The following is a 258,196-nucleotide window of genomic DNA, read 5'->3' as shown; positions in this document are numbered from 1 at the left end:
CAGGGTTTGCTTTTACAATTTAAAATTTTGTAATGCTGAAAAGAAACTTTCGAGGAAAGACGATGTTGCATATAGGGAGTACTATGTTCATTGAGACCAATTCTGGTTCCTCCACTTACCTCCTCAAGGTGGTAGGGAGGGTCTGTTTGTCCTCTTTAACAACAAAAGAGGAGAGCCTCAAGAAAAACTATTTCGGAGGGCCAACCACTGACACTCTTTCTGCCCCACCACCACTACCACCACTGACACACTGTACCAGGTTCTGGTGATAACCTCTCCTCTTCTGGTTGGCAAACCATGAAAACCACAGACCACAGACAGCCCAATGGAGGGTAGAGGGTCAGGGGATCTTGGGAGCTGGCAGAGCTGAGAAGGGTTTTCGGGGAAGAGGCCTGCACTCTATTTAGCCTGACAGCAATCTGTGAGTTTTCCATGGGTCAGGTGGACGCCGTGAAATGTGGCTGAACTGGATGGAAACATTACTCAGGAAGCTCGGTTTTCCTGGCACAATAGAGGGGACACCCTAATCTCACTGTGTGTCATAAAATTAATTCAGAGAGTGATGAGGAGGAGACAGCGCTGGCTGTCTTTAGAGAACAAGAAAGAGGGTGGGTTTGTAAGGTAAATCATGCCGGTCTATAAAGATTCTGGATGCCTAGGGAACTCCCGGTTTTGGCTTAGGAGATAATGGAGATTTAGAGTAAAGCTTCACCCTTGTTGAGATTCTCATCCTCAGGGCTAAGGTGTGGCTTTAAGGGCTTATGTATGTAAGTCCAGGGTCAGAGAATAGGTCATAACGGACACAGTGAATATTCCTGCATTCAGGATTATCCCTAAAGCCTTAGAAAAGTTGGTCAGCCTCACCTCTCAGATCTCTTGCTTTTTGAACTAGGCAGTGGGAACATGTAGCTGCATTTTGCCTACCCAGTACCTTTTTGTCTGGGAGTGTCCCTTCCCACATGTTACTGGGTTCTGGTGGAGCTGGCCATCAGGGCACGTGGGCACATGGCGCCAGCATGGCTGATCAGGGTGGTCTGAGGATGCACGATATTTAGCATGTAATCGCTGTTTGGTGCAAGGTGGAGAGTTTGAAGGACTCATCTTCACAGACTGAGGGAATGGGTAGCTCAGGCTGTTCTTCTCACCATTTACAAACATGTGGGTGCTGAGCCTAGACTTATACTCCTTGTCAGGGTGCCCTTTCCTGAACTTTACACAGTAGCAGGTGCCAGCATACCTGGGTGACACGCCACTGATGTGGATGAAATAGTTTGTTTTGTTGGATTTTTTTTTTTTTAATTTGAATTACTCGGAGGAAGAAGCCTCTATTGAAATGGTAAATAGTCTTCCTGGCCCAGTCTCCTTGAACCACAAGACGGGCCCTGTGGGGGCACAGCAGAAATGCTTCAGTCTAGGGTTACAGCGTCTCCAGCTTCGACTGACACCCACCTTTGAGGATAGTACTCCTGGGACTCTTCACCTGAAGTTCCTGGAGAGAAACCTGGAGTTGTCTCTCATGTTCCTTGTCTTGGCCCAAGGTGTTCTGAGGTTCTGGGGGCCTGGTACTAAGTCAAGAAGTCAAGATGGGGTTTCATTCTTTACTCTTCTTTAAGCAACGTGTATTGGCACCTATTGTCTGAAAATTATAGCGCTGGTTGCTTCCAACAATCAATGCTTTGCAGTGAAGGGTGAAACACAAGACCTTTCCTTTTGATCTGAAGATTCCCCAGATGTTGCCTCAGGCCATGGTAGGAGATCACACCCACTCAAACATCCAGTGTGGGGACTATGGTCCCAGACTGGGTTGTGGTGGCCACTCAGGTACCTGCTACCTAACAGGAGTTAGGAGAATTGTGAGGGCCTGCAGAGATTCCAGGTGCTTGGGGCTCCAGAGGTCAGAACGGTCTGTTCTTGGTTCAAGATAGAACAGGTGCTTAGGGACAAACTTGACCAGTGTTAAGCATCTATTCTGGTTCAGCCAGAGCTAAGACTTGGCTGCAAGAGTCAGCAAGTGGAAGCTGGAGGTCAGGCATGATAGACACAATAGACACCCTTGTCCTTCTCATTCCTAAGGACAGAGAAGCTGCACGGAGGGGCTGACTAGGGCTGGGACACACATGGTGATTCATTTCCTCAGATCAGATGTGGGGTATGGGAGGAAAGAGAGGTCTTAGGTGGAATTCAGCTATGCAGCTGATTTTCTTTAATTCTTTCTTGGGATAAAAACTATTGGAATGAATGTGCCAACCGTGTGCTAATTTTAAGATATTCTCTATTACATACATATAATTACGTATGTATGATATTTAAATTTATTTGCCACTCTTCCATTAGGTTTATCCTTTTTTCTTTAATTAGCACAAAAAAATTTAAGTTTAAATTTGTGTTAAAGAGCATTTCTTAATTTGGCAATCTATAAAAAATTTACATCATTTAAATTTGATATTTTATCTAAAGGAAAGGAAGAAACTAATACTCCTAAATGCACAGACTTTATCCGTTTTCTATTGAAAGACTGAAAAACATTACAGGTTATAAGGACCAGAGGGAGCCCAAGAATAGATCCTGAAAAAAATTATAATTTACTTATTGGTATATCTTTTTTTTTTTTTAATTGTAATTTAAGCAAAAGTTTATAGAGCAAATTAATTTCTCATTAAACAGTTAAGACACAATTTTCTTTTGGGGATATTGGTTGCCAACCCTGCAATGTGTCAATATTCTCCCTGTCTCTACCCCAGGTTCCCTGTTTCCATTCGTCCAGTTTTCCTGTCCCTTCCTGCTTTCTGGTATGCCTTTCAGTCTTGTATGCATGATTGAACTATGAAGCATGTCCCTCACCTGTGTTTTTGTTGGCCTTATAGAACTGTTTCATCTTTGGCTGAAAGGTAAACCTCAGGAGTGACTTCAGTACTGAGTTAAAAGTGTGTCCAGGGGCCATGCTCTCGGGGCATCTCCAGTCTCGGTCAGATGAGCAAGCCTGTTTTTTTTTGTGTGTGTGTGAATTTGAATTTTGTTCTACATTTTTCTCCTGCTCTGTCCAGAAGCATCTATCATGATCCCTGCCAGAGCACTCAGTTGTAATAACCGGGCACCATCTAGTTGTTCTGGGCTCAGCCTGGTGGAGGCTGTGGTCCATTAGTCCCTTGGACTAATCTTTCCCTTGTGTCTTTGATCTTCATTCTCCTTTGCTCCAGCTGGGATGGGACCAGTAGATGTACCTTAGATGACTGCTCACAGGCTTTTAAGATCCTAGTCACTATTCACCACAGTCGGATTTGTTGGTATATCTTTATTCTTAAAAAAAGAATAAAGGCTTCTAGGAGATGCAGGAAGGGATAGCCATATTACCCAAACGGTAAAATTTCACGCAGCAAGCTAGGCACAGTAACTTTAACTTTGATTTCATAATGAAGATGCCTTTTCTCTTCTCTCTGGTGTACCTTTCAGGATATTATGTAGCTCAGATACAGAAAATTCAGAATTCCTCAATTGATGTTTTACACACTTTTCCACTTTAAGCAAGTTATGGAGAAATGTAAGCCAGGTATCAATTATATTAAATCAGTTAAAATTAAATCACTTCTTTTGATTATTGTTGTTGTTAGGTACCATCGTATCAGTTCCGACTCATAGCAACCCTGCATGCAACAGAACAAAACACTGCCCCGTCCTACACCATTCTCTTAATCCTTGCTACGTTTGAGCCCATTGCTGCAGCTGCTGTGTCAATCCGTCTGGTTGTGGGTCTTCCTCTTTTTCACTGACCCTCTACCTTACCAGGCATGATCTCCTTCTTCAGGGACTGTTCCCTCCTGATAACACGTCCAAAGTACATAAGAGGAAGTCTCGCCATCTCGCTTTCTATGGAGCATTCTGATTGTGCTTCTTCTAAGACAGATTTGTTCGTTCTTCTGGCAGTTCAATCTTCTTTGTTAACACCATAATTCAAAGGCATCAATTCTTCTTTGGTCTTTCTTATTCATTGTTCAGCTTCTGCATGCATACAAGGTGATTGAAAATACACGTTTTGGGTCAGGCACACCATAGTCCTCAAAGTGACATCTTTGCTTTTTATCACTTTAAAGAGGTCTTTTGCCTCAGTTTGCCCAATGCAATAAATAAGTTGCTGGATTTTCTGACTGCTGCTTCCATGTGTATTTTTTTGCTTCCATGGGTGTTGATTGTGAACACAAGTAAAATGAAGTCCTTGACAACTTCAATATTTTCTCAATATATCATGATGTTGTTTATTGGTCCAGTCAAGAGGATTTTTTTTTTAATGTTGAAGTGCAATCCATACCGGAGCCTGTATTCTTTGATCTGTATCAGTGAGTGCTTCAAGTCCTCTTTACTTTCAGCAAGCAAGATCGTTATCATCTGCATATCTCAGATTGTTAATGAGTCTTCCACCAATCCTGATGCCTTCTTCTTTTCGCAACAGGGCATTGAAAGGAAAATACCAGAAATTCAAGTCGGATTCAGAAGAGGACATGGAACAAGGGATATCATTGCTGATGTCAGATGGATCTTGACTGAAAAGAGAGAACACCAGAAAGATATTTACCTGTGTTTTATTTACTACACAAAGGCATTTGACTGTGTGGATCATAACAAATCATCTCAGATTATTAGCTCAGTATAGAAAATTGAATAAATATGGTGAAAGGATACAACCATGACCCACACCTTTCCTGATTTTAAATCATGCTATTTCCCCTTGCTCTGTTTGGATGACTGCCTCTTGGTCTACGTACAGATTCTGCAAGAGCACAATTAAGTGTTCTGGAATTCTCATTCTTTGAAATGTTATCCATGATTTGTTATGATCCACACAGTCGAATGCCTTTGTGTAGTAAATAAAACACAGGTAAATAGATTTCTGGCTTTCTCTGTTTTCAGTCAAGATCCATCTGACATCAGCAATGATATCCCTTTTTCCATGTCCTCTTCTGAATCTGACTTGAATTTCTGGTATTTTCCTTTCAATGCCCTGTTGCAACATTTTTGAATTATCTTCAGCAAAATTTTACTTGCTTTTGACATTAATGATATTGTTTGATAATTTCCACATTCTGTTGAATCACCTTTTTTGGGAACATGCACAAACATGAATCTCTTCCAGTTGGTTGCCCAGGTAGCTGTCTTCCAAATTTCTTAGGATAGACAAGTGAACACTTTGAGTGTTGCACCTGTTTGTTGAAACATCTCAGTTGGTTTTCCATCAATTCCTGGAGCCTTGTTTTCTGCCAATGCAGTCAGTGCAACTTGGACACCTTCCTTCAGTACCATTGGTTCTTGATCATATGGTACCTCATGAAATGTTTGAATGTCGACCAATTCCTTTTGGTACAGTGACTCTGTGTATTCCTTCCATCTTCTTTTGATGCTTCCTGCATCATTCAATATTTTGCCTATAGAATCCTTTGAAATTGCGATTCATGATTTGAATTTTTCTTCAGTTCTTTCAGCTTCAAAAATGTTCTTTCCTTTTGGTTTTTAAACTCCAGTCTTCATAAATTTCATTGTAATACTTTGTCTTCTCTAGATGCCCTTTGAAATCTGTTCAGCTCTTTTGCTCCATCATTTTTTTCATCCTCTTTACCTACTCTACATTCAAGAGCAATTTCAGAGTCCCTTCTGACATTAATTTTGGTCCTTTCCTTGTTTGCTGCCTTTTTAATGACCTTTTGCTTTCTTCACATATGACGTCCTTGATGTTATTCCATAACTTATCTGGTCTTTGGTCATTAGTGTTCAATGCCTCAAATGTATTTTTGAGATGGTCTCTAAATTCATGTGAAATATACTTAAAGTCATAATTTGGCTCTCATGGGTTTAATTTACTTCAGCTTCAACTTACATATGAGCAATTGAGGGTCCGTTCCACAGTTGGCCCCTTGCCTTGTTCTAATTGATGATATCGAGCTTCTACATTGTTTCTTTCTACAGTAGTTGATTTGATTCCTGTGCATTGCATCTCGTAAGGTCCATGTGTATAGTCACTATTTATTTTGTTGGAAAAAGGTATTTCCAATGAATAGGTAGTTGATATTACAAAATTCTATTATGTGATCTCTGGCGTTGTTTTTATCACCAAAACTATATTTTCCAAATACTGATTCTTTTTTTCCAACTATCGCATTCCAATCATCAGTAATGATCAATGCATCTTGATTGCATATATGATCAATTTCAGGCTCAGAAGTTGGTAAAAATGTTCAATTTCTTCATCTTTGGCATTAGTGGTTGGGGTGTCTATTTGAATAACATTTGTATTAACTGGTTTTCCTTGTAGGTGTGTGAATATTATCCTATCACTGACAGCATTGAACTTCAGGATAGATCTTGAAATGTTCTTTTTGACAATGAATGTGATGCTATTCCTCTTCAATTTGTCATTCCTGACATAGTAGACCATATGATTGTCTGATTCAAAATGACCAATATCGGACCATTTCAGCTAACTTATGCCTAGGATATTGGTCTTTAAGCATTCCATTTCGTTTTTGACAACTTGCAATTTTCCTAGATTCATACTTTGTACATTCCACATTCCAATTACTAAGGGATGTTTGCAGCTGTTTCTTTCCATTTTGAATCATGCCACATCAGCAAGTGAAGGTCCCAAAAGCTTTACTCTATCCACATCATTAAGATTGAGTCTTCTGTGAGGAGGCAGCTCCTCATGAGTTGTATTTTGAGTGCCTTTCAACCTAAGGGGCTCATCTTCCAGCACTATATCAGACATTGTTCTACTGATATTAATAAATTTTATATTTATTCTGCTTCCTTTCCTGTCCATGTTGAGTTACTTCAAGGATGCTTTGAGATGCACCAAGGAAGAATCCTTCAGAGTTGTTCATGATGTACCACATCAACCTTGGAGTGCTGTTTTCTTAACTTCATTATTATGCACTAATCATTTCTGGTAGCCATTAATAACTAAAACATTTGTTCTCAGTATAAGTTCCAAGGTAGACTGATATTTTTCCAGGGGCACACACAATTTTCTATGATTTTGTTGCACATCTCTGATTTTTCTGTTTTCTTGATGCATCCCCAAAACTATTGTAGTAGTCGCATGTTTATTTCTTAAAGAAACTGTTAACCTGTTTTCCAGATTGGCTTTACCATTTTACATTCTCATCAGCAATGCCTGATTGATGCAGTTTCTCAAAATGCTTGTATTTGGTGTTACGATGTTTATTTTAGCCACTCTGATGTGTGTATAGATGTTGCACTGTTGTTAATTTGCATTTCCCTAAGGGCTAGTAATGTTGAGCACCTTTTCATGTGCTTATTTCCCACCTATACTTCTTCTTCTGTGATATGTCTGTTCATGTCTTTTGTCCATTTTGTAATTGGATTTCTTTTCTTTTCTTTTTTACTGCTGAGTTTTAAGAATTTTTTTTTTTTTAATAGATATCCTAGATACAAATCCTTTGTTGGATACGGGGTGTGCAAACCTTTTCTTTAGCCTATAGCTTGTTTTTCTATCTTTTTAACAAGGACTTTTGCAGAGCAAATTTTTTTTACTTTTGATGAAGGCTCATTTATCAACTTTTCTCTTTACAGATCATGCTTTGGTGTCAAGTCTAAGAACTCTCTGATCAATCCTAAGTCCCTAAATTTTTCTTCTAAAATTTTAGTTTTACATTTATGTTCAAGTCCATGATCTATTTTTTCTCTTTCTCTCTCTCTCTTTTTTTTTTTTCATATAAAGTGTGCAGTTTAAGTCGACACTCATTTTTTGCAAGCTGAGAGTCATCCTGGTCTGAGTCCCTTCATTCTGCCTTTTCTGGAATGGGCCTAGAGTTAAGTCTAGAGCAACAGGTGAGGAGAACATACTAAATAGGTAGAGGGCTTCCACCACATACACAGCCTGAGGCTCCCTTTTACCTGTAAGTCCCAGCAACAGAGGCAGCAGTAGGGAAGACAGAGGTGGGTGCAGAGGGGAGTCAAGGATGGGTAACATGGTGGTCTGAGGAGTCTCCTCTGTCTGAATGCCCTGGAAAGGCCCCAAGCTCTGTGCCCTGAGAGAGTATAATTCCTACCTCTATGATGACAGAAGAAGGGGATTGTGATAAGAGAAAAGGCTGTGGGGTGGTGACATTTTTTCTTTAGCAATTATAAAATTAGACAGACAAGGTTGCCACAGTAGCAGCTGAGAATTTGCTGACGAAAATATTCTGGAGGCCAGAGCAGAGGTCTTGACACCTGCAGACTTCTGCTCCCCCAGAGCCTCTTTCCATCTCAGGAGTTCTCTCCAATTCCACAGCCCTTGCTTGTGCAGAGGTTCCAGAGACATGGACTGCGTAGGAACTGGGTTTGGTTGGGTAACGGTTAGACTTTTGGAGATGGTGATGATTCATGCTGTAGAAGATAGAGCAGTGGGGGTGGGGGAGGTGGGGCTATGGGGAACACTCTCCAGGAGGGAAAGCAACACACCTAGAGACACACCTGGGAGAGTAGGGGTGCCTTTCCTGTTTCTGCCTGGATCTGGTGCTAGTTTGGGGAGAAGGGAGTGGAGAGGCCAGAGAAACATTCCCAGAAAGAGGGAGGAACCAGCATGTTGGCCTCCTTCGCTCTCACCTTTGGAATGGCTCTACCCAAGCACAAAGGTGGTATCCAGGAACTCTCTGACCATACTTAGTTGTTGTCCCTTTAATGTCCAAGCGTCTATAGCCAGGCACTAGTTGCTGTGACTGTTTCCCTGCTACCTCCTCCTCAAGGACAGACTGGATGTCAAATCCAAGAAAGGTGTTAAAACAAGAGGAAAAGGCAGAGCAAGGCATGAATACCTTTGATGAGATGACAAGACACCTCCTCCTCTTGTGATGTCAGCATCTTATTTCGTTGTTCTAGAATGGCAAACTCTACAATGGGAGGCCCATCCATGGCTCCTGCAAAGAACTGGACAGAAACTTTCCTCCAGCTGCCATCATTCTACCCTTCCTCCTTCCCCAAGGAGTCTTCTCACTTTCCGTTGGACTCTGAGCTCTTTGGAGGGTGGGATTACTAGTGGCATAACGGTCAAGAGCACGGGCTTTGGAGCCAGATGCAATCCAGGTTCAAATCTTGAATCTACCTCTGAGTAGCTGATTAATCTTGAGCCCATAATGTAGACCCATATAAGCTACAGCCTTCTTGATACCTTCATTTCTGTGCCTTAGAGATCCAAAACCGAGTTGACGATGTACACTCTTTTCCCACGAGGTAAAGTGTTATTCTCATCACATCATATTTAGAGTACCTACTATAACCATGGTTTAGAACTGCTGATGTGGAATTTGATCAGTTGGCTGAGGTAGTGTTTGTCAGGTTTCTCCATTGTAGAGTTATACGTCCCCTTGCCTTCTGTACTCTTTGGAAGGCAAACACAGCCATACTTAAGGAGTGGAGTTTGGTTCCTTTTCCTTTAAAGTGGAGCATCTACATAAATATTTGTAGATATATGGATGGGATATTTATCTCTTCTCACCAGTTTATTAATTTATTCAATCATTTATTTGTATCAGTATGGAATCATGGATGTTTATTATATACTTTGGGATATAATCCAATACTATATTTATTTTGTTGCTCAAATTGACCCAGCTTTGGCTATTGGGAACTCTTTCAGTTGGTAATTGTGTCCCCTTTGAAATACCTCCATCAATGAGGGGTTTTTTGTTTTTATTGTTGTTGTTGTTTTTTGAGCACTTCCTTACTTTCTGAAGGATGTTGAATTTTTATGGAATTTTTAAAACACAAATAAGAGAGAGCACTCTTTACAAAAAGGACTTTAGAATGCAAGAGTCAAGTGATTGAATGGCAAAAAGTTTTATTTTGAAATCCAACATCTAATATAAGCCATTGTCTTGAAAGGAGTATTATTCATTTATTTGTTAAAAACATTATTTAAGAGCCTATTATATGGCAGTCACTGTTTTTGCCACTGAGGACACAGATAGTTCCTTCCCTGTTAGGGCTTACATTCTATTTGAGGAAGACAGACAACAAACAAATAAATAAAGAAAGTTTTTTCTATACATGGTGGCGGTGTACATGAAGTTTGAGAAGAGTTTAGTTAAATAACAGCAGTCTTCCAACAACATGGTTTCAAATTTCAGCTTCAATTCACTACATGAAAAAAATCACTGTGAGTAATTGCATAAAGTATTAACTTCACTACTGGCTCTTCAGTTCGCAAATCACTACATAAATAACAGATGCTCATCGCGATCAGTGACCAATCATATCACTTCTTTCAAAGTCTGTCAGTTATCGATTTGTGAATCTTCTTCAGTTTATGCACAGACAGCAAAGCATGGAGGTCTCATGCCTCCATATCTCCCAGTGATGAAGCCACGTGATATTTCACAAAAATGAGTTATCAAAAGAGGGAATTTGGCCAACAAAGATTAGGGCGTAAGAAGAAAGGAAAAGCCATAGTGCCGGAAGTGAAATTCAAATCAAACATACAAGGAATTATAGGAGAAATAGTTGACCATGGAAATGTTGACGTGGATGCTGTTTGATAGACTCTAGATATGTAGCCATAGGGACTTAAGTGAGGGCAAACTTATCAACATAAGTTAAGAAAGTGGTAGCAACAAAAAAGGATGAAGATGTCCCACTGGAAGTGACACCAGCAAAAAACTTTACATTAAAAGAACTCTCAGATTTTACAACATTGTAAGTAGAAAAGATAAAACGTTGGAATTGGATCCAAACTTTGAAAGGAGTATAGTAACTCACCAAGGCCGGAGCAAGATGCTTGCTCGGTATTGTAAGTTATGCAATGAGAAGAAGGCAAGCAATGTTCAAACAACTCTTGGTAAATTTTTTATGAAGAAACAAAACATTTATTTATTTTGCTTTAGTTGAAGGTTTACAGAGCAAATCAGTTTCTTATTAAACAATTGATACACATACTGCTTTGTGACATTGGATGCCAACCCCTCAATGTGTCAACACAGTCCCGTTCTCAAATTTGGGTTCCCAGTTTTCGTTCATCTAGCTTTCCTGTTCCTTCTTGCCTTCTCATCCTTGCTCCTGGTCCGGTGTGCCCATTTAGTCTTGTATACATGGTTGAGCTACATGCATTATTGTTTGTTTTATAGGACTGTCCTATCTTTGACTGAAAGGTGAACCCCAGGAATGACTGCAGTACTGAATTAAAATGGTGTCTGGGGGCCATACTCTCAGGGTTCCTCCAGTCTCTGTCAGACCAGTAAGTCTGATCTTTTTCTGTGAGTTTGAATTCTGTTCTACATTTTTCTTCCACTCTGTTCAGCAACCTCTATTGTGATCCTTGTCAGAGCAGTTGGTGGCGGTAGCTGGGCACCATCTAGTTGTGCTGCATTCAGCCTGGAGGAGGCTGTGGTAGTTGTGATCTATTAGTCCTTTGGACTGATCTTTCCCTTGTGTCTATGGTTTTCTTCATTTTCCCTTGCTTCAGATGGGGTGAAACCTGTGGAGTACGTTAGATGGCTGCCCTCAAGCTTTTAAGTCCCCAGATGCTACTCATTAAAACAGGATGTAGAATATTTTCTTTATAAATTATGTTATGCTAATTGAGCTAGATGTTCCCCAAGACCATGGTCCCCAGTCCTCAACCCAGTTATTCCATCCTTAGGAAGTTTGGATGTGTCTATGAAGCTTCTATGACTTTGCCTTGGTAAAGTTGCACTGATTTCTCCAGTATTATGTAGTCTTACCCTTCACCAAAGTTACCACTCATCTATTGTCTAGTTAGTGTTTTTCCCTCCCTCCCTTTACTTCCCTCGTAACTATCAAAGATTGTTTCTTTCTGTGGATAAACCTTTCATGAGGTTTTATAATAGTCATCTCACTATTTTTTGTGATTGACTTATTTCACTCAGCATGATGCCCTCAAGATTCATCCATGCTGTAAGATGTTTCTCAGGTTTATCATTGTTTTTTATAGTTGTGTAGCATTCCGTTTTGGGCATGTACCATAGTTTGTTTATCCATTCATCTGTTGATGGTCACTGTGATGGATTGAATTGTGTCCCCCCAAAATATCTGTCAACTTGGCTAGGCCCTGATTTCCAGTATTGTGAGATTGTCAACCATTTTTTCATCTGACGTGGTTTTCCTATGTGTTGTAAATCCTATCTCTATGATGTTGAGGAGATGATGTTGAGGAGATGGGATTAGCAGCAGTTATATTAATGAGGCAGGACTCAATCTACAAGATTGGGTTGTGTCTTGAGCCAATCTCTTTTGAGATATAAAAGAGAGAAGGGAGCAGACAGACATGGGAACCTCATACCACCAAGAAAGCAGCACTGGGAGCAGAGCACATCCTTTGGATCCGGGATCCCTGCACCCGAGAAGCTTCTACTCCAGTGGAAGATTGATGACCAGGATCTTCCTCTAGATCTGACAGAGAAAGCCTTCCTCTGGAGCCGACACCCTGAATTTGGACTTCTAGCCTACTAGACTGTGAGAAAATAAACTTGTTTGTTGAAGCCATCCACTTGTGATATTTCTGTTACAGTAGCACTAGATAACTAAAACAGGAACTCATGTTGTTTCCATCTTTTTGCTATTGTGAAAAATGCCGCAGTGAACATAGGTGTGCATATGTCTATTTGTGTGGTGGCTCTTATTTCTCCAGGATGTATTCCTAGGAGCGGGATTGCTGGATCATATGGTATTTCTATTTCTAGCTTTCTAAGGAAGCGCCATACAATTTTCCAAAATGGTTGTACCATTTTGCATTCCCACCAGCAGCGCAGAAGAATTCCAGTCTCCTCGCAGCCTCTCCAATATTTGTTTTTTTTATTTGTGCCAGTTATATCAGGATGAGTTAGTATTTCTTTGTAGGTTTGACTTCCATTTCTCTAGTGTCTAGTTATGGCTAGCACTTTCTCACGTGTCTGTTAGCCACCTGAATGTCTGTCTTCTTTGGTGAAGTGTATGTTTGTATCCTTTCTCCATTTTTAATTGGATTATTTGTCTTTTTGTTGTAGAGGTGCTAGATTTTCCTATACATTTTAGAGTTTATACCTTTGCCAGATATGTCACAGCCAAAATTTTTTTCCCAGTCTGTAGATTCTCTTTCTACTCTTTTGCTGAAATCTTTTGATAAGAATAAATGTTTAATTTTTAGAAGATCTCAGTTATCTAGCTTATCTTCTGGTATTTGTGTATTGTTAGTTATGATTTGTATCCTACTTATGCCATGTACTAGGGCCCCTAGAATTTACCCTATTTCTTCTTTAAAAAAATTTTTTATTTTTATTTATGACCTTTATAGTTTTTGGTTTTATATTTAGGTCTTTGATCCATTTTGACTTAGTTTTTGTTTATGGTGTGAGGTATGGAACCTGCTTCATTTTTTTACAGATGGACATCCAATTTTGCCAGCAATGTTTGTTAAAAAGGCTGTCTTTTCTCCATTTAATGGATTTTGGGGCTTTGTTGAACGTCAGGTGACCACAGGTGGATGGATTTACATCTGGGTTCTTGATTCTGTTGCATTGGTCAATGCGTCTGTCATTGCACCAGTGCCAGGCTGTTTGACTATGGTAGGTGTATAGTTGGTTCTGAGGTCATGTAGTGCCAGAGCTCTTACTTCATTCTTCTTCCTCAATAGTGCTTTACTTATCCAGGGCCTCTTTCCTTTCCATGTAAAGTTAATGATTAGTTTTTCCATCTCATTAAAGAAGGCTATTGGTATGTGGACTGGGATTGCATTGTATTTGTAGACTGCTTTGGGTAGAATTGACATTTTCACAATGTTAAGTCTACTTATCCATGAACATGGTATGTTTTTTCATTTCTGTAGGTCTCTTTTGGTTTCTTGCAAAAGTGTTTTGTAGTTTTCTTTCTATAGGTCTTCTACATCCCTGGTTAGATTTATTCCTAAGTATTTTATTTTTTTAGGGGGCTATTATAAATGGTATTACTTTCCTGCTTTGCTTTTTGTAGTTCTCTTTATTGGTGTGTAGGAACCCAATTGATTTTTGAATGTTTATCTTGTACCTTGCTACTCTGCTGAATCTTTCTATTAGTTCCAGTAGTTTTCTTGTGGAGTCTTTGGGGTTCTCTATATATACTGTCATGTAATCTGCAAATAGGGATAGTTTTACTTCTTCGTTAACAATTTAGATGCCCTTCATTTCTTTTTCTTGCCTTATTGCTCTAGCTAGGACTTCCAGCACATGTTAAATAGGAGTAGTGATAAAGGGCATAATTGTCTTGTTCCTGTACTCAGGGAGAATGTTTTCAGCCTCTCTCCATTGAGAATGTTTGCTGTTTTGTATAGATGCCCTTTATTATGCTGAGAAATTTCCCTTCCATTCCTATTTTATTGAGAATTTTTTATCAGGAATGGGTGTTGGACTTTATCAAATGCCTTTTCTGAGTTGATTGAGATGATCATGTGATTCATTTGTTTTATTTATGTGGTGGATTACATTGATTGATTTCCTAATGCTGAACCATCCTTGCATACCTGGTATGAATCCCACTTGATCGGAATTTTTTTTTTATAATGCTGAATTCTATTGGCTAGAATTTTGTTGAGAATTTTTGCATCTATATTCATGAGAGATATTGGGCTGTAATTTTCTTTTTTTGTGATATCTTTGCCTGGTTTTGGTATCAGGGTTATGCTGGTTTCATAGAACATACTTGGAAGTATCCCATCCATTTCTGTGTTCTGAAATAGTTTGAGTAGTACTCGTGTAAGCTTTTCTCTGAATGTTTGGTAGAATTCTCCAGTGAAGCCATCTTGGCCATGATTTTTTTTTGTTGGGGGCTTTTTTTCATTATGTTTTCAATCTCTTCTGTTGTTATGGGTCTGTTCAGATTTTCTACCTCAGTTTGTGTTAGTTTAGGTAAGTACTGTGTTTCTAGAAATCGGTCGGAGTATGGTTTTTTATTTCAGTTGTGTCTGTCGTAATGTCTCCCGTTTCATTTATTTGAGTGATTTGTTTCCTCTCTTGCTTTTCTTTCATCAATTTGACCAATGATTTGTCAATTTTGTTGATCTTTTCAAAGAACCAGCTTTTGGTTTTGTTCACTGTATTGTTTTTCTATACTCTATTTCTGCTCTGATCTTTGTTGTTTCTTTTCTTCTGGTGGCTATGGGTTTGTTTTGCTGTTCTCTTTCTATTCGCTCGAGTTGTATAGCTAATGTTTTCATTTTGTCCCTTCTTTTTTGATTTGTGCATCTATAGCTATAAATTGACCTCTGGGCACTGCCTTTGTTGTGTCCCAAATGTTTTGGTATGGTGTGCTTTCATTCTGTTTTGATTCTAGGAATTTTTTTGATCCATCTTTGATTTTGTCTATTATCCATTGGGTTTTAAGCAAGGAGTTATTCAGTTTCCATGTGTTTGATTTTTTTCTTTTGCTCTTTCTGTTATTAATTTCTACTTTGACGGTGTTGTGATCAGAGAAGATGCTTCATATTATCCCAGTGTTTTGGATTTTGTTGAGGGTTGCTTTGTGGCCTAAGATGTGGTCTATTCTGGAAAACATCCCATGTGCATTGGAAAAGAATGTGTACTTTCCAGCTTTTAGGTGGAGTGTTCAAGGTATGTCTATGAGGTCAAGTTGGTTGATTGTGGCCTTTAGATCTTCTGTATCTTTTTTGAGTTTCTTTCTAGATATTCTGTACTTTACTGCCAATTTCTCTTTTCAGTGCTGTTAGAGTTTGTTTTATGTATTTTGGAACCCTGTCATGGGGTGTATAGATATTTATTATGGTTATGTGTTTATGGTGGATTGTCCATTTAATCATTATTCCATGCCCTTCTTTGTCTTTTATGGTGAATTTTGTTTTAAAGTCTAATTTATCTGAGATTACTATTGCCACTCCTGCTCTTTTTTGGTTGCTGTTTGCTTGATATATTTTCTTCCATCCTTTGATTTTTAATATGTTTATGTCCTTGTTTCTAAGGTATGTCTCTTATAGACAGCATATTGATGGCCTCTCCTTTTTTAATCTATTCTGTCACTCCCTCTCTTTATGGGTGCATTTAAGCCATTTACATTTGGTGTGATTATTGCTAGGTGTGAGTTTATTGCTGTCATTTTGTAGTGCTTTTTTTTTGTGGTGCTGACATTTTCTTTGTTCCCCTTATGCTGAATTTCTTTTGTTTGTGGATTTTTTTCATACTTCTTTTGTTTTTGTAGATTTTGTGTTTACTGAGAATTTTTCTTTTCATGAGTAGTTTTGTTAACTTTCTTTGTAGTTTCCTTGAAATTTACCACTATCTTCCTAAGTTTAAACTGATCTTTTGTTACTTGATATCATCTTGACTTCCTCTCCATTTGAAAATTCTGTACCTACACTGTTTATTCCCTCTTTTATTTTTTTGACGTTGTTATCATTTACAGATTAACCTCTCTGGGTCTCTGTTGTACATCTTTCACTATCATTTTATCGGTCAGAGTTCATTACCTAGGTCAGTATCTGGCTGACACTGTCCTGTGTCCTAGATTCAGGTTGTTGTCTTTGTTGTTTTTTCTCTAACTGAAGGACTCTCTTTAATAATTCTTGTAAGTTTGGTTTGGTTTTACATATTCCCTTAATTTCTGTTTATCTGGAAACATCCTAATTTCACCATCATATCTGAGTGAGAATTTTGCAGAATATATTATTCTTGGTTAACATTTTTTTTCTTTCAAGGTTATATATATATCATCCCATTGCTTTCTGGCCTGCATGGTTTCTGCTGAGTAATCAGAGCTGTCTTATTGTTTCCCCTTTGTATGTGACTTTTCATTTTTCTCGAGATGCTCTCAGGTTTCTTTTTTGTCTTTTGTTTTGGTAGGTGTGATTATGATATGTCTTGGTGACTTTCTTTTGGGGTCTATCCTATATGGGGTTTGTTGAGCTTCTTGGTTGGTCAGCTTTTCATCTTTCATGATATTAGGGAAGTTTCTTTTGTCAGCAAATCTTCAATGATCCTCTCTCTGTTTTCCTTTTTCTCCCCCTGTTCTGGAACTCTGATCACACGCAAATTTTTGTTCTTGATTGTATCTCGCATCATTCTCAGATTTTCTTCATTCTTTGTTCTGATTTTTTCCTGCAAGTTGTAGCCAAGGATTTGTCTTCAGTTTCACTGATCCTATCTTCCATTGTCTCAAATTTGCTCCTAAAACCTTCTATTTCACTCTCCTTTTCTGAAATCTTTTTGTTTATCTTTTGGATTTCTAATTGCTGGTTTTGTATGATTTCTAGTTGTTTATTTATTTTGACATTTTGTTCCTATGTTATTTTCCTGAATTCTTCCGTTGTTTTGTCAGTGCTTTCCCTGATTTTATCTGTATTTTCCATGATTTTGCCTATTTTTTCCTTGTTTTTGTCTGTGCTTTCCTTCACCTCTTTTCTAATCTCTTGGAAAGCCCTGAATATTAGTCTTTAGAATTCCCTATCAGGTAGTTCCAGTGCCTTTTCTTCTACTGGAAGGTCATCTGGTGTTGTATTTTGGTCACTTACTGGAGCCATCCTGTCAGTTTTTTTTTTTTAAATATAAGTTTTGATATTGTCTGCTGTCCATGGGGCATTCAGGAATTATTTTCTTCATTTATTGATTATAGATTTATTTGTTTCATCCTGCTTTTTTGTTTTATTTGGTTATGTCTGGGCAGGCAGTCTGAATGTGTTTTGTTGCTTGCTTGTCTGTAGGTATACTTCTCACCACCTTATTCAGGTGGGTGGGGCCAGTTGTTCAGCTATGGTGCAGCAAGGCAGGTCCAGTGGGGATGAGGGAAGGGACAGGGATGAGTTCTTTGTGGGACAAACTGGGGCTGGTAAGGCGGGGCTGGGGAGCAGTGTGGGGCAGGGTCCAGGGGCTCAGGGGTCTGCACTGGTGCCGCTTGGGTGTAGAGCTTTTTGGGTTTACCCTGCCTGGGGGTCTATGAGCTTTTTCAACTTGTAGATTCATGTCCTTCATCATATTGGGGAAATTTTTTGGCATTATTTCTTCAAATATTCTTTCTGTCCTTTTTCCTCTCTCATCTCCTTCTGGAATTCCCATGATGCATATATTCAGTCTGTATTGTTGTCCTACAATACCATTAAAGTCTGCTCAGCCTTCTTGAGGCTCCATTTTTATTGCTTTTCAGTTTCTGTAATTTTGACAAGCTTATCTTCTAATTCGCTGATGATTTCTTCCACCTGATTAAATCTGTTGTTAAATCCTTCCATTGTGTTTCTCATTTCAGTTGATATTCTTTTCAGTTGCTGTATTTCTGGTTGTTTTCTTTTTATGTCTTTTTTTTAGGTCCTTAATTTGTTCTTGCATTGTTTTTCTTTTTTCTTTTAGATCTTTGTCTATGTTTTTGCTTAACTCTTCAATTATGTTTAACATTGTTGTTTTCCTCCATTGTTTTCAATATTTGGTATTCCATAAAGGTACTTTCACTCCTTCATCATATTCATTTGGATGAGCCTTTGCTTCTCTTTTGTTTATGTGTCTCAAGATTTGTTGTTGGGGCATTGTAATTTTATAAGATGTTGACTTTCTCAGTGCCTCCACTATTTGGTGGTTTTGCCCACACTAATTTCTGCAAAAAAAACCTCTTAGGCAGACAGAGTTTTTGAGCTTCGCTTACTATTTCCTCTCCCTCTCTACATAATTCCTTCTCTCTCTCTAGTTTAATTAGGATTTGGAAGTTCCAGATCTTGGTTTTCAACTTTTAATGTCTCCCAAACACACCAGAGAACATGCTGTGGTTAATCTCTCCACTAGCAGGCACCACCATTCAGGGAAGATATTACATACTAATCAATCTTTCCACCAGGGGTGCAGTTCTCCCTCTCTGGTTTTTACTCCCTTCCCTTCTCTGTTTCTGCAACTACGTTTTCAGTTGGAAAGCCCACAGGCAGGAAGCCCCCTTCTGGGCTGGGTGTTGCCCTCTGATTTTGCCTGAGGCTTTCTTTCTCGCTTTCTTGGAACTGCTTATATCTGAGCTGGCATTCAAGGGAAGAACAGGCATGCTTTTTTCTGTTTAAGGAGGGGGAGGCACTGACCCTCCCCAGAAGGACTTCAGAGAGATCTCTCTAGTTAGTTTCTGAGCCCCAGTGGCCCTGTGGTGGTTACAGGAGCAGTCCCCACTTAGGTGACCTACCTTCTGGCTCCACTTTATAAATTCTTCTGTAGGAGGACCCCCAGGTAGGTCTGCCCTGTTGCCATCAGAGCCTGCTTCATAGTATGTTGCCTGTGGGTGTAGCCTCCACTCAAGAAGCCTGCTTCCTAGCACATAGCAGCCTCCATCTGCAGTCCTCAGCACTGATTGCAAAGGGGAGCAGACAGACCCAAACTGACCCCCAAGGAGTTCTGCCCCATTGGTTTCAGAAGCCTGCACTACGGGGTGCACAGAGTGGGAGGTAGAGTGCTTATTATAGGAGCAGACTCATACTGTAGAAGTTTGCAATAACCTGGCAACAAATAGTTACTGGGTGGGAGAGGTCATGCTTCAATCAGATTCCCACAAAGGTTTGGTTTGTTGCCATCAGCACCCCCTCCCCAGTAGATTGTTGGTTGTGAGTGCAGCCTCCATTCAAGGCACCTGCTTCCTAGCATGCAGCAGCCTCAGTCAGAAGTCCTCAGCACTGAAAGAAGTGGTGGCAGACTAACCTGAATTAACACCTGGGGAGATCTGTCTTGCTGATTTCAGAGGCCTAAACTATGGGATGTGCTGGGAGGCAGGTAGAGTGCTGACTATGGGAGCAGACTCCACTGCACAGTGCTTTCTGTAGCAATTCACAGCAGCTTTGGTGGGGGAGGGACTGTCACACTCTGAACGGACCCCCAAGGATGTCTTCCTTGTTCCAGTTGGACCCCCCCATAGTATGATCTCTATGGGTGTAGCCTGTACTCAAGATGCCTGCTTCCTAGCACTCAGCAGCCACAGTCGGCAGTCCTCAGCACCAACCAGAAGGGGAGCAAACAGATCTGAACTCACCCCCAGGGATGTTTGTCATGTTGGTTATAGTAGCCTGAGTTATGGGTTACATAGGGAAGCAAGTAGAGTGTTGATTATGGGATCTGAATCCATTGCAGGGCTGCTTTTGTAGCAATTTGCAGCAGCCTTGCTGCTGTCAGTGTGCAGGTGGTGGAGGTGCTGGCATGTTCCAAACAGACACCTGCAGACGTCTGCCCCATTGCTTTTAGAGCAGAAGCTTAGGGTACTGTCTCTTCGTAGAGGCAAAGGGCTTGGTGATTAGGGAAGTAGACTCTTGCTGGGGCCACTTCTTAGCACACAGCAGCCACCAGACTGTGTGGCTGGGCGGAGGGGCAGAGGTGGTGGGAGAAGCACTTTTCCTACCGTAGGAGACTTCTTTTGATTAATTGATTCTTGCCTGTCTGCAGTTCCCTGCTGCTTTTCTCTGCTCCCCAATTCAGAGTACCTCAAAGACAAGCACCATTTCCTTGTTGTTTTTTTTTTTTGTGTGTGTGTGTATGTGTGTGTTTGTGGGGGTGGGTCGAAACAATGGTTTGTTCATGCTGCCATCTTCCCAAAATCCCACCGGGTTTTTAATGGATGAATTTTTGGAAGTAGATTGCCAGAGTTTTCTTCCAAGGCACATCTGGTTGTACACAAATCTCCACCCCTTTGGTTAGCATTGGAGTACATCAACTGTTTGCACAACCCAGGAACTGCCTTAATCTGTTAAAAACTGAAAAAAAACAAACCTGTTGCCTTTGAGTCGATTCCGAGTCATAGGGACCCTATAGGACAGAGTAGAACTACCCCACGGAGTTTCCAAGGAGTGGCTGGCAGATTCAAACTGCTGATCTTCTGGTTAGCAGCCGAGCCCTTATCCACTGAGCCACCAGGTGAGAAGTAATTCTGCTGCTACCCCTGCAAGAGTCCTTTGGGATTTGAGTAAGATTATGTGTCTATAACCCAAACACCTTCAAGCCCTGAGGATTGAGGAGGGGTATCTATGTTACCCTGACCACTCTGCACCTCAGTCTCTGTGCTCACAGCTCAATGCTCAGGCCTGTAGCACCTCTTGGCCCCACTTTACCATTGCATGGACCAGCTTCTTTCATCCTGTTCCTCTCTACACTTGCTGCAAAGCTCATTAGTGTGTGTTACTGCTTTACTGAGGTATGGTCACATGGTGGTAGGGAGGTCACACTCACCTGTTGGCTGCTCCACTTCTGGCCTCTGCTGTGTTCTTTTGGTTCCATTCGACTTTATGAAGGGAATGGCTTCTACTCCTACACGCCACAGAGCAGCACCAAGCCCATGCTGTGGTGTATAATCAGTCACTGTACACAGTTTGCAAATAACGTAGTGGGGTTGTAGCAGAGTCCAGGGTAGGAAATCCGAAACAATGTACAACTAACAGCTTACCCTGTCTGTTTTGAATTCTACCTGTTGCTAGATCTCACTTTTCCTAGCCGATACCACTCATAAACTAGAATGTCTGGGTATTGAAGTACACAATTTGGGGTGGAGAGAAAGATCTTTATTGGGTGGGAGGTTCACATCTTCAGCCTCTCCAAAGAGTCAAATTTGAATCTTCTAAAGGAGTGAGAATTTTTTTTTTTTTAAAGGAGTGAGGGAGAGGATTTAGGGTTTAATTAATCTTATTTTTTTATAAATAACAGCTTTATTGTGGCTTACTCCGCACATAACAAAAGTTACCCTATTATGTATAATTCAGTGATTTTTAGTATATTTACAGAGTCGTGCACATTGCTGTTGTTGTTAGTTGTTGTAGAGTCAGCCTCCAACTCAAGGTGACCATAGGCACATGATTGTGATCCATAGTGTTTTCCTTGCTGATTTTTGAAAGTAGATTGCCAGATCTTTCTTCCTAGTCTGTTTTAGTCTAGAAGCTCGACTGAAACCTGTTCAGCATCATAGCAACATGCAATCCTTCACTGACAGATGGGTGGTGGCAGATGGGTTGTTCGAGGAGCATTGACTAGGAATTGACTCTGGGTTTCCCACATGGCAGGTGAGAATTCTATCACCGAAATACCACTGCCCTCTGTGCCATTGTTGTTATTATTTGCCTTTGAGTTGATTCCACCTCATGGTGATTCCATGTGCAACCATTACCACTATCTAATTCCGGAACATTTTCTTCATTCAAAAAGAAACCTTATAAATATAAGTAGTCTCTTTCCATTCCCTACTCCCTCCCCCCTAGACTTTGTCAACCACTAATCTGCTTTCATTCTCTATGGATTTATCTATTCTGGGCATTCCATATAAATGGAGTCATATAATACACAGCCTTTGGTATATAGCTTCTTTCATTTAGTATAAGGTTTTCAATGTTCATCCATGTTGTAGCATGAATTAGTACTTCATTCTTTTTTTAATGGATGAATAATATTACATTATTTGGGTACTCCACATTTTGTTTATCCATTCATCAGTTGATGGACATTTGGGTTATTTCTACTTTTCAGCTATCATGAATAGTGCCACTGTGAATATTTTGTACAAGGGTTTGTGAGAACATATGTGTATGTTTCCCAGGGCTGCCATAATAGAGTACCACAAACTGTGTGGCTTAAAACAACAGACATTTATTCTCTCACAGTTTTGGAGTCTAGAAGTCTGAAATAAAGATGTTGGCAGGGTCATGCTGCTCTGAAGGCTCTAGGGGAGAATCCTTCCTTGACTCTTGCAGCTTCTGGTGGACCCAGGAGTTCCTTGGGTTGTGCCAGCATAACTCCAAACTCTGCTTCTGTCTTCACAGAGCCTTCTTTTCTGTTCCTGTTTACATCTTCTCCCCTTCTTATATCAGTCAGTGGATTTAGGTACCACCCTAAATTCAGGACAACTTGTTCTTGAGATCCTTAGCTAATTATTCTACAATGATCCTAATTCTAAATAAGATGACATTATGAGGTTCTGGGTGGACATGAATTTCGAGGTGACACTATTCTACTCACTATAATATGTTTTCAATTCTCTTGGGCAAAGATCTAGGAGTAGAATTGCTGGGTTACATGGTAACTCTATACCTAATGAGTTGAGGAACCACCAAAATGTTTTCCATAGTAGCTACACCATTTTGTATTCCACTAGCATTGTATAAGGGTTCCATACACTTGTTATTGTTTATCTTTTTGAATAAAAGACATTCTAGTGGGTGTGAAGTGGTATCTAATTGTAATTTTGAGTATCTTCATATGCTTATTGGTCAGTTTTTTTTTTTTTGGAGAAATGTCAATTCAAATTCTTTGCCCATTTTTAATTGGGGTATTTGCTTTTTAATATTTACATTGTAAGATTCCTTTATATATTCTAGATACTAGTCCCTTATCAGATATATGATTTTCAAATATTTTCTCACACGCTGTGGATTATCTTTTCACTTTCTGTATAGTGTCCTTTGAAGCACAAAAGTTTTTAATGAAGTCTAATTTATCTATTTTTTCTTTTGTTGCTTATGCTTTGGTGTCATACATAAGAATCCATTGCCTAATTAAGGTCACAAAGATTTAACCCTATATTTTCTTCTAAGAGCTTTACCCTTTTAGCTTTTACATTTAGGTCTGTGATTCATTTTGAATTGATATTTGTATACGATGTGAGGTAAGGGGTTCGATTTCATTTGTTCGAACCACAACCACAATCAGGATACAGAACAGTTCCATCAGCTCAAAAATCTTTCTTTCGCAATCCCTTTGTAGTAATACCTTGCCACTCTCCCTGGCAACCACAGATCTGTTTTCCATCACTGTAGTTTCTCTCTCTGAGAATGTTATATAAATGGAATAATACAGTATGTAGTCTCCTGAGGCTATGGAGGAAAAGGTATCTTTCCCTCTGGCAACAGGGAAAATTCAATTTAATTTTTATTTATCCTTACAATTTAAATGCCCTTTCTGTGAGCTAGATGAAAGTGCACTTGCTTTGCAGAGCCCCAATTAGTGTGTTGCAGAAGGGACCAGTGCAGCCTAATTCTCAATCAGGGTCCTAGAAAAAAGAAGTCACAGAGCCAGGATCCAACCTGTGAGTGTGGCTTCCTTTCTCCACGAGCAGGGTAACAATTTGCTATGACAAAGGGAACTTTCCAAAACAGGCTTTTGGCCTAACCTGGACTCATATCATAGGAACAAGAGTGACTCCATCTTGACCCATATATGTTCAAATTTTGCTTCTTCTAGAATGGAAATTTTTTAAAGAGACATGCTTGCCCTCATTTCTAAAAGTGTGGACTTATTTACCCTTGTTTTCAACAGATGTTACAAAAGGTACAAATTGTGATTAAGCTTAAGTGTGTATAGAAATATGCTTATAGTTAGAATAAAAAAAGTAAAAAAATAAGGTGTTGTTAAATAGAGACTTACTTAATCCAAACCCTTTCCTAAGGTTGTGTATTGCCCATTTTTTAATTAGGGTATTTGCTTTCAAGTACTGAATTGTAAGATTCCTTTATATATTCTAGATACAAGTCCCTTATCAGACACATGATTTTACACGATTTACAGTCATTTTCACTTTAATCATCCTATTTCTTCAACAAACTCTTTAGTTTTGCATTTCAACAGAGCCCACCACAATGCTGAAATCACCCAGTTAAATGCAGGTGCAGTCGTCGGGATGATCTAACCTTGCAAGAAACATGTGACTTTAGCGATCGTCCAATTCTCAGAAGACTTTCCCCTTTGACCTCCCCTCAACCATACTTGTACTTTTCCACACCTCTGTTTGGAAGTGTTTTAGCTATACTCCAGCTATATGCAGCAACGCAAGCCAACAAAGATAGCTTTAGCTGAACCACAGCTGATTGCGGTTTTTTGCCTTTTCAAACCCCAGGGAGCCGTCTATTTTACCCTATACAGTTCACTGTCTCCTAACTTGTCTGTACCCTTAATAAAACTCTTGACTTGAAACTTCAAACAGTGTCCGAGTTTTTGTGCTTGTTCACATCTAACTTTGAGGACTTCGACAATAGGATAATGACTACACAGGCAAGCGCTGGAGTTGAGGGTAAGGGCTCAACTGAGACGTTGGGAGCCTGCTTTGCTTTCCCAGTCTATTGCCCTGTTTAAGTAAAATGAGGCTGACTACAGCGGTGCGCGGGGAGCACGATACCAGGCCTACACGCCGCTCACGGATAGTTAGTTGGGTCTCTGTTACCGAGGCTAAGTCCACAGAACTCAGCTACGCTTTGGGAGAAACACTTAGGGAAAAAACTTGCTCCGGAGCCAGCTTGCTGCGCGGCTCGTACACCCCGGCCGGAAGCGCCTTCTTACGTAATCTCGCGCACCGAGGGACGCCGTCCGGAAGTCGTCTGCGAACGCTGCGGCTTAGGCTTCTCTGGTGTGTAGTGTTTGAGGCTGACGGGCCTAACGGAAACTTCGCTCGGGAACCACTACCAGTTTTATGAATAGGCATTTGAAGGAGAGAGACTGAAGCCTGTCGCCAGTGACTACCTTGCAGGTAAATTAACCGCGCAGCTCAGAAGTAGCTCTTGTGATGGCCAGTGGAAGCCGCAGGCGGAGAGGATTCTGGGAACTGTAGTGGACCGAGCGAGGTCCTCACGGGCTCTTTAGCGTCTTTTTCCACGCGATAAGGAGGGTCAGGAAAGGTTGAGCCTAGCGTAAGGGCCCGCGGTGGAGCTTGGCTGGCAGAGGAGTGGATCCGGTGGTGGGGCGGGCGCTGCGCCCTGGCGGTTCAGCGCGTAAAGGTTCTGGATGTTCCTTTTTTGGAGAAGGGGGCGCGGCTGAAGACGCGCGTTTGGGGCTAGGAAGTTGGGTAAGACACAGCCTTGAATCCTAGAGTTGCAGGGCGCTACGCAAACCTTCCGTCCCCGGGTTCTGGATGGGACGAGAGTGACCTGGAACTTCGGATTTCTTTTCTGAAGGGGGTGGGATTAGTCTGGGACAAGCAATTCCGTAATAGAGAGGGCTGCTCCAGTGGTGCATTCCCCGGGATATTTGGGCTGTGGGATAGGGTCAGCCAGGGGCACATAGACTAACATCCCCTGTTGGTGTGGGCGCAGCTACGGTTATAAAACTCCGGGGTTTTTAGATAGGGGGTGCTTACTTGGCCCTGCATTTCTGGGCCATGGTGGGAATCCAGGACTTAACGTGCATGCCAAGGTTAGTTGGTTTTTGGTAGGAGCTGGAGACATCCCAGGTGGTCATTGAGCGTGGGGTGGGGCTAGGGGAGTGGTGTTGTCTAAGGACCTGCTGTGCTTTGGTTTTTTGCTGCCCATACTCTTGTGACAAAGCTAAGGCTTTTTTTTTTTTTTTTTTTTTGGAAAGAAAGAGGAAGTCTCCTCGTTTGAAACTTGGGAATTTGCAACCTCATGTCTGGGGATAGAGAGAGACAGTCATTAACCTCTCACATTGCCTGTTTTATTCCCAGGTACACCTCACATCGCTGCCAGTTCAGAGAGGACTGTAGAGAAGGGGACTCCTGGCTCCTGACAGACCCTTTCTCTGCGGCTAACACTTACCTTTAGCATTCTGACAGTGTCTCATCTGCTGCAGATAGTGGTTGAATTTCCTTTGCTTCTCCTTGACTTTTTGTGCCCTGCGATATCCTGTTTGAGGTTCGGAGGCTTGGCCTGTTTTAAGAAGAAGGGCCTGTACAGGGAATATTACTCAGATCAGTGCTCTCATTCAGGTTACCACCATTCTTGCCCCAGCAGCATTTCTTTCTGGCAGCTGGATTTCCAGGACTGTGCCAGCTGCTGAAAACAAAAATAATAGTTGCTGTCATTTATTGGGCAGTTGTCCTTTGCCAGAGACTGTACTTTTTTATAATCACTGCGATGCTTGATTCCTTCAGCCAATTTGAAAGTTAGTAATCAAAATTCTTATTTTACAGAAGAAGTAGTAGCGCATTATAGGAGTTAATATGACTGTAACATGGCTGGCATCAGGGTTTGGAGCTTCTTCAGTTATCCACGTTCTGCTATTCTTGTTTCACGCAATGCCCCCAATCTCCATTTTTTGTTTTCCCTGCTAGAGTGTTTGGAAGAAAATCCCAGACATCACACCATTTCATAGTATGCATTTCCAACAGATAAGGACTGTTTTTTGAAAATATAACTACAATATTATTGCAGTCAACAAAATTAACATTAATTCCTTAATACCCAGTTTGTTTAGAATGTTTTCCGTTTGTCCTAAAAACATCATTTTACAGATCAATCCCTATACTTTTTCAACAGTGAAAAGCATGAGAGGTAGGAGTATCTAGAATTCAGCAAGGTGAATTCTTCTTTTCCCTTCCTTTTCTCTTGTTGCTGATCTCTGTTAATGGCTGCAACTTCCACACCTTGTCACAAACTGGAACACTGAGCCCTACTTGCATTCTTCTTCTTTCAGGTTTCCCATCCATCTGATTAGCTTTTGAGTCCTCTCAATTCTGCCTTGACGGCTGTACCCCTTTGTTCTTCCTCTCTCTTCATCTCTACTCCAATGCTAACCATATTTTTATCTCTTCTCTGCTTTTCAGTTTATCCTTCATCCTGCCTTTCAGTTGTTCCTCTGAGGTAAAAATAATTATGCCAGTCACCTACTAAACAGGGTCATTTCTTATTGTCTACCTTTCGCTGTGTCCAAACTCAGTAATTAATCGTGTTAATTACTTCCTTTTGGGTATTTCTGGGTGTTTTTTAGTTCCTTGGCTTGTAGACAATCCTTACATGGCAGCTTCTTTGCATCGTGTGTGCATCTGTGTCTCTTCTGCTTTTTTTTTTTTTTTGAATAATTTAGAAGTGATTAGGTTTAGGACTCACTCTGCTATGGGATGACCTCAACTGACTGGTTGATTCCATTACATTAGAATACCTTGGGAGGTGATTGCATTACATTATAGGTGACGTAATTACATTAGATTACATCCATAGGTATAGGGGTTAGGACCCCAACACGTTTTTGGTGGGCGGGGTCATAATTCAATCCATAACAATTACTCATTAGATTTAGAAGGAGATTTAGATCAGATGGCTTTTCTAACTTTACCAAGTCCTCCCTGCTGCTGTTTGTATGTATTTATTCTCCTGACTCCCTCTGTGATGGGTCATCCCAGTTAGTTGTGTAACTCTGCTGAAGGCCAAATTTTCTGTCAAGCAACCTCTCTATATAGTTCTGTCTCCTGACTGTCAACTGCTCCCAGTGCCTTTAGACTTTATGTTGGTAAAGACTGTGCTCTTGTAAGCACTCGTGGAACATCAGCATCCTTTCTAGTTTCCCTAATCCTGCCCACACCTTTGTAAATAGTCCCTTTACTAAACTCTGCTTAATTACCCAATTGAGTTGCAATCTTTTACCTGACTGATTCAGGGACAGTGCACTTTAAAACATCTATGTTAATGATGTTTTAAATAAATGATGTAATAGGCAGAGACCAAATAAATGATGTAATAGGCAGAGACTTCTTGAGAGAAAATGCTGACCAAGAATTTAGAGAATGTTTATGTGTTGTATCAGAATTTTTCTGTAATTCCATAGCAGTTTACAGAAGATTATGCACTTGAAATATTTGTATTTTTATAAGGAAATAGATTTGTCACAGTGGACTTGGCAAACAAAAGGGGAAAGTGACATTTATCTGGATGCACCATATAAATGATATCATTTGCCATTTCTGAGACTGTTATAATTAAATGGAATGGATAGAAGATCATGTCCATGACATGTTGTTGAGATATACATTTTTATGATGCAAGTTGTGCTTACAATGTGTGTTTTCTGCAGATCTCATATTATGCTTTATAGCCACAAAAGCTTTTCATTCCCGAAGTCTTTTATAATGTAGTGAGAGATATATTTATGTTTTGTCGTAGTGAAGCAATAATGTGATGCTTTATTAGTGAAAGAAAGAGTTTTATTGAAAGATGGAGAGATTCATAAATTGGGAGACAGAATAGCATCCAGGCAGGGTACTATGGTGTTCCAAATTACAGAACAACAGAGAGGTTTTTATTTTATTTTTTTATTATTGTACTTTAGTTGAAGGTTTACAGAACGAACTAGCTTCTTATTGAACAATTAGTACACATTGTTTTGTGACATTGGTTACCAACCCCACGACATGTCAACACTCTCCCCTCTCGACCTTGAGTTCCGTATTACTAGCTTTCCTGTCCCCTACTGCCTTCTGGTCCTTGTCCCTGGGCTGGTGTGCCCCTTTAGTCTTATTATGTTTTATGGGCCTATCTAATCTTTGGCTGAAGGGTGAACCTCAGGAGTGACTTTATTACTGAGCTAAAAGGGTGTCGAGGGGGCTGTACTCTCAGGGCTTCTCCAGTCTCTGTCAGGCCAGTAAGTCTGGTCTTTTTTTTGTGAGTTAGAATTTTGTTCTACATTTTTCTCCAGTTCTGTCTGGGACCCCCTATTTTGATCCCTGTCAGAGCAGTCAGTTGTGGTTAGCCAGGCACCATCTAGTTGTGCTAGACTCAGTCTGGTGGTAGTTGTGGTCCATCAGTAGGACAGAGAGGTTTTTATCAGGTAGAGTAAACAAAGGGCTGCATGCTCACAGGCACAAGGGGGATACATGACAAAAAGTTATTTACAAGGGGGTTGTTAAACTACCAAAACAAAAAAAAAACAAACCCAGTGCCCTTGAGTCAATTCCAACTCATAGTGACCCTATAGGGCAGAGCAGAACTGCCCCATAGAGTTTCCAAGGAGTACCTGGTGGATCTGAACTGCTGACCCTTTGGCTAGCAGCCATAGCACTTAGCCACTACAACACCAGGGTTTCCTGTTAAACTACAGTTCTTCTTAAATTATCATTTCTATTTTCTAACCTCCTGGAACATGTTGACCAAGGCATTCTTCTTGGATTAAGCCGTGCAGACACTCTCAAAAAACATCTTTTAGCATACAGTTCCTCACACAAGCTAAAATTTTGACCCTTGCTCCTTTTGAGTTAAAAGCAGTTAAGCTTTTACAAAAAGCCAAATTGTGTTTTAAGAGCAGGATAAACAGATTTTATGCCAAGCTGCAGTTTGATTCAAAATGAAGTTTAATTTTGATCTGGGGCAGCCATTTTAGCCATGCCAAGAGCCTTGGTTTTGGAGTTTGCTTACCCATCTCCCCCTTTTGGTCATGGCACTGCAGGGGGATGCAGATCACCCACAGAGGAGTTACCCATCTTCTGCAAGGATATTTTATTTTAGGATGGCTGCTGTATTTGACTGCTCTGTTATTAGAGGTAGTTGGGCACCATCTGATGTTACCTTGCAATTGCTTTAGGCCTCATGTTCAGGGTGAGTTGGTTTTCATTGGGGAGGGTGTTGCAAACAGAGCCACATTAGAGGAACAATTTAGCATTCCAAAAAGGCCTGATGCCAGAAATACATTCTCCTTAGCAAAATTAGTTTCTTCTAAATACATGATTTGTTGCATTGCTAGTTGTCTTGAGGATTGGCTGTGGCAGTGAGAAACAGTGTATAATGCATTTAACAAGTCCCATAATAACAATCATAGTGCTTAAAAGGAGTAGTCAGGCTACTAGAAAGGAGAGTGTCCCAGATCTGATGTTTTGGGGTAAGTAGTTAAAAGTATCGAAGAAGGAAGGCGTGGTCATGGGGGAATGGTATGTAAATAGGAGGACTTTTGACATAATTTAGAGACATCTTGTTCTACTTCTCCAGAGGTATTTATCCATGAACATGAAGAGGTATTAGCAATAGCATAAACTCCCCTTTGCTGAGTTAGGAGAAAATCAAGAGCTATTCTTTGATCTAAGGTAACTTTAGCAAGAGATTCTAAGCATTTTTGTTGAGTTGTCATTCCATCAGCAACATTATCAGTGGTTTGAGCTATAGTGGCAGATAGATTGTGAATAGATTGTTCTAATTGTAGCATACCAAAGGAGGGAACAAGCACTTGAAGAAATGACCAGTCCCACTGAGGCCACTGGCAACGGAATTATTTGAGAGGATAAGTTCTTTCTACTGTGTGAATATTGATGTCAAGTCATTGTTCTGTACTAAGTTGTCATTGTATACGTGGATAGCTGTGGGAACTCCAAGGGTACCTAAAGTACATTGGCCTAACATATCCCAATCATCTAAACATGACATGGCCCAAGTATAGGGGAATTTTTCAACTTTTTACTCAAATGAGCTGATCCTACACATAAAAGGGTGTATACACATGGGGCACATAACACATCTGCCCTGGTGTAAATATTAGAAGATGGAATGGACTGCCAAACCCTCTCAAGCCAGTCTGCAGTTAATGAATCATCATAAATGGATAATTCTCCAAATTCTAGGGCATCCTGGAGAAAGGCACAAACTTGGAGATTTTGACCATTTTTGATCTACTGTTGTGGAATAATATCGAACATCATTAATAAAAATTTACAAGGTGCAGAAAGAATAAAATATTCTAACCATGCATGAGTAAGATTGAAATAGGGAGCAGATGGATAGATGGACAGTTCTGGGGATAGCTGTAATTTGATGCGAATGGCCTGTTTAAGTGATTTTTCAAAATCAATAATGAAATTTAGGTGTGAATTTATAATCTGAGACTGGTACAGTAAGTGGATCATTATGGTCCTATGTAGACTGAGGGGGAGAGTGACATACCCAACATTCGGTCAGATGCTGGCACTGGCTACTGACAGTTAATTTGATGAGAGCATTTTCATTCTAAGCATCAGTGATGGTTATAATAAACAAAGAGAATGTTTATTAAAAATTCCATAATGGAGAATAGGTTAATTAGAAATTATAAGATATTATATTAGGAGATGGGAGCCCTGGTGGTACAGTGATTCTAAGCACTCAGCTGCTAATCAAAAAGTCAGCAGTTTGAATCCACCAGCTGCTGCCTGGAAACCCTATGGAGCAGTTCTGTTCTGTCCTGTAGGATTGCTATGAGTTGGAATGGACTTGACAGCACTGCGGTTTTTTTTTTTTTTTGGTTTTATACCAGGGGATGAGTCTAAATTAGCAAAATAAAACTTGTTTCAAAGGCTGTAATTGCTAAACAATGCAAAAATTTCAATACAGAGCCAGTTTACTATGTTAGGATTAAAGGTACTTGATTATTACCAAAGTCATTAAGAAATAATTCCACAAGTGTGCAAAAGCAGTCAAAACTATTAAAATACTAGCAGTTAGGAAACAGAGTTCAAACATATCAGCAGCTTGCATGTAATCTTGTTCCTCGATCTTGAAATCTGAAGACGCTGGCTTCTGGTCCCTGTGGTGTTTTCAGCCTGAGTCTCAAATCTCCGGTTGGCTGACAGGTCCAGCTGGGTGCTTTAGCTTTCTTTAACTTTCATGAATGAATACAAGGGTTAATTCCTTCTAGTTTTACTGTACAAGGGTTAGTTAAAAGAACTAGATAAGGCCCCTTCCAGTGGGATTCTAAAGTATCTTTTAGTTGATGTCTTTTCCAATAAACATAGTCTCCTGGGGTAGTATTAATTAGAAGAGAGTCAGGTTTTTGCTCCTCAAACACCTCCTTAATTTTTAAAAAGTGCTTCTTAGATTTTGCTTAGAGTTCAACAACGTTTCAGTAATTCCGGTAGTACTAAGTTAGAATCGGAGAGAATAGTCATTGGCCTTCCAGTAACTATTTCATAAGGAGTGAGTTTATGAGATCCAAAAGGAGTGCTCCTTAAGTTTAAAAGTACCAAAAGGCGAACCTTAGTGCAGGACAAACCTAAGGAATTGGAAGGCTTAGCAAGCTGAGTTTGTATTATACCTTTAGTTCTTTCTACAAGTCCAGAGGACTGGGGGGATGTTAAGGGCAATGCAGCCTCTGGTATGTGGGGAAGATTGGGTATTCTTGAATTACTCATCTAGTAAAATGGGTTCCCTGATCACTGCAAAGAATTTTTGGTGCTCCTCAAGTAGGTATTGTTTTGGAGGAGCCTCTTTCCTCCAAAAGAAGCAGTGGCACATTGGCAGGGAAAAGTCTCTACTCAATGTGAAAACCTACAGATCATTACTAAGACATATTTATAACTGTTAAAAGGTAGAAGCTGGATAAAATCTAATAGCTTTTCAAGCAGAGGTCTAGAGGGCAAAGGGTATTTTGCCCAGGTAAAGTTTTAAGATGTTTTCCAGGGTTATAGCAAGGACAAACAGAACAGTAAGAGGCCACATGCTCGGCTGCCTGAGAAAATTTTCCTCACCAGTATTCCTTTAAAATTTCAATCATCTTGTCTCTTCCTAGGTAAGTGTTCTCATGTACAGTCCTCAACATAGGGCCATGTAAAAGTTTAGGGAGAATAATTTTAAGGTCAGCCCCTAACCAGAGTTTAGTGTCAGGGCCTTGGTAACAGCCTGACTTTTTCCATGTCCCAATTTCATCTGACTGAGCTTTTTGCTGATGTCTTAAAAGCTTTTCTTCAATGGCTTAAAAAATATGTATTTCATGGGAATAGTTCTCCATAGGTTCTTCCAGAGACTGCTCTGTAAATTCCTTTGTTATAACAGGGGCAACAGTATTTGGGAAGGAACCTGTTTAGCAGCTTAATCAGCAAGGTTATTTCCTCTAATTTCTTCAGTTTGGGGCACTCACTTCAGTTGGTGTGCCTGTATTTTAATTAGAGCAGTTTCAGAAGGGAGCAACAAGGCATGTAGAAGGTCTGGTACTAAAGCCCCATTTTTAGTAGTGTTACCGGAAGAGGTTAAAAACCCTTTCTGTTTCCACACTATTCCAGAATCATGAGTAACTCTGAATGTGTATTTTGAATGTATAAAAATATTTACAGACTTCCCTTTATCAAGTTTGCACGCTCTAGTAGGAGCAGTAAGTTCAGCTTGTTGGTCTAAAGTAGCTTTGGGCAGTGGCTGGCTTTCAAAGACTTAAGTAGAAGTTGTAACAGCATAACCAGCCTGATAATAAGAGTCAGGAGTTGGTTTTAAATAAGAGCCATCTTTTACAGATAACACCTTATCAGGGTTTGTTAAAGGAGTTTACGTTAAGTCACTGTGGGGAGTCAAAAGCTGCTCAGTTAGATCTAAACACTAGTGGGAGGGACAATCACCTTTATCAGTTACAGGGAGAGAAGTGGCTAGGTTTAAAGTAGCTGCAGTATGTAGCCTAATAGTTGAAGCTGCCAGAGGAAGAACCTCATAGGAGGCAAGTCTGCTGGCAGATAAATATTGGGTTAAAGCCCAATTAAATAAAACAGACATAGCATGGTGTGTGTGTGTGTATGTGTATCTGTAAAGTTCCCTGCAATTATATCTGCAGTAGTTTCTATCAGTTTTGCAGTGGTAGCTATGGCTCTGGGGCAACAGGAGTATTGAACCACAGGGTCCAGCTGCAGACTGTAATAACCTAAAGGCCTATTTTGCCTTCCGTGTTTCTGTATAAGAACACCTAATGCATCACCAGAAACTTCAGGTACAAATAAGAAGTCCAAATGATAGTTTGGAAACCCTAGTGTAGGCATCTCAGTCAAAGCTTCTTTTAATGTAGTTATTGCCCCTGAATCTTCTGGGGTAAGATAGAATGGATCAGGCTCAGAGGTTTTCAAATATTTGTATAAAGGCTGAGCCATGAGAGAGAAGTTAGGAATCCAGGTGTGACAGTAACCACATAGTCCTAAAAATTCCCTTAATTTTTTATTTGTTTTTTTTTTTTTTTGTATGTGTGTGTGTAAAGGGAAGGCTGCAATACCTTGTTTTCTCTCGTGGTCAATATAAATGCCTTCTGCAGAGATTAAATGACCTAAGTATTTGACAGAAGGCTGAGCTAATTTTAACTTCTCTCTAGAAACTTTATGTCCACCAGCAGCTAAATGTTTTAACAAAGTGATGCTGTCTTCTAGGCACACTTGTTGAGAGGTAGAGCACATGAGCAAGTCATCAGCATATTGTAACAAGGTAGATTCGTTTAAAAATGGGAAACGTTGAAATATACATGTAAAATCTGAGAAAACTATGTTGAGGAGTTGGTAAAACTCTGGGGTGTGACAGCCCAGGTGAATTTGTTGGTTGTCCCAAGTAAAGGCAAATAAATGCCAGCTTTCAGTTTCCACAGGGATACTGAAAAATGCACTACAAAAGTCTATAACAGTACAGGATGCCATGCAGGGAGAGCATTGGAAAGGAACAAATGTGGATTAGGGACAACGGGGAATCTAGGAATGACAGTGTGGTTAATTGCATATAAGTCCTGAATAAATCTCCATTCTCTATCATGTGCATTTTTAACTGGAAGGACAGGAGTGTTGCAAGGAGTAGTGCGGGGAACGATAACCCTTTAGAAAGAGAATCCAGAATTATAGATGTTCGTGTTCCCTTTGCTTCTCATTTAAGTGGGTATTGGGGAATTTGGGGCAGGAGTTTAAATGTGTCCACTTGAATTTTAAAAAGTTCAGTGGACAAAACTTGGCCAACATCTGTGGATATTGTGGCCCATAAAATTTTGGGGATCTGAGAAATGACTTGAGAGGGGAGGGAGCTTGAACAAGCAGAGCTTTGAAAGGAGACAGTAAGGGCTTGCATATGGCAAAGAGCCTCTTCTTTTTGAATGTTATCTATCCCTAAGTTCTGGTTTTCCAGCAAAATTAGTATTTCCTGCTTTTCATCAAGTTGTAAAAGGCAGTTCCATTTAGATAAAATAATCCTGTCCTATTAAATTAACAGGGGTTATAGGGCTAAGTAAGAAAGGGTGCAAGTCTTCAATAGGGCCAAGAGATACTGGCACAGGTTGGAAGTGTACTAATGTTTGTTCTTTATTAGTAACCAGCATTATTTTTGAGGTCTTTTTACTCAGGGGCGGGGGCTTTTGTAAACATGTAGGGTTAATTGCTGATAGGGTGGATTCCGTATCAGTTAAAAATTGGCTGCATCCTCCGTTAGTGTATATAGTTGTATTTCCTTGAGGGTGTAGAGCCAGCATCGGAAAAGTCCCTTTATTGACCCAGGAGCTGCTTCATTCTGAATCAGGGGGTAGAAAGTTGGTTGGGGTAGAAAACATTCATTTTCCAATGGCCAGGTTCTTTACAATAGTGGCAGAGACCAGTTTAAGTCCTTTGGAGGGTTCGAAATTTCTGGATAGGCCCTTGTAGCTGCTGTAATTGAAGGGCCATTAGTTTGTTAGCCTTAGCAGTCTGCTTTGTTTCTGAAGTCTGGGTTAAAAGCTCATGAGCCAAGCTAGTCAGTTCAGCAGTGGGAGCAACCTTCCGATCTAAATGCTGTCTTTTAACTAAAGTTTAAATTTCAAGCTCGATACCAGATATAAATGTTTCATTAAAGGTCCCTGCAGTTCTTTTGTCTTAAGCATCTATGCCAGAATGTTCCAGAAACTTCTGGAATAATTGGGTATGATAATCATATACACTTTCATCCTTATTTCACATGTAAGAATGGATTTTTGTTCAATCAGTTATTGGGGGAAAGGCCTTAGTGATTGCTTTATGTAATTTTTGGCTCCTATCTCAGGCTTCTGCAAGGAGGGTTTCACCTCTTTTGCTTGTATCCAAGGCTAAACTAGTTTGGGAATCTTGCCATTTAGCACACTCTAACCATAATTTTGGCTTCCCCAGGGCCAACTAACACATGGACTAATTGATACAAATCAGGCAACCTGGGCTGATAAGCTTCAATGAGGACTTTAAAGTCTGTAGCAAACTTGTCAAGATCCTCATGTAATTTTGGAAAATCTTTAACAGTGCCACATAGTTCTGTATGAGTCCAAGGAGTAAACGAAATGATAGGACTCTTGGGATTTTCTCTGGTACCCAGTCCAGCGGGGTGAATCTCAAAAGGCATTTCAGGAATGCGCTTTGGACACTCTGGCTTTGGACTCTTTGGCCTTGAATCTCTAGTAGATTCTTCAAGGAAGAAGGTAAGTTCAGGCAGAGTGTTTCCAGAAGGATAAGAAGGTAGCAGAGAAGCAGCTGCCAGCAGAGGAGCAAAAGTACCAGCGGGGGCGGGGGTGGTGGAGGGGACGGGGGGGTGGTGGAGGGGGCGGGGGTGGCGTAAGCAGAGCAGAGCTCTGACTTTGTAGTTCCGGATTTTGTTTAGTTAGTTCGGAAACTATATTCTGCAATTCTTTTTCCTGTTCAGTCACTTTAGAAGCAGTATGTTGCAGAGAGGTTATTTTGCTATTTTGACGCATTTTAGAGGCCTCAAAAAACAAACTAGAATAAATATCCCATTGTAACTCCTTAATCCAGGATCCCTTTTGTTCTGATGTACTGCACAGAAAAATTAATTTAGAAAGATCACAGGTTCCCCAAGTAGCCACTGACTGGAGCTGCCTTTGGCTAGGTTGTGCCAAGGAGAAAGAAACAAACATGTAGAAGAACCATAATGCTGGCTCATGTAATGAGTGGAAGTCTCTGAAGGAGGCTCAGTATCGCTGTTAGATTTGGCGTTCCAATCTTCCCAAAGGCAGCATAAAGCTAACTTGGGAAACTCTTCAAACAGGAGGTCAGAGATTCCAGCTTCTCAGAACCGGATAATATCTCTAAGGTTCTGAGTTCCTTAGGCAACAACTGTATGAAACCTAAAAACCAAAAAAAGTTAGGTTCCATTTAATAAAAAAAAAAAAAAAAAAAGAAAGAGACAAATCCTATAATAAAACTCAGGAAGCTTCTGCACAAAGAGAATGGAGGCTCGAGTCCAAGAGGTATTTCCCTTTCTGCAACTTTCGATTCTACCGTGGAAGTGGAGGGTCCAAAAATGACCCAGCTGGTTACTTCTGGCCCAAATTCCTGCATCCTGGAAGTTGCAGAGGCAAATTCACCTTTGGGTCCCTTCCTGGTCACCAAGAAATGTCATAGTGAAGTACTAGTCGGATACTCTGTTGGAAGTGAAAGCAAAGAGTTATATTGAAAGATAAGAGATTTGTGAATTGGGAGACAGAATAGCATCCAGGATACTATAGGGGTCCAAATTGCGTCAGTGAGGTTTTTATCAGGTGGAGTAAACAAAGGGCTATGTGCTCACGGGCACAAGGGGGTACATGACAAAAAGTTACAAGAGGGTTGTTTATCTACAGTTCTTCTTAACATCATCCTTTCTATTTTCTAACCTCCTGGAACATGTTGACTGAGGTGTTCTTCTTGGATTAAGCCGTGCAGACACTCTCGACAAACACCTTTTAGTAAACAATGCCTCACGTGAGCTAAAATCTTGATCCTTGCTCCTTTTGGGTTACAAGCAGTTAAACTCTTACAAGAAACTGAATTGTCTTTTCAGAGCAGTAGAAACAGATTTTAGGCCAGGCTGGAGTTTGATTGAAAATGGAGTTAATTTTGATCTGGGGCAGCTATTTTAGTCATGCCAAGTGCCTTGGTTTTGGGCTTGCTTCCTCAGTTTGAATGAAAATAAGATACTTGATTTATCTGAGAAATAGCAATAAATAGATAAAAGTTTTTCCCTTAGGCTTACCTATTTTATGAATATTTAACTCTTTGAATCCTATTTTCTTTCAACGTTTTCTATGACACTTTCATGCAAACAGAAAATTGAAGAGTATATTACACTGAATGTCCGTATATCCACCTATATGGTTGGTTAGATATGTGGTGAAGTAAATAGGGTGACGTGTTAATAATTGGTCATAGTTGAACAAGAAGATTTTCTTAAATAAAAGTTTTGTGAAATATGAGTTTATTAGAAAAAGAATCCCCCATGCATCTGTCACCTTTTTTTCAACAGCATAGACAGTGACTATACATGTGGACCTCACCAGATGAAATAACACAGGAATCAAATCTACTACATCTGTGAAAAGAGACGATGGAAAAGCTCAATATCATCAGTCAGAACAAGGCGAGGGGGAGACTGCATCCTCCTCCTCCTCCTCCTCCTCCATCTCCATCTCTTCCCTTCCCTTCTCTCTGCCTCTTTGCATTTGACCAGAACCCCCCTTTGCCTGAAATGTTTCATCTTGCCTCCATAGATGGACAGATTTCATCTTATGCTCTAAATATTAGCTTCTTTTCACTTCTTTGCTGTTGTTGTTAGGTGACTTCGCGTCAGTTCTGACTCCTAGTGACCCCGTGCACAAAGAAGCAAAATACTGCCTGGTCCTGCGCCATCCTCACGATCATTGTTATGCTTCAGCCCGTTATTGTGGCTGGCGTTTCAATCCATCTCATTGAGGGTCTTCCTTTTTTTTTCTGACCCTGTACTTTACCAAGCATTATGTCCTTCTCCAGGGACTGATGCCTCTGAATAACATGTCCAAAGTATGTGCAATGAAGTCTCGCCATCCTTGCTTCTAAGGAGCATTCTGGCTGTACGTCTTCCAAGACAGATTTGTTTGTTCTGGCAGTCCATGGTATATTCGATATTCTTTGCCAACACCATAATTCAAAGGCATCAATTCTTCAATCTTCCTTATTCATTTCCCAGCTTTTACATGCATATGAGGCGATTGAAAACACCGTGGCTTGAGTCAGGCGCACGTGACATCCTTGCTTTTTAACACTTAAAAGAGGTCTTTTGCGTCAGATTTGCCAAGTGCAATGCGTTATTTGATTTCTTGACCACTGCTTCTATGGGTGTTGATTGTGGATCCAAGTAAAATGAAATCCTTGACAACTTCAATCTTTTCTCCATTTATCGTGATGTGGCTTATTGGTCCAGTTGTGAGGGTATTGTTTTCTTTATGTTGAGGACTGATGCATACTGAAGGATGTGGTCTTTGATCTTCATTGAATCATTCCTAATAGTGTCTATTCTGTATGTGCTGAGTTAGGTTTTTCTTGATAAGTGTTCCTGATGGTATGGCAAGTGTAGGAACTGTGTTCTTTATGTTTTGTGTCCTGGACATGGTCACAGATGCTAGGACATTGAAGTGTCAGGTAATATTGTGGACTGTGGCTGGATAAGAATGGGTTCGTGGGTTTGGGACCTTATTACAGCATGTTTTAATGTTCATCAAATATCTTGGCATCCCTCTTGTGTGGCCTCTCCCTATAAGGATACTTTCCTACCCTGTTGAACTCAAGACCATGTAACTTGTTTTGCCAATGAGCTATGGGCAAAAGTGTCACTGGGTAAAATATTTAAGAGTCTGTGTGTGGTGCAATGAGTTCCTTTATGTGGCCTTTTGCTTTGGTTCTCCAGAAAAATAACTTGAAAGATTTTCCCCCTAAACCCTGAAGAGTTGTTACCTTTGCCCTAGTTCTTTGGAGAAGCAACTTGGTGGGGGGGACTCCCCACTAATTTTCTACCCCAGGGCCTTTGTTACTTTTGCCTAGAGGATTCCCTGGATTGATTGACATTTCCTGGGTAAGCTGTAAAACGCTTGATGGTTTAATACTTTCGTCTGGCCTGGGCTGGTAATTAACAAGACCTGAGTTGATTGACATCTCAAGGGTAATTGAGGATTAGTTGAACTCTGATCTGCTGATGGTGGCACTGCCTTGTAACTGATGAGGATCTAGATGTATAAGTGGCTGAAAAGCAGAGGTTTCTGAGGCCTCCTGGTAGAGAGAGAGATGCTGGCAGAGAAGCAGAGTCATGTAGGAGCTGAGTGGTCCTGAAGCTACAATACTGGCTATGACCTGGGCCAGTTAGAGACAGAGAAGCCAGAGGGTGGAGTCATGCAATGCTTAGAAATCTCACTGTCACTTTTGTTCACATGCATTGCTCGAGGCAAGTCACAAGGTCAAGTCCAATGTCAGGGGCAGTATAATCCTTTTATGGAGAAGCAGATAGTAGGGGAAAATAATAAAATCTGCCACAAAGGCCTATTTTATCCTAATCGCTAGGATTAGCAAAATGAGACGCATTTCTTCTTACAAGAAGTTCGCATTCTAGTAAAAACAGTAATTTATTATAGAAAAATTACAGTGTGGTTTGAATAAGGTGACATGTATAGGTTGGACAGATGAGGGAATAAGCAGCTTTGCCTACAGTGTTGGGGGATGAGTCACGAGAGCATCTTTGGGTACCCCAGCTAGCCTTAAATGGGCACTAGGCAGCAGTAAGGAGTCCCTGGGTCGTGCAAACAGTTAAACTCTTGACTACTAGCTAAAAGGTTGGCAGTTCAAACCCACCTAGAGTTGCCTCAGAAGAAAGGCCTGGCAATCTGCTTCCAAAAGGTCACAGCCTTTAAAACCTTATGGAGCAGTTCTACTCTGCACACATAAGGTCACCATGAGTTGGAATCAGCTCAGTGGCAGATAACAGCAGCAAGGCAACAGTAGGACTGTAGTCATGTGGTCTAAGAGCCTGGCCAGGGTGTCAGAGGAACTTCTAAAGCTGGCATTGTTCCCAACACCACCTGCCTCCTCTGGACCACATGAGTGGAGGACTTTGGCTGATAGGGTCATGTGGCATACACACACAGAAATAGAAGGTAGGGTGTTATCTTTGTAGAAGTCACTGTGAGATCTGGAGGGACTTGGTTCAGTCCCCCAAACTCCTCAGAGTTATAGGGACGTAGGGAATTGAGCAGAGCTGGAACCTTGGGCTAGGGGAGTCAGAAGCTGACTGCTTCATGCCCTAATTGGTCTGGAGGGAGATGCTAGAGGCTCTTTCTCCACAGGCATTAGGCTGTATTCTGTCTTCCCTTGACTCATGTAGCAGAAACTGATCTGGGACATGGAGCTTGAATCTGAGATGTGGGGACAAGAGGGGCACAGTACATTTTGACAGGTAAGGGAGTGTATCAGGGAACAGACTTGAGGGCTTATAGGCAGAAATGAATAAAGGTAGGAAAATCCAGAGAACCTGAGTAGACTGAGACTCTGTGATTGGTGAATGAGGAGGGTGTGAGAGGACAGGATCCCTGCTGAAGAGGCATGGGTTTAGAGCACACAGGAAAGGACCCAGCAGCATCGAGTTGCTTCTCCATCCCACAGGTCCTGGATACATGGAGACAAGAGGGGCTTTCGTAATTGAGGTTTGAAGAAGCCACCCCAGGCAGCAGAAATCCATCTTAAGATGAAATGACTTCTAAGCTGGCCCTGTGGCAGAATGTCAAGGCAGTCAGTGGACTGACTCTGGGGCTATTACGTTGCCTGATCCTTCTGCCTGGGGAGAGCAGGACTGGGAGAAGATTTTGGCTTCAGAGAACGTGGGAGATATGGAGACCATGAAGAAATTGACTCAAGGACATACGGCAAAAGGTGAGCATTGTTGAGGGTCTGGAGAGGTAAAGAGGGGTACCAAGGCTCCAGGTTCAGGTGAGAATGCTTCAGGGGCCACAGCTGGTAAAGTAGCTACTTCCTTCCATCCCATGGCTCGGAAGAGTTACTCTGGGAGCATTATGGGAGATTTGCTCTCTCACAGCTTTTCTTTCTTCCCTTAGGTTTGTCTTCTAAGGATACTGATTGGCCCCAAGAGAAGAAGAAGCCCAAAATACTAGTAAGTTGCAATTACATAATTTTTCTGAAATGCTGGCTCATTCCCCAGAGATTAGACATATGTTCTGTCTTGAAAAGGGAGAAGGGTAATCAGCATTTAGGGGTTTCATACCTTCCTGTCAGGTACCATGTTAGGTATTTTAGAATGGTTTCTGGTTTTTATTTTTCTTGTTGGAAAATATACTATAGATTAATATTAAGAGTCCAGGAAACTCTAAGACATAAGGAATATTTTTGAAAAACTAGATTATTAAAATTTTTTAGTGTACTGTGAAATTTCACTACACATCCACGTACATACTATCTAATGATACCATCTTGGGTACTGGACAACTTTTTACTTTACAATTATTGAACTTTTTAAACATACGGAAATAGAGAGCATAGTAAAAATAGATTCCCAGGTACCATCATGTAGCTTTAACAATCATCTGTAACGGCCCTTCTTATTTAGAGGAATATGACATTGTGTCAAAAAATCTCAAATGTAAAATATCAAAATACCCACTTTTCACCTTCTCTGTTCAGTTCTGACACCAGCTGCCCACACAGCACTTCTTTCTCTGACCCTAGCCACCTGGAGCGAGGTCACTTCTCACAAGTGAGAAGCATACTGTTCTTCAGACTGCCGAATAGGCAGATTCTAGCTGCAAGTTTGATGGTCCACGCCACACCCTCACTTCTGATCTCCTGCTACAAATTTAGGGTGTCCTTTATGTCTCTGGGATGCCAGTCACAAGCTTGGGAGTCTCCTCTGGGCTGCTTTACTCCTGACCTATTGCGTCCCACTACTCCTTAGGGAAGCAGAGATGTCTCTTTGAGGACTAAGGTGCACCTGACCCAAGCCATGATATTTTTAATTGCCTCATGTGCGTGTGAGAGTGGGACAATGTATAAAGAAGGCTGAAGGAGAATTGACGCCCTTGAATTATGGTGTTGGCAAAGAGTATTGACTATACCATGGACTGCCAGAAGAATGAACAGGTCTGTCTAGGCAAAAGTAGAGCCAGAGTGCTGCTTAGAAGCGAGGGTGGTGAGACTTAATATTTCATGTACTATGGACATGTTATTGGCAGGGACCAGACCATGGAGAAGGACATCATACCTGGTAAGGCAGAGGGTCAGCGAAAAAAAGGAAGACCCTCAATGAGATGGATTGACACAGTGATTGCAACAATGGGCTGAAACATAGCAGTGATTATGAGGATGGTGCAGGACCAGACAGTTGTTTTGTTCGGTTGTATGCAGGGTCGTTATGGCTCAGAAACGACTCAGCAGCACCTAGAGTGACTCACAAAACACAGAAGAAGTGCTATATTTACCATTGCAGCTTTATTATAGCAAAAAAGGATATAAAGAAATTGGTAGCGCTAGGTCTGGGAGGGTTCCCTGTGCCGAGCTTCCACGTCCCAAGAAGCAATGTGCTGCCGTCCTACGTGCGTTGTTCTCTTGCATGGAGTTTCTGTCTAGAGCTTTTGCTGACTTCATTACGTAGTCATGACTGATTGGATCAACTCCCCCTCTCCCCTTAGGCCGCCTGGGCTTTGAAAGAAGTGATGTGATTCGTCACCAATCTTGATGTGCGTCTTTATTTATGTAATGATCTGTGAACTGAAGAGCTAGCAGAAAAGCCCGTACTTTATGCAGTTACTTACAGTTAAAGTACCACGGCAACGGAAATCGAACCATTTTGTTTGAGGTCTGGGGTTATTTAACTAAAGCATGGAACTGAAATGTGTGCGTATTGGAACTGTGCAAAGAGAAGAGTTCCTGTATTTAAAGTGGGTGAATTATAAAGCAAATTAATTTTAAATTTTATCTGGATTAAAGTGTTTGTAGGAGACCTGGTGGCGCAGCAACCAAGCGCTTGGCTGCTAACCAGAAGTTCAGTGGTTTGAGGCACCAGCCATTCTGTGGGAGAAAGCTGTGGCGATCTGCTTCTGGAAAGATTACAGCTTTAGAAATCCTATGGGACAGTTCTGCTGTGTCCTCTGGGATCATTATCAGTCAAAATCATCTAAATGGAAATGGGTTAAAGTGTTTGTTTTTGTTTCTAAAGGTTAAGTTATCTGTAAATCACCTTTTTCTGGAATATTACTGCCATTCTCTTGCCAGCTGTTTTGCATAGATGAAGTATGCTACTGTATATGATGAATGAAGTGTTGGGGACTTTATTAGAAAAGGTCATTAAAATACATAAACAAAGATAGTGAATTTACAGATGCCATTTAGTCACCTGAACTCTTCAGAAATGCTCGTTCCAGACCCCATCTGTTTGCAAACCACTTTTCTCTGTAGTTGAAGTTTCCATCCATCTTCTCCTTTAAATCTTCACCATCCCTTAATGCCCAGCAGAAGCCCCACCTCCATGATGACTTTTATTCTTTTCTAGCCCATTGTTTTATGCTCTCATCTTTGAATTCCTCCGTTATGAACTCCCAAAGTCACTCTCTTGAACACTGCTTAATGCTTTGAAATTGATTCACAGATCATTTCTCCAGTGAAGTCATACGTGTGTAAGGGCCAGTGTAAAAATGGCATGGGGGAGGTGTCTCACCTCCTCTTTCTTCACAAGGGGGATGGAGAATCAAGATCAACAGCCCAAGGCTGATTTCTCTGAGATGGAGATCAGACATGCCTCCCGTCTCTGCCGTCTTTACCAATTCTGACACCAACCATCCCTTCCATGGCACTCTCTACCTCCCTGCTGGGTTTGATAAGCCATGGCAGTGGCGACTCAGAACCCACAGACGGTACTCACGATTATGGGACTTATTAGGGAGGTAACAGGTTACAGTTCAGGCTCATGAACACTCAAAATACGGTTCTTCTAGCAGGACAGCCTGTTCCCAGCTGTGCTCGAAGGCACGCCTCTCCCTGGTCCTTGGCCTCCGCCTAAAGGTTTTGTGGGCCAGGAAGCTCAACAGTGTCTCCTGCTACTGGGTCTCACTGTCTTCCGTGTTATACCTCTCTCCCTCTCTCGATCTCCTGGTTCCAGGAGCTTCTCAGCACAGGAATCCAGGGTCCAAAGGATGTGCTCTCCGTTTCTGGCTGTTCTTACTTGGTAGTGGTTGGAAAATCTCTTTCCTGCCTCTCAGGTGGCTCATTTCAACCTCAGCAAGATGGCAAAACTGACCAATCCCTTTGGTGGGCTACAGTTGCCCTATCACATGGTCCCTCCCAATCACTTGGGTGGGAGTTACAAGACCATGGCTAGAAAGGCCACACTAAAGTGATCTTATACCGCAGCAGGGATATGTTTTACGCATCATTTGTGGTCCCCACAGATTATATCACAAAGCTAGGTATACTGTCATGTCCAGAAGAATTTGATATGGAGAACTGCATTCTGTGAAAAGAATTAGGTGAACTTCTTCAGGTCCAGACTCTTTAGGGCCACCAGTTAAACTCCTGTCATTGAGAAAACTGATGGTGATTTGTTGTGCATTTATTAATTGCTTATTCTAGGAACCCGTTACATTTGAAGATGTCACTGTGGTCTTCACGGAGGCAGAATGGAAGAGACTGAGCTCTCAGCAGAAGAACCTGTACAAAGAAGTGATGCTGGAGATTTACAGGAACCTGCTCTCATTGGGTGAAGATGTGTTCTTTTCTTTTCCTTCATTAATTCAGTAAATATTTATTGGCCACCTACTATATACCAAAGGAGCCCTGGTGGCGCAGTGGTTAAGCACTTGGTTGCTAACTGAAAGGTCAGTGGTTTGAACCCACCAGCTACTCTGCAGAAGAAAGATGTGGCAGTCTGCTTCTGTGAAGATTTACAGCCTCGGAAGCCCTACGGGGAAGTTCTGCTCTGTCCTGTAGAGTTGCTGTGAGTTGGAATCAAATCGATGGCAATGGGTTTTTTGGTTTTCTACGTGCCCTGGTGGCATAGTGGTTAAGTGCTACGGATGGTAACCAAAAAAGGTCGGCAGTTCACGTCCACCAGGCGCTCCTTGGAAATTCTATGGGGCAGTTTTACTCTGTCCTACAGGGTCGCTATGAGTCAGAATCGTCTCAACGGCAGTGGGCTGTGCATGTGCCAAGGGTTCCTGGGTGGTGCAAACAGTTTGCGCTCAACTTTTAACCTAAAGGTTGCTTGTTGGATCCCATTCAACAGCATCACAGAAGAAAGGCCCGGTGATCTGTTTCCATAAACATTATAGCCAATAAAACCCTATGGACCAAATAAAATTAAATTAAAAAAAAAGAAAAACCCTATGGAGAAGTTCTACTCTTTAAACATGGGGTGGCCATGAGTTGGAATCGACTTGATGGCAACAGGTTTGATTTCTTTTTGTTTTGTTTTGATTTTATGATGTGCCAGTTGAAACACAGAACACTTTAGTAAATGTAATAGTTGGAAATCCCTGCCCTCAGTGGGGTTACCTTCAAGTGTAAGGAGACAGACAACGAACAGTAAACTTGATGTAAAGAGATATTATAATAAATATGTTAAAAGATGACAAGTTTTATAAAGTGGAAAACCAGTACTAAAATAGAGTGAGAAAAAAGGGGTACTACTGAGTGTGACAGGGTAGCTGGCTGAATTTTGAAATTGAGTATTTGAAATCAGTGAGGAGGTGACATTTGACCAAAGATGTAGGTGGTGAGGGAGCTAGAACTCCAGGTACCTAGGGTTAAGAGCATTTCACATGGAGGGAGTTGTCGTTGGTGCTGAGAGCCTGAAGGAAGGGATGTGCTTGTCAAGCGTGAGGAGCTGTAAGGAGGCCAGTGAAGTTGGGCAGAGTTTGCAAAGGGGAGAGTTGTGAGAGATGCCTTCTGCAACAGAAGTTAAATTAAGTGCCAATTTTTTTGTGTGGGTTTTGGATTTCATAAACCATGCCTTTTCTTTTCTCATTTATTTACAATGATTCTTAAATCTGTGTTGATAAATATTATCAATTGCAACATTATTCTAGATCAGGGGTTGAACAACTTTTTCCGTAAAGGGCTAGATGGTAACTATTTAGGTTTTACAGCTGTATGATCTCTGTTACAACTCTCAGTTCTGCTGTTATAGTGCAAAAGCAGTCATCCAGTAACACGTAAACAAATGGGTGTGGCTGTGTCCCAGTGAAACTGTTTATGGTCATTGAAGTTTGAATTTCATGTAATTTTCACATATTATGAAATGCTGTTCTCTTGACTTTTTTCATAAATGTTTGAAAATGTAAAAAATATTTTCGATTGCGTGTTATGCAAAAACAGGCAGAGGGCTGGATTTGGCCTCTGCGTTTTCCCATCTCTTGTTCTAGATCAGCACTGCCCAGTCGAAATACAATATGAGCCACACAGGTAATTTAAAATTTTCCGGTAGCCACGTTAAAAAATTAAAACTAAACAGATGAAATTAATTTTAATAATATATTTCATTTAACCCAATCTGTCGTAATATTACCATTTCAACATGTAATCAGTATAAAAAATATTCATTAGCTATTTAATTTTATTATTTTTTGCATGAAGTCTTCAAAATTTGGTGTGTATTTTATACTTCAAACACATCTTGGTTCAGACTAGCCACATTTCAAGTGCTCAGTAAGCATATGTGGTGAGTGGCTGCCATATGGGTTACTGCATTTCTGGGTATTGTTGTATTTCTAGAGAAACCATGTAGAGAAGAGTTACATTTTTGGAGAAACAAAACAGTTCCAGGTAGGAGCTTCCTTCAAACAGTGTGGCTGTTTCCCTGATGCAGGTTCATTTTGTTCCATTTTCATCTTCTTTGACATATTTTTATATGATTTTGTCTGGTTTGACCTAGCCCCATCATGAACTGGTTCCATCAAACTCGATGCAGGTGGTCACTGACTTACGATGTGTTAGAGTTATGACAAATTGCACTTAACAACCATCCATGATTTTTTTTGGTACATCTTATTGTTTATAATACGTAATACATACAGTGTTGCAGCATGTAATTTGATGATGTTACCATTCTTGTTTCAACCCCCAAAGACAAAGATTGGATTTATGGAGATTTTGATAACAAAAGGCAATAATAATGAAAACTAAAAAAAAAAAAAATGTTATTCAACTTAGATCAGAAGTGCCTTATGACATAGTTGTCAGAATGGCACTCTTTGTAAGTCGGGGACTACCTGTACAGATTTATCCATTTCATTCTACTTTTGTATGTTTTGATTTGGCCATAGCTAGTCAGTCTAATTAAATTTGTTTTTTATTTTTCTCTGGTCATAGTATTCTTTTTCTCTGTTAATACATTTAACTGGCTCAAATTAGTCTTGTTATTGAAAACCTGGATCCTTGGATCCAGTTGCATTTCTTGAAATGTTTTTCTTTCTCTTGCTCAGCACCACAGTATTCTCAGTTCTCTAGTCTCTAATGTTTCTCTTTTGGGCTTTTCTCCTATTTCTTTCTCTTTTTTTCAGATTGTCATGGTTGATAGGACTTTGTGTCATACACTCTTTTTCTGTGTCTATATTCACATCCACAGACAACTTGTGAACTTTAATAATTTTGATCATCACATATTATGATGAACCCATGTTCTCTCTGTCACTGTCTACCCTGTCTTTCTACTTACCTACAAAACATCAAAAGTTTATTCTCAGACTGACCAGAATTTGAGGTCATGCTAATTTTCTTCCTAAATCAATCTCTTTTTATTTCTTCATATATTCATGTTATGATGTCTTTTCTTCAAGTGCACTGTTAAAAATAAATGGACTCATTCTCCTTGAAATAATTTAATGGCTTTTAACAGCAAATGAATATTTCTCACTTATATTGCCTTATGGCTGCAGTTCAGATGTGACCCAGTTCATTGGTTTTGGGGTCTAGGCAAAAGGCACATCTTCTGTCAGGGTTGTGGGGTTCTCAAGGAAGGGTGCAAAAAGAGCAATGATGAAACCACACTGTGGCTCTTAAAACTTACTTGAAAGTGGCACTAAATTCCACTAACCTTCATTGGCCAAAGCAAGTCACATAGCAACATCTGATGTTATTGTGGTGGGAAAGATAATTCTCCTGCAGGAATGGGCTTGGTGAGAAAGGGCAGCAAATATTTTGACCACAATACAATTTACCACCAAAGGGGAAGCTTGAGGTGAATTTTAAAAAAGGAGTAGGATTCAAGTCCCTGAGTGGTGCAGACGGTTTATATGCTTGCTGCTAACCATAAGATTGGAGGTTCAAATTCACCCAGAGGTGACTTGGAAAAAAGGCCTGATGATCAACTTTCAAAAAATCAACCATAGAAAACCCAGTGGAGCACAGTTACACTCTGACACGCATGGGGTTTCCACAGGTCGGAATTAACTTGATGACAACTGGTTTGGTTTTTTTTGGTTCAATGAGCGTCAGGGTAGACATAGGATCCCTGGTGGCACAGTGGTTGAGCACTCAGTTGCTAACCAAAAGGTCAGCAGCTTGAACCCACCAGCTGTTCTACAGGAGAAAGATGTGGCAGTCTGTTTCTGTAAAGATTTACAGCCTTCGAAACCCTGTGGGGCAGTTCTGCCCTGTCTTGTAAGGTCCCTGTGAGTTGGAATTGACTTAGTGGCAGTGGGTTTTAAGGTAGACTTAATAGTATAAGCATATAACCCATTTGCTTCATCCTTCTCTTTTTCTCTTTTCTGCTGAATTATTTCAAAGCTAATCCCTAATGTGTTTTGTCCCTAAATATATTGTATTTCTCTAAAAATTAAAGAGATTTTTACATAACCACAATACCACTATCCCATCCAACGCAGTTAGTGATGATAGCTTAGTAGCATCTGATACCAAACCTGTGTAAAATTTCTTTGATTTTTCTCAAAAAATATTTTCATAGATTAGAATCAGGTTGTCAGTTATTCCTGTTAATTTATAAATTTAACGCAATTCCAGTTAAAAAAAAAAATAATAGTAACAGGATCTTTTATGAAGTTCGCATGGAAAAGAATATCCAGGAAAAAACTGAAAAGAAAAAGCTAAAACAGAGTACTAGCCTTACCAGACATTAAAACATGCTATGAAACCTTTAGAATTAAAACACTGTAGTACTGGTATGAATAGACAAATATACCAGTGGAATAAAAAAGGAAGTCGAGAAATCAACACATATACATATCTAGTTGTAGTATATGATAAAGGTGGTATCTCAAACCACCGGGTAAATATGGACATTTTAATAAATGATGTTGGGCAACTAGATACTCATTTAGAAAAATATATTATTGGACCATACCTCATACCATACACAAGAAAAATTCCAAATGATCAAAGATCTAAATGTATAAAGGTAAAAGCCATAGGTGAACTAGAATATAGGTAAATTCCTCTATAACCTGGGGTGGGAGGGGTTTCTAAATTTGGCTGAAATTCCAGATGCATAAAAGAAAAGGTTGATAAATTTGACACTAGAAGCAAAGACAGATGAAATACTTAGGAAATATTTGCCACATGTATCCGGTGGGTTATCATATATGAAGTTATTTTCCCTAATGTAGAAAGAGTTTTAAAATTAGTGGGGGTGGGGTGGGGGAGTCGGGGTGGGGGTAGAAAGAACATGAAATACTGAATATGAAAAAAATGAGGCAAACTACGTCAATGTATAATTCATAAAGTAAGATATAACATTGGCCCTTAAGTATACGAAAAGGTGTTTAATTTCACTTCTAATGAGATAAACGCAGATTACAATTACACTTAGAGATATACCCTTCTCACCTATTGGCAAGATTTCAAAAGGTTGACAAAATACTGTTGGCAAGGTTGAGGGAAATAGGTACTATTATACATTGCAGGTGGCAATGCAAAATGGTACCACCATTATGGAGGGAAGCTTGGCAATATCTAACAAATTGAAATATGCTTATACTTGGACTTGGCAAACCTACTGCTTCTAGGCATTTACCCTGAAGATTGACCTTCAACAATATGAAAATACATACATACAAAGTTATTAAGTGCCACATTATTTGTACATAAAATGTTAGAAGTAACTTAATGCCCAAATATGTAAATTGATTGAGGAAATTATGGTACGTCCCCTCAATGAATTTCAACAAAGCTATAAAAAAGAATAAGGAAGACCTTGCTGAACTGATGTGGTGTGAATTCCAAAATATAGTGTGATAAAAGCCAAATGCAAAAACTAAAAACCAAACCATTTGCCATCAAGTTGATTCCGACTCATAGCAACCCTGTAGGACAGAGTAGAACTGCCCCATAGAGTTTCCAAAGAGCTCCTGGTGGATTTGAACTGCTGACCTTTTGGTTAGCAGCCATAGCACTTAACCAGTATGCCAAAAGAGTTTCCAAATGCAAAGAATGTTTAAAAAAAAAAAAAAAAAGAGAGAAATAAGAAAATTACATACCTAGCTAATAGAGAAATTTAGCAGAATTGCAGGGTACAGGTCAACAAACATTGGGTTACTATACCCCAACAATGAGAAATCTGAAGGGGAAATTACAGAAACAGTGCCATTTACAGTTATATTTAAGAGAATAAAACACCCAGGAATAAATTTAACCAGGGATGTAAAGACTTGTACAATAGAAATTATAAAATATTGTTGAAAGAGATTAAAGAAGGGTTAAATAAATGGAAGGATGTTCCATGTTTGCAGATTGGAAGACTGAATATTGTTAAGATGTCAGTACTACCCAAAGTGATTTATAGATTCAGTGCAGTTGCGATGAAAATTCCAACAGCCTTGTTTACAGAAATAGAAAAACCAATGCTCAACTTATATGGAAAGGCAGGAGGCTCCGAATAGCTAAAGCAATATTGAAAGAGAAGAGCAGAGTAGGAGGACTCAGACTTTGTGATTTTAAAACATAGTATATAGCTACAGTAATCAAAACAGCCTGGTACTGGTAGGTGTAACAGTAGTAGACATGTAGACCCAGTGGAATAGAATTGAGAGTCCAGAAATAAACCCATACAGCTGTGGCCAACTGATTTTTGACAAGGGTGCTAAATCCGTTTGATAGGGAGTCTCTTCAGTAAATGGTGTTGGGGAAATTAGATTTCCTCATGCAGAAAAATGAAATAGGACCCACGCCTCACACCGTATTCAAAAACAAATTCAAAATGGATGGAGGATCTGAACGTGCAAATTAAAACCATAAAATTTTTAGAAGAAAATGCAAGGGCATCACTGTTGGGCCTAGCTTTTAACAGTGGATTAACTAATATGCTGTATTTTTATGCAAATAATATGCATTATACTTTTTTTGCCAACCATACCCTTCCCCCCGAGGTATTTTTATAAGTATGCTATGCCAATTGATTAGACATTTCATCAAAGAGGACATTAAAATGACCACCAAAGAAATGAAAAGATGCCCAATGTCCTTAGCTATCAGAAAAATGCAAATCCAAACTACAGTGAGATACCATTTCACTCCCATTAGATGGCTAAGATAAAACAACAACAAAAACAAAAATAAGAAAAGTTGGTGAGAATGTGGGGAAATTGGAAGAAACTCACTCATTGCTGGTGGGAATGCAAAATGTTACAGCCGTTGTGGAAAATAGTGTGGTGGTTCTTCAAAAAACTAAAACTAAGAACACCATATGACTCAGCAGTTCCACTTCTGGGTATATACCCAAAAGACTTGAAAGCAGAGACTAGCGGCTTGTACGTTAATGTTCACTGTAGCAGTATTTGTACATAAAATTTTGGAAGTAATGTAAATGCCCATCAGCGGATGAATGGATAAATAAAATGTACATATTCAGCCAGTAGGAGAAATGAAATCTTGATACATGCTACAGTATGGATGGCACTTGAGGACATTATGCTGAGTGAAATAAGGCATTCACAAAAAGGACAAATACTGTATGACCTCGGTTATATAAAAAGATAAGAAAAGGCAAATGTAAAGAGGCCAAAGTTCATTAGTGGTTACCAGGGGTGAGAGGGAGTGGGAGAAGAGGGGAGTAAATGGTGATGATGGAAAAATCCCGTTGGTTAAGGGTAGGGTTGCACAGCTGATTATTGTAATTGCTGTCAGTAAGTCGTATCCCTGTAAAAAGTTGAATTGGCAAATCTGAAAGATATGTTTACAAAAATGGAAAAAAAAAAAAAAGAGTAGCTGCTGAGGCTGCATATGTACAACAAAAAACCTCATGGAATTTGGTTCCTTGGATTGTAGTTTAGGGTTATGGTTTCATGGAACATTCCAGTGAATTGGCTTAATAATGTGTTTAGTGCTTCATTTCTACGTCCTAGTTCATTGCGTAGTGCCTAAGGTCTTAAAATCTCGCACATGTTCATCCAAGGCATGATAGTTGGTCTGTGGTCTGTGTTCACCTGGAGCAACAGAGGAAGAAGGAGAGACAGTAATAGGAGGAGGATTTGGGATGTGTGGCTAATTGTCTTCATAAACAATTACTTCTTTTGTCAGGAGACCAGAAGAACTGGATGGTGCCCAGCTACCATTACTGGACATTTTAATCAAAGATTCTGTAGAAGAGTCCTTATCAAAGGGGGGAAAATGCACAAAAAAATTTCAAATTCTCATGTATTCAAGACTTTTGGAGCAATGAAGGCTGGGTGAACTCCTAAAACTATTGCCCTGAGAGAATCTTAAGACCTTAAACCAAAAATATCACCTGAAGTCTTCTTAAAACCAAACAGTAGTTTGGCTTAACTAGTAAAAAAATGTCTGCCTTGAGCACTACTTTCTTTTAAGAACTATCTCTATGGGATCAAATTGACAACAGCAACTCGAAAGATTAGATAGGAACTTTTAGGGGCAGTGAGTTTATGTTAATAGGGAAAGAACAACTCAGAAATAGGGCAAAAATGGCTGCATAACTCAGAGAATGAATGTCATTGAACTGTAGATGTAGAAACTGTTGAATTGGCCTGTGTTCTGCTGTATATATTCTAACAACAACAAGAAAACAAAAGTTAAAAAAAAAAGAAAATTACACATCTTCCTGTTTCCTTTTGCAGAAAGTAACATAGGATGGATATAGCAGAAAGTAACGAGATTGATTACCTATGGGGTTACGTGTGGGATCTTGCTAGAAGGATATGGGAAGGAGAGGCATGTCTCTGAGGTTACCTTTTTGAATAGTTTTTCGCTTTTGGAACCGTACTAGTATTTGGCATGTTCAAAGAAGTAAAGTTAAATCAACAAAGATAGGCGGGAAACCCTAAAATAGAGTTAAAAAAAAGAAACTAATGGTATCTCAAATGAATAATGTGACCATAGCAAACAGTGGAAGATAAGCCAATTAACTGTTGAATAGAGAGCTGTGACCATATATTCAGCCTAAAGCAGGGGTTAGCAAACCACAGCCTAAAGGCCACATCTGGCCGCCTGCCCCCTATATTTGTAAATAAAGTGTTTTTAGAACACAGCCACCTGTTTATGTATTGTTTATGGCTACTTTCATTCTCTTACGGCAGAGTTGAGTAGTTGGAACAGACCGGGTAGCCAAGCGCTTACCAGTTTGTGGTAAGTCCCGTGCAGGCACTCTAGCAATAAGATACTGTCTGTCATGAGAGAAGGCAGAACAACCCAGGGAGCCCCACTTGTGGCTACTCTAATGGAAAACTTTTTTTCTTCAGCAGAACTGAAGCCAGAAATCTGTCCCTGCTCCTCCTGCCTTCTGGCAGTCTCCTGTCAGCAGTTCCTCAGCCAACATGTGCTTCAGATCTTCCCAGGTTTATGTGCAGAAAATCACTTCCATCCAGAGGCTTCCAGCCCAGGGCATCAGAAGCAGCCAGAGCAGCAGGACCCTGATCAAAGGTGTTGGAGTGAAAACACAGAAGGTCAAGAGAGAGAAGTCTCCAAACCCTTGTGTGTGAGGACAGGGGAGAGAGAGACTTCAAGGGCATCCTCCAGCCCACCCCAAGGACAGTCAGCAAGCCCTAGAGAAGGCAACACAGTGGTAGGAACAGAGCCCAACTCAGCCCACAGGGTAAACTCTGTGGAAACAGACAACGGGTTGAAGAAATTAGAAACCTCAAGATTTGGAGCATTCACCTATAGAGAGGATGAACCAGACTGTGGCCTGAAACTAAACTTCATCACCAACCAGAGGGCCCTCTTATGGGAGAAGCCCCATGTTTTTAGTGAGTGTGGGCGAGGGTTCAGCCACAAGTTAGATCTCATCAGACACCAGAGGATACACTCAGATGAGAAGCCTTATGTTTGTAGTGAGTGTGGCCGAGGCTTTAACCGCAAGTCAAATCTTATCACACACCAGAGGACACACTCAGGTGAGAAGCCTTACAAGTGCTTGGAGTGTGGGCGAGGCTTTAGCCAGAAATCAGGCCTCCTTCTCCACCAGAGGACACACTCTGGGGAGAAGCCACATGTGTGCAAGGAGTGCGGGCGAGGCTTTAGCCACAAGTCAAATCTCATCAGACACCAGAGGACACACACAGGCAAGAAACCTTATATGTGCCTGGAGTGTGGGCGAGACTTTAGCCAGAAGTCAGGCCTCCTTTTCCACCAGATGACACACTCAGGGGAGAAGTCATATGTTTGCAGTTTGTGTGGCCGAGGCTTTAAGTGGAAATCACTTCTCCTTATGCACCAGAGGAGACATTCAGGTGAGAAACCTTATGTTTGTAGTGAGTGTGGCCGAGAATTTAGCTACAAGTCTGATTTCATCAGACATCAGAGGACACACTCAGGTGAGAAACCCTACATGTGCCTGGAGTGTGGACGAGGCTTTAGCCTCAAGTCAAATCTCATCACACACCAGAGGACACACTCAGATGAGAAGCCTTATGTTTGCAGTGAGTGTGGCCGAGGCTTTAATCAGAAATCACATCTCCTTATACACCAGAGGACACACTCAGGGGAGAAGCCTTATGTTTGCAGTGAGTGTGGGCGAGGCTTTAACCGCAAGTCAAATCTTATCACACACCAGAGGACACACTCAGGTGAGAAGCCTTATGTGTGCCTGGAGTGTGGGCGAGACTTTAATGAGGAGTCAAGCCTCCTTGTGCACCAGAAGACACACTCAGGGGAGAAGCCTTATGTTTGCAGTGAGTGCGGGCGAGGCTTTATACAGAAATCAGCCCTCCTGCACCACCAGAGGACACACTCAGGGGAGAAGCCTTATGTTTGCAGTGAGTGTGGGAGAGGCTTTAAACAGAAGTCAGGCCTCCTTTACCACCAGAGGACACACTCAGGGGAGAAGCCACATGTGTGCAAGGAGTGTGGACGAAACTTTAGCCAGAAGTCAGTGCTCATCAGACATCAGAGGAGACACTCGGGTGAGAAACCTCACGTGTGCCTGGAGTGTGGGCGAGGCTTTAGCCAGAAGTCAGACCTCCTTCTCCACCAGGGAACACACTTAGGGGAGAAGCCATATGTGTGCAGTGAATGTGGCCGAGGGTATAACTGCAAATCGATCCTCCTTATACACCAGAGGACACACTCAGGGGAGAAGCCATATGTTTGCAAGGATTGTGGGCGAGGCTTTACCCAGAAGTCACATCTCATCACACATCAGAGGACGCACTCAGGTGAGAAACCTTATGTGTGCCTGGAATGTGGGCGAGGCTTTAGCCAGAAGTCAGGCCTTCTTCTCCACCAGGGGACACACTCAGGGGAGAAGCCACATGTGTGCAAGGAGTGTGGGCGAGGCTTTAACAGGAAGTCACACCTCCTCATGCACCAGAGGACACACTCAGGGGAGAAGCCTTATGTTTGCAGTGAGTGTGGCCGAGGCTTTAACCGGAAGTCACACCTTCTTATGCACCAGAGGACACACTCAGGAGAGAAGCCCCATGTGTGCAAGGAGTGTGGCCGAGACTTTAACCATAAGTCAAATCTCATTCCACATCAGAGGACACACTCAGGTGAGAAACCTTACGTGTGTCTGGAGTGTGGGCGAGGTTTTAGCCAGAAGTCACATCTCTTCACACACCAGAGGACACACTCAGGTGAGAAACCTTACACGTGCCTGGTGTGTGGGCGAAGCTTTAACTGGAAGTCAGTCCTCCTCATGCACCAGAGGACACACTCAGGGGAGAAGCCTTACCTTTGCAGTGAATGTGGGCGAGGCTTTAGCCAGAAGTCAGGCCTCCTTTTCCACCAGAGGACACACACGAGGGAAGCCGCATGTGTGCAGGGGGTGTGGGAGAGGCTTTATCCAGAAGTCACGTCTCATCACACGCCAGAGGACACACTCAAGTGAGAAACCTTACATGTGCCTCGAGTGTTGGCAAGCCTTTAGCGAGAAGGCAGGCCTCCTCCACCAGGGGACATACTCATTCGAGAAGCCCCATGTGTACAGGGAGTGTGGGTGAGGTGGTAGCTGTAAGCAGAGCCTCATTAGACATCAGCTGGCTTACTTGGGAGAAACCTTATGCTTGCAATGAGTGTGGCTGAGGATTTAGCTAGAAGTCAGACCTCCTCAGACATCAGAAGATACACTCAGATGAGAAGTCTTATGTTTGCAGTTAGTGTGGCCAATGCTTTAACTGTAAATCACTCCTCACACACCAGAGGACACAGAATAGAAGCTCTTCGTGTGCAAGGAGAATGGGCAAGATTTTGGGAAAAAGGCACACTTCACTATAGATCAGAGAACAGCTTTTTGGGGGGATGGGGGGAGAAGCATTATGTGGGCAGGGAGAACGTGAGGTGCTTTAGTGATGGGTTATGCCACCTCTTGCTCCCGAAAACACACTCAGGGAGAGGAGCTGTGTGGGCAAGGTCTGTGGGCAGAACTTTATTCCAGTGTCCCTCCTCAACTGACCTAAGAGGACAAAATTTTGCCTATAAATCACTACTTCACCCACCTCTGAGAGGGTTTCAGGAGAAGGCTCCTGATCGCCTATGCTCTGTATGAGGGTGAAGATGTCAGTAGTAACTAGACAGATGTTTCCACATCCTGTAACCAGGCTTTACTTAAGTAATCTAAGAATGATTGACTTGTTTTCATATACCAGTTCTTTCCCATGAATTGTCCTTTTATTGTAATGAAGTTTTTTTTTAATAAACCATAACTCAGGCTGTGTTACTCATCTGACCTGAAAAGTACATAGAATTAAAATTCACAATCCAAGTTTCTTGAATGAATTCAACACTTAAGAAAAAATAAGTCCTAGATGTATTTGTTGGAGAATCTGATCCCATGCATGGGGAGAGGAGTGATCTAGGTTTTAGAGAAAGATGCCAGGTGAAGAGAGGGAATGTCCACATCTCCAGGGGCTGAATTACTGCTTGTCCTAGCTGATCACTTTTTTTTTTAACTACCTTCTTCCATTGGCTTCTTTGAAAGCCCTCTTCCCTGGTTTTCCTTTGTACTTTCTTGCTGTTGCCTAATGCTCAGTTCCCAGTCTTAGCTCCAGGGTCCTGTTCACTGCCCACACTCCCTTGCCTCGAAGTTGGCTTTCTGGGGCCTTCCAGTTTCCAGGGCCAGATCCTTTAACCACGCCCAAAGTGTTCTCCAGCCTTGTTGCTTGGGGCCTCTCGTCTACTCCCTATATCAGATCAACAGTGATAGGTCTGAAGACCCCTAAACACATTTCTAATACCAGGTGTAAGGGCCTTTAGCCATGTCCCCTCAGCCCTCTGATCCTAGGACCCAGTCCTGCTGGTGACATTCCCACATCATTCTAATAACTGCTCTGAGACAACGTAGCCATACTACTGCTATTGGTTTTCACTCCAAGGACCAGGCCCTTTAGCCACACCCCTCTCTAGTGCTCCTTCTTTGAGCCCAAATTGCCCAGTTTTTTCACAGTCTGAACATCCTGGCTCTTACCCTGTGTCTTGGGGCAATAGCTACTCGCTAGAGAGGGTTGCCTTGGCTGCAGCAAATTTGTTTGCCCAGTTGGAGTTTGCCAGGTCCACAGAATGGATATCAGATTTTGAGAATCAGAAAAAGCAGAGTGTTCTTGACATCCCATCAAAGCAGGGCATGGGAGAATGTCAGAGGAGTCCCTGGCCCCACAGCCTGTACCTGCTTTCGCTCACCTTGAAGTCAGGTTTCCAGAGGTTCCTAAGTCTGCTCAGGTGGGGGAAAAGGGTGGGAGCACCTGGGAATGTGGGTCCCCATCCTTTGCCACATTTGCCCTACTGTCCCTTTGCCAGCGCTCCCCCCTCAATACCAACACTGTTTCCAGTCAGCTGGAAGCCACAGGGAAAGTGCCTATGGATATGTAATGACCAGGTGGTTGAGGAGGGAGAATTCCAGATAACCCAAGTTCCCTTCCCTGCCACTGGGAAAGAAATGCAATCAAGAAAACCAGCACCTTCCTTGGGAAATTAGGATGGAAATAAAGAGAAAATGGTGCAGACTTTTCTTACTGAAACCCCCCATAACCTGTAGCAACCTCAGCCATGCCCAGGGAATGGAATGGCAGTTCTAGCCTAGCAGAGGTGGGGGGCAAAGGGGTCATCTTTCCAGACCTGGCAAGGGGCTTTCCCAGAATACTGCTGGATTACTCTGTCTCTCAGAAGGTCTGCTGGAATCAGATCCCCACCACTCTATCCCCGAGGGAAGCAGAAGTGAGGTGTGCTGAGGTCTCCTACAGAGGAAGGAGGGAGGAAGGGGGAGAGCAATAGAAAGGGAAGTACAAATGCCCTGCTACCCCAGACTTGGGCTTTGGTGCCCAGGGAGGATGAGCATAGTTTTTATGTTAGGAGCTGATGAGTTATTTTTGACATTAGGTCAGTGGTCTCAAACTCAAATGACTGCACAGAGTCCAGGCAAGGCCTATTAATGAGAGAACCAAACCCAGATTGGGGGTGGGGGCGTTCTGTGGAGAATAAGGAAGTTCACACACAAGTCACTTCATGGCATCCTTGCTGGCCTCACCATTTGACCCCACTTCAAAAAGCCTTGAGCCCCACCCCTTTGTGCCATTTTCATTTAGTTGTCCAAACGCCTGTCCTTTTTTTGAGCCATGACCTTGAGTTCAGAACCATCCGTTATCCCTCACCTTCAGTTTCAGAATTGTCTTTTTCATGTTGATTTTTGCTGAGTTTTCTGAAAGGTGGTAGTGGATTATGAAAAATGAATGTCAATTTTAGCATGGAAATATTTGACCCAGTAGTTGTGATGATATGGAAACCAGCTGGTCATCAGTTTCCACCTTTTCCCTACTCTCCGCTTCCTTTGGGAACTAGAAGACTATTTTTTGACTAGGAGAAAGCGAGCTTGCTTTTATGAATTTTAATGATACTTAGGATAGTTTTTGTCTTAGCTGCCCCTCTTTTGTGTCTGTTCTAATAAACCTAGGGTGAAGGTAGCAGGGCCTATACCTTCTAAGTCTAGTGAACGCTGCCACTAAAGGCTTACTTGTCTTTTGACAGAGAAGCCCAACCTGTAACAATTTTAGTAAATTAATGTTGAGAGACTGGAGGTTTATCTGCCTAAATTTTGTAGCATGAGATTTTCTGTTGAATATATTGGTACAGGAATTATATGGGGATTGAAGACATGGTTTGGGGAATGTGAGAGGAAACCTAAGACAATGAAAGATGAGACTTGAACAGTAGGGAGAGACTAGTATAGATTTGGGAAGTCAGAAGTGTTACAGTTACCCAGGCAAAATTTTTACCTGAACCTTAGTGTTAGCAGTGTGGACTGAAAGAGAAGAGTTTGTAGGGTTTGTTTTAAAACCAGTTGGTGATTGACTAGATGTAGGAGATAGGGGGAGAATTTAAGAGGACTTTTTACCTGATTGGGGTCTGTGCCCTGGAGCAGTGGAGCCAATGAAAGTACTTGAAGTCAGAAACAGAGAGAAAGCTTATTAGGAGGTGACACCAGTGGAAAGCCCAGCAACAACGCAGGCTGTCTTTATGGAGTCCTGAAAAGCAATTTCTACATCAAAGTTCATATATCATTTTGGCAAGAATTACCTAATGTTTTTAAGTGCGTAGCCCACAGATGATCACATATATCACAGAACAACGACAAGAAGCTTTTTATTAAACTAAAGATACGCATGCTGGATATCTGAACTCTAATCTTTATCTTCATAACAGGCAAAAAAAAAAACCAAAAATCTTATATAAAATCTCTGCTAGTGGAACTGGCCTGCCAAGTCCACACTGACTAAGATAAGGAGCAAGAAAGAAAGCTTGAGACCAAAAGCGCCAGACAGCCTTCCTAGCTGCTGTTTTGCAGGATGAAGGCCATCTTCTGAGAGAACAAAGAAAAGGAGGGAGACCAAGGCCACAAAAGCCAAGAAGGCCCCGCACTCCTTTCGAAAGAGACCAGTGCAGCTGGTGCAACGCAAAAAAACAATTGTACGTTACTTAGAGCATCATATGATGTTAGTTATGTCAAGTTCTCCATCGCCCATTTTGAAAAGTAGAAAACATGTCACAAGGTATTACGGTCACATATTCCCACCCACTTTTTTTTTTTTTTTTAATAGTGCTTAAAGTTAACGTTGGCAATTCAAGTCAGTCTGTCTTATAAAAACTTATGTTGTTGTGGTTAGGTGCCATCCAGTCGGTTCTGACTCATAGAGATCCTATGCACAACAGAACGAAATGCTGCCCGGTCCTGCGCCATCCTTAAAATTGTTATGTTTGACCCCAATGGTGCAGCTGCTGTGTCAATCCACCTCGTTGAGGGTCTTCCTGTTTTCTGCTGACCCTGTACTTTGCCAAGCATGATGTCCTTCTCCAGAGATTGATCCCTCCTGACAACATGTCTAAAGTATGTAAGACGCAGTCTTGCCATCCTTGCTTCTAAGGAGCTTTCTGGTTGTACTTTTTCCAAGACAGATTTATTCGTCCTCCTGGCAGTCCATGGCATGTTCAATATTCTTCGCCAACACCACAATTCAAAGGCATCAACTCTTCTTCGGTCTTCCTTATTGTCCGGCTTTCACATGCATATGATGCGATTGAAAATACCATGGCTTGGGTCAGGCGCACCTTAGTCTCCAAGGTGACATCTTTGCTCTTCAATACTTTGAAGAGGTCCTTTGCAGCAGATGTACGCAATGGAACGCGTCTTTTGATTTCTTGACTGCTGCTTCCATGGCTGTTGATTATGGTTCCAAGTAAAATGAAATCCTTGACAACTTCAATCTTTCCTCCGTTTATCATGATGTTGCTCATTGGTCCAGTTGTGAGGATTTTTGTTTTCTTTATGTTGAGGTGTAATCCATACAGAAGGCAGTGGTCTTTGATCTTCATCAGTAAGTGCCTCAAGTCCTCTTCACTTTCAGCAAGCAAGGCTCTGTCATCTGCATGATGCAGGTTGTTAATGAGTCTTCCTCCAATCCTGATGCCCTATTCTTCTTCATATAATCCAGCTTCTTGGATTATTTGTTCAGCGTACACATTGAATCGGTATGGTGAACGTATACAACCCTGGCGCACACCTTTCTTGACTTTAAACCAATCAGTATCCTCTTGTTCTGTCTGAACAACTTGTTTGGTCTTCATGAGCACAATTAAGCGTTCTGGAATTCCCATTCTTCGCAGTGTTATCCATAATTTGTTATGATCCATTTAGTCAAATGCCTTTGCATAGTCAATAAAATACAGGTAAACATCCTTCTGGTATTCTCTGCTTTCAGCCAGGATCCATCTGACATCAGCAGTGATATCCCCGGTTCCACATCCTCTTCTGAAGCTGGCCTGAATTTCTGGCAGCTCCCTGTCGATATACTGCTGCAGCCGTTTTTGAATGACCTTCAGCAAAATTTCACTTGCGTGTGATATTGATGATATTGTTCTATAATTTCCACATTTGGTTGGATCACCTTTCTTGGCAATAGGCATAAATATGGATCTCTTCCAGTCAGTTGGCCAGGAAGCTGTCTTCCATATTCCTTGACATAGATGAGTGAGCACCTCCAGCGCTGCATCCATTTGTTGAAACATCTCAATTGATATTCCATCAATTCCTGGAGCCTTGTTTTTCGCCAGTGCCTTCAGAGCAGCTTGGACTTCTTCCTTCAGTACCATCGGTTCCTGATCATATGCCACCTCTTGAAATGGTTGAATATCGACTAATTCTTTTTGGTATAATGACTCTGTATATTCCTTCCATCTTCTTTTGATGCTTCCTGCATCTTTTAATATTTTCCCCATGGAATCCTTCACTATTGCAACTCAAGGCTTGATTTTTTTCTTCAGTTCTTTCGGCTTGAGAAACACCGAGCGCGTTCTTCCCTTTTGGTTTTCCATCTCCAGTTCTTTGTACATGTCATTATAATACTTCGCTTTGTCTTGTCGAGAGGATCTTTGAAATCTTCTGTTCGGTTCTTTTACTTCATCAATTCTTCCTTTTGCTTTAGCTGCTTGACGCTCAAGAGCAAGTTTAAGAGTCTCCTCTGACATCCATCTTGGTCTTTTCTTTCTTTCCTGTCTTTTCAATGACCTCTTGCTTTCTTCATGTATGATGCCCTTGATGTCACTCCACAACTCGTCCGGTCTTCAGTCACCAGTGTTCAATGCATCAAATCTATTCTTCAGACTAAATTCAGGTGGGATATACTCAAGGTCATATTTTGGCTCTTGTGGACTTGCTCTGATTTTCTTCAGTTTCAGCTTGAACTTGCCTATGAGCAATTGATGGTCTATTCCACAGTCAGCCCCTGGTCTTGTTCTGACTGATGATATTGAGCTTTTCCATCGTCTCTTTCCATGGATGTAGTCAATTTGATTTCTGTGTGTTCCATCTGGCGAGGTCCATGTGTGTACTCGCTGTTTACGTTGGTGAAAGAAGTTATTTGCAATGAAGAAGTAGTTGGTCTTGCAAAATTCTGTCATTCGATCTCCAGCATTGTTTCTATCACCAATAGCATATTTTCCAACTACTGATCCTTCTTCTTTGTTTCCAACTTTTGCGTTAAAATCACCAGTAATTATCAACGTATCTTGATTGCATGTTCGATCAATTTCAGACTGCAGCGGCTGTTAAAAAAAACTTCTATTTCTTCACCCTTGGCCCTAGTGGTTGGTGGGTATATTTGAATAATAGTCGTATTAAGTGGTCTTTCTTGTAGCCATATGGATATTATCCTATCATTGACAGCGTTGTACTCCAGGATAGATCTCGAAACGTTCTTTTTGACGATGAATGCAACACCATTCCTCTTCGGGTTGTCATTCCCAGCATAGTAGACTACATAATTGTCCGATTCAAAATTGCTGATACCAGTCCATTTCAGCTCACTAACCCCTAGGATATCGATGTTTATGTGTTCTATTTTATTTTTGATGGTTTCCAATTTTCCTAGATTCATACTTCCTACATTCCAGGTTCCAATTATTAATGGATGTTTGCAGCTGTTTCTTCTCATTTTGAGTCATGCCACATCAGCAGATGAAGGTCCCGAAAGCTTTACTCCATCCACATCATTAAGGTCAGCTGTACTTCGAGGAGGCAGCTCTCCTCCAGTCTTTTGAGTGCCTTCCAACCTGGGGGGCTCATCTTCCAGCACTATATCAGACAATGTTCCGCTGCTGTTCATAAGGTTTTCACTGGCTAATACTTTTCAGAAGCAGACTGCTGGGTCCTTCTTCCTAGTCTGTCTTAGTCTGGAAGCTCAGCTGAAACCTGTCCTCCATGGGTGACCCTGCTGGTATCTGAATACCAGTGTGTAAATATTTATTACGGTTATGTCTTCCTGGTATATTGACCGCTTAATCATTATATAGTGTCCTTCCTTACCTTTATGGTGGATTTTACTTTACAGTTTATTTTGTCAGAAATTAATATTGCCACTCCTGCTCTTTTTTTTTTTTTAAGTAATTTTTATTGTGCTTTAAGCGAAGTTTACAAATCAAGTCAGCCTCTCACACAAAAACCCATATACACCTTGGTACACACTCCCAAGCGTGCTCTCTCCCTCCACTCTCTCTTTTCGTGTCCTTTTCGCCAACTTCTAACCCCCTCCACCCTCTCATCTCCCCTCCAGGCAGGAGATGCCAACCTAGTCTCAAGTGTCCACCTGATCCAAAAAGCTCACTCCTCACCAGTATCCCTCTCCAACTCATTGTCTAATCCAATCCATGTCTGAAGAGTTGGCTTTGGGAATGGTTCCTGTCCTGGGCCAACAGAAGGTCTGGGGCCATGACCACTGGGGTTCTTCCAGTCTCAGACCGTTAAGTCTGGTCTTATGAGAATTTGGGGTCTGCATCCCACTGGTCTTCTGCTCCCTCAGGGGTTCTCTGTTGTGTTCCCCGTCAGGGCAGTCATCGGTTGTAGCCGGGCACCATCTAGTTCTTCTGGTCTCAGGATGATGTAGTTGCTGGTTCAAGTGGCCCTTTCTGTCTCTTGGGCTCATAATCACCTTGTGTCCTTGGTGTTCTTCATTCTCCTTTGATCCAGGTGGGTTGAGACCAATTGATGCATCTGAGATGGCTGCTTGCTAGTGTTTAAGACCCCGGATGCCACTCTTCAAAGTGGGGTGCAGGATGTTTTCTTAATAGATTTTATTATGTCAATTGACCTAGATGTCCCCTGAAACCATGGTTCCCAGACCCCTGCCCCTGCTACGCTGTCCTTCGAAGCCTTCAGTTTATTCAGGAAACTGCTTTGCTTTTGGTTTAGTCCAACTGTGCCGACCTCCCCTGTATTGTGTGCTGTCTTTCCCTTCACCTAAAGTAGATCTTATCTACTATCTAATTAGTGAATGCCCCTCTCCCACCCTCCCTCCCTCCCTCCTCTCGTAGCCACAAAAGAATGTTTTCTTCTCAGTTTAAACTATTTCTCAAGTTCTTATAATAGTGGTCTTATACAATATTTGTCCTTTTGCAACTGACTAATTTCACTCAGCATAATGCCTTCCAGGTACCTCCACGTTATGAAATGTTTCACAGATTCCTCACTGTTCTTTATTGATGCGTAGTATTCCATCGTGTGAATATACCATAATTTATTTATCCATTCATCCGTTGATGGGCATCTTGGTTGCTTCCACGTTTTTGCTATTGTAAACAGTGCTGCAATAAACATGGGTGTGCATATATCTGTTCGTGTAAAGGCTCTTATTTCTCTAGGATATATTCCGAGGAGTGGGATTGCTGGATCGTATGGTAGTTCTATTTCTAACTTTTTAAGGAAGGGCCAAATCGATTTCCAAAGTGGTTGTACCATTTTACATTCCCACCAGCAATGTTCCAATCTTTCCACAGCCTCTCCAACATTTATTATTCTGTGTTTTTTGGATTAATGCCAGCCTTGTTGGAGTGAGATGAAATCTCATTGTAGTGTTGATCTGCATTTCTCTAATGGCTAATGATCGTGAATATTTCCTCATATATCTGTTAGCTACCTGAATGTCTTCTTTAGTGAAGTGTCTATTCATATCTTTTGCCCATTTTTTAATTGGGTTATTTGTCTTTTTGCAGTATCATGTAGATTTTAGAGATCAGGTGCTGATCAGAAATGTCATAGCTAAAAACTTTTTCCCAGTCTGTAGGTAGTCTTTTTACTCTTTTGGTGAAGTCTTCGGATGAGCATAAGTGTTTGATTTTTAGGAGCTCCCAGTTATCTAGTTTTTCTTCTATCTTCTTTACAATGTTTTCTATACTGTTTATGCCATGTATTAGGGCTCCTAATGTTGTCCCTATATTTTCTTCCATGATCTTTATCGTTTTAGATTTTATATTTAGGTCTTCGATCCATTTTGAGTTAGTTTTTGTGCATGGTGCGAGGTATGCGTCTTGTTTCATTTTTTTGCAGATGTATATCCAGTTATGCCAGCACCATTTGTTAAAAAGACTGTCTTTTCCCCATTTAACTGTTTTGGGGCCTTTGTCAAATATCAACTGTTCGTATGTGGATGGATTTATGTCTGGATTCTCAGTTCTGTTCCATTGGTCTACATATCTGTTGTTGTACCAGTACCAGGCTGTTTTGACTACTATGGAGGTATAATAGGTTCTAAAATCGGGTAAAGTAAGACCTCCCACTTTGTTCTTCTTTTTCAATGATGCCTTATTTACCCTGGGCCTCTTCCCCTTCCATATGAAGTTGGTGATTTGTTTCTCCATCTCATTAAAGAATGTTGTTGGGATTTGGATCGGAATTGCATTAAATGTATAGATCGCTTTTGGTAGAATAGACATTTTTATAATGTTAAGTCTTCCTGTCCATGAGCAAGGTATGTTCTTCCACTTATGTAAGTCTCTTTTGGTTTCTTGCAGAAGTGTACTGTAGTTTTCTTTGTATAAGTCTTTTACATCTCTGGTAAGATTTATTCCTAAGTATTTTATCTTTTGTGGGGCTACTGTAAATGGCATTGATTTGGTGATTTCCTCTTCAATGTTCTTTTTGTTGGTGTAGAGGATTCCAACTGATTTTTATATGTTTGTCTTGTATCCCGATACTCTGCTGAACTCTTAGTTTCAGTAGTTTTCTGGAGGATTCCTTAGGGTTTTCTGTGTATAAGATCATGTCATCTGCAAATAGAGATACTTTTACTTCTTTCTTGCCAATCTGAATGCCCGTTATTTCTTTATCTAGCCTAATTGCTCTGGCTAGGACTTCTAGTCCTGCTCTTTTTCGATTGTTGTTTGCTTGATGTATTTTTTTCCATCCTTTGAGTTTTAGTTTGTTTGCGTCTTTAAGTCTAAGGTGTGTTTCTTGTAGGCAGCATATAGACATATTATGTTTTTAAATCCATTCTGCCACACTCTGTCTCTTTATTGGTGCATTTAGACCATTTACATTCAGTGTAATTATTGATAGGTATGAGTTTAGTGCTGTCAGTTTGATTTTTTTTTTTTGTGCTGTTGACAGTTTCTTTGTTCCACTTCATTTTCTGTGCTTAGTCTTTTTTCTTTATAAATTGTCTTTTCCTCTTTTTCATTGTTTTTGGTTTTGTTTTTGCTAAGTCTTTATGTTTTTCTTGTTTTTTATTTTTATGTGTAGGATTGTTAGTTTCCTTTGTGGTTACTTTAATATTTACCCCTATTTTTCTAAGTTGAAAACAATCTTTTATTTCTTTGTACCGCCTTAACTTCCTCTCCATATGAAGGATTTATGAGTACATTTTTCAGTTCCTCTTTTTTTTTTTGTTTTAATGTTGTCATCTTTTACATAATGATGCCTCTATTTCCCTTTTTTTTTTTTTAATATCTTGATTTATTTTTGTGATTTCCTTACCTGGGTTGATATCTCTTTGCTCTGTCCTGTGTTCTAGTTGTGGGTTCTTTTCTAATGTTGTTGACTTTCTAACCAGAGGACTCCCTTTCGTATTTCTTTTAATTTTGGTTTGGTTTTTGCAAATTCCCTAAACTTCTCTTTGTCTGGAAATGTCCCAATTTCACCATCATATTTGAGAGACAGTTTTACTGGGTGTATAATTCTTGGCTGGCAATTTTTTTTCCTTCAAGGCTTTATGTATGTCATCCCATTGCCTTCTTGCCTGCATGGTTTCTGCCAAGTAGTCTGAGCTTGTTCTTATTGACTTTCTTTTGTAGGCGACTTTTTGTTTATCCCTAGCCATTCTTAAAATTCTCTCTTTATTTTTGGTTTTGAAAAGTTTGACTATAATATGTCTTGGTGACTTTCTTATGGGGTCTACCTTGTGTGGGGTTTGATGAGCATCTTAGATATATATCATCTCGTCTTTCATGATATCAGGGAAGTGTTCTGCCAGCAAATATTCAACAACTCTCTTTGTATTTTCTGTTATCCTCCCATGTTCTGGCACTCCAATAACTGGTAGGTTATTCCTCTTGGTAGAGTCCCACATAATTCTTAGAGTTTCTTCATTTTTAAAAAAATTCTTTCATCTGATCTTTCCTCAAATATGTTGAGGCCAAGTGCTTTATCTTCAGTGTCGCTGATTTTGACATCTGTTGCCTCAATTCTGCTTTTATGACTTTCTATGGAATTATCTAATTCTGAAATTTTGTTGTTGATCTTCTGAATTTCTGCTTGTTGTCTCTCTGTGGATTCTTGCAGGCTATTAAATTTGTCATTGTACTCTTTTCTAATCTGCTTAGGTTCTTCTAATGCTTTATCTGTGTGCTGCTTGGCTTGTTCTGCTTTTTGCCTGATCTCCTTCCTAATCTCTTGAAGTGTTCTGTATATTAATCTTTTGTATTCCACCTTTTGTTATCCCAGGAAGTTCTCTTCATCTGAAAGATTTCTTGATCCTTTGTTTTGGGAGCTTGCTGAAGCTATCATGGTCTGCCTGTTTATGTGATTTGATATTGACTGTTGTGTCCGAGCCATCAATAAGTTACTATATTTATTTATTTTATGTTTGCTTATTGTATCCTAATAAGCAAACATAAAATAAATAAATATAGTATTTATTGATGGCTAGATGGCACTGGGTGGAATTGTATCCTAGCTTCTTGTTTTGTTTTGATATGCCCAAATAGGCTGCTCGTGAGATAGTTTGATTATTGGTGCCTCTGAAGCTCTAACATCCTGTTGCCAGGTGGTTAGAGCTGTTACTAGGTATGTGAGTGCACGAGTCCATTCACTTTTCTTGTATGGATTCAGCTTTTGTGTCCAGGTAGTCAGTCACCACGTGTGCGGTAGAGGCTCTCACCTACAGTCCTAGATGAGCAGGGGTGATTGGTGTAGGCACAGGTATCTGGGCGCAGTAGAGGACCACACTCTGAGTAAGGCTGGGGGCTGACAACTGCCCTGAGTGTCTGTGAGGAAAGTGTGTCCTTGTTCCCTAGAACACATAGGTGGGTATGTTTTGCAGCCCGGCTGTAGGCACCCAGTGCTGCTGGCTGTAAGGACTAGGAGTCACCACTTATTCTTTGACCCCTGTCATGGGTGGCTAGGTGTCATGAGTGGAGCCACCAGTCCTTAGGCCCCTGTTGTGCATAGGTGAGAACCCTGCCTAATAGGCAGGTGGTGTCAAACATCACAAATCTGCCTCTTCACTATGTAGCTGAAATTTTCAAAGTCAGACTTCAGATATATAGCCTGTTGTACTGTGCTAATGAGGTCCTACACTGTTGAAATGGGCCCACACAGGTCCATGCAGGAGTGAAAGGCATTCAAAGTCTGTGGGCCCCTTATACCTGTGCTTAGGCAAAGGAGCTGTTTCTGCCCTGAGTTCCTGGCTTAGGGGAGCTGATGGATTATTTTTTCCCTATTTGTTAATTTGTTCCCTCTCCAAGACTGGAAGGATGGACCAGGGCAAGTGCAGGGTCCTTCTTCTGGCCCAAGGGATGCAGCCGGCTGGGACCCGGTGCAGAGCGGGAAGAGAGTAGGTAAATGGGAGAGAGGTTTTTTCCAATGGTGTATTTTTGGATCCGCAAGGTAGGTTAAATGCAGGTACTTATCTATTTGCCAATTGAGGACCGCTTTTTTTTTTTTCTTGTCCTGGAGGGTTGCGCTCTCTGCCACTCATTTTCTCCCGATGCGGAAAAACATCCTGAACACCACTGGTTGCCTCACAGCAGTCGTGCCAGCAGAATCGGCCTCCAGGGTGCTGGTTACTGCCAGGTCAGGTCTGGCAACTCCTTGCTGCTTCTGAATTATTTCTCCCTCCCCCTGCCACTCAGTCCGATTTCACAACTTTGCCTATGATGTTCAGGGCTCCTAGCGTGTCAAATATAATCACTTCACCTGTTTTTTTCAGTTCTTTGTTGTAAGAGGGACCACAGGAAGTGTTTGACTACTCTGCCATCTTGGCCCCGCCTCTATATTCCCCCCTTATGAAGCATGGGTGGCCATATATATCTATCCCAAGTTTCAGCCTAGTCCCTCAGATCAAAATGCCTCAAGCAGAAGGATTGGGCCTCCCATGTGTGATGGGTTTGAGCCATCCACTGGACGGTCTGATTTGGGACAGGGAATGCCATCCCACATATAGGCATAAATTGGAGACAGCAACAGATTAATAGGCCTGTAACAACCAATCTGATTCTACTGATGAGTAAGGTTTTTAGCCAGTTAAGATCGGGCAGCCAAGATGTCATCCAAGAAAAACAAATCCTTCTTGAATCTTACTTTTTGTAGCTCGTCTTTTACATAATTTACTTTTTGTTCAGTGAGTTCAGAATTATCAGTAATGTTGAAACAGCACATTCCTTTGAACTCTTGACACCCGTGGTTGTGTCGTAGAAACAAGTAGCCTAAGGTAGCTCTATTTTCTAAAACAGTTTCCCCGACCATTCCTGGCTAATAGCATCTATGGCTTGTGATGTGGTATTCGATAAGCTCTAATGGTTAAACCTGGGATACCAACCAAGATTTTTGCAAGGGAGATATATTCAGCTTTTACTTAACAAGTGTAGATTATCATCACAGATTGCATCTAGGACAAGTTCTCTAGTGACCCTATTTCAGAGGAATCTCTTTTGAGGCAAGTTCATAGTCAAATGTTCCATTGAACAGGGCCCATTGGTAGCATTAGCAGGGATATAAGAATAAGCAGTTGTTTCACAGAGCAGGAACCAGCCTGAAGGAAGCTTAACATGAGCAGTTGGGTATGTCACTCTGTCAATGAAACCACGATTCATATGGTTGTTTCTTCCTAAATCAACACAGCTTGTTTGACATTTTGAGAATATCACACAGTGAGAGGCATTAGTCACCAAGGAAACCTGAAGTGTATACATCTCTCTGTCTTTGAATCTTGTAATGGGCCCCCAACTATCAGAATATTGTAACTCTTTCTTCATGTGCTTAAAAATGGTAAAATTTCTCAAAGCCTCTAGAGGAGTACAAACCCCAATGAGACAGGACTTGAGGGCAGAGTTGGCACACAACCCCCCGTCCAGACAGAAGTCAGTAATGTTTAACGCTTCTCTAGCAATATAGATCAAAAAATTTTCACTTCTTAACAAGGGATCAGGGGTGGGGAGGTACTTCGGGTGTAGAGATTCTCTGGACGGAACTCTCTCTGGTACCTAATAGTAATCTCATCCAAGCTAGTATTACAAACATTTTTACTTTTTAACCCTAAAAAAACCAAAATCAAACCCAGTGCCGTCGAGTCGATTCCAACTCATTTTTAACCCTAGAAAGTCTTAAGTTCAGGCTGTTGATGGGTTGGGCTTTTCACTCCTTCTTGCCACTGTAGGCCGGGCAGGGCTTGATGTGGGAACGATGGATCCATGGTTTAACTCCTGCAAGTTTCATGGCTGTATGAGTGCTGAGTAGTACGGTGAAGGGTCCAGTCCACTTGGGCTCTAAGGGGAGATCCTTCTACATCCAAGAAGCACCTGATTGCTGGGCTGGAAAGAGTGTACAGCTGTCCTGAAAGGGAACTTCTGCCAGACCCACACTGCCCGATGCAACTGGGAAAGAATTTTGGTTAGAGAAAGTAAATATTTAGACATCCTTACATTAGGGGGCTGGGTGGAGGATTGTGGGGAGACTTGGTTGAGACAATATGGTCTCTGATAAAGTATTTCAAAAGGACTGATTTTAAGTTTTCCCTGGGGTACAATGTGACTCAGAGGAGGGTCAGTGGCAGAACATCCATTCAGGGCATACCAGTCTCTTGGCACAGTTTACTAAGATGACATTTTATGGCCTGATTCATTCTTTCAACCTTTCCACTAGACTGGGGGTCTCCATGCTGTGTGAAGTTTCCATTTTATTCCTAAGGCAGCTGAAACCTGTTGTACCGCTGCAGATACAAAATGGGTGCCATTGTCACTACTGAGACCTCTCAGAAGCCCGAAGCAGGGGATGAGTTCTTTCAGAAGGGCCTTAGTTACCTCTCTAGCCATCTCAGTCTGGCAGGGAAAAGCCTCTACCCATCCTGAAAAAAGAAACTATACATACCAGTAAATACTCTATTTGATGTTTAGTTTTGAACACTTCACAAAAGTCAACTTACCATATTTCACCTGGAAAGAGTCTTGTTCCTTGAGGGCTGGAAATCCTGGGCCCACGAGTCTTTGGATTGCTAACACTGTAAAGTAAGCAAGTGTCAACCACATGGTGAATAGCTGTAATGAGCTTTTTTCCAGAGACATGTTTTGTTACCCAATCAAACATGGTTTCTTTCTCCAAATGTGAAGCCTAATGTAAATGAAAAATCAAATAAAAAACTTGATTGGCAGGGATGAAAATCTTACCATCAGGGCTGTGTTTCTAGCCCTGATTCTCTTGGGTGGCACCCCAGTCTTGGGCTCTAAGTTCTGGTCTGTATTTAATAGTCTTTCTCCCTGTGCTCAATAGGCCCTGCTGGGATAGCTTGGTTTCTCTTATCTCACAGCCCATTAACTGTAAGAAGCATTGGGTCACCCCCTTTTCAGTCACCCTGACAATTTGAGTACTGCTGGCCGAGGCAGTCCCTTTAGGCTTCTGGGTGAGTACCGAGAAGGCTGTTCTAGTGTCAATCAAAAAGTCTACTGGCTGTCCTCCTACCATAACTTTTACCGGGGGGTCGGTAGGAGGGAAGTTAAAAGTTGTCTCCCCTGATCTCCATTTTTCAGAGTCCTCCTCCTGCTCTTTCATAACTGCTTGAAAAATCTTCTCTCTCCTTTTCAATCTTGCCTGGCCCCTTTTTTTTCCTCTTCTTTGGACACTCATTTTTCCAATGTCCCCCCTCTTTACAAAACACATTGGTTTTTCTTTAGTTGGGGACCATCCTTACCTTGGTCTCGTTGTTTTCCTCTAGAGGATTCCAGAGCAGTGGCGAGTGGATTGGCCTGTTTCTTCATGTCCTTGGCTTTTGCTTTTGCTAAGACCATCCATCTTTCTTTGGCTGTGAGGAGTGCATCTAATAAAGTCTGTCAATCAGCCCATTTAGGATGGTGGGTAGCAAAAATGTGGGAAAAATGTGCAGTCATGGCATGTGGGTCTGACTGATACACAAAGAGGTTTCATTTCCAATTGTGCAAATCAGAAGCTGGGACTGGATTACGGACCCCCATCATCTGAGGTGGCCCTTCAGCTGCAGGCACTGGCACCTCATGGAGTGGGTAAAGCTGTCCCAGGGGAGCTAGGTCGAACTGAGCCCCACTTCTAGTGTGAGGCGGGGAGACCAAATTTTTCCCACCTTCTCTAACCCGCTTTACTGCCTTCCCATCCTCATCCTCTTATACCACCAGGGAGGATCACGAATAGGTGCTGAGAGGTGGGGGAATGAGAAGAACATTAACTGGTTCTTCATCTCTTTCTTCATCTTCATCTTTGGCCTGCACTGGAGGGGCTAAAACAGAAGCTTTATCCTTTTTGTCATGCGATAATGTCATAAAACATTCTTCATACAGCCTTTCATCTTGTTAGTTCGAGTACAAAACAGATCAAGCTGCAGAATAGTGTCAGAATCCTGAGAACCATTCATAGGTCATCTGACCCCATCGAGGAGTTGGTACTGAGGCCACACCTGATTACACAAAAATTTTAAGATATCTCTTAGGGAATCCACTCCAAAATAAATCCAGTTAGAAAGAATAAGACCTAGCGGACTCTCGGCTGGAACCTTACTTCCCTGGGTACCCATTTGCATCGGGGAACCTCACTGGTCTCTCGTCCAACCTCACCATTCTTGGAGGGAGTCTATGAGAACCGACGCCTCTGTGACTTTTACAGAGGATTGACCACCCGATGCTCAGTTACCTACTGTGGCCAACAGAAACTTTGTCTATGAGCTTGCTGCTGTGGAGTCCTCCCCTGTCGCTGGACCTCTGGGCCACCACAGGTTGAGAGACCTCCACAAGCTAAGGAGGGGTGCACCTTCTCTCTTCCTGGGTCCTTCCTGGGGCCCAGTCCTTAGGGAGATGGAGCCAGGGCTGGAGTAATTTGAGCCCCATTCATGTTGGGCGCCAAAACTTGTTATCCAGTTGGGGTCTGTGCCCTGGAGCAGTTAAACCGATGAAACATACTCCAAGCCAGAAAGAGAGACAAAGTTTATTAGGAGGTGACACCAACGGGCAGTCTGGCAGCAACGCAGGCTGTCTTTATGGAGTCCTGAAAAGCAATTTTTACATCAGAGCTTATGTATCATTTTGGCAAGGATTACCTAATGTTTTCAAACATGTAGCCCACAGATGGGCATATGCATCACAAAACAGCTAAAAGAAACTTTATTAAACTAAAGATATGCATGCCAGACATCTGGACTCTAGTCTTTATGTTTGTAACAGGCAAAAAAAAAAAAAAACTTATATAAAAGTTGCTCAGCTAGTGGAATTGGACTACCAAGTCCACTCTGACTGAGATAAGGAGCAAGAAAGAAAGTTGCAGACCAAAAGCACGAGACAGCCTTCCTAGCTGCTGTTTTGCAGGCTGAAGGCCATCTCCCAAAAGAACAGAGAAGAGGAGAGAGACCAATGCTGCAAGAGCTGAGAAGGCCCTGTACCACTTTGGAAAGAGATCAGTGCAGCTGGTGCAATTAAAAAAACAAACAAACAAAAAAAACACTTGTAGGTTACTTAGAGTATCATTATGGTGTTAGTTATGTCAGGCTCTCAATTGCCCATTTTGAAAAGGAGAAAACATGTTGTGAGGTATTAAGGTCACAGACTCCCACAAACACAGCTCTCCAGTAGTAGAATGTGAGTTAAAAAATGCTGCATCCCTTCTGAACCTAGGCCTCATGAGATCCTGCAGCTCCTGTTCTTGCTGTCCTGAGACTACTGTAGTGTGAAGAAGCCTGGGCTGGCCATCTGGAGAGTAGGTTCAGCCGATAGCCAGAACCTCCAGACATGTGGATTATCCAATGCTAATCTATCTGCCAAATAAGCACATAAGTGATCAGGTGAGAACAACAGAAGACTCTCGCAGTCAACCTACAAAACAATACATGTTGCTGTTTTAAGCCAATAAATTTAGGGGGTGGGAAGGATCGCTATTCAGCAAAAGATAACAATTTTGTAGTAGTGGTTAATCTTATTGAATGCTTACTCCATGCCAGTCCTAGCACTCAGCTTCTCAATTGCATTCTCATTTCATCCTCTCAACAACCCTATCACGGTTGTACTGTTGTTTTATAGATGAGGAATCTGAAGTACTGAAATGTTAACGAATACACCTAAGGTTACCCAGTAAGTAGAGAAGCCAGTAGTAAAGCACGCGCTTTAACCACTCTGCTGTTATTTTTTTTCTATAAACCTCATTCCTGTGTCCTAGACTATATTGCAATCCATCATTTTAACTTTCTATCTCCTAAATAGTCACCATTTGACTAATTCTCATTAATTTAGAAGAATTTGCTGCTGCCTGCTATAGGCCAGAAACTGTACTGGGAACTAGGAGTGTAAAAGTGAATCACAATGGAATCCTTTTACCTGCAATTTAAGCCAAACACACACACACCCTACCAGAAATAAATGTCAGAAGCATTCAGTGCCAATATAGGGATCTCTGAATTATTATCAAGAGCTGTTTTACTGAATACTTAACTACTGTCAGGCATTATTCTAAACACTTGGCATCCATTCTCATATCCTCACACCACCTCAAACAGGCATGTTTGTTGTCCTGTTTCTGTCAGCCTGTAGATGAAGAGACTGAGGCTCAGAGAGATGAATAATCTTGCCCAAGGTTACACAGCCAATAAGTGGCAGAGCCAAAACTGACTCCTCAACTCTCTCCTGAAAACTCATTGCCGTCCAGTCAATTCCGACTCACAGTGACCCTAAGGACAGAGTAGAACTGCCCATGTGTAATCTTTGCAGAAGCAGACTGCCACATCTTTCTCCCACAGAAGGCTGATGGGTTCAAACTGCTGACCTTTTGGTTAGCAGCTGAGCACTTAACCATTGTGCCACCAAGGCTCATCGTTTCCAATTGGAACTTACATTCTAATGAGAAAGACAGACAAGAAACCAAATGAATAAATAAACAATGTAAGAGAGAGATAAGTAATATGGAAAAAAAAACTAAAACAAGGTAGGGGAACTGAGAGTGATGGGTACACTTTTGGCTAGATGGTCAGGGAAAGCCTCTCTGAGGAGTTGTAAGTAAGCAGAGACCTGAAGGTAGTGAAGGCTTCAGCCATATGAATATGTGGGTGGTGGTGGTGGGGGGGGAAGGGGACGGGGAGTTAGAGGTGGGGTTAAAGACCTGGGGTGGGAGCTGTCTTTGCTGGGTTTGAGGAACAGCAGGGAGACCACCGTAGCTGGAGCATGATGAATGAGGGGAAAAGTAGAAAGAGATGAAGTTGGAGAAGGAGGCAGCAGCCCGACCATGCAGGGCTGGATTTTATTCCACGTGCCCTGGGAATTCATTGGGAAGTGGGGAGCAGGGCAGTGACTGCAGCTGACATAATCCCAGTACATTATAGAAGATTCCCTTTGGCTGCTATGAGAGCAGAAGTGGAAGCAGAGACCAGTTGAGGGCTTGCTCAGTGATCCAAGAGGTAGACAGTGGTGGCTAGGACCAGGGTGATAGCAGTGGAGTGGGTTAGAACAGTCAGATTCCAGACCTTTAGAAAGTAGGTCCCAGAGGAACTGCTGACGGATTGACTGTGAGATGGGAAAGAAAGAGGGGAATCAAGGATGTTGCCAATTTGGCATTTTGTTTTTTAACCTGAGTAACTCCTGAATGCTGGTATTGACCTCTTCCAAGACTGCAAACACTGGTGGAGAAGTTGTTGGGAAGAAGAGTGAATAGAATCAAGAATTCAGTTTTCCACATGTTAAATTCAATATAACTATTAGACATCCATGGAGCCCTGGTGGCTCAGTTGTTAAGAGTTCGGCCACTAATCAAAAGGGTGGAAGTTTGAATCCGCCAGGTGCTCCTTGGAAACCCTTTGGGGCAGTTCTACTGTGTCCTATAGTGTGGTTATGAGTCAGGATTGACTTGAAGTCAACGGGTTTGGTTTGGCTGGCTTATTAGACATCCATAAGGAGCCCTGATGGTGCAATGGTTAAGCACCCGGCTGCTAACTGAAAGGCTGGCAGTTCAAAACCATCCAGTGGCTCCGTAGAAGAAAGATCTGGCAATGTGCTGCTGTAAAAATTACAGCCTAGGAAACCCTGTGGGGGTAGTCCTACTGTGTCACATGGGGTTGCCATGAGTTGAAATCAACTCAATGACACAGAATGACAATGTTGGACATCCATGTCAAACAGGCCAATGGGTATAAAAGGTTAAAAGCTAAATGGACGAAACAGGATGAGGGAAATAAAAGTTCTCAGCATATAAGTGGCATTTTAAAGTCATGAGACTGAATAAGATTCATTTGTTCATTCAACAAATATTTATTGAGTTCTTACTTTGTGCTAAGCATTGTTCTAGGCACTGTAGCTGTGGGCAATACACAAGATCCTTACTCTCATGGAGTTTACATTCTAATGAGGGAGGAGAGTAATAACAAAAATATGTAGTGTTTCCCCTTGTGTGGAGTCAGTCGTGACTCATAGTGACCATATCAGACAGAGGAGAACTGCCCCATAGAGTTTTTAAGGGTGTAGTCTTTATGGAAGCAGACAGCCATATCTCTCTCCTGTGGAGTGCCACCAGGGCTCCTTATTTATTTATTTACTTTTTTTTAGATGACAATAAATGCTAAGGAGAAAAATAAAGCAGGAGTAGGAGTTAGGGTGGTTGGGAAGGTTGCAGTTTTAACAGGGTGTCCTCACTGAGAAGATGTTATTTGAGCTTAAGTCTTGTAGGGGGTGAGGGCATGAGCCATGCACAGGGATGAATCAATAAGCAAAGTAAGCATGTGCTTGGGGCATCAACAAAACAGGGCACCAGTTGTCCAAAGCAAAGACCCATAGATGCCAAGCAGACAGGCACAAGGAAAAGTGAGTGCCATAGTGGAAGGGAACTGGCAAGGCACTAAATGAAATTGATACCATTTTGTAAATTTTGTATATGATAACAATTATATTTTCCTTTTCAAATCGACTGATCGGGTATAACCTTACATTCAGTTCTCTTTCGTTGACCACATAAGAACATGCTAGCGCCACTATAATCACATGACTTGTGACATATCTCATCCTGCACAAAGTGAACTAAAATACATCTTGAGATTGAGCATAATAACCTTGTATTTGTATCATGTTCTTTGCGATTGCTCTCACTACTGTTGGGTATCAGCAATAGTCCAATGCATTGCAAAGACACAGCATGAAAGGACAGAAGGCAAGCGTGTAAGTTTTTAAGTATTATTTTAAGACTAAAAACATTTGTGAAGATCTGCAAAGGGCCCGCCAACAAACATCCTGTGATAAGTGAATGAAATTATTTCAGACTGCTTTGTAAGTATTATTTCTTTTGACTATCTCAGACCTGAAGAACAGAAACTACATGTTCCAAATCAAATTTTTTTACTTACTAATTTTCGAATATAAATTTTTGTGTTAACACCCAAATTCAAATGTAAATTTTATTTTGTAAGTTTTACTTTTTAAATAAATTTTATTTATTTTCAGTTTTTCAAATTTATTATGGTAGAATCAGATTTAAAAAGTGACATAAATAAAAATATTTTATTGTGTTTTTGGTGAAAATTTACACAGGAAATTAAGTTTGCATTTAATAATTTCTATACTTTTTTTTTTTATACGTATTGTTCAGTGACGTTGGTTACATTTTTCATAATATATCAGTATTCTTATTATTTCTATTCTGGTTGTTCTGTTTCTACTAATCTAGCTTCCCTGTCTCCCCTTGTCTTCTCATCTTTGATCTAGGATAAATGTTTACTATCTAGTTTCATTTAGATGATTATTTTGAGGAGCACAGTACACATGGATGATATTTATTTTAAGGGCCAATCTGTCATTTGACTGTAAGGTGACCTCTGGGAGTTGTTTGAGTTCCAAGATTAAAAAGTATCTTAAGGTGATAGTCTCAAGGGTTCATCTAGGTTTTATTGGTCCAGTAAGTTTGGCTTTTTTTTTTTTTTTTTTTAGAAATTTGAGATTTGTTCTACATTTTTCTCCCATTCTATCCAGGGCCATCTATTGAGTCCCTGGTCGGAACGGTCGGTAGTGGTAGCTGCGTCCCATCTGGCTCTTCCGGTCTTAAAGTAGTTGATGTTGTTTGTGTAGACTATTGGTTCTGTAGACTAGTTTCTTCTTTGAGTCTTTGGTTTTCTTCTTTTTTGCTCCAGATGAGCAAAGACCAATAGTTGTATCTTAGATGGCCACTCACTGAACTAGGATGTAGAATATTGAAGTGACATAATCTTATATCCAGGTAAAATTAAATGGCAACAACTAAGTGGGGCACAAAAATGAAAGCTTGCAGAAGATAAAAAGAAAAGGATTTGTGAATTCCTAAAGACAATTCCCAAATTAACTTCCTTCTGAAAACAATCAGAAGAGATGTCTTCCATTGAATGCTTGTGTTTAATGGGTGCAAATCATAGTATTAGTACCACTAGTGCTGAACTTACTAATAGCAATATGAATATAACAGAATTTGTTCCAAATTATGCATCCATTCCTTGCTGTAGTAAAAAAATTAATAATGGTGTAGAAAGCAAAATATTTTAGAATCTGAAATTGTCACATCTGCAGACCCCGTAAATTACAGAAATACAGATCCTGCTTTGTGGAGTAATTTTTCTTCAAATGATGTGAATTATCAGATCAAAAGAGGGCCACATGGTTGTCAACATCACAGTGGGCCATTTGAAAATTTGTGTCAAAAATTTCTGGATGGTAAACACACAGGATTCTGTAGCCAGGATGTATTTCTAGGGTGCAAAGCTAATGGTGAAAATTATAAGGGGGAGTGACTACTGCCTTCTCCATCAGGTGGGTCTGTATATTGTTTTGTTTGCAAACTGTTCAGTCCTAAATCATTTAATTCTAGATTTGCTACGGATGGATTTTGTGATTACTGCAACTCGAATGTGCTTGCTAAACATGAAAATACTTCAGTTCAGAGATTGTATGTTGTCACATTTGAACCGAAGACATGGTTTTGGCTTAACTCATGAACTGGAAATATAAATTAATGAAGAAATCAGTATTGGAAAGCAGTGTTTCAACCCATTGTTGCTGTCATTACAACCATTGCTGAATGTGGACTATATAATCGAAGAAGAAATGAAGTGTTTGAGTCCCTACTAAATGGAAATTTTGGGGGTTTACTTGAACTTGTTGCTCAGTTTGATGCATTTATAGCAGGTCACATATAAAAATATGGTAACACAGTAAAGGACAACCCATTGTATATGTCTAAAACAACATGTGAAGAATTAATAAACTAAGTGAGGAAGTTCAATCAGCTATTTTCAATGAAATAAGTATAGCTCAATATTTCGCTTTGTCTGTTAGATCCCACTCCTGATATTTCTAATACAGATCAGCTAAGTATTGTTTTATGATATGTATCTCCAACGGAAACCCTGGTGGCGTAGTGGTTAAGTCCTACCACTGCTAACCGAAGGGTCAGCAGTTCGAAACCTCCAGGCGCTCCTTGGAGGCTCTATGGGGCAGTTCTACTCTGTCCTATAGGGTCGCTATGAGACGGAATCAGCTCCACGGCACTGTTTTTTTTTTTTTTTTTTATCTCCAACAGATGGAAAACTTGTCAAGAAATATATCACATTTACTAGCTTAAAAAGTCATACTAGTGAAGAAATTGCAAATTAAGCACTTCGCTGTTTATGTAAAGTCAAAAAATTTATTTTTCTAAGTGCAGAGGCAAGTCCTATGACAAGGCGGCCAATATGTCAGGGTGATATAAAGACATGCAACGGAAAATATTAGAATGTAAGGGATATACCATTTTCATACCTTGTGCTGGGCAGTCACTTAATCTTGTAGGATGCAGTATAGTAGATTGTTGTCCAGAAGCAGTTGATTTTTTTTTCTACTGTTCAGTTACTCTACACATTTTTTGCTGCCTCTGCTCACCAATGGGCAGTTCTTAAAACATATTTAGGAAATGATTGAGTATTAAAATTCTTCCTAATACACACTGTGAAGTGCATGCAATAGCAACAAGTGCAATCCTGGAATCCTACACGCAAATTCTAAGTGCCTTAGAAAATATCGTTGAAGACCAGACACGAAAAGGAAATAGCAAAAGTGAAGCTGAAAACATCACCAACAAAATGCAAGCACTAGATTATTTATGTTGGTTATGTGGAATAATATATTACAGCATTTTCATTGGACAAGTCAAGCTGTCCAAGATTTAGAAGTAAATTTAAAGACATGAAGGATCTCTACCAGTCATTAATAGAGTATTTACATAATTTAAGAGAAAACTTTGAAGAGTCTGAAAGCACAACAAAAGAAATACTGCCAAATACTCTATCAAACAGCTCACTGTCACAGAAGCATTAGAAAGAAACAAGTGATGGAAGTGCTCTGGAAGTATCAGTTAGTGTCAGAGATCAATTTTTCATAAGCACATAGCGCTCCATCATTGACACACTTGAATCTTACATGAAAAAAGAAGCTCTTTCGAATAGATTTTCCTTCTTAAACAATGTCGGTATACCTACTGAAGAATGCATGAAGGCATCCAAGAAATTAGTGCAGGTTTATCTTGATAACTTAAATAGAAGCCTTTATGGAGAAATGTGACAATTTCATTCTTACATGAGAATTAAGTTTACAGATTCAGAAAAGACAAATTTTACTCATGTAGGCATGCATGATTCCATAATAGAAGATAAACTACAATGCGTATTTCCTAATGTGGAAACTGCTTTATGCATACTCCTAACTTTAATGATCACAAACTGCACAGGTGTTCTGCCCATTTTCATCCCTAAAGAGACTAAAAAACACTCAGCCTGTAACAGTGATTCAAGAAAGACTTGATTCATTATCCTGTTATGTATGGAAGTAGATATTGTTCGGAAGCTTAATTGTGATGAAATCATTGAAGAATTTATAAGAGCAAAGAATAGAAAGAAATGTTTTTAATTATAACATGTAAAAATCTATGTGAAAATAAAATACAGTAATTTTTTGTAATATTTGTATTCTGATCATTAAATTTTCTTTTGTGGCATCTTTTAATATGTTCATTTAAAATTATAGCATTTATTATGAAACAAGCATCAAAATTGAAGTATGAGCCATTTAAAGCAAAATTAGTGAAAGTCAATTTTTTGTTGTGGGAGATCAACAGAATTTTATATTGTCGAAATTTTACAGTGATTCATTTTCATTATTGTAGAATATGTGGAATATTCTTTTGTAGCAAATGTAGTATGTAGTAAAAATCTTAGTACCTCAAATCCACTAAAAATTTTATACAGGCATACCTTGGAGACATTGCAGGTTCAGTTCCAGACCACCACAATAAAGTGAATATCACAATAAAGTGAGTCACATGAATTTTAGGGTTTCCCAGTGCATATAAAAGTTATGTGTACACTATACAGTAGTCTATTGAGTGTGCAATAGCATTATGTCTAAAAAGAAAATGTACATACCTTAATTAAAAAATACTTTATTGCTAAAAAATGCTAACCATCATTTGAGCCTTCAGCAAGTCGTAATCTTTTTTCTGGTGGAGGGTCTTGCCTCAGTGTTGATGGTTGCTGACTGATCAGGGTGGTGGTTGCTGAAGGTTGGAGTGGCTGTGGCAATTTCTTAAAATAAGACGACAGTGAATTTTGCCACATCAATTGATTCTTCCTTTCATGAAAGACTTTTCTGTCGCAGGTGATGGCTGTTTGATAGCATTTTACCCACAGTACTTCTTTCAAAATTGGAGTCAATCCTCTCAAGCCCTGCTGCTGATTTATATAATATTCTAAATGTTTTCTTGTCATTTCAACAGTTATCACAGTATCTTCACCAGGAGTAGGTTCCATCTCAAGAGACAACTTTCTTTGTTCATCCATAAGAAGCAGTTCCTTATCCATTAATGTTTTATCATGAGGAGATTGCTGCAATTCAGTCACATCTTCAGGCTCCATTTCTAATTCTAGCTCACTTGTTTTTTCCACCACATCTGCAGTTACTTCCTCCACTGAAGTCTTGATCCCTCTAAAACCATCCATGAGGGTTGGGGAAATGCTGGTAGCATAGTGGTTAAGAGCTACGGCTGCTAACTAACAGGTTGGCAGTTCAAATCCACCAGGCAGTGCTTGGAAACTCTATGGGGCAGTTATACTCTGTCTTATAGGGTCGCTATGAGTCAGAATTGACTTGAAGGCAACGGGTTTGGTTTTGGTTTTATGAGGGTTGAAATCAACTTCCAAAATCCTGTTAATGTTGATATTTTGATCTCCTCCCATGAGTCACGAATGTTCTTAATGACATCTAGAATGGTGAATCCTTTCCAGAAGGTTTTCAGTTTACTTTGTTCAGATCCATCAGAGGAATCATTATCCATGGTGGCTATAGCCTAGTGAAATTATTATTATTGTGAAATGTATTTCTTAAATAATAAGACTTAAAAGTCAAAATTACTCCTTGATCCATGGGCTGCAGAATGGATGTTGTGTTGGCAGGCATGAAAGCAGCCTTAATCTCCTTGGACACCTCCATCAGAGCTCTTGGATGACCAGGTGCATTGTCAATGAACAGTAATATTTTGAAAGAAATCTTTTTTTTCTGAGCAGTAAGTCTCAACAGTGGTCTTAAAATATTCAGTAAACCATGGTGTAAACAGATGTGCTGTCATCTGGGCTTTGTTGTTCCATTTATAGAGCACAGATAGAGTAGATTTTGCATAATTCTTAAGGGCCTTAGGGTTTTCAGAATGGTAATGAGTATTGTCTTCATCTTAAAGTCACCAACGGCGTTAGCCCGTAACAAGAGAGTCAGCCTGTCCTTTGGAGCCAGGCATTGACTTCTCCTCTCTAGCTATGAAAGTCCTAGATAGCATCTTCTTTCAATATGAGACTGTTTTAACTACATTGAGGAGCCCTAGTGGCATGGTGGTTAAAGAGCTTGGCTGCTAACCAAAAAGTTGCCAGTTTGAATCCCTTGGAAACCCTAAGGGGCAGTTTTGCTCTGTCCTATAAGTTTGCTATGAGTCAGAATCGTCTCGACAGCAGCAGTTTGTTTTTGATTTGTCTATATGGAGAACCTGTTGTTTAGTGTAGGCACGTTCATCAACGATCTCAGCTGGATGTTCTGGATAACTTGCTGCAGCTGCTGTATCAGCACTTGCTGTCTCACTGTGCACTTTTATGTTACGGAGATGGCTTCTTTCCTTAAACCTCATGAACCACCTCTTCTAGCTTCACACTTTTCTCCTGCAGCTTCCTTACCTCTCTCAGCCTTCACAGAATTGAAGAGAGTTAGGGCCTTGGTCTGTATTAGGCTTTGGCTTAAGGGAATGTTGTGGCTGGTTTGACCTTCTATCCCGCCCACTAAAACTTTCTCCATATCAGCAGTAAGGCTGTTTCCCTTTCTTATCATTCATGTGTTTACTGGAGTAACACTTTTAATTTCCTTCAGGAACTTTTCCTTTGGATTCACAGCTTGGCTAACTGGTACAAGAGGACTAACTTTCAGCCTGTCTCAGCTTTTGACATACCTTCCTTACTAAGCTTAATCATTTTTAGCTTTTGATTTAAAGTGAGAGACATGCAAGTCTTTCTTTCACATGAACACTTAGAGGCCATTGTAAGGTTATTAACTGGTCTAATTTTAGGATTGTCATGTCTCAAGACATAGGAAGGCCTGAGGAGAAGGAGAGAGACAGGGGAATGGCCAGTTGGTGGAGCATCAGAACACACATTTGTTGATAAAGTTTACCATCTTATATGGGCGCGGTTCCTGGCACCCCAAAACAATAAAAATAGTAACATCAAATATCATGGATCTCAGATCACCATAACAAATATAATAATGAATGAAAACATTTGAAATATTGTGAGAATTACCAAAATGTGAGACACAGACACAAAGTGAGCACATGCTGTTGGAAAAATGGCTCCAATAGACTTGCTGAATGCAGGTTTCACAAACCTTCAATTTGTGAAAAATGCAATGTCTGTGAAGCACAATAAAGCTAACACAGTAAAATAAGGTATGCTTATTTTTTTTTATATAATCTGGTTCATCTCACTCTGCTAAAATGGCTTATGCCATTTTTGCATTCAATTGCTAATATAGTCACATTTTTTAAAAAGTTACATAATAGATAGCTAACACACACAGACATATGCTTGTATATATATAACTCGCATATCCAATTCAAATGCATGAGCGAGCAGAGGATTATTAGTGCTTAGGGTCCTCACTTGCCTTAATCTGGCCCTGCTGAAAATGATCAACTCTGTGCCCTCAAGGCCTGGTGGTCATTTAATTTAACCTTTGCTACAATCCTTTTTACAATCCTAGGAGGTTGGTATAATTAACACCATTTTATTGGTGCGAAAACTGAGCCTCTGAGACAGTGATTGACTCAGTTGCCTAAGTTTATTGTTAGCAGTTGCTGCCAAGTCAGCTCTGACTCATGGCTACCCTATGCACAACAGAATGAAATGCTGCCTAGTCCTGCATCATCTTCACAATCGTTGGATTGAACAATGTTCTGTTTTGACATAAGGCTTTCATTGGCTGATTTTCGTAAGTAGACCATCAAGCCTTTCTTAGTCTGTCTTGGCCTGGGAGCTCCACTGAAACCTATAAACTATGGATGACCTTGATTGTACTTGAAATACCAGTGGCATAGCTTTCAGCATCTTAGTAACACACAAGCCACTACAGTATGATGAACTGACAGATGGGTGGTGGTGAGATAAGTGTACACTTGGCTACTAACTGAAAGGCCAGAGGTTCAAACTTACCAGCCACTCTGTGGGAGAAAGATGTAGTTGGCTTGCATAAAGATTACAGCCTTGGGAACTATGGGGCAGTTTTACTCTGTCCTATGGGGTCACTATGAGTTAGAATTGACTTGAGGGCAATGGGTTTTATATGCATAGTTTATATATGTTAAATCACTTAATCATCATAAGAACTCTGTGAGTTAGGAACCTTCATTAGATCCTATCTACAGATGAGCAAACTAAAGCACAGAGGTTTCCAGTGGAAGAGCCTTCTCTCTCTCTTTTTTTAATCTTGTTTGTGATTGGGTGCTAACCTAAAGGTTGGCTGTTCAAACCCATCCAGTGACTCCATGGAAGAAAGGCCTGGTGAACTGCTTCTGTAAAGATTACAGCCAAGAAAACCCTATGGAGCAGTTCTACTCTGTAGCACATGGGGTCACCATGAGTCAGAATCAACTCAATGCAATGGGGTTGGTTTTGGGTTTTCTATGCATATGTAACTGACAGTAACAAAGCTTTTAATGTTTCAACAAAAAGTTTAAAGGTCATTCAGCAATCGTTATTTTTCCCATTGATTATTAAGATTACTTTTCATGGTTTCAATTTGCATGGTCATTTTTACAGTCCCACACCTACCATGCAAAGTGAAGACTGTTCATATTTAGTATGCCAGATGGTAATAGTGCTATGACAAAAAATTAATCAGGTTAAGAGGAATTGAAACTCCAGGTGAGAGGGGAAGTTGACATTTTATATAGGGTGATTTACAGAAGGTGCCTTTAAATGATCATACAAAGTGACGTTTAAGCAGAGACTTGACAAGAGGGAATGAGTGAGCCAGGCAGATAAGTTGGAGAAGAAGCAGAGAAATGACATGATCTGACTCAGGTTACCTAAGAATCATTCTGGCTGCTTCAGGAACAAAGGCTGAAACAGGGAAGCCAATTGGAGGGTAGCAAAGATCCAGGAAGAGATGAAGGTGGTTGGGACCAGGAAGTAGTGGTGGAGCTGAGGTGCACAGATGATGGATATAAATCAGTGGTGTGCTGGAGTGGCTTTTACTAGCTCATGAAAGCCGATTGTTAAATTTTCAATCTGACTGCTAAACTCTTAGTTGCTTGATGTTGGCCATGGTGGGAATACTTACACCACAGAAATTGGCAAATGCTACAGATCTAGCTTTTTCTTTCTTTTCCTTTTGGACAGTCATTGTTAAATATTTTTAAGTCTACCACTGTATACAATCAGCCCTCCGTATTCGTGGATTGGAAATATTCGAGGTGGTGGCGGGCTGGGGGGGGGCGAGACAAAAAGGGAAGTTCCCAAAGCAAAACCTGAATTTGCCACACACTGAGCAGTACACTGAATCCATTTGAATTAAATGATATGTAGGTGTACTCAACTGTCCCTTCTGCCATTTCATAGATCCTCAGTTTCCCTCCAGCACTCCTTTGAGCATTGTTCACCTCACATCTCATTTGTTCGCTGCTTGTGTTGTGTGCACCCTTTGTTTCTGTGAAAAAAATGGCTCCTAAAAAGCAATTAAGTGGTCAGAGCAATCCCTTAAAGTCTAAGTATGAGGCGGTTGAGGAGAGCAAGAGAAAGGACCTTCAGGCTAGTCGGGAATGGCTGACTAGCTCTGTAAAGCAGTACAGCCTCAAGACTTCAAGATCACAGGAAAATTGGCATCTGCTGGTACTCAGGCAGTATCAGCATTCTCAGAAGAGCTCAAGAAACTCATACAAGAGAAAGGCTACCTTCCAGAGCAAGTCTTCAATTGTGATGAAATAGCTGTTTATATAGCATTTACATTATATTAGGTATTATAAGTAATCTAAAGATTACTGTAAGTTTGTCATACTGTGGTGGCTTTTGTGTTGCTGTGATGCTGGAAGCTACGCCACCAGTATTTTAAATACCAGGAGGGACACCTATGGTGGACAGGTTTCAGCAGAGCTTCCAGACTAAGACAGACTAGAAAGATGAACCTGGTAGTCTACTTCTGAAAAAACTGGCCAGGGAAAACCTAATGAGTAGCAGCAGAATATTGTCTGGTATAGTGCTGAAAGATGAGCCCCTTAGGGTGGAAGGCACTCAAATATGACTGGGGAAGAGCTGCCTCCTCAAAGTAGAGTTGACGTTAATGACATGAATGGAATCTAGCTTTTGGGATCTTCATTTGGTGAGGTGACAACTCAAAATGACAAGAAACAGCTGCAAACATCCACTAATAATCAGAACATGAATGTACGAAGTACGAATCTTGGAAAATTGGAAGTTGTTAAAAATGAAATGGGAGGAGGCAGGGCCAAGATGGCAGAGTAGTCAGATGCATCCGGTAGTCCCTCTTACAACAAAGACCCAAAAAAACAAGTGAATTGATTATATATATGACAAACTAGGAGACCTGAACATCAAAGGAAAAGTTAAGAAATCAGACTGAGTGGCAGGGGGAGGGAGAGATGGTTCAGAAGCAGCAAGGAGTTGCCCGACCTGACTCGGTGGGAACCGGTGCCCTGCAGGCTTGATCCCTGGCATGACTGTGGAAAGGTTGGCAGTAGCATCTGGGATGCAGTTTCCTCGGTGGGACAGAGCGAACAGCATAGAGTCTACTCACACTTCCCAGGATCACTGAAGAACAGTGCTCTTGACAAAAGATAAGTACTTGCATCTAATTTACCTCATGGAACAAAAAGCACCCCTTTTGAAAGAACTCTTTCCCATTTATCTGCTCCCTCCTCCCTCTGCTCCATTCCCTGAACCAGCTTCAGTAGCGGTTGCTTTCACTGGGCCTAAGATAGGTCCTGCTGTGCATCCTGAGCCATTCTCCGGTCATTGGAGATGGAGAAAATTAACAAATGGGGAAAAATAATCAGGTGGTTCCCCTAAGCTAGGAACTCAGGGCAGAAGTGGCACCATTGCCTGGGGACAGACATAAGCAGTCCACACACTTTGAATGCCTTTCACCCCTGCATGGACCTGTGTGCGCTCATTTTAGGAGCTTAGGCCCTTGTTTGCACAGTGCAATGGTGTATGTGCCTGAAGTCTGACTTCAGTTGTTTCAGTTGTGTGATGGGGAGGCGGGTTTTTGACATTTGACAGCACTGTGCCTATTAAGCAGGGCCCTCACCTACCCACATCAGGGGCCTGAAGCCTGGTAGCTCCACCCACACCACCTAGCTACCCGCGATAGGATCCAAGGATAAGTGGTACCTCCCAGTCCTTACAACCAAACGCATTGGGTGCCGTGGTTCAGCTGCAGAGCGCACCCATCTATGTGCTCCAGGGAACAGGGACATGCTTTCCTCAAGACACATTGGGTACAGTTGTCAGCCCCCTGCCTTGCTCAGAGTGTGACCCCCTGCTGCACCCAGATGCCTGTGCTTACACCAATCACCCCTACTCCTCTAAGACTGTAGGTGACAGTCTGCACCATACACTTGGTGACTGAATATCTGGACACCTGAGCTGAATTCATACAAGAAAAGTGAATGGACTCCAGGGATCATGTACCTGGTAACAGCTCTAGCCATCTGGTGACTGGACGTTAGAGTTCCAAAGGTACCAATAATCAAACTAGCTCACTAGAGCAGCCTATTTGGGCATATCAAAACAAAACAAAGCAAGAAGCTAGGACACAGAAAGGAAACATAAAATAAATTAATACAATAACTTATAGATGGCTCGGAGACAACAGTCAACATCAAATCACATAAAGCAGCAGACCATGATCACGTCAACAAGCTCCCCCCCAAAAGAATCAAGGAATCTTCTGGATGAAGAGATATTCCTGGAATTACCAGGGGTAGAATACAAAAGATTAATATACTGAACTCTTCAAGAGATCAGGAAGGAGATCAGGCAAAACACTGAACAAGTCAAGTAGCACACAGATAAATGAGTGGAGGAAATTAAGAAGGTTATTCAAGAGCATAATGACAAATTTAATAGGCTCAAAGAAAACATAGAGAGAAAACATAAATTCAGAAGATTAACAATAAAATTTCAGAATCAGACAACTCAATAGAAAATCAGAGGAGCAGAATTGAGGAAATGGAAGTCAGAATTAATGAGATTGAAGATAAAACATGAGGTACCAATACAGTTGAAGAAAAATCAGATAAAAGAATTTTAAAAAATGAAGACACCATAAGAATCATGTGAGACTCAATCAAGAGAAATAAACTACAGGTGATCAGAGTACCAGAATGGGGAAGGAGAACAGAAAATACAGGAGGAATCGTTCAAGATTTGTTGGCAGAAAACTTCCCTGATATTGTGAAAGACAAGAAGATACCTATCCAGGATGCTCATCAAACCCCATACAAGGTAGATCCCAAAAGAAAGTCACCAAGAGATATAATAATCAAACTTGCCAAAACCAAAGATAAAGAGAGAATTTTAAGAGCGGCTAGGGATAAATGAAAAGTCACCTACAAAGGAGAGTCAATTAGAGTAAGCTCGGACTACTCAGCAGAAACCATGTAGGCAAGAAGGCGATGGGATGACATACATAAAACCTTGAAGGAAAACAATTGCCAGCCAAGAATCATATAGCCAGCAAAACTGTCTCTCAAATATGAAGGCGAAATTAGGACATTTCGAGATAAACAGAAGTTTAGGGAATTTGCAAAAACCAAAACAAAACTATAAGAAATACTAAAGGGAGTCCTCTGGTTAGAAAACCAATAACATCAGATAACAACCCAAGGCTAGAACACAGGACAGAGCAACCAGATATCAAACAAGACAGGGAAATCAGAAAAATAAATCAAGATAAGAAATGCTCAAAACAGGGAAACAGTGATGTTATTATGTAAAAGATGACAACATTAAATCAATAAAGAGGGCCTTTAAAAAATGTAGTCATAGATCTTTCATATGGAGAGGAAGTCAAGGTGATATAAAGAGACAAAAGTTTGGCTTAAACTTAGAAAAATAGGGGTAAATATTAAAGTAACCACAAAGGATACTAACAATCCTACACATCAAAATAAAATACAAGAAAAACATAGAGACTCAGCAAATACAATATCAACAACAATGAAAGAGGAAAAGACAATTTATAAAGAAAAACTGCTCAGCACAGAAAATTAAGTGGAAAAAAGAAACTGTCAACAACACACAAAAAAGACATCAAACTGACAGCACTAAACTCATAAAAAAAAAATACCTATCCCTAATAATGCTGAATGTAAATGGACTAAATGCACCAAAAGAGACAGAGAGTAGTGGAATAGATTAAAAAACATGGTCCGTCTGTATGCTGCCTACAAGAGACACACCTTAGACTTAAAGACACAAACAAACTAAAACTCAAAGGATGGAAAAAATGTATCAAGCAAACAACAATCAAAAAAGAGCAGGAGCGGTAATACTAATTTCTGACAAAATAGACTTTAAAGTAAAATCCACGACAAAGGATAAAGAAGGACATGAAATAATGATTAAAAAGTCCATACACCGGGAGGATATAACCATAATAAATATTTATGCACCCAACGACAGGGCTTTAAGATACATAAAACAAACTCTAACAGCATTGAAAAGAGAGATAGACAGCTCCACAATAATAGTAGGAGAGTTCAACGCACCACTTTTGGTGAAAGATGGAACAGCCAGAAAGAAGCTCAGTAAGGACACGGAAGATCTAAATGCCACAATCAACCAACTTGAGCTCATAGACATACAGAACATTCCACCCAGCAGCAGCCAAGCATACTTTCTTTTCCAGGGCACATGGAACATTCTCCAGAATAGACCACATAGTCATAAAGCAAGCCTTAACAGAATCCAAAACATCAAAATATTACAATGCATTTTTTTCTGGCCATAAAGCCATAAAAGTAGAAATCAATAACAAACAGCAGGGAAAAGAAATCAAACACATGGAAACTGAACAAAAACTACTGGGTTATAGAAGAAATTAAGGATGGAATAAAGACATTCATAGAATCCAATGAGAATGAAAACACTTCCTATCAGAACTGGGACACAGCTAAAGGAGTGCTCAGAAGTCAATTTATGGCATTAAATGCACACATCCCAAAAGAAGAAAGGGCCCAAATCAAAGAATTATCCCTACACCTGGAGCAAATAGAGAGCAACAAAAGAAGCCCTTGGGCACCAGAAGAAAGCAAATAAAAATTAGAGCAGAATTAAATGAAATAGAGAACAGAAAAACAATTGAAAGAGTTAACAAGACCAAAAACTGGTCATTTGAAAAGATCAACCAAATTGATAAACCATTGGCAAAACTGACAAAAGCAGGAGACGAAGCAAATAACCCAAATAAGAAATGAGACGGGCAATATCACAACAGACACAACTGAAATTAAAAGAATCATATAAGATTATTATGAAAAATTATACTCTAACAAATTTGAAAACTTAGAGGAAATGGACAAATTTCTAGAAACACACTACCTACCTAAACTAACACAGAGGTAGAACAACTAAATAAACCTATAACAAAAGAAGAGATGGAAAGGTAATTTAAAAAACTTCCAAGAAAAGCCCTGACCCTGGTGGCTTCACTGGAGAATTCTACCAAACTTTCAGAGAAGAGTTAACACCGCTACTATGAAAAGTATTTCAGAGCATAGAAAAGGACAGAACACTCCCAAACTCGTTCTATGAAGCCAGCATATCCCCCAAATCAGGTAAAGAGACCACAAAAAAACAAACAACAACAACAACAAAAAGCAAGATTACAGACCTATATCCCTCATGAACTTAGATGCAGAAATCCTCTACAAAACTCTAGCCAATAGAATTCAACAATATATCAAAAAAATAATTCACTGTGACCAAGTGGGATTCATTCCAGATATGCAGGGATGATTTAGCATTAGAAAAACAATCAATGTAACCCATCATATAAATAAAGCAAAAGATAAGAACCACATGATCTTATCAATTGATGGAGAAAAGGCATTTGATGAAGTCCAACACCAATTCATGATAAAAACTCTCAGCAAAATAGGAATAGAAGGGAAATTCCTCAACGTAATAATGGGCATTTACACAAAGCTAACAGCCAACATCATCCTAAAGGGAGAGAGTCTGAAATCATTCCCCTTGGGAATGGGAACCAGACAAAGATGCCCTTTATCACCACTCTTATTCAACATTGCGCTGGAGGTCCTAGCCAGAGCAATTAGGCTAGAAAAAGAAAGGGCATCCAAATTGGTAAGAAAGAAGTAAAAGTATCTCTATTCGCAGATGACATGATCTTATACATGGAGAACCCTAAAGAATCCTCAAGAAAACTACCAAGACTAATAGAAGAGTTCAGCAGAGTATCAGGATACAAGATTAACATACAAAAATCAGTTGGATTCCTCTACATCAACAAAAAGAACATTGAGGAGGAAATCACCAAATCAATACCATTTACAGTAGCCTCCAAGAAGATAAAATACTTAGGAGTAAACCTAACCAGAGACATAAAAGACCTATACAAAGAAAACTTATAAGACATTACTGCAAGAAACCAAAAAAGACCTACAGAAGTGGAAAAACATACCTTGCTCATGGATAGGAAGAGTCAACATCGTAAAAATGTCTATTCTACCCAAAGTGATCTATAGGTGCAATCCCGATCCAAATTCCTATGACATTTTTTTTAATGAAATGAAGAAAGAAATCACCAACTTCATATGGAAGGGAAAGAGGCCCCAGATAAGTAAAGCATTACTGAAAAAGAACAAAGTGGGAGGCCTCACACTACCTGATTTTAGAACCTATTATACCGCCACGGTAGTGAAAACAGCCTGGTACTGGTACCACCACAGGTGCATTGACCAGTGGAACAGAATTGAGAATCCAGATGTAAATTCATCCACATATGAGCAGCTGATATTTGATGAAGACCCAAAGTCTGTTGAATGGGCAAAAGACAGTGTCTTTAACAAACAATGCTGGCATAACCAGCTATCCATCTGCAAAAAAATGAAACAAGACCCATACCTCACACCATGCACAAAAACTATCTAAAAATGGATCAAAGACCTAAAAATAAAATCTAAAATGATAAAGATCATGGAAGAAAAAATAGGGACAATGCTAAGAGCCCTAATACATTGCCTAAAAAGTATATAAAAAATTACTAACAATACACAAACACCAGAAGAGAAACTAGATAACTGGGAGCTCCTAAAAATCAAACACTTATGCTCATCCAAAGACTTCACCAAAAGAGTAAAAAGATTACCTACAGACTGGGAAAAAGTTTTTGGCTACAATGAATCCAATCAGTGTTGATCTCTAAAATCTACATGATACTGCAACAACTCAACAACAAAAAGACAACCCAATTAGAAAATGGGCAAAGAATATGAACAGGCCCTTCACTAAGAAGACATTCAGTAGCTAACAGATACACGAGGAAATGCTCGCGATCATTATCCGTTAGAGAACTGCAAATCAAAATTACAATGAGATACCATTTCACCCCAACAAGTCTGGCATTAATCCAAAAAAACATAAAATAATAAATGTTGGGGAGGTTGTGGAGAGACTGGAACGCTTACTGCTGGTGGGGGTGTAAAATGGTACAATGACTTTGGTAATTGATTTGGTGCTTCCTTAAAAAGCTAGAAATAGAACTACCGTAGGATACAGCAATCCCACTCCTTGGAATATATCCTAGAGAAATAAGTGCCCTCACACGAACAGGTATATGCTCGCCCATGTTCAGTGCAGCACTGTTTACAATAGCAAAAAGATGGAAGCCACCAAGATGCCCATCAATGGATGAATGGATAAACAAATTATGGTATATTTGCATAATGGAATACTATGCAATGAAGAACAACGATGAATCTGTGAAACATTTCATAACATGGAAGAATCTGGAAGGCATTATGCTGAGTGAAGCTAGTCAGTTGCAAAAGGACAAATATTGTATGAGATCAATATTATAAGAACTCAAGAAAAAGTTTAAACACAGAAGAAAATACTCTTTGATGGCTATAAGGATGGGGAGGGAGGGAGACGGGTATTCACTAATTAGACAGTAGTTAAGATCTATTTTAGGTGAAGGAAAAGACAACACAATACAGGTGGAGGTCAGCACACCTGGACTATGACAAAAGCAAAGAAGTTTTCTGAATACAACCAGATGCTTCAAAGGCCAGAGTAGCAGGGACCGGAACCTGGGGACCATTGTTTCAGAGGACATCTAGGTCAACTGGCATAACAAAATGTATTAAGAAAACTTTGTGCATCTCCCTTTGGTGTGTGGCATCTGGGGTCTTAAATGCTAGCAAGCAGCCACCTAAGATGCATTAGTTGGTCTCAACCCACCTGGAACAATGGAGAATGAAGAACACCAAAGACATGAAGAAAATATTAGCCCAAGAGACAGAAAGGGCCACATAAACCAGAGGCTTCATCAGCCTGAGACTAGAAGAACTAGATGGAGCCTAGCTACCACTGATCACTGCCTTGACAGGGAACACAACAGAGAGTGATGGAGTGGGAGAACAGTGGGATGCAAGCCTCATGGTCATGGCCCCCGGATCCTCTGTTACACCAAGACTGGAACTATTCCTGATGCCAACTCTTCAGTCAGGGATTGGACTGGACTATAAGACAGAAAATGATACTGGTCAGGAGTGAGCTTCTTAGTTCAAGTAGACACATGAGACTATGTGGGCATCTCCTGTCTGGAGGTGAGATGAGAAGGCAGAGAGGGACAGGAACTGGTTGAACGGACACAGGGATTACAGGGTAGAGAGGAGTATGCTGTCACATTAGGAGGAGAGCAGCTCGGGTTACATAGCAAGGTGTGTATAAGTTCTTGTGTGAGAGACTGACTTGATTTGTAAACTTTCACTTAAAGCACAATTTTTTTAAAAATGAAATGAAACTCATAAAGATCGATATCCTAGGCGTTAGTGAGCTGAAATGGGCTGGTATTGGCCATTTTGAATCAGAAATCCTGGGTGTCTTGGTTATCTAGTGCTGCTATAACAGAAATACCACAAGTGGATGGCTTTAACAAAAGGTTTATTCTTTCATAGTCCAGTAGGCTAGACGTCAGAATTCAGGGCACCGGCTCCAGGGGAAGGCTTTCTCTCTCTGTCAGTTCTGGAGGAAGGTCTTTGCCATCCCTTGGTCTGGGAGCATCTCAGCACAGGAACCTCAGGTCCAAAGGATGTGCTCTGCTCCCGGGGATGCTTTCTTTGTGGTATGAGGTCCCCATATTTTTCTGCTTGCTTCTCTCTTTTATATCTCAAAAGAGATTGGCTTAAGACACTGTCTAATCTTGTAGATCTCATCAATATAACTGCCACTACTCCATCTCATTACATCATAATGATAGGATTTACAACAAATAGGGAAATCACATCAGATGATCTAATGGTAGACAATCATACAATACTGGGAATCATGACCTAACCAAGTTGACAGATATTTTTTGGGGGCACAATTCAATCCATGACAATGACTATTATTCAGATTTATGCATCAACTACTAATGGGAAAGATGAAGAAGATTGAAGATTTTTACCACTTTTGCAGTCTGAAATTCATCAAACATGGAATCAAGATCCATTGATAATTACTGGTGATTGGAGTGTGAAAGTTGGAAACAAAGAAGGGGGAATGGTAGTCAGAAAATATGGCCTTGGTTATAGAAATGGTGCTGGAGATTGTGTGAAGGAATTTTGGAAGACTTTTTTTTTAAGGACTTATTCATTGCAAATATCTTTTTCAGCAACATTAAGAGCAACTATACACATGGACCTCACCTTATGGAATACACTGGAATCAGATTGACTACATCTGTGGAAAGAGATGATGGAGAAGCTCAATATCATCGGTCAGAACAAGGCCAGGGTCTGACTGCAGAACAGACCATCAATTGCTCATGTGCAAGTTCAAGCTGAAGCTGAAGAACATTAGAGCATGTCCACGAGAGCCAAAATATGACCTTGAATATATTCCACTTGAATTTAGAGACCATCTCAAGAATAGATTCGGTGCACTGAACACTAATGACTGAAGACCAGAAGAGTTGTGGGAGGATATAGAAGGATAGATTATTGCACCTGGGCCCTCTCACAACTAGAAAGAAGACACAATGCCTAGTGGGCCTCTTTGGATTTTGGAGGCAACATATTCCTCATTTGGGTGTGCTACTCTGGCCTATTTATCAAGTGACTTGAAAAGATGCTAGTTATGAATGGGACCCAGAACAAATGAAGGCTCTGCAGCAGGTTCAGGCTCCTGTGTAAGCCACTCTGCCACTTGAGTCATATGATCCAGCTGATCCAATGGTGCTTGAAGTGTTAAATGCTAGCAAGCAGCCACCTAAGATGCATTAGTTGGTCTCAACCCATCTGGAACAATGGAGAACGAAGAACACCAAAGACGCGAAGAAAATATTAGCCCAAGAGACAGAAAGGGTCTCATACAATATTTGTCCTTTTGCAACTGACTAGCTTCACTCAGCATAATGCCTTCCAGATTCTTCCATGTTATGAAATGTTTCACAGATTGATCATTGTTCTTCATTGCATAGTATTCCATTATGTAAATATACCATAATTTGTTTATCCATTCATATGTTTACAGATGGCTCTGTGCAGTATGCAGGCACCACTCAAAAGGGGACAGCAGCAGCACTGTGGTCCCTTTTTGGGACCTCCCTGAAGGACAGTGGTGAAGGGAAACCCTCCCAGTGGGCAGAACTTTGAGCAGTGCACCTGGTTGTTCACTTTGCTTGGAAGAAGATAAGGCCAGATGTACAATTGTATACTGATTCATGGGCCATGACCAATGCAATCCCAAACTTGGAAGGAACATGATTGGAAAATTAGAGACATGGAGGTATGGGGAAGAGATATATGGATAGACCTCTCTGAATGGGTCAAAGAAGTGAAGATATTTGTGTCCCATGTGAATGCTCACCAAAGGATGACCTCGAGAGAGGAGAATTTTAACAATCAAGTGGATAAGATGATGTGTTCTGTGGAAAGCAGTCATCCTCTTTCCCCAGCCACTCCTGTCATTGCTCAATAGGCTCATGAACAAAGTGGCCATGGTCACAGGGATAGAGGTTATGCATGGGCTCAACAGCATGGACTTCCATTCACCAAGGCTTACTTGGCCACAGCCACTGCTGAGTGCCCCATCTGCCAGCAGCAGAGACCAACTCTGAGTCCCCTATATGGCACCATCTCTCAAGGTGATCAGCCAGCAACCTGGTGGCAAGTTGATTATATTGGACCATTTCCATCATGAAAAGGGCAGAGTTGTTCTTACTGGAATAGACACTCTGGATATGGATTTGCCTTCCCTGCACACAATACTTTTGCCCAAACTACCATCTGTGAACTTACAGAATGCCTTATCCACTGTCATGGTATCCCACACAGCATTGCCTTGGAACTAGGGACTCACTTCACAGCAAATAAAATGCGGTGGTGGGCCCATGCTTGTGAAATTCACTGGTCTTACCATGTTCCCCATCATCCTGAAGCAACTGGCTTGATAGAATGATGGAATGGACTTCTAAAGACACAATTATGGCACAGGTAGGTGGCAATACCTTGCAGGGTTGGGGCAATGTTCTTGAGGAGGCTGTATATTCTCTAAACCAGTGTCCAATATATGGTGCTGTTTCTCCCATAGCTGGGATTCATGGGTCCAGGAATTAAGGGGTGGAAATGGGAGTGGCACTACCACTATTACCCCTAGTGATCCACTTACAAAATTTTTGCTTCCTGTGCTGGTGACCCTATGCTCTGTGGGTCTAGAGGTCTTAGTTCCAAAGGGAGGAACGCTCCCATCTGGAGACACACCTGTGATTCTATTGAATTGGAAGTTAAGAACGCCACCTGGCCACTTTGGATCCTTATGCCTGGTTCAACAGGCGTAGAAGGAATTACCATATTGGCTGATGTGATTGATCCTGATTACCAGTAGGAAATCAGATTGATATTACATAAAGGAGGTAAAGAAGAGTATGTCTGGAATGCAGATGCTATAGGATGTCTCTTAGTACTACCATGCCCTGTGATTAAAGTCAATGGAAAACTACAGCAACCCAATTCTGACATTACTACTAATGGCCCTGACCCTTCAGGAATGAAAGTTTGGGTCATCCCACCAGGCAAAGAACCACAATCAGCTGAGGTGCTTGCTGAGGGCAAAGAGAATATGGAATGGGTGGTTGGAGATGGTAGTTCTAAATATGAGTTACAACCACATGACCAGTTGCAGAAATGAGGACTGTAATTGCTATGAGTATTTCTGCCTTGTGTGTGTGTATCAAATATTTTTGTTTTCTTCACTTATAAAATATAAAATGTAAACAGGGTTAGTGTGTTTCAGCTGTATGTGTGTTTTATCATGTTAGGCTCAAGTATGACTTTATAATTGTCTTTATTCAGAGATTATGTATGGTTTAAGGAGATGTGTACAGGTATCAAGTTGTCAAGGGGTGCACTGAAATTGTTAACATTGTGTGTCAACTTGGCTGGGCCATGATTCTCAGTGGTTTGGCAGTTATGATGTAGTTTGGCAGTCTTTTGATGATGAGATGATCACTTCCATGATGAGATCTGATATAATGTGGTCACCTCCTTGATGGGATCTTCTGTGAGTAGCCAATCAGTTGAAAGGAAGTTTCTTTGGGGATGTGTCCTGCATCAAATATAAGTAGACTCTCTGGCAAGGTTCACAGGCTTTCGCTTGCTCTGAATCCTGCAGCTGGCTCCTGTTCATCTGACCTCCGGATCTTGAGACTTGAGCTAGCAGCTTACCTGCGGTCTTGCTTGCCCATTTTGGGATTCATTGGTCTTCACAGTTTGTGAGCAAGAGCCCTGCTGTCTGACCTACCAATCTTGGGTTCCCCAGCCCCTTGGGCTACATGAATCAAGAGAAGCCTCCAGCTTGACCTACGGATTTGGGACGTTCCAGCTTCTACAACTGTGTGAGCCATTTCCCTGATACAAATCTCTTTATGTAGATATTTATATGCTTCACTGATTTTGCTTCTCTAGAGAACCCAGCCTAAGACAACTTGCATATATGATTTATAAAGAACTGCTTTGAGAGTCTATACTAAACTAACTGCAGTTTTTAAAACTTATTTTGTGATATTGTAGATACAAATGCAGTTGTAAGAAATAATAGATCTTGTGAACTTGTACTCAAGTTTCTTCAAAAGTAACATCTTGCCAAACTACAGTACAATATCACAATCAGAATATAATTCACTGGTCCTCTTCAGATTTACTCAGTTTTATTTGCACTCATTTGTGATTGTATGTGGGTGTGTGTATTTCATTCTGTGCAATTTCATCACAAGTGTACTACGATCAAAATATAGAACAGTCTATAGACACAAGAACCTTCAGGTTGCCCTTTTATAACCACACCCACTTCCCCCCTCCTCTGTCCTTTTGTCGTTGTTAGCTTTGACTCATGGTGACCCCACATATGCAGAGGAGAACTGCTCCATAGGGTTTTCAAGGCTGTGAAATTTTGGAAGCAGATCACTGGACGTGTCTTCTGAGGTGCCTCTGGGAGGGTTCAAACTACAAACCTTTAGGCTAGTAGTCGAGTACTTAGCCATTCGTGCCACCAAGGAACCTGTCCTCCATTTCTGTAATTTTGTCATTTCAAGAATGTTATAGAAAGGAAATATTAAGTATGTAACCTTTAGTGATTGGATTTCTTCACTCTTAATAATTCCACAAAGATCCATCCAAGTTGTTCCATGTCTTAATAGTTTGTTGTTTTTTATTGCTGAGTAGTATTACGTAATATAGAAAAAAAAAAAAAACCCGTTGCCTTCATAATATGGAGGTACCATAGATTATCTAGTCATCTGTTGAAAGACGTCTGGGTTGTTTCCAGCTTCTGGCTGTTATGAGTAAAGACACTATAAATGTTTGTGTACAGGTTTTTATGTGAACATAAGTTTTCATTTCTCTGGGATAAATGCCCAGGAGTATAATAGCTGTGTCATATAGTAGCTGCGTGTGTTTAATTTTTAAGGAGCTGCTAACTTGTTTTCCAGAGTGGCTTTATCATTTTACATTCTCATCAGCAATGTCTGCGTGATGCAGTTTCTCAAAAGTCTTGTATTTGGTGTTACCATGTTTATTTTAGCCATTCCAGTGGGTGTGTAGTGATATCTCACCGTGGTTAATTTGCATTTCCCTAAGGGCTAGTGATGTTGAATATCTGTTCATGTATTTAAATCCTATCTGTATTTCTTATACGATGAAATACCTTTTTCATGCTTTTTGTCCATTTTCTAATTGGATTTCTTTTCTTTCTTTTTTTTTACTCTTAAGTTTTGAGAGCTCTTTATATTTTTGAGATACAAATCATTTGTTGGATAATTGGTCTGCAATTTTTTTCTCCAGTCCATAACTTGTATTTTTATCTGATTAACAAGGTCTTTTGCAGAACTAAAGTTGTTAATTTTGATGAAGACCAGTTTATCAGCTTTTTTCTTTATGGACTGTTATATACATAAACTGCAATTTAGACTGAAGCTCATTTTTTTGCATATGGTTGTCCAATCATGCCAGAATCATTTGTTGAAATCTCTAATCTTCTTCCATTGAATTGGTTTTGCACATTTGTAATGAAGCAGTTGGCATATTTGTGTGACTCTACTTGTGGGTTCTCTATTCTGTACCATTGATCTATGTTTCTATCCCACTGTGAACACCACATTGTCTTATTGCTTGTATTTTGATAGGAACTGCATAAAACATATAGATCAATTTGGGGAAAATGAACATCTTTAGTATGTTAAAAACACACTATATCTTTCCATTTATTTAAATCTTCTTTTGTTTCATCAGCATTTTGTAATTTTCACCACTCAAATCCTATACATTTTTTAGGATTAAGTTAGTTCCTAACTATTTCATTTTCTTTGGAGCAGTTGTAAATAGTATTGTTTTTCACATGTTTGTTTTTAATATATAGAAATGCATTTGATATTTGTATGTTCATCTTGTACTGTGCCACCTTGCTTATCTCACTTATTGGCTCTAGAGACTTTTTAATAGATTCCTTGAAATTTTCAGTGTAGACAATTATGTTATCTGCAAATAGAGACAGTTTTATTTCTTCCTTTCTAATCTATATGGGAGAAATGATGCAGCGGTTAACAGTTCGACCGCTAACCAAAAGGTCAGCAGTTATAATCTACCAGTTGCTCCTTGGAAATGCTATGGGGCAGTTCTACTCTGTCCTATAGGTTTGCCATAGAGTCACTATGAGTTGGAATTGACTCAAAGGCAACAGGTTTGGTTTTTAAATCTATATCAGTTTTATTTCTTTTTTCTTGCGTCATTGCAGTGGCTGGGACTTCCAGCACTATATTGAATAAGAGTCCTGAGAATGGACTTCTTTGTCTTGTTCCCAGTCTTAGGGGGAAAGCATTGAGTCTTTCACCATTAAGTATGATGTTAGCTGTAGGATTTTCGTAGATGCTCTTTTTCAAATTGAGGAAGTTCTCCTCTATTCCTAGTTTGTTGAGAGTTTTTTTAATCATGAATGGGTGATGAATTTTGTAAAATTCTTTATCTGCTTTAATTGATGTGATCATATATATATATTAATTTAGCCTGTTGATTTGGAAGATTACAATGACTGATTTTCACATGTTGAAATACCCTTGCATGCCTGGGTTAAATTCCGCTTGGTCATGGTATAGAATTCTTTTTATACTGCTTGATTTGATTTGCCAATATTTTATTAAGGATTTTTGCATCTAAGTTCATGAGATATATTGGTCTGTAGTTTTCTGTTCTCTTTTGGATTCTTTGTCTGATTTTTGTCTCAAGATAATACTGACCTCATGAGTTTAGAAGTGTTTTCTCCTTTTCTATTTTCTGGAAGAGACTGGGTCAAATTGATATTCTTTAATTTTTTTGTAAAATTCTCCAGTCGCACTGGATGTCTAATATTTTTTACTCTTCCTCAAACATCCTCCTTCCTCATACTTAGATAATGTTCTTGCTTCCTATTTCATCTGGTCTGAATCCCTGAAGTTGTGCACTGTGGCAACTGGAACTCAACACCTCTGCCAAACGCAGACCAATGGACTTGGGGAAGAGAAAACACAGGCTTATTCAGCTTTTGTAGTAAGCAGAGGCAGAACTGGGAAGACGCAGTAAGTAGCCTATAGGGGAGCCTATGGGGCTTAGCCCTGTCATTGACCTGGACAGACTTCTATACTGACCCCCTCTGGCAAAGTGATCTGTGAGCACTCAAGCCTCTGCAACATTTTAACATAGAATATTTATGGGTGAAGGCGTTGTGGATTATTTCCTTGGTGTGTAATTTCACATTTTCAAACATTTTTCTACATTGTACAAGTAGCATTTGGGTGGTACATACAGTTAAGCACTCAACTACTAGCCAAAAGTTCATGGTTCAAACCCACTCAGAGGTGCCTGGTGATATGCATCTGAATGGTCGCTGCCTTGAAAACCCTATGGAGGAGCTCTACTCTGCACACATGGAGTCATTTGCCATGAGTCAGAATCAACTAGAAAGGAACTAACAACAACAAAGACAATTAATTTAAAAGACGTATCTTCTGTTCCCAGGAAGCTCTGATATAATGTGATAGCTGGGGTCAGGGACTGGGGGACAGGAGCTGTAATATACGCTGTGTGCTGTGCTCAACGCTGTAACCAAGGGGATGTGTCCATAATTGAATAAGGGAACATGGAACAGACATAGCCATGAAAGATTTTGCAATGTGGGAGACATCCCAGTCTGAGTCCCTTAATTCTGCCTTTCTGGAAAGGGGTTAGATTTCCAGTAATAAGCCTAGGACAACAGGTGAGAAGAACACACTAAAGGGGCAGGGGGCTCCCCACACACACAGCCTGAGGCCCGCACTTACCTATGAGTCCCAGCAACAGAGGCAGCAGAGGTGGATGGGGCGGGGAGTTAGGGATGGACATCATGGTGGCCTCAGGAGTCTGCTCTGTCTGCCCTGGAAAGGCCCGGGACTCTGTGCTCTGAGGAGACAGTACAGTTTCTGCCTTTATGATGTCAGAGGAAGGGGATTGTGATGAGTGGTGAGCCCATGGGACTGTGTCGCATTTTCATTCATGATTATAAAATTAGACAGACAAGGTTCCTACAAACTGAGAAGTTGCTGAGGAAAGTGTCTTGGGGGCTGGAACAGAGGTCTCAACACCTACAGACTTGTGTTCCTCCCAGAGGCTCTTCCCATTTCATGGCTTCTTTCCAATCCCACAACCCTTGCTTATCCAGAAGCTCCAGAGACATGGGCTGGGCCAAGGGCTTCTAGAATCTTCTGATAGACAAATGCTGGTCCAGCTTTTACATGAGCCCAACATCTGGGCCTCAGTGACCTACACATCTGGAGGGAGGATGATGGACCTCTGGACCTCACCTTCCTGGGGATAGAGCTAGACTCTATAAGGACTCTTTCCTCTACCCTTTATGTGCTACCATTCTACCCTTCCTCCTACCCCAAGGAGTCTTCATATGTTCCACTGGACTCTAAGAGGTGTCTGAGGTAAAAAGTGAGCCCAAAACAATGTTTGCAGTAGGCACGCAGCTTTGCCCTGAATCCCTGCATACAAGATAGGGATCCATCTCCATTCTTCGTCATGCATAGGAACTGGGTTTGGTTGGGAAAGAGTTACATTTTTGGATATAGTGATGATTCCCGCTGTAGAAGATGGAGGAGGCCAATGGGAAAAGTGGGACTGTAGGGAACACTCTCCAGGAAGGAAAGCAACACACCTAGAGACACACCTAGGAAAGTATGGGGTGACTTCCCTGTCTCTGCCTGGGTCTGGGGCTAGTTTGGGAGAAGGGAGTGGAGGAGCCAGAGAAACATTCCAAGAAAGAGGGAGGAATCAGGATGTTGGCTTCCTTCTCTCTCACCTTTGGAATGGGCTCTACTCAAGCACAAAGGTGGTGTCCAGGGACTCTCAGACTACACTCAGTTGTTGACCTTTTAATGTCCAAGCATCCATAGCCAGGTGCTGGTTGCTGTGATTGGTTCCCCACTGCCTCCTCCTGAGGGACAAACTGGACAGCAAAGCCAGGAGAGGTGTTAGTACAAGAGGAAAAGGCAGAGCAGGACATAAACACTCTCGATGAGCTGACAAGGCTCTCTCTCCCTTGTGATGTCAGTACTTCATTCCGTTGTTCTGAAATGGTGAACTTCACACTAGGAGACTCATCCATGGCTCCTGCCAAGAACTGGACAGAAACTTACTTCCAGGTTCCATCATTCTACCCTTCTTCCCGCCCCAAGGAGTCTTTTCACTTTCCATTGGACTTTAAGCTCTTTGGAGGGTGGGTAGTTAGTGGTATAATGGTCAAGAGCACTGACTTTGAAACCACATACAATCCAGGTTCAAATCCTGAATCTACCTCTTAGTAGAATGAACAAATCTGTTTTGGAAGAAGTACAACCAGAATGCTCTTTAGAAGCAAGGATGGCAAGACTGCATCTTACATACTTTGGACACGTTGTCAGGAGGGATCTGTCCCTGGAAAAGGACATCATGCTTGGTAAAGTACAGGGTCAGCAGAAAAGAGGCCTTCAACGAGATGGATTGACACAGTGGCTGCAACAATGGGCTCAAGCATAACGACGATTGTGACCATGGCACAGAATCGGGCAGTGTTTCGTTCTGTGGTACATAGGGTGGCTATGAGTCGGAACTGACTCGATGGCACCTAACAACAACAACAACACCTCTTAGTAGCTGAGTAATCTTGAGCCCATAATGTAGACCCATGTATCAAACAACTTTCTTGATATTTTCATTTCCATCCCTCAGATATCCAAAACTGAGTTCATGATCTACACTCCCATTCTTTTCTCCCAAGAGGCAGTGTTATTTTCATTATATTGTATTTAGAGTACATACTGTAACCATGACTTAGAACCATTGATGTGGACTTTGATCATCTGGATGGGGTAGTGTTTGTCAGGTTCCTCTATTGCAAAATTACACCCCCCCACCCCAATCCGTTCTGTACTCTTTAGAAGGCAAGCATGGCCAACACTTAAGGAGTGGTAGTTACGTGCCTTCTCCTTTAGAGTGGAGCATCTACATAAATGTTTGTATATATTTGGATATGATATTTGTCTTTTGTCACCAATTTATTAGTTTATTCAGTCATTTATTTATATCAGTATGGACTCATGGGTATTTATTATATACTTTGGGATATATGCCTATCCTAATTTATTTATTTTGTTGCATATATGTTTCCAGTGTTAGCTATTGGGAACTCTTTTAGTTGGTTCTTGTGTCCGCTTTGAAATACCTCAATCACTGTGGGTTTTTTCTTTTTGTTGCTGTTGTTTTTTTTTTTTAATTTTTTTGAGCACTTCCTTACTTCCTGAAGGATGTTGGATTTTTGATGAAATTTCTTAAACACAAAGAAGAGAGCTGTCTTTAAAGAAATGGATTTAGAATACAAGAGCCAGGTGACTGAATGGAAAAAAGTTCTATTTTGAAATACAGCACTAATGTAAACTTACGCCTTGAATAAAATATATTATTCATTTATGTATTAAAAAATTTTTGAGGTCCTATTATATGGCAGTCACTGTTTTGGCCACTGAGAATACAGATCGTCCCTTCCCTGTTTGAACTTACATTCTATTTGAGGAAGACAGACAATAAACAAATACAGGAATTTCTTCCTTGACATGCATGAAGTTTGAGGAGAAGAGTTTAGTTAAATAACTCCAGGCTACCAACAACAGGGTTTCAATTCAAGTACATGATAAATTCACTGTAATTGCATAAAGTATATAAACTTCGTGACTGGCTCTTCAGTCCACAGATCACTACATAAATAATAGTAGCTCATCATGATAATGCATGTGAAAGCCGGACAATGAATAAGGAAGACCGAAGAAGAGTTGATGCCTTTGAATTGTGGTGTTGGCGAAGAATATTGAATATACCATGGACTGCCAAAAGAACCAACAAATCTGTCTTGGAGGAAGTGCTGCCAGAATGCACCTTAGAGGCAAGGATGGCAAAACTGCGTCTTACATACTTTGGACATGCTGTCAGGAGGGATCAGTCCCTGGAGAAGGACATTATGCTTGGTGGAGTACAGGGTCAACGGAAAAGAGGAAGACCCTCAACGGGGTGGATTGACACAGTGGCTGCAACAATGAGCTCAAGCATAACAACGATTGTAAGGATGGCGCAGGACCAGGCAGTGTTTCGTTCTGTTGTGGGTAGGGTCGCTATGAGTCGGAACCGACTCGATGGCACTTAACAACAACAACAACATCATCACAAGTGACCAATCACGTCATTTCTTCCAAAGTCTGTTGGTGATTGATTTGTGCGTCTTCAGTTTATGCACAGACAGCAAAGCATGGAGATCTGTTGCCTCCTTATCTCCCAGTGATGTACCTACATGATATTTTACAAAAATGAATTATTGAAAGAGGAATTTGGCCAACAAAGATTAGGGTGTAAGAAGAAAGGAAATGTGATAGTGCTGGAAGTGAAATTAAAATCTAACATACAAGGAATTATAGGAGAAACAGTTGACCATGGAAATGTTGACATGACTGCTGTTGGATAGACTGTAGATATGCAGCTATAGGGACTTAGTGAGGGCAAGTGTATCAACATAAATGAGGAAAGTGGTAGTGACAAAAAAGATGAAGATGTCCCAGAGGAAGTGACATCAGCAAAGGCTCCACATTAAAGGAACTGTTGGAGAGATTTTACAACATTGGAAGTGCAAAGGATAAAATGTTGAAAGTGGATCCAAACTTAGAAAGGAGTATGATAACTCAGCAAGGCAGGAGCAAGATGCTTGCTCTGAATTTTAAGTTATACAAGCATTCTTCAAACTATTCTTGGTAAAAAAAAAAATTTTTTTTTTAGCCAAAACTGAAACACTTCAACTGCCAGTGTTTCTGATGTTTTAAATTAAAAATAAATAAATAAAAATTTTTTTGTTTTAAATTACAGTGTACTAAATACATATTCTTTTCACTATTTTTTTCATTTCTGTATATCTGGGTGGCACAAGTGCTTTGTGATCAGCTGCTAACCTAAAGATTGGCTGTTTGAAACTGCCTAGTGACTTGGTGAAAGAAAGGCCTGGTGAACTGCTTCTGTAAAGATTTCAGCCAAGAAAACCCTACGGAACAGTACTACTTTTTTAATTCATTTACTGTGCCTTAGGTGAAAGTTTAGAAATTAAGCCAGTCTCTCATACAAAAAGTTATACACACCTTGCTGTGTGTACTCCTAGCTGCTCTCCTCTTAATGAGACAGCACATTCCTCCTCTCCACCCTGTGTTCCCCACGTCCATTCAACCAGCTCCTGTCCTCCTCTTCTCATCTCACCACCAGACAGGAGTCACCCACATAGTCTCATGTGTCTACTTCAGCCACGAAGTTCACTCCTCACCTGCATCATTGTCTATCTTATAGTTCAGGCCAGTCCCTATCTGTAGAGTTGGTTTTGGGAATGGTTCGAATCTTGGGCTATCAAAGGGTCTGGGGACCATGACCATGAGGGTCCCTTTGGTCTCAGACCATTAAGCCAGGTCTTTTTATGAGAATTTGAGATCTGCATCCCACTGTTCTCCTGCTCCATCAGGGATTCTCTGTTGTGTTCCCTGTCAGGGCAGTGATCTGTGGTAGCTAGGCACCATCTAGTTCTTCTGGTCTCAGGCTGATGGAGTCTTTGGTTTATGTGGCCCTTTCTGTCTCTTGGGCTCATATTTTCCTTGTGTCTCTGGTGTTCTTCATTCTCCTTTGCTCCAGGTGAGTTGAGACCAGTTGATGCATCTCAGATGGCCACTTGCTAACGTTTAAGACCCCAGACACCTCTCACCAGAGTGGGATGCAGAACGTTTTCTTAATATATTTTGTTATGCCAATTGACCTACATGTCCAGTGAAATCATGGTCCCCAGACCCCCATTCCTGCTACTTTGGCCTCCCAAGCGTTTGGTTGTGTTCAGGAAACTTCTTTGCTTTTGGTTTAGTCCAGTTGTACTGACTATCCCTGTGTTACGTGTTGCCCTTCCCTTCACCTAAAAAAACTTTTGTCTACTATCTAATTAGTGAATATCCTTCTCCCTCCCTCCCCACCCTCTTACCCATCAAATAATATTTTCTTCTGTGTTTGAAGTTTATCTATAATAATGGTCTCATACAATATTTGTCCTTTTGCAGTTGACTAATTTCACTCAGCATAATGCCTTCCAGATTCCTCCATGTTATGAAATGTTTCACAGATTCATCTTTGGTCTTAATCGTTGTGTAGTATTCCCTTGTGTGAATATACCATAATTTGTTTATCCATTCATCCATTGATGGGCACCTTGGTTGCTTCCATCTTTTTGCTATTGTAAACAGCACTGCAATGAACATGGGTGTGCATATATCTGTTTGTGTGAAGGCTCTTATTTCTTTAGGATATATTCCAAGGAGTAGAATTGCTGGGTCCTATGGTAGATCTATTTCTAGCTTTTTAAGGAAGCCCCAAATCGATTTCCAAAGTGGTTGTACCATTTTACATTCCCACCAGCAGTGTATAAGTGTTCCAGTCTCTCCACAACCTCTCCAACATTTATTATTTTATGTTTTTTGGATTAATGTCAGCCTTGTCGGAGTGAGATGGAATCTCATTGTAGTTCTGGTTTGCATTTCTCTAATAGCTAACGATCGTGAGCGTTTCCTCATGTATCTGTTAGCAGCCTGAATGTCTTCTTTGGTAAACTGCCTTGAACAGTACTACTTTGTAATACATGGGGTCTTCTTGAGTCAGGATCTTCTCGATGCAATGGGTTTTGTTTTGTTTTGTTTTTTTAAATGAATCTATAACTGACAAAGTTTTTAATGTTTTGACAGAAAAAATTTAAAGGTCATTGAACAATCATTTTTTTCATCGATTTTTGAGACCACTTTCCATGGTTTCAATTTATATGGTCATTTTTTTGATCCTGCAACTACCATGCAGAAGGCTGCTCATCTTTAGTATGTCAGATGGTAATAGTGCTATGACAAACATTAATTAGGCTAAGAGGAATTGAAATGCCAAGTGAGAGGGGGAATTGATATTTTACATAAGGCGGTTTACAGAAAGTGTCTTTATTTAATAAAGTGACATTTAAGCAGAGACTTGAAAGAAAGGAGGGAGTGAGCCAGGCAGATATGTCTGAGAAGAAGCAGAGGAAAGATATGATATGACTCATGTTTCCTAAGAATCATTCTAGCTTCTTTAAGAGCAAAGCCTGAAAGAGAGAAGCCAGTTATAGGGTAGCAATGATACAGGAAGAGATCATGGTGGCTGGGACCAGGGAGTAGTGGCGGAGGTGAGGTGTAGAGATGATGGATATAATCACTGGTGTACTGGAGTGGCTCGTACTGGTTCATGACAGCTGATTGTTAAAATTTCAGGAATTTTTCAGTCTGGTTGCTAAACTGTTAGTAGTTTGAAGTTGGCCTGGTGGGAATATTTACATCACAGAAATTGGCAAATACTACAAATCAGGATTTTTGTTTTGGACAGTCGTTTAACATTTATAAGTCTGTTGCCACCTGCATATAAACATTTTGAAGGCAGAACTGAATATGGAGTATAAAAAGTTTTTGGATGGTCACAGCACGTGCACCATGAGCAACAGGATAGGGGAGGGTAAAGGATGATATAAGAACTAGTGTTCCCATCACAGAAAGTGGAGGGAAAACTTCTTCTGAGTTTGAGGAGTAGGACACTTGGGCTAAGAGGGAGAGGAAAATAGTTTTTCTTTTTTAAATAGAGTTAGGGGTCCATTTATGTTCAGGAGGCAAGCCTGGGGAGTCAGGGGTTGGCAGGAATCCAAAAGGCCAGAAGAATTGTTGACTTCACAGACTTGAGTATGTGGTTTATGGCCGAGTCACAGACCAGCAGATGAGACATATCTTGATATGTTTAGGAAACTTGAATTTTTCTCATATTCTAGGGGAAGTGGGGGTGAGTCAGTCCTCAGAGCCAGTTCCCAGGACCTGGCCCTGGAGTAACCAAGGACTTTGAGAAGGGACCACAGAAGGGTGTGGGCAGGCAGGTGTGAGGAGCAAAGAGACACATGGAGCAGAATCTGAGGAAGCTTTCATCTGGCACCTTCCCTCAGGCTGGGCCTTCATGTGAAGAAAGAAGTAGCTGTGGGGAAACGGGTCCACATTAACTATCTGTTCATTATCAAGAAATGTTTCCTGAGTGTCTACTGTATCCCCTGGGCTGCTCTCCCCCTGAGGTGATTGTTGTGAGGGGGATAGAAAGCCCCAGGAGAGGACTGCTGCCATCTTCATCATTCTCCATGAGTTCTGACCCCCCTTCCCCAGTCTTATCCACTCAGTCATGTGGAGTGTCAGTAGGACAATCCTCACAGCAGCTGATCCAGGGGTTCTCAACATTACTCTATCATATGGATTCCTTTGGCCACCATGGAGCCCAGTGTTCAAATAACCTGGAGACGGTCTACAACAGAACCACCCACTCAGTTGCCCCTCACTCAGCTCCCCTCTGCTATTTCCTCTATGGAACCTCTAGAACCATGAGGATGCTCTTTGAAAACGCTTGGCCCACCCTACCTTCCACAGGGCCCCACATGCCTCCTGGGAGCTGGGAATCTCTTAGAATGTTCCAAGCAACTCCTGAGGGGGTTGGAAAAGGAGTGTCACCTCTCTTAACTCTAGGTGGGTCCTGACACTGTGTGACATGTGGGACCTCCTGGTGTGGCCCTCCTTGCTGACCTTGCCCCATGGGAACTGACATTGGCCTGACCTCCCTTCCTGAAGCCTGAGCTCCCACAACTTACATTCAGGCCCTCTGCTTCATGTAGACATAGATGGCAGAGACAACAACCACTAGCAGCACCTTGAGGCCTAGGGGTAGGCCTCCGAGGAGGACGCATAGAGTTGACTGCTCTGGGTCTGGAAGTCAACAGACAAGAGACACCATTAGAGGAGGCATGCAGGAGACCAATCCCAGGGTTTCCATTTACTCCCTCTGAGGCTCCCTATGCCCAGTGATGCCCTGAAGCCTTTGAATCTGCATCCTACTCATTCTCACTTACCTTCTCAGTGGTCAGGACAGTCTTCCTTGAGGGAAGGGTTTGGGAGAACATGTACTCAGAGGCACAAAAGTGGGATGCCTGGTTTAATTACTTGATCCTCACGACCCTGTGGGACAGGTGTTATTATCCCCAGTCTGATGAGGAAATTGAGGCTCAGAGAGTTTAGGGAGGGTCAAAAGATGAATGGGATTCAATCCTAGGGATGTCTATCACTGTGACCCCTTAAGATGGCCCCTAAGGCCTTCTTTTTGGAGTCAAGACATGTCCAACCTCTCAGGGTCATGGGAATGATGTCAACACTGCAGGCAAGGGAGTGAGGATAGGTTTCACTGGGAGAGCTTTAAGGCTTTGCACCAAGGAGCTGAGGGTGGCCTAACCTCATGTAACCTGCTGGCTGTAAGCACCATGGTAAGTCAGGGAATCAGAGTCTCATGCCTGGGAGGGGCCTCACACATGATCCAGCCCACCTGTCCCAGAGCAGATGCCTGCAGTCTTTCTGTTGGATCTTGGTAAGCATTTTTTTGGATTCTTTGTATTTTTACTAGGAGTGGTTTTTGCTTTTAAAATTAAATAGAAATAGTAAAATATTTTTATTTTCAAGTAAGTAGGATAATGCTGGTGCCTCTTTAAAGAAGGAGTGGAGACCTCCCCATTTGTTGCTGCTGGGATGTTGGAGGCCACAAGTCTCAGCTGAGTCACTCTCTGGATCCTTCTCTCAGCTAAAGACAGCTGCATTGCCCAATATCACACCTCCTTCTAGGTAACCGGATCTAATGACTGGGTGAATTGGAGTGTACAGGCTCAGCCCCATCCCGTAATTTGACACAACTGTTAAAACCATCCTAAACTATACAGCCCTGTGTGGCTGAGTATTCTGTTGTTTAACTGCAACTGTGGTTCTATCACAATTCAATGTCCTTCACCTCCAGTTCTTCCTTCACCAGCTCATGGGTATCGATCCTGATGGCACTCCCCAGTGAGCTTCCTGCATTCTTAGATCCATTTTGAAGTCTGTTTCCCAGGGAAACTGACCGATCAGAATTGGTCTGATAGTGGTCTGGAAAGCAGACTCTAAAATGAAAATATGAAACTGGATCACTCATGTTGTGGTTGAATTATGTCCCCCTCAAAATATATGTTGAAGTTCTAGGTCACAGTACTTGTGCACGTGATGTTATATGGCAAATAGTCTTTGCAGGTACAATCAAGTTAAGCTGAGGTCATACTGGATTAGGGTGGGCCCTAAATCCAGTAACTGATGTCCTCATAAGGAGAGAGAGATTCAGAAATACAGACCCACAGAAGGCCATGTGATGATAGAAGCAGGGATTGCAATGATGCAAGTACAATCCAAGGAAGGCTGAGGATTGCTCGTGACCACCAGAAGCTAAAAAGAGCCAAGGAAGGACTTCTAGCCTCCAGAACTGTAAGAGAATAAATTTCTGTTGTTTTAAGCCCCCTAGTTGGTGGCAATTTGTTGCTGCAGCCTTAGGAATCGAATATAGCACGTTAGCTGGCTGGCAGTGAAGGCTCCATCTTTGACAATAAGAGGAGCCTGAATTGGTGCTGTTGTTAAAACTTTCACCAGTAGTGACTGGCATGGTATATACCAGAAGAAGGAAATAACCCTAACATCAGGCATTTGAAGACTGGTTGGAAAATGGTAATTTTAAGAACTATGAAATTGAGTGGCTATAGCCAGGGGATCAATCCTTTGGAGAAGGATAATGAAAAGCTAAGAGTGATTAATCACCACTTAAAGGCAAAGCATGAAAGTTAGAGGATTTCTTAGCAGCATAGTAGATTCTTATCTCCTGGAACCAGAGAGTTGAAAATCCTGAGAATTGGCCCAGGACAGAATTACAACAGCAGCAGAGCTACAGAGAAGGTTGAATGCATTCTCGACTTCTATGGCCCTGCTATGCTAAGGGTAGGACCTTGACTGGGAGGTAGCGGGGCCCTGAGAGGAGTCCCTGGGTGTTGAAAATGGTTAAGCATTAGGCTACTAATTGAAAGGTTGGTGCATTGAGCCCACCCTTAGGCACATGAGGAGAAAGTCCTGGTGATCTGTTTCCAAAAGTCATAGCCATGAAAACCCTGTAGAACACAGCTCTGCTTGAATCATTTAGGGTAGCCAAGAGTCAGAACTGACCCAACAGCCGCTAGTTTGGTTTTGGTTGGTTTGGGATTCTGAAGTGCAGGTAGGGACATATAGGCCAATGCACTCAAAAATCTTCAATTGACTTCTGGATTACTAAGGACAGTGATGACAGGATAGCTACTTATCTCCAAAAATATCCTTCCTAAACCATAAGAAAAAACAAGAAAGGAAAAATAAATCCTACACAAAAACAAGGCTCTCGGCAATACTTGAGAGAATGCTAAAACTGCGAAGTAACTGTGAGTAAAAAGAGAAAAACCACTAAATCCTAGTGAGCAATCTCTTATGCTTCCAACTGTAGGTTCTGGGAATGATGACCAGCCAGAGAGGAAACCTTGTTCTAACTGGCACAAATTTGCTGCATAGGCTGGATTCAGGGGTTCAGATTTACTCTGATTAGTTTAGGACAATCACCTGGTCTAATGCCAAGACCTCTTCACCAACGTCCCGTATTACTCCCTGAGTCCAGTTGTCCATCTATAGAACTCCAAACCAACAGGGTGGTTGAAGCAAGAAAGGAGACCACAGATCAACAGAAATATCCATTTTTCTCAGTTCTAATAAGTTCTTTTAGCTATTCTCGTGGTGCACATAATAAATTTTTTGTTTTCATGGTTTTTTTTTTTTTTTTTGGTCCCTTAGCACTTTAATGTTGCTTTCCCACTGTCTTGTGCCCTTCTTCTTCCAATGAGAAGTCATGCGTCATTTGTGTTTTTCTCTTCTACATCATGTCTCTGTGTATGTGGCTCCATAAAAAAAGATAGTCTTTTAATCTCTCATTTTCAGCAGTTTGAATATAATGTTCCTAAGTTGTGCTGGAGTTTACTGGGCTTCCTAAATTTATAGATTAATTTCATTTACTAAATTCAAGACACAGGCAGCATCAAAAGCAGATGGAAGGAATACACAGAGGCACTGTACCAAAACAGTTGGTCGATGTTCAACCATTTTAGGAGGTAGCATATGATCAAGAGCTGATGGTATTGAAGGAAGAAGTCCAAGCTGCACTGAAGGCATTGACACAAAACAAGGCTCTAGGAATTGATGCAATACCAGTCGAGATGTTTCAACAAACGGATGCAGTGCTGGAGGTGCTCACTCATCTATGCCAAGAAATCTGGAAGACAGCTACCTGGCCAACCGACTGGAAGAGATCCATATTTGTGCCCATTTCTGAAGAAAGATGATCCAACAGAATGCGGAAATTATCAAACAATATCATTAATATCACAAGTAAAATTTTGCTGAAAATCATTCAAAAGTGGTTGCAGCAGTACATTGATAGGGGACTGCCAGAAATTCAAGCTAGACCCAGAAGTGGAATGTCATGGCTGATGTCAAATGGATCTTGACTAAAAGCAGAGAATACCAGAGAGATGTTTTCCTGTGTTTCATTGACTATGCAAAGGCATTCAACTGTGTGGATAACATTGTGAAGAACGGGAATTCCAGAACACTTATTTGTGCTCATGCAGAACTGTGACCAGGAGGCAGTTTGTTCGAACAGAGCAAGAGGATACTGCTGGTAGAATTGGTTCAGTGGTAGAATTTGCTTCTTCCATGAGGGAGACCTGTATTCCATTTCTGATCAATGTACCTCACATGCATTCACCATCCATCTGTCAGTGGGGGCTTGCAGGTTGCTATGATGCTGAACAGGCTTCAGTGGAGCTTCCACACTAAGACAGACTAGGAAGAAATGCCTGGCAGTCTGCTTCCCAAATTAAGCCAGTGATAACCATATGGATCACAACAGCCAACCCATTTGTACATGGGGTCACCATGAGCTGGGGGCCAACTCAAAGGCAGCTAAAGACAACAATGGATTGTTCTATAAAAAGCAGGAATGACTACTTCTAACATTATAAAAATGAAATTAAGATACAATTTAAAAAGTGCCAGGTGGCGTGGAGTGGAGGCCTCACCAGAGGTAGACTGTGCTGTGGTCCTTCAGGGCAGCGGTGAACTTCAGGGTCAGGTTTTTGGTTACTGCTGGCTGCCCGTCATGCACCACCTGGCAGGTGAGCATCACATCCTTCTTGTGAGCAGATAAGTTCACCAGGATCCAGTGTTCAGGTTATAGGCCACACCCTTTTTCTCAGTGGGGACCGAGGCTGAATCTGTTTGGTACACATTTCTGCTCTCCAACCAGGTCAGCTATAGGCTCTTGGGGTAGAACTTCTTCACCTGGCAGGTGACGTTCACCTGGTTCCCTTGAATGGGTCGTTGGGTAACCTCCAAGGTGGGTGGGACTGAAACAGCACAGAGCAGAAGCTCTGACCTTATGAAACAGACAGATCACAGCGGGACTGGGGGGCTCGATAATGTTTAGCTCCCCCCATCGTGGCAGGGCAATCATCGAGGACAGTGCTAGGCATGCAGCAGGTGCTCAAACAATATAAGTCCTCTTTGCATAATGAATGAAATCACTGGGCACAGTGCCTGGCACACAGTAGATGCTGAAGAAATGATAGCTCCTATTAAGGTAATAATGAGTGAAATCAACAAGCATAATGCCTTGCATGCAGTCAGAACGTAATAACTGTACTAAAATAAATAAAATCACCAAGTACATGTTGTTGTAGTTGTTAGGTGCCGTCGAGTTGGTTCCGACTCATAGTGACCCTACGCACAACAGAACAAAACGCTGCCTGGTCCTGCACCATCCTCACAATTGTTGCTATGCATGAACCCATTGTTGCAGCCACTATGTCAATCCATCTTGTTGAGGGTCTTCTACTTTTTCAGTGACCTTCTACTTTACCAAGCATGATGTCCTTCGCCAGGGACTGATCCCTCCTGATGACATGTCCAATGTATGTGAGACATAGTCTTGCCATCCTTACTTCTAAGGAGCATTCTGGTTGTACTTCTTCCAAGACAGCTTTGTTCATTATTCTGGCAGTCCATGGTATATTCAATATTCTTCACCAGCACCACAATTCAAAGGCGTCAATTCTTCGGTCTTCCTTATTCATTGTCCAGCTTTCTCATGCATATGAGGCGATTGAATACAGCAGGGCTTGGGTCAGGTACACCTTAGTCTTCAAGGTGACATCCTTCCTTTTCAACATTTTAAAGAGATCTTTTGCAGCTGATCTGCCTAATGCAATGCATCTTTTGATTTCTTGACTGCTGCTTCCATGGGTGTTGATTGTGGATCCAAGTAAACTGAAATCCTTGACAACTTCAATCTCCTCTCTGTTTATCATGATGTCGTTTATTGGTCCAGTTGTGAGGATTTTTGTTTTCTTTATGTTGAAGTGTAATCCATACTGAAGGCTGTGGTCTTTGGCCTTCATCAGTAAGTGCTTCAAGCCCTCTTCAGTTTCAGCAAGCTGAGGCCCCATTCTTCTTCATATAGTCCAGCTTCTCGGATTATTTGCTCAGCATAAAGATAGAACAGGTATGGTGAAAGGATACAACCCTGACACACACCTTTTCTGACTTTAAACCATGCAGTATCCCTTTGTTCTGTTCGAATTACTGCCTCTTGATCCATGTACAGATTCCTCACGAGCACAATTAAGTGTTCTGGAATTCCTATTCTCTGCAAGGTTATTCATAATTTTTTATGATCCACACAGTTGATAGCATAGTCAATAAAATGCAGGTAAACATCTTTCTGGTATTATTTGCTTTTAGCCAGAATCTATCTGACATCAGCAATGATGTCCCTGGTTCCACATCCTCTTCTAAATCTGGCCTGAATTTTTGGCAGTTCCCTGTTGATATACTGCTGCAGCCGCTTTTGAATAATCTTCCGCAAAATTTTGCTTGCATGTGATATTAATGGTATTGTTCAACAATTTCCACATTTGGTTGTATTACCTTTTTTGGGAATAGGCATAAATATGGATCTTTTCCAGTTGGTTGTTCAGGTAACTGCTTTCTAAATTTCTTGGCATAGACGAGTGAGCATTTCCAGCACTGCATCCATTTGTTGAAACATCTTAATTGATATTCCATCACTTCCCAGAGCCTTGTTTCGTGCCAATGCCTTCAGTGCAGCTTGGACTTCTTCCTTCAGTACCATCAGTTCCTGATCATATGTTACCTCCTGAAATGGTTGAACCTTGACCAATTCTTTTTGGTATAGTGACTTTGTATTCTTTCCATCTTCTTTTGATGCTTCCTTGTTTAATATTTTCCCTGTAAAAATCCTTCAGTCTTGCAACTTGAGGTTTGAATTTTTTTCTTCAGTTCTTTCAGCCTGATAAACACTGAGCCTGTTCTTCCCTTGTGGTTTTCTATCTCCAGGTCTTTGCACATGTCATCATAATACTTTATCTTCTCCAGCTGTCCATTGTAACCTTCTGTTCAGCTCTTTTACTTCATCATTTTTTCCTTTTGCTTTAGCTACTCGACGTTCAAGAGCAAGTTTCAGAGTCTCTCCTGACATCCGTTTATGGTCTTTTCTTTCTTTCCTGTCTTTTTAATGACCTCTTGCTTTCTTCATGTGTGATGCCCTTGATGTCATTCTACAGCTCATCTGGTCTTCGGTCATTAGTGTTCAACATGTCAAATCTATTCTTGACGTGGTCTCTAAATTCAGGCGCGTGTTTGATCAATTTCAGACTGCAGAAGTTGGTAAAAATCTTCAATTTCTTCATCTTTGGCCTTAGTGATTGGTACGGAAATTTGAATAGTACTCGTATTGACTGGTCTTCCTTGTAGGCACGTAGATATTATCCTATCACTGACAGCTTTATACTTCGGGATAGATCTTAAGATTTTTTTTTGATGATGAATGTGATGCCATTCCTCTTCATGTTATCATCCCCGGCATAGGAGACCATAGGCTTATCTGATTCAAAATGACCAATACCAGTGCATTTCAGCTCACTAATGCCTAGGATATCTATGTTTATGTGCTCCATTTCACAGGGGCTTAGTATGTAGCTAGTGCTCAGTAACTGCCATTGCTATTGGTAAAATAAATGAAACTAACCCTGTGCTTGGCACATGGAAAGTGTTCAGCTGGAAGCTGCCATTAAAACAGTAGTTGAAAGAGTTGAGCAGTGTTAGTGACACATTGTAGGCTTATGGCAATTGGGAGGGACTATTTTTTATTAGGAATTGGATTCCAGGAAGTTCAATCCCTGGAGCAAACCTAGGGGAGGAGACTGGGTGCTGGGTGAGGGTCTGGGCTGGGTGTGAGTGTCATCTACCTCGGATGGTCTCAGACAAGTTGGCCATCCCACGAAGAGAGTCCTGTAAGGTACTGTGAGCCACCTTGCAGATGACGACCATGGGTGTCCTCTCGGGTCGGCATCACCTGGGTCCTGCTGGACATGTTGTAGGAGACACTGTTGCCTGGCGGGACCTCCTTGGTCTGGAGGGCAGGGAGCTCATTCACATTTTTTTTTAAATAATTTTTATTGTGCTTTAAGCGAAAGTTTACAAATCTAGTCAATCTCTCACACAAAAACCCATATACACCTTGCTACACACTTCCAATTACTTTCCCCCTAATGAGACAGCCTGCTCTCTCCCTCCACTCTCTCTTTTCGTGTCCATTTCGCCAGCTTCTAACCCCCTCCACCCTCTCATCTCCCCACCAGGCAGGAGATGTCAACATAGCCTAAAGTGTCCACCTGATCCAAGAAGCTCACCCCTCACCAGCATCCCTCTCCAACCCATTGTCCAGTCCAATCTATGTTTGAAGAGTTGGCTTTGGTAATGGTTCCTGTCCTGGGCCAAACAGAAGGTCTGGGGGCCATGACCACTGGGGTCCTTCTAGTCTCAGTTAGACCATTAAGTCTGGTCTTATGAGAATTTGGAGTCTGCATCCCACTGGTCTCCTGCTCACTCAGGGGTTCTCTGTTGTGTTCCCTGTCAGGGCAGTCATCGGTTGTAGCCAGGCACCATCTAGTTCTTCTGGTCTCAGGATGATGTAGTCTCTGGTTCATGTGGCCCTTTCTGTCTCTTGGGCTCGTAATCAACTTGTGTTCTTGGTGTTCTTCATTTTCCTTTGATCCAGGTGGGTTGAGACCAATTGATGCATCTTAGATGGCTGCTTGCTAGTGTTTAAGACCCCAGACACCACTCTTCAAAGTGGGATGCAGAATGTTTTCTTAATAGATTTTATTATGCCAATTGACCTAGATGTCCCCTGAAACCATGGTCCCCAGACCCCTGCCCCTGCTACACTGGCCTTCGAAGCCTTCAGTTTATTCAGGAAACTGCTTTGCTTTTGGTTTAGTCCAATTGTGCTGACCTCGCCTGTATTGTGTGCTGTCTTTCCCCTCACCTAAAGTAGTTCTTATCTACTGTCTAATTAGTGAATGTCCCTCTCCCACCCTCCCTCCCTCCCCCTCTCGTAACGCAAAAGAATGTTTTCTTCTCAGTTTAAACTATTTCTCAAGTTCTTGTAATAGTGGTCTTATGCAATATTTGGCCTTTTGCAACTGACTAATTTCACTCAGCATAATGCCTTCCGGGTTCCTCCATGTTAGGAAATGTTTCACAGATTTGTCACTGTTCTTTATCGATGCATAGTATTCTATTGTGTGAATATACCAGAATTTATTTATCCATTCATCCGTTGATGGGCACCTTGGTTGCTTCCATCTTTTTGCTTGTTTTTAATCCGTTCTGCCACTCTCCATCTCTTTATTGGTGCATTTAGGCAATTTACATTCAGGGTAATTATGGATAGGTGTGAGTTTAGTGCCATCATTTTGATGTCTTTTTTTGTGTGTTGACAGTTTCTTTTCCCCGCTTGATTTTATGTGCTGAGCAGATTTTCTTTATGTATTGTCCTTTCTCATATTTGTTGTTAATTTTGTTTCTGCTGAGTCTGTATTTTTCCCTTGTATTTTATTTTGATGAGTAGAATAGTTTGTCTCCTTTGTGGTTACCTTATTATTTACCCCTATTTTTCTAAATTTAAAACTAACTTTTATCTTTTTGTATCGCCATATCTTCCTCTCCATGTGGAAGGTGTATGATTATATTTCTTACTTAGTCTCTCTTTATTATTTTAATGTTGTCTTCTTTTATATAGTAACATCGCTGTTACCCTGTTTTGTGCTTTTTTTTTTTATAATCTTGCTTTTTTTTTTTGGATTTCCCTGTTTGGGTTGACTTCTAGTTGCTCTGCCCAGCGTTCTAGTCTTGGGTTGATACCTGATATTATTGATTTTCTAACCAAAGAACTCCCTTTAGTATTTCTTGTAGTTTTAGTTTGGTTTTAATGAATCCCCTAAACTTGCGTTTATCTGGAAATGTCTTAATTTCACCTTCACATTTAAGAGACAGTTTTGCTGGATAGATGATTCTTGGCAGGCAATTTTTTCCTTCAGTTTTTAAAATATGTCATCCCATTGCCTTCTTGCCTGCATGGTTTTTGCCGAGTAGTCCGAGTTTAGTTTTATTGGCTCTCCTTTGTAGGTGACTTTTCTTTTATCCCTCGCTGCTCTTATAACTCTCCCTTTATCTTTGGTTTTGGCAAGTTTGATTATAATATGTCTTGGTGATTTTCTTTTGACATCTACCTTATGTGGAGTTCGATGAGCATATTGGATAGATATCTTCTCATCTTTCACAATATCAGGGAAGTTTTCTGCCAACAAATCTTCAACAATTTTCTCTGTATTTTCTGTTATCCCTCCCTGTTCTGGTACTCCAATCACTCAGTTATTTCTCTTGATAGAGTCCCACGTGATTCTTAAGGTTTCTTCATTTTTTTAAAATTCGTTTATCTGATTTTTCTTTAAAGATATTAGTGCCAAGTGGTTTATCTTCAAGTTCAGAAATTCTAGCTTCTACTTGCTCAGTTCGGCTCCTCTGACTTTCTATTGAGCTGTCTAATTCTGTAATTTTATTGTTAATCTTTTGAGTTTCTGATTGCTGTCTGTCTATGGATTTTTCCAGCTTATTAAACTTTTCATTATGTTCCTGAATAATCTTTCTAATTTCTGCAGTTGCTTTATCTGTGTGTTCCTTTGCTTGTTCTGCATATTGCCTCATTTCCTTCCTGATGTCTTGAAGGGTTCTGTATATTAAACTTTTGTATTCTGCATCTGGTAATTCCAGGAATGCATTTTCATCTAGAAGATCCCTGGGTTCTTTGTTTTGAGAGCCTGTTGAGGTGATCATGGTCTATTTCTTTATGTGACTTGATATTGACTGTTGTCTCTGAGCCATCTATACACTATTGTATTAGTTTATGCTTGCTTACTGTGTAGTAGCTGCTTGTTTGTTTTGGTATACCCCTATGGGTTGCTTGAGTGAGCTAGCTTGATTATTTTCACCTTTGGAGCTCTGGGGTCCTGTCCCCAGCTGGCTAGAGCTGTTATCAGGCATATCAGTCTAGGAGTCCATTCAGTTTTCTTGTATGAATTCAGCTCAGGTTTCCAGGTAGCTGATCATCAAGTGTGTGGTACAGGCTCTGTCCTACAGTCTTAGAGGGGCAGGGGTGATTGGCATATATACTGGTATCTGATTGCAGCAGGAGGTCATGCTCTGAACAAGGTAGGGGGCTGAGAACCGACCCCCAAGTGTCTCTGAAGAAAACATGTCTCTGTTCCCTAGAGCGTGCTGGTGGGTGGTTTCTGCAGAGGGACCATGGGTACCCAAAGGTTTTGGTTGTAAGGACTAGGAGGTACCAGTTATCTTTGGACCCCTGTCGCAGGTGGCTGGGTGACCTGAATGGAGCTACCAGTCCTTTGGTCCCTGATGTGGGTAGGTGAGGACCTTGTTTAATAAGCAAAGCAATGTCAAATGTCAAACACCCATCTCTCCACCGCACAGTTGAAATGGTTGGAGTCTGCCAACAAGGGCCTATTCTCCCGAAATAGGCCCACACAGGTCCATGCAGAAGGGAAAGGTGCTCAAGGTCCGTGGACAGTTTATGCCTGGACAGAAGCCACTTCTGTCCTGAGCTCCTCCAGTTAATGGAGCTAGCAAATTGTCTTTTCCCCCCAGTTGCAATTTTTTTCTTCCCCCAAGGCCAGGAGGATGGCTCTAGGTGCTCACCAGGGTCTATCTCAGGCCCAGGGATTCACCTGCTGAAGCTGGTTTGTGGGTGGGGGGGTGCGGTAAAATATACACAAGTACTTAGCTTTTGCCCAGAGCACCGTTCTCCTCAGGTTCCGGAGGTGTGAGTGGGCTGTGTGGCTGGCTGCTTCTCCCTGAGGAAACTGCAGCCTAACGCTAGGACCAGCCCGCCGCCACCGCAGACGCTCTGGGAATGATGCTTGAGGGCTCCCCATGTTTCAGGTCTGGTAACTCCTCTCCACTGCTGAACATTCTCTCCCTTCCCCTGCCACTCAGTTTGTTGTCTAGGCTTGCCTTTGATGCTCAGGGCTCCCAGCTTGTCACAAATATACTCGTTTCACTTGTTTTTTCAGGTCTTTGCTGTAAAGAGGGCTCGCCGGAAGCGTCTGTCTATTCCGCCATCTTGGCTGCACCTCCCTCATTCCCATTTTTGAACCACTTCAGGGTGACCTCTTTGTGGGAAAAGCTGTGGAACTCTCAGGTGAAGCCCACTGCCCAAGTGTGGGCCTTGCCAAGGGGCCTGATACCAAGGGCGGAGAGGGCTTGGCTACAAGACGGAGCATTTGTAAACAATAACTGTCATTGCATCATCATCATGAATGATAATCATGTGACACTATTCAGACTCTTCAGACTTATTATTTTCTAATCCTGCTAATGATGCTGGGAGGGAGAGGTCACTGTCTTCATCTCATAGAGCCGCAAACAAAGGTTCAGGGAGGTGAAGGGACCTGACTGAGGGCAGATAGCAAGTAGCAGGGCCGTCATGGAATTCTGGGCCTGAGTCCAAAGTCTGCCTTCTTTTCCCTGCACCAGGTGATTTCCCCATCAATCTTGGCACTGGAACAAATTTACTCACAAGTCTCATTCTTTGTATTAACTCTTCCTAGCAGGCCTCACCCAGAAACCTTCCTATTTCAGAGAAAGCATTTATAGAAGTAAATGCAGGGGAAGAAGTGGCAGAGTGGGACTGGCATGAAAACAGAATCTAAGCTGACCACCCCACTGGCAGTGTGGTCGCCAAATGTCCCAGATACCCCATCTGTAAAGTGGTACCATAAGCATTCTTATGGTGAATTTCAAATGAGGCAATGCCAGCATTTCTGCTGTGAACAAAGCACAGAAGATGCTTAACAGAAATAAATGCAAACCTATCTTTAACACATGCTCTATTTACATCCAAAGTTCCCTTTCCTTCAGGTATTTATTATTTCATACTTTTTATTCTTTCCACCAGTATTTCAGCAGGGCCTAATCTGTGTAAGCCCGGAAGTTGAAAGGAGGGAGCAGGGGAATGTTTCTCTGAACCTGGGGTCTTCTTTTGGGTCAGCTTTGGATGGAAAATGGAGATCCCTGAGCACTGAGAAAGTCCAAAGACAGTAATTTCTTAACCATTACTTAAAAAAGACACACACATGGGGTTACTAAGCCCAAGCAGTTCCAGTGCCCTGAAAGCTTCCAGGAATCAAAGAATCTAAGAACCAGGGCAGTCCCTACCTGTGTGTGTGGGTCCTAACGGAGTGTTTCTGGGGTCTCCAAATTGTTAATTATTGCCCAAATTTCTGCACCAGCAAATAGTAAAAATATTTGCATTTGTGACTACATGACTTGCCTCCTAACACCCATGGAACATTTTAGGACATAAAAAGGAGGGTGTCACTTGAATAATCAAGTCATGAGAACACCAGGTGTCTGGATATCCCTAAAAACACAACGTGGTATGACCAGTGACCATTTACTGTGAGCTCCTGGGTCCTGATGCTGGTCTGATCCCTCCAGCCCCTCAGCCCTTTCATCCTCCCTCCAGCTCTGTGCACTAGGTGGCAGTGACCCCCATTTATTGGATGGGACTCAGAGAGGCATGTGCTGGCCAAGGATACACAGTGGGTAATGCGGGGGAGCTCACCCCACAAGGGCTGACTAATGTTAGCATATCGGTGCTTTATCTTTCTAACCCTCAGTGTCTGTTTCTGCAAAAAGTGGATGAAAACACCATCCTGGTAAGATTAGGAATGGTGTATGTACAATGCAGAGCCTGGTGTATAGTAGGTGCTCAATAAATAATAGCTATTATTGAGATTGTAAGATCTGCTCATTACGAGTTCTTAAACTCGTAATGTTTTATTATTGAGATTGTAAGATCTGCTCATTACGAGTTCTTAAACTACATATTTACTCTTTAGGTAGTAAGAAGACAAAAGGAAAGCACAGAAAAACACCAAAAAGACTCCCAAATTCTGCTATAGGGGGAAGGAAAAAAGCCCCAAATAAAAAAAGCAGTAAAAGGCACCAAATTATCATTCTCCCTTTTTTAAATAATCCCCTCAGGAAGTAAGTTTGGCTGATGGGTTTGCAAAACACAAACAAGATCAAGGGCGTTTTCCTCCAGATTGGCTCCTTATGGAAGCTGGAAGCATTCTGTGAGGGGGAGGGAACAGACTTGTCAGTGACAATGTGGTGTGCTGGGGGAGGGAGGGTTCTGTGGCTGAACAGTGAGCATTTGTTGAAATTCCCTCACCTGTTCAGACACAGACCTGTTTAAAGATGGGAAGGTTCCCTGAAAATGAGCTGGATCTGAACCTGGCTTTGTCTGGGCTTCCCCTCTTGGTGGACAGAGAGCGTGGGAGCCCCTTCTCAGCCCTGGAGGCATGTCCATGGGTAGGGTGTCCATGCCACACACCTAGGGCCTGTTTTCTCAGGCCCCCAAAGATCTGTCACTGACACATGCTATTCTGAATCACCCATACCCCGAAAGCTGTTCTGAAGCCCTAGTTCAGTGGGAAGCCTCCTTTGTCAGGAAAAAAAATACAACTTTTTTTCTGTGATCTCAGAGAACATGTAGCTCAGGGGCTCTCAGCCCTGGCTGTGTATTAGAATCACTTACAGTTATTTAAAAATTCAGATGCCCGGGCCCATGCCAGACCAATTAAATCAGAATTTCTAGAGAGGAGCCTGGGTCTTGGGTTTTTTTTGAAAGTTCCCTGGGTGATGCAATGAGCAGCCAAGATTGAAACCACTGAACTAGTGAACCCTCACCCCAAACCCCACTTATACTTGAGCCCTAGAGAGGAAACATGACCTGTCCAAGGTCATATGGTTTGGCATAACATTTATAGCTGACATTTATTAAACGCTTACTACATACTGGGCACTCTTAAGCACTTTAACATGTGTATTACTCCTCGAATTCTTACAGCTTCTCTAAAAAAAACAAAAAAACCATTGCCCTCCAGTTGACTCCGATTCACAGCGACCCTATAGGACAGAGTACAACTGCCCTATAAGGTGCCAAGGAGCAGACGGTGAATTCCGATTGCTGACCTTTTGGTTAGCAGCTGAGCTCTTAACCACTGAGCCACCAGGGTTCCGCAGGCTCTCTAGGAGGTGGGAATTAGTGTTAACAGATGAGGACACCAAGGCCTAGAATGGTACCTTGTCTGAGGTCACAGTCAGGAAGTGGCAGAGCTGGGATTTGAACCCAAGCGATCAGACTCCAGCCTGCACTCTTGTAACCACTGCACTCCTGACTGTCAGCAATAACCACAATCTAGAGGCCTGTATACATCCTCTCCAGTCCTCACAGGACCCCCGAGTGGTGGCCAGGATTATCCCTGTTTCAGAGACGGGAAACTGAGGATTCGGGGGAAACGAGACTTGCTCAAAATCACAAGCTCTGAGATGTCAACAACTATCATTTACTGAAGGTCTGGGGTGGTGCAGAGGTTAAGTGCTCAGCTGCTAAACAAAAGGTCAGCGGTTTGAATCCACCAGCCACTCTTAGGGAGAAAGATGTGGCAGTCTGCTTCTGTAAAGATTTATAGCCTGGGAAACCCTGTGGGGCAGTTCGACTCTATACTATAGGGTCGCCATGAGTTGGAATTGAGTTGATGGCAATGGATTTTTTTTAAAAATTCTTGCACTAGGCTCATTGTATTTCTCAAGACATGCAGAAAGATGGGTGTGGCTATCCACAGTCTACAGGTGAGGTAAGCGGAGCTCAGTAAAGGGAACCAGGTTGTCCAAGGTTACACAGATTTTCTGAGTGCTTAATGTATGCTAGGTGCTTTACAAAAAGGACCTCAAATTTTTTCACTCTCCTGAAAGTAATCTATGATTATCACCATTTTGCAGACGAGAAAACTGAGGCTTCAAGGGGTAAAGTGAATATATACAAGTGGGAATTTCCTGGGGCCGCCTAAGCTTTCACATGCCCTCAGCAGACCAAATGCCCGCCTTCAGGAGCCCTGACACTGACTGCCACCCTCCCTTTTCCCTCTGCGATCCTTGGCTTCAGCAATTACAGTGAGAACTCGCTCTCTTTAGTACCCAGGCTGGTTACTCTGCAGCAACAAACAGAAGACCCTGGGCTCCCGACAACCTGCATCTGGAATGTAAACATTTGCCCACCGGAACCCCAAACCCTCCAGGGATTGCCTTCCCCTCAGCCTCCTCAGTCTTCAGAGCTGTGCAGTGTGGGTGCTTGTCCTCTGTGGGTTGCCCTGGGCCCCTCTCTGTTCCATCTGCACTGCCTTTTACAGAGCAGGCTCCCGGGCTGCTCAGGGGAGGAGCAACATCACAGAAATGGGGGAAAAGACGCCTCTTGAGGAGCAGATTCAACAAATCCTGAGCTGTCTGCAGTATCTGTAGGATCTGGGTTGCAAAGTGAGCCCCTCCTCACCCTGTGGGACTTTTTTTTTTTTTTTTAATGCTTATTGCTGCAAAACAGAATCATACAAGATTTTAAAAGGAGAGGGCTGGAGCATTCTCCACACTTTGACAAGCACAGCGGGGTGTGGCAGAGAGCAGGGGCTGTGGAGTCAGGCTGCTTGGGGTTCAAATCTCAGCTCCCCTACTGGCCACAGACAGGTCCCCTCTCCAAGCCTCATGTCCTCACCTGTAAAAGGGCAGTGAAGGGCTGCTTTCTCATACCTCTGGTTTAAGTGTAAATGCCATCATGGGGACACGATGGAGCTCCCGGCCCCCCTTCTCATCCCGGCCATCACTTGGGAAGACAGTGTGGCGGAGGGGGACGGGCACTCACTAGGAGTTAGCACTGAGTCAGGGTTGAGCCACTTGCTACTGTGGTCACTTCCACAAGAGAAAGGGACGCACATCTGGAAACTTCAGTGTCCCCACCTGTAATGTCTGTAAATCACGATGAAGCCACCTTCCCTGCCGATGTTCAGGATTGTGGGAAAACTCAGATGCTCTGGGAGGGATTCTGGCCCAATCCACGTAAACTAAACTACTCACTATTCAGGTAAACTAAACTACCCACTATCCACGTAAACTAAACTACCTACTATCCAGGTAAACTAAACTGCCCGCGCTCTCTGACCCAGCAGCACCACCCCAGTGGACGCCCCGCGTGAGGAGGACGATGCAGGTGCAGGCCACCCCTGGCAGCACCATGTTAACAGCTGGAGATTGGGGACAGCCTACATATCCATCCACAGGAGACTGTAAGATAAATAATGACACGTCCCTATGATGGGGGATTCTGCAGTTGTGAAAAACAACGGAGAAGCTCTGTACGTACTGAAATGGCTGACACAGAGTGACCTGGCTTAGGTTAGAGAGAGGCTTTGCAACCATCTATGGGCCTCGCGGTCTGAGTGTGAGGGGCATTCTCAACCTTTGGGAAGTTGATGAAAAGCAGCAATGCTGGCTCCTGCTCAGTGGTTTCATTCAAAGAGCTTTCATTCAGCACTTACTGTGCTTCAGGCTCTCCTGTGGACAGAGTGTCTAACGGCGGAGCGGTAAGGAGCCTGGAACCAGATCTGGGTTCTGGTCCAGATCCCACCACTAATTCGGCCTGTGACCACAGTCAGGCCCCTATTGTCTCCCAGCCTCAAGTGCCCCATCTGTGAGTAGGGGCAGGGTTAGACGGTGTCTAAAGGTCTTTCACGGCCGACATCCAGGATCCAGGAGTTGGGAAGAGGACCTTGGGCCTCTGGCAGAAAACCCAAAAGAAGCATCTTTGCTGCCTCAGCCGGGTAACTCCTAAGTCACCCACATGGGGAGCCTCATCTCTGGGGTGAGGAACATTCTGAGATGACTGAGCCTGGCTCCGGGCCTCTGTGCTCAGTGGGGGCATTGGTCCCGAATTATGGGGTTTTCCCGGCACAGCCCTCAGCCAGGCCATCCCCCTCAGCATCTCCCCCAACTAGGGCTCTCAGATCAAACAGTGAGTCTTTGCCTCTTAGGACTTCCTGCTCAGTGTGATGTTTCTGAAGACGAAATAAAGAAACTCACACCCCCTCTCTGCCCTGGACCAACCCTCTCCTCCTTGGAGGGGAAGAGAACGGAAGTTTTTTGGGAGGAGACATTTTGCCCGCCTTGTCCCTTGCTGTTTCCAGTGAGAGCAGAGCCTGGCACACAGTAGGTCCTCAGCAAGTGTTTGTCAAATAAGAGAAGACACAACCACGATGCAGGGGAAGAATCTGGGGGCAGAAGGTGAGGTTTGTCCCTGTGACTGGGCAAGTCGCCCAAACTGTCAGTTTGCTCATCTATGGGGATCAGATTGAGAAAGGCATGGGGAGCCAGGCTGACTAGGTTTCTAGACTTTTCTCCACCTTTCATCAGCCTCGGGAACTTAAGCAAATGGCATGCCCTCAGGCCTCAGCTCCCTGATCTGTAAAAGGGGGTAAAAGGTGACCATGAATATAAACACCCACCATCACACCTGATACATAGTTGTTGCTCAAAGAACGCAGGGCATGATTACTGAGTTGTGTTCACACACCAGGGCGAGGAGGCCCACACGACTCACCACTCACAGTCACCTGTGTCCCAGGACCAGACTTCACCTCAACGTCCTCAGGGCTCCCTTTCCTGAACTTGACACAGAAGTAGGTGCCGGCCTCTGCTGGGGTGATGTTCCTGATGTGGATGGAATAGTCCAAGTTGTTTCTCTTTGTGTCGTCTGTAACATTTGTTACTCGGGGGAAGAGGCGTACGCGGTCTAGGCCTCCTTTGAAACTGTAGACTAACTGCCGATCTGGTCCATTCCCCTTGAACCACTGGACAGGCCCCACGGGTTGCAGAGAGGAGACGACGCAGGGCAGAGTGACCGCCTCTCCAGCCACGACTGACACCGACTTCTTACCCTGAGTCACCTGCAGCTCCTGCTCACCTGTCACTCCTGTAGGAAACACAGGCCGTTATTCATCCTGCTTGAGCCTGTCTGTTGACTCAGGTGTTATTAGCAACAGCTCCTGCTGACTGAGTGCAGACCATGAGCTGGGCTTGTGCTCAGCAGGTCCCATGTACCGTATCATGTAATCCTCACCACAAGCCTACCTGGTGGAACTGCATGACAAATGGGGAAACTGAGGCACACAGTGGTTAATGACCTGGCAAGTGTGGGTGTGGACCTGCCTGAATGGAGCCCCGATTCCTCTCTTAAAGAGCTTTGTCCAAGCTGAGCTCTTAGGTTCAAATCTGGATTTACAGGAAGAAAGGGGGCCTGGTGTTCCCGACAGCAGGAACAACCTGGGCCAAGGCTCAGAGGCGTGCGGCAGCATGTGTGTGGGGGGCTCGGAAAGGAGCTTAGTTCTATTTCCGGCCCAACCAGGAAACATGCCCCAAGCAGGGAGCCGTACTCAGTGGTTTGGGGTTCGTCCAGCTGGTGGAACTGTGGAAAAGATGCGGGATTTTAAGTAAGAGAACTTGGGTTAGAGCCCTGGCCCAGTGGCTTCCAGCCGTGTGACCCTGGGCAATGGCTCAGGTGACTGACAGAGTCAGAGGGGGCGCTCACAAAAGTGAGCTCTGCAAACTGCCTTGGTTTGGGTAGGTCCCTGTACTGCTCCCGAGCCTTCATCTCCTCTTCTGTGAAATAGTATGCCCACATCTTGAATCTTTTCAAGGATTAGAAAAGTCTTGGTCAGAGACAATGTCAAAAAGAAAAATTTGGCCTTTGGAGTCATCAGACCTGGTTTGAAACCTGGCTGGACCCCTTATTCCTGTGTGAATAAGTTCATCCATCAGTTTTGAGTGTCTGTTTCCTTATCCATGAGATCGGTACAATACCCCACCCCTCTGCTTTGTTCTGAAAAGACAATGAGATCACACATAGAAGTCACTTAGCACAAAGGTGGGCACATGGGGGCTATTCTTGTCATTATATAAACAGCGAATGAATGGGGAGGGGCTGCTGGTCAAATGTTACCCCACCAGCCCTAGGTGATGATCCTGCAGGTCAGGCCCCTGCTAGATGCAGGACATACAGGAACTGGACCCAGTCCAGGTGTCCAGGGCTCCTGGGCTGGGCAGCAGGAAGGAGCCTGAGGCCCAAATCAAAGGCCACTTGGAGCACATGAGATAAGGACCCCGTTAAGGAGTCTGGGGGGACAAGGGGAGGACACAGCCAGGATGATGAAGGGGCAGGAGGACGATGCAGGGGCAGGAGATCATTGTTGTGAGATGTGTAGGGATCAAGGGAGAACAGCCCAGGGTCTGATTCTGAGCACAGTGAGGGGCGAGGGGAGAGGAAATGGAAAAAGACCACAGTGACTAGGGAGAAGCAGAGAAAGAGACAGACAGAGAAGCAGAAAGAGACAGAGAGAGAGGGGAAGGCAGACAGACAGAATGAGAGAGTGAGGTGGAGTGGGGGAAAAAGAGAGAATGAGTGACAGAGACGGGGAGTGGTGACAGCCTGGTGTGCGGGGAGACAGAGATCTGGGTCCCAGCCTGAGCTCTCCACTGCCACGCAATGTGCCCTTGGGCAAATCCTGCCCTGACCTAGCTCCCTTTGTCTTGCACTTCAGCCAGGGCTGCAGCAGATGCCCTGAGTGGCCTGATTCAGCTCTGGCCTGGCTAGGAGAGAGACCTTGTGGATTTTCCCACCAGCCTGTGGGCCTGGCACTGCCCTACCAGTAGGGGTAGGTGGCCAAGGGAAGGGAGGGCCACAGATCCCAGTGTGTCCTCACTGGGCTGGCCCAGGGCCAGAGAACAGGTCTCATCCACCTGTCCCTCTTCCTGTCTCTTTTGCCCTTCCCAGCCTCACCCTGCCCTGGATCCTGGGCGAGGGATTGCCTTTGGGGCCTGGTTCTCGTGGCAGTGAGCAGAGTCTCAGAGTGGGGGTATGCTCTTCACAGGACAGGGAGAAAAGCCAGGGTCCCCAGAGGCCAGGGCACAGCCAGCATCACCCAGCTGAGAGGGGTGTGGCTGGTGCCAGGTGTGTGAGAGACACAGGGAGGTACGGGCGTACCGTCAGAGACAAGAAGCATCCCAGCGACATCAGAGGCAGCATTGCATCCAACAGCAGCAAGCCAGGCACATTCCCAGTGGGTCAGCATATCAGCATTGGAGACAGGACAGACTGGAAATGCTGCTTGGAAGAAGTGCGGGCTCTGGGGCCAGAGGGCAGGGTAAGGACACGAGTTCCCCTCTTAGCCAGCCTAGCACCCCACCTCTCTGGATGTCATCATCCATAAGCTGGGGACTGACATCTACCCCCTGGGTAGTCCTGAGGACTGCATGGCCCAGTCGTCCACACTGCCTGCCACATAGGGGGTGCTGGCCGCCTTGGGTTCCTGTCCCATTGTTATCATCACGTTGATGCATTATTTATATTTGATTTTCTCTTGGTCATCATATCCCCCCACTAGCATGAAAGATCCATGACGGACTGTTTCCAAGCCATTGCCTAGAACGATGTCTGACACAAAACTAAAAAAAAAAAAAAACAGAAAAACAGGAGCTGTCTAATTTATTACGAATCATGTAGACCTGTGCTCCACAGGGTTTTCGATGGCTGACTTTTTGGAAGTAGATTGATCATCAGGCTTTTCTTCCGAGGTGCCTCTGGTTAGACTCAACCACCAACCTTTCAATTAGCAGCGAGGCATATTAACTGTTTTACCATCCAGGCACACACTAAACCAAAACCATTGCCATTCCTCCGACTCATGGTGATTCAATGTGTGCCATGTAGAACTGTGCTCCAAAGGCTTTTCAATACTGTGACTTCTTGGAAAGAGATGACTGGTGTCCTTATAAGAAGAGACAGATTCAGAGATACACACACAGAGAAGGAAACTTTGTTCTAATTGGCACAAATTTGCTGTATAGACTGGATTCAGGGATTCAGATTTACTCTGATTAGCTTAGGATAATCACCTGGTCTAATGACAAAGACGTCTTCAACAACATCCCATATTATTATTCCCTGAGTCCTAGTTTCTCATCTGTAGAACTCCAGACCAACAGGGTGGTGGTTGAAGCAAGAAAGGAGACCATAGATAAACTGAAACATGCATTTTTCTCAGTCCTAATAAGTTCCTTTAGCTTTTCTGCTAGAGAACGTGATACACTTTGTTTTAATTTTTCCAAAAAAATTTTTTTGAATTCTGCCTTCATTATACAAGTAGTTTTCATTAGATATAGAATCCTACATTTATAGTTTTTTTTTTTTTTGCCCTCCTTTAGCATTTTTTTTTTTTTTTTTTTTTGCTTTTCCATTGTCTTATGCCCTCCCTTCTCCAGTGGGAAGTCATGTGTCATTCGTATCGTTTTCTTCATGTGTGTGTGTGGCTGCTTAAAGATATTCTCAACCTCTCATTTTCAACAGTTGATTATGACATACCTAAGTTGTGCTGGAGTTCAATGAGCTTCTTGCATTTATAGATTAATTTCATTTATAAAATTTGTGAGAGTTTAGCCATTTCTTCAAATAACTTTTATGCCTCAATTTGTCTCTTCTTTTTCCCACAGGTACCTATGATCCTTGCTCTTAATCTTTTTCCTCTCTGCTTTTCAGATTAGATAATTTCTATTAATCTATTTTAGCACCAGTTGCTGTTGAGTTGATTCTGACTAATGGTGATCATATCTGTGTCACAGTAGAACTGTGCTCCAAAGAGTTTTCAATGGTTGGTGTTTCAGAAGTAGATTGCCAGGCCTTTCTTCTGAGGCACCGCTGGGTGGACTCAAACCTCCAACCTTTCAGTTAGCAGCCAAGCATGTTAACTGTTTGTACCACCCCAGGAGTACATTAACCCTACTAATTCTTCTATCATTTCCAATCTGCACTTAAGGACAGCCAGTGTATTTTTTATTTCATATATTCTATATTTTTACTCTATGATTATCTTCTCTTCTTTTAAAAATAGTTCTTATTTCCTTGATGACATTATGTATCTGTTAATTCACTTAAAAATATTTTATGTTCGTTATTGATCATAGATTTAATAGCTGAATCAAAATCCTTGCCTGCTAATACGTACATCTAGATCACCTTAGGGATGATCTCCACTAATTGCTTTTTATATTGAGAATTGCTTACATTTTCCCTTTCATCTTATGAATAAATTTGGATTGCATCTTGGTCTTTGTAAATGAGGTATTGTAGGAACCTTGAATTATGCTGCTCTGAAGAGATTTGATTTTTTTGAGACAGTTAGTTTTGGCTAAATAGTTTCTTGGATAGTTCATTTGGATGAGTTAATACACAGAATTGGGGCTAGTCTTCTTGGATTCTCCTCTCTGGGATTCCTCTGCCCTCCATTAGCTGTGGTCACCAAACACTATCCTCTAAGTCTTTACTCGGCAAAACTGAAAGTTTCTATCCATGTTACAGTTGACTGGTGGACACTGGCTTGGGCTGATGCTTAACAAAAAGCTGCAACAGTGGGAAACATGGAGAGTACTGCTCCTTTCATTCAAAGTTGATTCATCTGCAGTTTCTGTCTGCTTTTGCTCACCCTCCAAAGCCTTCAGAAAGTTGGCCCAATGCTTGTACATCCTATCTTCATAAAAATTGGCCCAATGAGCTACTCTACCTTTTTTAAAAGTTACTTTTTACATGTTAAAACTAATTCAACCTCCTGGAGAACATTGACCCAACCCTGCAAGGTATTGCCACCTATCAGGCACTGTAATTGTGTCTGTAGAAGGTCATTTCATCGTTCTATCTAACCAGCTGCTTCACGATAATGGGGAACATGATAAGACCAGTGGATTATATAAGCATGGTCCCATTGCTGCACTTCATTTGCTGTGAAGTGAGTCCCTTCATCTGAGGCAATGGTATATGAGTAACTATGACAGTGAATGAGCATTCTGTAAGTCCATGAATGGTAGTTTTGGTAGAAGCATTGCATGCAGGCAAGGCAAATCCATATCCAGGTTGAGTGTCTATTCCAGTAAGAACAAAACTCTGTCCTTTCCATGACGGAAGTGGTCCAATGTAGTCAACTTGCCACCAGGTTGCTGGCTGATCACCTCGAGGAATAGTGCCATACTGGGGACTTGGTGTTGATCTCTGCTGTTGACAGATTGGGCACGCAGCAGCGGCTGTAGCCAAGTTGACCTCAGTGAGTGGAAATCCACGTTGCTGAGACCATGCATAATCTGCATCCTTGCTACCATGGCCACTTAGCTTTTGAGCCCATTTGGGCAATGACAGAAGTGACTTGGGAAAGAGGATAACTGGTTTCCACTGAACTTGTCATTCTCACTACTTGAATGTTGAAATCTTCTTCTGCCAAGGTAGCTCTTTGGTGAGCATTCACATGAGACTTAAATATCTTCACTTCTTTGACCACTTCAGAATGGTTTATCCACATACCTCTTCCCATACCTCCTTGTCACCAGTTTTCCAGTCATGTTCCTTTGAAGTCCCTGGCCATCCAGCCAAACCATTGGCCACAGCCCATGACTTAGTATATAATTGCACATCTGGGGATTTTTCCTTCCAAGCAAAGTGAACAACAGGTGCACTGCTCAAAGTTATGCCCATTGGGAGAATTTCACTTCACCACTGTTCTTCAGGGAGCCCTTGAAAGAGGCTACAGTGCTCCAAATTCAAGGGGTGGCTGCATGTCGCATAGAACCCTCAGTAAACAAGGCATGAGTTTTCTCTTCCTCAGTCAACTGATCATAAGGAACTCCCCATGAGGCCATAGGTGCAGACTGGGAAAGGGAAGGTAATGCAACGAGAGTGGAGACCATAAGCATTTGGGCCACTTACTCATGTTACTTGTGCTTTCAGGCCCTGCTCAAGCCCGATCTCATATAAACCATTTCCGTTTAACATAACGATGGAGTGCTGCTGTACATGTCCAACTTTATGACTCTGTGGGTCAGACAACACCTAGTTCATGATAGCCAGCTCAGGCTGCATGGTGACTTGGTGGCCCATGTTTAGGCGTTCAGTCTCTACTAATGCCCAGTAACAAGCTAAAAGCTGTTTCTCAAAAGGAGAGTAGTTATCTGCAGAGAATGGCAGGGGTTTGCTCCAAAATCCTAAGGCTCTGTGCTGTGATTCACTAACAGGGGCTTGCTAAAGACTCCAAACAGCACCTCTATCTGCCACTGATGCTTCAGAAACCATTGGATTAGGCAGATCACAAGGGCCAAGTGGCAGAGCAGCTTGCGTAGTAGTCTGAATCTGTTACAGGGCCTTCTCTTGTTCTGGGCCTCACTCAAAACTAGCATCTTTTCAAGTCACTTTACAAATAGGCTGGAGTAACATACTCAAATGAGGGATATGTTACCTCCAGAATCCAAAGAGGCCCACAAGGTGTTGTCCCTCCTTTTTAGTTATAGGAGACGCAAGATGCAATAGCTTATCCTTCACTTTAGAAGGAATATCTCAACATGCTTCACACCGCTGGACCCCCAGAAATTTCACTGATGTGGAAGGCACCTGAATTTTCGTCAGGTTAATTTCCTGCCCTCTAGCACACTAATATCATACCAATAAGTGTAGAGTCATTGATGCTTCTTCCTTACTAGGGTCAATCTGCATAATGTCATTAATGTAATGGACCAGTGTGATGTCTTGTGGAAGGGAAAGGCAATCGAGCTTCTTGTGGACTCAGTTGTGACATAGGGCTGGTGAGTTGATATACCCTTGAAGTAAGGCAATGAAGGCATATTGCTGGCCTTGCCAGCTGAAGGCAAACTGTTTTTGGTTATCTTTTGAAACCAGAATCAGGAAAAAGGCATTAGCCAGATCAATAGGTGTATACCAGGTACCAGAAAATACAACCATTTTCTCAAGAAATGAAACCACATCTGTAACAGCAGCTGCAATTGGTGTCATCACCTAGTTAAAATCCATCTGTGTTTTGCAGAGGCCAAATAGACAAGATGAATGGGGATGTTGTAGGAATCTCTACCCCTGCATCCTTCAAGTCCTTGATGGTGGCGGTACTCTCTGTATTCCTTCCAGGAATGCAGTAGTGCTTTTAGTTTACTATTTTCCTAGGTAGGGGCAATTCTACTGGTTTCCAAGTGGCCTTTCCTTCTATAATAACCCTTATTCCACGTGTTAGTGATCAAATGGGGGTGGGGATTCTGCCAGTTGCTGAGTATATCTACTCCAGTTATGCATTCTGGAACTGGGGAAATCACTACAGGATGGATTTGGTAACCCACTGGACCCATTGTGAGACAGACCTGAGCTAATTCCCCATTAATAACCTGACCTCCATATGCCCCCCTCCCCAATCTGACTGGTGGGCAACGGTGACATTTTTAGTCTCCTGGAATTAGTGTCAGTTCAGATTCAGCATCCAAAAATCCCTCAAAATCTGATTGTTTTCTTTTCCTCATTGAACAGACACTCTCTTTAAAGGCTGTAGATCCCTTTGGGAAAGGCTGGGAGAAAGAGCAACAGTATCCATTTTGGCAGGGAAATGGGGTCCTTCCTCAAGGAGACCTAGCCTCCCCTTCATTCAAGGCATCCTTGATCTGCAAACTGGTTCAAGTCTAGGAATTGGCTAAGAGGCAGTGACTCTCTAGTCTGGTGGTTCAACTTAGATTGCCATTCACTTGACCTAGAATTCTTCCGCTTGTACATATCCAGTAAATATTTAGTAGATTTCCCATCTATTTCACTCCTAGGGATACAATGACTAAATAACCAATGGCATAAGTTATTTGAGTCAGCCTATTCTGATTACTGCTTTGAGTCTGCTGTCCATTACGGTAACCACACCCATCTTGTCTTTGTCAGTTAAGTGCCTCCACTAGGCTTCTACCACCAGGGGGTCCAATCAGCCCCATTATAGTTGTTGATTTGGTAGGTGCAGTTGAATAGGTTCTGACTCATAGAAACCCTATGTGAAACAGAATGAAACACTGCATATTCCTGTGCAATTCTTACAATTGTTGTTATGCTTGAGCCCATTGTTGCAGCCATTGTGTCAATCCACCTTGTTGAGGGTATTCCTCTTTTTCGATAACCCTCTACTATACCAAGCATGCTGTCCTTCTTCAGGGACAGGTCCCTCTTGATAACACATACAAAGTATGTCAGAAGAAGTCTTGGCATCCTCACATCTAAGGAGCATTCTGGCTGTACTTCTTTCAAAACAGATTTGTTCATTCTTCTGACATTCCATGGTATATTCAATATTCCTCAACAACACCATAATTCAAAGACATTAATTATTCTTTGGTCTTCCTATTCATTGTAGGTAGGTGTCTTGATTCAGTCAGGTCAATTCCCACCATCAAGTCTGACTTACATAAAATAGCAATCACAGCAGTCTTCAAGGATGCTGGGGCTACCTTCTGAAATTTGGTCCTCACCATTGTGGTAAAAGATATGTCCTCTGGGCACTCCATGGTGGGGGATGGGTCTGTAGATCCAATCTGATCAATCCACTCTAACATGCCAATTTTCCTAATTCTTTAGATACTTTCTTCTATAGTATACCAAGAGAGGCCTGGCATTTCAACTTCATTTAGCACAGGCCACTGCTTAAATCCATGCTTCAGTGGACCAACCAAATAAACTATTAGATCCTTTTCTAACCTCTTGAGCTGAAACATTGATTGAAGAATCTATCCTTAGTGGGCCCATATCAATAAACTCAGACTGATCCAACTTTATGTTCCTTATGCCATTATCCCATACCCTTAATAGCCATTCTCACACATATTCTCCAGGTTTCTGTTTGTATATATATTAGAAAAATCAAGCAGTTCTTATGAAGTGTACTTAGAAGTGTAGCTATTACTTTGAAGTGTAGCATACCTCCTCCTTGGTCACACTTTGTATTTCACCTCTTGGAGCTCGCTGGGCCTTAAGTCTAGTTAAGGGTGGTGGGGATGGCTCCTGGGGACATTCAGCAATGTCTTATAAGGCACCAGCCTCAGGTGATGCCCCAGGTAAGGGCCTGGGAGCTGCCCCAGTTAATATCTAAGACAAAGACTCTTCAGGAACAGCTTTATTAATCTCATCAGATGGGAGTGGAATAGATAATGGTTTTACCGGGAAGGTAACTTAGCAGACAGAGATGGAGTAATCTCTTAAGATTGGACTTGGAGAGCTGGCTCTGTTGGCAGGAGTGATTCAATGGAATTTTTAGGAGTTCAGTGTCCCCAGCTTCCTGATTATCTACCTATATGTCCCCATCCCAAGTTTCAGGATCCCATTTCTCCCCAATCAATGCCTTTATTTTAACTTCAGACACTATTTTGGGTTGGGTATTTAGTTGTCATTGTAATAAGACAGTTGGTTTAGTTTTCAGCAGTATAAGCTCTGTTACTACAAGAAATAAGGGTATCTTTCAGGGCACAGGTAGCAACATTCAGGTCATTTATGTGGCATTTGAACTATGACTCTGAAGTCTTGATCTCATTCCTTTCTTTCACCACTTTGTCTTGCAAGATCAGAACCAATCAAGAGCTTCCTCATACTTCTCATTCTGGCAAAACTGTAGGAAAGTATGAAATATATAATCACTCAGAGCTTTGCCTCTCACAAATATTTAATCTGTTGATGGTGATATTTTGTGTATTCTATTGCCACTTCGTACCATGGATTAGCAGTGCCCTCCTTACTACCAGAAGAAAAGTCATCAATGCCTTTAAAACTAGCCAGACTTGAGAACCAATTTAGAAGACTCATCCTTACAATTTTGTTCTCTAGACCAACTCTCAGAACCAAATGTCTAGGCTGGGTTCTTCAGAGGAACAAAACCACTGAAACAGATATATATGAATATACATAGAGAGATTTAATTCAAAGAAATGGCTCATGCAGCTGTGGAGGCTGAAAAGTCCAAAATCCATGGGTCAGGCATCAGGCTTGAGGCTTCTCCTGACTCACGTGGTTGCAGAGCCTGAGGACGGCAACATGAGCATGTCAGACAGCAGGCTGCTGGCTCATGGGGCTGCGGGAGCTGGAGAATCCCAAAATTTGCAAGTTAGATGGCAGGCTGTTGGCTCAAGTCCCAAGGACTGAAAGTTGGATGATGACAAGACAGATGTTGGATCCAGAGAAAGCGAGCTAGTGAGCTTTGCCGGAATGCACATATATTGGATGCAATCCACACCTCCAAGGAAATTCCTCTTACAACAGATTGGCTGATCACATCAGATCATACCATGGAGGTGATTACTTTATATTACATTATGGAAAAGCAGTCATAACAATGTCTGCCAAACCACTGAGAATCATAACCTAATCAAGTTGACACATACCATTAGCCATCACAGTAAGCAACCCCTCCACACTGTTATTTTTCATTCTTTTCTTAGTAGTGCTCATGAATATATTCTTCTATTTAAATATGAATTTTCCACAGGGCACTGAATCACTGCTAGATGCAGCCATTTCAAAGAAAAGAAACACATTGATAACAGGTTGGATGGAGTGAGAAAAGGATACACTGATGGCCTCTTACTCTCCCAAGGGATTGAATTGATACAACCCTTTCAGGGGACAAAGGGGCAGTGTTATCATCAGTCTTAAATAGGTGGACACTTTGGCCAGAAATGCCCCTTTTGGAATTCTTCCCACAGGAATAGTCACACATAAGAGCCATATGTACAAGGGCGCTCTTTGTAGCATTAACTGTATAAGCTGCAAACATCCTAAACGCACCTCCTGTCCAGTGCACTGTCTGAATGAGACCTGAGATAGGCTTGCAAAGCTGTGAGGGAGAAAAGACAGAGGTTAGAAAGAGCAAGGAGGAGGGCTGTGGGCTCACATGGACCTGGGACAGTTGCGATTGTTCGGTGAGGAAAGCAAGGGGCAGGACGCTATGAACAGAATGATCCTCTCCTTCCCTCCTTCTCTTTGTCTTTCCTTCTTTAATATATATTTATGTAAAAATATCTACAAAGATATATACCAAACTCTTACAGTGGTGGATCACCTTGTGGTGTGAGATTTTGGGGAAGGAAGCTCGCTTTATACATCCGATTTATATTTACAAGTGTCTAGATTACTCTGAAAGGAGCCCTGGTGGTGCAGTGGTTAAGCGCTCAGCTGCTAACAGAAGGGTCAGAGGTTCCAACCCACTGGCTGCTCCATGGGAGAACGGTGTGGCAATTTGCTTCTGTAAAGATTCACACCCTTGGAAACACTATGGAGCAGTTCTACTCTTTCCTGTAGGGTCACTGTGAATCAGAATTGACTCAAAGGGTTTGGTTTTGGGTTAGATTACTCTATGATAAGTATAAATGAAAGAGCCCTGGTGGAGCATAAGTTAAGCTTTGGCTGTTAACCAAAAGGTCGCTGGTGCGAACCCACTGAGAGGTTCTGCAGGAGAAGAACCATTGATCTGCTCCAGTAAAGATTACAGCCTAGAAAACACTGGGGGGCAATTCCACTCTGTCACATGTGGTTGCTATGAGTCAAAATAGACTTAATGGCTTCTAACAGCAATAACATGAGTGACTATACTAACATTAAAACAATAAAGACAAAATTGAGATACACTTTAAAAATGAGCCAGGTGGGGTAGAATTGAGGCCTCACCAGAGGTTGACTCTGTGCCCTGGTCCTTCCGGGGGCAGTGAACTTCGGGTCTGTTTTTTTGTGACTGCTGGCTGCCCATCATGCACCATCTGGCAGGTGGGCACCACATCCTCCCTGTGGGCAGATGAGTTCACCAGGATCCAGCTCTTCAGGTTATAGGTCCCATCCTTGTCCTCGGTGGGGATCCAGGATGAATCTGTTTGGGATATGTTTTCATTCTCCAACCAGGTCAGCTCTAGGCTCTTGGGGTAGAAACTCTTCACCTGGCAGGTGATGTTCACCTGGTTCCCTTGAATGGGGAGTTGGGTAACCTCCAAGGTGGGAGGAACTGAAATAGCACAGTGTAGAAGCTCTCACCTCTTGGAACAGACAGATCACAGAAGGGGACTCAATAGTGGTTAGCTCCCACAATCATGGCAAGGGAATCACTGACGACAATACTAGACATGCAGGAGGTACCCAAGCAATATACATCCTCTTTGCATAATGAATGAAATCACTAGGCACAGTGCCTGGCACACAGTAGGTGCTCAAGGACTGATAACTCCTATTAGGGTAGTAAAGAGTGAAATCAACAAGCACAATGCCTTGCATGCAGTCAGAACGTAATAACTGTACCAAAATAAATAAAATCACCAAGCACGTAGGGGCTTAGTATATAGTCAGTGCTCAATAACTGCCATTGCTATTGGTAAAATAAATGAAAATAACTAACAGTGTGTTTGCCACATGGAAGGTCTTCGTCCAGAAGCTGCCATTAAAATAGTAGGGGAAATTGTTGAGCAGTGTGACTAAGACATTGTAGGTTTATGGTAATTGGGAAGGACTATTAGGAATTTGATTCCAGGAGGTTCAAGCCCTGGAGCAAACCTAGGGGAGCAGCAGACTTGGGGCTGGGTGAGGGTCTGGGCTGGGTATGTGTGTCATCTACCTCAGATGGTCTCAGACAACTTGGTTGTCCCACGAAGAAAGCCCTGCAAGGCACCATGGGCCTCCTCAAAGATGACCTGATGGTGGACATCCTCTCGGGTCATCATCACCTGGGTCCTGCTGAAACCTTGCAGAAGACACTGTTGGCGTGTGGGACTGCCTTAATCTGGAGGGCTGGGAGCTCATTCCCACTTTTTAACAACTTCAGGGTGACATCTCTGGGAGAGAAGCCATGGGACTCGCAGGTGAATCTCACTGTCTGCCCAGTGTGGCCCTTGCTAAGGGTCCCATACCAAGGGGGGAGAGGGCTTGGCTACAAAAAGGAGCATTTATGATCAATAACCATCACTGCATCATTATCATGAATGGTAAGTGTGTGACACTGTTCAGATCTTCATGCTTATTATTTTCTAATCCTGCTAATAGTGCTGGGAGGGAGGGGTCACTGTCCTCACCTCATAGAGTAGGAAACAAAGTTTCAGAGAGGTGAAGGGACCTGACTGAGGGCAGGCAGTGAGTGGCAGGGCCATCATGGAATTCTAGGCCTGAATCCAAAGCTCACCCTCTTTTCCCTGCACTGGGTGATTTCCCCACCAATGTTGCACTGGAAAAAATTTTCTCACACGTTTCATTCTGTATTAACTATTCCTAGCCGGCCTCATCCAGAAGCATTCCCACTTCAGAGAAAGCGTTTATAGAAGTAAATGCAGGGGAAGAAGTGGCAGAGTGGGACAGGCATAAAAAGAGAATCCAGGCTAACCAGCCCACTGGCGGTGTGGCCACCAAATGTCCCAGATTCCCCATCTGTAAAGTGGGACCATCAGCATACTCCTCCCAGGGCTGGTGAGGTTCAAATGAGGCAATGCCAGCATTTCTGCTGTGAACAAACCACAGAAATAAATGCAAACCTATCTTTAACACATGCTCTATTTACCTCTGAAGCTCCCTCTCCTTCAGGTATTTATTATTTCATACTTTTTATTCTTTCCACCAATACTTCAGCAGGGCCTAACCTGTGTAAGCCCGGAAATTGAAAGGAGGGAGCAGGGGAATGTTTCTCTGAACCTGGGGTCTTCTTTTGGGTCAGCTTTGGGTGGAAAATGGAGACCACTGAGTGCTGAGAAAGCCCAAAGATGGTAATTTCTTAACCATTACTTGCAAAAGACACACACACACACACGTGCACACACGCATGCGCATGTGCAGGAATACTAAGCCCAAAAGCACTTCTGGTGCCTGGAAACTTCTAGGAATCAAAGAATCAGAAGAACCAGGTCAGTCCCTACCTGTGTGTGGGTCCTAACGGAGTGTCTCTGGGGTCTCCAAAATTGTTAATTATTGCCCAAATTTCTGCACCAGCAAGTAGTACAAATATTTGCATTTGTAAATATATGACTTGCCTCCTAATACCCATAGAACATTTTGAGGCATAGAAAGGAGGGTGTCACTTGAATAATCAAGTCACGAGAACACCAGGTGTCTGGATATCCCTAAAAACACAACATGGTGTGACCAGTGACCATTTACTGTGAGCTCCCGGGTCCTGATGCTGGGCTGATCCCTCCAGCCCCTCAGCCCTTTCATCCTCCCTCCAGCTCTGTGCACTAGGTGGCAGTGACCCCCATTTATTGGTTGGGGCTCAGAGAAGCATGTGCTAGCCAAGGATACACAGTGGGTAATTGTGGAGCTTGCCCCACAAGGGCTGACTAACGTTAGCATCTCTGTGCTTTATCTTTCTAACCCTCAGTGTCTGTTTCTGCAAAAAGTGGATGAAAACACCAACCTAGTAAGATTAGGGATGGCGTATGTACAGTGCAGAGTCTGACGTGTAGTAGGCGCTCGATAAATAACAGCTATTACTGAGATCGTAAGATCTGCTCATTACGAGTTCTTAAACTACCTGTGTACTCTTCAGGCGGTAAAAAAGCAAAACAAAAGCACAGAAAAACACCAAAAAGACTCCCAAATCCTGCTCCCTGCAGCTGCCACAGGAGGGGGGAAAAAAAAACAAATGAAAATGCAGTAGAAACCAGCAAATTATAATTCTCCCTTTTTTAAATAATCCCCTCAGGAAGCAAGTTTGGCTGATGGGTTTGCAAAACACAAACAAGATCACAGGTGTTTCCCTCCAGATTAGCTCCTTAAGGAACCTGGAAGCATTCTGAGAGGGGGAGGGAGCAGACTTGGTTAGTGACAATGTGGTGTGCTGGGGGAGGGAGGGTTCTGTGGCCAAACAGCGAGGATTTGTTGAAATTCCCCCACCTGTTCAAACACAGACATGTTTAAATATTAGAAGGTATACCCTCAATGAGCTGAATCTGAACCCGGCTTTGCCTGGACTTCCCCTTTTCATTGATAAGGGAGGGTGAGAGCCCTTTCTCAGCCCTGGAGGCATGTCCATGGGTAGGGTGTCCATGCCACACACCTAGGGCCTGTTTTCTCAGGCCCCCAAAGAGCTGTCACTGACACGTGCTATTCTGAAGCACCCACACCCCGAAAACTGTTCCGAAGCCTTAGTTCAGTGGGAGACATCCCTGGTCAGGGAAAAAATACAACTTTTCTTCTGAGACCCCAGAAAACACGTAACTCAGGGGCTCTCAGCCCTGGCTGTGTATTAGAATCGCTTACAGTTATTTAAAAATACAGATGCCAGACCCATGCCAGACCAATTATATCAGAATTTCTAGAGGGGCCCCGAGTCTCGGGGATTTTTTAAAAGTTCCCCAGGTGATATAATGAGCAGCCAATATTGAAACTATTAAGCTAGTGAGCCTTCACCATCAAATCCCATTTACTTTAACTCTGACATTTCCGATCAGCACCTGATTTCTAAAATCTACATGATATTGCAACAACTCAACTACAAAAAGACAAATAACCCAATTAAAAAATGGGCAAAAGATATGAATAGGCACTTCCCTAAAGAAGACATTTAGGTAGCTAACAGATACATGAGGAAATGCTAACGATCATTAGCCATTGTTGCTATTAGGTGCCCTTGACATGGTTCTGACTCATAGCGACCCTATGCACAACAGAACGAAACACTGCCAGGTCCTGCGCCATCCTTACAATCGTTGTTACGCTTGAGCTCAATGTTGAAGCCACTGTGTCAATCCACCTTGTTGAGGGTCTTCCTCTTTTCCTCTGACCCTGTACTCTGCCAAGCATGATGTCCTTCTCCAGGGACTTATCCCTCCTGACAACATGTCCAAAGTACGTAAGACGCAGTCTCGCCATCCTTGCTTCTAAGGAGAATTCTGGCTGTACTTCTTCTAAGATAGATTTATTCATTCTTAGTCCATGGTATATTCAATATTCTTCACCAACACTACAATTCAAAGGCATCAACTATTCTTCAGTCTTCCTTATCCATTGTCCAGCTTTCACATGCGTATGATGTGATTGAAAATACCATGGCTTGGGTCAGGCTCACCTTAGTCTTCAGGATGAAATCTTTGCTCTCCAATACTTTGAAGAGGTCTTGTGCAGCAGATTTGCCCAATGCAATGTGTCTTGATTTCTTGACTGCTGCTTCCATGGCTGTTGATTGTGGATCCAAGTAAAATGAAATCCTTGACAACTTCAGTCTTTTCTCCATTTATCATGATGTTGCTCATTGGTCCAGTTGTGAGGATTTTTGTTTCCTTTATGTTGAGGTGTAATCCATACTGAGGTCTGTGGTCTTTGATCTTCATTAATAAGTGCTTCAAGTCCTCTTCACTTTCAGCAAGCAAGGTTGTGTCATCTGGATAACACAGGTTGTTAATGAGTCTTCCTCCAATCTTGATGCCCTGTTCTTCTTCATATAGTCCAGTTTCTCGTATTATTTGTTTAGCATACAGAGTAAATAGGTATGGTGAAAGAATACAACCCTGACGCACACCTTTCCTGACTTTAAACCAATCAGTATCCCCTTGTTCTGTCTGAACAACTGCCTCTTGATCTATGTAAAGGTTCCTCATGAGCACAATTAAGTCCTCTGGAATTCCCATTCTTCAGTGTTATCCATAGTTTGTTATGATCCACACAGTCAAATGCCTTTGCATAGTCAATAAAACACAGGTAAACATCCTTCTGGTATTCTATGCTTTCAGCCAGGATCCATCTCACATCAGCAATGATATCCCTGGTTCCACGTCCTCTTCTGAAACCGGCCTAAATTCTGGCAGTTCCTTGTTGATATACTGCTGCAGCCGTTTTTGAATGATCTTCAGCAAAATTTTGCTTGTGCGTGATATTAATGATATTGTTATACAATTTCCACATTCGGTTGGATCACCTTTCTTGGGAATAGGCATAAATATGGATCTCTTCGAATCAGTTGGCCAGGAAGCTGTCTTCCATATTTCTTGGCATAGACGAGTGAGCATCTCCAGCCCTGCACCTGTTTGTTGAAACATCTCAATTGATATTCCATCAACTCCTGGAGCCTTGTTTTTCGCCAATGCCTTCAGAGCAGCTTGGACTTCTTCCTTCTGTACCATCAGTTCCTGATCATATGCCACCTCTTGAAATGGTTGAATATCGACTAATTCTTTTTGGTATAATGACTCTGTGTATTCCTTCCATCTTCTTTTGATGCTTCCTGAGTCATTTAATATTTTCCCCATGGAATCCTTCACTATTGTAACTTGAGGCTTGAATTTTTTCTTCAGTTCTTTCAGCTTGAGAAACGCCGAGCGTGTTCTTCCCTTTTGGTTCTCCATTTCCAGCTCTTTGCACATGTCATTATAATACTTTATTTTGTCTTCTTGAGAGACCCTTTGAAATCTTCTATTCAGTTCTTTTACTTCTTGAATTCTTCCTTTTGCTTTAGCTGCTTGATGCTCAAGAGCAAGTTTCAGAGTCTCCTCTGACAACCACCTTGGTCTTTTCTTTCTTTCCTGTCTTTTTGGTGACCACTTGCTTTCTTCATGGATGATGTCCTTAATGTCATTCCACAACTCGTCTGATTTTCGGTCACTAGTGTTCAATGCATCAAATTTATTCTTGAGATGGTCTCTAAATTCAGGTGGGATATACTCACGGTCCTATTTTGGCTCTTGTGGACTTGCTCTGATTTTCTTCAATTTCAGCTTGAACTTTCATATGAGCAATTGATGGTCTGTTCCACAGTCAGCCCCTGGCCTTGTTCTGACTGATGATATTCAGCTTTTCCATTGTCTCTTTCCACCAAAACCAAAACCAAGCCCAGTGCCGTCAAGTTGATTCTGACTCACAGCGACGCTATAAGACAGAGTAGAACTGCCCCATAGAGTTTCCAAGGAGCGCCTGGCAGACTTGAACTGCCAACCTCTTAGCTAAGAGCCATAGCACTTAATCACTACGCCACCAAGGTTTCCCCTCTTTCCACAGATGTAGTCAATTCGATTTCTGTGTGTTCCACCTGGCGAGGTCCATGTGTATAGTCGCCGTTTATGTTGGTGAAAGAAGGTATTTGTAATGAGGAAGTTGTTGGTCTTGCAGAATTCTATCATTTGATCTCCAGCATTGTTTCTATCACCAAGGCAATATTTTCCAACTACGGATCGTTCTTCTTTGTTTCCAACTTTGGCATTCCAATTGCTAGTAATTATCAGTGCATCTTGATTGCATGTTCGATCAATTTCAGACTGCAGCAGCTGATAAAATCTTCTATTTCTTCATCTTTGGCCCTAGTGGTTGGTGCGTAAATTTGAATAATATTCGTGTTAACTGGTCTTCCTTGTAGGCGTATGGATATTTTCCTATCACTGACAGCATTGTACTTCAGGATAGATCTTGAAACGTTCTTTTAGATGATGAATGCAACACCATTCCTCTTCGAGTTGTCATTCCCAGCATTGTAGACTATATGATCATCTGATTCAAAATGGCCAATACCAGTCCATTTCAGCTCACTAATGCCTAGGATATCGATGTTTATGTGTTCCATTTTCATTTTTGATGATTTCCAGTTTTCATAGATTCATACTTTGTACATTCCAGGTTCCAATTAAATGGATGTTTGGAGCCGTTTCTTCTAATTTTGAGTCGTACCACATCAGCAGATGAAGGCCTTGAAAGCTTTACTCCATCCATGTCATTAAGGTCTACTCTACTTGGAGGAGGCAGCTCTTCCCCAGTCATCTTTTGAGTGCCTTCCAACCTGGGAGGCTCATCTTCCAGCACTATATCAGACAATGTTCTGCTGCTATTCATAAGGTTTTCGCTGGCTAATGCTTTTCGGAAGTAGACTGCTGGGTCCTTCTTCCTAGTCTGTCTTAGTCTGGAAGCTCAGCTGAAACCTGTCCTCCATGGGTGACCCTGCTGGTATCTGAATGTCGGTGGCATAGCTTCCAGCATCACAGCAACACACAAGCCCCCACAATACGACAAACTGACAGACACGTGGGGGATTAGCCATTAGAGAAATGCAAATCAAAACTACAACGAGTTTCCATCTCACTCCAACAAGGCTAGCATTAATCCAAAAAAAAAAAAAAAAAAAACACAAAATAATGTTGGAGAGGTTGTGGAGAGACTGGAACACTTATACAGTGCTGGTGGGAATGGAAAATGGTACAACCACTTTGGAAATCGATTTGGCACTTCCTTAAAAAGCTAGAAATAGAACTACTATAGGTTCCAGCAATCCCATTACTTGGAATATATCCTAGAGAAATAAGAGCCTTTACACGAACAGATATATGCACACCTATGTTCATTGCAGCACTGTTTACAGTAGCAAAAAGATGGAAGCAACCAAGGTTCATCCAATGGATGAATGGATGAATAAATTATGGTATATTCACACAAGGGAATACTATGCATCAATAAAGAACAGTGATCAATCTGTGAAACATTCCATAACATGGAGAAATCTGGAAGGCATTATGCTGAGTGAAATTAGTGAGTTGCAAAAGGACAAATATTGTATAAGACCATTATTATAAGAACTTGAGAAATAGTTTAAACAGAGAAGAAAATATTCTTTGATGGTTATGAGAAAGGGGAGGGAGAAAAGGAGGGAGAGGGGTATTTACTAATTAGTAGATAACTATTTTAGGTGAAGGGAAAGACAACATACAATACAGGAGAGGTCAGCACAACTGGACTAAACCAAAAGCAAAGAAGTTTCCTGAATATACTGAATGCTTCAAAGGTCAGCGTAGCAGGGGCGGGGGTTTGGGGACCATGGTTTCAGGGGACATCTAAGTCAATTGGCATAATAAAATCTATTAAGAAAACATTCTGCATCCCACTTTGGAGAGCAGCATCTGGGGTCTTAAATGCTAGCAAGCGGCCATCTAAGATGCATCAATTGGTCTCAACCCACCTGGACCAAAGGAGAATGAAGAACACCAAGGACACAAGGTAATTACGAGCCCAAGAGACAGAAAGGGCCACATAAACCAGAGACTACATCAATCTGAGACCAGAAGAACTAGATGGTGCCTGGCTATAACTGATGACAGCCCTGACAGAGAATACAACAGAGAACCCCTGAGGGAACAGGAGAGCAGTGGGATGCAGACCCCAAATTCTTGTAAAAAGACCAGACTTAATGGTCTGAATGAGACTAGAAGGACCCCAGTGTTCATGGCTCCCAGACCTTCTGTTAGCCCAAGAGAGGAACCATTCCCAAAGCCAACTCTTCAGACAGGGATTGAACTGGACAATGGGATAGAAAGAGATTCTGGTGAAGAATGACCTTCCTGGATCAAGTAGACACTTGAGACTATGTTGGCATCTCCTATCTCGAGGGGAGATGAGAGAGAAGAGGGGGTTAGAAGCTGACGGAATGGACATGAAAAGAGAGAGTGGAGGGAAGGAGCAGGCTGTCTCATTAGGGGGAGAGCAATTAGGAGAATATTGCAAGGTGTATATAAATTTTTGTATGAGAGACTGACGTGATTTGTAAACTTTCACGTAAAGCACAATAGAAATTAAAAAAATAAAAATAAACAAAAAAACTCCATTTATACTTGAGCCCTAGAGAGGAAATGTGACCTGTCCAAGGTCATACAGTTTTGCCAGAACATTTATAGCTGAGGTTTATTGAAATTTTCCTGCATGCTGGGCACTGTTCTAAGCACTTTAACACCTGTATTAACTCTCATTCTTGTGGCCACTCTAAAAAGAAAACCTTTGCCCTCGAGTCGATTCTAACTCACAGTCGACCCTGTAGGACAGAGTAGAACTGCCCCATAAGGTTGCCAAGGAGCAGCTGGTGAATTCAAAGTGCCAATCTTTTGGTCAGCAGCCAAGCTCTTAACCACTGCACCACCAGGGCTCTGCAGGCTCTCTAGGAGGTAGGAATTAGTCTTGGCAGATGAGGACATGAAGGCCCAGTGTGGTAACTTGTCTGAGGTCACAGCCAGGAAGTGGCAAAGCTCGGATTTGAACCCAAGTGGTCAGGCTCCAGCCTGCACTCTTGTAACCACTGCACTCCTGACTGTCAATAATAACTGCAATTTAGGGGCCTGTATACATCCTCTTCAGTCCTCACAGGACCCTCGAGTGGTGGACAGGCGTATCCCCATTTCACAGATGGGAAACTGAGGATTCGGGGAAAAACGAGACTTGCTCAATATTGCAAGCTTTGAGAAGTCAACAGCCATCATTTATTGAAGCTGTAGGGTGGTGCAGAGGTTAAGCAGTTGGCTGCTAACCAAAAGTTCAGCAGTTTGAATCCGCCAGCCACTCTTAGGGGGAAAGATGTGGTGGTCTGCTTCCATAAAGATTTATAGCCTTGGAAAACTATGGGGCAGTTCAACTCTGTACTATAGGGTTGCCATGAGTTGGAATCAAGTTGATGGCAGAGAATTTTTTTTTTTTTAATTCTTGCACTAGGCTCATTATATTTCTCAAAATATTCAGAAAGGTGGGCGTGATTATCCACAGTCTACAGGTGAGGTAAGTGAGGCTCAGTAAAGGGAGCAAAGTTGTCCAAGGTCGCACAACCTTGAAACTGTTGTTGTTAGATACTCTCAAGTCAGTTCCGACTCATAGCAAGCCTATGCACAACAGAACGAAACAGTGCCTGGTCCTGCACCATCCTTACAATCGTTGTTATGCTTGAGCTTATTGTTGCAGCCACTGTGGATTGTGGATTGTGCCAATCCACCTCGATGAGGGTCTTTCTCTTTTCCGCTGACCCTGTACTTTGCCAAGCATGATGTCCTTCTCCACGGACTCATCCTTCCTGACAACATGTCCAAAGTATGTAAGACGCAGTCTCGCCATCCTTGCTTCTAAGGAGCATTCTGATTGTACTTCTTCTAAGACAGATTAGTTTGTTCTTTTAGCAGTACATGGTATATTCAATATTCCTCGCCAGCACCACAATTCAAAGGGGTCAACTCTTCATTGGTCTTCCTTATTCATTGACCAGCTTTCACACGCATATGATGCAATTGAAAATATCATGGCTTCGGTGAGGCACACCTTAGTCTTCAAGGTGACATCTTTGCTCTTCAACACTTTGAAGAGGTCTTTTGCAGCAGATTTACCCAATGCAATGCGTCTTTTGATTTCTTGACTGCTGCTTCCATGGCTGTTGATTGTGGATCCAAGTAAAATGAAATCCTTGACAACTTCAGTCTTTTCTCCGTTTATCATGATGTTGCTCATTGGTCCAGTTGTGAGGATTTTTGTTTTCTTTATGTTGAGGTGTAATCCATACAGAAGGCTGTGGTCTTTGATCTTCATTAGTAAGTGCTTCAAGTCCTTTTCACTTTCAGCAAGGAAGGTTGTGTCATCTGCATAACGCCGGTTGTTAACGAATCTTCCTCCAATCCTGATGCCCCGTTCTTCTTCATATAGCCTAGCTTCTCGGATTATTTGCTCAGCACACAGATTGAATAGGTATGGTGAAAGAATACAGCCCTGACGCACACCTTTCCTGACTTTAAGCCAATCAGTATCCCCTTGTTCTGTCTGAACAACTGCCTCTTGATCTATGTAAAGGTTCCTCATGAGCACAGTTAAGTGTTCTGGAATTCCCATTCTTTGCAACATTATCCGTAATTTGTTATGATCCACACAGTCGAATGCCTTTGCAGAGTCAATAAAACACAGGTGAACATCCTTCTGGTGTTCTCTGCTTTCAGCCAGGATCCATCGGACATCAGCAATGATATCCCTGGTTCCACATCCTCTTCTGAAACCGGCCTGAATTTCTGGCAGTTCTCTGTCAATATACTGCTGCAGCCATTTTTGAATGATCTTCAGCAAAATTAATATCACAAAAAAAGTGTGATATTAATGATATTGTTCTACAATTTCCACATTCGGTTGGATCACCTTTCTTTAGAATAGGCATAGATATGGATCTCTTCCAGTCCATTGGCCAGGAAGCTGCCTTCCATATTTCTTGGCATAGATGAGTGAGCACCTCCAGCGCTGCACCTGTTTGTTGAAACATCTCAATTGATATTCTGTCAATTCCCAGAGGCTTGTTTTTCACCAAAGCCTTCAGAGCAGCTTGGACTTCTTCCTTCTGTACCATTGGTTCCTGATCATATGCTACCTCTTGAAATGGTTGAATATCAACTAATTCTTTTTGGTATAATGACTCAGTGTATTCCTTCCATCTTCTTTTGATGCTTCCTCTGTCATTTAATATTTTCCCCATAGAATCCTTCACTATTGCAACTCGAGGCTTGAATTTTTTCTTCAGTTCTTTCAGCTTGAGAAACGCCAAGCGTGTTCTTCCCTTTGGTTTTCCATTTCCAGCTCTGTGCACATGTAATTATACTACTTTACTTTGTTTTCTCAAGATGCCCTTTGAAATCTTCTGTTCAGTTCTTTTAGTTCATCAATTCCTCCTTTCCCTTTAGCTGCTCGACGTTGGAGAGCAAGTTTCAGAGTCTCCTCTGACATCCATCTTGGTCTTTTCTTTCTTTCCTGTCTTTTTAATGACTTCTTACTTTCTGCATGTATGATGTCCTTGATGTCATTCCACAACTCGTGTGGTCTTCGGTCACTAGCTTGCAATGTGTCAAATCTCTTCTTCAGAGGGTCTCTAAATTCAGGTGGGATATACTTCAGGTCATATTTTGGCTCTCATAGACTTGCTCTGATTTTCTTCTGTTTCAGCTTGAACTTGCATATGAGCAATTGATGGTCTGTTCCACAGTCAGCCCCTGGCCTTGTTCTGACTGATGATATTCAGCTTTTCCATTGTCTGTTTCCACCAAAACCAAAACCAAACCCACTGCTGTCGAGTTGATTCTGACTCATAGTGGCGCTATAGGACAGAGTAAAACTGCCCCATAGAGTTTCCAAGGAGCGCCTGGCAGACTTGAACTGCCAACCTCTTAGCTAAGAGCCATAGCACTTAACCACAACGCCACCAGGGTTTCCTCTCTTTCCACGGATGTAGTCAATTCGATTTCTGTGTGTTCCATCTGGCGAGGTCCATGTGTATAGTCGCCGTTTATGTTGGTGAAAGAAGGTATTTGTAATGAGGAAGTTGTTGGTCTTGCAGAATTCTATCATTTGATCTCCAGCATTGTTTCTATCACCAAGGCAATATTTTCCAACTACGGATCCTTCTTCTTTGTTTCCAACTTTGGCATTCCAATTGCTAGTAATTATCAATGCATCTTGATTGCATGTTCGATCAATTTCAGACTGCAGCAGCTGATAAAATCTTCTATTTCTTCATCTTTGGCCCTAGTGGTTTGTGCGTAAATTTGAATAATATTCGTGTTAACTGGTCTTCCTTGTAGGCGTATGGATATTATCCTATCACTGACAGCATTGTACTTCAGGATAGATCTTGAAACGTTCTTTTAGATGATGAATGCAACACCATTCCTCTTCGAGTTGTCATTCCCAGCAGAGTAGACTACATGATCGTCTGATTCAAAATGGCCAATACCAGTCCATTTCAGCTCACTAATGCCTAGGATATCGATGTTTATGTGTTCCATTTTCATTTCTGATGATTTCCAATTTTCCTAGATTCATACTTTGTACATTCCAGGTTCCAATTAAATGGATGTTTGGAGCTGTTTCTTCTAATTTTGAGTCGTACCACATCAGCAAATGAAGGCCCTGAAAGCTTTACTCCATCCATGTCATTAAGGTCTACTCTACTTGGAGGAGGCAGCTCTTCCCCAGTCATCTTCTGAGTGCCTTCCAACCTGGGAGGCTCATCTTCCAGCACTATATCAGACGATGTTCTGCTGCTATTCATAAGGTTTTCGCTGGCTAATGCTTTTCGGAAGTAGACTGCTGGGTCCTTCTTCCTAGTCTGTCTTGGTCTGGAAGCTCAGCTGAAACCTGTCCTCCATGGGTGACCCTGCTGGTATGTGAATACCAGTGGCATAGCTTGAAATAACATCTGGATTTTCCGAGTGCTTACTGTGTGCTAGGTGTTTTACAAAAAGGACCTAAATTTTTTCACTTTCCTAAATGTAGTCTATGATTTGGAAACCCTGGTGGCGTAGTGGTTAAGTGCTACGGCTGCTAACCAAAGGGTTGGCAGTTCGAATCCGCCAGGCACTCCTTGGAAACTCTATGGGGCAGTTCTACTCTATCCTATAGGGTTGCTATGCGTCGGAATCGACTCGAGGGCACTGGGTTGGGTTAGTTTATGATTATCACCATTTTGCAGATGAGAAATCTGAAGATTCGAGGGATAAAGCGACTGTGTCCAAGAGGGAATTTCCTGGGCCCCCCTAAGCTTTCACATGCCGTCAGCAGAGCAAATGCCTGCCTTCAGGAGCCCTGACACTGACCACTACCCTTCCTTTTCTCTTTGCGATCCTTGGCTTCAGCAATTACAGTGAGAGCTCGCTCTCTTTAGTGCCCAGGCTGGTTACTCTGCAGCAACAAACAGAAAACACTGGGCTCCTGACAACCTGCATCTGGAATGTAAACATCTGCTTACCAGGAACCCCAAGCACCCTCCAGGGACTGCCTTCCTCTTAGCCTCCTTGGTCTTCAGAGCTGTGCAGTAGATGCTCGTTCTCTGTGGGGTTGCCCTGGGCCCCTCTCCATTCCATCAGCACTGCTTTTTACAGAGCTGGCTCCCAGGCTGCTCTGAGGAGTAACATCCCAGCAATGGAGGAAAAGATGCCTCATTCCTTTTAAGGTTGCTGAGATGCCTCTTTAGGAACAAGTTCAACATATCCTAAGTTGTCTGCAGTATCTGTAGGATGTGGGTTGCAAACCAAGCCCCTCTTCCTCCTATGGGACTTTTTTTTTTTTTTTTTTAACTTTTGTGCTTATTGCTGCAAAACAGGGTAACAGAAGATTTTAAAAAGAGAGGGCTGGAGCATTCTCCGCACTTTGACAAGCACAGTGGGGTGTTGCAGAGGGCAGGGGCTATGGAGTCAGGCTACTTGGGGTTCAAATCTCAGCTTCCCTACTGGCCACAGACAGGTCCCCTCTCCGAGCCTCATGTCCTCACCTGTAAAAGGGCATTGAAAGGCTGCTTTCTTACAGCTCTGGTTTAAGTGTAAAGGCCATCATAGGGACTACGTGGAGTCCCCCGACCCCCTGCCCCGTTTCTTATCCTGCCCATCGCTTGGGAAGACAGCGTGGCAGAGAGGGAGGGGCACTCACTAGGATTTAGTGCTGAGTCAAGGTTGAGCCACTTGCTAGTGTGACTGCTTCCACGAGAGAGAGGAACTCACCATCTAGGAACTTCAGTGTCCCCACCTGTAATGTCTGTAAATCAGGATGAAGCTGCCTTCCCTAACTATGACCAGTGTTGTGGGAAAACTCAGTTGCTGTGTCTGGGAGAGAATCTGGCCCTATTCATGTAAACTAAACTACCCACTATCCACGTAAACTAAACTACCCACACTCTCTGACCCAGCAGCACCACCCCTGGTGGACACCCAGCTTGAGGAGGACAATGCAGGTGCAGGTCACCCATGGCAGCACTGTGTTAACAGCTCAAGCGAGACTGGGGACAGCCTACATATCCATCCTCAGGAGACTATAAAATAAATGAAGACATGTCCATAAAATGGGGCATTGTGCAGTTGTTAAAAACAATGGAGAAGCTCTACATGTACTGAAACAGCTGACACAGAATGATCTGGGTTAAGATTGACAGAGGTTTTCCAGTCACCTATGGTCCTCAGGGTCTGAGTGCGAGGGGCATTCTTGACCTTTGGGAAATTGATGAAAAGGAGCAATGCTGCCTCCTGCTCAATGGTTGGGTTCAATGAGATTTTATTCAGCACATACTGTGCGCCAGGCTCTTCTGTGGACAGAGTGTCTAATGCTGGAGTAGTAAGAAGCCTGGCCTGAGAACCAGGTCTGGATTCTGGTTTCAGATTCCACCTCTAACTTACCCTGTGCCCACAGTCAGGGCTTTGTCTCCCAGCCTCAGGTGCCCCATGTATGAGTGGGGGCTGGGCTAGATAGTGTCTAAGGGTCCTTCTGGGCTGATGTCCAGGATCCAGGAGTTGGGAAGAAGATCCTAGGCCTCTGGCAGAAAACCCAAAAGGAGCATCTTCTTTGCTGCCTCAGCTGGGTAACTCCTAAGTCACCCACATGGGGAGCCTCATCCCTGGGGTGAGGGACATTCTGAGATGACCGGCCTGGCTCGGAGCCTCTCTGCTCAGTGGGGGTGTTGGTACTGAATCATGGGGTTTTCCTCACAGAGCCCTCAGCCAAGCCAACCCTCTCAGCCTCTCCGCAACCAGGACTCTCAGATCAAACAGTGAGTCTCTGCCTCTTAGGACTTTCTGCTGGGTGTGATGTTTCTGAAGACTAAATAAAGAAACTCACATCCCCTCTCTGCCCTGGACTGACCCTCTCCTCCTTGGAGGGGAAGAGAACAGAAGCTTCCTGGGAGGAGAGCTTTTGCCCGCCTTGTTCCTTACTGTTTCCAGCGAGAGCAGAGCCTGGCACACAGTAGGTCCTCAGCAAGTGTTTGTCAAATAAGAGAAGACAGGACCACAATGCAGGGGAAGAATCTGGGGGCAGGAAGTGAGGTTCATCCTTGTGACTGGGCAAGTCACCCAAACTGTCAGTCCCCTCATCTATGGGGACCAGATTGGGAAAGGCAAGGGTTTGGAGCCAGGCTGACTAGGTTTCTAGACTTTTCTCCACCTTTTATCAGCTGTAAGGCCTTGAGCAAATAGCAAGCCCTCTAGGCCTCAGCTCCCTGATCCGTAAAAGGGGGTGAGAGGTGACCATGAGTATAAACACCCACCATCACACGTGATACTTAGTTGTTGCTCAAAGAACCGAGGGCGTTATTACTGAGTTGTGGTCACACACCAGGGGGAGGAGGCCCACAGTACTCACCACTCACAGTCAACTGTGTCCCAGGACCAGACTTAAACTCCACGTCCTCAGGGCTCCCCTTCCTGAACTTGACACAGAAGTAGGTGCCGGCGTCTGCTGGGGTGATGTTCCTGATGTGGATGGAATAGTCCGTGTTGCCTCTTATTGTTGGGTCTGTAGCATTCGTTACTCGGGGGAAGAGGTGTACTCGGTCTAGGCCTCCTTTGAAACTGTAGACTAACTGCCGATCTGGTCCATTCCCCTTGAACCACTGGGTGGGACCCACGGGTTGCGGAGAGGAGATGTCGCAGGGCAGAGTGACCGCCTCTCCAGCTGCGACTGACACCGATGTCTCACGCTGAGTCACCTGCAGCTCCTGCTCACCTGTCACTCCTGCAGGAAAACAGACTGTTATTCATCCTGCGGGATCCTGTCTGTTGTCACAGGTGTTTATAAGCAACAGCTCCTGCTGACTGAGCGCAAACCATGAACTGGGCTTGTGCTCAGCACGTCCCATGTACCATCTCATGTAATCCTCACCACAAGCCTAGCCCGGGAGACTGCATGACAAATGGGGAAACTGAGGCACACAGTGGTTAATGACCTGGCAGATGAGGTTGTGAACCCATCCTTAGTGGAGCCCTGATTCCTATTTGGAAAAGCCTGTCTGATCTGGGCCCTAGAGTTCAAATCTGGATTTGCCAGGAAGAATGGGAGCATGCTGTTCTCATCAGCAGGAACAGTCTGGGCCAAGGTTCAGAGGTTTTGGGCAGCATGTGTGTGTGGGGCTTGGAAAGGAGCTTAGTTTTTTTGTAGCCTGGCTCAGGAAGCCCGCCCCGAGCAGGGAGCCGTAGACGGTGGTTTGGGCTTCATCCAGGTGGTGGAGCGGTGGAAAGATACGAGATTTGAAGGAGGAGAATTTGGTTTGGAGTCCTGGCCCAGTGGCTTCCAGCCATGGGACCCTGGGCAATTGCTCAGGTGACTGACAGGGTCAGAAGTGAATCTCAGGAGATTGAGCTCTACAAACTGCCTTAGTTTGGGTGGGTCTTTATACTGCTTCGGAGCCTTAATCTTCCCTTCTGTGAAATAGTTACTATGACCTCATCTCGAATCTCTTAGAGGATTAGATCCATTTAGGGCAGAGACAATGTCAGAAAGAAAAGTTTGGCCTTTGGAGTCATCAGACCTGGTTTGAAACCTGGCTGGACCTCTTATTCCTGTGTGAATAAGCTTATCTATCAGTTTTAAGTGTCTGATTCCTTACCTACAAAAAAATACCTACAAGATAGGTACAATACCCCACCTGTCTGCTTTGTTCTGAAAAGACAAAGAGATCACAGATAGAAGTCACTTTAAAGACTAAGGTGTACCTCACCCAAGCCATGGAGTTTTCAGTGGCCTCATATGCATGGGAAAGTTGGGCAATGATTAAGGAAGACCAAAGAAGAATTAATGCCTTTGAATTATGGTGCTGGTGAAGAATATTGAATGTACCATGGACTGGCAAAAGAACAAACAAATCCATCTTTGAAGAAGTACAGCCGGAATGCTCCTTAGAAACAAGGATGGTGAGACATTGTCTCACATACTTTGGAGGTATTATTAGGAGGGATCAGTCCCTGGAGAAGTACATCATGCTTGGTAAAGTAGAGGGTCAGAGAAAAAGAGGAAGATCCTCAACAAGATGTACTGACACAGTGGCTGCAACAAGGGGCTCAAGCATAACAACAATTGCGCAAATGGCACGGGACCAGGCAGTGTTTTGTTCTGTTGTACATAGGGTCGCTATGAGTCAGAGCCAACTCAACAGCACCTAACAACAACAACAACATAGCAGAACAATGGACAGAGATTTGTGGTGGTCACCAATCTGGCCACAGTGGCAGGGCGGTATATAGGTTAAGGCACAGGCTCTGCTTTTGGACCAAGTTACTGCCTAGGTGACCTCATGATGCTGAGCCTAGTACACGCCTTGCTCCTTCATTCAACCAATATGCATTAACCCACCTACTGTGTGCCAGGCACTGCCCTAAGGTTCTGGGAGGCGCAGCACTGAATAATCCAGATACAGCACCTACCGTCACGGAGCTTATATCCTAGTGGGAAGACAGGGCTGAAATAATGAAACAAACATGCAAATGGCTACGAGAGCTGGGAAGCAAACAAATTTGGCATGGTGATAGAAAATAACAAGGGGAACCTCCTTCAGAATGGGGTGGTCAGGGAAGGACATCGCTGAAACCTGAAGGAAGCAAACCAGGCCAGGGAAGGTGTTCCAGGATGAGATAACAGCAAGTGCAAAGGCCCTGAGGTAGAAAAGAAGCTACATATGAAGGCCACACAGAAGGCCATCGTGGCTGAAGCCCATGGAAGAAGGGGAACGTGGTATGAGAATAGGTTGGCAAGATAGATGGTGCCCAGATAACACCATACTCCACAGGCCATGGTAAGGAGTTTGGTTTTACTAAGTGTAGAGAAAACCACTGGAAGGTTCTGAGCAGGACCTAAGATGATCTGATTCACTACAACTGCTATGGGGTGAAGAGACTGAAGGGGACAAGGTTGGAACAGGAGAGCCAGTGATGAGGACGATACAGGCTTCAGAGGTCTGGGTTCAAATCCTAGCTGTGCACTTACAAGTTATGAGACCTTGGATAAGTCACTTCACCTCTCTGAGCCTCAGTTTCATCATCTGGCTAATGGGTATAATAATCATTCCCATCTCACAGAGCTGTGATGGGAATTCACTGAAATAATGCACAGAGTAATGATCCAGCTCATGGGCTGGCATGGTTAATGCTATAGTGCTCAGTGAAGGAGATCCTACTTGATCTGGGCCTGATACCTCTCCTAACCCACCCCATCCTCAGCGCCCTCCCTTCCAGCCACACTGGCCTCATTGCTATTCCGAGAACATTTCAAGATCATTCCGGCTTCAGGGCCTTCTGCCTGGAGTGCTCTTCCCCTGAAACCCCCAGGTGTGTTCCCTCAGTTTTATTCAGGCCTGTGCTCCTTAGAGAGGCCCTTGACTGCCCCATCCTCCCCACTGTCTATTCCCTCATCCTGATTGGGTGTCCTTCTTAGAACCTATCTCTCCACCTGACGTGATTTGTTCACTTGGGTTCATTTTTTTCTTCTCTATTAAAATGTCACCTTCTTGAGGGCAGGTGTTTTTGTCTGTCTTGTTCATGACTGTATCCCCAGCACTGACACCCAGTATTTGCACATAGCAAATGCTCAAAAATAGTTTTTGAACAAATGATTATAACTGAAGTGGCCATCACAAGGACAGCACAGTGGTTAGGGGCAAACAGAGGCTGGGAGCCAGGCTTGAACCCTCACCAGCTGTGTGGCTTTAGGAGGAGCCCAACTTGGCTTTGAGGAGCCTCAGTTTCCTTATCTGTAAAATCAGGTGAAGGACTCCATGCTTCTTGGCTCACTGTGAGGATCAGATTACAATGCACACCCAGAGATGCACACTGGAGTATCAATGGGTGGAACGATCCATAGTGTCTAGCATTCACTTTAGAATGTCCCAGCAAAGCGAGGGGCAGGTGGAACAAGGATGGCAGAGGGTGATAACTGTGGTCGTCATGCCATTTCTTCTAACTTTGCACATGTTTGAAATTTTCCAAAATAAAAAGACAAGGAAGAGCTAATAGGTGCTCAAGGCTCAGCCCAGGCCTGGCACACAGTGGGTGCTCCACATGCGCTAGTATTTCCTTCCATCTGGGCTTCCATTTCTGGACATGGTGGCTAGAAGATCAGGGGCAACAGAGCCTTCCTGACATCCCCGCCCACCCACTACCCCAGCCATCCTCCTGGCTGGAGTCCCGTCGCTCACTCTCTGATTCCAGTCTCCCTTCTGACCGCACACTGATTTCCTCTGGCTCCTGGCAACAATGGGCAGCATAGCACCCCGCCCCCCAAATGGATGTGCCAGGAAATCTCACAGACACAGAAAACCAATTCTGTAGCATTGCTAGCTCCCACCTCAGCTGTTTTGCATCTCCCTGAACCAAGAGCCTGGTGAGACACCTGGCAGGGAAAATCCATCTTACGGAGGGCTCAGTCAGAAGACCCACCCAGGATGGCCTGAAGTGAACAGGAAAGCAGCTTCACCTGTGAAAACTGGGGCTTCCTTCTCCAGTATGAGGACAGAAACACATGTTGGGAATGCCTGCCACCCCACCTCCCAGGAGGGTATACTCATTAACAGAAATATGAGAGACGCACCAAGAGGGCAGGATGTCAGCACCTCTATTCCTCAGTTTCCTTATCTGTCAAACACAGTGAAGTGATATCTAAGGAATGGTCCAGTAGTTGACAACATGGGCTCTGTGTTCAGACTGATCTGGGTCATCATTCCAGATTAACTGTGTGGCCTTGATCCTTGGTTTCCACGTAGGTCAAATGGGCCTGATGGTAATGGTGCACACCCCCAATGGTGTCTGTAAGCACCAGTACGATCATACACGCCAAGTGCTGAGCCCATTAGGTGGCTGGAAATGATAACTCCTATTATAGAATTTGGGATCCTGTCTGGCTTGAACAGTGGGAGTCAGCGCAGCCCAGTGGAAAAAGCCTTGGCCTGGACTGCAGGCAACTTGGCATGCCACCCAGGCCTGCCATGGCTCTGCTGGGTGAGCATGGCCTGTCCCTCCCTCTCTCTGGGCCTCGATATTCTTTCCTGGATGAGAGGATGGCTGTCTCTCTCAGGCCCACTCCAGTTTCCCAGGCCTGGAAATTCACCTGTACAGAGACACCTAGAGGCAGACGGTGTCCATGGTGCCAAGACTCAGTAACAGACAATTAAATCACATTAGCTTGGTTTTCACTCCACTTGTCCATCCCCCAACAGCATAAAAACTATGGGGAAAACCTCAAGCTGAAAGTCATTCATCCACCCACTTAACAGTTTTTGTTTTTGAGCACCTACTGTGTACAAAGAGCTTTGCTAGGCACAATAAAATACCAAAAACAAACAAACAAACAAACAAAAAAACCTCATTGTCACCCAGTCATTTCTGACTCATGGCCACCCCTTGTGTTTCAGAACATAGCTGCTCCGTAGGGTTTTCAGTGGCTGTAATCTTATGGAAATAGATCACAAGGTTTTTCTTCTGTTGCTCTGAGGGGCAGATTCAAACTGACGACCCTTTGGTTAGTAGCCAAGAATGGTTCGTTTGTGCCAGCCAGGAACCTACGTGCCTTACAATGGGTAATCTCAATTTTATAAAAAAGAGAATTAAGATAGAATCAAATAATGAAGCTGATTACAATACTGGCTAACAGGTATTGAGTACTCACTACAGACCAGGGATGGCTTCAAGAATTATCTCCACATTAATTGACTAAATCCTTGCTTAAAATAGAGTTGTTCTGGAGGTGGAGCAATCATGGTGCTATAGGCAGAAGCACCATGCTGTCCCTCCACAACAAAGAGTTGAAAAACTAAGAAAAACAGAGACAAACATCTATCCTGGAACCCTAAGTGTCAAATGAAGAGAGAAAGAACTCAACCAAGCACCGAATGGATTAAGAAACTGAGAGAACGGAAAGCCAGGAGAGAGATGGTGTGGAGGTCCCCTATCAGTTAACTCAGCATGAATTCGCCATCTTGGACTCCTCTGCCACTGAGATCAGCAGACAATGAGAAGACAGCTTCAAGGAGCTCTGAGCAGGAGACAGAGCACCCAATAACCAGCAATACACACTTTCCCATCCACACCCTTCTTTCACCTGCTTGACCTCCGCCCCTTCCTGGTGGGCCACGGTCAGTCAGCAGGGAAGGTGCTGGCTCCATGTGGCTTGGATTCACCCAGCCCACACTGGCCGGCTCCTTCAGAGCCTTTTTTTTTTTTTTTTTTTTCGCTGTCGTTTCTTTTTTTGGCTTCTTTTGGTTTCTGCTCTCTCTCTTGCCTCCTTCCCTTCCTTTCTCTCAAACACCTGGCTCTGTGTGCCATCTCAGCCTCTAGTTGACAGGCTGTGAAGCAACCCTCAGCTGGGGAACCACTTTGCCGGTCCGTGCCACCACACCGGTGGGATCCCTAGGTGCATTTCTTTTTATTTGTTTATTTTTATTATTATTTCTTTTTTCCTTTTTGTTTTTCTTTATTTCTCAGTTTTTAGTCTCTCTCTACTTGCCTTATTTTCCTGTCTCCTGAATACCTGGGACTGTGTGCCATCTCTGCTATGCAGTGCCTAGTGGCTTGGAGCCACTTCCCTGATGCAAGCCTCCAAGCCAGTAGACTCCCTTGGGGATTTTTTTTTCTTATCTCGATTTCTTGTCTTTCTCTACCATCCTTCCTTTCTTTTCTCCTGAATGCCTGGCACTGTGTGCCAACTCTGCTCATCCCAGACAGGCTGTGCAGTGCCATGAGGCTGGGGAGCCACTTCCCCAGCCTGTGCCACCACACCAGTGAGCTCCCTCAGAGCATCTTTTTTCTTTTTCTCTTCTTTTCTTTTCTCGATTTCTTGTCTCCCTCTACCTTTCTTCCTTACCCTTTCCCTGTACACCTGGCACCATATGCCATCTCTGCTCTTTCTTGATGGGCTGTGCAGCACCACTCAGCTGGGGACCCACTTCTGGTAGGCTCACTTGGGGCATTTTTTTCTTTACTTTCTTCTTTTTTTTCTTGATTTTTTCTCTCTCTCTACCTTCCTTCCTTACTCTTCTTCTGAGCACCTGGTGCTGTGTGCCATCTCTGCTCCTTTGGCTCCTGTACAGTGCCACTCAGTTGGGGACCAACTTCTGGTGTGCTCTCTTGGGGCATTTTTTTTTTCCTTTTTTTCCCTCAGTTTCTTGTCTCTCTCTGCCTCCCTTCTTTACCCTTCTCCTGAACACCTGGTGACACGTGCCATCTCTGCTCCTTCTGGAGAGGCTGTGCAGTGCCACTCGACTGGGGACCTGCTTTAAGTGGGCTCCATTGGGGCATTTTTCTTTCTTTTTTATTCTTTCTTCTTCTTCTTCTTGGTTTCTTGTCTCTCTACCTCCCCTCCTTTCCTTTCTCCAAACACCTGGCATCTTTTTTTTGTTTATTTTCTTTCAGTTTATTGTCTCTCTCTACATTCCTTCCATTCCTTTCCCCTGACCACCTAGCGGCATGTACCTTTCTCTCTCCCCCCCCCCTTTTTTTTTCTAGTTTCTTCTCTCTCTTTCCCTTCCTTCATTTCCTTTCTCCTACCCATCTAGCAGTGTATGCCTTATCTGTCTCTTCTTGATGGGCTGTGCCTCACTGCCTGGCTAGGAAGCCACTGGTACACAGCTTCCCAGGGTATGCACCACTTCAATGGCAGGGTCCCTCAGCAGTTTTTTTTCCCCCCCTTTGGCTCCTCTTCCTCTACCTTGTTTGCCTTCTTTCCTATACCCACTTAGCTACACACATCACAATGGCCTCCTTCCTACCTATATACACCATTGTGCTAAACATTGCACCTCTGAGCAGCACAAGCATGGTCTACTGAAAACTGCACCACACTGACCCCTGGCCGTGCCCTGTCAGCCCCAGATTGTGCCACAAACAACTCATCCCAGCCCTTACCCTTCAGCTGGGCCTGCCCTGCTTCACCATAACTGATCAACTGGGCCTGCCCATTGGACACAGTGGTGAGAAACATCATGACCAGAGATGAGCTAACAACAAAGAAAGCACAGCCCACCTGCTCAAACATAACCGAATAAAACAGAAAAGTAGGATGAAGAAAGCCAACCTATAATCAATAAATGAAGAAAATAACTACTGAATGTTCCAAAGACAGCAGGCAATACCAGTATCAATATCTATATATATCTATATCTCTGCATGTATCTATATATATAGATACATATCTATATCTCTATATGTATATATATATGAAGCAGGGTAGCATGGCTCCAGTAGGGTTCCAAAATAAAACACCAGATGACTTTCCAGTAGAAGAAAAGGCACTGGACCTACCCGATAAGGAATTCAAATCTCTAATATTCAGAGCTATCCAAGAGCTGAAGGAAAAAGACAAAGATGAGGAAAAAAATAGACTTAATCATGGAGAAGGCAGACAAAAAAAAAAAAAAAAGGAAGAATTCAGGATAATAATATAGGAAAAAATGTCAAAATAAGTTCACAACTAAAAATCATACAAAACAGCAATTAGAAATCCAAAGGATAAATGACAAGATCTCAGAAATGGACAGTGTCATAGAAGGTCTGAAGAGCAGGTTTGAAACAATGGAAGACAGAATCAGCAAAATGGAAGCCAAATACTTGGATACCACTTTGTTTGAGGAAAACTCAGAAAAAAGAACAAAGAAAAATGAAGGAACCCTTAGAATGATGTGGGATACAATCAAAAGCAAAAATTTGGAACTGATCAGAGTTCCAGAATGGGGAGAGAAAATGGAGAACAGAGAGGATCATTGAAGAATTGCTGATAGAAAAATTCCTTAGTATCGTGAAAGATGAAAAGCTGACCATCCAAGAAGCTCACCAAACCCCAGGTAGTTTAGACCCCAAAAGAAAATCATCAAGGCACATCATAGTCACAGTTGCTAAAACCAAAGACAAGAGAATTCTGAGAGCAGCTCGAGAAAAGGGAAAAGTCACATGCAGAGGGGAAACAATAAGACTAAGCTGTAATCACTTGTCAGAAATCATGCAGACAAGAAGGCAATGGGATGACATATATAAAATCTTGAAAAAAAAAAATTGCCAACCAAGAAAAATAGATCCTGCAAAACTCTCTGTTCAAATATGATGGTGAAATTAGGACATTTCCAGATAAACGGAAATTAAGGGAACATGTAAAAACCAAACCAAACTTAAAAGAATTATTAAAGGAAGTCCTTTGGCCTGAAAACAAACAACATCAAACAACAGTCTGAATCTAGGGCACGAGACCACACCAGCCGGATACCAGCCTAGGAAATGAACTCTCAAGGATTAATCAAAACTAAAAGATTTACAACAGGGAACCAGAGAGGTTAATCTGTAAATGACAACAGCATCAGAACAATAAAACAGGGAATGAATGGAGTAGGTACAGAACTTTCTAATGGAGAGGAAGGCAAGGAGATACTAATAAAAGACGGATTCAAACTTAGGAAGGTAAGGGTAAATTTCAAGGTAACCACAAAGAAAGTTGACAAACCTATTCTTCAAAATAAAGAAGAAAAACATAAAGTCTCAGTAAATGAAAAATCTACAAAAGCAAAAGAAATGAGAAAAAAATCACAAACAAAAGGAATTCAGCACAGAAGAGTAAGAGGAACGAAGAAAATGTCAGTACCACGAAAAGCACACTACAAAATGACAGTAATAAACTCACACCTATCAATAATTACACTGAACATAAATGGTCTAAATGCACCCATAAAGAGACAGAGAGTGGTGGAATGGATTAAAAAACAGGACCCAACAACATGCTATCTACAGGGGACAAATCTTAGAAACAAAGATGTGAAGTATTAAAAATCGAAGGATGGAAAAAAAATATATCAAGCAAACAGCTACCAAAAAAGAGCTGGAGTGGCAATAATAATCTCAGATAAAATAGACTTTAAAACAAAATCCACCATAAAAGACAAAGAAGGTCATTATATAATGATTAAAGGGATGATCCATCATGAAGGCATAACCATAATAAATATCTATGCACCCAATAACAAGGCTCCAAAGTACACAGAAGAAACTCTAATAGCACTGAAAAGAGAAATTGACAGTCCCACAATAATAGTAGGAGACTTCAACTCCACTGGCAGGAAAGGACAGAACATCTAGACAGAAACTCAACAAAGATACAGAAGATCTAAAGGCCACAATCAGCCAACTTGACCTCATAGACATATGTAGATCACGCCACCCAACAGCTGCAAAGTACACATTCTTTTCCAATGCACAGGAAACATTCTCCAGAATAGACTACATCTTTGGCTACAAAGCAACCCTCAACAAAATCCAAAACATCGAGATAATACAAAGCATCTCCTCTGACCACAACGCCATCACATTAGAAATTAACAACAAGAAAAGCAAGGAAAAAAATATCAATTAAATGAAAACTGAATATCACCCTGCTTAAAAACCACTGGGTAATAAATGAAATCAAAGATGGAATAAAAAAATTCCTAGAGTCAAATAAGAGTGAAAACATCATATCAAAACCTTTGGGACACAGCAAAGGCAGTCCTCAGAGGTCTATTTATAGCAGTAGAGACACACATCAAGGAGAAAGAGACAAAATCAAAACAGTAGCTACACAACTTGAACAAATAGAGAACAGCCAAAGAAGCCCACAGCCACCAGAAGAAAAGAAATAATAAAGATCAGAACAGAAAGAAGTGACATAGAGAATAGAAACACAACAGAAAAAATCAATGAAACCAAAAGCTGATTCTTTGAAAGGATTAACAGAATCGACAAACCACTGGTCACACTGACAAAAGAAAAACAGGAGAGGACACAAATAACCCAAATAAGAAATGAAATGGGGGCATTACAAAGGACCCAACTGACATAAAAAGGATGATAACAGAGTGCTTTGAAAAACTATACTCCAACGAATTGAAAACCTAAAGGAAATGGACAAATTTCTAGAAACACACTACCTACCCAAACTATACAAAAGGATGTTGAAAATCTGAACAGACCCATAATAAAAGAAATCATTGAAAAGGTAATTTAAAAAACGCCCAACAACAACAAAAAAAACGTGGCCCAGTTGGCTTCACTGGAGAATTCTACCAAACATTCACAGAAGAGCTTACACCAGTACTACTCAAACTATTTCAGAACATCAGAAATGGAAAGGATGCTTCCAAATTCATTCTATGAAGCCAGCATAACCCTGATACCAAAAACAGGCAAAGGCACTACAAAAAAAGAAAATTACAGAACAATACCTCTCATGAATATAGATTAAAAAATTCTCAGCCCCGATGGGGGGCTCTTACAGAGCCATGTCACTTCCCAGGAGTTGTCATCTGTGAAGGCCAAGGGGCTGTCAGCAGTTCCATCTGAGAAATACTGTGAGTCAGTTAAAAGTTTCTGCTCCAGAGGAATGCTTCTACAAACCTGCATCTAAGCCCAGAGGAGGCTCCTGCCCTGGGTCTCCAAACCCTCCAGCTTGGACAGAGTAATCCTGATCGAGTCATTAAACATCTCCTTCCCTCAGAGGACACCCAAGGAGGCCTGGATTCAAAACCCAGGTTCCTTACCACATTCTCCTTGGACAAGTTTTAGACTGGGTATCAGTTTTGGGAATCTCTAGGTGGTGCAAAGGGTGAACTTGTTCATCTGCTAACCGAAGATTAGAGGATTGAGTCTACACAGAGGCACTTTGGAAAAAAGGCCTGGTTATTTACTTCCAAAAAAATCAGCCATTGAAAACGTTATGGACCACACCTCCTAGGATTTAGTTCCCTGGTTTGGAGATTTAGGGTCATGGTTTCATGGGAAATCCCTGGTGAGTGGCCCAGTAATGTGTTTAGTGCTTCTGTTCTACCTCCTAGTTTGTTTCATCGTGCCTGGGGTCTTAAAAGCTTGCAAGCGGCCATTCAGAGTACAAGTCTCTATTTGCCTGGAGCAACAGAGGAAGAAGCAGAGTCAGGAATAGGAACGTGTGGCTAGTTGCCTCCATGAATAACCACTTCCTTTGCCATGAGACCACAACTGAACATTTTGATCAAAGATTCTATAGAAGAACTCTGGTCAAAAAGAGGGAAAATGCAGGACAGAATTTCACATTTTCTGGACTTTATACTTTCTAGAGCCATGGACCCTGGATGAACCTCTGAAACTTTGCCCTGAGATAATCTTTAAACCTTAACCCAAAAAAATCCCCTGAAATTTTCTTAAAACCAAACAATAATCTAACTTAACTAGTTTAACTTAACTAGTAAATAATGTCTGCCTTGAATGTCTGACAACAGCAAATAGAAAGATTAGATAGGAAATTTAGAGGGAAGTGAGTTTATGTTAATAAAGGAGGAACAACTTGGAGAAGGATAAGAATGGTTGCAAAACTCAGAGATTATCAATGTCACTGAATTGTGCATGTAGAGATTGTTGAATTGGTGTATATTCTCAACAATAAAATAAAATAAATTACATATTAAAAAAAAGAAAGAAAAGAAAACTCTATGGAGCACGGTCCTACTTTGACATGCATGAAATCTCCGTGAGTCAGAGTTGACTTAATGGCAACTGGTACTGGCAATCAGTTTTGAACTCAATTTTCCTCATCTGTACAATGGGGATAACAGCCACCTCCTCATGCTTTGATCTGCTGATTAATGAGCTTATGTAAATAAAGGGCTCTGTACACAGCCTGGCATGAGGTTGACATTCAATGAACATTGGCTCTCCTACCTTTTCTCAACATATGGTTCAAATCGGGATTTCATACATGCTGAATGACAGCAAGAAAAGGAATGAATCACACCATGGGTCTCCACGGGTCCAGTGGAGGAGGACCCTGTGCTGGGCATCAGGCTGACTGGGCTCAAGGCCTGGCTCCAGTATTGACCAGCCAAAGCCACGCCCTTCCTTCTTCATTCTGTTTTCTTTTTGTAAAGGTGATGGATCATTCCCATTTCCCATGTTGCTGTGAGTTTTAAATGAAGACTCAGGCTTGTCCAGGACACAGAGCAAGTGCTCCATAAGGGCCACAATCAGCAGGACCACGTTATGTGTTTGCACTTACTAAGCCCTGGAGGGATGTAACAGCCAAAGCTTACACAGACGGCTGCTGGGCACCACGCATCATTCTGAACACTTGGCTACATTAACGAACTTGTTTAATTTTCACCACAGCCCTATTAGAGAGGCATTGTTATTTATCCCCATTTTATAGCAAGTAACTCGCCCCAAGTCTAACAGCCTGTAAGTGACGGATCTTGGAATTGAACCCTGGCAGGTTGGTTTCAAGAAATATCTGTGCTTTTAATCACTTTACTAGATGGCCTCTCAACTGAGATGTTTGCCCTGCAAGGAGGAGGAGGGGTGCTCTCCTGTCTGCCTGGGGGTCTGTGCCCAGCTCTGGGGAGAAGGGAGTGGACATGTAGGAGAAACGACATCCAGGATGTAATCCTAGGATGCTGGATTCTGGGTGACTTCATAGTGTGCAAAGCACTATTTGCCAGTTTTTTCTACTGTTGTTAGGTGCTGTCCTGTCGATTCTGCCTCATAGTGACCCTACATACAAAAGAACAAAATTCTGCCTGGTCCTGTGCCATCCTCATAGTCATTATGCTTGAGCCAATTGTTGCAGTCACTGTGTCAATCCACCTCCTTGAGGGTCTTCCTCTTTTTCAATGACCCTCTATTTTACGATGCATGATGTCCCTCTCAGGGGTCTGGTCCCTCTTGATAACGTGTCCAAAGTATGTGAGATGAAGTCTTGCCATCCTCACTTTTAACAAGCATTCTGGCTGTACTTCTTCCAAGACACATCTGTTTGTCTTTCACCAGTTCGTGGTATATTCCATATTCTTCATCAACACCATAACTCAAATGGGTCAATTCTTCTTCGATCTTCCTTATTTATTGTCCAGCTTTTGCCTCCATATGAGGCATTTGAAAACACCATGACTTGTGTCATGCTCACCTTAGTCCTTAAAGTGACATCTTTCCTTTTTAACACTTTAAAGAGGTCTTTTGCAGCAGATTTCCCTGAGGCAATGTGTCGTTTGATTTCTTGGCTGTTGCTTCCATGGGCGTTGATTATAGATCTAAGTAAAATGAAATCCTTGACAAATTCAGTCTTTTCTGCATTTATCATGATGTTGCTTATTAGTTCAGCTATGAGGGTTTTTGTTGTCTTTATATTGAGGTTTAATCCATGCTGAAGGCTGTGGTCTTTGATCTTCATCAGTAAGTGCTTTAAGTCCTTTACACTTTCAGCAACCAAGGTTGTGTCATCTGCATATTGCAGGTTGTTAATGAGTCTTCCACCAATCCTGACGCCTCGCTGTTCTTCATATAGTCAAGCTTCTTGGATTATATGCTCAGCATACAGAATGAATAAGTATGGTGAAAGGACATAACCCTGACATGCACCTTTCTTGACTTTAAACCATGCAGTATTCCCTTGTTTTATTTGAACGACTGCCTCTTGGTCTCAGTACACGTTCCTCATGAGCACAATTAAGCGCTCTGGAACTCCCATACTTTGCAATGTTACCCATAATTTGTTATGATCTACACAGTTGAGTGCCTTTGCATAGCCAATAAAACACAGGTAAACATCTTTCCAGTATTCTCTACTTTCAGCCATCATCCATTGGACATCAGGAATGATATTCTTTGTTCCACGTCTTCTTCTGAATCTGCTGTTTTTTTCTGCTATATGTATATATAGTAGAAACTATTAGAAAAAATATATATATTTTAAATATATATATTTATAATATAATATTTATTCATATTAAAAACCCAGTGCATAGTATATAATATAATACATATATAATGCATATGCACACACACACACACATCTCTGGGTGGTGCAAGCAGTGAACCCAGTCACTGCAAACCAAAAACTTAGAGGTTCAAGTCCACCCAGAGGGGCTTTGGAGAAAGGCCTGATGGTCTGCTTCTGCAAAATCAGCCACTGAAAATCCTAAGGAGTACAGATCTACTCTGACACACATGAAGCCACCATGAGACAGAGTCAAGTCCATGGCAACTGGGAAAAAAATATATGTTATAGACATAGGAGCCCTGGTGGTGTAATGGTTAGGCTCTTGGCTGCCAACAGAAAGGTTGGCGGTCCAGCGGCTGTGCGGGACAAAGATCTGGTGATCTGCTTCCATAAGACTACAGCCAAGAAAATCCCACGGGGCAGTTCTGCTCTGTCACACAGGATCACTGTGAGTAGAAAATCAACTCCACAGCACCCAACAACAACATATGTATACATATATGCATACATATAATATACATATGCATATCCACAAATACACACACATGCATACGCATACAAAATCTCTATGTGTTCATACATAGATATTATATATACACACATACATACATATGTGTGTACATATATACACATATATGCACATATATACACATAAACACGTACATATATACACACAGACACAAACACATCATTTGTATAGATATACACATACACATATGTTATATACACATACATACATATATACACACAAATACATATGTATACACACACGCATATACACACAAATACATGGGTATGTATGTATACAGGCAGCCAGCCCCAGCAGGAACAAAGAGTCTGACGCTGCACCCTCACTTCCTCATTCAAGATGGTGCCAGAGCCTGCAGTTTAAGCCACAGGGGGGCACGGAGGCTTCACAGGGTGTAAGGTGTGTGGAAGGTGAAGAAAAAAACAGCAAAAATCAATTGCTGTCACATGGATTCCGACTCACACTGACCCTGTGTGTGTCAGAGTAGAGCTGTGCTCTGTATGGTTTTCAATGACTGTGATCTTTCAAAAGTAGATTGCCTGGCCTTTCTTCTGAGGTGCCTCTGGTAGATTCAAACAACTAACCTTTCCTTCAGTTAGTAGCCAAGCACCACCCAGTGACTGTGGGAGGTGAGGAAGGTCTGAATGAAGGACTGGAACTCCTGTCAGGTAAACCCTGCCTGGACCTGAGTGGGAGAGGAAAGGACCCCTCCAAGCAGTAACTTCCCTGCAGCAGAAGTAAGACTTCTGGGGGGATTTCTCTGGGAGTTCCTTGTTGTAAACAACTATTAGGCGAAATGGTTTAAAGAGGAAGAGACTGAGGAGAAAGAGGCCTGAGGACTGTGAGGTAATTTAAGAAGAAGGAGGGCAACAGGTGAGGCGATGTGGGACAGAGACCCATCTGCCTCACTGCCAAGCAGAGAAGGGTACCTCTGTCAGGCTTAGGTGAGCATCCCTGCAAGTTGGTGCCTGAGGGCAGCCACACTCACCTGTGAGTCCTAGCAGCAGAGGCAGCAGCAAGGAAGGCAGAGGCAGGCGGGGCTGGGTGGCAGAGACCAGCATTGTCATGGTCCCTGGAGGTTGCTCTGTGCCAGTGTTGCCCTGAGGAAGCCCTAGACTCTGTTCTGTGTGAAGAAATGCTGGCTTTTCTCCTGTGATGTCAGAGGAAGTGACTGTGATGGGAAGAAAGGGCTGGCAGTTTCTGCTTCTAGATTGTGAAATAGGAACCAGACACAATCTAAGAGGTTCCTGAGATGAGGGTTCCAAGAAATGATGATATTTGGAGAAGTCCTGGCCAACCCCTTTAGTACCCAGGCTCTGTCCCTGGGCCCTACATGCCATCTCAGGGGCGCTGATGGCCCTTCCTCATCCAGGAGCCCCAAAGACATGGGCTGGGTGAAGGCTTCTGCCCCAGAACCTTGAGGCGGTGAAAGGCGTGTTCAGCCTCCTGTACCTGCCCAGCATAAGCTCAGATGAACTGCACAGCTTGAGTCAGGGGTAGAGCTCCTTAGGGCCAGCACTGCGTTTTGGTGGAGGTCTCAGGGGATGGGGGCCCTGCTTTCCCCACTCCAGTGGTATCAGTGGTTACAGTGAGCCTCAGTCATGTCTACTGAAGGCCCCTGGATTTGCAGCCACAGTGCAGGGAGCTCCTCCTTTCTTGTTCTTGCAGGGGAAGGAGCTGTGACTGAGCAAGCAGTTAGACCCTGGGAGGAGCTTGTGGTTTCTGTTTCAGAGAATAGAGGAAGCCTGCAATGGGAGGAGGGGAGAAGGGTACTAGGGCTGATCATCCTGCAGGGAGAGCATCACACCCGGAAACACAGCTAGGACCAGGGGCGCCTTTCTTGTCTGCCCCCCAGCCTGGGGTCAGCTGTGGGGAGAGCGGATGGCAGGAGCCATGCCCACACCAAGAATGTGCCTCCACTTCCCACTTTGGAACAACCAGGTCCAGCTCACAGCATTGAGTCCAGAGCCTCTGAACCCTGAGCTCTTCACTTCTGTGGGCCCATCGCCAAGCACTGCTGTCTGTGACTTAGTTTCTCCTCTGTTCCAGGCCCCTGCCTCCTTCCTAGAGGCTGACTGTACATTTGTGATGAGAAGAGACGAAATCAGTGGGGAAATCTGAGACATGACAAGTTTTCTTCTTCCCTTGAGACCTTATTATTCTAGCTTTTTTTTTTTTTTTTCTGAGAGAGGTACCATGCAGGAGTCTTGACAAGAAGTTGACAATAGTGTTCCCTTTTACATCCTTCCTTCCAACTCCAACCTCTCTTTTGAAGGATGACAGATTGCATTTTCCAGAGATGACCATGGCAGTATCCCTGTCCCATGCCCTCTCGACACTCCTTCCGTACAGAAGTGAGTGTCTGTTCCCTCCTCCCGAATCTGGGCAGGCTGTGACTACGGCTGAAGTCATGCTCTGTGACGTCTTAGATGAGACCATACTAATTCTCTGTACTTTTGCCTTGCTCTTTTGGGATGCTCATTTTTGGAATCTCAGCTAAGGTGCCAGCCCATAGCCAGATCCATAAGCATATAATTAGAGAAGCTTCCAGATGATTCTAGCCCACAGCAGTTAAGTCACCCCCAAGCTGAGTCTTCCTAGCTGAGGTCCCAGAGAATATATAGCAGAGACAAGCCGATCTTGTGCCCTGTCTGAATTCCTGAACTACCCTATCAGTGATCATAATAAAATGGTGGGTTTTGGCCCCTACACAGATTCAGAAATCAAATCTGAACTGGAGGAGTTGGTACTTGAGAAGAGGAAGAGGAGCAGGACACAGGAGAACTCAGACATGAGGGTGGGACTTAGGCCCCCTTGTTCTCCATCGCTAGGTATGTGAGTGATGAGCCCCCAACTTTCCTACCGGGCAGCTCCAGGTCTTTTCCTGAGACCTCAGGCTGTGGTGTGGAGAGGAAGGTGGGAGGCAAGCAGTCAGCAAAGGGAGGCTTATAGAGCTCGCTACACCATATTTCTCCTTTCTCAGCTAAGGCCCTGGGAGGAAGGAAGCAGCAGAGCCTGAAGTTCCCACAGTGAGGAAAGGGAGTCGTTGTGAGAAGCATGTCCATCCAACCACTCACTCACTCAATGCCTGATCCCCGAGTGTCTGCACTTGTGTTTAGCATGGGAGGCAGAAGGAGTGGATACCCAGCTCTGTGGGGACAGACACAGCCTCCTTCTGGTTCTCAATCCCCTCTACTGACTCTTGGACATCTTTGAAAAATCCTTGATCAAACCCCTTTTCTCCATTACTATACCTGAGATGGAGGCTCTTAGAGGATGTCAGGAGACTTGTGGGGAAGTAAGGTCCCTGGGTGTAATTGGTCTGTACTCAGCTATCAACCAAAAGGTTGGTGGTTTGAATCTGCCCAGTGGTGCCATGCGAGAAAGGCCTGGTGATCTGCTTTCATAAAGGTTACATCCAAGAAAATCCTATGGAGCAGTTATGCTTTGTATCATATGGGGTCTTTTGAGTCATAGTCTAGTCAAGGACAATTTTATTTTTATTTTATTTTTTGGTAGGGAAGTAGGCATATGTGTCCCTCTCTGACCTCCAGATGAAACTTGGCACCATGTGACCTTGTAGGCCCTTCTCGAACTGACCCTTTCTCCTAACTTTCGCCTGCTCCAAGGTCAGGCTGTGTCCACCACCTTGAGGCTGAGCTGCCTTTCACCTTGAGCTGAAGCCTTCCACATCCGGCAGAATGGAGGGTTGAGACCTCTATCATTAGCAGCACCTTTTGGCCTGGGAGGAAGGCCACAAAGAGAAGGGTGGGTGAGAAAAGCCACTAGAGGGCACATGGGAGCCCATCCTAGAGGGCCTCCCCCTACCCGCCTGAGGCCACAAGAGCCCATCAGTGACAACTGTTCCCACTGCTCTGGGCCCTGCCCTGGCACAGTAACCTGAGGCAGGAGCCCAGGTAAACACTCACCTGCATCTCACACTGCTGGGTGAGGTCTCATGTAGGCAAAAGGAGGAGCAGCCTCAATCATTTAATCTTCTTGCATTACCTCCTTTACTCCTCAGCATAGTCCTATGAGATGGGTATTACTACCTTCATTTTGGTAAGAAAATGCAGGCTCAAAGATTTTAGGAAACTTTCCAGGGTCACAAGATAGTAAGAGTCTGTCAAATACTATGCTCATCCCTGCTGCCCCTCTAGATCAAGAACGGACAGGTACCCAGGATGCCAAGTCCCTACTAGGGACAAGGGGAGCAACACATCAGGGCAAAGGAGTGTATGTCTACACCTGTAGTATGTGGAGTATAGATACGCTCCCATGGGGAGTGTCAAGGCTGTCCTGCTCAGCACCAGGACCTGGGCTCAATCAGGAACCGAGCAAAGATTGAAAACCTTCCTGTTGTTAGGTGCCAACAAGTCGATTCAGACTCATAGTGACCCTATGTACAACAGAATGAAACACTGCCTGGTTTGCCCCATCCTCACAATTCTTGTTATGCTGGGGCCCATTGTTGCAGCCACTGTGTCAATCCATCTCGCTGAGCGTCTTCCTCTTTTTCGCTGACCCTCTACCTTACAAAGTATAACGTCCTTCTCCAGGAACTGGTCCCTCCTGATAACATGCTCAAAGTATGTGAGATGAAGTCTTACCGTCTTCATTTTTAAGAACCATTCTGGCTGTACTTCTTCCAAGACAGATTTGTTTGTTCTTTCAGCAGTCCACTGTATATTCAATATTCTTCACCCCACCACAATTCAAAGGCATCAATCCTTCTTTGGTCTTCCTTACTCGTCGTTTAGTTTTCAGATGCATATAAGATGGTGGAAAACACCATGGCTTTGGTCAGGTGCACCTTAGTCTTCAAGGTGACATCTTTGCTTTTCAACACTTTAAAGAGGTCTTTTGCAGCAAATTTGCCCAATACAATGTGTCTTTTGATTTCTTCACTGCTGCTTCTATGGGTGTTGATTACGGATTCAAGTAAAACAAAATCCTTGATAGCTTCAATCCATTCTCCACTTATCATGATGTTGTTTATTGGTCAGTTGTGAGGATTTTTGTTATACTTATGTTGAGGTGTAATCCATACTGAAGGCTGTGGTCTTTGATCTTCATCAGTAAGTGCTTCAAATCCTCTTCACTTTCAGCAAGCAAGGTTGTGTCGTCTTTGTAACATGGGCTGTTAGTGAGTCTTGCTCCAATCCTGATGCCCTGTTCTTCCTCATGTAGTCCAGCTTCTCAGTTTATTTGCTCGGCATACACATTGAATAGGTATGGTGAAAGGATACAACCTTGATATACACCTTTTCTAACTTTAAACCATGCAGTATCCCATCATTCTGTTTATTTATTTTTATTGTGCTTTAAGTGAAAGTTTACAGTTCAAGTTAGTTTCTTGTACAAAAATTTCTACACACATTGTTATGTGGCCTGGTTGCTCTCCTTGTAATGTAACAGCACATGCTCCTTTCCACCCTGTATTTCCCATGTCCATTCAGCCAGCTCCTGTCCCTTTCTGCCTTCTCATCTCGCCTTTGGACAGGAGCTGCCCATTTAGTCTCATGTGTCTACTTGAGCTAAGAAGCACAAAAAGTATCATTTTATGTCTTATAGTCCAGTCTAATCTTTGTCTGAAGAGTTGGCTTTGGGAATGGTTTTAGTTTTGGGCTAACAGAGAGTCTGGGGGCCATGTCTTCTGGGGTCCTTCCAGTCTCAGTCAGACCATTCAGTCTGGTCTTTTGACTAGAATTTGAGTTCTGCACCCCACTTTTCTCCTGCTCCATCAGGGACTGTCTGTTGTGTTCCCTGTCAGAGTGGTCATTGGTGGTTCTTCTGGTCCCATGCTTATAGAGCTTCTGGTTTATGTGGCCCTTTCTGTCTCTTGGGCTCATATTTTTCTTGTGTCTTTGTTGTTCCTCATTTGCCTTTGCTCCAAGTGGGTTGGGACCAATTGATGCATCTTAGATGGCTGTTCGCTAGCTTTTAAGACCCCAGACACTACTCACCAAAGTGGGATACAGAACATTTTCTTAATAAACTTTGTTATGCCAATTGACCTAGATGTCCCTGGAAACCATGGCCCCAGACCCCTGCCCCTGCTACTCCGTCACTCGAAGTGTTTGGTTGTCTTCAGAAAACTTCTTAGATTTTGGTTTTGTCCAGTTGTGCTGACTTCCCCTGTATTGTGTGTTGTCCTTTCCTTCACCTAAGATAATTCTTGTCCACTATCTGTTAGTGAATACCCCTCTCCCTCTCTCCTCACCCTCATAACCACCAAAGAATGTTTTCTTCTGTGTTTAAACCTTTTCTTGAGTTCTTATAATAGTGGAGCCGTACAATATTTGTCCTTTTGCAACTGACTAATTTCACTTGGCATAATGCTTTCCAGGTTACTCCATGTTATGAGATGTTTCTCGGACTCATCGTTGTTCTTTGTTATTGCATACTATTCCATTGTGTGAATATACCATAATTTGTTTATCCTTCAGTCCATTGATGGGCACCTTTTTGCTTTTGTGAACAGTACTGCAGTGAACATGGGTATGCATGTATCTATTCATGTGACGGCTCTTATTTCTCTAGAATATATTCCAAGGAGTGGGATTGCTAGAGCATATGGTAATTCTATTCCTAGCTTTTTAAGGAAGCACCAAATTGACTTCCAACATGGTTATACCATTTTACATTCCCACCAGCAGTGTATAAGTGTTCCAGTCTCTTCACAGCCTCTGCAACATTTGTTATTTGGAGTTTTTTGGGTTCATGCTAGCCTCGTTGGGGTGAGATGGTGTCTCATTGTAATTTTTTTTTTTTTTAATTGTACTTTAGGTGAAGGTTTACAGAACAAACTAGTTTCTCTTTAAACAGTTAGTACGCATATTGTTTTATGACATTGGTTAACAACTCCATGACATGTCAACACTCTCCCTTCTCAACCTTGGATTCCCTATTGCCAACTTTCCTGTCTCGTCCTGCCTTCTAGTCCCTACCCCAAGGCTCATGTGCTCTGTTAGACTCGTTTTGTTTTATGGGCCTGTCCAATCTTTGGCTGAAGGGTGAACCTCAGGATGGACTTCATTACTGAGTTGAAATGGTGTCCGGGGACCATACTCTCAGGGTTCCTCCAGTCTCTGTCAGACCAGCAAGTCTGATCTTTCTTTTTGAGTTAGAATTTTATTCTACATTTTTCTCCAGCTCTGTCTGGGATGCTCTATTGTGATTCCTGTCAGAGCCATCAGTGGTGGTAGCTGGGTACCATCTAGTTGTACTGGACTCAGTCTGGTGGAGGCCGTGGTAGATGTGGTCCATTAGTCCTTTGGACTAATCTTTTCCTTTTATCTTTAGTTTTCTTCTTTCTTCCTTGCCTCCAAAGGGGTGAGCCCCGTGGAGTATCTTAGATGGCCACTTACAAGCTTTTATGTATGACCCCAGACGCTACTCACCAAAGTAGAATGTACAACATTTTCTTTATAAACTATGTTATGCCAATTGAACTAGATGTTCCCTGAGACCATGGTCACCACAGCCCTCAGCCCAGCAATTCTGTCCCTCAGGGAGTTTGGATGTGTCTATGGAGCGTCCATGATCTTGCCTTGTACAAATTGTGCTGGCTTCTCCAGTGTTGTGTACTGTCTTACCCTTCACCAAAGTTACGACTTATCTACTGTCTATTTAGTGTTTTTCCTTCCACATCCCTCCCCTCCCTCGTAACCATCAAAGATCGTTTCTCCTTGTGTGTAAACATTTTCATGAGTTTTTATGGTAATGGTCTCATAGAATATTTGTCCTTTTGTTATTGACTTCTTTCACTCAGCATAACATCCTTCAGATTCATCCGTGTTATGAGATGTTTCACAGATTCATCATTGTTCTTTATCATTGTGGAATACTCCAATGCACGTATGTATCGCAGTTTGATTATTCCTTCATTTGTTGATGGGAATCTAGGTTGTTTCCATCTTTTTGCCCTTGTGAACAATGCTGCAGTGAACATGGTTGTGCGTATGTCTATTCGCATGGCTACTTTTATTTCTCTAGAATATATTCCTAGGACTGGGATTGCTGGGTCATATGGCATTTCTATTTCTAGCTTTCTAAGGAAGCACCATATTGTCTTCCAAAATGGTTGTATCATTTTGCATTCCCACCAGCAATGCATAAGAGCTCGGATCTCCCTGAAGCCTCTGCAACATTTGTTATTGTCTGTGTTTTTGATTCATGCCAGTAATGCCAGGGTGAGATGGTATCTCATTGTGGTTTTAATCTGCATTTCACTAATGGCTAGTGATCACGAACATGTGTCTGTTGGCAGCTTGAATGTCTTCTTTGGTGAAGTGTCTGTTCATTTCCTTTGCCTATTTTTTAATTGGATTATTTGTCTTTTTGATGTAGAGGTGTTGGATTTTCTTGTAGATTTTAGAGATTAGAACTTTGTCTGATTTGTAATAGCCAAATTTTCTTCCCAGCATGTAGGTTCTCTTTTTACTCTTTTGGTGAAGTCTTTTTTTTTTTTTTTTTAATTTTTATTGTGCTTTAAGTGAAAGTTTACAAATCAGGTCAGTCTCTCATACAAAAATTTACACACACCTTGCCATAGGCTCCTAATTGCTCTTGCTCCAATGAGACAGCACAGCTCTTCCCTCCACTCTCTCTCCCCTCGTGTCCATTTGGGTAGTTTCTGGCCCCCTCTGCCCTCTCATTCCCCGTGCAGACAGGAGATGCCAACATAGTCTCAGGTGTCCACTTGATCCAAGAATGTCGTTCTTTACCAGTATAATTTTCCATTCTCTCTTCCAGTCCAATCCTTGTCTGAAGAGTTAGCTTTGGGAATGTTTCCTGTCCTGAGCTAACAGAAGGTCTGGGGACCATGGCCTCCGGGGTCCCTCCAGTCCCAGTCTGACTGTTAAGTCTGGTCTTTTTTATGAGAATTTGGGGTCTGCATCCCACTGCTTTCCTGCTCCCTAAGGGTTTCTCTGTTGAGTTCCCCGTCAGGGCAGTCATCGGTTGTGGCCGGGCACCATCTAGTGGTGAAGTCTATGATGAGCAGAAGTGTTTAATTTTTAGACGATCCCAGTTATCTAGCTTATCTTCTGGACTATGTGTGTTGTTGGTTGTGGTTTGTATCCTGTTAATGCTGTGCATTAGGGCCTCTAGCATTGGTCCTATTTTTTCTCCTATGAACTTCATAGGTTTTGGCTTTATATTTAGGTCTTTGATCCATTTTGAGTTAGTTTTTGTGTATAGTGTGAGGTATGGGTCCTGTTTCTTTTTTTTGCAGATGGACGTCCAGTTTTGCCAGCACCATTTGAAAAAAGACTGTCTTTTCCCCGTTGGATGGGCTTTGGGCCCTTGTCGAAGATCAGGTGACCACAGGTGGATGATTTACATCTAGGTTCTCAATTCCATTCCTTTGGTCAATGTATCTGTTGTTGTACCAGTACCAGGCTGTTTTGACTGTCTTAGCTGTATAGTCCCCCACTTGTCTGTCAGTTTGTCATACTGTGGGGGCTTGCGTGTTGCTGTGATGCTGGAAACTATGCCACCGGTATTCAGATACCAGCAAGGTCACCCGTGGAGGACAGGTTTCAGCTGAGCTTCCAGACTAAGACAGACTAGGAAGAAGGACCCAGCAGTCTACTTCTGAAAAGCATTAGCTAGTGAAAACCTTACGAATAGCAGCAGAACATTATCTGATATAGTGCTGGAAGATGAGCTCCCCAGGTTGAAAGGCACTCAAAAGGTGACTGGGGAAGAGCTGCCTCCTCAAAGTAGAGTCAACCTTAAAGACATGGATGGAGTAAAGTTTTCAGGGCCTTCATTTGCTGATGTGGCAAGACTCAAAATGAGAAGAAACAGCTGCAAACATCCATTAATAATCAGAACCTGGAATTTATGAAATATGAATCTAGGAAAATTGGAAATTGTCAAAAATGAAATGGAATGCATAAACTTCAATATCCTAGGCATTAGTGAGCTGAAATGGACTGGTATTGGCCATTTCGAATAGGACAATCATACAGTCTACTATGCTGGGAATAACACCTTGAGGAAGAATGCTGTTGCATTCATTGTCAAAAAGAACGTTTCAAGATCTATCCTGAAGTACAGAGCTGTCAGTGATAGGATAATTCCACACGCCTACAAAGAAGACCAGTTAATATGACTATTATTCAAATTTATGCACCAACCACTAGGGCCAAAGATGAAGAAATAGAAGATTTTTATCAGCTGCTGCAGTCTGAAATTGATCGAACATGCAATCAAGATGCATTAATAATTACTGGCGCTAGGAATGCAAAGAAGAAGAATCAGTAGCTGGAAAATATGGCCTTGTTGATAGAAACAATGCTGGAGATCGAATGATAGAATTTTGCAAGACCAACATCTTCATTGCACATACCTTCTTTCACCAATATAAATGGTAACTATACACATTGACCTCACCAGATGGAACATACAAAAATCAGATTGACTACATCTGTGGAAAGAGAGGAAGGAAAAGCTCAATATCATCACGCAGAACAAGGCCAGGGGCCAGCTGTGGAACAGACCATCAATTGCTCATACGCGATTCAAGTTGAAACCGAAGAAAATCAGAGCAAGTACACAAGAGCCAATATATGACCTTGAGTACATCCCACCTGAATTTAGAGACCATCTGAAGAATAGGTCTGACGCATTGAACACTAGTGACCGAACATCAGATGAGTTGTGGAATGACATCAAGGGCATCATACATGAAAAAAAGCAAGAGGTCATTGAAAAGACAGGAAAGAAAGAAAAGTCCAAGATGGATGTCAGAGGAGACTCTGAAACTTGCTCTCGAACGTCGAGCAGCTAAAGCAAAAGGAAGAATTGATGAAGTAAAAGAACTGAACAGAAGATTTCAAAGGGCATCTTGAAAAGACAAAGTAAAGTAGTATAAGGACATGTGCAAAGAGCTGGAGATAGAAAACTAAAAGGGAAGAACACGCTCAGCGTTCCTCAAGCTGAAAGAACTGAAGAAAAAATTCAAGCCTCGAGTTGCAATAGTGACGGATTCTATGGAGAAAATATTAACTGACGCATCAAAAGAGGATGGAAGTAATACACACAGTCATTATACCAAAAAGAATTAGTCGATATTCAACCATTTCAAGAGGTAGCATATGAACAGGAACTGATGGTACTGAAGGAAGAAGTTTAAGCTTCTCTGAAGGCATTGGCGAGAAACAAGGCTCCAGGAATTGATGGAATATCAGTTAAGATGTTTCAACAAACAGATGCAGCACTGGAGGTGCTCAGTCGTCTATGCCAAGAAATATGGAAGACAGCTTCCTGGCCAACTGATGGGAAGAGATCCATATTTATGCCTATTTCCAAGAAAGGTGATCCAACCGAATGTGGAAATCATAGAACAATATCATTAATATCACACGCAAGTAAAATTTTGCTGAAGATCATTCAAAGATGGCTGCAGCATTGTATTGACAGGGAACTGCCAGAAATTCAGGCTGGTTTCAGAAGAGGACTTGGAACCAGGGATATCATTGCTGATGTCAGATGGGTCCTGGCTGAAAGCAGAGAATACCAGACGAATGTTTACCTGTGTTTTATTGACTCTGCAAAGGCATTCGACTTTGTGGATCATAACAAATTATGGATAACATTGGGAAGAACCGGAATTCCAGGACACTTAACTGTGCTCATGAGGAACCTTTACATAGATCAAGAGGCAGTTGTTCGGACAGAGCAAGGGGATATTGATTGGCTTAAAGTCAGGAAAGGGGTGCGTCAGGGTTGTATTCTTTCACCATACCTATTCAATCTGTGTGCTGAGCAAATAATCCGAGAAGTTGGACTATATGAAGAAGAACAGGCATCAGGATTGGAGGAAGACTCATTAACAACCTGCATTATGCAGATGACACAACCTAGCTTGCTGCAAATGAAGAGGACTTGAAGCACTTACTGATGAAGATCAAAGACCACAGCCTTCAGTATGGATTATACCTCAATATAAAGAAAACAAAAATCCTCACAACTGGACCAATGAGCAACATCATGATAAATGGAGAAAAGACTGAAGTTGTCAAGGATTTCATTTTACTTGGATCCACAATCAACAGCCATGGAAGCAGCAGTCAAGAAATCAAAAGACGCATTGCATTGGGTAAATCTGCTGCAAAAGACCTCTTCAAAGTGTTGAAGAGCAAAGATGTCACCTTGGAGACTAAGGTGTGCCTAACCCAAGCCATGGTATTTTCAATTGCATCTTATGCATGTGAAAGCTGGTCAATGAATAAGGAAGACCAAAGAAGAATTGGTGCCTTTGAATTGTGGTATTGGTGATGAATATTGAATATACCACGGACTGCCAAAAGAACGAACTAATCTGTCTTAGAAGAAGTACAAACAGAATGCTCCTTAGAGGCAAGGATGGTGAGACTGTGTCTTACATACTTTGGACATGTTGTCAGGAGGGATCAGTCCCTGGAGAAGGATATCATGCCTGGCAGAGTACAGGGTCAACAGAAAAGAAGAAGACCCTCAATGAGGTGGATTGATACAGTGGCTGCAACAATGAGCTCAAGCATAACAACAATTGTAAGGATGGCTCAGGACCGGGCAGTATTTCATTCTGTTGTGCGTGGGGTCGCTGTGAGTCTGAACCAACTCCAGGGTACTGAACAACAACAGCTGTATGAGGTCCAGTAGTGTGAGTCCTCCTAATTTATTCTCTTTCAATAGTGCTTTACTTATCTGGGGCTTCTTCCCCTTCCATATTAAGTTAATGAGTTTTTCCACCTCTTTAAAGAATATTGTTGGTATTCGGATCAGGATTACATTGTATTTCTAATTTGCTTTGGGTAGAAATGTTATTTTCACAATTTTGAGTATACCTATTCATGAGCATGATATGTTTTTCCATTTATGTAGATCTGGTTTCTTGCAGTAGTGTTTTGTAGTTTTCTTTGTATAGGTCCTTTACATCCCTGGTTGAATTTATTCCTAAGTATTTTAGTTTTGGGGGGGCTATTATTATAAATGGTATTGTTTTCATGATTTCCTTTTCATCATTCTTTTTATTGGTGTATAAGAATCCAACTGATTTTTTGTGTGTTTACCTTATATCCTGCTACTATGCTGAATCTTTCTATTAGTTCCAGAAGTTTTCTCATGGGGTCTTTTGGGTTTTCTATGTATACTATCATATCATCCACAAATAAGGACAGTTTAACTTCTTCATTACTAATTTGGATGCCCTTTTTTTCTTTTTCTTGCCTTATTGCTCTAGCTAGACCTTCCAACACAATATTAAATAGGAGTGGTGATAAAGGGCATCCTTGTCTTGTTCCTGTTCTCAAGGGGAATGATTTCATCCTCTCTCCATTAAGAATGTTGTTGGCCATTGGTTTTGCATAGATGCCCTTTATTATGTTGACAAATTTCCCTTCTATATCTATTGTATCGAGAGTTTTCTTTATCAGAAATGGGTGTTGGACTTTGTCAAATGCCTTTTCTGGGTGGATTGAGATGATCGTGTGATTCTTTTCTTTCCCTTTATTTATGGGGTAGATTATGTCGATTGATCTAATGTTGAGCCACCCTCGCATAAAAGAAATTTTTTTTGAATGAATCCTACTTGGTCGTGGTGTGTTATTTTTTGATATGCTGCTGAATTCTGTTGGCTAGAATATTGTTGAGAATTTTTGCATCTATATTCATGAGAGATATTGGTCTGTAATTTTCTTTTTTTGTGTTGTCTTTGCCTGGTTTTGGTATCAGGGCTATGCTGTCTTCATAGAATGAATTTGCAAGTATCCCTTCCATTTCTATGTTCTGAAATAGTTCGAATAGTACTAGTGTGAGGTCTTCTCTGAATGTTTGGCAGGAGTCTCCTGTGAAGCCATCTGGGCCAGGGCTTTTTTTCTGTTGGGAGATTTTTTTTTTTTTAATTACCTTTTCAATCTCTTCTCTTGTTATGGGTCTGTTCAGATTTTCAACATTATTTTGTGTTAGTTTCAGTAGATAGTGCGTTTCTAGACATTTGTCTATTTCCTCTAGGTTTTCAAATTTATTGGAGTTTAGTGTTTCATAATACTCCGTTATGACACTTTTTATTTCAGTTGGGTCTGTTGTAATGTCCCCCATTTTATTTATTGTCTGGGTTGTGTCCTCTTCTGTTTTTCTTTTGTTAATTTGGCCAGTGGTTTGTCAAGTTTCTTGATCCTTTCAAAGAACCAGCTTTTAGTTTTGTTGATTCTTTTATTGTTTTTCTAGTCTCTGTTTCATTTATTTCTGCTCTGATATTTATTATTTCCTTTCTTCTGGTGGCTGTGGGCTTCTTTTGCTATTCTCTTTCTATTTGTTCAAGTTGTGTAACTAATGTTTTGATTTTTTCACGTTTTTTTTTTTTTTTTGATGTGTGCTTCTGTTGCTATAAATTGGCTTCTGAGCAGTGCCTTTGGTGTGTCCCAAAAGTTTTGGTGTGATGAGTTTTCATTCTCATTTGATTCTAGGAATTTTTTGATTCCATGTTTGATTATTTCTATTACCCAGTGGTTTTTAAGCAGGGTGTCATTCAGTTTCCATGTAATTGATTTTTTTCTCCTTGCTCTTCCTGTTGTAAATTTCTATTTTGATGGCTTTGTGGTCAGAGAAGATACTTTGTATTATCTCAATATTTTGGATTTTGTTGAGGGTTGCTCTGTGGCCTAAGATGTGGTCTCTTCTGAAGAACATTCCATGTGCATTGGAAAAGAACGTGCACTTTGGATCTGTTGGGTAGAGTGTTCTATGTATGTCTATGAGGTCAAGTTGGCTGATTGTGCCCTTTAACTTTTCTGTATCTTTGTTGAGTTTCTTTCTAGATGTTCTGTCCTTTATAGAGAGTGATTTGTTGAAGTCTCCTACCATTATTGTGGAACTGTAAATTGCTCGTTTCAGTTCTGTTAGAGTTCGTTTTATGTATTTTGGAGCCCTGTCATTGGGTGCATACATGTTTATTATGGTTAAGTGTTCATGATGGATCATCCCTTTAGTCATTATATAGCGCCCTTCTTTGCCTTTTATGGTGGATTTTGTTTCAAAGTCTATTTTATCTGAGATTTGTATTGCCACTCCTGCTCTTTTTTGGTAGTTATTTGCTTGATATATATTTTCCCACCCTTTGATTTTTAATAAATTTGCATCTTTGTTTCCAAGGTGTGTTTCTTATGGAGAGCATATTGATGGATTCTGTTTTTTTATCCATTCTGTCACTCTCTGTCTCTTTATGGATGCGTTTAGGGCATTCACAGTCAGTGTAATTATTGATAGATGTGAGTTTATTGCTGTCATTTTGTAGTGCTTTTTTGGGGGTGGGGGCGGTTTCTTACATTTTCTTTGTTCCTTTTACTCTCCCATGCTGATTTCTTTTGTTTTTGTAGAGTGTGTTTTTATTGAGACTGTATGTGTTTCTTTATTTTGATGAGTATGTTTGTTAACTTTCTTTGTGGTTACCTTGAAATTTACCCTTATCTTCCTAGGTTTTAACCAGTCTATTATTATTTAGTATTTCCTTGTCTTCCTTTCCATTAGAGAGTTCTGTACCTACACTGTTCATCCCCTCTTTTATTGTTCTGACATTGTTGTTATTTACAGATTAACCTCTCTGGTTCGCTGTTACAATTGTTTTGGTTTTGGATAGTCCTTAAGAGTTCATTTCCTACGTTGGTATCTCGCTGGTACAATCTTGTATCCTAGATTCAGGCTGTGGTCTGATGTTGTTTGTTCTCAGACTGAAGGACTCCCTTTAATAATTCTGGTAAGTTTGGTTTGGCTTTTACATATTCCCTCAATTTCTGTTTATCTGGAAATGTCCTAATTTCACCAACATATGTGAACAAGAGTTTTGTAAGATATATTATTCTTAGTTGGCATTTTTTTTTTTTCTTTCAAGGTTTTATATATGTCATTCCATTGCCTTCTTGCCTGCATGGTTTCTGCCAAATAATCAGAGCTTAGCCTTATTGTTTGTCCTCTGTATGCGACTTTTTGTTTTTCTCGTGCTGCTCTCAGGGCTTTGTCTTTGGTTTTAGTGACTGTGATTATGGTATGCCTTGGTAATTTTGTTTTGGGGTCTATCCTATATGGGGTTTGTTGAGCTTCTTAGATTGGCAGCTTTTCATCTTTCATGATATTAGGGAAGTTTTCTGTCAGCAATTCTTCAATAATCTCCATTTTCCATTTTTTCCCCTCTTCTGGAGCTCCGATTACTTGATTTTTGCTTTCGATTGTATCCCACATGATTCTCAGGTTTTCTTCATTTTTCTTCATTTTTTCTGGATTTTTCCTCAAACAGAGTTGTATCCAAATGTTTGTCTTCAATTTTGTTGATTCTGTCTTCCATCATTTCACACCTGCTCAGGTTTATGACACTGTTTCTGAAATCTTGTTTATCTTTTGGATTTCTAGTTGTTTTTGTATATTTTCTGTTTGTGAATTTATTCTGGCATTTTGTTCCTGCACTATTTTCCTGAATTCTTACATTTTTTTGTCTGTATTTTCCATGAATTTGTCTGCCTTTTCCATGAATTTGTCTGTTTTTCCTCACTTTTGTCTGCTTTTTGCTTCAGCTCTTGGATAGCTCTGAATATTAAAGATTTGAATTCCCCATCCGATAGTTCTATTGCCTTTTCTTCTACTGGAAAGTCATCTGATGTTTTATTTTGGACGCCTACTGGAACCATTCTGTCATCCTGTTTTTTGTATGCTTTGATATTGTCTGCTGTCAATATTAGTAGTTAATTTCTTTGTTTATTGATTGTAAATTTGTTTGTTTTTGTCCTGTTTTTTTGTTTATTTGGTCATGTTTGAGCAGGTGGGCTGTGCATTCTTTGTTGTTTATTCACCTGTGGTCTTGACACTTTTCATCTCTTTGTCAATGGGCAGGGCCAGTCACTCAGCTATGGTGCAGCAGGGCAGGTCCAGCTGAATGGGAGGGCCTGGGATGGGTCGTTTGTGGCATGTACTAGGGCCAACAGGGTGAGCCAGGAATCAGTGCTGGGCAGGTTCTGGTAGGCTCCATGCTGCTCCATGGTGTGATGTTCAGCGCATGCTGCAGTTAGGCAGGAAGGGGGGGGGGTTGTGATGTGTGGAGCTAATATGGATATGGGAAAGAGGAGAGAGAAATAGGACCTAAAAACAAACACACCAAAAAAAAAGAGTGCTAAAGGAGCTTGCCATTGGAGTGGAGAGATGAGAAACTGAGAAATGGGGAGAAAAAAGGGGAAAAGAAAAAATAGCTAGATAAAAATTTGAAAGAAAGAAAAGAAAATCCCCCAGGGGTCTCACTACTGCAGCTTCAAAAAATGGGGAAGTGGCTCCCAAGCTGCACAATATAGCCTGGCTAGAAGGGGTATAGGTATTCAGGAGACAGGAAAAGGAGGTAAGTACAGAGAGACGAGAATTGAGATATGAAGAAAAACAGAAAGGAAAAAAGAGAAAATAGAAATGCCCCAGGGATTCCACCTATGTGGCTCTGCAGTTTGGGGGAGTTGCTCCTAAGCCATGCAGTGCAGCCTGGCTAGAAAGGACTCCCAAGGTGCAAAAAGAAAAAGAAAACAAATTGACAAAAGAAAATAGAGCAAAACAAAGCAAAAAAAAAAAAAAGCCTTGGGGATCTCATAAGCTTGGTGCTGCAGGCCGCGAGAGTAGTTCCCCAGTTGAGCCGTGCATCACTTCCTTTCAAGAGGAGGCAAAGATCACACGCAGAGCCAGGTGTTCCAGAGAAAGGAGTGGGAGGTGGTGGGAGGCCCAGAAGAAACCAAAAGAAATGGAAAAAAGCTATACCAGGAATAGACAGATGGCACTCAGGTAGCCAGCCAGTGTGGGTCCAGTGAATCCAAGTGGCCTGGGGCTGAAGCAGTTGCCTCAGGGCCAAGAGACTGCAGCCAGTGGGAAGATGAGGAGGCTGGGGGTGGGGGGAGGTTGTGGTGGGAAGAAGGGCGGGAGTTACGAAAACCTACATCGCTGGTTACTGGGTGCTCTGTCTCCTGCTGGGAACTTAATGAAGCTGCTTTCCTGTACTCCCTGTCAGCCGATCTCTGATGTGGGTGGGGCAAATCCAAGTGGCACACAGATGCTGCACTTCCCCGCTGGCAGAGCCACAGCTGCCAGCTAGGAAGCACGGAGGTAGAGCAGCTGGGAGAGGATAGGGGGTGGGAAAGCATGTATCGCTGGTTACCGGGTGATCTGTCTCCTGCTGGGAGCTCTGTGAAGCTGCTTTCCCGTGCTCCCTCTCTGCTGATCTCCAACAGGAGTCCAAGAAGGCGAATCCACGCAGCCTTAGCTGATAGGGGAACTCCATTGGCATCTCTCCTCACTCTCTGTTCTCTGTCAGTTTTTTATTCCATTCGGTACTTGGCTGAGTTCATTATTTCTTCATTTGACACTTTGGTTTCCAGGACTGACATTTGTCTCCGTTTTAGTTTTTCAGGTCTTTGCTGTGGAGAGATGAGGTGGTGCTTCTGTCTATGGTGCCATGTTGGCTGGAAGTCCTCTCATTGTAGTTTTGATTTGCATTTCTCTAATGGCTTATGATGGTGAGTATTTCCTCATGTATCTTTTAGCCACCTGAATGCCTTCTTTGTTGAAGTGCCTCTTCATATCCTTTGCCCATTTTTTAATGGGTATTTGTCTTTTTGTTGTTGAAGTTTTGCAGTATCTCATAGCTTTTAGAGATTAGATGCTGATCGGATTTGTTGTAGCTAATTTTTTTTCCGTAGTCTGTAGCTTGCCTTTTTTTTATGCTTTTGGTGAAGTCTTTAGATGAGCATAAGTGTTTGAATTTTAGGAGATCCCAGTTATCTAGTTTCTTTTCTGGGTCCTGTACATTGTTAGTAATGTTTTGTATTCTGTTTATGGCATGTATGGGGGCTCCTAGCATTGTCCCTGTTTTTTCCTTCCAGGATCTTTATCATTTTGGATTTTACATTTAGGTCTTTGATCCATTTTGAGTTACTTTTTGTGCATGGTGTGAAGTATGGGTCTTGTTTCATTTTTTTGCAGATGGATATCCAGTTGTGCCAGCACCATTTGTTAAAGAGACTGTCTTTCCCCCCATTAATGGACTTTGGGCCTTTGTCAAGTATCAGCTGCTCATAGGTCAATAAATTTATGTCTGGATTCTCAGTTCTGTTCAACTGGTCTATATATCTGTTGTACCTGTACCAGGTTGTTTTGACTACAGTGGTGCTATAATAGGTTCTAAAATCAGGTAGAGTGAGGTCTCCCACTTTGATCTTGTTCTTCAGTAATGCTTTACATATCAGGGCCTCTTTTCTTTCCATATGACGTTGATGATTAGTTTCTGCATCTCATTAAAAAATTCCATTGGAATATGGATTGGGATTACATTGTATGTGTAGATCACTTTGTGTAGAATAGACATTTTTACAATGTTGAGTTTTCCTATCCATGAGCAAGGCATATTTTTCCACTTACGTAGGTCTCTTTTGGTTTCTTGCAGTACTGTCTTATAGTTTTCTTTGTATAGGTCTTTTACGTCTCTGGTTAGGTTTATTCCTAAGTATTTTATCTTCTTGGGGATATTGTAAATGGTATTGATTTGGTGATTTCCTCTTCTACGTCCTCTTTGTTGCTGTAGAGAAATCCAACTGATTTTGCATGTTTCTCTTGTATCCTGATACTTTGCTGAAACCTTCCATTAGTTCCAATAGTTTTCTTGTGGATTCTTTAGGGTTTTCTGTGTATATGATTATATCATCTGTAAATAGAGGTACTTTACTTCTTCCTTACCAATATGGATGCCCTTTTTTTCTTTTTCTAGCCTGATTGCTCTAGCTAGGACCTCCAGCACGATGTTCAGTAAGAGTGGTGATAAAGGGCATACTTTTCTGATTCCTGTTCTCAAGGAGAATGCTTTCAGACCCTCTTCATTTAGGATGATGTTGGCTGTTGGCTTTGTATAAATGCCCTTTATTATGTTGAGGAATTTCCTTTCTATTCCTATTTTGCTGAGAGTTTGTATCATGAATGGGTGTTGGACTTTGTCAAATGCCTTTTCTGCACCAATTGATAAGATCATGTGGTTCTTGGCTAGAATTTTGTTGAGGATATTTGGGTCTATGTTCATGAAGGATTTTAGTCTGTAATTTTCTTTTTTTGTGGTGTCTTTACCAGATTTTGGTATCAGGATTATGTTGGCTTCATAGAATGAGTTTGGGAGTATTCCATCCTTTTCTATACTCTGAAATACCTTTAGTAGTAGTGGTGTTAACTCTTCTCTGAAAGTTTGGTAGAATTCTTCAGTGAAGCTGTCAGTGCCAGGGCTTTTTTTGTTGTTGTTGTTGTTGGGAGTTTTTTAATTACCTTTTCAATCTCTTATTTTGTTATAGGCTTATTTAGTTGTTCTATGTCTGTTTGTGTTAACATAGTTAAGTAGAATGTTTCTAGAAATTTGTCCATTTCCTCTAGGTTTTCAAATTTGCTACAGGACAATCTATCATAGTATTCTGTTATGATTCTTTTATTTTCAGTTTGATCTGTTGTGATATCACCCTTCTCATTTCTTATTAGGGCTGTTTGCTTTCTCTTCTGTTTTTCTTTTGTCAATTTGGTCAGTGGTTTATCGATTTTGTTCTTTCAAAGAATGAGCTTTTGGTCCTATTAACTCTTTCAATTGTTTTTCTAGTCTCTATTTCTTTTAATTGTGCTCTAATTTTTATTATTTTCTTTCTTCTGGTGCCCAAGGCCTTCTTTTGCTGCTCTCTATTTGTCTGTGTCATAAGGTTAATGTTTTGATTTTGGCCCTTTTTTCTTTTTCCATGTGTGAATTTATTGCTATAAGTTGGCCTTTTGTGCACTGCTTTTGCTGTGTCCTGAAGGTTCTGGTAGGATGTATTTTCATTCTCATGTGATTCTGTGAATTTCCTTATTCCGTCCTTAATCTCTTCTATAGCCCAGTAGTTTTTGAGCAATGTACTGTTCAGTTTCCATGTGTTAGATTTTTTTTTTCTTGCTTTTTCTGTTATTGATTTCTACTTTTATGGCTTTATGGTCAGAAAAGATGCTTTGTAATATTTTAATATTTTGGATTCTGTTAAGTCTTGCTTTATACCCTGATATGTGGTCTATTCTGGAGAATGTTCCATGTGCATTGGATAAGAAAGTATGCTCAGCTGCTGTAGGGTGGAGTGTTGTGTATATGTCTCTGAGGCCAAGTTGGTTGATTGTGGCATTTAGTTCTTCCATGTCTTTATTGAGCTTCTTTCTGGATGTTCTGTCCTTCACTGAAAATGGTGTGTTGAAGTCTCCTACTATTATTGTGGAGCTGTCTATTTCACTTTTCAATGCTGGTAGAGTTTGTTTTATGTATTTTGGAGCCCTGTCATTCAGTGTGTAAATATTGAATATGGTTATGTCCTCCTGGTGTATGGACCCTTTAAGCGTATGGACCCTTTAATCATTATATAGTGTCCTTCCTTATCCTTTGTGGTGGATTTTACTTTAAAGTCTGTTTTGTCAGAAATTAATATTGCCACTACTGCTCTTTTATGATTGTTGTTTCCTTGATGTATTTTTTCCATTCTTTGAGTTTTAGTTTGCTTGTGTCTTTAAGTCTAAGGTGTGTTTCTTGTAGGTAACATTTAGACAGATTGTGTTTTTTAATCCATTATGCCACTCTCTTTCTCTTTATTGGTGCGTTTAGTCTATTTACATTCAGGGTAATTATTGATAGGTATGAGTTTAGTGCTGTCATTTTGATGTCTTTTGTGTATGTGTTGTTGTCTGTTTCCTTGTTCTGCTTAATTTTCTGTGCTGTCCTTTTTCTTTGTGTATTTTCTTTTGATCTTTTTCATTGTTGTTGATTCTGTATTTCCTGAATATATTTTTCTTGTTTTTTTATTTTGTGTGTTAGGATGGTTAGTTTCTTTTCTGGTTATGTTAATATTTACCCGTTTTTCTAAGTTTAAACCAATCTTTTCTTTCTTTACATTACCTTGACTTCCTCTACATATGAAAGATATATGACTACATGTTTTTACTGTACTTTAGATGAAGGTTTTCAGAACAAACTAGTTTCTCAGTAAACAGTTAATACACATTACTGTTTTATGACATTTGTTAACTACCCCATGACAGGTCAACAATCTCCCTTCTCAGACTTTGGTTCCCTATTACCAGCTTTCTTGTCTCCTCCTGCTTTCTAGTCCTTGCCCCAGGGCTTGTGTGCCCCTTTAGTCTCGGTTTGTTTTATGGGCCTGACCAATCTTTGTCTGAAGGGTGAACCTCAGGGGTGACTTCATTACTGAACTGAAAGGGTTTTTGGGGGCTGTACTCTCAGGGTTTCTCCAGTCTCTTCCAGGCCAGCAAATCTGGTCTTTCTTTTTGAGTTAGAATTTTGTTCTAAATTTTTCTCCAGCTCTCCCTGGGACCCCGTATTGTGATCGCTGTCAGAGATGTCAGTGGTGGTGGCTGGGTACAATCTAGTTGTACTGGACTCAGTCTGGTGGATGCCATGGTAGATGTGGTCCATTAGTCCTTTGGACCACCTCTTTCCCTTTTATCTTTAGTTTTCTTCATTCTTTCTTGCTCCCAAAGGAATGAGACCAGTGTAGTATTCCAGATGGCTGCTTACAGGCTTTTAAGACCCCAGATGCTACTCGCCAAAGTAGAATGTAGAACACTTTCTTTATAAACTAAGTTATGCCCACTGGTCTTGATGTTCCCTGAGACCATGGTCCCTGTCTTAGTCATCTAGTGTTGCCATAACAGAAGTACCACAAGTGGATGGCTTTAACAAAGAGAAATTTATTTCCTCACAGTCTAGTAGGGTAAAAGTCCAAATTTCAGGACATCAGCTCCAGGGAAAAACATTCTCTCTCTGTCCACCTTCTCGTCAATGTTCCCTTGGACTAGGAGCTTCTTCACACAGGGACCCTGAGTCCAAAGGATGTGCTCTGCTCCCGGTGCTTCTTTCTTGGTGGTATGAGGTCCCCCTGTCTCTCTGCTTGCTTCTATCTTTTATATCTCAAGAGATTACCTCAAGGCACAATCCAATCCTGTACGTTGAGTCCTGCCTCACTAACACAACTGCTGCCCACTCTCCCTCTTTAACATCATAAAGGCAGGATTTACAACATATAGGAAGGTCACACAATCCTGGGAATCATGGCCCAGCCAAATTGATACACATATTTTTTGGGGGACATAATTCAATCCATGACAATCCCCACAGCCTTTAGCCCAGCAATTCGGTCCCTCAGGGAGTTTGGATGTATCTATGGAGCTTCCATGACTTTGCCTTGTATAAGTTGTGGTGGCTTCCCCAGTATTATGTACTGTCTTACGCTTCACCAAAGTTACCACTTATCTACTGTCTGTTTAGCGTTTTTCCATCCCCATCCCTTTCCTCCCTCATAACCATGAAAGATTGTTTCTTTTTGTGTGTAAAGCTTTTCATGAGTTTTTACAGTAGCGATCTCATGCAATATTTGTCCTTTTGTGATTGACTTATTTCACTCAGCATAACGCCCTCCAGATTCACCCACGTTATAAGATGCTTCACAGATTTATCCTAGTTCTTATTGTTGCGTAGTACTCCATTGTGTGTGTGTTGCACAGTTTGTTTATCCATTCATCTGTTGATGGGCATCTAGGTTGGTTCCGTCTTTTTGCTTTCATGAACAATGCTGCAGTGAATGTGGGTGTGCATATGTCTATTCGTGTGACGACTCTTATTTCCCTAGGATTTATATTACTAGAAATGGGATTGCTGGATCATATGGCATTTCTATTGCTAGCTTTCTAAGGAAGCACCATAAAAAAGCTCCATGAAGCTGCTTTCCCATGCTGCCTGTCTGCCGATCTCTGACGGGAGTCCAAAATGGTGAATCTGTGCTGCGTTAGCTGATGGGGAACATCCGCCTGTATCTCTCCTCTCTCTCTCTGTAGGTTTCTTATTCCATTCAGTGCTTGGCTGAGTCCTTTATCTCTTCATTTGACTCTTCAGGTTCCAGGATTGATGTTTGTCTCTGTTTTACTCAGTTTTTTGGTCTTTGCTGCGGTGGGATGGCGTGGTGCTTCTGTCTATGGCATCATGTTGACCAGACCTTATGACTATGTTTTTAAGTCCCTCTTTTTTTGTTTTAATGTTTTATGTATCAAAGTCTCTGTTTCTCTATTTTCAGTGTTTTAGCTTTGGTTTATTTTTGTGACTTCCTTATCTGGGTTGACATCTGGTTGCTCTGTCCTGTGTTCTAGTCTTGGGTTGTTATCTGATATTATTGATTTTCTAACCGGAGGACTCCCTTTAGCATTTCTTGTAATTTTCCTTTGGTTTTTAAATTCCCTGTACTGTTTAAGTGGAAATGCCCTAATTTCACCATCACATTTAAAAGTCAGTTTTGCCGGATATATAATTCTTGACTGGCATTTTTTTTCCTCCAAGGCTTTATATATGTCATCCCACTGCCTACTTGCCTACATGGTTTCTGCTGAGTAGTCAGAGCTTAGTCTTATTGACTCTCCTTTATAGATGACTTTGTGTTTATCCCTAGCCACTTTTAAAATTCTCTCCTTATCTTTGGCTTTGGCAAGATTGATTATAATTTATCTTGGTGACTTTCCTTTGGGATCTACCTTGTGTGAGTTTCCATAAGCATCTTGGACATATATCTTATCTTTTATGATATCAGGTAAGTTTTCTTCCAACAAATCTTCAACAATTCTCTCTGTATTTTCTGTTATCCACCCCTGTTTTGGTACTCCATTCACTTGTGTTATTTTTCTTGATAGAGTCCTACATAATTCTTAGGTTTTCTTCAATTTTTAAAATTCTTTTATCTGATTTTTCCTCAAATAACTTGATGTCAAGTACTTTATCTTCAGTCTCACTAATTCTGACTTCCATTGCTCCAATTCTGCTCCTATGACTTTCTATTGTGTTGTCTAATTCTAAAATTGTATTGTTAATCTTCTGGATTTCTGTTTGCTGTCTCTCTATGGATCCTTGCAGCCTGTTAAATTTGTCATTATGCTCTTCTACAGTCTTAAGTTTCCCTATTGCTTTGTCTGTGTGTTCCTTGGCTTATTCTGTGTTTTGCCTGATCTCCTTCCTGATCTCTTGAATAGTTCTGTATATCAATTTTTTGTAGTCTACCTCCAGTAATTTCAGGAAATTCTCTTTCTCTGGAAAATTTCTTGATTCTTTGTTTTGGGAGATTGCTGAAGCCATCATGGTCTCCCTCTTATGTGATTTGATATTGACTGTTGTCTCCAAGCCATCAATAAGTTATTATATTTTCTTATTTTGTGTTTGCTTATTGTGTCCTAGCTTCCTGTTTTGATATGCCCAAATAGGTGCTCCTGTGAGCTGGTTTGATTACTAGAACCTTTGAAGCTCTAACATCCTGTCACCAGGTGGTTAGATCTGTTACTAGGTATGTGTGCCCAGGAGTCTGTTTATTTTCTTGTATGGATTCAGCTCAGGTGTCCAGATAGTCAGTCAGCAAGTGTGTGGTGCAGGCTCTCGCCTACAGTCCTAGACAGCCAGAGGTGATTGGTGTAGGCACAGGTATCTGGCTGCAGTACAGGATCACACGCTGAGCAAAGCAGGGCACTGACAGTTGCTGCTGAGTGGGAGGAAAGTGTGCCCCTGCTCCCTAGAGCACATAGGTGGGTGGGTTTTGCACCTGGACTATGGGCTCCCAATGTTGTTTGCCATAAGGACTGGGAGGCACCACTTATTCTTGGACCCTTGTTGCGGGTGGCTAAGTAGCATGGGTGGAGTCACCAGTCTCAGGCTCCTGATGTGGGTAGGTGAGGACCCTACTTAATAGGCAGAGCTGTGTCAAATATCATGAACTTGCCACTCCACCATATAGCTGATACAGTTGAAGTTAGGCTTCAGGTATATAGCCTGTTGTACTGTGCTAATGAGGGCCTATGTTGTTGAAATGGACCCACACAGGTCTATGCAGGGGCAAAAGGCATTCAAAATCCATGGACCCCTTATACCTGTGCCTAGGCAAAGGAGCTGTGCCTGCCCTGAGTTCCTGGCTTAGGGGAGCTGGCAGATTATTGTTTCCTGTTTGTTAATTTGTTTCTCTCCAAGTCTGGGAGAATAGCTCAGGATGTGTGATGGGTCCTACTTCTGGCCCAGGGGACACAGCAATCTCTGAAGCCAGCTTGGGACCGAGTGTAGAGCAGGGAGGGGGCAGGTAAATGGGAGAGATTTTCCCAAAGTTTGTTTTTTGATCTGCACGGTAGGTTAGATGCATGTACTTTTCTTTTGCCAAATGAGTGCTGCTTTTCGCAGATTCTGGAGTCTCGAGTAGACTCTCTGCTGCTCTGTCTCCCCCAATGTAGAAAAAGCTTCCTGAGTGCCACTGCTTACCTCACTGCTTGTGCCAGCCAATCCAGCCTGCAGGGTGCTGGTTCCCACTGGGTCAGGTCTGGCAACTCCTCACTGCTTCCATAAGTTGTTGTGACCCACACAGTTGAATGCCTTTGCATAGTCAATAGAACAGAGGGAAACATCTTTCTGGTATTCTCCGCCTCCAGCCAGGATCCATCTGACATCAGCAATGATAATCCTGGTTCCATGTACTCTTCTGAATCTGGCTTGAATTTCTGGCAATTCTCTGTCAATGTACTGCTGCAGCAGCTTTTGAATGATCTTCAGCAAAAGTTTACTCGTGTGTGATATTAATGATGTTGCTTGATAATTTCCACATTTGGTTGGATCACCTTGCTCACAGAATCCTTCAATATTGCAACTCAAGGCTTGAATTTTTTCTTTGGTTCTTTCAGCTTGAGAAATGCCAAGTGTGTTCTTCTCTTTTGGTTTTCTAACTCCAGGTCTTTGCACATTAGTTATAATATTTTACTTCATCTTCTTGAGCTGCCCTTCGAAATCTTCTGTTCAGCTTTTTTACTTCATCATTTCTTCCATTTGTTTTAGCTACTCTACTTTCAAGAGCAAGTTTCAGAGTCTTTTCTTACATCCATTTGATCTCATCTTCCTTTCCTGTGTTTTTAATGACCTCTTGTTTTCTTCATGTATGATGTTGTTGATGTCATTACACAACTCGTCTGGTCTCCAGTCATTAGTGTTCAACTCATCAAATCTATTCTTTAGGTCGTCTATAAATTCAGGTGGATATACTCAAGGTTGTATTTTGGCACGCCTGGACTTGTTACAATTTTCTTCAGCTTCAAATTGAACTTGCATAGGAGCAATAATGGTCTGTTCCACAGTCATCTCCTAGCCTTGTTCCCACTGATGATGTTGAGTTTCCATTGTCTCTTTCCACATTGTAACAAATTATGGATAACATTGCAAAGAATGGGAATTCCAGAACACTTAATTGTGCACGTGAGGAACCTGTACACAGATCAAGAGGCAGTTGTTATAACAGAACAAGGGGATACTGCATGGTTTAAAGTTAGGAAAAGTGTGCATTAAGGCTGTATCCTTTCACCATACCAATTCAATCTATATACGGAGCAAGTAATCTGAGAAACTGGACTATATGAAGAAGAAAGGGGCATCAAGACTGGAGGAAGTCTCATTAACAACCTGCATTATGGTTGGATATTCCTGAGCTGCCCTTCGAAATTTTCTGTTCAGCTTTTTTACTTCATCATTTCTTCCATTCGTTTTACCTACTCTACTTTCAAAAGCAAGTTTCAGAGTCTTTTTTTACACCCATTTGATCTCATCTTTCTTTCCTGTGTTTTTAATGACCTCTTGCTTTCTTCATGAAAGCAACCTTGCTTACTGAAAGTGAAGAGGACTTGAAGCACTTACTGATGAAGATCAAAGACCACAGCCCTCAGTATGGATTACATCTCAAAGTAAAGAAAACAAGAATCTTCACAACTGGACCAATAAGCAACATCATGATAAAAGGAGAAAAGATTGAATTTGTTATTTGGATCCACAATCAACACCCACGGAAGCAGCAGTGAAGAAATCAAATGATGAATTGCATTGGGCAAATCTGCTGCAAAAGACCTCTTTAAAGTGTTGAAAAGCAAAGATATCACCTCCAAGACTAAGGTGGGCCTGAACCAAGCCATGGTGTTTTCAATCATCTCATATGTGTGTAAAAGCTGGACAATGAATAAAGAAGACTGAAGAAGAATTGATGTCTTTGAATTATGGTGTTGGCAAACAATAATGAATATACCATGAACTGCAAAAAGAAAGAACAAACCTGTCTTGGAAGAAGTACAAACAGAGTGCTCCTTGGAAGCAAGGATAGCAAGACTACCTCTTACATATTTTGGACATGTTATCAGGGGGGATCAGTCCCTGGAGAAGAACATTATGTTTGGTAAAGTAGAGGGTCAGCGAAAAAGAGAGAGACCCTCAATGAGACGGATTGACACAGTGGCAGCAACAATGGGCTCAAACATAACAAAGATTGTGAGGATGGCAGGGCCGGGCGGTGTTTAGTTCTGTAGAACATAGGATCTCTGAGTTGGAACCGACTGGAAGGCAGCTAACAATAACAACAACATTCTCTCTTTCCACAGATGTAGTCAATTTGATTCCTGTGTATTCCACCTGGCAAGGTCCTCATGTATAGTCGCCATTGATGTTTTTGAAAAAGGTATTTGCAATTAATAAGTCATTGGTGTTGCAAAATTCTATCATGTGGTTTCTGATATTGTTTCTATCACCAAGGCCACATTTTTCAACTACTGTTTATTCTTCTTTGTTTCCAACTTTCCCATTCCAATTTCCAGTAATTATCAATGCACCTCAATTGCATGTTTGATCAGTTTCAGACTGCAGAAGTTGATAACAATCTTCAATTCCTTCATCTTTGGCATTAGTGGTTGGTGCGTAAATCTGAATAATAGTCTTATTAACTGGTCTTCATTGTAGGTTTATGGATATAACTGACAACAGTGTTGTACTTCAAGATAGCTCTTGAAATGTTCTTTTTGACAATGACTACAACACCATTCCTCTTCAATTTGTCATTCTTGGCATAGTAGACCATGTGATTATGTGATTCCAAATGGCCAGTACCAGTCCATTTCAGCTCAGTAATGTCTAGGATATTGATATTTATGCATTCCATTTAACTTTTGATGATTTCCGATTTTTCTAGATGCGTACTTCATACATTCCACCTTCCTCTTAATGGACATTTGCAGTCATTTCTTCTCATTTTAAGTCGTGCTACATTAGCAAATGAAGGCACCAAAATCTTGACTCCATCCACGCAGGTCATTAAATTTGACTCCACTTTGAGGGGGCAGTTCTTCCTCATTCATATTTTGAATGCCTTCCAACCTTAAGTTCCCATCTTCCTGCACTATATCAGACTATATTCTGGTGCTATTCTTAAGGTTTTCATTGGCTAATTAGACTGCCTGGTCCTTCTTCCTAGTCTGTTTTAGTCAGGAAACTCAGCTGAAACCTGTCTGCCATGAGTGACTGTTGTTTTTTGAAATATCAGTGGCAAAACATCCAGTATTACAGTAACACACAAGCCACCACAGTGCAACAAACTGACCAAAGAGTGAGGATACTCAGCTGGCGACCTTTTCTTCTCCAAACATCCATAGCCAGGCACTGGTTGCTGTAACTGGTCCCTGTCACCTCCTTCTGAAGGACAGACTGGATGTCAAAACCAGGAGAGGTGTTAGAACAAGAGGAAAAGTAGAGAAGGGAATGAACACCCATGATGAGATGACAAGATTCCCCTCCCCTTGTGATATCAGCATCTTATTCCATTTTTCTAGAATGGTGAACCCCACACTGGGAGGCCCATCCACAGCTCCTGCCAAGAACTGAACAGAAACTTTCCTCCAGCTTCCATTATTCTACCATTCCTCCCACCCCCTCACTTTCACTTGGACTCCAAAAGCTTTGGAAGGCGGGATAATTATTGGCATAATGGTCAACAGCATTGGCTTTGAAACCGGATACAATCCAAGTTCAAATCTTGAATCTACCTTTTAGTAGTTAAGTAATCTTGACCCTATCATGTAGACCCATATATCCTACAACCTTCATGATATCTTCATTTCTATGCCTCATGTATCCAAAACTGAGTTCATGATATATACTCACATTCTCTTCTCTCAAGAGATAAAGTGTATTTTCATCACATCATATTTAGAGTACCTACCGTAAACATGATTAGGAATTGTTTATGTGGGCTTTAATCACCTGGATGTGGTAGTGTTTGTAAGGGTTTCCATTGTAAAGCTACAATCCCCGCCCTTTACATTCTGTACTCTTTGAAATGGCAAGCACAGTCCACAATTAAGGCATGGGGAGTTATGTTCCTTCTTTAGGGTGGAGTATCTACATAAATGTTTGTAGACATTTGGATAGAATATTTGTCTCTTTTCATAAATTTATTAACTTAATCGTTTACTTATATCAGTATGGACTCATGAATATTTATTATATATTTTGGGATGTAATTCAGCACTACTTTATTTATTGTGTTGCTCAAACCATTTCAACTTTGGCTATTGGGAACTCTTTCTGTTGGTTCTTGTGTCAGTGAGGGTTTGTTTTTTTTTTTTTTGTCTGAGCACTTCCTTAATTTCTGAAGGATGTTGAATTTTTGTTGGCATTTTTTAAACGCAAAAAAGAGAGAGCAATCTTTAAAAAAAGGGCTTTAGAATTTAAGAGCCAGGTGATTTAATGGAAAATCATTTTATTTTGAAATCCAACATCTAGTATAAACCAATGTCTTGAATAAAATATTATTCATTTATTTATTAAACAAAATATTTAAGAGCATATTATATGGCAGTCACTATTTTGCCACTGATGATACCTTTCCTTTTAGTATTTACATTCTATTTGAGGAAGACAGACAACAAACAAATAAATACAGAAAGTTCTTCCTCGACACGGTGCCGATATGCATGAAGTTTGAAGAGAAGCGGTTAGTTAAATAACACCAGTCTCCCAACAATATGGTTTCAAAATTTCAGTTTCAATTCAGTTACAAGATAAATTCACTGTGAGTCATTGCATAAAGTATAAACTTCATTACTGGCTCTTCAGGCCACAAATCACTACATAAATAACAGATGCTTATCATGATCAGTGAACAATCACATCTTTTTTCAAAGTCTGTTGGTAATTGATTTGCAAATCTTATTCATTTTATGCACAGGCAGCAAAGCATGGAGATCTCTTGTCCCCTGTGATGGTTAAGGTTGTGGGTCAACTTGGTTGGGCCATGATTCTCAATGATTTGGCAGCTATGATTAGGTTGGCAGCTATGTAGTGATGTAATCATCTCGGTAATGAGATCTGATATAATGTAATCAGCTCTATGATGAGATCTGTTGTTGTTAGGTGCCATGGAGTTGATTCCAACTCATAGTGACCCTATGCACAACAGAACGAAACACTACCCAGTCCTATGCCATCCTTACAATCATTGTTATGCTTGAGCCCATTGTGGCAGCCACTGTTTCAATCTACCTCATTGAGGGTCCTCCTCTTTTCTGCTGACCCTGTACCTTGCCAAGCCTGATGTCCTTCTCCAGGGACTGATCCCTCCTGACAACATGTCCAAAGTATGTAAGACACAGTCTCGCCATCCTTGCTTCTAAGGAGCATTCTGGTTGTACTTCTTCCAAGAGATCTGTTAGGTGCTGTCAATTTGTTGAAAGCAATTTCTTTGTGGGTGTGACCTGCATTCACTATAGATGGACTTTCTGGTAAAGCTCGTGGGCTTTTGCTCACTCTGTATTCTGCAACTGCCTCCTGTTCATCTGACCTCCAGTTCTTGGGGCTTGAGCCAGCAGCTTGCCTGCCGATGTTGGGATTCATCAGCCTCTACAGCCTGTGAGCTACTGGCCTGACAGGTTTCCTGTAGATCTTGTGTTCTTTGGCCCCTGCAGCTACCTGAGTTGGGAGACTAGATTCTTCATTCAATGTTTCAGCTCAAGAGGTTAAGAAAGCACCTAATAGTTTATTTGGTTGGTTCTCTGAAGCATGGATTATGCAGTGGTCCACAGTAAATCAAGTTGAAGTGCTAGATCTGCCTTGGTGTACTATATCTTGGTATACTTGGGATCTCTTAGTGATGAACTCACATGATATTTTTCAAAAATGAATTATTAAAAGAAGGAATAGGCCAACAATGATTTAGGTGTAAGAAAAAAGGAAAAGTAATAGTGTTGGAAGTGAAATTCAATAAAAGATACAAGTAGTTATAGAAGAAATAATAGACCATGAAAATGTTGACACGCTGTCTGATAGACTGTAGATATGCAGCCATAGAAACTTAGTGAAGGCAAACTTAACAAACTACAGGAAAGGGGTAGTGATGAAAAGGATGAAAATGTCCCAGATGAGGTGATACCAGCAAAAACCTTCACATTAAAGGAACTCTTGGAGAGATTTTACAAAATTGAAAGTGCAAAGGATAAAATGTTGGAAATGGATCCAAACTTTGAAAGGAGTATGATAACTCACCAAGGCAGGAGCAAGATGCTTGCTCTGTGTTTTAAGTTATACAGTGAGATGAAGGCAAGCACTATTTAAACTACCCTGGACAAATTTTTTACCAAGATACAAAACACTTTAATTCCCCATGTTTTTAAATTTTGGATTACAGTGTACTAAATAAATATTCTTTTTACTATTTTTTTAATTTTCTCTATATCTGGGTGGAGCATGTGGTTTGTGATCACCTGCTAACCTAAAGGTTGGCTGTTTAAACACACCCAGTGACTCCATGGAAGAAAGGCCTAGTGAACTACTTCTGTAAAGATTACAGCCAAGCCCTGTAGAGCAGTTCTACTCTGTAACACATCGGGTTTCCATGACTCAGAATCAGTTGGTTTTGTTTTGCTTTTTTATGCATTTATGGCTGGCAGTAAGAATGCTGTTAATGTTTTGACAAAAAAAAAAAAAAAAAGAAAGCTCATTAAGCAATCACTATTTTTGCATTGACTATTAAGATCACTTTCCATAGTTTCAATTTGTATGCTCGTTTTTATGATCCCCCAGCTACCATCCAAAGTGAAGACTGCTCATATTTAGTGTGTCAGATGGTAATAGTGCTATGGCAAAAAATTAGTCAGGTTAAGAGGAATTGAAATTCTAGGGTGGGGGGGTATTGATATTTTATATAGGATGGTTTACAGAAGGTGCCTTTAATAAGGTGACATTTAAACAGAGATTTGAAAAAGGGAGGGAGTGACCCAGGCAGATATGTCTGAGAAGAAGTAGAGGAATGATATAGTCTGACTCACATTTCAAAGAATCATTGTGGCTTCTTCAAGAGCAAAGCTGAAATAGGGAAGCCAGTTAGAGGGTAGCAATGATGGGAGAAGAGACGATGGTGGCTGGGATGAGGGAGTAGTGGTGGAGGTGAGGTATATAGATGATGGGTAGGAGAGGATGCAGGATGATAGAAGAACTAGTGTTCTCATCACAGAGAGGGGAGGGAAAACTTCCGGGTTTGAAAAGTAGGACACCTGGGCAAAGAGGGAGGAGAGAATAACTTTTCTTTTTCAAACAGAGATAGGGATCCATTTATGTTCAGGAGGCAAGGCTGGGTGTCAGGGTTTGGTAGGAATCCAGAAGGCAAGAAGAATTCTTGAGAGCACAGACTTGAGCATGTGGTCCACAGCCTAGTCACACAGCAGTGGATGAGACATATCTTGATATGTTCAGGAAACCTGATTTTTCTCATATTCTAAGGAAGTGGAGTTAATCAGTACCCAGAACCAGCTCTCAAGACCCATCCCTGGGGCACCAAGGACTGTAAGAAGCAACAGCAGTAGGGTTTGGGCAGGCAGGTGTCCAGAGCAGGGAGGCACATGAAGCAGAGTTTGCAGAATCTTCCATCTGGCACCTTCTCTCAGGCTGGGCTGTCTGGGAAGGAAGGAAGTAGCTGCGGGGACACAGTTGCACATTTAATTATCTGATCATTATCAAGAAATGTCTTCTGAGTGCCTACTGTGTCCCCAGGGCTTTTCTACTCCTGGGATGATAGTTGGGTTATGAGGGGATAAGAAGCTGCTGGGATAGTTTCCAGCCATCTTCATCTTTCTCCCTGAGTCCATCTGCAGTCCTGTCCACTCGGGCTTGTGCAGCATTAGTTAGATACCCTTGCAGCAGCTGATCTAGGGGTTCTTAACATTACTTTAAAATGTAGATTCCTTTTGCCCTCATAGAACCCCAGTGTTCAAGTAATCTAGAGATATTCTCCAAGGGAGCCACCCACTCAATTGCCCCTCACTCACCCACACCCCTGCCATTTCCTCCATGGAACCTCTATGATTCTGAGGATACCCTTTGAAAACCCTTGACCTAACTCACCTCCTGCAGGTATCCACATGCTTCCTGGGAGCTGAGAACTAATTAGAGGGTTTCAGGAGACTCCTGAGGGGATTGCAGAGGGTGTCACCTCTCTTAACTCCAGGTGGGTCCTGACACTGTGACACATGGGACCTCCTAGGCTGGTCCTCCTTGCTGACCTTGCCCTTCTGGGGAAAGACCTTGCATGTGCCCCCCCTCCCCTTCCTTAAGCCTGAGCTTCTCCCACAACTTACAGTCAGGCCCTCTGCTTCCTGTAGGCATAGATGGCAGAGACACCAACCACCAGCAGTGCTTTGAAGCCTAGAAGGAGTCCTTCAAGGAGGAGGAATGGAGTCGACAGCACTGGGACTAGAAGTTAACAGGCAGGAGAAGCCATTAGAGGAAGCACACAGGAGTCCAATCCCAGGGCTTCCACTTACTCCCTCTGAGACTCCCTGTGCCCATTGATGCTCTGAAGCCTTTGAACCTGCATCCTGTCTGTCCTCATTCTCAGCAGCCAGGACAGTCCTCCTTGAGGGAATGGGTGGGGAGAACGTGTACTCAGTGGCATATAAGTGTGACCCTTGGTTTACTTACTTGATCCTCACAATGCTGTGGGGCAAGTATCATCCCCACTCTGATGAGGAAACTGAAGCTTAGAGAGTTTAGAGAGGGTTATGAGGTGAATGGTATTCAATCTAGGGAAGTCCATACTGTGGCCCCTTAGGATGGCTCCAGAAACCCTGTTTTTGGAGCCAAGACAAGTCCATCATCTCAGGGTCATGGGAATTACGTAAACACTGCAGGCAAGGGAGTGAGGACAGGTTTCACTGGTAGAGATTTAAGGCTTTGCACCAAGGAGCTGAGGGAGCCCTCAGGGCAGCCTGACCTAATGAAACCTGCTGGCTGGGATCACCTGGTAAGTAAAGGAATCAGAGTCTCATGCCTGGGAGGGGCCTTACATATGATCTAGTCCGTCTGGCCCCAGAACAGATGCCACCTGAACTCTTTCTGTTGGACACTGGAAGATGGATCTGGGGAAGCACACCTTTGGATTCTTTGTATTTTTATGAGGAGCGGATTTTGCTTTTAATATTAAACAAATCCCCCCCAAAAAACCCAAACCCAGTGCCGCAGAGTGGATTCCAACTCATAGTGACCCTACAGGACAGAGTAGAACTGCCGCATAGAGCTTCCAAGGAGCGCCTGGCGGGTTCAAACTGCCGACCCTTTGGTTAGCAACCGTAGCACTTAACCACTACGCCACCAGGGTTTCCATTAAACAAAGAGAGACATTAAAATATTTTTCTTAATAAATAAGATAATGGCGGTGCCTCCTTAAGAAAGGAGGGGAGACCTCATCATTTGTCGGTGCTGGTGTTTTAGAGGCCGCAAGCTCTCTGGAGCTTTATTTCAGTTGAAGACAGCTGCATTGCCTAAGGTCACATCTCCTTCTAGGGGACAACCCAATCTAACCACTGGCTGAATTGTGGTATATAGGCTCCTTCCCATCCCTTTAATTGGAAACAGCTCTAAAAGACCATCCTAGCTCTACAGCCTTCTGTAGGAGTGACTCTTTTGTTGTTCAGCTGCAATTATACAGTTCAATGTTTTTCACCCCCAGTTCTGCTTCTTATACCCCTTCGTATGTATTGATCCTGATGGCACTCCACAAAGATCTTCCTGCATTCTTATACTCATTTTGGAGTCTGTTTCCCAGAGAAACTGACCTATCTGAATTGGGCTGTTTTGAGAGTTTCTGGAAAACAGACTCTAAAATGCAAATCTGAAACTGGGTCACTCACGATGTGGATGAATTTTGTCCCTCTCAAAATATATGGTGAATTTCTAATTCCCAGTCCTTGTGAATGCGATCTTATTTAGAAAAAGTCTTTGCAGATGTCATCAAGTTAATATGAGGTCACAGTGGATTAGGGTGGGTCCTAAATCCAAAGACTGGTGTCCTTACAAGAAGAGACAGATTCAGAAATACAGACACACAGAAGGGAACCTTGTTTTAAGCGGCACAAATTTGCCGTATAGACTGGATTCAGGCATTCAGATTTACTCTGATTAGCTTAGGACAATCACCTGGTCTAATGGCAAGATGCCTTTGACAACATCCCATATCACTACCTGAGTCCTAGTTTCCCATCTGTAGAACTCCAAACCAACAGGGTGGTGATTGAAGCAAGAAAGGAGACCACAGATAAACAGAAATATGCATTTTTCTAAGTCCTAATAAGTTCCTTTAGCTTTTCTGCTAGAGCACATGTTAAACATTGTGTTTTAATTTTTTCAAAAAATGTTTATTTTGCCTTCATTATACAAGTAATTTTCATTGGATAAAGAATTCTACATTTATAGTTTTTTTCCCCTCCTTTATCACTTTTATGTTGCTTTTCCATTGACGTACACCCTCCTTTTTCCAACAAGAAGTCATGTGTCATTTGTATCGTCTTCTTCTATGTCATTTCTTTGTGTATGTGTGTGGCTATTTAAAGATGTTCTCTTAATCTCTCATTTTCAAAAGTTTGATTATGACATACCTAAATAGTGCTCGAGTTCAGTGAGCATCTTGCATTTATAGATTAACTTCATTTACAAAATTTGTGAAATTTTAGCCATTTCTTCAAATGACCTTTCTGCCCCACCTTGTCTCTCTTCCTTTTTCCCACAGGTGTGTTTGTTCCGTGTTTTTAATCTTTTCCCTCTCGGCTTCTCAGGTTGGGTAATTTCTGGTCATCTGTTTTATTAGTACCAGTTGCTGTTCAGTCAATCCTGACTCATTGTGATCGTGTCTGTGTCACAGTGGAACTGTGCTCCATAGGGTTTTCAATGGCTGGTTTTTTAGAAGTAGATTGCCAGACCTTTCTTCCAAGGCACCTCTGGGTGGACTCAAACCTCCAACCTTTTTGTTAGCAGCTGAGCATGTTAACTGTTTGCACCACCTGGAGAGTACATTAGCTCAACTAATTCTATCATTTCCAATCTGCACTTAAGGACAGCCAGTGCATTTTTTAATTTCGTACATTCTATGTTTTTGTTCTATGATTAATTTTTGGTATTTTGAAAATAATTTTTATTTCTTTGATAATGTTACCTATCTGCTAATCCATTTAAAAATATTATATATTATATATTAGTTATCGATCATAGTTTTAATAGCTGAATCAAAATCCTTGCCTGCTAACACATACATCTGTATCACCTCAGGAATGATCTCCACCTATCGCTTTTTATGTTGAGAATTATTTACATTTTCTGTTTCATCATATGAATAAATTTGGATTGTAACATGAATTTTGTAAATGAGATATTGTAGAGGCCTTGAATTATGCTGCTGTGAAGAGATTTGATTTTTTTGAGACAGTTAATTTTGTCTAAATAGTTTTTGGATTGTTCATTTGGCTGAGTTAATACACAGAATTGGGGCTATCCTTCTTGGATTTCTCTTTTCTGGGATTTTCCTGTCCTCCAATGGCTGTGGTCACCAAAACACTATCTTCTGACTCTTTACGCAGTAAGACTGCAAGTTTCTACCCAAGTTACAGTTGACTGTTGAACATCGAGTAGGGCTGATGCTTAGCAAAAAACTGCAACAATGGGAAACACGGCCAGTACTGCTCCTTTCATTCAAAGTTGATTCATCTGCAGTTTCTGTCTGCTTTTGTTTGCCCTCCAAAGTATTCAGAAAGTTGGCCCTGTGCTTATAGATGTTATCTTCAGAAAAATTGGCCTATTGAGCTACTCTACCTTTTCTTAAAGTCTTACTTTTTACATGTTAAGACTTTAATCCAGCCTCCTGGAGAACATTGCCCCAACCCTGCAAGATATTGCCACCTAGCAGGCATTGTAATTGTGTCTTTGGAAGGCCATTTCATCATTCTATAAAGCCAGCTGCTTCAGGATCATGGTGAACAGGGTAAGATCAGTGAATTACATGAGCATGGGCCAACTGCTGCACTGCGTTTACCGTGAAGTGAGTTCCTTCATTTGAGGCAATGATGTATGGGATGCCTTGACAGTGGATGAGGCATTCTGTAAGTCCATGAATGGTAGTTTTGGCAGAAGCACTGCATGCATGGAAGGCAAATCTGTATCCAGATTGAATGTCTATTCCACTAAGAACAAAAGTTTGCCCTTTCCATGATGGAAGTGGTCCAATGTAAACAACTTGCCACCAGGTTGCTGGCTGATCACCAAGGAGTAGTGCCGTATTGAGGACTCAGTGTTGATCTCTGCTGTTGGCAGATTGGGCACTCAGCAGTGGCTGTAGCCAACATGACCTTGGTGAGTGGAAGTCCATGTTGCTGAGGTCATGCATAACCTCCTTCCCTGCCACCATGACCACTTAGGTTTTTAGCCCATTTGGGCGATGAAAGAGATGGTTGGGGAAGGAGGATGAATGGTTTCCACTGAACATGTCATCCTCAGTACTCGAATGTTAAAATCCTCCTCTGCCAAGGTCACTCTTTGATGAGCATTCACATGAGACTTAAATATCTTCACTTCTTTGGCCAGTTCAGAGAGATCTATCCATATACCTCTTCCCCATACCTCCTTGTCATCAACTTTCCAATCATGTTCCTTCCAAATCCCTGACCATTGAGCCAAACCATTGGCCACAGCCCATGACTCAGTATACAATAACATATCTGGCCATTTTTCCTTCCAACCAAAGTGAACAACCAGGTGCCCTGCTTGAAGTTCTGCCCATTGGGAGGATTTCACTTCATCACTGTCCTTCAGGGAGTCCCAGAAAGGGGCTACAGTGCTGTCCAATTTCAAGTATTGCCTGCATGTCACATAGAACCATCTGTGCTGCTGTGCATGTCCTTCTTTATGACTCTGTAGGTCAAACAACATCCAGTTCATGATGGGTAGCTCAGGGCACATAGTGACTTTTTGGCCCATGGTTAAGCATTCAGTCTCTGTGAAGGTCCAGTAACAAGACAAAAGCTGTTTCTTGAAAGGAAACAGTTATCTGCTGAGGATGGCTGGGCTTTGCTCCAAAATTCTAAGGGTCTGCACTGTGATTCACCAACAGGGGCCTGCCAAAGACTCCAAAGAGCATCTCTATCTGACACTGACACTTCAAGAACCATTGAATCAGCCAGAACACAAGGGCCAAGTGGTAGAGCAACTTGCATGGAAGCTGGAACCTGTTGCAGAGCCTTCTCTTGTTCTGGGCCTCACTCAAAATTAGCAGTTTTTTGAGTCACTTTACAAACAGGCTGGAGTAGCATACTCAAATGAGGGATATGTTACCTCCAAAATCCAAAGAGGTCCACCAGGTGTTGTCCCTCCATTTTAGTTGTAGGGGAAGGAAGATGCAACAACTTATCCTTCACTTTAGAAAGAATATCTCAACATACCCCACACCACTGGACCACCAGAAATTTCACTGATGTGGAAGACACCAGAATTTTTGTCAGGTTAATTTCCTGCCCTCTACGCTAATGTCTTACCAGTAAATCTAGAGTCATTGATGCTTCTTCCTTACTGGGTCCAACCTGCCTAATGTCATCAATGTAATGGACCAGTGTGATGTCTTGTGGAAGGGAAAGGTGATCAAATCCCTGCGGACTAAATTGTGACATAGGCCTGGGGAGTTGATATACACTTGAGGTAAGAAAATGAATGTATATTGCTGGCCTTACCAGCTGAAGGCAAACTGTTTCTGGTGATCTCTCGAAACCAGAATCAGGAAAAAGGCATTAGTCAGATCAATAGCAGTATACCAGGTACTAGATAATCCACTGTAATCCTACAAAATCCATCTGTTTTTGCACAGGCCCGATAGACAAGATGAGTGGGGACGTTTGTAGGAATCTCCACCTCTGCATCCTTCAAGTCCTTGATAATGGCAGTAATCTCCATATTCCTTCCAGGAATGCGATGTTGCTTTTGGTTTACTATTTTCCTAGGTAGGAGCAGCTCTAATAGTTTCCAAGTGGCCTTTCCTTCCATAATAACTGTTACTCCACAAGTCAGGGATCCAGTGGAGGTGGGAATTCTGCCAGTTGCTGGGCATATCTATTTCTGTTATGCATTCTGGAACAGTGAAATGACTAAGGATGGATTTGGTGACCCACTGGACCCACAGTGAGACACACCTGAGCTAACTCTCCATTAATATCCTGACCTCCATCCACCCTGTCCCCAAATCTGACTGGTGGGCCACAATGACATTTTGGGTATCCTGGAATTAGTGTCAGTTCATATCCAGTGTCCAAAAATCCTTCAAAAATCTGATTATCCTTTTCCTCAATGAACTGTCACTTTCATAAAAGGCCATAGATCCCTTTGGGGAAGGCTGGAAGAAAAAGCAACTGTATACATTTTTGGCAGTGTAGTGGGGTCCTTCCTCAAGGAGATCCAGCCTCCCCTTCATTCAGGGCATTCTGGGTATGCAAACTGGCTCAAATCTGGGAATGATTGAGAAGTAGTGACTCTTTGGTCTAGTGATTCAACTTAGACTGCCATTCACTTGACCTAGAATTCTTTCACTTGTACAAATTTAGTAAATATTTAGATTTCCCATCTATTGTAGTCCTGGGGATACAGTGACTAAATAGCCAATGACATAAGTTCATATGAGTCAGCCTATTTTGATTATTGCTTTGAGTGTACTGTCCATTATGGTAATTACACCCACATTGTCTTTGTCGATTAAGTGCCTCCACTGGGTCTCTACCACCATGGGGTACAATCAGCCCCATTGTAGTTGTTGTTGTTAGGTGCCATCAAGTTGGTTCTGACTCATAGTTACCCTATGTAAAATAGAACCGAACACTGCCCATTCCTGCACAATCCTCACAATTGTTATGCTTGATCCTATTGTTGCAGCCACTGTCTCAATCCATCTCATTGAGGGTCTTCCTCTTTTTCACTGACCCTCTACTTTACCAAGCATGATGTTCTCCTTCAGGGACAGGTCCCTTCTGGTAACATGTCCAAAGTACGTGAGAAGAAATCTTGCCATCCTTGCATCTAAAGAGCATTCTGGTTGTACTTCTTCCAAAACAGATTTGTTCATTCTTCTGTCATTCCATGATATATTCAATATTCTTTGACAACACCATAATTCAAAGGCATTAATTATTCTTTGGTCTCCCTTATTCATTTTAGGTAGATGTCTTAATTCACTTAGGGCAATTCCTACTGTCAAGCCTGACTTACATAAAATAGGAATCACAGCAGTCTTCCAGGATGCTGAGGCTCCCTTCATAAATTTGTTCCTCACCATTGCGGTAAAAGGCGTGTCCTCTGGGCACTCCATGGGGGGTATGTGGGTCCAAACTGATCAGTCCACTCAAACATTCCAGTTTTCCTTAGCCTTTGGATACTTTCTTCTGCAGTATATCAAGGGAGGTCTGGCATTTCAACTCGATTTAATGTAGGCCACCACTTAATCCATGCTTCAGTGAACCAGCCAAATAAATTATTAGATCCTTTTCTAACCTTTTGAGCTGAAACATTGAATGAAGAACCTGTGCTCAATGGGCCCATACCAATAAACTCAGACTGATCCAACTTTATGTTCCTTACACCATTATCCCACACCACTAATAGCCATTCCCACACATATTCCACAGGATTCTGTTTGGATATATTAGAAAATCAAGCAGTTCTTTTGAAGCACACTTAGAAGTGTAGCTACTTTGAAGCGTAGCATACCTCCTCCTGCATCACACTTTGTATTTCACATCTTGACACTTGCTGGGAGTTAAGTCTAGTTATAGGACTAGAGGAAAAATGGGTTGTGGGGGTGGATCCTGGGACATTCAGCAATGTCTTATAAGGCATCTGCCTCAGGTGATGCCCCAGGATGGCCCCAGGAGCTGCCCCAGGCAATATCTAAGACAAAGACTCTTTAGGAACAGCTTAGTTAATCTCATCAGATGGGGGTGGGATAGATACTGGTTTTACTGGGAAGGTAGTTTAGCAGACAGAGATGGAGTAATCTCTTGAGATTAGATTTAGAGGGCTGGTTCCATTGGCAGGAGTGATTCAACAGAATTTTTAGGAGCTCAGTGCCCCAACTTCCTGATTATCTGCCTATATGTCCCCATCTCAAGTTTCAGGATACCATTCTTCCCAATGGATGCCCTCATTTTAACTTCAGACACCGTTCAACATTGGGTATTCAGTTGTCATTGTAATTTAGCCACTTTTATGATAAGACCCTAGGTTTGGTTTTCAGCGGTATCAGCTTTGTGACTACAAGAAATAAGGCTTCCTTTCAGGGCACAAGTGGCAACATTCAGGTCATTTATGTGGCATTTGAGCTATGACTCTGAAGACTTGAGCTCGTTCCTTTCTTCTACCACTTTGTCTAGCAAAAGAAGGAAAAATCAACAAGCTTCCTTATACTTCTCATTCTGATAAAATTATAGAAAAGTATCAAATATACAATCACCCAGAGCTTTGCCTCTCACAAATATTTAATCTATTGGGGGTGATATTTTGTGTATTCTATTGCCACTTCATGCCATGGGTTAGCAGTGCCCTCTTTACTACTGGAAGCAAAGACTCCAATGCCCTTAAAACTAGCCAGACTTGAGAACCAATTTAGAAGACTCATCCTTACGATTTTGTTCCTCTAGAACAACTCCTGGTACCAAATGTCTTAGAGGACCAAAACCACTGAAAGAGATATGTATGAATATATATACCCAATATATAGAGAGAGGTTTAATTCAAGGAAATGGCTAATGAAGTTGTGAAGGCTGAAAAGACCCAAATCCATGGGCCAGGCATCAGGCTTGAGGCTTCTTCTGACTCAAGTGATTGCAAGGGCTGAGGAAGTCAACTTCAGCATGTCAGACAGTAGGCTGCTGGCTCAAGGGGCTGTGGGAGCTGGAGAATCCCAAAATCTGCACATCAGATAACAGGCTATTGGCTCAAGTCCCAGAACCGAAAGTCAGATGATGACAAGACAAATATTGCATCCAGAGTGAGCCGGCTAGTGAGCTTTGCCAGAATGTCCATATATACTGGATGTAATCCACACCTCCGAGGAAACTCCTCTTACAGCTGATTGGCTGATCACATAGGATCATATCCTGGAGGTGATTATGTTATATTATCTTACGGAAAACCCATCAGTCCAATGTCTGCCAAACCACTGAGAATCATAACCCAATCAAGTTGACACATAACATTAGCCATCACAGTAAGCAATCCCTCCACACTGTTATTTTTCATTCTTTTCTTAGTAGTGCTCATGAATATATTCTTTTTATTTAAATATGAACATTCCACAGGGCACTGCAGCACCACTAGATACAGCCATTTTGAAGAAAGGAAATACACTGATAACAGATTGGATAGGGTGAGAAAAGGATACACTGAAGGCCTCTTACTCCCCCAAGGGATTGAATTCATACAACCCTTTTAAGGGACAGAATGGTAGTGTTATCATCATTTAAATAGGCGTGTCCTTTGACCAGAAATGCTCCTTTGGGAATTCATCCCTCGGAATAGTCACACATGAGAGATATATGTACAAGGACTTTCTTTGCAGCATTAACCTGTAAGCTGTAAACATCCCAGACGCACCTCCTGTCCAGTGCACTGTCTGAATGAGACCTGAGATAGGCTTGCAAAGCTGTGAGGGAGGCAAGGCAGAGGTTAGAAAGAACAAGGAGGAGGCCTGTGGGCTCACATGGACCTGGGAAAGTCGTGATTGTTAGGGGAGGAAAGCAAGGGGCAGGACGCTGTGAATGGGATGATCCTCTTCTTCCCTCCCTCCCTCCCTCCTTCTCTTTGTCTTCCCTTCTTTCTTTAATATGTGTTTATGCAAAAATACCTATAAAAATACATACTCAACTCTTACAGTGGTGGGTGACCTTGGGCTGTGGGATTTCAGGGAAAGAAGCTCACTTTAAACTTCTGATTTATATTAACAAGCATCTAGGTTACAAGGAGCCATGGTGGTGCAGTGGTTAAGCACTCAGCAGTTAACTGAAAGGTCGGAGGTTCCAACCCACCAGCTGCTCCTTGGAGAAAGGTATGACAACTTGCTTCTGTAGAGATTTACAGTCTTGGAAACACTACGGGCAGTTCTCTTTCCTGTAGGGTCTCTATGAGTCAGAATTGACTCCGTGGGTTTGGTTTTAGGTTAGATTGCCCTATAATAAGTGTAAATGAAAGAGCCCTGATGGGGCAAAGGTTAAGCTTTGACTGTTAACTGAAAGATTGGTGGCATGAACCCACTGAGATGTTCTGTAGGAGAAAAACCTATTGATCTGCTCCTATGAAGATTACAGCCTAGAAAACACTGTGGGGCAGTTCTACTCTGTCACATGCAGTTGCTATGAGTCAAAATTGTCTCAATGGCATCTAACAACAACAAGCATGAGTGACTATCTTAACATTAAAATAATAAAGATAAAATTAAGGTACAATTTAAAGATAAGCCAGGTGGGGTGGATTGGAGGTCTCACCAGAGATTGACTTCCTGGTGTGGTCCTTCCAGGCGGCAGTGAACTTCAGGGTCTGGTGTTTGGTGACTGCTGGCTGCCCGTCATGCACCACCTGGCAGGTGAGCACCACATCCTCCCTGTGAGCAGATGAGTTCACCAGGATCCAGCTCTTCAGGTTATAGGTCCCATCCTTGTCCTCGGTGGGGATCCAGGCTGAGTCTGTTTGGGACACATTTCCGTTCTCCAACCAGGTCAGCTCTAGGCTCTTGGGGTAGAAACTCTTCACCTGGCAGGTGATGTTCACTTGGTTCCCTTGAATGGGGATTTGGGTAACCTCCAAGGTGGGTGGAACTGAAACAGCACAGAGTAGAAGCTCTGACCTTGTGGAAAAGACAGATCACAGAGGGGGAGCTCAATAATGGTTAGTTCTCACCATCATGGCAAGGGAATCACCGAGGAAAATGCTAGACATGCAGGAGGTACCCAAGCAATATACATTCTCTTTGCATAATGAATGAAATCACTAGGCACAATGCCTGGCACACAGTATGTGCTCATGGACTATTAGGATAATAATGAGTGAAATCAGCCAGCACAATGCCTCGCATGCAGTCAGAATGTAATAACTATACCAAAATAAATAAAATCACCAAACACATAGGTGCTTACCATGTAGTCGGTGCTCAGTAATTGTCACTGCTGTTGGTAAAATAAATGGAACTAACACTGTGCTTGGAACATGAAAAGTATTCAGCTGGAAGCTGCCATTAAAATAGTAGGTGAAAGTGTTGAGCAGAGTGAGTGACAGATTGTAGGTTTATGGTAATTGGGAGGGACTATTAGGAATTGGATTCCAGGAAGTTCAAGCCCTGGAGCAAACCTGGGAGAACAGACCGGGGGCTGGGTGGGGGTCTGGGCTGGGTGTGAGTGTCATCTACCTCGGATGATGTTAGACAAGTTGGCTGTCCCACGAAGAGAGCCCTGCAAGGTACTGTGGGCCACCTCACAGATGACCTGACTGTGGACATCCTCTTGGGTCAGCATCACCGGTGTCTTGCTTGAGACCTTGTAGGAGACACTGTCGCCCAGCGGGACTACCTTGGTTTGGAGGGCTGGGAGCTCCTTTCCATTTTTGAACCACTTCAGGGTGACATCTCTGGGGGAGAAGCCGTGGGATTCGCAGGTGAAGGTCACTGTCTGGCCAGGGGTGGTCCTCCTTGAGGGGCACAACACCACCAGGGGAGAGGGCTTGGCTACAAGAAGGAGCATTTGTAAACAATAACCATCACTGCATCATCACCATGAATGGTAAGTGTGTGACAGTGCTCAGACTCTTCATGCTTACTGTTTTCTAATCCTGCTAATAGTGCTGGGAGGGAGGGGTCGCTGTCCTCATCTCATAGAGCAGGAAACAAATATTCTGAGAGGTGAAGGGACCTGACCGAAAGCAAGGCCAACATGGTATTCTATGCCTGCATCCAGCTCCACTTTCTTTTCCCTACACCAGGGGATCGCCCCACCAATCTCAACTCTGGAACACATTTACTTACAAGTCTCATTCTTTGAAATAAATATTCCTAGCTGGCCTCATCCGGAAGCATTCCCATTTCAGAGAAATCGCTTATAGAAGTAAATGTAGGGGAAGAAGTGGCAGAGTGGGACCGCCTTGAAAGCAGAATCCAGGCTGACCAGCCACTGGCGGCATGGCTGCTGCACATTCCAGGTTCCTCATCTGTAAAATGGGACCATAAACATTCTCCTCCCAGGGCTGGTGAGGTTCAAATGAGTCAATGCCAGCATTTCTGCACTGGAAAAACCACAGAGGATGCTTAACAGAAATAAACAAGTGCAAAGTGAGTTTGGTTTTTTTTTGTAAACCTATCTTTAACACATGCTGTGTTTACATCCAGAGCTCCTTCTTCTTCAGGTGGTTATTGTTGCATACTTTTCATTCCTTCCATCAATGTTCCAGCAGGGCCTAATCTGTATAAACCAGGAAATTGAAAGGAGGGGACAGGGGAATGTTTCTCTGAACCTGGGGCCTTCTTTTGGGTCAGCTGGGGGTGGAAAATGGAGACTACCGAGTGCTGAGAACTGTTAATTACAAGACACGCACGCACACATGCACACACGTGCACACATACACACACACATACACACATGGGGATACTAAACCCAGAAGCACTTCAGGTACCCTGAAAGCTTCCAGAAATCAAAGAATCAGAAGAACCAGGGCAGTCCCTACCAGTGTGCAGGTCCTAAAGGAATGCCTCTTGGGTCTCAAGATTGTTAATTATTGCCCAAATTTCTGCGCCAGCAAATAGTGCAAATACTTGCATTTGTGAGTATATGACTTGGCTCCTAACACCCATGGAACATTTTTGGGCACAGTAAGGAGGGCGTCACTTGAATAATCAAGTCATGAGAACACCAGATGTCTGGATATACCTAGAAGCACAATATGGGGTCGCCAGTGACCATTTATTGAGAGATCCCAGTCCTGATGCTGGGCTGATCCCTCCAGCCCCTCAGCTCTTTCTCCCTCCCTCCAGCCCTGTGCACTAGGTGGTAGTGACCCCCATTTATTGGATGAGGCTCAGAGAGGCACATGGTGGCCAAGGATGCACAGTGGGTAATGGCGGAGCTCGCCCCACGTAAGGGCTGACTAATGTTCGCATCTCTGTGCTTTATCTTTCTGAGCTTCAGTGTCTGTTTCTGCAAAAAGCGGATAATGACACCAACCTGGTAAGATTAGAGATGGTGTATGTACAAGGGAGAGCCTGGCATGTAGTAGGTGCTCAATAAATTATACCTATTATTGACATCATAAGATCTGCTCATTACGAGTTCTTAAACTACATATTTACTCTTTAAGCAGTAAAAAGACAAAACAAAGCACAGGAGAAACACCAAAAACAGTCCCAAATCCTGCTCCCTGCAGCTGCAACAACAACAAAAACCGAAATGAAAAAAGCAGTAGAAACCACCAAATTATAATTCTCCTTTTTTAAAATAATCCCCTCAGGAGGCAAATTTGGCAGATGAATTTGCAAAACACAAACAAGATCACAGGCGTTTTCTTGCAGATTAGCTCTTTACAGAAGCTGGAAGCATTCTGAAAGGGCGAGAGGGCAGATTTTGTCAGTGACATTGTGATGTGCTGGGGGAGGGAGAGTTCTGTGGCTGAACAGTGAAGATTTGTTGAAATTCCCTCACCTGCTCAGACACAGACATTTTTAAAGGTAAAAATCTTCCCTGGCAATGAGCTGGATCTGAACCTGGCTTTGTCTGGGTTTTCCCTCTTGGTGAACAGAAGGGGTAGGAGCCCCTTCTCAGCCCCTGAGGCAGGTCCACGGTTAGGGTGTTGTCTTAGTCATCTAGCGCTGCTATAATAGAAATACCACAAGTGGATGACTTAACAAAGACTTTATTCTCTCACTGTCCAGTAGGCTAGAAGACCGAATTCAGGGTGCCAGCTCCAGGGGAAGACTTTTTCTCTCTGTCGGCTCTGGAGGAAGGTCCTTGTCATCAGTCTTCCCTTGGTCTGGGAGCATCTCAGGACAGAAACCTCGAGTCCAAAGGACATGCTCTGCTCCCAGCTCTGCTTTCTTGGTGGTGTAAAGCTCTCATATCTTTCTGCTCGCTTCTCTCTTTTATATCTCTTCAGAGATTGGCTTAAGACACTGCCTAATCTTGTAGACCTCATCAGTATAACTGCCACTAATCCATCATAGTGATAGGATTTACAACATATAGGAAAATTGCATACAATGGTGGACAATCACATAAAACGGTGGACAATCACACAACACTGAGAATGATGGCCCAGGTAAGGTGAAGATATTTTTGGGAGACACAATTCAATCCATGACAGGTGTCCAAACCACACATCTAGGGCGTATTTTGTCAGGCCCACAAATACCTGTCACTGACAGATGCTCTTCTGAAGTGCCCACACCCTGAAAGCTGTTCTGAAGCCCTAGTTCAGTGAGAAACCTCCCTTGACAAGAAAAAAATACAATTTTTCTCCTGTGACCCCAGAGAAAATGTAACTCAGGGGCTCTAAGCCCTGGCTGTGTAATAGAATCACCTACAATTATTTACACGTCTGTCAGTTTGTCTGACTATGGGGGCTTGAGTGTTGCTGTGATGCTGGAAGCTATGCCACTGGTGTTCAAATACCAGCAGGGTCACCCATGGTGGACAGGTTTCAGCTGAGCTTCCAGGCTATGATTATCACCATTTTGCAGATGAGAAAACTGAGGCTTCGAGGAATAAAGTGCCTGCATCCACGTGGGAATTTCCTGTGGCCACCTAAGCTTTCGCATGCTATCAGCAGAGCAAATGCCCACCTTCAGGAGCCCTGACACTGACCGCCACCCTCCCTTTTCCTTTTGAGGTCTATGGCTTCAGCAATTATAGTGAGAACTTGCCCTCCTCAGTCAGTGCCCAGGCTGGTTACTCAGCAGCAATAAACAGAAGACACTGGGCTCCTGATAACCTGCATCGGGAATGTAAATATTTGCTCACCCACGACTCCAAGCACCTTCCAGAGACTGCCTTCCTCTCAGCCTCCTCAGTCTTCAGAGCTGTGTAGTGGGTGCTCGTTCTCTGTTAGGTTGCCCTGGGCCCCTCTTTGTTCCACGAGCACTGCCTTTTACAGAGCTGGCTCCCAGGCTGCTGGGGGAGAAGCAACATCACAGCAATGGGGGAAAAGGTGCCTTATTCCTTCTGAGGATGCTGAGATGCCACTTTTAGGAACAGGTTCAACATATCCTGAGTTGTCTGCAGTATCTGTAGGATCTGGGTTGCAAAGTGAACCCCTCCTCCCCCTGTAGGATTTTTTTTTTTTTTTAATGCTTATTACTGCAAAACAGAATAACACAAGATTTTAAAAGGAGAGGGCTGGAGCATTCTCCACACTTTGATAAGCACAGTGGGGTGTTGCAGAGAGCAGGGGCTGCGGAGTCAGTCTCCTTGGGGTTCAAGTCTCAGCTCCCCTACTGCCCACAGACAGTTCTGCTCTCTGAGCATCATGTAAAAGAGGCAGTGAAGGACCGCTTCTTCACAGCCCTGGTTGTAAGGGTAAATACTATTATGCCCCCCTTCTCATCCTGGCCATCACTTGGGAAGGCAGTGTGGCAGAGAGGGATGGGGACTCACTAGGAGTTAGTGGCGCTGAGTCAGGGTTGAGCCACTTACTACTGTGACCGCTTCCACAAGAGAAAGGGACTCACCATCTGGGAACCTCAGTGTCCCCACGTGTAATGTCTATAAATCAAGATAAAGCTGCCTTCCCTGCCTATATCCAGGTTTGTGGGAAACTGCTGTATCTGGGAGGGAATCTGGCCCTATCCACATAAACTAAACTACCCACTATCCACTTAAACTAAACTACCTGTGCTCTGTGACCCAGCAGCGACACCCCCAGTGGACACCCCACGTGAGGAGGACGATGCAGGTGCAGGTCATGCCTGGAAGCACCATTTAATAGCTGGAGACTGGAGACAGCCTACTTATCCATACACAGGAGATTGTAAAATAAGTGATGACATGTCCATACAATGGGGCATTCTGGAGTCCTTAAAAACAATGGAGAAGCTCTGTATGTACTGAAACGGCCTACACAGAGTGATCTGGCTTAAGTTAGACAGAGGCTTTGTAATCATATATGGGCCTCAGGGTCTGAGTGCGAGGGGCATTCTCGACCTTTGGGAAATTGATGAGAAGCAGCACTGTTGGCTCCTGCTCAATGTTGGGTTCAACGAGCTTTTACTCAGCACCTACTGTGTCCAGGCTCTTCTGTGGACAGGTCATCTAACGGCGGAGCAGTAAGGAGCCTGGCCTGGAAACAGGTCTGGGTTCTGGTCCAGATCCCACCACTAACTCACCCTGTGACCACGGTCAGGGCCCTGTTGTCTCCTGGCCTCAAATGTCCCATCTGTGAGTGGGGGCTGGGCTGGGCGGTGTCTAAAGATCCTTCCCGGCTGACGTCCAGGAAGGGAAGAGGATCCTGGGCCTCTGGCAGAAAACCCAAAGGAGCATCTTCTGTGCTGCCTCAGCTGGGTAACTCCTAAGTCACCCACATGGGGGGCCTCATCTCTGGGGTGAGGGACATTCTGAGATGACCAGCCTGGCTCGGAGTCTCTGTACTTCGTGGGGGTGTCGGTCCTGAATCAGGATTTTCCCAAAAGAGCCCTCGGCCAAGCCAACCCTCTCAGCCTCTCCCCAACCAGTGCTCTCAGATCAAACAGTGAGTCTCTGCCTCTTAGGGCTTTCTGCTCGGTGTGATGTTTCCGAAGACTAAATAAAGAAACTCACATCTGCTCTCTGCCCTGGACCAACCCTCTCCTCCTTGGAGGGGAAGAGAACGGAAGCTTCACGGGAGGAGAGCTTTTGCCCACCTAGTTCCTTGCTGTTTCTAATGAGAGCAGAGCCTGGCACACAGTAGGTCCTCAGCAAGTGTTTGTTGAATAAGAGAAGACACAACCACAATGCAGGGGAAGAATCTGGGGGCAGGAGGTGAGGTTTGGCCTGTGACTGGGCGAGTCGCCCAAACTGTCAGTCCCCTCATCTGCAGGGAACAGATTGGGAAAGGCAAGGGGAGCCAGGCTGACTAGGTTTCCAGACTTTTCTCCACCTTTTATCAGCTGGAGGGCCTTGAGCAAATAGCAAGCCCTCTAGGCCTCAGCTCCCTGATCTGTAAAAGGGGGTGAAAGGTGACCGTAAGTATAAACATCCACCATCACACCTAATACTTAGTTGTTCAAAGAACCGAGGGCATTATTACTGAGTTGTCATCACACAATGGGGGGAGGAGGCCCATACTACTCACCACTCAAAGTCATCTGTGTCCCAGGACCAGACTCAAACTCCACGTCCTCAGGGCTCCCTTTCCTGAACTTGACACAGAAGTAGGTGCCGGCGTCTGCTGGGGTGATGTTCCTGATGTGGATGGAATAGTCCGTGTTGCCTCTTATTGTCTGGTCTGTAATATTTGTTACTCGGGGGAAGAGGCGTACGCGGTCTAGGGCTCCTTTGAAACTGTAGACTAACTGCCGATCTGGTCCATTCCCCTTGAACCACTGGACGGGCCCCACGGGTTGCAGAGAGGAGACAACGCAGTGCAGAGTGACCGCCTCTCCAGCCGCAACTGACACCAATGTCTCACGCTGAGTCACCTGGAGCTCCTGCTCACCTGTCACTCCTGCAGGGAACACAGGCCGTTATTCATCCTGCAGGATCCTGTCTGCTGTCTCAGGTGTTTATCAGCAACAGCTTCTGCTGACTGAGTGCAGACCATGAGCTGGGCTTGTGCTCAGCACGTCCCATGTACCATCTCATGTAATCCTCACCACAAGCCTACCTGGTGAGACTGTATGACAAATGGGGAAACTGAGCCACACAGTGGTTAATGACCCAGCAGATGTAGGTGTGGACCCACCTGAGGGGTGCCTTCAGCCCTCTCTGGAAGAACCCTGTCCAAACTGAGCTCTGGGGTTCAAACCTGGGTTTACCATGAAGAAAGGGGGCCTGGTATTCCCGACAAAGGGAACAGCCTGGGCCAAGGCTCAGAGGTGTGCGGCGACATGTGTGTGTGGGGTTTAGAAAGGAGCTTAGTTCTGTTTCCAGTCTGGCCAGGAAGCAGGCCCCAAGCAGGGAGCCGTACTCAGTGGTTTAGGCTTCATCCGTAGGCTTCATCCAGGCAGTGGAGATGTGGGAAAGACAAAACCAAAAAAAAAAAAACCAAACCCAGTGCCTTCGAGTCAATTCCGACTCATAGCGACCCTATAGGACAGAGTAGAACTGCTCTGTAGAGTTTCCAAGGAGCACCTGGTGGATTCGAACTGCTGACCCTTGGGTTAGCAGCTATAGCACTTAGCCGCTATGCCACCAGGGTTTCCATTGGAAAGATACAGGATTTGAAATAGGAGAACTTGTTCTGGAGTCCTGGCCCAGTGGCTTCTAGTCGTATGACCCTGGCCAATCACTCAGGTGACTGACAGGGTCGGAGGGGTGCTCACGAGAGTGAGCTCTGCGAGCTGCCTTGGTTTAGGTGGGTCCCTGTACTGCTCCAGAGCCTTCATCTCCTCTGTGATATAATATAATTACTATGACCCCATCTCCAGTCTCTGTGAGGATTAGATTCATGTAGTGCAGAGGCAGTGTCAAAAAGAAATCTGGTCTTCGGAGTCATCAGACCTGGTTTGAAACCTGGCGGAACCCCTTATTCATGTGTGAAGTTATCCATCAGTTTTGTTTGTTTGACTCCTTATCTAGGAGATGGGTACTGTACCCCGCCCCTCTGTTTTATTTCGGAAAGACAATGAGATGACACTTAGAAGTCATGTAACCTGATTCCTAAGAATGCTAGTAAATTTCCATTAGTCCTTAAAGTAGCCCAAGCCAGATTCCGCCCGCCCTGCTTCTGCAGAAGGGCTAGCTGTGACCGCTATTTGACCTCAGCAGAGGACGCAGCAACAGGAGGAATAAATCAGACAGCAAATCATCACCAGGACCCTACTGGGAAGTGAGAGGTCCAACAAGAACCACATCACCTCCTGTTTCCTGGTCCCCTTCTAGAATTTTCCCTCCCCAGTATGCCTCTGTGGCCACCATCTTGCTGCCCAAATCATGTATAGGCCCTGCTTCCCCATAGCTTAGGGAGTTGAATCTGAGGAACTTCCTTCCAGTTCCTTGCTCTATGCATTCCAGTAAAGTTACTTTCTCTTTCTCAAAGACTGGTGTCCAGAAAATTGGCAAGTCTGAGCATGCCAGACAAGGACCCACCTTTCCGGATTTGGTAACAGTCATTTAGTACTGAGCTGGGTACAAGGGAGGCTATTCTTGTCATTATACAAAAGAAGAATAAATAGGGAGGGGCTGGTGCTCAAATGTCACCCCACCAACCCTCGCTGATGCCCCTGCAGGCCAGGCCCCTGCTGGATGCGGGACACACAGGAGCTGGACCCAGTCCACGCATCCAGGGCTCCTGGGCTCGGCAGCAGGAAGGAGCCTGAGTCCCAAATCAAAGACCACTTGATGCACATGAGACAGGGACCCGGATAAGGAGTCTGGGCGGACGAGAGGAGGACACAGCCAGGATGATGAACAGACAGGAGAAGGATGAAGGGACAAGAGGACATTGTTTTGAGACATGCAGGGACAGAGGGAGAATAGCCCAGGGCCTGATTCTGAACAAAGTGTGGGGTGAGGGAAGAGGAAATGGAAAGAGACAGATCACAGAGAGAAACACGGAGAAACAGAGAGACAGACAGATGGAAAGAAGCAGAAAGAAACAGAGAGAGGGAAAGGCAGACAGAGACAGAATGAGAGAGTGAGGTGGAGTGGGGAAAAAGAAAGTGAGCCAGACAGAGACAGGGCGTGGTGACAGCCTGGTGTGCGGGAAGACAGGGATCCAGTCCCAGCCTGAGCTCTCCACTGCCCTGCAATGTGCCCTTGGGCAAGTCCTGCCCCAACCTAGGCCTCTTTGCCTCACAGTCAGCCAGGGCTGGAGCAGATGCCCTGAGCAGCCCGCTCTGGCTCTGGCCTGGGCAGGAGAGAGACATAGTGGATTTGTCCACCAGCCTATGCACCTGGCACTGCCCTGCCTGTAGGCACAGGCACCCAAAGGAAGGGAGGACCACAGATTCCAGTGTGCCCTCACTGGGCTAACCCAGGGCCTGGGAACAGGTCTCATCCACCTGTCCCTCATCCTCTTTCCCCCTTCCCAGTCTCACCCCACCCTGGCTCCTGGGCCAGGGATCGCCCTTGGGGCCCAGTTCTCATGGCATGTAAGCAGAGTCTCAGAGCTTCAACCTGCTCCTCACAGGACGGGGGAGGAGCCAAGACCCACAGAGGCAGGGGAGCAGCAGGCATCACCCAGCCTAGAGTGGTGTGGCTGGTGCCAGGTGTGTGAGAGACACAGAGGGGTACAGGCGCACCATGGCAGAGACAAGAAGCAACCCAGTGACATCAGAGGCAGCGCTGCAGCTGCCAACAGCAGTGAGCCAGGCACATTCCCAGTGGGTCAGCATTTCAGCATCAGAGACAGGAAGGACTGGAAGTGCTGCTTGGAAGAAGTGCAGGCTCTGGGACCAGCCGGCGGTATGACGACGGGGTTCCCCTCTCAGCCAGCCCAGTACTCACCCTCTCTGGGCCTCATCATCCATAAGGTGGGGTACCGGCATCTACCCCCACGGTAGTCCTGACGTCTGCATGGCCCAGTTGTCCACACTGCCTGTCACACAGGGGGTGGTGTCCACCTTCTGGTTCCTGTCCCATTGTTATCATCACATAAATGCAGTATTTATATTTGATTTTCTTTCGGTAATCATATCCCCCCACTAGCACATAAGATCCGTGATGGACTGTTTCCCAGCCCTTGCCTGGAACAGTGTCTGACATGACACTAAAAAAAAAAAACAAAAACAACAACAACAAAAAAACCGGGAGCAATAATTTATTATGAATCATGGCAACCCCATGTGTGTCAGAGTAGACCTGTGCTCCATAGGTTTTCAATGGCTGACTTTTTGGAATTAGATCGATCGTCAGGCTTTTCTTCCGAGGTGCTTCTGGGTGTACTTAAACCACCAACCGTTTGATTAGTAGCTGAGCATTTTAACTGTTTTACTACCCAGGCACACACTAAAGCAAAAAGGCCTGTTGCCATTGATCCGACTCAGGATGACTCCATGTGTGCAGAGTAGAACTGTGCTCCAAAGGATTTTCAAGGTTGCGACATCCTGGAAACAGATGGCAAGGCCTTTCTTCTGAGGCTCCTCTGGGCGGGTTCAAACTGCCAACTTTCAGTTAGTTGTAGAGTGCTTAACTGTTTGCACCACCCGGGGACTCCAGGCACACACACCAGATCCTCAATAAATATATGCTGAATGGATGAATGAATGAGTGATGGGTTGTGCTTGTTCCATTGCCCAGGGCCAATCCCTTCTCTGAGCCTCTCTCCTCATCTGTGAAATGGAGCTAAGGTTGGCATTTCCAGGAGACAGTGCAAGCCTGGAGCCTGGGCTGAGCAGCTCACAGATCAAGTGTAGTAACTGGCAGTTATTATTATCCTTATCAATAACACCACGCCGGGCTGTGAGTCAGCAGTCGGTGCAGTGGGAGGGGAGCCGTGGAGTCAGGCAAGCGGCAGCCTGGAGCAGGGCTATTCTTGTTGTGCCACCGAGGCCTGTAATCACACCCCGGCAGGTAACAATAAAATCTGGAGTTGTGGAGGGCTGGCTCCCCACCCCCCACCCCCGCTTTTTTTTTTTAAGCTCTTTCCACCAACTGCAGCCAGCTTTTGGCTGCTTAATTAATTAGCTAGTGTTTATAAGGCATTTGAAGATCTTTAAAAGTGTGATGTAAGTGCCAAATATTATATTAATACGTGTATGTGTGCACTTTTTTTCCAGCAGAGTTCTTTCTTTCCTCCTTTCTTTTCTTTTTCTCTGCAGGTTCTGTTCCAGGAAAAGAGCTTGTTAAAAATCACTGTGGCAGCTCTGGGCCTCGGGTCATCATGCTGGCATAGTTGACAACACCATTTCCTGCTACTCTTGCTGTCCTGGCAGAAAAGCGACTGTTGGGGGCCTGAAAGGTCTCCCAGAGGTGAGGGTGGCTGGGCAGTCTTTCTCACACGCTGCTGGTGGAAGTGGAGATTGGAACCTCCTGAAATGTCCCTGGGCAGCACAAGTGGTTTGCACTCGACTACTAACCTATAGGTTGGCAGTTCAAACCCCACCCAGCGGAGCTACAGAAGAGAGGCCTGGTGATCTCCTTCCAAAAGGTCACAGCCATGGAAACCCTATGAAGTACAGTTCTACTCTGCAACACATGAAGTTGCCATGAGTTGCAATTGACTCAATGGTAACAAGTCATTGGGAAAGCAGTTTGACAGGATGTACCAAAGGTGTGAAAACTGTTAGCCAAACTAACCTTTTTGGCTAGGCTGGTCCACTTCTGGGACTTCACCAGAGGTCATTACCCCAAATGTGGAGTGTATTTTCTATGTAACGATCTTCAAAAAGTTGGGAAAAAGTCCAAATGGCCAATAGTAGGGAATGGTTAAATGAATTACAGCCTGTCCCCTACTTGGAAACACAAGCAGCCATAAAAAGCCACCACCAAGAAAACCGTGGTAATATTGACACCTTTATGGTATAATTTTGAACAATATTGTGATAACCCAAATAAAATGTATTCATTGCAAAGCATTTAGAGAAAACAAAAAGCATAAAAACAGAATAATAATGTCATGGAATACCATCAAAGGTAACCACAATCAACATTTTGGTGTAGTTAAAACATAAAGTGGGAAAAAAATATATATATGTATAAAATCATCCCATCAGGTAACTAAGGATGTGTGCAAACATTTAGCTTCATTCATTCCAGAGTTCGTATAAAAAGGAAGAATTGAGAGTAACTTAACATCCAAAGAAAGGAGGCTGACCCCATTACAGTTAATCCATGTGATAACCAAGTCTACAGCCCTGAAAATTGACAGTGTAGACTTATAATGATCAATGTGGAAATATGGTACAAGAATAGTGTTGGTTGCCAAGTGATACATTCAATGTGATCTCAAACTTCTGTTTTTTTAAAAAGAATATATGACATTAAGGATAAGCTATGATTAATTTTGAGTGGTAGATTTATGAGGGATTTTGCTGTTGTTTATATTTTGCTTTTCTTTTTAAATTAAATACCCATAACTTGTGCAACAAGAAAAGATGAAAGAAGAATAGAGGCAGGGCCAAGATAGCAGAGTACTCAGAAGCTTCCAGTGATCCCTCTTACAGCAAAGACCCCCCCAAAACAAATGAATTGATTATATGTATGACAAGCTAGGAACCCTGAACATCAAGGCAAAGTTAGGAAATTGGACTCAATGGTACAGGGAGAGATGGTTCAGAAGCAGTGAGGAGTTGCTGGACCTGACTTGGTGGGAACCGGTGCCCCTCAGGCACGATCCCTTGGCTTGACTGCAATGGGACTGGTGGTAGTGATTGGGACACGGTTTCCTGAGGGAGAGACAGCGAGCCACACAGAATCAGTGATGAACACTGCTCTCGGCAAAAGATAAGTACTTGCATCTAATTTACCGCACCCCCAACCTCCAAGCTGGCTTCAGTGGCTGTTGATTTTCCTGGGCCTGAGATAGGTCCTGCAGTTCACCCTGAGCCATACTCCCAGCCTTGGAGAAGGAATTAATTAACAACTGGGGGGAAAAATCTGTTGGCTCCCCTAAGCTGGGAACTCAGAGCAGGAGTGGTTCCTGTCCAGGCACATACAGTCCTTAGAATTTGAATGCCTTTCACCCCTGCATGGACCTGTGTGGGTGCATTTCAGGAGCTTAGGTCCTTATTAGGAGACTGCAATGTTGTATGTGCCTGAGATCTGACTACAACTATTTCAGCTGTGAGGTGGAGAGGTGGGTTTTGATATTTGACACTGCTCTGCCTATTAAACAAGGTCCTCAAAAAAAAAATTTTTTTTTTCACCTACCCACATCAGGGGCCTGAGGGATGGTGGCTCCACTCACACCACCTAGCCCCGAGACAGGGGTTCAAGGATAAATGGTGCCTCACAGTCCTTACAACCAGAAGCATTGGGTGCCCTTGGTCTGGCTGCGGAACCCACCCACCTGTGTGCTCTAGGGAACAGGGATAAGCTTTCCTCACGTACACTCAAGGGACAGTTATCAGTCCCCTGCCTTGCTCAGAGTGTGACCCCCTGCTGCAGCCAGATACCTGTGCCTACATCAATCACTCCTGCCCTTTTACGGCTGTAGAACAGAGCCTGCAGCACACACTTGGTGACCGACTATCTGGACACCTGAGCTGAATCCAGGCGAGGAAAGTAAATGGACTCCTGGGCTCATATACCTCGTAACAGCTCTAGCCATCTGGTGACAGGATGTTAGAGATTCAAAGGTGCAAATAATTAAGTTACCTCACTCAAACAGCCTATTTGGGCATATCAAAATAAAACAAAGAAAGAAGCTAGGATACAGTAAGAAAACAAAATAAATTAATACAATAACTTATACATGGCTCAGAGAAAACGGTCAATACCAAATCACATAAAGAAGCAGACCATGATCACTTCAGCAGGCTCCCAAAACAAAGAATCAAGGAATTTCCTGGACAAAGAGGTATTCTGGAATTACCAGAGGTACAACACAAAAGATTAATATATACAACTCTTCGAGAGATCAGGCAAAACACAGAACAAGCCAAGGAGCAAACAGATAAAGTAGTTGAGGCAATTAAGAAGGTTATTCAAGAGCATAATGAAAAATTTAATAGGCTGCAAGAACCCATAGAGAGACAGCAAACAGAAATTCAGAAGATTAACAATAAAAGTCCAGAATTAGACAACCAATAGAAAGTCAGAGGAGCAGAATTGAGGAACTGGAAGTCAGAATTAGTGAGATTGAAGATAAAACACTTGGCACCAATATATTTGAAGAAAAATCAGTTAAAAGAATTTTTTAAAAATGAAGAAATTCTAATAATCATGTGGGACTGTATTAAGAAAAATAACTTATGAGTGATTGGAGTACCAAAACAGGGAGGGAGAATGTAAAATACAGGCAGGGAGAACAGAAAATACAGAGAGAATTATTGAAGATCTGTTGGCAGAAAACTTCCCCGATATCGTGAAAAATGAGAAGCTATTGATCCAAGATGTTCATCGAACCCCACATAAGGTAGATCCCAAAAGAAAATCACCAAGACATAATCAAACTTGCCAAAACCAAAGATAGAGAATTTTAAGAGCAGCTAGGGATAAACAAAAAGTCCCCTACAAAGAAGAGTCAATAAGAATGAGCTCGGACTATTCAAAAGAAACCAGGCAGGCAAGAAGGCAATGCGATGACATATATAAAGCATTGAAGGAAAAAAAAATCACCAGCCAAGAATCAAAATATCCAGCAAAACCGTCTTTCAAATATGAAGGCCAAATTAGGAAATTTCCAGATAAACAGAAGCTTAGGGAATTTGCAAAAACCAAACCAAAACTACAAGAAATACTAAAGGGATTTCTCGATTAGAAAACAAATAACATCAGATATCAATCCAAGACTAGAACAGAGGACAGAGCAACCAGATATCAACCCAGATAGGGAAATCACAAAAATAAATCAAGATTAAAAAAATGCTCAAAACAGGGAAACAGTGATGTCATTATGTAAAAAGATGACAACATTAAGTCAATAAAGAGGATCTAAAAAATGTAGTCATAGATCGTTCATATGGACAGGAAGCCAAGGCAATATAAAGAAATAAAAGTTTGATTTAAAATTAGAAAAATAGGGGTAAATATTAATGTAACCACAAAGGAGACTAACAATCCTACTCATCAAAATAAAATACAAGAAAAACATAAAGGCTTAGCAAGAACAAAATTGGCAACAATGAAAAAGAGACAATATATAAGGAAAACCTACTCAGCACAAAAAATTAAGTGGAAAAAAGAAACTGCCAGCAATGCACACACAAAAAAAAGACATCAAAATGACAGAACTAAACTCATACCTATCCATAATTATGCTGCCTAAATGTACCAATAAAGAGGCAGAGAGTGGCAGAATGGATTAAAAAAAAAAAACACGATCCATCTATATGCTGCCTACAAGAGACACACCTTAGACTTAGAGACACAAACAAACTAAAACTCAAAGAATGGAAAAAATATATATCAAACAACAATCAAAAAAGAGCAGGAGTGGCAATATTAATTTCTGACAAAATAGACTTTAAAGTAAAATCCACCACAAAGGATAAGGAAGGACACTATATAATGATTAAAGGGACAATGTACCAGGAGGACATAACCATATTAAATATTTATGCACCCAACTACAGGGCTTCAATATATATAAAACAAACTCTAACAGCATTGAAAAGAGAGACAGACAGCTCCACAGTAATAGTAGGAGGCTTCAACATACCACTATTGGTGAAGGACAGAACTCCAGAAAGAAGCTCAATAAAGACACGGAAGAGTTAATGCCACAATCAACCAACTTGACCTCATAGACATATATAGAAGACTCCACCCAACAGCAACCAAGTATACTTTCTTTTCCAATGCACATGGAATATCCTCTAGAATAGACCACATATTAGGCAATAAAGCAAGCCTGAACAGAATCAGAAACATGAAATATTACAAAGTGTCTTCTCTGACCATAAAGCCATAAAAGTAGAAATCAATAACAGAGAAAACTTGGAAACTGAACAACACCTTGCTCAAAAACTACTGGGTTATAGAAGAAATTAAGGATGGAATAAAAGAAATTCATAGAATCCAATGAGAACGAAAACACTTCCGATAAGAACTTTTGGGACACAGCAAAAGCAGTGCTTGGAGGCCAATTTATATCAATAAATGCACACACACAAAAAGAAGAAAGGGCCAAAATCAAATTATCCCTACAACTTGAACAAATAGAAAGAGAGCAACAAAAGAAACCCCCAGGCACCAGAAGAAAGCAAATAATAAAAATTAGAGCAGAATTAAATGAAATACAAAACAGAAAAACAAGTGGAAGTGTTAACAAGACCCAAATCTGGTTCTCTGAAAAAATTAACTGATAAACTACTGGCCATATTGACAAAAGAAAAACTCGAGAGGAAGCAAATAACCCGAATAAGAAATGAGATGGGCAATATCACAACAAACCCAACTGGAATTAAATGAATCATATCAGATTACTATGAAAAATTGTACAGTAACAAAAAAAATTTTTTTCCCTTTATTATGGGTTTATTTAGTTGTTTTATCTCTGTATTAGGTAGATAGTGTGTTTCTAGAAATTCATCCATTTCTTCTAGGTTTTCAAACTTGTTACTGTACAATTTTTCATAGTAATCTGATATGATTCATTTAATTCCAGTTGGGTTTGTTGTGATATTGCCCATCTCATTTCTTATTGCTTCCTCTCGAGTTTTTCTTTTGTCAAGAGATTGGAAAGCAATTTAGAACACTCACAACAAAAAAAAGCCCTGGCCCTGATGGCTTCACTGGAGAATTTTACCAAACTTTCAGAGAAGAGTTAACACCACTACTGCTAAAGGTATTTCAGAGCATAGAAAAGGATGGAATACTCCCAAACTCATTCTATGCAGGCCGCATATCCCTGATAAAAAAAAAAAACAAAAAAACAGGTAAAGATACAACAAAAAAAGAAAATTACAGACCTATATCCCTCACAAACTTAAATGCAAAAATCCTCTACAAAATTCTAGTCAACAGAATCCAATAATATATCAAAAAGAAAAAAAAAATTCACCATGACCAAGTGGGATTTGTACCAGTATGCGGGGATGGTTCAATACTAGAGAAACAGTCAATGTAATCCACGATATAAATAAAACAAAAGACAAAACCACATGATCTTACCAATTGATGCAGAAAAGTCCGATTCATGATTTGATATCACCAATTCATGGTAAAAACTCTCAGCAAAATAGGAATAGAAGGGAAATTCCTCAACATAAGAAAGGCCATTTATGCAAAGCCAACAGCCAACATCATCCTAAATGGAGAAAGTCTGAAAGCATTCCTCTTCAGAGCGGGACCCAGACAAGGATGCCCTTTATCACCACTCTTATTCAACATTGTGCTGGAGGTCCTAGCCAGAGCAATTAGGCTATAAAAAAAAGAAATAAAGGGCATCCAAATTGGTAAGGAAGAAGTAAAAGTATCCCTATTTGCAGATGACGTGATCTTATACACAGAAAACCCTAAAGAATCTTCAAGAAAGCTACTAAAACTAACAGAAGAGTTCAGCAGAGTATCAAGATACAAGACAAACATACAAAAATCAGCTAGATTCCTCTACACCAACAAGGAGAACTTGGAAGAGGAAATCACCAAATCAATACCATTTACAGTAGCCCCCCAGAAGATAAAATACTTAGGAATAAATCTTACGAGAGATCTAAAAAAACCCCACTGCCCTTGAGTCGATTCCAACTCATAGCAACCTGCCCCATAGAGTTTCCAAGGAGCGCCTGGTGGATTTGAACTGCCGACCCTTTGGTTAGCAGCTATAGCACTTAACCACTATGCCACCAGGGTTTCCATAAAAGACCTATACAAAGAAAACTACAGGACGGTACAGCAAGAAACCAAAAGAGACCTACATAGGTAACATAAAACATACCTTGCTCATGGATAGGAAGACTTAACATTGTAAAAGTATCTATCCTACCCAAAGCCATCCATAGATACAATGCAATCCCGATCCAAATTCCAATGACATTTTTTAATGAGATGGAGAAACAAATCGCCATCTTCATATGGAAGGAGAAGAGGCCCCAGATAAGTAAAGTATTACTGAAAAAGAAGAACAGAGTGGGAAGCCTCACACTACCTCATTTTAGAACCTATCATACTGCCACAGTAGTCAAAACAGCTTGGCACTTGTGCAACAACAGATACATAGACCAATGGAACAGAATAGAGACTCCAGACATCAATCCATCCACATATGAGCAGCTGATATTTGACAAAGGCCCAAAGTCTGTTAAATGGGAAAAAGACAGTGTCTTTAACAAATGGTGCTGGCATAATTAGATATCTATCTGCAAAAAAGTGAAACAAGACCCACACCTCACACCACGCACAAAAACCAACTCAAAATGGATCAAAGACCTTAATATAAAATCTAAAAAAATAAAGATCATGGAAGAAAAAATAGGGACAATGCTAGGAGCCCTAATACAGGGCATAAACAGTATACAAAACATTACTAACAGTGCACAAACGCCAGAAGACAAACTAGATAACTGGGAGCTCCTAAAAAATCAAACACTTAAGCTCATCGAAAGACTTCACCAAAAGAGTAAAATGATTACCTACAGACTGGGAAAAAGTTTTTAGCTATGACATTTCCGATCAGTGTCTGATCTCTAAAATCTACATGATACTGCAACAACTTCAGCAACAAAAAACAAATAACCCAATTAAAAAATGGGCAAAGGATATGAAGAGGCACTTCACCAAAGAAGTCATTCTCATGATCATTAGCCATCAGAAAAATGCAAATCAAAACTACAATGAGATACCATCTCACTTGAACAGACTGGCATTAATTAAAAAAACACAAATAATAAATGTTGGAGAGGTTGTGGAGAGGCTGGAACATTTATACACTGCTGGTGGGAATGTAAAATGGTACAACCACTTTGGAAATTGATTTGGCACTTCCTTTAAAAGCTAGAAATAGAACTACCATATAATTCAGCAACCCCACTCCTTGAAATATATCCTAGAGAAATAGGAGTCCTTAACGTGAACAGATATACGCACACCCATATTCACCACAGCACTGTTTACAATAGCAAAAAGAGGGAAACAACCAAGGTGCCCACCAACGGATGAATGGTTAAATAAATTATGTTATACTTACACAATGGAATACTATGCAACAATAAGAACAACTATGAATCTGAGAAACATCTTGTAACATGGAGGAACCTGAAAGGCATTATGCTGAGTGAAATCAGTCAGTTGCAAAAGGACAAATATTGTATGAGACCACTATTGTAAGAACACTAGATAAAGTTTAAACACAGAAAACATTCTTTGATGGTTACAAGTGTCGGGAGGGAGGGAAGGGGATATTCACTAATTAGATAGTAGACAAAAATTATTTTAGGTGAAGTGAACGGCAACACACAACACAGGGGAAGTTGGTATAACTGGACTAAACCAAAAGTAGTTTCCTGAATATAACCAAATGCTTCAAAGGCCAGTGTCACAGGGACGGGGGTCTGGGGACCATGGTTTCAGAGACATCTAGGTCAATTGGCATAACAAAATGTATTAAGAAAACGTACTTCACCAGTTTGGTGAGAGGCATCTGGAGTCTTAAACACTGGCAAGCGGCCATGTAAGATGCATCAATTGGTCTCAGCCTACCCGGATCAAATGAGAATGAAGAACACCAAAGACATATGGTAAAGATAAGTCCAAGAGACAGAAAGGGCCGTATAAACCAGAGACTCCATCAGCCTGAGACCAGAAGAACTGGATGGTGCCCGGCTACCACAGATCGCTGTCCTGACAGGGAGCAAGACAGAGAATCCCTGATGGAGCAGGAGAACAGTGAGATGCAGACCTCAAATTCTCATAAAAAGACCAGACGTAACGGCCTGACTGAGACTAGAAGGACCCTGGAGGTCATGTTCCCTGGACCTTCTGTTAGCCCAAGACTGGAACCATTCCCAAAACCAACTCTTCAGACAGGGATCGGACTTGAATATAAGACAGAAAATGATACTGGTGAGGAGGGAGCTTCTTGTTTCAGGTAGACACATGAGACTATGTGGGCAGCTTCTGTCTGGAGGTGAGATGAGAAGGCAGAGGGGGACAGGAGCTGACTGAATGCACATGGCGAATACAGGATAGAGAGGAAGAAAGTATGCTGTATTATTAGGGGGAGAGCAGGTAGGAGTACACAGCAAGGTGTATATAAGTTTTTGTATGAGAGACTGACTTGATTTGTAAACTTTCACTTAAAGAACAATAAAAAAAATGTAAAAAAAGAAGATGAAGGAAAAACTGTACTTTCAGGATGATCATGACTACGTAAACTAAAACTATTAACTATTTTATACTATATGTATAAATTGTATATATTGTATAAATTAAATTTATAATACAATGATATAATATACATAAATAATTTTAGTTGTATCAAATACAAAAAAACTGTATAATGCATATAGTTTCATTTTATTTTACAAAAGCATATATAATATATGCTCATATATGTATATAAACACCTGCAAGGTATTACACAAATTATAATGTATTGCCTGTTCTACACATGGAAGTTCTTTGGATCATGAATCTAAATCTCATGGGAGGTTTTTCTTTTTTCCCTTTTATTTTGGGTATTTTTCTGATTTTCTGAACTGCACGAACATTACATAATTGTATAGAATCTCTGTTTGTTTCTGTAGAAAGCTGTACGGATACGTGTGTTCCTTGTGTGTTTATTGTCTGAATGAGCTGTCCCGAGATTCTGTGTTTTGCTCACTGTATTTCCCTAGCTCCTGATAGGAGTTTTGGCACAGAGTAGGTGCTCCATGAATAACTGCTGAATGTACAGAGAAAAGGGTCTAGAATGGAAAATGCCCAAATGTTTCAGTATGTTGCTTTTGGGAAGTGGGACGGGGAGGGAGGCTGGTTTTCTTTTTATATTATAGTAAACAATATATTCAAGTCTTTTTTGTTTTTCTTACCGTGAATGTTTATTGTTTTTAGGAAGAAATCAACGTGATGAAATAAAACATGTGACTAAATTTTCTAATGGGAGGAGTCAGCACAGTGGATGGTGACAGCCCCCTCTATTTGTTGTAGAGGAACCATTGTCAACAGGAGGCTGGATGCCCACAGCAGAGGGCCAGTCAGGACTTCATTTCTGGATCCCACTGTGAGCCAGGTGCTGAGCTAAGGGCTGTGAAGTGACTGTGGTCCCTGTCCTCACGGAGCTGGCATGCTCGCCCTGAAGACAGAGGTTAAGGAAATAACTCGAATGACTACATTTGGAATGAGTCCCCTGCCCCCTTAGCCATGTGGCTCCTGCTGACCTCTTGGCCCCCATCTCCTACCCCCTCCCTATGACCCACTGTGCTCCCTGCATCCCACTCTCCTTCCTCATCCTCAAATAGGCCAAGGAGGGCAGGGCCACCTGTAAATGCTGCTGAGAGGTGCAGCAAGATGGGGGCTGAGAAGTGACCATTTGGCTTGGGAAAATGTACTTGATACAGTGATCCTGTGAGAGCGGGAATTCGATGGCACTGTATTGTTTGCCTGGGTCTTGCAAGTTTTCCACCTTTGACAGGGTGCAGTTATTACCACTAGGCTTGTTGACTTGACAACTTGAGGACCTTCTGTCCTACCTTCCCATTTTGCAGAGGGAAAAACTGAGGCCTGGAGGCAAATCTAGGAGAGGCCGGGGACTCAGATGGGTGGACTTCCAATTTCAAGACCCCATGTGTTCCTATAGAAAGGCCTGTTCTGCACGGCAAGTTTTCCTCAGTACAGTGTGTGGACTGGGCAGACACAGAAGCCCCTGTGTATCCTCACAGCAGCCCATGAGGTGAGTGCCGTTATTACCATCCCTTCTTACGGGTGGCAATAGGTCTTGGTTTGGTCTTACAGACAAGGGAATTGAGACCCAGAGAGGCAGGCAAGTGGCAGAGCTGGATTCAAACCAGAAGGCTTGCCACAGAGCCTGTGTCCACCACGTGCGTTAGCTTTTCCAGAGTATAAAGGGGTCCCTCCGGCTTTGGCTGCTGACTCTCAGACTGCCAACAATGAACACACATGTTTCCCCAGCTGAGATAAACCAACACCCAAAACCAAACCGGTTGCCGTCGAGTAGATTCTGACTCATAGTGACCCAATAGGACAGAGTAGAACTGCCCCACAGGTTCCCAAGAAGCCGTTGGTGCATTTGAACTGCTGACCTTTTTGGTTAGCAGCCTGAGCTAAGTGACATGCATTTACTCAATGACATTTGCCAAGCTTTCAGCATACTCTACTGCCAACATCTGATAGTCTCCAGATGGGGTTTCCCCTAAGCTGACACTATTCACAGATTCCTTCTATAGAGCTTTTTACAGCTCTCAAGAAGCACTTTCCACAGCTCTTAGCTCTCTCAATCCAGCCGTTCTTGTGTGGGAGAAAACAGCATCAGTTTTTCCATTTTGCTGATGGGGAAACTGAGGTTCAGAGGGGAAGATGCTTGCTTGAGAGCACACAGCTCAGCAAGTGCGACATGCTGGATTAGAACTTAGGAATGGCAAACTCAGAAGCGTAAACAGGTCGAGAGGGGCAGAGTAGTGGGTTTCAGGTCTACTAGCTGGTAAATGATGGAACAGGGATTCTACCTTCTCTTTTGAGCCCCAAAGCATAAAATTGTGATAACACAATAATGGTTAATGTGCTTGGATGCTAACTGAAAGGTTGGAGGTTTGAGTCCCCCCAGAGGTGCCTTGGAAGAAAGTCCTGGTGATCTAATTTCAAAAGATCAGCCATTGTAAACCCTGTGGAGCAGAGTTCTACTCTGACACACATGGGGTCTCTGCGAGTTGGAATAGACTCTACAGCAACTGGGTTAGTAATGGCGGCTAATGAGCCCCAACCCCTGCCCCTGCTGAGAGCATGATAGATCTCACCTGATCTCCACAGTGACCGAGCAAGACAATGCTGTCACCACCCCCACTTTAGAGAGGACAAGACTGAGGCTTAGGGTGGTACAGCCCCTTGGCCAAGGTCACAGGTCTGGCAAGTGGTCTGACTCCACCTGCCCCCCCACATTATACTACCTTGTGCAATGACTTTTTGGGAGGAGGGTGACCACAAATCAGGCCCTCCAAACCAAATTCCAGGGGAAAGAATGCAACGTCAATTGTGTGATATTTCATGGTTTGCACAGCACCTACACATTTGTCATGCTTTCTAACCTGGGCAGGAAATTATGGGAAGCTGCAGTTTTTAGTACAAAATCTTGTGTTTATTGGTTCCTCCCCCAACTCCACCTTGCACTGATATTTTGTGTTCTTTGATACTCTACGGCCTCTATGGCATGACTCGAAATGAGAAGAAACAGCTGCAAACATCCATTAATAGCTGGAATGTAAAATACACGAAGTATGAAATCTAGGGAAATTGGAAATTGTCAAAAATTAAATGGAATTCATATACAGCTTTAGTGAGCTGAAATGTACTGGTACCAGCCATTTTGAATTGGACAATCAGAGGTGGGGCCAGGATGGTGGAGTAGTAAGATGCTTCTGGTGAACCCTCTTACAACAAAGACCTGAAAAAACAAGTGAAAAGATTACATTTATGACAAGCTAGAAGTCCTGAACATCAAAGGCAAAGTTAGAAAATGGACTGAGTGGAAGTGGGAGGGCGAGATTGTTCAGAAGCGGAAAGGAGTTGCCAGACCTGAATTGCCGGAAACCCTCAGGCTGCAGTGTGTTGGTGGTAGCGTTAGGCTGTAGTTTTCTCAAAGAGAAACAGCCAGCTGCACAGCCTACTCAAACCTCCAGAACCAGAGAAAAATGGTGCTCTTGGCAAAAGCTAAGTACTTGAGTATACTTGGCTTCAGTGGCTGTCAATTTCCTTGGGCCTGAGATAGGTTCTGTTGCTTATCCTGGGCCATTCTCCCAGCTGTGGAGAAGGAATAAATTCACAATTGGGGAAAAGATAATCTGCCAGTTCCACTAACCTGGGGAGCTCAGGACAGAAACGGCTCCTGTCCAGGCATAAACAGTCTGCAGACTTTAAATACCTTTCTGCCCTGCATGGACCTGTGTGGGTCTATTGCAGGAGAATAGGCCATGTTGGCAGACTGCAACTGTTTCAGCTGTGCTGTGGAGAGGTGGGTGTTTGATGTTTTACACTGTTTTGCCTATTAAACAGGGTCCTCGCATACCCACATCAGGGGCCTAAGGACCAGTGACTCCACCCAGGCCACCCAGCCACCCGCGAAAGGGGTCTAAGGATAACTGGTACCTTCCTGTTCTTACAACCAAAAGCATTGGGTGCCCAAGGTCCATCTGCAGAACCCACCCACCTGTGTGCTCTAGGGGACAGGGATGTTCTTTCCTCACAGACACTAGGGGGATGGTTGTCAGCCCCCTGCCTTGTTCAGAGCATGATCCCCTGCTCCAACCAGATACCTTTACTTACACCAATCAACCCTACCCCTCTAAGACTGTAGGACAGAACCTGTGCCACACACTTGATGACCAACTACCTGGACACCTGAGCTGAATTCATACAAGAAAAGTGAATGGACTCCTAGGCTCATATCTGGTAACAGCTCTAGCCATCTGGTGACAGGACGTTAGAGCTTCAAAGGCAAAAATAATCAAGCTAGCTCACTCAAGCAACCTATTTGGATGTATCAAAATAAAACAAAGCAAGAAGCTAGGATGTAGTAAGCAAACATAAACTAATACAATAACTTATAACGGCTCAGAGACAACAGTCAATATCAAATCAAAACAAAGAATCAAGGGATTTTCTGGATGAAGGTGCACTCCTGGAATTACCGGATGCAGAATACAAAAGATTAATATACAGAACTCTTCAAGACATCAGGAAGGAGATCAGGAAGGAGATCAGGCAGTACTCAGAACAAGCCAAGGGACATACAGATAAAGCAACTGAAGAAATTAAAAAGGTTATTCAAGAACATAATAAAAAATTTAATAAACTGCAAGAATCCATAGAGAGACAGCAATCAGAAAATCAGAAGATTAACAATAAAATTATGGAATTAGACAACTCAACAGGAAGTCAGAGGAGCAGAATTGAGCAAGTGGAAGGCAGAATTGGTGAGACTGAAGATAAAACACTTGGCACCAATATATTTGAAGAAAAATCAGAAAAAAGAATTAAAAAAATGAAGAAACCTTAAGAATCATGTGGGGCTCTGTCAAGAGAAATAACCTACAAGTGATTGGAGTACCAGAACAGGGAGGGATAACATAAAATACAGAAAGAATTGTTGAAAATTTGTTGGCAGGATACTTCCCTGATATCGTGAAAGATGAGACGATATCTATCCAAGACGTTCATCGAACTTCACATAAGGTAGATCTTAAAAGAAAGTCACCAAGACATATTATAATCAAACTTGCTAAAACCAAAGATAAAGAGAATTTTAAGAGCTGCTAGGGATAAGCAAAAAGTTACCTACAAAGGAGAGTCAATAAGAACAAACTCAGACTCCTCAGCAGAAACCATGTAGGCAAGAAGACAGTGGGATGACTTATATAAAGCATTGAAGGAAAAAAAATTCCAGCCAAGAATCATATATCCAGCAAAACTGTCTCTCAAATATGAAGGCAAAATTAGGACATTTTTCAGACAAACAGAAGTTGAGTTGGGCAATCATATGGTCTACTATGCTGGGAAAGATAAGTTAAAGAGGAACAGCATCGCATTCACTGTCAAAAAATTTCAAGATCTATCCCGAAGTACAACTCTGTCAGTAATAGGGTAATATCCATATGCCTACAAGAAAGACCACTTAATACGACTATTATTCAAATTTATGCACCAACCACTAAGGCCAAACAGGAAGAAATTGAAGATTTTTTACCAACTTCTGCAGTCTGAAATTGATTGAACATGCAATTAGGATGCATTGATAATTACTGGAGACTGGAATGCGGAAGTTGGAAACAAAGAAGAAGCGTCAGCAGTTGGAAAATATGGCCTTAGTGGATAGAAACAATGCTGGAGATTGCATGATATAATTTTGCAAGACCAATGACTTCTTCATTGCAAATACCTTTTTTCAAAAACATAAACGGCAGCTATACATGTGGACCTCACCTGATGTAATGCACAGAAATCAAATTGACTACATCTGTGGAAAGAGATGATGGAGAAGCTCAATATAATCAGTCAGAAAAAGGCCAGGGGACGATTGTGGAACAGACCATCAATTGGTAATATGCAAGTTCAAGTTGAAGCTGAAGAAAATTAGAACGAGTCCATGAGAGCCAAAGTATGACCTTGAGTATACCCCATCTGAATTTAGAGACCATCTAAAGAATAGATTTGACCCACTGAACACTAACATTATCATTAACATCACAGGCAAGTAAAATTTTGCTGGAGATCATTCAAAAGTGGTTGGATTAGTACATCAACAGGGAACTCCCAGAAGTTCAAGCTGAATTCAGAAGAGGACGTGGAACGACATATAACATCACTGATGTCAGATGGATCCTGGCTGAAAGCAGAGAGTATCAGAAAGATGTTGTCATGGATTGAATTGTGTCTCCCCCATATATCTGTCAACTTGGCTGGGCCATGATTCCCAGTGTTATCGTCCACCGTTTTGTCATCAGATGGGATTTTCCTCTGTGTTGTAAATCCTATCTGATGTTGATGAGATGTGATTATCGGCAGTTACATTAATAAGGTGAAACTCAAGCTTTGAGATTAGATTTTGCCTTGAACCAATCTCTTCTGAGATATAAAGGAGAGTAGTGAGCAGAGAGACATGGGGACCTCATTTCACTGAGTAAGTAGAGGTAGGAACAAGTGTTGTTTGGAGCCAGAGTTCCTGCACTGAGAAGCTCCTAGACCAGGGGAAGATTGATGACAAGAGCTTTCCCCTAGAGCCAACAGAGAAAGAAAGCCTTCCCCTGGAGTTGGTACCCTGAATTCAGACTTCTAACCTCCTAAACTGTGAGAGAATAAATTTCTCTTTGTTGAAGCCATCTACTTGTGGTATTTCTGTTATAGCAGCATTGGATGACTAACACTGATGTTTACCCGTGTTTTATTGGCTGTGCAAAGCCATTTGACTGCGCGGATCATGACAAATTATGGATAACATTGGGAAGAACGGGAATTCCAGACACTTAATTGCGCTTATGAGGAACCTGTACATAGATCAAGAGGCAGTCATTTGAACAAAACAAGGGGATACTATGTGGTTTAAAGTCAGGAAAGGTGTGCGTCAGGGTTGTATCCTTTCACCATACTTATTCAATCTGTACTCTGAGCAAATAATCAGACACTGCTTGCTACCAGTGGTCCCTCTTACAACAAAGACCCTAAAAAACAAGTGAATCGATTATATATGACAATCTAGGCGCCCTGAACATCAAAGGAAAAGTTGAGGAATTGGGCTGAGCAGCAGGGGGAGGGAGAGACAGTTCAGAAGTAGTGAGGAATTGCCAGACTTAACCAGCAAGAACTGGCACCCTGCAGGTCGGATTGGCTGGTGTGAGTGGCGAGGCAAGCAGTGGTGCCCGGGATGCATTTTCCACACCGGAAGAGACCAAGCAACAGAGTCTATTCAAGCCTCCAGAACAAGTGAAAAGTGGTGCTCAATTGGCAAAAAAAAAAAAAAAGTACATGAGCCTAACCTACTGCACAGACCAAAAAACACCCCTTTGGGAAAAAACATCTCTCCTATTTACATGACCCATCCCCACTCTGCATTGGGTCATCGGCCTGCTTCAGAGATTGCTGTGTCCCCTGGGCCAGATGTAGGACCCGTCACTCTCTCTGAGCCATTCTCCCAGGATTGGAGAAACAACAATTTAACAAACAGGAAAAAAAAAATCTGCCAGCCCCCTAAGCCGGGAACTCAGGGCACGCACAGCTCCTTTGCTTAGGCACAAGCATAAGGGACCCAAGGACTTTGAATGGCTTTCACCCCTGCATAGACCTGTGGGAGCCTATTTCAACAGCTGTGGCAGATTCATATTTGACACCCCTCTGCCTATAAAGCAGGGTCCTCACCTACCCACATCAGGGCCCGGAGGACTGGTGGCTCCACCCATGCCACCTAGCCAACCACAACAGAGGTCCAAGAATAAGTAGTGCTTCCCAGTCCTTACAGCCAACAGCATAGTCTGGATGCAAAACCCATTCAGCTATGCACTCTAGGGGAGAGGGACATGCATTCCTCCCAGACACTCAGGGACAGCTGTCAGCCCCCTGACTTGCTCAGTGGATGACCCCCTACTGCAGCCAGACACCTGTGCCTACAGGAATCACCCCTTCCGGTCTGGGACTGTAGGTGAGAGACTGCACCACACACTTGGTGACTGACTACCTGAACACCTGAGCTGAATCCATACAAGAAAAGTAAATGGTCTCCTGGGCTCACATACATAGTAACAGACCTAACCACCTGGTGACAGAATGTTAGAGCTTCAAAGCTGCCAGTGATCAAGCTAGATCACAAAAGCAGCCTATTTGGGAGTATCAAAACAAAACAAGAAGCTAGGACAATGTAAGCAAACATAAAATAAATAAAAATAATAACTTATTGATGGCTTGGAGACAACAGTCAGTATCAAATTACATAAAAAGGGAGACCATGATGGCTTCAGCAAGCTCCAAAAACAAAGAATCAAGAAATTTTCCAGAGGAAAAGAATTTCCTGGAATTACCAGAGGTAGAAAACAAAAGATTAATATACAGAACTCCTCAAAAGATCTGGAAGGAGATCAGGCAAAATGCAGAACAAGCCAAGGAACATGCAGACAAAACAATAGAGGAACTTAGGAAGATTATAGAAGAGCATAACGACAAATTTAACAGGCTCCAAGAATCCATAGAGAGACAGCAAACAGAAATCCAGAAGATTAACAATAAAATTTCAGAATTAGACAACTCAATAGAAAGTCACAGGAGCATAATTAAGGCAATGGAAATGAGAATTAGTGAAACTGAAGATAAAGCACTTGACACCAACTTATTTGAGGAAAAATCAGATAAAAGAATTTTTAAAAAATGAAGAAACTCTTAGAGCTATTTGGGACTCTATCAAGAAAAATAACCTACAAGTGAATGGAGTTCCAAAACAGGGGTGGATAACAGAAAATACAGAGAGAATTGTTGAAGATTTGTTGGCAGAAAACTTCCCTGGTATTGTGAAAGATGAGATGATACCTATCCAATATGCTTATCAAAGCCCACGTAAGGTAGATCCCGAAAGAAAGTCACCAAGACATATTATAATCAAACTTGCCAAAACTAAATATAAAGAGAGAATTTTATAAGTGGGTAGGGAAAAATAAAAAGTCATCTACAAAGGAGAGTCAATAAGACTAAGTTTGGACTACTCAGCAGAAACCACGCTGGCAAGAAGGCAATGTAATGACATATATAAAGCCTTGAAGGAAAAAAATTGCCAGCCAAGAATTATATATCCAGCAAAACTGTCTCTCAAAAAAATGATGGCAATATTAGGGCATTTCTGGACAAACAGAAGTTAAGGCAATCTGTAAAAACTAAACCAAAATTACAAAATATACCAAAAGGTGTCCTAAGGTTAGAAAATCAGTAACATCAGATAACAACCCAAGACTACAACACAGGACAGCGCTGCCATATGTCAACCCAGATAGGGAAGTCACAAAAATAAATTAAAGCTAAAAAACTGAAAATAGGGAAACAGAGGCATCAATATGTAAAAGATGACAACATTAGAACAAAAAAGAGGGACTAAAAAATGTAGTCATAGGTCCTTCATATGGAGAGGACATCAAGGCAATATAAAGAAATAAAAATTTGTTTAAACTTAGAAAAATAGGGGTAAATATTAAGGTAACCACAAAGGAAACTAACAATCCTACACATCAAAACAAAAAACAAGAAAAACATAAAGTCTCATCAAATACTAAATCAACAACAACAAAAAGGGGGAAAATAAAATACATAAAGGAAAAGAACTCAGCACAGAAAATGAAGCAGAACAAAGAAACTGTCAACAACACACAGCAAAAAGGCATCAAAATGTCAGCACTAAACTCACACCTATCAATAATTATACTGAATGTAAATCGACTAAATGCACCAATAAAGAGACAGAGTAGCAGAATGGATTAAAAAAACAATCTATATGCTGCCTACAAGAGACACATCTTAGACTTAAAGACACAGACAAACTAAAACTCAAAGGATGGAAAAAAAATATACCAAGCAAACAGCAATCAAGAAAGAAAAGGAATGGCAATATTAATCTCTGACAAAGTAGACTTTAGAGTAAAATCCACCAGAAAGGATAAGGAAGGACACTATATAATGACTAAAGTGTCAATACACCAGGAGGACATGACCATAATAAATATTTACACACCCAACAGCAGGGCTCCAAAATACATAAAACAAACTCTAACAGCATTGAAGAGATAGACAGCTCCACAATAATAGTAGGAGACTTCAATGCACTACTTTTGGTGAAGGATAGACCATCCAGAAAGAAACTCAATAAAGACATGAAAGATCTAAATGCCACAATCAACTTGACCTCATAGACATATACAGAACACCACCAAACAGCAGCCATGTATACTTTCTTTTCCAATGCACATGGAACATTCTCCAGAATAGACCACATATTAGGCCATAAAGCAAGCCTTAACAGAATCCAAAGCATTGAAGTATTACAAAGCATCTTTTCTGACTATAAAGCCCTAAAAGTAGAAATCGGTAACAGAAAAAGCAAGGGAAAAAAATCAAACACATGGAAACTGAACAACACCTTGCTCAAAAATACTGTTACAGAAGAAATTAAGGATGGAATAAAGAAATTCATAGAATGAAATGAGAATGAAAACACTGCCTATCAGAACCTTTGGGACACAGCAAAGGCAGTGCTCAGAGGTCAATTTATAGCAATAAATCACACATCTAAAAAGAAGAAAGGGCCAAAATCAAAACATTAACCCTACAACTTGAACAAATAGAGAACAGCAAAAGAAGACCTCAGGTACCAGAAGAAAGCAAATAATAAAAATTAGAGCAGAATTAAACGAAATAGTGAATAGAAAAACAATTGAAAGTGTTAACTAGACCAAAAGCTGGTTCCTTGACAGGATCAACAAAATCAATAAACCATTGGCCAAAATGACAAAAGAAAAACAGAAAAGAAAGCAAATAACCTGAATAAGAAATTAGATAAGTGATATCACAACAGACCAGCCGGAATTAAAAAAATCGTAACAGAATACTATGAAAAATTGTACTCTAACAAATTTGAAAACTTAGAGGAAATGGACAAATTTCTAGAAACATACTACTTACCTAAACTAATACAGAGGTAGAACAACTAAATAAACCTATAACAAAAGAAGAGATTGAAAAGGTAATTAGAAAACTCTGAGCAACAACGACAAAAACAACCCTGGCCCCGATGGCTTCGCTGGAGAATTCTACCAAACATTCACTGAAGAGCTTACACTAGTACTACTCAAACTATTTCAGAACATAGAAATGGAAGGGACACTTCCAAATTCATTCTAGGAAACCAGCATAACCCTGATAACAAAATCAGGCAAAGACACCACAAAAAAAGAAAATTATAGACCAATATCTCTCAGGAATATAATTTGAAAATTCTTAGCCCAGATGCGGGGCTGTTACAGAGCCACGCCACTCCCCAGGCATTGTCATTTGTGAGGGCCACGGGGCTGTGTTTCCATATGAGAAATCCTGTGACTCAGTTAAAAGCTTCTGCCCCAGAAGAAATCTTTCTTCAAACCTCCATCTAAGCCCAGAGGGGGCTCCTGCCCTGGGTCTCCAAACCCTACAACTTGGACAAAGTTTAATCCTGATTGAGTCCTTAAACTCCTCCTTCCCTCAGAGGCCACCCAAGGAGGCCTAAATTCAAAATCTAGGTTCCCTACCTCATACTCCTTGGACAAGTTTTGGACTGGGTAATCAGTTCTGGGAGTCTCTGTGTGGTACAAAGGGTTAACTTGTTCAGCTGCAAACCGAAGGTTGGAGAATGGAGTCTACACAGAGGCTCCTTAGAAAAAATGCCTGGTGATCTATTTCTGGAAAAATCAGCCATTGAAAACATTATGGACCAACACCTTATAGGATTTGGTTCCTTGATTTGGAGATTTAGGGTCATGGTCTCATGGGAAGTCCCAGGTAAATGACCCAATAACGTGTGTAATGCTTCTGTTCTACCTCCTAGTTTGTTTCATAGTGCTTGGCATCTTAAAAGCTTGCAAGCGGCCATCCAAGGTACAACAATTGATCTCTATTTGCCTGGAGCAACAGAGGAAGGAGAGGCAGGAATAGGAGGAGGATATGGAGCATGTGGCTAACTGCCTCCATGAACAATCGCCTCCTTTGCCATGAGACCAGAAGAACTCAGTGGTGTTTGGCTACCATTACTGAACATTTTGATCAAAGATTCTATAGAATGTTCCTGATCAAAAGGAGGAAAATGCAGAACAGAATTTCAAATTCTTATGGACTCCAGACTTTCTGGAGCCACGGAGGCTGGATGAACCTCTGAAACTTTGCCCTGAGATAGTCTTTAAACCTTAAACCAAAAAAAAAAAAAAAAGTCCCCTGAAGTCTTCTTAAAACCAAACAATAGTTTGGCTTAACTAGTAAAGAATGCCTGCCTTGAGCGTTGTGCTGTTTTAAGATATATCTCTATGGGATCAAACTGACAACAGCAAATGGAAAGATTAGATGGGAAATTTAGGGGGCAGTGAGTTTATGTTAATGAAGGAGTGACAACTCGGAAAAGGAGGGTAAGAATGGTTGAATAACTCAAAGAATATAATCAGTGTCACTGAATTGTACATGTAGAAATTGCTGAATTGGTGTATGTTCTGCTGTGTATATTCTCAACAACAACAACAAAACAAAATAAATTATTAAAAAAAAAAAAAAAGCAAAACCCTATGGGGCATAGTCCTACTTTGATACACATGAAATCGACATGAGTTGGAGTCAACTTAATGGCAACTGGTACTGGTAATCAGTTTTGGACTCAATTTTCCTCATCTGTACAATGGGGATAAGAGCCACCTCCTCATGCTTTGATTTGCTGATTAATGAGCTTATGTCAATAAAGGGCTCAGCACACAGTCTGGCATGAGGTTGACAATCAATGAACATTGGTTCTCCTACCTTTTCTCAACATATGGTTCAAATCAGGATTTCACACATGAATCACACCATGGGTCTCCAGGGGTCCAGTGGAAGAGGCCCCTGAACTGGGTATCAGGCTGACTGGGCTCAAGGCTTGGCTCCAGCATTGACCAGCCAAAGCCACACTGTTTCTTCTCCATTCTGTTTCTTTTGCAAACATGATGGATCATTCCCATTTCCCATGTTGCTGTGAGTTTTAAGTGAAGACTTGGGCTTGTCCAGGACACAGAGGAAGTGCTCCGTAAGGGCCACAATCAGCAGGACCACTTTATGTATTTGCACTTACTGAGCCCTGGAGGGATGTAACACAGACGGCTGCTGCGCACCACACGTTATTCTGAACATTTGGCTACATTAACTAACTTGTTTAATTTTTACCACAACCCTATTAGGGAAGCATTGTTACTTATTCCCATTTTATAGACAAGTAACTTGCCCAAAGTCTAACAGCCTGTAAGTGATGGAACTCAGAACTGAACTCTGGCAGGTTGGTTTCAAGAAATATCTGTGCTTTTAATCACTTTACTAGATGGCCTCTCAGCTGAGATGTTAGCACTTGTGGGAGGAGGAGGGGTGCTCTTCGGTCTGCTTCAGAGTCTGTGCCCAGCTCTGGGGAGAAAGAGTGGACCAGCGGGAGAAACGCCCACAACCAGAATGTAACCCAAGGATGCTGGATTCTGGGTGACTTCATAATGTGCAAATCACTATTTATCAGTTTTTTTCTACTGTTGTTGTTAAATGCCGTCCAGTCAATTCTGACTCATTGCGACCCTGTATACAACAGAACGAAACTCTGCCTTGTCTTGCACTGCCCTCATAATCGTTGTTATGCTTGAGCCCATTGTTGCAGTCACTGTATCAGTACATCTCGTTGAGGGTTTTCCTCTTTTTCGCTGACACTCTACCATGCATGTTGTCCTTCTCAAGGGATTGATCCTCCTGATAATGTGTCCAAACTATGCGAGACAAAGTTTCGTCATCCTCACTTTTAAGGAGCATTCTGGCTGTACTTCTTCCAAGATAGATTTGTTTGTTCTTTGGCAGTCCATGGTACATTCAATATTCTTCGCCAGCACCATAATTCAAAAGGGTCGATTCTTCTTCAGTCTTCCTTATTCATTGTCCAGCTTTCTCACGCATATGAGGCTTTTGAAAACTCTATGGCTTGGATCAGGCTCACCTTAGTCCTTAAAGTGACATCTTTGCTTTTTTAAAAAAATTTATTTATTGTGCTTATGTGAAAGTTTACAAATCAAGTCAGTCTCTCATACAAAAAGTCATACACACCCCACTGTGAACTCCCAGCTGCTCTCCCCTTAAGGAGACAGCATCTTCCTCCTTTCCATCCTGTATTCCCCTTGTCCATTCAACCTGCTCCTGTCCTCCTCTTCCTTCTCATCTCACCACCAGACAGGAGTGGCCCACATAGTCTCATGTGTCTACTTGAACCATAAAGTTCACTCCTCACCAGCATCGTTGTCTATCTTATAGTCCAGGCCAATCTCTGTCTATAGAGTTGGTTTCAGGAATGGTTCCAATCTTGGGCTATCAAAGGGTGCAGGGACCATGACTGTCAGGGTCCCTCCAGTCTCAGTCAGACCATTAAGCCTGGTCTTTTTTATGAGAATTTAAGAGCTGCATCCCACTGTTCTCTTGCTCCATCAGGGATTCTCTGTTGTGTTCCCTGTCAGGGCAGTCATTGGTGGTAGCCGGGCACCATCTAGTTCTTCCGGTCTCAGGCTGATGGAGGCTCTGGTTTATGTGGCAGATCTTTGCTGTTTAACACTTTAGAGGTATTTTGCAGCAGATTTGCCCATTGCAATGCATCATTTGATTTCTTGGCTGCTGCTTCCATGGGAGCTGATTGTCAATCCAAGTAAAATGATATCCTTGACAAACTTCTCTCTGTTTATCATGATGTTGCTTATTGGTCCAGTTGTGAGGGTTTTTGTTTTCTTTATGTTGAGGTGTAATGCATACTGAAGGCTGTAGTCTTTGATTTTCATCAGTAAGTGCTTCAAGTCCTCTTCACTTTCAGCAAGCAAGGTTGTGTCATCTGCGTATCGCAGGTTGTTAATAAGTCTTCCACTAATCCTGATGCCACATTTTTCTTCATATAGTCAAGCTTCTTGGATTATTTGCTCAGCATAGAGATTGAATAAGTACGGTGAAAGGATACTACTGTGTCGCACACTTTTCTTGACTTTAAACCATGCAGTATCCCCTTGTTCTGTCTGAACAACTGCCTCTTGTTCCAAGTACGGGTTCCTCCTGAGCAAAATTAAGTGTTCTGGAGCCCCCATTCTTTGCAATGTTATGCATAATTTGTTATGATCCACAGAGTCAAATGCCTTTTTATAGTCAATAAAACACAGGTAAACATCTTCTTCATACTCTCTACCTTCAGCCATCATCCATTTGACATCGGTAATGATATTCTTTGTTCCATGTCCTCTTCTGAATCCGGAGTTTTCCATACTAGTTGTGTTATATGTATATATATATTAGAAACTATTAGAAATATATATGTTTTTTAAATATATATATTTAATATATATATCATATTATGTAGGATATAATATGATATATATATATTGCACATGTACACACACACACACATCCCTGGGTGGTACAAGTAGTTAACCCAGTCACTGTCAACTGGAAAATTAGAGGTTCAAGTCCACCCAGAGGTGCCTTAGAAGAAAGGTCTGATTGTCTGCTTCTGAAAAATCAGCCACTGAAAATCCTGAGGAGCACAGATCTACTCTGACACACATGAAGTCACTGTGATTCAGAGTCAAGTCCACAGCAACTGGAAAAAATATATATATACATATACATACGAGCCGTGGTGGTGCAATGGTTAGGCTCTCAGCTGCTAATCACAAGGTTGGTGGTTTGAACACACCCCACGGTTCTGTAGGACAAAGGCCTGATCATCTACTTCCATAAGATTACAGCCAAGAAAATCCTATGGGGCAGTTCTGCTCTGTCACACAGGGTCTCTATGAGTAGAAAATCAACTCCACAGCAGCCAGCAACAACATACGTATACATATAATCTACATCTGCATATATATACATATACACGCACACATGTATTCATACATATATATACACATACATGTATATGCACATACGTATACACACATATATGCAAGTACATACATGTGTATATGTATAAACACACATACACACATATATATACACAGAAACACATAGGTATATATACACACACATAAACACATACTATATATAATACACACGCTCATACACATATGTATATACACATACATACCTGTACACAAATATATACATATGTATAGGGTCACTATGAGTCGGAATCGACTCGACGGCACTGGGTTTGGTTTTGGTTTTTTATATATACACACACACATACATGAGTATGTACGTATATAGGCAGTCAGCTTCCCAGGATCTATGGTCTTCAGCAGGAACAAAGAGTCCGACGCTGCACCCTCACTTCCTCCTTCAAGAGGTTAAGCCCCAGGAGGGCATGGAGCCTTGACAGGGTGTCAGGTGTGTGGGAGGTGAAGAAAAAAACAGCAAAAACTTATTGCTGTAGCACCGATTCTGACTCAGAGTGACCCCGTGTGTGTCAGAGTAGAACTGTGCTCCATATGGTTTTCATTAACTGTGATCTTTCAGAAGTAGATTGCCAGGACTTTCTTCTGAGGTGCCTCTAGTGGATTCGAACAACTAACCTTTCAGCTAGCAGCCAAGCACTACCCAGTGACTCTGTGGGAAGTGAGGAAGGACTGGACAAAGCACTGGAAGTCCTGTTGGGTAAACCCTGCCTGGACCTGGCTGGGAGAGGAAAGGACCCCTCCAAGGAGGGAGATATCCCTGGGGCAGAAGTAAGACTTCTGGGGGGATTTCTCTGGAAGTTCCTTGTTATAAAATCAGCTATTTAGGGCAATGCCTTAAGAGGAAGAGGCAGAGGAGAAAGAGGTCTGAGGACTGTGAAGTAATTAAAGAAGGGGGGACAGAAGGTGAGGTGGTGTGGGACAGAGACTCATCTGCCCCACTGCCAAGCAGAGAAGGGTACCTCTGTCAGGCTTAGGTGAGCATCCCTGCAAGTTGGTGCCTGAGGGCAGCCACACTCACCTGTGAGTCCCAGCAGCAGAGGCAGCAGCAAGGAAGGCAGAGGCAGGCGGGGCTGGGTGGCAGAGACCAGCATTGTCGCGGTCCCTGGAGGTTGCTCTGTGCCAGTGTTGCCCTGAGGAAGCCCTAGACTCTGCTCTGTGGGAAGAAATGCAGGCTTTTCTCCCGTGGTATCAGAGGAAGTGACTGTGATGGGAGGAAAGGGCTGTGAGATTCTGGCAGTTTCTGCTTCTAGATTGTGAAATAGAAACCAGACACCATCTAAGAGGTTACCGAGCTGAAAGTTCCAAGAAACAATGATTTTTGGAGAGTTGCTGCCAACCCCTTTAGTGCCCAGGCTCTGTGCCCTGGGCCCTACGTGCCATCTCAGGAACGCTGGTGCCTGTCCTGATCCAGGAGCCCCGGGACATGGACTGGGTGAAGGCTTCTGCCCCAGAACCTTGCAACGGTGGAAGGTGTGTTCAGCCTCTTGTTCCTGCCCAACATCTGGGCTCAGAAAAGCTACACAGCTGGAGTCAGGAGGAGAGCTCCACCGGGCCAGTGCCGCGTTTTGGTGGAGGTCTCAGGGGATGGGAGTCCTGTTTTCCCCACTCCAGTGGCATCAGTGGTTACAATGAGCCTGAGTCAGTGTGTACTGAGGGCCCCTGGATTTGCAGCCAGTCCCTGCCCAGAGTACAGGGAGCGCCTCCTTTCTCCTTCTTGCAGAGGAAGGAGCTTTGGCTGAGCAAGGAGTTAGACCCTGGGAGGGACTTGTGTTTTCTGTTTCAGAGGATGGAGGAAGCCTGTGCGGGAAGGAGGAGGGGAGGCGAGCAGGGGACTAAGGGTGATCATCCTGCAGGGAGAGCAACACACCCAGAAACACAGCTAGGAGCAGGGGTGCCTCTCACGTCTGTCCACCAGTCTGGGGCCAGCTGTGGGGAGAGTGGATGGCCGGAGAAGTGGCCACACCAGGAATGTGCCTCCTCTTCCCACTTCTGAACAATCATGTCCAGCTCACACCATGGTGTCCAGAGCCTCTCAACCGTGCGCTCTTCACTTCTGTGGGCCCAACGCCAGGCGCTGCTGTCTGTGACTTAGTTTCTCCTCTGCTCCAGGCCCCTGCCTCCTTCCTAGAGGCTGACTGTATGTTTGTGATGAGAAGGGACAAAACCAGTGGGGAAATCCGAGACATGACAGGTTTTCCTCTTCCCCGAGACCTTATTATTCTAGCTTAAGTGTTCTGGAATTCCCACTTTTTGAAATGTTATCCATAATTTGTTATGATCCGCACAGTTGAATGCCTTTGCATAGTCAGTAAAACACAGGTAAACATCTTTCTCTGCTTTCACCCAGGATCCATTTGTCATCACCACGGCCTCTTCTGAATCCGGTTTGAACTTCTGGCAATTCTCTGTCAATGCACTGCTGCAGCAGCTTTTGAGTGATCTTCAGCAAAATTTTACTTGCAGGTGATATTAATGATATTGTTTGGTAATACCCACATTCAGTTAGATCACCTTGCCCATAGAATCCTTCATTATTGCAACTCAGGGCTTGAATTTTCTCTTCAGTTCTTGCAGCTTGAGAAATGCTGAGCGTGTTCTTCCCTTTTGGTTTTCTAACTCCAGGCCTTTGCACATTCATTATTATCCTTTGTCTTCTCGAGCCGCCCTTTGAAATCTTCTGTTCAGCTCTTTTACTTTATCATTTCTCCATTCGTTTTAGCTACTGTACATTGGACAGCAAATTTCAGAGTCTCTTCTTACATCTGTTTTGGTCTTTCCTTCCTGTTTGTTTATTTATTTATTGTGCTTTAGGTGAAAGTTTATAAATCAAGTCAGTCTCTCATACAAAAAGTTATACACACCTTGCTATGTACTCCTAGTTGCTCTCCTCCTAATGAGACAGCACACTCCTCCTCTGCACCCTGTATTCTGCGTCCATTCAGCCAGCTCCTGTTCCCCATTTCCTTCTCATCTCTCCACCAGACAGGAGTTGCTCACATAATCTCAAGTGTCTTCTTGGGCCGAGAAGCTCACATCTCACCAGTATCATTGCCTATCTTATAGTCCAGTCTGTTTTGTCAGAAATTAATATTGCCACTCCTGCTCTTTTTTCATTGCTTGCTTGATATATTTTTTCCATCC

General features: G+C 42.3%; 3 protein-coding genes across 18 annotated transcripts; 1 reads left to right on the top strand and 2 right to left on the bottom strand.

The window, feature by feature from the left end:
• The first annotated feature begins 25,222 nt into the window (after nt 1–25,222).
• Nucleotides 25,223–81,511, top strand: LOC100674909 (zinc finger protein 343-like). 5 transcript variants are annotated; one of them, XM_064275886.1, is made up of 6 exons: nt 25,223–25,401; nt 41,731–41,997; nt 42,180–42,235; nt 45,703–45,829; nt 54,774–56,687; nt 80,816–81,511. In XM_064275886.1, the coding sequence occupies exons 2-6, from the start codon at nt 41,955–41,957 to the stop codon at nt 80,953–80,955; spliced, it is 2,280 nt and encodes a 759-aa protein (XP_064131956.1). In that variant the 5' UTR covers nt 25,223–25,401; nt 41,731–41,954; the 3' UTR covers nt 80,956–81,511. The 5 variants fall into 5 exon arrangements, with proteins under 5 accessions (XP_064131956.1, XP_064131957.1, XP_023405874.2 ...); XM_064275887.1 differs by lacking the exon at nt 80,816–81,511 and adding an exon at nt 61,165–61,292; XM_064275888.1 differs by lacking the exon at nt 80,816–81,511 and adding an exon at nt 76,030–76,073 and having other exon boundaries at nt 25,224–25,401.
• LOC100674055 (signal-regulatory protein beta-1-like) lies at nt 66,425–175,414 on the bottom strand. 12 transcript variants are annotated; one of them, XR_010319229.1, is made up of 9 exons: nt 174,760–175,408; nt 158,867–159,238; nt 130,742–131,113; nt 112,548–112,662; nt 108,970–111,889; nt 105,621–105,767; nt 73,686–104,719; nt 72,924–72,998; nt 66,425–72,375 (listed from the first exon to the last, which is right to left on the bottom strand). XR_010319229.1 is itself a non-coding variant. In XM_064275895.1 (6 exons), the coding sequence occupies exons 2-5, from the start codon at nt 171,203–171,205 to the stop codon at nt 112,550–112,552; spliced, it is 870 nt and encodes a 289-aa protein (XP_064131965.1). In that variant the 5' UTR covers nt 171,206–173,188; nt 174,760–175,411; the 3' UTR covers nt 107,030–111,889; nt 112,548–112,549. The 12 variants fall into 12 exon arrangements, 7 of the variants coding, with proteins under 7 accessions (XP_064131965.1, XP_064131966.1, XP_023405866.2 ...); XR_010319230.1 differs by lacking the exons at nt 105,621–105,767; nt 108,970–111,889 and having other exon boundaries at nt 174,760–175,409; XR_010319232.1 differs by lacking the exons at nt 105,621–105,767; nt 108,970–111,889; nt 112,548–112,662 and having other exon boundaries at nt 73,686–75,004; nt 104,602–104,719.
• A 15,246-nt stretch (nt 175,415–190,660) lies between these two features.
• On the bottom strand, nt 190,661–256,146 carry LOC100673775 (signal-regulatory protein beta-1-like). The gene is made up of 6 exons (XM_064276469.1): nt 256,074–256,146; nt 225,295–225,666; nt 224,351–224,480; nt 219,398–219,675; nt 218,481–218,771; nt 190,661–190,812 (listed from the first exon to the last, which is right to left on the bottom strand). The coding sequence occupies exons 1-6, from the start codon at nt 256,144–256,146 to the stop codon at nt 190,661–190,663; spliced, it is 1,296 nt and encodes a 431-aa protein (XP_064132539.1).
• Nucleotides 256,147–258,196: the final 2,050 nt, after the last annotated feature.

This window comes from Loxodonta africana, chromosome 24, assembly GCF_030014295.1.
Source record: "Loxodonta africana isolate mLoxAfr1 chromosome 24, mLoxAfr1.hap2, whole genome shotgun sequence".
NCBI classification, from domain to species: domain Eukaryota; kingdom Metazoa; phylum Chordata; class Mammalia; order Proboscidea; family Elephantidae; genus Loxodonta; species Loxodonta africana.
This window is presented reverse-complemented; position numbering and strand designations above follow the sequence as displayed.

Excerpts from the sequence above, each read along its gene's own strand:
- LOC100674909 (XM_023550106.2), top strand. The coding sequence starts at position 41,955 with ATGGAGACCATGAAGAAATTGACTCAAGGACATACGGCAAAAG. Across the intron at positions 41,998-42,179 it reads TCAAGGACATACGGCAAAAG|GTTTGTCTTCTAAGGATACT; the intron begins GTGAGCATTGTT and ends TTCTTCCCTTAG. Across the intron at positions 42,236-45,702 it reads AGAAGAAGCCCAAAATACTA|GAACCCGTTACATTTGAAGA; the intron begins GTAAGTTGCAAT and ends TGCTTATTCTAG.
- LOC100674055 (XM_023550098.2), bottom strand. The coding sequence starts at position 175,111 with ATGGCATGTAGGGCCCAGGGACAGAGCCTGGGTACTAAAGGGGTTGGC. Across the intron at positions 159,239-174,759 it reads TCTGCTGCTAGGACTCACAG|GAGTGACAGGTGAGCAGGAG; the intron begins GTGAGTGTGGCT and ends GTTTTCCTGCAG. Across the intron at positions 131,114-158,866 it reads GACACAGTTGACTGTGAGTG|GAGTGACAGGTGAGCAGGAG; the intron begins GTGAGTACTGTG and ends TGTTTCCTACAG.
- LOC100673775 (XM_064276469.1), bottom strand. The coding sequence starts at position 256,146 with ATGCTGGTCTCTGCCACCCAGCCCCGCCTGCCTCTGCCTTCCTTGCTG. Across the intron at positions 225,667-256,073 it reads TCTGCTGCTGGGACTCACAG|GAGTGACAGGTGAGCAGGAG; the intron begins GTGAGTGTGGCT and ends TGTTCCCTGCAG. Across the intron at positions 218,772-219,397 it reads CTTGTCTAACATCATCCGAG|GGAACCAAGTGAACATCACC; the intron begins GTAGATGACACT and ends TCCCCATTCAAG.